The sequence below is a fragment of the Eubalaena glacialis genome, chromosome 1, assembly GCF_028564815.1.
Source record: "Eubalaena glacialis isolate mEubGla1 chromosome 1, mEubGla1.1.hap2.+ XY, whole genome shotgun sequence".
NCBI lineage: Eukaryota > Metazoa > Chordata > Mammalia > Artiodactyla > Balaenidae > Eubalaena > Eubalaena glacialis.
In genome coordinates this window covers 16,241,643-16,530,000 of record NC_083716.1, presented here as the reverse complement: position 1 = coordinate 16,530,000, position 288,358 = coordinate 16,241,643, and the positions used below count along the sequence as shown (strand labels likewise).

The 288,358-nt window shown below is 44.1% G+C and overlaps 4 protein-coding genes, 1 long non-coding RNA gene and 1 other non-coding gene across 18 annotated transcripts; 4 read left to right on the top strand and 2 right to left on the bottom strand.

Annotated features, from left to right (window-relative positions):
• Positions 1 to 10,141: 10,141 nt before the first annotated feature.
• LOC133079116 (U6 spliceosomal RNA) lies at positions 10,142 to 10,246 on the top strand. The gene has a single exon (XR_009698051.1). It is a non-coding gene; the product is annotated as a U6 spliceosomal RNA (small nuclear RNA).
• A 9,166-nt stretch (positions 10,247 to 19,412) lies between these two features.
• Positions 19,413 to 61,195, bottom strand: CCDC186 (coiled-coil domain containing 186). The gene is made up of 16 exons (XM_061193099.1): positions 61,090 to 61,195; positions 51,756 to 52,451; positions 47,461 to 47,587; positions 41,631 to 41,759; positions 36,565 to 36,777; positions 35,532 to 35,651; positions 32,078 to 32,182; positions 31,513 to 31,611; positions 31,259 to 31,345; positions 29,525 to 29,667; positions 26,128 to 26,383; positions 25,292 to 25,481; positions 24,022 to 24,102; positions 21,800 to 22,010; positions 20,336 to 20,555; positions 19,413 to 19,650 (listed from the first exon to the last, which is right to left on the bottom strand). The coding sequence occupies exons 2-16, from the start codon at positions 52,388 to 52,390 to the stop codon at positions 19,567 to 19,569; spliced, it is 2,700 nt and encodes an 899-aa protein (XP_061049082.1). The 5' UTR covers positions 52,391 to 52,451; positions 61,090 to 61,195; the 3' UTR covers positions 19,413 to 19,566.
• A 12,321-nt stretch (positions 61,196 to 73,516) lies between these two features.
• TDRD1 (tudor domain containing 1) lies at positions 73,517 to 110,555 on the top strand. Its single transcript, XM_061193084.1, has 23 exons — positions 73,517 to 73,835; positions 75,995 to 76,053; positions 80,448 to 80,592; positions 82,571 to 82,676; positions 83,170 to 83,233; positions 84,407 to 84,511; positions 84,736 to 84,918; positions 85,431 to 85,574; positions 86,133 to 86,304; positions 87,760 to 87,846; positions 88,620 to 88,787; positions 88,907 to 89,014; positions 93,214 to 93,456; positions 93,813 to 93,950; positions 96,688 to 96,798; positions 100,248 to 100,523; positions 101,020 to 101,139; positions 102,675 to 102,791; positions 105,057 to 105,224; positions 106,428 to 106,655; positions 107,302 to 107,348; positions 107,429 to 107,521; positions 109,749 to 110,555. The coding sequence occupies exons 1-22, from the start codon at positions 73,535 to 73,537 to the stop codon at positions 107,519 to 107,521; spliced, it is 3,183 nt and encodes a 1,060-aa protein (XP_061049067.1). The 5' UTR covers positions 73,517 to 73,534; the 3' UTR covers positions 109,749 to 110,555.
• A 16,496-nt stretch (positions 110,556 to 127,051) lies between these two features.
• Positions 127,052 to 171,170, top strand: VWA2 (von Willebrand factor A domain containing 2). Its single transcript, XM_061189664.1, is given in 18 exon segments — positions 127,052 to 127,103; positions 132,008 to 132,082; positions 133,409 to 133,457; positions 133,459 to 133,540; positions 139,178 to 139,287; positions 150,471 to 150,665; positions 155,130 to 155,263; positions 155,827 to 155,959; positions 165,017 to 165,072; positions 166,670 to 166,777; positions 168,154 to 168,363; positions 168,366 to 168,456; positions 168,458 to 168,647; positions 168,649 to 168,733; positions 169,795 to 169,987; positions 169,989 to 170,146; positions 170,149 to 170,337; positions 170,998 to 171,170. Coding segments are annotated over 18 exon segments (2,283 nt in total).
• Positions 171,171 to 175,459: 4,289 nt separating this feature from the next.
• AFAP1L2 (actin filament associated protein 1 like 2) lies at positions 175,460 to 272,269 on the bottom strand. Of its 13 annotated transcripts, XM_061192376.1 has the most exons (20): positions 266,420 to 266,457; positions 212,612 to 212,740; positions 206,633 to 206,707; positions 205,168 to 205,262; positions 198,135 to 198,225; positions 195,367 to 195,450; positions 192,444 to 192,649; positions 191,090 to 191,269; positions 190,272 to 190,361; positions 188,668 to 188,752; positions 188,027 to 188,131; positions 185,318 to 185,529; positions 183,279 to 183,424; positions 182,309 to 182,420; positions 180,088 to 180,327; positions 179,829 to 180,003; positions 179,381 to 179,536; positions 177,747 to 177,940; positions 177,507 to 177,629; positions 175,460 to 176,623 (listed from the first exon to the last, which is right to left on the bottom strand). In XM_061192376.1, the coding sequence occupies exons 1-20, from the start codon at positions 266,436 to 266,438 to the stop codon at positions 176,597 to 176,599; spliced, it is 2,544 nt and encodes an 847-aa protein (XP_061048359.1). In that variant the 5' UTR covers positions 266,439 to 266,457; the 3' UTR covers positions 175,460 to 176,596. The 13 variants fall into 13 exon arrangements, 11 of the variants coding, with proteins under 11 accessions (XP_061048359.1, XP_061047769.1, XP_061048003.1 ...); XM_061191786.1 differs by lacking the exon at positions 195,367 to 195,450 and having other exon boundaries at positions 177,759 to 177,961; positions 266,420 to 266,459; XM_061192020.1 differs by lacking the exon at positions 195,367 to 195,450 and having other exon boundaries at positions 177,759 to 177,940.
• On the top strand, positions 185,094 to 195,609 carry LOC133092734 (uncharacterized). Its single transcript, XR_009701127.1, has 3 exons — positions 185,094 to 185,524; positions 186,577 to 187,270; positions 195,101 to 195,609. It is a non-coding gene; the product is annotated as an uncharacterized LOC133092734 (long non-coding RNA).
• Positions 272,270 to 288,358: the final 16,089 nt, after the last annotated feature.

Genomic DNA, 288,358 nt, shown 5'->3' with positions numbered 1-288,358 from the left:
GAAAGGGCTAGAAATGCCTTCGTTACCACTGGGGTGGGAGGGAGGCTGGAGGAAGGACACAGCTGACTTTCCCAGCAGGCAGAGATCAGGCACTGACCTGGTTAAAATAGTAACTGCTGAAAGTGACAGCGACATAAGCCATGCGTGCAGCAGTCACAATCGGGTTTCTCCAGCCATGCTCTGGGTGATTTTGTACCCTGCCCAGCTCCAGGACCCAAACCTAAGTGTGTCGGGAATTTTCATTCCTGTCCACTAATGTAAGGACAGTACTTTAACTGGATTCCTTAAAAATATGCCTCTGTGTCTTCATTATCATCATCTTTGCAGTTTTCAGGATGCTCATTAGATTCTTATCGATATATGCGCAACTGGCAAAGATCCCAATCATGCCAATAAAGAACAATCTCAAAATCTCTGATCTTCATGCGGAGTGGGGAAGTTGTCATCCCACCCAGACTGTGACGTGGGGGTGATATGGGGGCTTGGGAGATGTGTGAATCTTAGGCATGTTAAGCTCTAAGTTATGCAGCTCTTCCCTCTCTTCCAGTGGCCTTTGAAGTAAAGGCAAATTTAAGTCTGCTGATCCCCAAGCATCATAAAATGAGGTGTAAGGACCCCGGGGCAGTGGGTGATTGCCCATCTAAACAGCCACCCCAGAGGATGCACTACTGGTGCATTCCCAATGCAGCACAAGTCCTTTATTAAAGATTTTATTAAGGAAAACCGTATTTTTCACTCCCCACTAAAGCAAGTTTGCAAATTTCTAGATACACCTCAGTTTTACTATCAAAGCTCCAGCAACATACCCAGCTACTAAAGCAAATATTATCCTACATTAAAAGGAAACGGCTCCCTGAGAAAAATTCCCTACATGTCAAGCCAGGGTTAAACCGTGTAGAATGAGAAAGACAGAAATGAGTGAGGTTTTCCTTTCTAGGGAGAAAACCACTTAGAGGAGACGAGGTTCCCGGCAGGGAAGCCTGATCAGTGTCTCCGTGGGCTGCGAGGGGCCCTGGGCCAAAGGAGGAGATGAGGTGGGGCTCTACACCCAGGGAGGCGGGGGACGGCAGGGGTGCAGATGGAGGTGAGGTTGCAGCTCTAGAAGGAAAAGAAGGGCAGAGCCGTGGTTCAAGCCATGGGAAATCCTCAAGTGATGATTTGGGAAGTGAGAGGGAACTCACAGCCGCGGGTCGAGTAAAGTGGCTGGAAGCTCCTAAGGGGAGCTGCTCCCAGCTCACTCCCCACTCCCAGGGCATCTTTCAAAGCCCTGCCTAGACACCTGGACAAAGAGATGAGACGGGGCTCAGAAAGGCGGTTCGGCTCCTCGTCTGCCTTCGCTCTCCAAAGCCTTCCCGACCACCTCCGCACCGCCCCCCACCGTGGGCAGGCGGGCCGCTCGCAGGCTTCCTTTGATTCATAGATGGCTGCGTTTCCAACAACCCTATAGGAAGCAGGAGGAGCTGAACCTCCAGCCCAGGCTTGCATGGGCCTAGGGTTCCTTCAAAGAAGGAAATGATTGTGTTGACTTAATTTGGAAGCCCCGAATTTCATGTGCCCTTAATTTGAAAGCTGGATTTTCTCTCCCACTTTCTTCCTAACCTGAGAAACAGATCCTTTGCTGGAAAGCTCCAGCCCCAGAGGGAGCATATGGCCACTGTCACTTGCAGAAGGGAGGGCTGGATGGACAGAAAAATGGTCTGGCAACATCTCAGTTGACACCAGAGGCTAGTAGCTCATCAGTAAGAGAGCACTGCCTATGCCGGAGATGGAGGCCCTGAACAGATCCCAGACACACTGAGGCTTTAACTGACAGTGCCGTAGGGCACTGGTAGGAGAGAGGGGGCTGCACCAGAGGACACACTCTCAGCTGCCTGCTCTGAACCCAGCTTCCTGTCACCTCGATAAGGTGTCTTTTCAGACTGTAAGGTCCTCATCCTTTTTATATGAATTGCATGCCCTGCTGTCATCTCAGCCGGCCCTGTTCCAATCCTCAGTCACATCTGTCATGTGGAAATAGAAGAGGAGGACTTGATTCTTAAACCAAGGGCCTCAGTTAGCTACCTTTAGTTTTTCTCCAGAAATTGAAACAATTAATAGGATGGTTATAAATGATAGGAGAAAGTTTTGTTATTTTTAGCAATCTATATTGAATGTAATAAAATTCAGAGTCATAAAGCAGAGCCTGCTGGATTTCTTCTTCATGTGGTGGTGATATGACATTAAAGCAGCTCTTTTTCCAGGAGGGCATTTCCTCTCTGTTTACAATGCTGCTTGATCAATCCCATCCTGAACCCTCTCCAGATAGGATATAGCTGAACCAGAGCTCAGAAATAAAAATAGTGCTTTCTAGCTCAGACTCAGAACCTTATCTTGAAAGAAAGAAAGAAAGAAAGAAGGAAAGAAAGAAAGAAAGGAAGGAAGGAAGAAAGAAAGGAAGAAAGAAAGAAAGAAAAAGAAAGAAAAGTAAGACCCATTGATTAAGTCACTCAAGTTTAATACAAATTAGCCTCCCAAACTTTGGAGTGTTAGAAACTATGCTCAATATCCAAAAAGAATGATTTCTGAGATTAAGAAGTTAAAGATTTAGATAGCAGTAGTGTTGTTGGCCCCTCCTGGGAGTGGGCAGTTTGAGAAGTGGATCCGCCAGCCGGAAACGAGATGGCTCGGCAGCGCATTGGGCTCATTCTCTCTAACAAACATCTGCAAAGTGCTGCAGGAATGTTGCCTTTCTTCCAAATGTCCAGCTCTAGGAGACCTGAAAATTCTTCAAAGGTTGGAAAGCTTTTGATATTTTCTGTTTAGGGATTTGGGCAACAGTAGAATCACACACTAGGTTATGCTAGTACCAGCCATCCAGGGTCACAGACTTCTCTGGGGGCTGAGTATATGCAAAGACAGGGACTATAAGCCCAAGTTACAGGAAAGATCTCTCAGGATCCTGCAGACCGGGCTCCCGCCAGGTGATGAGAAAGAAAGGGAGATGCATGCTTCCTAGTGTGTGACGATTGGCTGGTTTCATAACGTTCCTCTGCCACCTAGTGGCAGTTAGAGCCTACACGTAAGTCCCACAGAACCTTCTAGGAGTTCCTATGTCAGGAAGGATTATCTACAAGACTTTTATGAATTAACTTTATGTTTTACACAAACGCTTTTCAAAACATCCCTCCTGAGGCTCACCAGAGAGATCAATGAAAACTGACTTCGGGTCTATGCTGGTGTGTGGGGTGATGACCACTTTACCAGGGACACTTTGCCTAAGAACTTGTAGCAGGTAACAGCTTTTTCCTTCATAACAATGTGATCCACAGCACAAAAACTACACACACACACACACACACACACACACACACACAATCCTTGCTCTCTTTATCACTAGACACAAGGAGTTCCACCATAACTCCCTGACTGGCCTCTACTGTATGTACTGCTTTAGGGATTCTTTTATAAGGATAAGGCCAGTCTTTAATGACTTCATGCCAATTTGCATGACTGCAGTCTTTTGCCTGGTATCTATGACCTTGCACTGTTCTTCCTTGCCTGGAAGAGCCATGTTCAGTGCTGGTGTTCTGAACTCTCTACCACGACAACAGCTTGTTTTTATTCAGTGCTCACATTGCATGGAAGAGTAGATGGTATAGGCTTGTTATCTCATTTGAATCTCAAGACAATACTACGAGCAAGGTACCTACTCTCACCATCATTGTACCTACAAAGAAACTGAAGCACAAAAAGGTTTGATCAAGTGATCAGACCCAGGTGGTCAGATTCCAAAATGTATACTCTTTAGCTATTTTGCCACAGCTTCCTTCAAGTTCATATCATATCCCCACTGTTGGACTTTTTGATGGTATGAAACTTACCGAATTTTTCAAGCTGATCAAATTCCTTGATTAATAGTCCAAGCTCATCACTACGCACAAATACAAGGTCTCTCAGCATAAAAAACCTCAGCCTCATTCCAGAAGGTGGGTGTCATATTGGCGTTGCATGTCACATTATGTCGAGGACTTCTTAGCACAGAAGCAGAGGCCTGGAAGTGAATTACACATGTGAAAGATTTGTAGCATATTTCAGACTAGCAAATCTCAGTGAAAATTTCCCAGAACCATTCCAAAGGAAGAACTTATAGATGATGTGAAGGAGTGAAATGAGCCCAGATCCAAAATCAGGCACCTGAGCCCCTCGTATGCAGTCACATGAATTGGGAAACTAATTTTATTAATCGCTAAAAATCATTCTTTCAACAAAGCTAAAAAGTAAAATAAACATTGAAATTTAAAATCTTAAGCAAAATGTGACAGCATAAAAAATACTCCAATTTACACATTTTTAGGCAAACATAACATGGTCTTTTAGTGCTTTGACATGAATAAAATCATTCAGTTTTGTGCCTTTCAATTTTTAAAGCCACTTGAGGTTTTAAGGCCGAGTGTTGCTAACTCTGTTAGATGTTCTTGTCACCTCAGGGTGTTCCTAAATCATTTAAAATTAGTTTTCATTCAGAGAAAGGACATTCTGCTGAGGCTAGAGTAATGAGAATGGTCAAAATTCATAATATTAAAGGGGGCATACTCCACAAAAACTTATGCTCATGTCCTTTGAGGTTGCTTAAAGTTTTTTTTTTCAATTTTCCTTTTTAATAATGATGTACAAGACAGTAATTGATTGCACCCATATGATTAATTCTATAGATCTCTACTTGAATATTTCTATCTTCTCCACATCTTTTACAACAGACATTTGATTCATGTCGATTAATTAGATCAGAATAAGAAATGTCAATAAGTCAGCGACTGGCAAACTAACTGTACTTGGCCTTGAAATCTTGGGTCTATCTGGGCCATATCTTTACTCTACAATATGTGATGGAATTTTACATGTTGTAATCCTTTCGCATCCAATAAACGTTGAAGCTCAAAGAGCTTTTACCTTGGCTGTTGGCAAATCAATCAACCAAAGTAGTTAATGCAAAAAAATTTTAATATATTGTTGGATTGTTAGCAAAATGTCTGCCAAAGGAGCTTTTTTCAGTACAGAAAACAAATATTTTTAAAATATAAAAATATATTTGTAAATAGATGATACGTTTTAAAATATAATTTGAAGCGGTCCTAATACAATATTGTTTTCCATTACACATTAAAATGCAATGACAGGGACTTCCCTGGTGGCGCAGTGGAGAAGACTCCGTGCTCCCAAAGCAGGGGGCCCAGGTTCGATCCCTGGTCAGGGAACCAGATCCCACATGCATGCCGCAACTAAGAGTTCGCATGCCACAACTAAGGAGCCGGTGAGCCACAAATAAAGAGCCCACCTGCTGCAACTAAGACCCTGCGCAACCAAATAAATAAATATTTTTTTTTAAAATGTAGTTTAAAAAAAAATGCAATGACAAAGTTCTGTTTCCTTTCAACTAAAATGTGTCCAGATACCAAAGGGCAGTCCACTGCCTGGACAGCTCTTTGTCTCTGTTGAAGTCAATGTCTTCTCCCATATCCTGCTAGAGAAAAAACCGACAAAAAGCAAGAATCTTTCCTAGAGACTCTACCATTTCTCTAGCAAGAAATACATGCCATTTTTGTATACTGTAATAATCCAGGAATGGTATATTCTTTTTCAATGACCTGCAGAGCAAATTGTACCTTGGGCTGCACAAATTAATCTGAATTACCCAGGGAAAATGTGACTGGTACAGAGATCTATTGTGATATTGTTTATATGTCTGTGTTAATTTTTCCTTGGCATTGTATAATTTGGTCTTGCAACTGCTTAGGTAAATAGTAGTTAAGAGAACACTGAATAATTTAGAATTCATTCACTTATTTGATAAGTGGTGATTGTGCATTCTCTAGGTGCTGGACTATGCTAGAGCTGAGGGTTCGGGTGACTAGGAATTTGGTGTCCTTGCTGAGAGCAAAAGCTCTACAGTCAGCTGGCCTGTGTGCAGATTCTGACTCAGCTACTTACTAGCCGCCGCAACTAAGACCCGGCGCAGCCAAATAAATAAATAAATGAATATTCAAATCCTCTCCCACAAAGACAAAGCAGAACAATTAAAGCTCTTGTGTTCCCAAAATTCTAAAAAAAAAAAATGCCATGAAATGCTCCTTGTCCTATCTTACCCCCACTCCTTGCAGTGTCTTTGAGACACAGCAATTGCTCACCACCATAATCTCTCAAAACAGGTCTCCAATTAACTTGCTTGCTTCCTGGAATTACCTGAATTCTCATCATTGGCTCTCATGGTTTTGAGAAAACTATGAGGCCAAATGATGCTCAGAGAGATTGCCAGAAGAGTTTGGATGTGCTAACCAGGCCCTGGTGAGTCTCTTACTGCTCTGTAGGTCCCTGGAGCACAGGCTGGAGCCAATTTGTTGTCATCTTGTTTGTTAGTTTATTTATATTCTGTCCTCGTTTTTCCTCATCCCCACTTCCAACTATGTGCCACTTAAATTGTAGAAAAGCACTGAGTATTTACAGCTCACAGTTTCTTGGTACCGCCATTAGCAACTGAAAGCAGCTCAAGGAAGCACTCCACTTGACATAGGATGACAACTAGTTTGCCAACTAAATTTAAAAGAAAAAAGCTCCTATCTTCGGGGCAAAATATTTTGAAATAATTTCTCAAACTATTTTGAAGTTACCCTTAATCTGAAGTTACTTGCTTTTTTTTTTTTTTAAATTGTATTTATTTATTTATTTATCCATTTATGGCTGTGTTGGGTCTTCGTTTCTGTGCAAGGGCTTTCTCTAGTTGCGGCAAGTGGGGGCCACTCTTCATCGCGGTGCACGGGCCTCTTACTATCGCGGCCTCTCTTGTTGCGGAGCACAGGCTCCAGACGCGCAGGCTCAGCAACTGTGGCTCACGGGCCTAGTCGCTCCGCGGCATGTGGGATCTTCCCAGACCAGGGCTCGAACCCGTGTTCCCTGCATTGGCAGGCAGATTCTCAACCACTGCGCCACCAGGGAAGCCCCGAAGTTACTTGCTTTTTGCTAATATTTTAATCTTTACTAAAAATGTTTACTGCTAGTATTCTCAGCACCTAAAACAGCGCTGGATATGTGCTTTGTAAATTTTGCTGAATGAATTGAAGTACAATGGGCATGATTATCAATATAAGAGTGTTTGGAAAATTATATGATGGGTCTCATGATATGAAGAGGATTCAGTGAACTATATCCAGAGTAGAATTTATTCATTTATTCATTTAATAAATATACATGGTACTTAGTATTTGCCAGGCACTATTATAAGTGATTTATACACAGTAATTAATTTAGCTAATATTTCCTCTCTATAGGGCTGAATAATCAGATCCTAGAAATAAAGTCTGAATAAAAAGAGGTGCATAGATTTCTATGGATATTTTGCAAGAAATGTGTAACATTTTTTCATAGTAATAACACCTTATTACTCATTCTAAAAGGCCCATTTTATATGCTTTATAAAATAAACCCCTTTCATCCTCACAACAAATGTATGTTGTAAGTGTTCTTATAGGTATAAAAACTGAGGCTCAGAGAGACCAGATATAGATATAGGTCCAAAACCCAAAGTCACAATGTTAAGAATTTGAACCCAGCTCTGAATTCAAAATGTTTCCATATTTGGAAATCATCTTGTTCCCTTATTTACTTTCTGCCCTCTTTCTTCCTCACTCCTACTCCCAAGTAGTTTGTACGCTCTACGCATCGGCAGACAAAACCTGCTCTTTCATTGTAGTATCCCTGCGTCTAGATCGGGCCAGGCATTTATGGGCACTGGAGAAATATTTGTTTGATGGGTGAATAAATGGACTCCAGAGTCCTTGCAGAGGTGCTACACTGCCTTCTGAATACCACCAGTTTCCACTAAAGTAATTTATAACGATTTCCAGACCTATTTTTCCAACTGAAATGTTTATTAGCTAAAGCATATATAGTGTGTTAGGTACCTCCTCCAGACTTTTAGGAACCAGGTGTGCTGAAAGAACATGGGCTTTGAGAAGCCATGCAAAAGGCCAATGGGTACATGAAAAGGTGCTCAACATCACTGATCATCAAGGAAATGCAAATCAAAACCACAATGAGCTATCAACCCACACTTGTTAGAATGGCTTTTATTAAAAGGACAAAAGGGACTTCCCTGGTGGTCCAGTGGTAACGAATCCACTTTACAATGCAGGGGACTGGGTTCGATCCCTGGTCAGGGAACTAAGATCCCATGCTGTGGGGCAACTAAGCCCTCGCGCCACAACTACTGAGCTCACATGCCTCAATAGAGAGCCTGCGTGCCGCAAACTACAGAGCCCACGTGCTCTGGAGCCCGCGAGCCACAACTAGAGAGAGAAAACCCACACACCACAACTAGAGAGAAGCCCTTGCACCACAACAAAGAGCCCGCACGCCGCAACAAAAAGATCCCGCATGACTCAATGAAGATCCTGGGTGCCACAACAAGACCTGATGCAGCCAAAAATAAAAAATAAAATAAAATAATAAATAAATCTTTTAAAAAATTTTTTAAAAATAAAAGGACAAAAGATAAGTATTAGCAAGGATGTGGATGAAAGGGAACACTTGTGCACTGTTGGTGGGAATATAAGTTGGTGCAGCTACTATGGAAAACAGTACGGAAGTTCCTCAAAAAATTAAAAATAGACCTACCATACAATCCAGCAATCCCATTTCCGAGTATATATCCAAAGGAAATGAAATCGGCATCCCATGTTCATTGCAGCATTATTCACAAAGCCAAGATATGGAAATAACCCAAATATCCATCAATAGACGAATGGATAAAGAAAATGTAGTATATATATTCAACGGGATATTATTCAGCCTTAAAAAAGAAGGAAATCCTTTTCAGAAGGTCATACAACGTATTTCACTCTCACTTTCAGTAGCAGTCTGGGTCCAGTCAGGACACAGAAACAATACAGTACGCTAAACAAAAGCTTAATACAAAGAATTACTGTGATAAAAGAGTTATTATAAGATATAAGGAAATTCTATATGATACCTTTGGCTAAGGGAGAGAAGCCAAGGAAGCACAAACTTGGAAGGGGTTCAGACCGCGCTGGAGAAGGTGTGGTTCAGCCCATTGGGTAGCAGAGGTGTTAGCTGGTTTGGCCAGGATGGAGCTGGTCTGGAGCTGCTTGGCAAACAATAGGTAGGGGTGCCAGCAGGGGAGCAGGTGGTCAGCAACCAGTGGTGCGGACGTGCACGGGCTATTTTGTGTGTAACTCTCTGGACCACATGTAACTTTGTGTAGCCGTGCAGGGGCTTTGGTTTCCATATCGAGAAGGCCATGGAAAGGTTATCATAAAGTGCTGCAAAGTTGCAGAGGGATGCCTGGGGCAGGCTCCGCTGGATGCCCTCTCATGCACAAGGCCGACACCCAGCCCCTGCCAGCAACTTCCAGAAACTTCTTCCTCCTGTAATTTGCTTCTATTGCTCTCTGCCGAGGAAGGTTAACACCATGCTTACTTTAAAGGAGAGATGGTTAAAGGAATTCTCTTGTTGATCACGGGGCAGATATTTCAGAGTGCATTTGGACCTGAGAGGCAATAAGTCAATAACCCACACAACTTCCATCTTCAGAGCTTCCTTAACTCATTTGGTTCCAAGGACCTGTAGAACCATAAGGTATTGGTATTAACTGTTTTGGGCACTATCAGGGTCATCAGTGCCTCTGGAGCAAAGAAAAGCCTGATGAGGTGTGACCTCAGGCAGATCACTTCCTCCCATGAGCCTTTTCCCTCATCTTATAATGAGTGACTGAAGTGAATCAGTGGTTTTCAAATACCAGGCTCCACTGAAGGAAGAAAACAGAGCGTTTTGCAGAACTAAACTCATGCAGTTGAAAAGTGGAATCTTTCAGCCTTTTTTTGAAAAGTGTTAAAACATCCTGTCTTTCATGAAATTATGGTGATAAATTGCAGTTCTTTTTGATTCTCACTTAGCAAAATAAAAGTCTGCAAGCTCAGAATTTTGTTTTTGAAATTTCACTAGCCTGTAGGACCTGAAAGTCTGGTCACTTGGGCCTGGATGCTCTCTCTCGAGCCTTCCTTCATCTCTCAGACCTGCGGTTCCACAGAGCCCTGTGGTCTTTGCTTCTCATCATCCAACCCTAAAACAGGCAGAAGAAAATCTAGAAAAGGTGCTTGCTTCAGCAGCACGTGTTGTAAATTTGCATCCATCACAGAGATTCACATGGCCCCTGCACAGTGATGACTCACCAATAAGTGAAGCATTTCATATTTTTAAGATATTTTGTAAACCCCAGGGTAACCACCAAGACATTTTTTTAAAAAGGGTTAACTCCTAAGCCAGTACTGGAGATATAATTGAATCATACAAACGAATTAATCCAAAAGCAGGCAGAAATTCTAGAAAAGGATGGAAAATTTATTTTACATGTGTATCTTGCTTAGCATAATGACTGAGCCTTAGTGGCAGCAAACAGAGCCTGAGTTCTATCAAAACACACATTGAGTCAGGAGCAATGCTTGAGTTATCTATACTGCTTTGAAAGCACCACAGAACCTAAACGAAATATTGACAATGAGCTTTCTTAAACTAAGAGAATGAGTGCCAACCACGTGGCAGGGGTGGCACGTGGTTAGGTGCCAGCTAACCGTCTGCCTTCCTATCTTCAACAGCCCACCAGTGCTTGTGTGTTAGCTAGGGGGTGGCTGGAATCGGAACCCGGGTTAGACCTCCTGACTTCCAGGGGCTACAGGAGGCAAGTCATGTGAACACCTCCCTTTGGCTGGTATTAGTAAAATTCTAAGCCCCATAGTGCTTTTTTTCCCTTTCCTTCCTCCTTCCTACAAAAGGGTGAAACACCCACAGTATGTTCACAGTAGAACCAGGCCCTCAGGACAAAGTCTATGTGACAATGTCAAACAAGTATTAATTTTAAAGCTCCAGCCATCTAAACACTCCCCCTGCTGACACCTCAGTGGCTGTGCACAAGAGGATGGGGTTGGCTCGAAAATGAGTAACTTGCATTCTTCTCGTTACTTATTTTCATCATGCAGCAGCCGAACCTGCCATCCCACCTTCAGAAATGGCATCAGGCTGCAGGTGTCTGTAGGTTGCACAAAGGTCTGAAGCAAGAATTGAATTATAGATCTTCTCAGGGAATGCTGCTCAAATGAACATTGGCAATATATCACCTTCTCCTACCTCTTTCCAAACTCAATCTTTTTCAAAAGAAAATTGAACAATAGGATCTTTCCAGATAGTAACTATGTGTGTGTGTGTGTGTAATCTCCACCCCTCCCCCCTCCCTTTCTCTTACTATGCACTCCTATGGTACCAGCATGTGATATGATTCTTAGAATACAATTTTAAAAGTCAACTATAGCAAAAAAGAGTACATACTCATTGAAAAATATTTTGGAAACAAGAATTTAAAGTGAAATATGAAAGTATATCACTCCTCAGGGGAAGCCACTGTTGAGTCTATGTATCCAATCAGAACTTCTCCTTTACATATACACATAGTTGTATATATAACAGTATTTTTTCACTTTGTTGTAAAGGTTATTCTATTAAAACAACAATTTTTATAATACACATATATATGCATCCTTCAACAATTTGAATAATAGTTTTTTTTAAAAAAACAGGAATTACCCCTTTATTTTTAAAGACTTAGCTTATATGTCCACATCTCAGAGCTCGCAGTTTACAAAGTTCTTCCGCATTCAGTATCCTATTCAGTCCTCAGAAAAATGTTTTATTATCCCCATTTTACAGGTGAGAAAACTGAAGCTCAAAGTGGTAAAGTGACGTGTTTAAGGTTTCATAATCAGTGGCGGGGCAGGGTTGTCCAAGTCCATGTCCAGATCATTTTACAGCCCTCAGCGTTCTCTGGTTCCTTAGATGGAGATGGGGCAGGGAAGGGAGGCTCCGTTACAGTCACCAACAGGGCAGCATGAAAAGGTATACCTGTAGGTAATTCAGAAGCTTAAGGAACACCTATTCATTGCCCAGACTGTCAAGAAAATTATAATATCATCTATCATCTGTGAGTCCCCTGCAAATCTTTACTGAGTTTAAAAGGGAACAAAATGACTGATTTTATTTCTGTTCTTCTCTGATTGCAGTTAGAGGAAGAGCTTAGTCAAAAGACAATCAGAAAGAGGAAGAAAAGAGGGGCACCAAGTCTCCAACTAAGAGTTTGCTGAATCACACAAACTTGCACCTCCATCTTCTTTAATAGATTATTGGTCTTTTGTTTAAACCATATTAGTGCAAAGAAAAAGAATCTAAATATGACTTCAACCCACTCACTGAAGTATTAGTACTTTTGACCTTTGGGAGGCAGCAGAGGATAGTGAAAGGCACCCCAAAACCGGGTTCAAATTCCAGCTCAACGAATCCCTAGCAAGAAGATCCTCAGAACTACTGTGCACCTGTTTCCTACCTCATACGGTTGTCAGAGCCTCCCTCAAAGCAGTTAATTAGTATTTGTTCCCTGCCTTGATATGTTTGTCCTTTAACTGTGTTCCTTATCATTTCAAAGGGAAAACAAACGTTCTCAAAATGCAAAAGCAATACAGTACATTGTATTTGATTTATTTCTGACCAGAGAGACTAGGTTCTAAATGCTACCGTGTTAAGTAAATACAGCATTGGGTAAACTCCTAAAACACATTAGAGCACCTCGCAGGACAAACCATGTTCATTTATGTAGCTACTTTTCTTATACTGACAAGTGTCCAGAACCAATCAGAGGGCCTTTTAACTTCATTGGGGGATGGATCATGTAGCCAGCTATATCAGACCATGAGCTCCATGGCCCTCAGGCCATCACTGCAGACCTCACCTTCACTTGAACTTGGTCCTTACCCCAACTCTACCCATCCCCCCAAACCTGATAAGGTCTCTGCTTCTCATCTCCACAGCCTGCAATACAATATGACACCTATTTACCTGTTAATGACCATTTAAGACAGAGGTTAATCTAGAAAAATATTTCAGTATACTCTGTTTCCTAGGATTGACTGGCTTTTTTTCTTTTTTTGGAAGCTTTAATAGAAGTCAACTTTAAATTACATAATACATGAATAAATTCTTTTAAAAACTGAAACAGTCCTTTAACCCTGCACCCCTACTCCATGCCCCCAACACACAATCACACAACGTTAATTTCTACTAGGACTTCAGTGTTTAACTCTCTGGAATCCCCTCGTTCAACAAAAAAAATACATACACATATGTTAAGCTGGTACATCTCTAGTTCGACTTATAATTACAAAAAGGTACAAAGTAAGATCAGGAATCACCATGGAACATCCTCTCTAAACAGCCACCTTACATGGGTCTTGCCTCCTGCAGTATATCATCCACAGCACAGGCAAGCCCGTCTATGACATGGAGCACTTCCACCAGCGAAATAGTAATTTGACAAGGAACTGAACGTGACAAGGAATGTCGCTGAACTTTCTTTTCCCTTTAATCTCTTCCTCACTTGACTGACTTGGTAAATAAAAGCCCATCCAAGCAGGATGCTGAAGGAATCGATGAAGGCTGGCAACTCAGAGACAGCCAAACCAGCTCTGCACAGGTAGAGTTCTGGTTGTTGTTTTGGGTGTGTATAAGTTGTGTGTTGGGGGAGGCAGCGGGTGTGGGCAAAGACAAAAGGAAAGGTCCTCTTCCGCTTTATCCCAAAGCTGTTACTGAAATGGAGTGACGTCATGCCTGCAGGTAGACTGCGATCTTTAACAACCATCAGTAACATTTGTGCTTCAGAGTATGCACTTTGCAAACAGGTTACTCAGATAGACTGCTTAAACTTCAGAACACCTTTGTGAGACTGTGACATGGGATCACGCAATTTCTCAGAAGGCACCTGGGGCTTGAGCGTGTGGAGCACCATTCTGCCATGAAGTTAGGCTTCCAAGCCTCTGCTTTAACTTTTTTTGAAAGTTGGTGCCTTGGAGCTTAGAAGGCTTTTAACCACATAAAGAAAAAAGGTAATAAATGTTACAGGCAAGCACACAAAGCCTTTTTACTCATAAATTTTGATAAGACTTAGTCAGTCACTGTTTCAAAATACGATTTCTATAAGAAAGTGGGTTCCGAATTTCAATTAGGAAAGCCAGGAACAGACTCTTCTTGGCCTGCAAGTCCCAGCAGGGTCTCCCTCCAATCCCTCCAGGCTTGCCCCAAATTAACCCAAAAACAAAACACAAAATCCAGGAAGAAGCCAGATGAGAGCCCAAAGCAACAGCCTCCTTTAGCATGGACTCCTAGGGACCTGTTTTTTGGGGGAGATGGGATCTATGGGGGCTCTGGTGGGAATAGAGCTGAAAGTGTTTCATGCAGGCAGGCAAACTAGATCAAGGGCATCAGAGGTAGTGGGCATTTGGGGGTATCTTCCCTGGTCAGACTTCATAAAGAAGAAACTGCCAAAGAAACAATAGCTACTGTGGCAGGTTTAACTGCTATTTCTTGGGACAAGTAAAGCATAAGGATGCTGAAAACACATACACACAATTTCCTGCCCTTGGGCCTTTAGTTATTAAAAGCAAAAACTACACTACAGTGAAATGGATGATGTGGAAAGCCATTCTAGTATTTAATATAGTTCCCAAGTAAATGTAACTAGAAGTTGACTATCAACAAGCTAAGTTTTCTTATTTCAGTGAATCCTAAACTTTCAATAGAACTCTTTTTGCACTGGGTTAAATGGTAGAGATTTTCCTCTCAGGTCTAACATCCTATCCTTTTTTTTGAAGTACAATTAGGGGGCAGACTGGCAAGTCTGACTGGCAAGAAGCATGGCCTTTGGACAATTTAAAGGCTGAAAATTCCTCAGAAATAGAAAACTACTTAAGTGGATGCTTCTTTTAAAAAATAAGAATCAAGTCTCAAATGTAACTTAGGAATTAATGGTGCATCTCTGCAGGGGCAGGGACATCAAGTCTGGTCACACTGTTCTCAGAATCATTAAAACAGCATTAGCATTGGTCAGCCAGAGGCATCCTCCCAAGTTGCTGGTCCTGAAGAAGTGCGCATTCATTCTACACTCATTGATTGAAGCAGACTTTATTAAGAAAAAACAGACTTGGATTTAAGTTTGTTGGAACGGTCTTTTACGACTGCAGGTCATACTGAAGTTAAGAACCGTAAGCCAATACTCTTCCAATAACTCACCCTCTTCTTTTATATATTCCTTTCTCTTGCAAACAAATCTACAAGCCGCCGAACGCAGACTATTAAGGACGTCAGGAAAGCTTCCTCTATTCTATTAATTTTACCTTTATTCCAAGGATCCTGATTTCAGGGGATTCTTTCCAATAGTAAACTCTTTAAGGAATGTTGCATAATCTGTGTACTTGAACTGTTAAGAGAAATGGAAAACAACACATTGTGATGTGAAATATCTATCATACACGTTACCTTCATGAAATTAATGCCATTTCAATATCTTTTTATTGAACGTATTAGATCTTTATTGTTAAAGCTGGATAATTTGGGCAAGTAAGTTCCATAATTTTGTGGAAAATCTGAATTTATTACTGGCTTGTCAAGTTCAATGAGAAATTTTCACATAGGCATGTATAAAAGGCCTTTTATAAAAGGCCAAATTTTGCTATCAATAATTTAAACAAAAATTTAAAATATAACGTGGCATTCAATTTGCTTACTATTGTTCACTGACTTTTAATGGTAATCAGTAAAGACAAAAATGGAAAGCAAAAATTCTTAATCTGGTTTAAAAAAGAAAATTCAAGCAATCTGAATCAGGTTTTGCCAAGTCTGGAGAATCGGTCTGTTAGCAAGTGGTGTGCGTAAATAAGTAATCAAAGATGCCAGTAAAATACAACTTGGTAAATAGGCATTACCTATTTAATAAGTACAATATATACATAAAATTCTCTTGAAAAGATTCATTTTATACAGAAACATATTTACAAAATGAACAGTATAATCAAACTAAAGATTATCTGTACAATGCACACATATATATATATGAACTTTGGAAGGTAAACAAGTTTCATCATAGTCAAAATGGACAGCCATATGCATTTTAAAAAAGAATTTCATTCCAGAAGAAAAATACATCTTTAATATACAATTATATTTTTCATTTATTTTCCTGAAAATTCTTTGTTTGGATTCTCTTTTGATTATCTTCTCTTGTTCAGCCTTGAAAATTTTCAGGTTTCTAGTGCCACCAACTGGTGTTAAAAATTAACAATCTTAGTGTCAAAAAAGAATTGTTTTGTTTTAAAAAGGTTACTGGAAGATAGACCACTGGACTCAGCATCCATAAGGCAAATTAACGATATGGAATAACATGATTGATAAAAATATTTTCACCACGGTAGCATATATAACATTTACAATATTAATGGTTTCTAGTGCTTTTTTCCTTCTACTGGTAAATCTTGGCCTAAAATTATATGTAAAAGTCTTTAGAGTATACTGTAAAACAAAGTTTGGAAATATGCATGACAATGTGATTAGATTCATCTTTATGAGCATCAAGTAGACATTAATAATTTACTAAAATGGCAAAAATCAAATACCATTTTATAGTCTTTGGATTTTTTTTTCCTTCTTCTTAAAGAATAATTAAACATCAAGCTGTGAAAAAAAGTTAGGAATGTGCAGAACCACCACGAAAACAGCAATCTGCTCTCAGTGTACCTCAGCAAGGATTCATTTCCCAAAGCTTCACGCCAGAGTGAGACTTCTGGGTCACCTACTTGCACAAGTGAATTAACCCTCTTCCAACAGGGGCTGGTTGTGAGCTGCAGAGGCTTAAAGAGCTGCTCCTACTGCCTCCCAGCTGTTTTCACTAGACCATAAGCTCCGTAAAGACAGGAATTGCCCTGTCTGGTCTATCAGTATAATGATGATACCCTGTATGGTGCCTGGCAATAAGAGGTTTCTAATAACTGTGTTTATTACATGAATAAATAACATGTTGGTAGCCTGACCAAATTTAATTTCAAGATAATCTGCTTTAAATGGTTATGGATAGAAAGTTTAAAAAAAAAAAAAAAAAAAACCACTAAAGTTTAAACTCATTCTTCTGCCCAAACCCACCATTTTCAATCCTTAAAACTTATCAGGCTAACGTTTGGAGTGGTATGGGAAAAAGGGAGTCACAGCAAGTATTCACTTTAAAATTAAAACCTAGTGAAGTGTATACATATATATACACACACACAAAAATCACTTCCTGCTCAAAGAAACCAAAATAGTGCTAACAAAAACAGCATTTGATGTGTTCAATTAATAACAAACACATAAAACAAAATTTCACCTAGATCTCAAGTTTATCCAGACCATTTTCCTTTTCTAGACACCCCATTCTTCTCTCCATATATTCAGTACAGTAAGGGTAGAAGGCCCTCTAAATGCTTACATCAGAATCTGTTTGTGAATCAGTTTAGAGAGAGGGAGCTGATAAATGCACATTTTTGTATACACTTTGCTCAGTCCTGATCCATATACAAAAGGATATAGTAGAAACTAAAGAGCAAAAGGAAAATAAAGCATTTTCTTCAAGTTTTCCACAGTTCCATATATTTATGGGTGCGAAAAGTAATAATAAGTCAAAATATGGTTTATAATTACATTCTTCTAAAATTGTTTAACCATTAAACTTCTCTAAATGAATGCTGGCACAAATGTTAATATTGGAATGTTTCATTTTCATATGTAATATATGTATGCAAAAAAGGTATATATATTTTTAAGGTGTATAGACATAGAATACTATGGTTCTGACCACTATTTGGTCTCCATTAATACATTTTGTGTCTTGGGAGCAAAAAAACAAATATTGTAGTGTATGAATCTATATCACATAAGAAGCTGTAAAAATTTAGTTATGTTGACTACTCTAAATAGTCTTTGGGAGTATCAATAGTATTGTCAAAAACAACTAGGAAAATAATTCAGATGTGATTGCACTTACCCTCATTTCTTTATTTTGATAAATTATTACTGGTAAAAAGAACAAGATACATTATGGTAAGGCTAAAACTTTTATAGCTATTTTAAATATAAAATGTTTCTGCACTTGTATTTCCATTCTGAAGTGAAAAGATTTTGTTTTTGGATGACAACATATAACTCAATATACAGAAAAAATGCTGCATTGAATTATCTAATCCTTAGTAACTGATCTTTTAAAGCAATGTTGATTTTAAAAAAAAGTTAAAACACATTAAAGGGAAATTGCCACCATAAGCCCAGTCCAACTTTTAAAGCCACACAATTCTTTAAAGGCTTTTAATCCATCACCGCAAAGCTTACTTCTCTTAAGGGGAGAAAGAAGGTTGCGAAAATCCAAAACGAAAATGAGGCTTGCTGCAACATCTGTGTATGTGCCAAGGTATCTACTACAGAAATTATCTGAATATAATGAAATGTGAAAAACCACACACAGAAATTAAAATAAGTGAGAAATTACAAGAGGTGAGAAAAAAATTCAATGACAGAAATACTGATACTATGACTGTCAACATTTAAGTGTACATCATAAATATTGTAAAAATCCAACGGGATACATAAATTTGGTTCTAAAATTCCTTTGGTTACGGAGATGTAATTATTTTGTATTTTAAATAAATATACCAAACACATCATATGTGGGGACTGTAAGATCACCCCACTATAATATATAATTATACCAACAGTAAAGAATGGTGCACAGATAAAATGGTTAACAGAGCCATATGCTGGATTCTCTTGGGAACTGGTTCTTTATAAATATCTTAAATTTATCTTTATACTTGATATCAGTAAAACTAAAGTATTTCAGTTTCAAAGAATTCATTATTCTTCTCTCTGTTCTAATGAGACTAATCCAGTTCACATTTTAAAAAATAACTGAAGTCCACAGGAATTCTCTAAATGAGCAGGTTATTTAAAATCATATTTTATGTAACTGGAGATTTAAAAAACTCAACTATTAACTCAATTCGAATCTGAAAAAAATGTACCTAGCACAAATAAGGAAACCTGACAGGGGCATACAATGCCTGATCATTGCTAATTACCAAAAGCTAGCTTTCCTATTAGCTTCCATTAAAATCAAATGGTTTAAGAACTCATTGGCATCCCTAACACACAAGCAAATGTTATATTAGAATGTCAAAACAAGTTTTTATCACTTCTTTAGTTTTCTTCATGTTGGAGAAATAGCATATTACTGAATGATTAACACCTGTCCTTTCATGCATAATTTTAAAAAGTGAAATCATTTTTGACATTATATATTTTAAAGGGAAGAAATATGGAGAAGGGGTTTTCAAAAGCCCTTGTCATAATGTTCAGCACTTCATATGACTATCAGCAAATTAAATAAGTTGTTCTGATTCAATGACAGGCTGTCACCACAGAAAAACAAGTTTCATCAAAGCTTACATTCTTACAGTATACACAGCAATGCATTTGTATTGTAAAAAGGTACTTTTTTATACAGATGAAGCAAAACAAATTTTTTACTGGCTGACACACAAAGCAGGGAAAAGTTTCCAACAATACTGGGCAATGGCACCTGCTCCTTGTGTAGCTTTTGTCTGTTTACTGAGGAAGAACTTTGTGTTAGGTTTTCTTCGTCCTCTGTTCTAGCTCATGCTGGTGTTTAATAAGACGTTCTATTTCTGTTCCAAGTGTTTGCAGATTTTCCTTTAACAATTGGAAAAAGAGGGGGAAAAAAACAGAACTACTAAGTATAATAAGTAAAAAGATTCAGTTTGAACTATTTTTGCCTAAATTCTGAACTGAAACAGTGACAGTCTTAAATGCCATGTGAGATTAAACTAGGCACACAGCTGTTTTCAGTAAAGTAATCCTGTACACTTCAGAGTCAGACACTCTTTTTACTGAAGCTATAGCAAATTTTAGTGCCTAAAAATATTACCAGATTAAAAAAATTATTTTTTAAATCCATTACTAACCATCAAGGCCCAAACAGCACAGATAGAATAACTGGGTCAGATAATAGCTGCAAAAAATAAAATAAAGCTGGAATACATTAGAAAATAAATGCCTCAATCTTAAAGTCTCAGTAATCAATTATAACTAATTGTAATATATGTCAAAGGCCACCCATTGCAAAGTAAATGACTCAGTAAATGACTCATCTTAGCATCCATCCAACAGCTAAACTGATTTTCTTGCTATTTCTTTCTTTCCTGCTAATTTTAAAAATTGTACTTTTCAAAAAGAGAAAAACACAAAATTTTATCTATGGAAAAAATGGCTACCCCGCATTACAGAAATAGTCCATCCATGTGTTGGATCGAACTATGAAAGAGGCACCATTTTTGCCATGTTTATTGGTTGGTAAGTGAATGAGAAATACAAATACCTTCAAAGTAATATTTTTCAATAACGTATCCTCCAAAACAGCCTGTAGTTTTCGGTTGATCTCCAAAGAGAGTTCCAATGTTAATCCACTATCAGCTGGATGGGATGTGTACAAAGATGCCATGATGCCACCCCGTCTACTTAAATGGACTTTGTTAAAATCAGATGCCTCTGAAGAAAGTGTGCCTGATTCTTCTCGTAAAATGTAACTCTGAATTATTCTGCAAAATAAAACGACACTATCAGTTATGGCCTTGCAGAATTACAAACACTGTAACTTGCAAGAGTCGACTAATCATAAGCTTAAAGATGATTAGCATAAAGTAATTATCAATTAGTTAATAACAGAACTATATTAGAAAATAAAGGGGTTTTCCTTATTCAGATGGTTTCTTAAACAATCCCATTTTTGTTCTAACATGGTATTTAGATTAAAGATACATAAACATTGCTTTTCTATTTTTTTCCTTATTACTTTAAATCAAAATATGTGAGCAATTTATTGTTCCAGTTTCAGTTAATATTTTCTATTTTCCTGTCATTAAACTTAAAACTGTGTCTTACTCTTTTTCGTTTAAAAGTCATGGGCAAATTTTTCTCTAAGTCTAAAATTATTTCAAAATAACAATTTTTAAGTCATGGGTAAAGACCCACAATATTACTTAAATGAATATGGTATCTGTGAGAGGAATTTGGCCCAGCACAGGCTCTGGAGTCAGTCAGAGCTGGGTTTGGATTTCCAACTCTTGGTCTGTCACTTACAGGATGAGTGGTGACTCTGGAACATTTAGTAATTTGACCTGAGCCCCAGTTAATTAACCTGTCAAATTAGACACAGTGGTCCCCAACCTTTTTGGCACCAGGGACCAGTTTCGTGGAAGAGAATTCTTCCACGGCCTGGTGGGGTGGGGTGGGCTGGTTCAGGCAGTAATGCGAGCGATGGGGAGCTTGCATTACCGAGTGTTGGGGACCCCTGAACTAGAGGACTCATTCTCTCCCTGGGTAGTTTTAAGAAATCAATGAGATATTAAGTCACAGGCACAGTGCCTTATATTTATATTTCTCTACTATATTTAGTAGATGCCCAATAATATCTCACTATGTCCTGCCCAACAGGAATGATAATCCACAACCCCATTATCTCTTAAAACCACCGTCTTGAAAATAAAAAGCTAAGTAGAGCACTGTTTTTAAGTCCAAAGGTATTTTAGTATCTTAAAAAATCAGTGTCTACTGAACTCTGTATCACCTTAAAGGAAAGACCTGTGTTTTCTTTCATGTTTGTAGTCCCAAAACCTAGAACATAAATAAGTGATCAACAAAAGATTGGGAACTGAATGACTTTAGTTTTAAGAACTATTTTTTGAAAGAAAGGCTCTTGATATGATTAATTTTGAACACAATAACTTTACCATGTGAATAATGGTATTTTGAACACAGATTACAGTACCATAATAATACATACTTTGTTTTTTTCCTAATTTCTTCCACCAATTGTTTGATGTGATCCTCCATAAATTCTATCTTTTCATTTTTCCGAGCATGTGCCTTTTGCAGCCTTACTATCCTCTCAATCAGCATGGCCTTGTCTACTTCTGGAAAGTTATCCACAGCTACTGACGACCCAGTATTTTCTGGAGATCGATCTTCTGCACTGCTTCGAGCATTGAGGGACCCTGAAGACAAACAAAATCCACTTATTGTACTTAGTCTGGAGTCAGCTCTAATCTCATCTATTATTTCTTCTATTATCATTTTCATTCATTTAACAGAATTGGATACAGAACACAAGTCATACCTGACCTGAGTTCTTGTTTCTGAATACATTGATGATAGAAAAAAGGATCTAGGGCTTCCCTGGTGGCGCAGTGGTTAAGAATCTGCCTGCCAGTGCAGGGGACATGGGTTCAAGCCCTGGTCCGGGAAGATCCCACATGCCACAGAGCAACTAAGCCTGTGCGCCAAAACTACTGAAGCCCGCGCGCCTAGAGCCTGTGCTCCGCAAGAAGAGAAGCCACCACAATGAGAAGCCAGTGCACCGCAACAACGAGTAGCCCCTACTCACCGCAACTAGAGAAAGCCTGTGCGCAAAAATGAAGACCCAACGCAGCCATAAATAAGGAAGGGAAGGAGGGAGGGAGGGAGGGAGGAAAGGAAGAAGGGTCTAGTATGTCTCTCAGGAATAGAATGAGTAAGTGCAATAGAGAAACGAGGAACTCCAGAAAAGTCAGAAAAACAAGTCTGAAGTGACACCAAAATTAAACTGAGACAGACACAGATAAAGACAGAAGACAGAATATAGCCAGTGGGTTAAGCTCTGCAGCCAGTCTTCCTAGGTTCAAATCTTACTTCTCCACTTTCTAGCTGTGTGACTTTGGACAAGTTAACTCTCTGTATCAAGGTCACTTCATCTCAAAATGTGAATCATAATATGATTTGCCTCGTAGGGCTGTTATCCTCATTTAAATTAGTTAACATGTCTGAAGTGCATGAACAGCATATATAGTATGTACAAAGTAAATGTTAGCTATTATTTTTACCAATATCATTTGAAAAGAATTTCTAATCCTTTTTATCCTACAAAGACACATTTTTTTCCCAACCCTATTATGTAGATTTAAGACAAGTAATATATCTTTTCCAAGGTCATCACAAATAAATGGTAGAGCTGGGATCTAAATACCCATGTGTAACCTCAAACCCATGTTCTTTCTACTACACAATTTTCCCACTATTGTAACAGTTGATGATGTTTTTTCCCCTAATGTGCAACTCCTGGGAGGCAGTGTAATGTAGTGGCGTGCAGACTCAAGAGCCTGAGAGTTCTGTTACTGTGGATTTTGGGAAAGTCATGCAAACACTATGAATCTTAAGTTTCCCCATCTGTAAAATGGGAATACAACACTTATTTCACATGGCTGTTCTGTGAGTAAATGGTATGTTTAAAACATTTAGCACGGTTCTTGGCATTCCAAAAATGGTAAATATGCTGATATTTTGCCAATTATCATTTTCACAGTGCTATCGATCATAATTTTACAGACTTAATTTTTGCTTTAGACTATAGGTATATTTACCATGAGAAAAGCAAAAAGATTTAAAAATACACACACACACACACACACACACACATATATATATATAAAATCTGATATATAATGATGACCATTTCATTAGCTCTCAGGCGTTAAAAGTAATATAAAATTAAAAGAAAAAGAAAGAGCATACTATACCAAATCTCTCTATAGATGGATACAAATCTGAATTTAAAAATGGAAGAGTAAACTGTTGCACAGAATAAAGAAGCAGGTAAGGAAGAGGAGGTAGGGAGACAGATGGTATAGAACCCCATGACAAACTTGAAACCCTGTCTAATGATTAAACTTAAACATTTAACTGGAAATATTTTTTACAACATAATTATGTACAACTACTGCTTTTTATAATTCAAAATTAAAGAAAAGCATATCGATACTTATTAAAACAAAAAATCCTATTTCTTTTCCTTTTTTTTTGGCTGTGCCGCGGCTTGTGGGATCTTAGTTCCCTGACCAGGGATTGAACCCGCACCCTTGGTAGTGAAAGCACAGAGCCCTAAGCACTGGACCACCAGGGAATTCCCGAAAAATGCTATTTCTTTTTATAATCAATCACTAAAAAACAACTGTAAAACCATTAGTTTTTCACCTGATGAACTAGAACGACTTCCCATGCTGCTGACTTCTTTATCATAGCTTCCATTCTCAACCTGATCTAACTTTCTTCGTGCTGCAGGAAAAAGAAATGGATTACTTGTGACAACTGTCATGACCATTGGCCCCCACTATCTCTGATTTTAATCGCTAAAATCACTTAGGCCAAAATGGCATAAACAACAAGAGAAATTTCTTGAATATGTACTTTCGAAAGGAGGGCTGTAGGGTCATTCATATAAAATGACATCTAGAAATGTACAGGTCATATACAAAACATATGGAAACAACATTATGATAACAACTGATACTGGCATCACTTAGGTACACAGAACCTAACTTTTGGAGTCCTGAAAGATTTCGAAGAGCTCTACAGTACCAAAAATTTCCCCCAAATTTCCCTTCAATCACATCTATGAAAACAAACTAAATTCTTACGGCAAATATCTGAATATATTTATATTAAGTAAATGCTAAGTCTCTTTTTCCATATTACTATATTTCACCCTATTTTAATACAAATAAAGCAGTGGGGAATAGTAGAGAATAGGATGTCAGAATACATCTCTTATTCATCTTTGTATCCAATCACATAGCACAGACTCCCAATTTGTATGAATTTTTAAATGTAAGAAATCTGGGTTCCAGTTCTAGATGCTAATTGTTGTGTTCAGGTAATTTATAACCTTTCTGGATCTGTTTCCCCTAAGATTAAGGGTTAGGGTTCAATGATTTCTAAGTGAGAGGTCTACAAGGTAGGGGCAGGTACCCTAGATGCTGCACAAAACAACTCACAGACAAGGGTAGGGAGAAAATATCAGAACTCTATTTATACTTATATTTAATCTAATCTTTTTAAATTTGTATTTTTCATGTTTTTCTAATGTGCATAAACTAGAGTAATACATGCTTAAAATTTACAAATAACTAGTTACAAATTGGAGAACAAATACTTAAATACTTTTTTATTGACAGCAGTATGTGATCAACAAAGTCTAGACACTACTGCCCTGGTAAGGTACTTTCCCAATTATTACATTTTGTGGTTCTGTGAATAAATGTCTTTTAACATAGAACATGCTATAAACTATTCATGGAACTACAAGAAGGTCAGCCATGTGGTTTATTAACATTAATACATTAAAAAGAACATACAGCTCTAATCAATGTGGGAGAAACTGAAGTAAAATATATTTTTTCTGTAAATCCTTAACAATGAGAAGAAACAAAAACATTCAAGGTCTAAGTGTAGAAGAATTTTATACCTTGCTGAAGTTGTTTGGTAAGATCCTTGACACTAGAGGCGTGTTTACGTCTTTGAGTTACTAACTCATCTTTTAATTCTTCAACCTGGGTACTCAATGCTTTAACTTCGGTTTGTCTACAAGTGAGTTCGGCTTGCAGAGTCTGGACTTCCTCTTTTCGCAGTTCTTCTTCTTTTAACAATCTACTTTCCTAAATATTAAATACGATAAAAAATACCAACTTTAATATCTGTTTCAATTACTGCTCACAGTTTAAAACCTTAAAAATACAAGGTCTTTCACAGTAAATTCTTCTGTCATCACTCCTTATCAGGTTTTGTTTACTGAGCTCCTCAAATTCTTTACACAGTAACGCAGGGGGATATATTAATGCATCTGCCATTCTATACATGTAAAACAACATGTGATACAGGTCTCTGTATTTTTTTTTTTCAGGTCTCTATGTCTGGACTAAAGTCTCAAATAATTTTTATGAGTAACCTGAAGATACTCTCACTACTTGGCAATATTAAACCATTTTTAAGCTATAAAAATATAGAAATTTAAAGCCCTTTTAAGAAATATATAGTAAATCCAGTTAGGAATGACAAAAACCCTGGTTTTCTTACTTTCAGAAGTGAAGTATTTCTTCCTAACCATGTTAGGGAAACATTTTTATTATAAACTGCATAAGTTGAAAGGAAAAACTGACATTTCTCATAGCATTTGAAATTATCAGAAAGTCAGTGCCAAAAAAAAGAGTTTAATCAACTACCATTAAGTTTATGCTTTTAGGGAAATTTAATTTGTGCTTCTTGCTATGTTGCTTTGAAAGTTAAATGTACACTTATACTTACCAAATTAATATTTGTCTGTTTCATGTGTTCACATTGGCTTTGTAACTGACTTTCACTACAGGAAAGTTTATCAAACTGTGACTGCAAAGAATTGGATTCAGATTGAAGTTGTGCATTCTTACTAGTAAGCTTTTCTGTAAACAGTAGTAGCTCAGATTCTCTTTTCCTACTGCCTTCGATGTCTTTTTGTAGGTCATTAATCAAAGAATTAAGACTCTCCACTTCTTCCTTCAAATTTTCAATTTCTTGTTTACCTCTAAAAAACAAAGTTTATATTTAAGAAAAAAATTAAACTATTAAAAGACATTAATGGTTTGAGAATTTTCATCGAATGAAATGCTTTATGAAGGTACTTTTATTCATTCATCCAAATATTTATTTGGATTACTATGAATGCCTAATATATGCTAGGAACTAAGAGCTGGGAATATACATAAGCAAGACTGACATGGCCCCTGCTTTCAAAGAGCTTTTAGGCAAGTAGTGTGAAAAAACATTTTTGATGATGAAAGCACAGAGTGGGTCACCTAAGCTAGTGTAAGTGATGAGTAAACTAATATTTAAAGGGTTAGCAAACTTTTCCTATAAAAGGCCCACACAGTAAACAATGTAGGCTTCTGGAGCATATGGCCTTTGTTGCAACTGTTTAACTCTGCCACTGTAGTGTGAAAGCAGCCACACATAATACATAAAGGAATGAGAGTGGCTGTGTTCCCAAAAAAAAGTTTATTGACAAAAAGAGGCAGTGAGCTGGATTTGGCTTCTGGGCCATAGTTTGCTAATTCCTGAGCTAAAGGAAAAGTAACAGTGAGTAGGAAAACAAAATATGTTCCAGATAGAGGAAAGAGTATGTGCAAAGCTGGGAAGGGAACAAGAGAATGACTTCTTGTTGGTACTAACAAACAGATGTTCAATACTGATGAGGATAAGGACAGTACTATATCCTAGCACTTAACACAGGGCTCGGCACCTAGGAGACAATTAATTAACATTTGTTAACCAACTATTGCTGAAATACAGAATAAAGAAGGAGAAGGCACAGAGGGAGAAGCGAGGTTACTAATGATCTTCCAAGCCATGTTAAGCCATCTGAATTCACTAGGCAATCCTTGAGGCAATGGGAAATCATTGAGAGGTTTGAGATTTCCTTTTTAAAAAAGATTATGCTAACCACAGTGTAGGAAACAGACTAAAAGGGAAGTAAGCAAAAAAACAAAACAAAACAAAACAGTTTGGAAGCCATGGCAGTTTGCCAGATGAGAGCTGATAATGGCTTGGACAATGGTAGCAGCAGTGGGGATGTAAACAGTAAATGGACTTGAAAGATATTAAAGAGTTGGCATCAAAAATATTTTGTGACTGGTTACATGTGTGAGGGAAAGGAAAGAAGAGCCAAGGGTAGCCCCCAGGTTCCTGGGTTGGAAAATCATGTGGATGTCACACTCATCATTCATCTCAGGAACATCAGAGAAGCATATTTGTGGACAAGATATATGAATCAGTATTGGACATATTATAAGTTTGAGGTGTCTTTGATACTTGTGTATCTGGAGCTCAGCAAAAAGGGCTGACGATAATTAACTTGAAGGTCCTGCAGCACACTACTGGAAGAGTTAGGATCACCCAGGGTTATAATAAAATAAGAACAAAAAACAGCTTTATGACATAAAGAGAAGGCTGTCAAGGAGACAGAAAAGATTGGCCAGAAAGTGGGGAGGAACACCAGGAAAGCACAAGGAAATGAAGCCAAAAGAACGGAGCATGTCAAGAAAGGTAATGGGCTTAGTGTGTCCATACTGAAAATTCAAGCAAGGCTTAATCTGGGAAGTATCTACTATATTTAAGGATGCATTAGCAGTTTGTAATGGAATGCTGGGGAATAAGAATAAATGGAGAGGAACAGAAGAACAAAGCATGTGAAGAAATGGAGAACGAGCATAGATGATTCTATAAAGACATTTCTGGTTGTGAAGAAAGGGAGAAAGGAGATCATAGGAGTTTTGATGTCTTTAAGATATAATATTTAAACACAGAAAGAAGAAAAGTCAGTAAAAAGAGGGAGGTAAGAGATAAAGGATAAAGAAGGAATAATAAAGAAAGTCCCTGAGAAGGCAGAAGAGCATGGGATCCACAGTAGGAGTAGAGACCACAATTTGATTCAGAAAGAATAGGAACATTTCTTCCATAATAACAGAAGGAAAAGAAAAATGACTGCAGATGCAGGCAAGTTCATAGGACTGATAGCAAGAGGTTGAGAGAAGTATCACCTGACAGCTCCCTTTTTTTCTGTGAAGTAAGAGGTAATCGCCTGACAAGAGTAAAGAGCAAGGAGAGAGAGAAGATCAGAAGTGTGAAGAAAGCAGTAAGGTTTGGAATAATGCTAAGAAGATGGGGAGAAGGCTCTGACTAAGGACATATGGTAGGACTGGAGATGCATTAGTATTCCCAGTTGAGGCTGCTAACCATGAATTTATAGCAGCACCAATCTGGATGACGTTGAGGATTTCTTCAGCAACACTCAGCAGCCTGGGTGTTGGTAGGGTATGAAAAAGAAGGTATTTGGATCCAGCCTGAATACAGGCTCTCTCAGGTAATGTCGTAAGTAGAATTTAGCTAAATGGTTTTATAAGAAGCTAAGGAATAGGACTTCCCTGGTGGTGCAGTGGTTAAGAATCCGCCTGCCAATGCAGGGGACACAGGTTCGAGCCCTGCTCTGGGAAGATCCCACATGCCGCGGAGCAACTAAGCCTGTGCGCCACAACTACTGAGCCTGAACTCTAGAGCCCAGGAGCCACAACCACTGAGTCCATGCGCCACAACTACTGAAGTCCGCATGCCTAGAGCCTGTGCTCTGCAACAAGAGAAGCCACCACAATGAGAAGCACGCGCACCGCAACAAAGAGTAGCTCCTGCTCACCGCAACTAGAGAAAGCCCGTGCGTAGCAACAAAGACCCAAAGCAGCCCCCCAAAAATAAATAAAATAAATTTATTAAAAAAAAAGAAAAGAAGCCAAGGAATAATGTTACCTCCTGACCTTGAGCTACATACATGCAAAGATATAGACACAGATACATATCTACCTTTTAGAAGAAAAACTACTGTCTATAAGTAATAGAATTTGAAAGCTAAAGAACGGATAAAAAACTACAATCCATTCTGTCTTATAAATAACTACTGCCAATGTTTAGGGAATATAAACTTTGATTTTTAGAAGCCGTGATGGGAACTCCAAAGATAACCCAAAATAAGTTCAAATGAAGACAGGAATTAAAAATTTTTTATCTAGTAAAATATAAAATTATTCTTATTTAGTGCACCAATTGCATTTAAAAACAGAAATGAGATAGAATCAAAAAGCCTGTTGATTATCATAAACAGAAGTTGCTCATTTTATACCTTTGATGCTGCTCCTGTATCTGATCTGCAATTTTCACTTTGTCCAATAAATTCTGAATTTCAGCTTTTTGGCGATTAATAATTTCTTTATATTTTGATAATTCATCTTCTGTTCTCAATCGTTCATCTTCTAGACATTTTACCTATCAAATAATCATAATCGAGTTAAACTACAAACAATATTTTCTTGTTCTTTATTTGCTATTTCAGACAGTGGTTATATATTAATAATCTAAGCTAAATTCTGAAGCAATAATAATTAACATGAAGAAAATATAATAGGAAGTTAACAGTCTTGGGTTTCAGTTTCAGATTTCTCATGATTTAGTCATGGGAGTTTTAGCATGCCACTTCATTTTTGCTGAATCTCCATTTTCTCATCTGAAAAGAGGATGTACCTTCCCTATCTACCTCAAAGTACTGGCATGAAGAACAAATAGAAAGGTACATGAAAGACACTTTAAAAATTATTAAGTGATCGCAAATTCAAGGTGGTTACCTAAAAGCCTATTTCTAAATAAATGAAAGATATATAATGATAACATATTTCACACTTAATTAAAAGGGAAAATATTCTTACAATGAGAACCATAACATTGGAAAATATTTAAGAGGTTGTTAGAAATTAAAACTGTATACAAGGGACTTCCTTGGTGGTCCAGTGGTTTAGAATCCACCTTCCAATGCAGGGGATGTGGGTTCGATCCCTGGTCGGGGAACTAAGATCCCCCATGCCGCAGGGCAACTAAGCCCGTGCACCACAACTACTTAGCCTGCGTGCTCTAGAGCTCACGTGCCACAACTAAGAGAGCCCGCATGCTGCAACTACTGAGCCCACATGCCACAAGTAGAGAGAAGCCTTCGCACCGCAACGAAGAGCCCACGTGCCACAACAGAAGATCCCGCATGATGCAATGAAGATCCTGTGTGCCGCAACTAAGACCCAACGCAGTCAAATAAATAAATAAATAAATAAATAAATAAGCAAACATTTAAGAAAAAAAACTGTATACAAGACTATTAAATATACCTAGGAGAAACGTAAAGGCTTTCTATTATTTTCTTTCTTTTCTTTTTTCATTAATTAATTAATTAATCAATTAATTAACTTTTGGCTGCATTGGGTCTTGCTGCGTGCAGGCTTTCTCTACTTTCTCTAGTTGCAGCAAGCGGGGCTACTCTTCGTTGCGGTGCGCGGGCTTCTCACTGAGGTGGCTTCTCTTTGTTGCGGAGCACAGGCTCGAGGCACGCAGGCTCAGTAGTTGTGGCACGCAGGCTCAGTAGTTGTGGCTCACGGCCTCTAGAGCGCAGGCTCAGTAGTTGTGGCGCACGGGCTTAGTTGCTCTGCGGCATGTGGGATCTTCCCAGTCCAGGGCTCGAATCTGTGTCCCCTGCATTGGCAGGCGGATTCTTAACCACTGCGCCACCAGGGCAGTCCCTATTATTTTCTGACACAGCTCTAAAGCCCATGTAACAGAGGACCAAGGATAACTTACAGATAAAGCAAATGTGCTGTGAAACAGGAATGTTTGGCAAACACTTTAAAGGGACTGAAATGGAAGACACTTTTATTTCTCTAAGAGTCAATTTTGTTGCTAGGGAATTGACATGCTACTCTTTGATTCTGGAATATTTCTATATAAATATCCTTTCTCCAAGATTTAAAAATCAGAATGAGTACAAAATTAAAGATATTTACCCTTCCTCTGGAGTCATGACTAAAGACTGAATTACCTTTGTTCTCAGTGTTCGTAGCTCATCCATGCCCTCCTTAAATGTCCTCTTCAGATCTTCTAGTTCCTTTATTTTGGCATGATGCATCTTTAAAAAAGTTTAAAAGAAACCACAAATCATTATATGCTAAACCAGATCTAAAATTTATTACTTGCTCCTTCCAGAAGGCCTTAAAAGTAGCTGGCAATAAGTACTTGTTGTTTCTCTCCTCTATATTATACCATCCAAGGTATACAAAGAACAAAGCTACTCACTTCTAGCTGGTCAGATTTTTCTTGCATTTGTTTTTCAAGTTCTCCTTTTGTGACTCTAAGCTTGGCATCAAGCTCATTTGATTTAATTTCTTCTGATTCCTGATGGGAAAGAAATGACAAAAGTATGACAATTTTTAAAGTTTTATGCTTTGAAATGTGAAGAAGGCTTTTGCAATTAAGTTTCCTCATCGTGACATACATAGCTCATGTATGTAAAATTGATGACTGTATTCAAAGATTTTAAATATGTCAATTTTGCACCAACTAGAAGAGCATACTTAACATATATAACATCATAGAGTGGGCTTTTTTTTTAAGTTACACCTCTTCTTGTACTCTTCATTCTTCTAACATTTTCTAGTGTTTTTATTTGGTTAAAAACTTCTCTAGTAAGGTCTCGATTTAAGCTGCAAGTACTTTAACATAGGAAATAGCCCGTATTTAATTTAGCTGCCCTACCAAATCTATTCCACACTTTGAATACTGTAGATACAAAAATTTATGAAACAAGAGTACTGATATCTGGCATAATTTGTTACTAATCTATTCAAAAATTTAAGCATACCTGATATGTTTTTATCATATCCTGACAATTTTTCCGAATTTGATCTGCTTCTTCCTTTGCTTGAGTTAATTTTGTTGTTGTCTCTTTGAGTTTATCTTTGGTTTCCTGCATTGACAAAAAGACAATGTGAGATGACAGAAAATATATATTGGTCTCTGTCCCCAGTTCCTGGCACAGAGCTCCTAAAACCCTTGTAATTTTTTAAGTGATAAAAACATTAGGAGCATCTCTTGTTCTAATACTGGTCTTTAACCTCTGTTCCTGTCACAGAGCTCCTGAAATCCTCATAATTTCCCAAGTGATAGGAGTGTCTTTTGTTCTAATGAGGTGACTCTGACTGGACTCCTGGATGGCTTCTGGATGACAGCTGGTCCCCAGAAAGACCAAGCCATGGTTAGAAGCTTGGAATTTTCAACCCTGTCCCCCATTCCCTTGAGAAGGCAGAAGGGTAAAAATGGAGTTAATGATCAATCTCAAGCCTATGTGATGAAGCCTCCACAAAAAAACAAAAGTATGAGGCTTGGGGAGCTTCCAGATGGTGCACACATCCAATATCGGGAAGGTGACACACCCTAACTCCAGAGGGACACAAGCTCCTGCACTTGGGACCTTCCCAGACCTCACCTTATGTATCTCTTTATCTGACTGTTCATCTGACCCTTTATAATGTCCTTTAATAAACTGGTAAAGGTATGTAACTGTACTCATTCCCCGAGTTCTGTGTAGTACCGTAGCAAATTTTTGAACCCATGGCGGGGGGCGGTTCTTAGAACCTCCGATCTATAGCCAGTTGATCAGACGCACAGGTGATAACCTGGGCTTGGGACTGGTGCCTGAAGTGGGAGGTGGGGGAAGTCTTGTGGGATTGAGCCTTTAACCTGTGGGATCTGACACTATCTCTGGATCGATAGTGTCAAAACTGAGTTAAGTTGTAGGCCACTCAGCTGGTATCACAGAGAATTGCTTGTTGTGGGGGAAAGCCTTCACACATTGGTAACCAGAAGTGACAGAAGTGAAGTGTTCTGTGTAAAAGTAAAAGAGACACAAAGGGAAGAAATCCACAGTAGGGAGAACTGGATTTTTCCCTACACTGAAGGAAAACTGGGTTTCTCCTTTACAGACAGCAACAAGGTTGGCATAGTGATGTGATGAATGGTGAGAATAATGACCAGACAGTAGAGAAAGTTCTTGTCTTAGCACTGTCACTGGAGTCAGATACTATTCTAGTAATAACATTTTATGCTTCTGACAAAAAACTAAATGTGGCCTGAACAGTTAATTGATAGTCATTAAATAAAGTTAAATTTGATAGAGTTTTCATCAAATCACTAGAAGTTACTAACCTGAAAAGACAAAAAGAGCAAAGTGTTTAAGTAGTTCTTTGTAGACCCATATAAAAGACAATTCTTTGGTTTATGGCCAAGGTATCTATTCAAAACTTTTTTACAGATTCATGCTGCAATTTGGTTTCTGTCCCTAACTACTCTCCTAAAATAACAATTCTGAAGGTCTGCAGGGACTACTTTCTCATCAAATCCAATTGCTTTTTCTCATTTCTTATTCTTGACTTACCTGTTCCAGTTCTGATCACTCCTGACTCTTTGAATAGCCTTCCTATGTTTACAAGACAACATACTCCTGTTTTTGCCCACTTCATCATTGCCTTCGCTGTCTCCTTGACTAGCTAGACTTCCTGTGGTGACTGTCCAAGTACAGCCCTACCCTGTAGCTCCAACGTTCTCCTTCAGAGTACCCATCCAGTCCCATAATTTGGGCTATCATGTGGATTTCAAATGAGAGTTTAGGTATCATCTCCTCCTAGTAGCTTCCCTTCAGAAAGGGGCAGAAGCTGCTATTCTGCCTTCCCATAGATAGAATCCAGGGACTCCCTAGATTGTAACACCTGATACATTGTCCAGTAGCTTACATGCTTCCCCCATTGAGGATACAGCTTCTGGGTAACACCTAGCTCAGCAGTTGCCACATATTAATTGTTCACGTAATAAATGTTGAATTAACGAAGGAATACCTAACATAAACCTTGTGTTCTAGTTAGGCTGGTTTTCCCAAACACCAAATATTCATCTCCCTTTTCTCTCTTATCTTGCTGTTCCTCCACTTGGAATGCCTTTCCTGTCATCTCTTAATGTAAACTGCATCTATCCTTCACACACCGCTTCTTATACGTCATTTTGTTTTTGGATAAACCTACCACACAATTAAGTGCCTACTTACATACTTTCAGTTGCAGGTCTTTTAAAAATAATTTGACTTACATTAAAACTGTGTTATTTTAAAAATATAAACATTTGAAGGCTTTTTCAAATATTGTTTTTTAAAATATGAGAATATTAGCTCAACAAGAAGGAGGAGAGATAGAGAACGGAACTTTATCTGTTTCCCCCCCCACTTCTATATCATCAATAACTAAAACAGAGCCTGATACATAGTAGGTACTCACTTCATTTACTCAAAACATAGCAATTGAGAGATTCCTGTGTCAAATACAATTTTAAATGGTTTGTAGCCCTGTGTGAGCCCTAAGGATTGTTGCCCCTACTCCTTCTGGCAGTTCTTTCTCTGACCATATAGTTTCCTAACACTCATTTGCTGATCAGCAATTAGCTCAGAAACCTACCATTCTCTAACCTATCTTTGACCACTGTCAACACAGACACCTCTCCCTACAGTTTTCTCTGATATTATAATATACAAATATCCAAAGGTTAACAGTTCTACCAACTTAGGATTATTTAAAGAGATGCCAATGATAATTTAAACAATATCATCAAGCCTATTTTTGAAAATGTGGTAACTGTTATAAATAACATGGCTTTGTTTAAATAATATTTCAAAGTTTTTTTTTTTTTACTTCACATTCTATCATCTTCAGATTTTTATTACTGCTTATACCAGTTCAGTTAGTGCTTAAAATTATGGCATCAGGTACCAGCCTTTATCACCACTTTTTATTATATTGTTTAATAATATGATATTCATTATACACAATACCAACAGAATTATATTCATAATAAACAGATAAGGAAACTTTTCTTTATTATGTTTATATTTAATTTAAAAATTCATATTTCTTGATTATAAGAATTGTATCACTAATATTTTTTTAAGAATTTCCAGAGTTTACTTTCAATTTTGATAACCTACATATTCTCCTCTTCCCCCTGAACCTGACAATGTTTAATATAAAATACAGCACACTAAAAATGCTTAAAGAACAAAGTCATTGGGGGGTTAAAAACAATGAATGATAAAACAACATTCTATCCAATTTAATATGTAAATCATGCAAGGAAATATCTTTTCACAGTCACCAAATATTCAGGCCCAAGCTATCCTACAGGAGTCACTAAGCTTTATGCCTCATTAATAACTATTACTGCACGTGCTCTTAAAACTGATTCTAATAATTTTTCCACTGTATTACAGTACTCACCTTGTGTGAATCCATTTCTCCTTTTAATTTGTTTTGTGCCCATTTTACTTTAATGATGTGAGAGTTGATATCTTCCTTTAATTTGTCTATTTCTCTGACGAGTCTAGTAGTTTCACCTTCCTAAAATAATATCACTAGGTCATATTTTTCATTTAAACAACCAACCATTCATTTGTGTATCTTTTATATCTCAAGATAATCAATGCAATAACACTATAATTCAGGGCTAGCACATTATGGCCTATAAACTGACTTAAAGTTCAAATCATAAGAGGACAGTAAAAGCCTAAAACCAATTAATAGACATAAGATGATTAACATTTATATTTTAACCAACTAGTACGCTGTGAGTATAAGCATACCTTTCTGATTCTTCTCAACTGGCTGACATTAAGGTGAAATATGAATTAAATTGGTTTTGCCAGAATTCTTGAGAACAATGACAACATTCCTGAACTAAAAGTTAATTAATAAAAAATAACATTGATTACCAAGAAATGATAACCTACTGGACACAAGACCACATCATGAGGATGCTAGTTAATAGCAAGGACTCTGAATAGCACAGTAATTAAATCTCCTTGGACAGCATGTAAGAACATGTTTTTCTACAAGTAAAATATAAATTCTATTCTATGATGTGTAAGTGTTACATTAAGATTCTGGTCAAAGTATACTTCTGGCTCAAAAACTACTCACATTTTGACACACCACGTATATCTTTTACCAAAACAGACTCTTCCTTTGAAGCACAAAGTCATTTCTTCAACATGCAGATTTTAAAAGAAAGTTTTTTAAAAGATCTGTCTAATAAACAACATGTCAGTTTCTCATCTTTTCATAGGAAAAACTTTCTGCAGCTAAGTAACAAGATATTGGAATTATTAAAGCATTCACATTCTTTGAAGGTAAACTAAGAAAAACAACTTTATGTTTAACAGTGGTTTAACCATGTTAAGTTATGATTATTTGATTAAATAAGGAAAAGCAAAGAGAATAAGCTTCAAATAAGATACAATATCAAAAGTTATACCTTTGTTTCGTACAGCTGGTGCAACCGTCCTTTCTCTTGAGAAAGTTGCTTAATTTTGTTAGTGTTTTTCTCATATTCTTTGTTTGCATCTCTAAGTTTTTTTTCAAGTATCTCTTTCTCCTTTCGAAGGTCTAAAGATTCCTTCTCACCTCTTACATACTTCATTACCATTGCTTCTTTTTCCTGGCGTGCCTCCTCACATTTCTTGTTGGCCTTTGAAAAAAATATCTAGCATTAATAAAACATATTTTTCAAATAAAAATTAATTAAAACAAATAACATTTTCCTATAATATCACCAATGTATTTTTTGGTCTTTTACACAAGATTTTCAGGACCTGTGTCATGAAATTTTAAAAAAGAGAAATGATACAATGAACAAATTAATATCACTAATATTTGCTTCTTCCCTTTCCTATTCCTCTTCCTTTAGCTAATATGGTTGCTGTCTTCTGTTTACTCCTTCAGATCACTTTTCCACTCTTTCCCAGCCCACCCTGTGCTCTGGGAAAGTGACCATCAGGGACCATATCAACAAGTTTCTTTGCCCTCATACTTACAGTTGGGTTTGGCCAACAGGAGGCACTAAGCAGAAGATTAGGAGGATAGGCAGAGAATAAGATCTGGCTCCTCCAGAATCACACATTGTTCCTGTCAGGTGACCTCTCTATGCAACTACCTTCTCTGGGTTGTACTACCTGCACCGTTTCCTTATTCATTTAGCCCAAAGAGTGATAATGGCTCCTCCAGCAGCCCCAAGATCCTGCATTTTCCCAGGTTGGACTCCCTAAATCTCACCCATACCTTTGTAAAGAGTCCTTTTATGAAATTCTCCCCAAATCACCAGTTTCTGTTTTCTGTCAGGATCCTGACTCTATGGCTGACAATTTCTAAAATCTATAATCTTAGCTCCCTCACAAAAAAGTAATATGCTAATTAGTGATCGCTGAGTTCCTCTGTATGAAAAGTATTTGGCATTTTAATAAGAAATACCTAATTGGATTAGGTGTGACATCTATCTATATACTAACTTAAAATTCTCTGTAACTATAAGCTGGTACTCCATACTGTGAAATTTCATACAATGAAAACTTCTACAGATAGCCCTTCATTTAAGTAAATTCATAGTTTGCAAATATGATGAAGCACATACTTATTTTACAGAAGATGGATCCTTAAACTTTAAGGCTCTTCAATGGCATCTAGTGGTAAACTCCAACTAATACTATAACTGAATTGAAGTAGGTTTAGCATTAGGATAATGTGGGAAAACCTCCTATGCTCTGATGAAAAGTGACTGACAAAAAATGTTTCATGAAGTTCTGCTACAGCTGATAAACACATCTAGTAACCACTCAAAACACTATACATATAAGCACTTTGAAAAATCATCCAATTGGGATTTTTTCCCCCATTGAAATAGCCTACTAATTTTCAAGAGAAATTAAAGAAAACACTGGAATAGGGATGGCAGAGATCCCTGAGGATTTGATGACATGCTTGTGGACAAATGATTGACAAAACCGTGATGGAACTGGCTGACAGAATTAGCTAGATTTTTAGATAATTGAATAACTGTACTTAGAAAAAGTCAACTAATGGTAATGTCAACTTTAAAAGAAGTCCAGTTCCATGATAACTTAATGCTTAGATAATGGATTAGCTTTTGGGAACACAATGAAGAATAAGCCATGGTAAGTCCTGGAAGAGCTCACTACCTAGTAAGAACAACACATAAACGAAGATTATAAAACAAATAATTTCTAGTGGATGAATGTACAAAGTTCTTTGAAAATACAAAAATACTAACAGTCCCTGGGAAGGGTTGGCATGAAGGGTGAAAGATGCTATTTGTACTTGAACTAGGTGCTATACTTGAGCTAGACACTGAAGGATTCAGTAAAGGGATCAGTCAAGGAAAGGAATTCAAGGTAGAGTGGTTATCATGTGCAAATGCCTAAAAGTATAAAATAGCATGATATATTTAGAGGACATTAAGTTATTCTGTAGTGCTTAAATTTGGTGTGTTGATTGCAGTGGAGAGGAAGTAGTTATAAAACAGAAAAGGAGGTAGAGATCAGACCCTGAAAGGAAGAAGGACTTCTCTTGTCATGCTAATGATTTGAGATTTTATCCTACAGGCAAAGAGAAGCCAAAGAAGGATTTAATAAAAGGTGTTTTAAATGTTATTAAATTAAATTGTGTTTTAAAAAGATACCTGGTAGCAACATGGAAACTTCATTGAAGTTAAGAGATAAGAAGCAGAAAAAAGATAATTATAATACATGAGATAACATATTATTAGGTTCTTAACTACAGCAGGGAATGTGCACCAGAATGTCCTGTTACTCAGAGTCATCCCTGAATCAGCTGCAAAAGAATAACCTGGGGTGGGACTTCCCTGGTGATCCAGTGGTAAAGAATCTGCCTTCCACTGCAGGTGACGCAGGTTCGATCCCTGGTGGGGGAACTAAGATCCCACATGCCGCAGGGCAACTAAGCCCGTGCGCCACAACTACTCAGCCCATGCACCTCAGCTAGAGAGCCCGCGTGCCGCAAACTTCACAGCCCACGCGCTCTGGAGCCCTTGCGCCACAACTAGAGAGGAGCCCGTGCACCGCAATGAAGAGCCCACATGTCGCAACTAAGACACGACACAGCCAAAAATAAATAAATAAATTTAAATTTAAATAAATAAATAAATAAAACAAATGATTTTAAAAAAAAAAAAGAATAACCTGGGGTGCTAAAAGTTCACATTTTCTATATCCCACCCCAGATAATGGCAGCACCTACTTCATAGATTGTTGGGAGTATTAAATGAGATAATTAAGTGACTACTCTTTAAGCTTCTATTGAAAGTCCATTATGGCACAGATAGAGGAAGAGGAGTCAGTAAAAGTCTTCGGATTTGACTAATTTAAGATGTTTATCATTGACTTGGATGAAGATATGAGTAACATAATTGACAGGATTCAATAGTCAGCTAAAATTAAGATAAACTGTAGAAGTAGTTCTGCTTCTCCAAGTATGGCAGATGAACCCTCGCCATTCAAAACACCAAAAATTTTAGATGAAATACAACAAATGTTTTTTTAATGCACAGTTGAGCTCACAAGAAAGTATTTCAGGGCCAAAGAAATTTCAGGGCCAAAAAATCTAAGAAGCAGCAGGAATCCAGAATGCTTCGTTAGGGCTGAATACTTACCAATACAAGGTCATGTGGGGCTGAGGGAGACATGCTATAAAGTCCCTAAGAATTTATAACTAACTCTACCCTCCTGTAAATTTGAGGTTCAGATACATTCTACATATCTGTTCTGAGAAATGGAGAAACCTCAAACTGGAAAATTAAACTGGGGAGTGTACACATGTGTGTGCAGGAACATGTGCACACTCATGCTAGGAAGCTATTTCTAAATAAAACTCACCAGGTTTGGTGACTCTAGGTGAAGGGTAAACAAGTGTTCATTTTACTATTCTTTTACCTTTTCTACAGGCTTAAAAATTCTCAAATCAAAAAGTTGAGAGGAAAAGTTAGGGGAGAAAAGGAATGAAGCCAATCTAGAAACAACTGAATGGAACAATCTCCAAAATCTACATAATAATACCCACCTCTTAGGGTTATCCTGAATATTAAATAAGTGAATACTTGTAAACCATTTTCAGCTACTATCATTAACCTCACCTACACTCATCATTAGAGAGGAAACAGATACAGAGTAGTGAGTGTAGTATGTTGCCATTTGTTTAAAAACAGGGGGGAGGATGGGAGGAAGAAAGGAAATATATACATGCTTGTCCATGCAACAAGTATTCTGAGAAGGATATACAGGAAACTGGCATCAATGGTTGCCTCTGGGAAGGGCGTGGAGTGGGAGAAAAAGTTTGGAAGAAGACATGTTTTACTGTTTGAATTGTTATTGTGCACATTTTACTATCATTTTGTTTTTATTTTAAAATATAATTCCAAAGAATATATATAAGTATTTAAATTTATTTATTTATTTATTTATTTATTTATTTATTTATGGCTGCGTTTGGTCTTTGTTGTTGCGTGCGGACTTTAGACGCGGCGAGCAGGGGCTACTCTTCGTTGCGGTGCGCGGGCTTCTCATTGCAGTGGCTTCTCTTGTTGCGGAGCACAGGCTCTAGGTGCGCAGGCTTCAATAGTTGTGGCACATGGGCTAAGAGTTGTGGTTCATGGGCTGTAGAGCGCAGGCTCATTAGTTGTGGAGCATGGGCTTAGTTGCTCCGTGGCATGTGGGATCTTCCCGGACCAGGGCTCGAAGCCACGTCCCCTGCATTGGCAGGTGGATTCTTAACCACTGCGCCACCAGGGAAGTCCCCAAGAATATACACACACACACACATTTTTTCTCTTATGAATTTATTTATTTTTGGCTGCGTTGGGTCTTCGTTGCTGTGTGCGAGCTTTTCTCTAGTTGCAGAGAGAGGGGGCTACTCTTTGTTGCGGTACCTGGGCTTCTCATTGCGGTGGCTTCTCTTGTTGCAGAGCACAGGCTCTAGGTGCACAGGCTTCAGTAGTTGTGGCTCGGAGGCTCTAGAGCGCAGGCTCTGTAGTTGTGGCGCATGGGCTTATTTGCTCTGCAGCATGTGGGATCTTCCCGGACCAGGGATTGAACCCGTGTCCCCTGCGTTGGCAGGCGGATTCTTAATCATTGCGCCACCAGGGAAGTCCCCAAGAATATATATATTTTTAAAGCTCACTAGGTTATTCTAATGAAGCTATGTTTGGGTCCACTAAAACCAACAACTTCTTAATGTCTTATCTTCTACATTTCTCTTTACTTAGTATAAAAGGTTTGAGAACTGATAGTGTAAGTTTTAAATATATAACATTTCTAATGCTCAGGGTCAGCATATTGTAAAGAATCACAGGAATAAAGGTTGAAGTTTTTTGTAGTTAGCATGCATTTATGTATTGCTTTAGCATTTTTTAAATCCTAATCCTAATACACACTAATGTCCAAAATTGTCTAAAAGGGTTACTTAATAAACAAAAAATCATCAGAAAGTTAATAATAATAATGACTTGAAAAATACCTGTTCCATCCGATGGGCCATCTCTTTGTGCAACTGCTGAATTGCATTTTTAGTTGCAGTGTCTTGAGCTAGTACTTTATCTTTGGAAGCTTGAACTTCTTTATTAAGTTCCTCTATTCTTGATTCTAACTGTAAAGAAAATTATTTCCAGATTATTTTTATAGTTATAACAAACAGACCACCAATATTTCAAATAAATATAAACAATGTAAACAAGCATAAAGATGGCAATGAATATACTTCAGCCATAGAAATCAAAAGTAAATGTTAGCAATGTTCTGATATATCAATAGAATTAAGTCAGAATAAATCTGAAGCAGATTCTGATAAGATGGATGATAAGCTCTAGAGTAATTACCAATGAAATAACTCGGAAAATATCATGAAAAAAATTTTAATGTTACATATTTACTTAATGCAAAATAAAGCAGTAAATGAGGCACAGGGAAACAAAACAGAAACATACAGAAAGACATACAGAAAATATAGACATATAGAAAATTTAAAAATGGTAGACAAAAATCCAACTGTCAACAGTCACGTTAAATGAGAGTAAATAATCATATCAAAAGGCAGAGATCTTCAGACTGGAATAGAAAACAAGATCCAGACTGGAATAAAAAACAAAATGTTGTTTACAAAGGTACTTTAGGGAATTCCCTGGCAGTCCAGTGGTTAGGACTCTGTGCTTTCACTGCCGAGGGCGCGGGTTCAATCCCTGGTTGGAGAACTAAGATCCCACAAGCCACGTGGCACAGCCAAAAAAAAAAAAAAAAGGTACTTTAGATTCATCTCATAATGATAAAAGGGTCAATCCAGCAGAAAGGTATGACAATTATAAATATACATGCACCTAATAATATAGCACCAAAATACATGAATCAATAACTGACAGAAATGAAGAAGGAAGTGGACAATTCAATAATAATAGTTGGAGACTTCAATACCTCACTTTTAGTAATGAAAAGCACTAGAAAGAAGATTAACAAGGAAATAGGAGACTTGAACACAACTATGTAACAACTAAATCTAACACATCTATACAACATTCCATTCAGCAACAGCAGAATACACCTTCTCCTCAAGTGCACATGAAATATTCTTCAGGACAGAACCTATGCTAGGTCTTAAAACAAATCTCAATAAATTTAAAACACTGAAATCGTACAAAGTATCTTCCTTCGACAACCATAATGTCAAATTTTTTGGTTTCCCAGTGCATATTAAAGTTATGTATACACTATATTGTAGTCTATTAAGTGTGCAATAGCATTATGTCTAAAAAAAACTGTACATACCTTAATTAAAAAATACTTTATTGCTAAAAAATGCTAACCACCATCTGACAACACAGGTTGCCACAAATCTTCAATTTGTAAAAACCACAATATCTTATGAAGTGCAATAAAGTGAAGTGCAATTTTAAAAAAGGCATGCCTGTAATAAGAGATTAAATTAGTAACAAAAAAAAATTCTAAACTACCCACAAAGAAAAATTCAGGTCCAGGTGACTACATAGGTATATTCTACCAAACATTTAAATAATTAATACTAATTCTTCACAAATTGTCCCCACCCAAAAAGAAGGAACACTTCCCAACTCAATCTATGAGGTGAGTACTATGCTGCACCAAAACCAAACAAAGACATCACAAGAAAAGAAAGCTACAAGAGCAATAGCTCTTATGAATATAGGTAGAAAAATTCTCAACAAAATACTAGTAAAACAATTCTGCAATATATAAGAAGAATTATACTCCATGACCAAAAGGGATTTATCACAGTAAAGCTAGGTTGGTTTAATATCCAAAAATCAATTAATGTAATACACCATATCAACAAAACAAAAACCACATAATCATCTCAACAGATGTAGAAAAAGCATTTGGTAAAATTCAACACTCTTTCATGATAAAAATACTCAACAAACTAGGAATAAAAAGGAACTTCTTCAACCTGATAGCATGTATGAAAAGCCGACAGCTAACACCATACTTAGTGGTGAAAGACAATGCTTCAGAAATAAGAGAAGGATATCCACTCTTGCCACTTCTACTCAACATTGTATTGGAGGGTCCAGCCAGGGCAATCAGGCAGGAGATGAAATAAAAAGCACTCAGATGAGAAAGGAAGAAGTAAAACTCTCTACATGCAAGATGACATGACTTTATATATGGAAAATCCTAAGAAATTCGCCAAAAAATTTTAGAACTAATAAACAAGTGCAGCCAAGTTACAGAATATAACAAAATTGTTGTGACTTCCGTGGTGGTGCAGTGGTTAAGAATCCACCTGTCAATGCAGGGGACATGGGTTCAAGCTCTGGTCCGGGAAGATCCCACATGCCGCGGAACAACTAAGCCCATGCGCCACAACTTCTGAGCCTGTGCTCTAGAGCCCACGACCCACAACTACTGAAGCCTGTGCACCTAGAGCCCATGCTCCACAACAAGAGAAGCCACCGCAATGAGAAGCCCGCACACCACAACGAAGAGTAGCCCCCGCTTGCCACAACTAGAGAAAGCCCGTGTGCAGCAATGAAGAGTCAATGCAGCAAAAAAAAAAAAAAAGGTTTCTATACACTTGTAATTAACAATCTGGAAATGAATTAAGAAAACAACTCCATTTACAATAGCATCAAAAAGAATAAACTACCTAGGAATAATTTTAATGAAGGAACTGCAAAACTTACTCCGAAAACTACAGAACACTTTAGAAAGAAATTAAAGATCTAAATAAATGGGAGGATATCCCTTGTTTGTGAATTGAAAAACATACTACTGTTAAGATGGCAATATTCTCCAAATGAAGTCTACAGATTCAATGCAATCCCTAACAAACCCAGTTGGCTTCACTGTAGAATGACAAGTTGATAGTAAGATTCATATGGAAATACATGAAACTGAGAATAGACTACCTTGGAAAAGAAGAACAAAATTTGAGAACTCACACTTCCCAATGTCAAAACTTACTGCAAAACAACAGAAATCAAGATAGTGTGGTATTAGCATAATGAAAGACAAATAGATCAATGAAACAGAACTGAGAGTCTAGAAATAAGTTGATGTACCAATTGGTTTTCAACAGGGATGCTAAGACCATTCAATAGAGGAAGAATAGTCTTTTTAATAAATGGTTCTGGGACAAATGGATAGCCATATACAAAAGAATTAAGTTGTATATCATACAACATAAAAAAAATTAATTCAAAAAGAATCAAGATTTAAATATAAAAGCCTAATTATAAAACTCTTAGAGGAAAACATAGGAGTAAATCTTCATGATTGTGGATTTGGCAATGGAGTCTTACATATGACACCAACTGCACAAGCAATAAAAGAAAAAATAGATAAAATTGGACATCATCAAAATTTAAAACTTTTGTCCTTCTAAGCACACTATCAAGAAAGTGAAGACAAATCCACAGAATGGGAGGAAATATTTGCAAATCATATACCTGATAAAGGTTTATAATCCAGAATATAAAAAGAACTATCACTACTCAACAATAAAAAAGTTTAAAAATGGGTAGAGAAAATACTTCCCTAGAAGTATCTATTTAAGATATACGAATGGCCAAGAAGCACAGGAAAAGATGTGTAATTTCATTGGTGATTAAGGAAATGCATATCAAAATCACGAGATACCATTTCACAACCATTAGGATGGCTATAATAAAGAAGTCCAATAATAACAAGCATTGACAAGGATGTGAAGAAATTGAAACCCTCATACACTGCTGGTAGGAATATAAAATGGTGCAGCCACTTTGGAAAACAGTCTGCCAGCTCCTCAGTAAGTTAAACATAGAGTTATCATTTGACCCAACAATTCCACTCCTAGGTAGACACCCAAAAGAAATGAAAGCATATGTCCACACAAAAACTTCTACATCGCAGCATTGTTAATAATAGCCAGAAAGTGCAAACAACCCAAATATCCATCAGATGATGAAAGGATAAATAAAATGTTGTATACCTACACAACAGAATATCACTTGGCCATTAATTTAAGTACTGATACAAGCTACAATTTGATTGAAACCTTGAAAACATTACACTAAGTGAAAGAAGCCAGATATTATATGATTCCATTTATATGAAGGAAAAGGACACATATTATAGGATTCCATTTATATGAAATGTTCAGAATTGGCAAATATATAGAGAGACAGAAAGTAGATTAGTTGTTCCCTAGGGCTGGGGGGAGATAGCTGCAAGGGGTTGGAGGGAAATGAGGAGTGACTACTAATGGGTTCAGAGTTTTTTGTATGATAAAATATTCTAAAATTGTGACAAACCCTGCACAACTAAAAACCACTGAACTGTATACTGAAATGAGTGAATTATATGGTATGTGAATTATATCTCAATAAAGCTGTTATAAAAAATCCTAAATATTAGTTTACATATAGTACATGTGTACTAATTTTCCTTATGACAAAATTATTTAGAGCAACACTGTCTAATAGAAATATAAGCCACAATTTTTTAGTAGCCACATTTTAAAAAGCCAAAAGAAACAGGTGAAATAAATGTTTTATTAAATCCTATAAATATCATTTCAACATGTAATCAACATGAAAAACTGAGCCATTTTATCTTTTTTTGTACTAAGTCTTCGAAATTAAGTGTGTATTTCACACTTACATCACCTCTTAATTTGGACTAGCCACCTTTTAGTGCTCAATAGCACTATGGCTAGTGGCTGCCATATTAACTGGTGCAGATTCAGAGATAGAATTAGGAAAGAAAACTCTGCTATACTGGCTAGCAAAAGAATGGTGAATCGAATCTTCTCTTGTAAAAAGGCACAACCACTAACAAGCTCGTGAAAAGAGCAGCTCTGGTTCACCTCCATCTATTTAGTCTGAAGTTTCTGGTCATCAGCAGTGACCTGCCTAGCAACATATAGATTCAGCCTACTATGAAGGCACCCTCACACTTTAAAATTCTAAGTTTGGTCTGCATGCAGTAGCCCTTTCCACACAAAAATCAGGATTAAATATGTAAAATTTTACAAATATGGTCACCTTCCAACTATGTAAAGGTTCATTAAGTATACCAAGGCATAGATAAGTGAAACTTGGTTTTTTATTATATTACTACCAGCTGTTTACCTTTATTTTCATTATATAGCTTTCTGTGAAAGATGAGGCAGAAAGAAAGACTTTTAAGGCTACAATGTTTCTAATCCTTCCCACAGAAGAAAGAGCAGCTCAGAAAGATAAAGAGCAGCTGAGCTTTGCTACCAGTCTTGAATATGAACTTTGTCAATCCGAGCATCACAGTACATTTAAAAAAAAAAAACAAAGAAAACAAAGATGAACTTTGTCAATCCAAGCATCACAGTACATTAAAAAAAAAAAAAAAAAAAAAAAAGAAACAAAGAAAGAAAAGGAAAGGCTGGGGAAGCTAGCTCACCAGATAAAATCTGAAGAGAGCCAGTATTCAGTATAGTTCACAAAATACTGAGAATGGAAACATATTAAACTATAAGCTTGAAAACATTCTAATGCCAGATATAAACTTTTAGGTATATACTGCTTCTTCTGAAACAATCTATTTGACTGCCAAACAGTCTTTCCCGCTCAGATTTCTATTATATATAGAATACAGTCACACATATCACATAGAAATATTAATTTATATAAAACAAAAAGATCAGACTATGATTCCCAGTTCATAAAAGAGAATGCTTCACATACCAAGCAATCTTCTGCATTTAAAGTATGATTTAACTTACAGAACTTCAATTTACACACAAATATTCAGGAACATATTTATTTTATATATTGAAGAACAGACTTTAAAGATTTTTGTCTTTTTACCTGTTTAATTGTGTTCATATGCTGCTTCTCTGTTTCTGTTCTTTTTTTTAGTTCTTCTCTTAAATTGTCTTTTTCTGAACAAATGTCTAAGATAAGTTCCTGATGCTTCTTATTTTCTTTAATTAACCTAAATATAAAAAGGGCAGTATCAGTAAAACATAATTAAAAATGACAACGTGTAATATAATCCGTTTGCAGACTGGGGTGTAGATACCTATGAGTAAGAAATGAAAATTCCCGAATAATCCTTTTGTAATTATATATTATACTTTACAAAACATTCTCTGGCCAGTCAGGCTATTAACTTTTTCCTAGAAATTTGTATATTTCAAATTAAGAGAAATATAATCAGATAAAGAAAACCACACTCTTTAAAGTTTATGTCTACAGGCATATGAATTACGTAGTTCATCCCTTCAGCACTGGAATCCCTTCAGGTCAGTCAGTGGCAACCAGGGGCAATTTTTGCCCTCCAGGCATCTGTCTGGAGAAATTTTTTGGTAGCCACTACAGTGGTGAGGGTTGCTACTGGCTTCTTGTGCATAGAGGCAGGGATGCTGCTAAACATCCTACAATGCACAGGATAGCCCCAGCACCAACAAAAAATGATCTGCCCCCATATGTCAATAGTGCTGTGGTTAAGAAATCTTGCTTTAGATTTTTAGACTATTTTAATGATATTCTTATAGTTACAAAAATAGTCAATGTAAAATAATAAAGTTTAAGCAGAAATTTCATTTTGAGTTCCCTAGAAAAATATAAATAAAACCCTAAAAATTACCTGTAAAAGTACTCAGAACTATAAAGTAAGATACCTAAGAGGGTTAACAGCTAATATTTTAGGATTACTAGCAACAGCTATTATTTGACATTTATTGCACAATTACTATTTACTAAGTTTAGCTTTAAATGCATTACTTAACACTCAGGTCTATAAATTAATAAGTCTACAAAATTATTATTATTATGCTTTATGAATTTGAAAACAAAACAAAACTGAAGCCTAGAACTTATTCCAGGTTATATAGCTAGTAAGTGGTTGAACTGAGATTTGGACTCAGGTCTAATTCCTTGCCATCTTCTCCTTTGAAGATCCCTCATTTACTCAACAAATGCTCACTGGGTACCTACTATGTACCTATATTAGTCTATATGTTGGGGGTACATCAGCAAACTGTCCCTGCCCTCATGATGCTTACATTCTAACAGAGAAATTAAACAATAAATAGATATATAATGAAATACCAAGTTGTGATTAAGTTCTACTAAGAAAACTAAAGGAGGGCAAGAGGACGGGGAGAGTGACTTGAGCTGTGATTGTACATAAGGTAATCAGGATAGACCTCTCTGAGGACAAGAATGCAGTGAGGAGGAAAGTCATGAAAATGCTTGGGAAAAGAGAAAAATGTGTAGCATGCAAGTTTCTTCAAGCCTTTTATGGCACAGGGGTTTAACTTTGATTATGTACATGATTAAGGTGTACACTCAATTTGTTGCAAAAAACAACCTGAAACACAAGAATCCTGACTATACCTCGAAAGTAAACAATTTAGGGAGGGAGAAGTGAAGAACAGCAAGCCCTGAAATTGTTATTCTTACATGCCAAATGCACATCCTATACACAAATAATTGTTCTTAATTAAGAATTCTGGTTGGGACCTTGGACAATAATATTGGTGTTAGAAAACAGAGGAATGGATGTATAAACAAAGCCATTTGGAAATAGATGCATTCATGAAAATTTAAGCCAAAGGAACTGAAAGGTAGTTTTCTTTACAGAAAATTAAATGAAGGCAAAAGAAAAAAAATGAGTTGTTTTAGAGCTAACCTTAATCACAAAGTATTTTATTTGAAATTTAAAATATTACATGTATAACAAAAAATTAACTTAGATTTAAAATAATATCTGACATTTTTATAATGCTTTAATGTCCTCAAAACAATCCCATCAGGTAAGTACTGTCCCCCTCATAAAGATGAAAAAATCTGTCTTGGAGAGGTTGATTTAACTAAGGAAACAGAGCTTGCAAGTGGCAGTGGGAATCTTCCAACTCTGGGCTTCTGACCAGAACTGTGCTTATCCCAGTCTACCATGTGGCCACTGTTCTGACATGATGGAGCAAAAAAAGAGGAATTAATTTTCTACTGTATTCCTAATGTTCTTAGATAAATTTAATAACATGTATCTTGTTCATTTCAGATAACCACATTAAAAAATCCACTGAAGCCAGACTAATTGGGTTCAGATTTTAACTTTGCCATTTAGTAGCATGTGACCTGAAGCAAGTTACTGAACCTCTCTGTGCTTCAAGTACCTCATCTGTAAAATGGGAATAATAATAGTTCATACCACATAGGGTTGTTGTGAGGATTCCATGAGTTAATACATGTAAAGTGCCAGGCACATAATTAACAGCATTTAAGTGTTCCTGCTATTATTATTAAATCTGTAACATCTTATAATTTACAAGAGAAGCTTGAAAGTGGTTAAGACTCCAAATCTAAGGAAAGTAGAAAGAGGCATCAAGGATGATCTCAAAGGGAAGGTCTAAGAGATAAGTACAAATAGCAGGAAAATGAGGAAGTTACCCAAAAAAGCAAGAATGGCAGAAACACTGACGGTTCAAGTATAAAATCACAGTTTTTTCAATAACAGCAGCATTCCAGTAAAGTTATGAGCAGGAGTAGCTGACATTGGTTTTTGGATAGTATTAAGAAAGGCATTGGATTCTCAAGAGATATTTGTACACTCATGTTAACAGCAGCATTATTCATACCAGCCAAAAGTTAGAAGCAACCCAAATGTCCACTGATGGATGAACAGATAAACAAAATGTGGTATGTATACATACAATGGAATATTATTCAACCCTAAAAAGGAAGGAAGCTCTGACACAGGCTACCATATGGATGAACCTTGAGGACATCTGCTAAGTGAAATAAGCCAGTCACAAAATGGCAAATAGTATCAAAAGCAGTTAAACTCTTAGAAACAAAGTAGAATGGTGGTTACCAGGGGCTGGGGCAGGGGGAAACAGGGAGTTGCTGTTTAATAGGTATAGAATTTCGGATTTGTAAGATGAAAAAGCTATGGAGATCGGTTGTACAATAATGTGAATATACTTAACACTACCAAACTGCACACATTTTAAAATGGTTAAGATGGTAAATTTTATGTTATGTGTATTTTATCACAATTGAAAAATAAAAAAACAGAAAAAAGAAGGGCTCTGGATGCTGAGATTAAAATTCATTGGGTAAACCAATGAAGGGTGAGCTGGCTTGGGGAAGACTGATCTACTGATAATCTGGAAGAGTAAATACTAGAAGCAAGGAGATCATTAAAAGCCAATTGCATATCAAGCAATATTTGGATTATGGTATATTTTCCTTTGTCATCCTCCTCTAGTGTGTAGATTTCCTCCTCCCCTTTCTCTATACACACCCCCACTCCAAAAATTTTTTTAAAAAGAGAATCCGTCTGTATTTTAGTGAAGGCTAGCAAGTTTTATTTTCCTTTATTAAAGGTTATAGGAGTACCTAAACATATGCATCACTTACATATATAAACTTAAAACAAAGGGTGATATAGTATTATTAGGAAAAGATAAAATGAAATTAAACTGGTGTTAAAATAGAAATTAACTCCATAAATCCAAGAGAAGTCTAAAAATAACTATGTTCTTATTTACTGAATGACACTAAACCAATTCTTCTGTTCTCCTCATTTTAATTTTTTAAACCAATGAATTTACAGTGGGAATTTTAAGAAAATTTTTTGAATTTTATAACTTGTCATTCCTTTTGAATTTATCTTAGTTCTGACATTATGCTTTACATTCTTTCAAAACTGAAAAATTTGAAAGAATATAAATTTATTTGTCTTTACAAATCTTTCTAGATCTTTAATAAACTTATACTTTAATAAAACATTTATTCTTTTAAACTTATACACTAAGACATATGTAAAACAAATTTTGAATCATATTCAAAACAGTGCCTTTATACATAGATACATATACGTTGCTACATATGCTAATGTATTTGACATAGGTATATTATGTATAACTCTCATAAAAACACTGTTTACCTATTATTTCTAAAATAATGAAAATAAAATACCACATTCTAAAAAACAGTTATATATCAAATAACTAGGCAAACTTGACATCTGCTCAACTACCACGTACATGGCTGTATTGTGGAAATAAAAGTAGATAAAATGATACCTTCCTTTAAAGAATTCAATCTTTAATCCCTGTGAAAAAAATAACCTGAAAGAATAAAACACTTACTTCTTTATGGTATGCTCCTGCTGCAAATGCTTATCTTGCACACACTTTTCAAACATAACTAATGCATTTTCTCCTTTATTCATTCCATTTGGTAGTCGGTGTTCTTTTGCAAACTCAGTAGATAACAGCTCAGATTCTATTTCTTCCAACAAATCCTCTGATGTTGAAACATTCTTCATTTTTGAAATAAGTTTCTTGGTGCAGTCTGTATCATAAGGACTTTCTGAATAAGTCTTTTGATTAGCTGCTTCTGAAAATGTAGATGACCTTAATTCCGCCAATATTTGTGTTACTGTTTGTTCTGCTTCATTTGTTTTCAAAACTTGCTTTGTAAAATCTCCACCAGGAAAATTAGCTATTTGTTCAGAATTTTCTGGGCATATGTCTGTTTTAGCACAGGAATCCTCACCTCCACCATGATCTGGAATATAATTTTCCTGTGTTTCAATTTGATTATTGTGTTCATTAGACTGACATAAAGTTTTATCAAAGTTTAATGACAACAGTTTGGACTCATTTTCTAAGCTGCTGTTTTCATCACCAGAAAACGAATTGCATGAGTCTTCCTTTATTTCAGATGTTTTCTCAATATTTTGATCAGAGGAAATGGAGGCTATGTGCTCTGCTTCTGACATGCTGACTGGCACCGATTCACTTTGCACCTCTTCAAAGCTGTTCCTGATCTTTGTTTTACATCTGAGAAAGTCAAAACATAAACTTTTTCTTTAAAAAAGTTTTTTTAAACCAAGACCCCATATATTCCACACATATTTTCCACACATTCCATGATGTGGAAAAACTAAGGCCGCACATTTTACCACTAATAATTCTTTAAAAATTCTTTCCTTGGCGGGGGTGGGGGCAGAATGTAACAGCTGACCCACGTGAGCCACAACCAGTCAGGTGCTACAAAGGCTCATTCTCTTTTCTCCTTCAGTCCAGTCCTACAACTTCACTTCAGTTGCAGTTTGGCATTCCCCAATCACCCCCATAAGATGCTGGGTATGGAATGATACTAATAACAGGAAGATTAGTGCCCAAGAATTGTTTAGAATTCCTTCAGCTCCACAAGGGAAAAAGACTATCTAAAGAATTTGTAAGAAACTATTGGGGAAATAAGATAGCAATGAAAACACTAGGCAAGAAATTACAAATCAAGATAATAAAACAATGTACTTAACAATGATGAATATTTACTGCAAAAGGAAAACTAAACAATAACAAAACACAGCTACCTATAGCCCAGACACCTAGAGCTGAGCTGAAAGAAGTCAGGGTGTAAAGGAGCCCTGACAGGAATTCATTTTTCACCCAGGGATGCAGGAAGTATCATGGCGATTTCCAAACATTCTCATCAAGAACACACAATGTTCAGTACAACTGAGATGGACCTCATATGCATTGCTTAGGTCATAAAAGAAACATTTACAAAACTAATTCAACAATGTTAAAATATATTTTATGCCGTTTATGAGGGTTACTAATCTAGCTATTTTCTGAAAATTAGTCAACTTTAAAAATTATCCTGAGACAGAAAAATATAAAACATTCCAGCAATCTTGATGAAGAAGAATTGTCAACTTTTGTCAGATATCAACCAAGCATGTACTGGAGTCATGTGAGGTTGGATAAAAAAGTGGGCATACCATAGTTTTGAAAGAAACTAGGGAAGAAACACTTCCAGATGTAAGGTGTAAATGGAAAACAGAAAGATTAATATTTGAATAAAAGAAAGATACATGTTTACGTTGTTGGTCTGTGGTGGAGGTGGTGGTCAGAGGATGGTGAAAAAGGGTAAGAGAAGATGGTCAGGTAGAATCCTCAGAATGATATGCAGGAGTGAAGGTTGTTAAGAAGGACGATAAATCATGACAGACTTGTATACTTGATTATACTATAGAATTTCTAGCACATACTAGGTTTTCAAATATTTGTGGAATTAAAGCAAAGAAGTAATATGAGAAAAGCAGTATTTGAGGACTAGGAACGCAAAAAATGGGAAGAATAATTCTAAGAAAGGAACAGAAGACCAGCTTGTTTGTTAAATACTCTGGCATCGACTAATATAGACGTTGGCCTTAATACTATAAATTATCTACCTGTATAACATATTTCCAAACAATCAAACAAATTATCATTATTATCTTGCTGCATATATTGCATACGAAGACAAAGTCCACACTAGCAATAAAGGTTTGGTTTAGGCAATACAAATAAATGCAGTAACAAAAAGCCTTGTGAGTATGCTGTATTCCAAATCTAGAACAAAGTAAAATAATTCTCAAACAGGGACATTAGCCGCCTACATTACCTTCCTCAAAGTAACTAATTTTAAGATACAACTTGTGAATGTGTTGCTGCTGAATTTGAAATCTTAATTTAGAAACATCATAACTAGTCAATGTTATGTGATATCTACTGAAGTCAAATTCAGAGCTGACCAAATGTAATGGAAAGCAGATAAAGAATCTATTTAAAAGAGAATGAGTCTATGAAGGCACTGTGACTCTCCAGCATAGATAGCAAGTAAAAAAAACTCTCATTTGAGAACTCTTAAGGCTCTTGCCTGTGTACCATGCTTTGCCAACAGAAAAGCATTACGCAAACAATCGTTATCTTCTCATCCAGCTTTCATATTCCCCATGGTTCAGTCCTCAACTTTATTTTCCTTCCCAGAATTCATCCACTTTGATAACTTAAACCAAAAACTCATAGTTGATGCCCACTTTAATTATTTTCATTCCTGTGCTCTTGAGTTACAGATAATGAATTATCTCTTTGCCTTCACTCTATCTCTACATAAAATAAAATCTCGAATGAATACAGGCATTTCCAATGGCTCAACTCAAAAATGGCTAATTCCAAAATCATAACAATAGCTCCTAAAATTGAGTACCCCCAGATAATCTTTTTTTTATTTCTGTCAATGGTATCATTTTTCTTAGTCATGCCTCCTTCCTTTCCTTTAGCCTCATATTCTTTTACTAATTTCATGTCTCCTGCAATTATACCCTCCTTTCTACTGTCACTGTCCCCAACCTGCAACCCAACCCAGGTCTGATAACTTCCTACCTGGAACACTTGAATTGTTGGTTTCTCAGTCTCACTCCATTCCTCCCTCCTGTGTCACCCAATCCAGAGAAGGGGTTGAAGAGTATACTACATTGGCTCTGCCAAAGGGGAACAGGAGCTGCCCTATGAAGCGAGTCCTCAATGGCACAAGGGTCCAGGGAGCTACAAACACTGCCCCCCAAAAATCCACACATACCACCTCCAGAGACCACCATCAAATACAACCAGATGGACAAGAGTAAGACCAGAGCCATCTCTTCCCTCTTTAAAGTTTCAGAGTGCGAACTCTGCCTCCACTGGCTGGTTTTCTTCCCCCAACTCCAAAAGGGCTAGTTAGAGAAAGGAGACGGAACATATTTTAGAGCCAAATTACACCTCATCTTCTTTAATCCAAGCAGCTGGGAACTAACAGCTTCAACATTTCTTTAGGGAGATGATAGAGTTTATGATTAACATTTTTTGTTGCTTTTGTTTTGTAAGCGATTGAAACCTGTCTTAATTTCTGGAATAAGTTTTTTCCGGTTATCAAAAGTGGCAGCAGAAGAGTTATGACATCAAACCAAGACATTACAGAAGGATTGCACCTCAGAGGGAAGTGGAGGGGATGCGAGCATTTCATGTTTATACCTCAGAGTTGCAATTCCTCAATAAACCAGTTGTAGTATTTTTCCAGTCTTATCTCTCAACACATTCCTAAAATCCTAGTACTTCACTATAGTATTATACTTTGCCAGTCCCTGACCAGTCTATTCAAGATTCCTCCAAACAATGTGCACATTAACATTTCCATGGCTTTGCTCTAATCTAGAACGTTCTTCCCTTCAGTCTATCCAGAGCCTAATTATATTTAAAGGACATATTCTAAGGCCACATCTTCCTTCAAATTTTCCCTCATGGGAAGTACAAAAATAATCTCTCATGTAAATGAAAACATACTTCATTTATACTCATCAGGTACATAGTGGCAGCCTTCCTTGTGACATTTCTTTTTTTTGTTTTTTTGTTTTGTTTTGTTTTTGTTTTTCCTTGTGACATTTCTGAACAGCCTTTTAAATGATCTCTTGCAAAGAAGAGGAACCACACTCTGAACTGAATCAAACTTCTTAAATCTCAAGCAATATAATAGTAATAATAAATAGATAAATGAATCTAACAAAGATATTCTCTACTACCTTTACAGTCATTCTTGCAAAGGTTGTTCAGTGGTTCTCAGTGAGGGTGGGATTGGGTTTACACAATGAGCTGGGGGCGATTGAAGGGCATTTAGAGGGTGGGAACCAGGTTGTAAGAAGACTTGTCATGTGTAAGACAGTACAGAACAACAAAAAGGTCTCATTCTGCTGGATATGCATCTAGGTAAAAAAAAAAAAACGGTTTTCATAATTACCTCAGCTTAGACTGTTTTACATATTATCCTCCTGTAAATTAACGAAGGCTTAGTTCAACCTCAAAAGACAAGCACTTTCTATACTGTTGCTCAGTAATATGCCCATGACCTTTGAAAAAACTCTTCAGATGAACTGGCATCTGAGAATCACTTAACTTGCAAACATAGTTTTCTGATGCTCAAATGAATACTGATTGGAGGCAAAAGGAAAAGGAGAGAAGTTAAAGAAGATTTATGTGTATATATGTAAAAAGCCATCACTAAAGAGTAAATAACTGTACAAGAATGGCGCGGGGAGGGGAGCCATGATGAGCTTGATTGTCCACGATTAACCAGGGGAAAAAAGAGTCAGCTGAGTCCTCTTGTGGGCCTCCAGTTGGCAATGCTGATGTAGGCCAATTTGGCTGCTGTCCAAGTTTTTTCTTGTAGGTGGGGGTAAAGGGGGTAGTTATCATTAAAGCTACTGAGGATGGAATAGCCTAGAAGTAGATTAAAGGGGTAGGACATAAAACTAGACATTTATTTACAAGATTGTTTTAATTAAGAAGTGCTTGTATAAATCAAATTCACACTCATGTATATAGACATAGCGACTACAATTATAGATTACAATATCTGTTGCTTTTTTGAGGTAAGGAGTAACACAGGTTATTTGACTTTTTAGCAACTCTTACTCATTAGGGGAAATTACTGTATTTAAATTTAGCAGTCACAAAATTCCTCTTAATTCAAGTACTTTTTTCCTCCCGAGAGTTGTTTCTGTTTCTGACACAGTACTACAGGACCAATTCACACTTCAAAATTGTTTCAGTGGAGTGAGAAGTGGTTTCGCTCTTACTGGAGCTCATCAGCTGTAGGCAACTGGTCGAGAAACATTTACTTGCCTTAAAGCCAACCATTATCCACCTTGGATTTTATTTCTTAATCAAAGAACTAGCAATTCTACAAAATTATTTCCATACAAAAGTCTTATAAACGAAAACACTGTCTTTAACAGCTTTTAGTACTATTTCTTGTTTCTCAGTAATTAGCAGTATAAACAACAACAAAAGAACTTAAGCTTATTCAATAAATGCAAATACAAATGAATCCAATCCACAGATATTTGGTAATAGATTATCAAACATACAAGCCTCATACAAAAGTACCAAGCCAGAAATACATTTCTAAACTAGATATTAAGTCATTCATTCACCAAATATGTATTGAGCATGTATTATGTTCAGGCACTGTTCTATGTGTTGGGAACACAGCAGTGAATAAAACAGATATCTCTTCTGGAGTTTACACTCTGGTGTAGTGGACCAACATATAAAATCTATGTTAAATCTTTTGCTCTTTGTGTTTACAGTATTTTAATTTGAAGGTCTGTCAGCGTTCCATCAGAAGCTATATAAGATATGCATGAGTGTTTAAGTCCAACAGAAACATGTGACTCAGTTCAGCATAAATGTTACTTACAACAAACTACAAATTTTAAACTTACAAACTGTACCGAGTCTCAAATAATACCAGCTATAGCTTCTCAAATAATGTCCATTAAGATAAGCAAGTTGAGCCTGTGAGGGCACTCCTGTTCTTCAATATAATGGTTTACTGTCCTTTGAAGGAAAAGTAAGTACATCCAAAGGTCTTTTACACACTCCCCGAATACACTCTGAAAGCAGCATGAACAAAATAATAACCTATCTTCCTGACCAGTTCTAACAAGGTTCTAAAATGGCTATTAAAATCAGAAGCAATTAAAAACTGAGCTGGTTATTTCAAAGAACTCTAGTTTTATCAAAAGGAAGATATATTTGTAAAGTAGTCACATTGCAACTAAGCTTTTGGGTAAAATTTAATATACCGAGTTTCCTTTATGTGAAACATTATCACTTGCTCTTAAAAGTTGTCTTTAGTCCACTAGGTTAAAAAGTATATTATATGAGGCCAAGGTCAATTATCCCTGTAGGGATTTGTTTAGTTTTGCAACCAAGGGTTAGGGCATTATGAATTTTACAGTGTGTACACTGTATCACCAAAAAAAAAAAAAAGATGTTGAAAAGACTCAGGGCAATAGATGCAGCAGGATACCCCACCCCCACCCCAAATAGTACCAAATCCTGTGACACGAAAACAGAAGACATTACAGTCTATCAAGATTCCAGGAAAAAGAAGATAAGTAGCCACATCATATATCACATTATCAAGTATATGTCATATTATCAGTTTGGTATCTTAGATCCATGCAATTTTATATATCTCTAATAGTAAGTTTTAAAACAGAAAAAATTTTAATACAGAAATCTCAGTTTGAAGCTACTTGTACAGAGCTCACCAAATAAACTTTAAAAAGTCTAAGAAAACATGAAAAGTATTTTCAGCTAATTTCCCCCCCAAATCTGAAAGCTAAAAAAACAGGGGGGGGGGGGGGAATTGACCTATAGCTCCCTTTTCAAAAAGGAAGGCTAATAACTTAAAAAAAAAAAATTAAGTTTTAAGTCTGCCTTATATTATATTAAGAAGTTCTGGTTAATGTTTAAATTTTGAAGCCACCTTTGGCCTGGGCTTGGTTAGTCTGGTACAATGTAGTTTACCAAAAAATTAAATTATTCATTAGCTACTACATAATCATCCCTGAAGTAGACTAACAGTTCATGTGCCTTAATGACTGACAACTATACTCACAATCCAATCAGTACTTTGCTGGGTTTTATTTCCACTTTGTGTCTATTGCCCCTTCATGCCAATACTTTTTCTTTTGTTTACTTCTTAGCCCAAATAGATTTTTTAAATCTCAGTAGCTGAGAAATAAAGTTCAAAGGTGACATTTGCAATAATATAATATTACAGGGTTAATTTGCAAATTTAAATTATCTATGCTCCCAAGGTTGCCCTGAAACGACACTGAGCATAACATTCCCAACACTGCAAGCCGTGTGACATGTTTATGAGAAATTCAAGAATCAGCTTTAATTATTTAAAGCTAGAGATAAGGGATAAAAGACCGACCTAAATTTTACTGAAAGAAAAGAAACAGAACTTCAGGTTAAGGAGTCTTACTTTAACATGAAACTGTCAAATGAATTTGAAAAACTAGCACAAATTAGGGAAAGATGATTTCCTTCAAAGGGAAAGATGATTTTTCTAAATCTCTAAATAAAGGCTGCTTCAACCTATTATCTCTTCCTAAAGAGTGAGTATACTTCACTGTTTTACCTTCATTCCAGGATGTCAGCATGTAGCTGTAAATAGATGGTTTTAAACTGAATATAATAAGTAATCATTATCAGCTATGCTGTCACTGTACAGCATCAAAGAACAACTCTTTAGTTTATGGTTGAAGGAACTAAAAGGTTAAAGAGTGGTTACTGTGCTACACCACTCCTTTCCTGTTAGCAACAAACAAGACTCTGAAATACCAATGAAACTCTAAGGAATCTCCACTGTTTAAAGGAACCTCTGAGTTTATATCCAGGTATTATGAATTAGACAAGGTCTTAAAAAGAATAAAACCAATATAAACACAATTCAGGCATTTCCAGGTAGAATCTTCAGTAATTATACATGCTTGCCTATTACAATGTAATAAGGAGTTTTAATTCTTTATACTGCAAGATTTGTTAATCACTCAATACTGTCACTGAATTTAAAATAACAGAAGAAGACCAAAAAGGAAGGGAAAAAAAAAAAGAACGAGGCCAATCAACACTGTTTTCTATTTGTGTAATGATGGATAAAGAATTGGAAAGTAGCTGTACAGAGACGAGCAGACTTTATACACAAGCAGATAGTTCAGTTTTACTATCAATATCTCTTGAACCTTAACCTTTCCCACACACTGCAAATATGATGGTGTAGTTAGTAGTTGGGAAGGCTACACCCACAACTACCATACCTAAACACTTAATAGATTTTTCTTTTTGAGTGACTATCAACACACCTCTTGAAACACTTCCACTGATTTGCCACACATTTTCCTTAGAAAAACTCCCAACCTATCATTTCGGAAAAAATAACAAAGCTAGGAAGCAAAGGTACCTTACACACGCATACACAGAGAAAACTGCCAAACGCCTGGGGCTGCATGGCCTTCTAAACAACGCTCCTAGGTAACAAGATTATCATGTCAAAGGTAATCCAAATGTTCCAAATCCAGGCCTCCTTCCTCTAAACAATATCAAAATGTAAATATTAGCTCAAGTTATTAAACTGTTAACAGCCAAGCAATAATTACACCTGTTCCCCAAGACTGCTACTAGGGAACATGTAGAAGGGGTTTTACCATTTTACAAGTTTGATAGAGGCTCAAATTTGAAACATGATCCTTACCAACCAAGGTTTATCAAATGCCTTGATGTCCTTGGAAAAAAGGCAACATAAACCCCAAGAACGATTTCTCTCATATCCACAATCCCAAAGAATCGTCTTTAAATTACTTAAAATCACAGTAATGGAAGTGTTCGGAAGAGAGTTTAAAAAGTCGCTAACAGTCAACATAAAACACGAACACAGTGAACTTGGAGAGGAAAGGAGAAATAGGCGACTGAGTCTACGGGGGATGGCCGAGCAGGTAGGGCTTAGCTACAGTTCGCATTAGGAGACGGGGCAAGCGGCCCAAGTTCCGCCGCCCTCTAGGCACCGCTCTGGAGGCGCGGCCCTCACGGCCCCCGGCGACCCCTCGGCCGCGTCCTGTCCCGGCGCCCGGGACTGAGGGAGGGAGGCAGGGAGAGGAGGGGATTCCGAACTCCTTCCCCCAGCGCTCGCCTCGCTCCCTCGAGAAGCCAGGTAGGGAGCCGCCCCGGGACCTGCAGGACGGCGCGGAAGGTGGGCAGCCCGCCTCGCCGCCACCGCGACTCCCCGGCCCGCCCCGGGCATCCCTCAGGCACTTACCCCACTTCTTCGAGCCTTAGGCCACACCCCTAAAGAGGCCATTGGAATTCCAGCTTAGGGGCCAACTTCTCCATAACGGGGTCCAGCAGACCAGGAAGTGCGGGGGTGGGGGGGAGGGCAGCGGTGAGGAACAGGGCCGACACCACGCTACCTCCGCCGCAGCTTCCCCAAGCCGCCGCGGAGCTGACACATCAACAAAGATGGCGGCGACGCTGAAGCCGGCCCCGCTACAGCTGAGGGGGCGGGGCTCCCTGGAGGAGCCAATCAGCGCGGCGCGGGCGGCGTGACGCGACGCCCCTTGGTGCCTGGGTAACCTGTCTGCAGTGGGCGGGGCCGGCGCAGCGCTGTCTCCTACCCCTGGAGCGCCCGGCACGACAGTTAGACTTGCTGGGCACCCACTCCCCGCCCCCCCCCCCGCCATCCCCGGCCGACCCGGCGAACCGGCTCTCCCGCCTGTAGTCCCGTCCTACCTCTCACGCCCCTCCCCGGCCCAAGCAGGTTATTGCTTCCTGTAGGACGCGCTCCTTGGAGATGATCCCTCTGAACTCTTTGGCCCTTACTCATGATAGTCAGGGACATAAAGTTATAAAAATGAGAATTCAAAATTGTGACTTACAAGCTTTGATGCGTAAGTCTTGCACCTGACGTGGGCGGCGTCAGCAGGAGCAGCCTACCTGCCCGTCAGACAGTTCATCTCTGGGAGAGGTTCTGGGGGTTTCCAGAACACCGCGTTCGAGTCCACTGCGTGGCCCCTACTGCCATTGTTTAATAATAAACTGTTGGTGCGTTCGTCTCCTGTACTGCACTGTGAGCCTTGAGCGCTGGAAGTGTCCTCATTCCCAGCGCGCAGCGTGGGGGTTGACATGCTGGAGCTGCTCAATAATTAGCAAAAGACTTTAAAAAGTGTACTGGGGGCGGGGGTGGGTGGGTGGGTGGAGGATGTGTATTCAATATAGTTGCCTAATCGCGTCCTGAGAAGGTGAGCAGTTTCAGTCTGGAGGGTTTGCAAACCTACTCTGTCCAGTTAAGTGCTGTTCTTTAAGATTTCTTACGTACAACTCCTGAGTGAATATACTTGATTCTGACAAGTCAACTCAAGAGTTTATAAAGCAAAACTTTTTTTTCGGTTAAACTTCTTTGATACTAACTGCTGGCAAAAAACAAAAAACAAAAAAAAAAAACAAAAAAAACACCAAAAACAAAAAGAAAAACCCAAAAAACAAAACCAAAAACAAACCCCACTTTAAAGAATTCAACATTTTGTAACTCTGTTCCTCTTTCCTTTCAACAGGAAATGGCACCTCCCTCCTTAAATGAAGATACTGATTAAAGCACATGCTGCAGTGAAAGTGTGACAGTAAAGAAATTATTTGGCTTTTTTTGTTGTTGTTGGCTGTGTTGGGTCTTCGTTGCTGCGCTCGGGCTTTCTCTAGTTGCAGCGAGTGGGGGCTACTCTTCCTTGCCGCGCGTGGACTTCTCATTGTGGTGGCTTCTCTTGTTGTGGAGCACAGTCTCTAGGCGCACAGGCTTCAGTAGTTGTGGCACGTGGGCTCAGTAGTTGTGGCTCGCGGGCTCTAGAGCACAGGCTCAGTGGTTGCAGCACACGGGCTATGTGGGATCTTCCTGGAGCAGGGCTCGAACCCGTGTCCCCTGCATTGGCAGGGGGATTCTTAACCACTGCGCCACCAGGGAAGTCCCAAGAAATGGTTTGACTTTTAAACAATAAATTGACCAAATATTCCTACTGAGATGTTATTCCAAGGGGAAAAATAAAAAAAGAAACTTTAAGCTTTTTCAGTGTGCATATTGTCAGTAATAACATTCATACTGTTATTTCTGAAATATATTAGTATAAAGCGTATATGTAATCCTTGGGAACCAAGATTTTCAGTATTGGAGAAAGGAAATACACATATAAAAATCAAAGAAATTAAGTAAAAACACTACAACCCTAAATTTGAATTTAGAAATATCAGTATGAACTCATGGCACATTTCATTTCCATTAAAAAAAAGGCTGTCCACTGGAAAGGCCTAGAACAATGATCAACCCAATGCACACCGCTATTCTCCTATCATCTCTAAATATAATTTCCCACTAAAAGTCACCTGGGATCCTCGGAGCGCAAGGGCTAAATCTACATCTGGGGCAAGAAATGTACAAGAAAGCCTAGGACATTTTGGTTGTATCAGAAAGCAAAGAAGAAAGCAAAGATCATAGGAGTTGTGTCAAAAAGATTCAGGAGCCAATTCAAAGGTGTTCCCACTGGTCAAAGATAGGACAATTTTAGCATTCAAAAATAACAGCAATTGAGATACATCTACCAGGTTAAAAATCAATGAGCGTTGATTTTTTAAAATGTCATTGGTCACCTTTGGAGGATGCCAAGGAATCATCACATTCTGAAAACTGATAAAAGAATAAAGCATCCTACCTTTTCTGTTACAAACTGAATCTCAGTCAAGTAGTTGATGTGAGAAATTTCTTTATAGAATTTCAGGTAATAAATGCAGAGGAAAAGATAGACTATCACCATTTTGGAAACCCTAGTGAAATAATGTATCCAGGTAATGATCATCAGTGAATCCAGAATCATTAGATGAAAAGCTGACTGGAAACTTTACAGTGCATGGATAGGTCTGACAACATTAGAACCTGCTAAGTTAATTTTAATATCCCCCAAAGAGAAAGGACTAGATATTAAGTGTCTTCTGATGTGGAGCAATAGAGGAACACAACACCACCTTTGAAGTATTCTTGCTAGAGAGGATGTAATCAACAAAATTGTGAGAAAAACTGCAGTTACTACAATACATAAGCTGCAAGAAATCTCTTTTTAAAATACATCACTGCATGCAAATGTAGGATCTGATTTGACCATACCAACTGTTAAAAATCATTTGAGACTATCTGGAAATTTTCAATACTAATTTGATGACATTAGGAAATTATTTTTAAAGGTGGGATAAATTTTGGTGATGTTTTTTAACAGTCATAATCTTTTAAAAATACATCCTTAAATATATATGGATGTAAAGATACAATATCCCAGAAAGTAAGAACGTGCTCAAAAAAATAAAAACAACCCCATATTGATGGGAGTATGTCAAAGGAGAACAAAAAAGAACTGAAGGGACTTCCCTGGTGGCGCAGTGGTTAAGAATCCACCTGCCAACGCAGCGGACACAGGTTCGATCCCTGGTCCAGGAAGATCCCACATGCCACGGAGCAACTAAGCCCATGGGCCACAACTCCCGAGCCTGCTCTCTAGAGCCCACGAGCCACAACTACTGAGCCTGCGCACCACAACTACTGAAGCCCGAGCGCCTAGAGCCGGGGCTCCACAACAAGAGAAGCCACCGCAATGAGAAGCCCGCGCACCACAACAAAGACTAGCCCCCGCTCGCCGCAACTAGAGAAAGCCCGCGCACAGCAACGCAGACCCAATGCAGCCAAAAATAAATAAATTTATATAAAAAAATTCTAAATAATTTCTGTAAGTACTCTGCCCTTAAGGAAGTGAAGCATAACCCCCTTTCCTTAGGTGTAGACTGCACATAATGACTTCTTCCAAAGTGTATAGTATGTAAAGGGAGGGGAAAAAAGTAACTTTATAGTAGAGAAACCTGACAAGTACTAGCCAGGTGATCATGGAAAATATCAACTGTCATAAATCATGCTCATAGAATGTACCCTGCATATGATGCTATAGGAATGACACTTTACCTCAGTAGTCTTCCTTCTAATAACCCATAACTACTCTCTTAACATGAGACAAACATCAGACAAATTCCATCAATGGGGCATTGTACAAAAATGCCTCACCATTACTCCTGGAAGACGAGAAGGCCATCAACACACGGATAGTCTGAAAAACTGCCACAGCCAAGAGGCTAAGGAGACATGACAACTAAATAAGTGTGTTATCCTGAATGGGATCCTGGCTCAGAAGAAGGACAATAGGTAAACACTACGAAAATCTAAATAAAATATGGACTTTAGTAATAATGTATCAATATTGGTTCCTTAATTGTAACAAACATATCCTACTAATATAATGTTACTAATAAGGGAAACTGGGTGTGGCTTATGTGGGCATTCTCCATACTGTCTTCTCAATCTATTTGTATTTCTAAAACTGTTCTAAAAATAAAATCTAAAAAAAAAAAAAAAAACTATTAAAAAGAAAACAATATACAAGTCGGAATTTGCCTCAAAACAATGGATGGAGAGTATGTGAGGTACAGATGCAGACAAGATTGACCATAAATTGATAATATTGAACTGGGTGATGGTTACATAAGGGTACCCTTTTTCTCCTGAATTTTTTTAAAGGTCATAGTTCAAAAAATAGTTAAAGATTTTTTTTCTTTGAGCAACATCAACCTATAATTACGTGCTCTCAGGGCAAACAGTGTGATCACGTGTACCTAGTTTCCGCGTGCAGGCAAAAGCAGTTGACTGATTTGAGAAAACTTTTTAAGACTTTAAGTGATTAATATAACTCAAGTGACCCTTGCGGAGACAAGGTCTGTATTTTTGCCCTTGGAGTTTCCAGGGACTCCTTTCTAGAAGAAACAAGAACAACGACTATCTTAAGTTTCCGCAGTGGACCTCCCTCTGACCCTGAAGCCTTTGTATCGATGCTAGGGCACAAAGATGGCGCCCCCGGGCCCAGGGCGCAGCTCCCAACGCGCAGAGAGCGCACCTGGGCGCAGCGGCAGCACGTGGATGCAGACTGCGCAGGCGCGCGCTGCCGCGGGAGAGCGGGGTGGCCGTCCAGAGCGAGGTAAGCGCAGGGAGCGCACCTGGCTGCCGGGCTCGCGGACACGGGCAGGTGTCACCACCGCCAGGCTTCAGAGACTGGTCGGGGTCAGCGGCCCTTTTGCCCCTTTCCAGGTCAGGATTCCCAGGCGCATGGGGAAGCGAAAGGGACTGCGTGAGGGTTACGGAGCTTCAGTCGTTGAGGGCCGGACGTTGGGCTCTGGACGTTGAGGTCGAGCGTTGAGGTCGTGCGTTGAGCGGGTACCAGGGGCCTGGAAGTGGAGAGAGTACGGAAGGTTGGAGAAGCCCTGGGAGCTTTGGCTGGGAAGGCAGGTCTGGGGTGGGAGGTTTTGGTGGGGAGGATCCTGTATTGGGAGGAGGGGCGAGAGACGTGGGAGTTGAGCTTTGGGCAAATGGGGGCCTTGCAGCAGATTTGGAAAATAGTTAACACTTCCAAGCATGACTCTCCTAAGTGTGAACATCCACTTGCATCCCATTGGAGGACCTCTTTCCCCTTCACTCTAAAACAATTAGGTTTGTGGATTCAATGTCTTCATTTAACTCAAAGCTACAGTGCAAACAATACTTTTTAGACTTTTTCCTCCTACTTCTTATCTACTGTAGAAAAGAAGATACATCGCAGCATTCGCTTACATATAGGTGAGGCAGCACTGGTTCATTTAACACGTATTTATAGCATGTCTGCTATAAAAAAAAAGTCGCTTTTCTTGGCACTCAGGCCCTGCTATAAATATGCTTGCCCTGTTGGCCTCTGGTTCCCTTATTGAGCCGTCCGGGTATTGAATGCGCAATTGCACTGCCTAGGAATGTGACCTGAATTTTCATGTTAGCTGTGTAAGGGCGCTGGTCCTCGTGGGTTTGGTGAGTTACTAAACCTTCTCAGGTCTCCCTTCCTTGTCTGTAGGAATAAAGAAATAGGAATACTTTAATCCTCAAATTATTTTCGTCTTCAGTGTGCAAACTAATTCCACCTGAGTGGAGGAAATTCTTTGTGTGTGGGAGTGGTATAGAAGTAAAGTAAAAATAACGGCTGCCTTTTAAGGATTGACTAAGGACCTGCCACTGTGCTGGGTAGTTTACAGACAGTGTCACATTTAATCCTCATGATTAGGTGTTGTGAGGAAGTTACTACTGCTGGCCACACTTGAAGTGATTTGCCTGAGGCAGCATAGCTAAATGAGGAAGGTGAGACTGCTCAGACTTGGGTCTGACCGACTTTAAAGCTCATGTTCTGTGGAACCATTGAGTTTCATAGCTTTAAAACTGACTGTTTCCTTTGAATAGCCATTCTCTCTGAATGCAGGGGGTTACCAGGAGGACAAAAGCAAACAGAGAAGAAAAAGTATTAGTTAAGTATCTGCTGCATGCACTTTTGGTATTAAAGGAATTAACTCACTGTGGGTTTACTCTGGCCTCTAGGTTGTGGTCTCTTGGAAAGACAGGAGAGGCCTTATGTCACTGTTTACAGTGTATCCTGGGATGCTCCGGGCTTCATAGGGGAAGGGTAGCTGGATTCCAAGGGAGTAAAAGAAAGGTTTTGCCCCTTGGGGAGCATCAAGTCTTACTGAGATCAATTCATGAAGTACAGAACAAAAGGACAACACAAAACCAAGGTCTTATTTTTGCCTGTAGAACTGCAGAAGTTAGTTATTTTCATTCCACTGCTCTTTTATTACATCAATGATTCCTTAAAGAAATTTGGGAACCCTTCTAATTAATCTCTAGTATTGGCTAAGGAAACACGAAACTAATTACTGTAGATTTGAGGATGATCATAAATATATTTTATTCATCACTAGTAGCGTGTAAAAAATAGTGGATTGTGTATGGGGGAACTGCTTATTTTAAAACTGTGTGAGGTTAGCCTGTCCTCAAGGTATGACCCCCAAAGCAATATCTGTCACACCTCTGTACCTAGTATATTCCAGAAGTTGCAAGGTTGGGAAACACAGAACTATGGTATAAGGCCTGTCCTCTCCACATTCAAATATGCCCCAGTGATTGACACACGATGAAGCACATTCTTAGTTTTTTTTAATGTTCAAATTCAGCTTTAAAAGTGTATTTTGTATCCCAATTGTGGTGGTTACATAAATCTATATATGTGTTAAAATTCACAGAACTATAAATCAAAAGAAAAAAGACAATTGCATGGTATGATAATTACACATTTAAAAAAAATTAAATTCCAAAGGATTTTAGATGACTGCAAGTTTTATGGGTACTCACAGTAGTCCAGGCTTCCCTCCAAAAGCTAGTGCATAGGCGGAAGTAACTTTCAGAGTCAGGGATAGTGTGATTCTCCTGTTGACCCTTTGTCGGCCCACATCTAGAATCCTGTGCTGTTAGGAGAGTCCTGTCTGTATGAGGGTTTCGGATGAACTAGAGAAAGTGCTGAATTGTGAGAAGTCTAGAAGGTTAAGGACCTGGAGGAAAGTGGACATGGTGGCCATTTCAGATGTTTGAACGGTTGGGGTCACGGGGCAGCAACAGGAGTCACTTGGGAAGAGAACCATTTTATGAAGAAGCATGCAGTACAGTTGGCCGTCCAAAATGAAAGGAAGTTAGAAGCTTCTAGTTATAGGACAGGGCTAGATGTCTATTTGCCCTGGGCATTGTAATGAAAATTCCTAAATTGGGTGAGGCAAGTGAGATAACCTAAATTCTAACCTAAATATTCCACCGTAGGTGGAGCTTCTTTTAAGCTTAAATCCTTTTTGTTTGCTGCTTACACTTTACATTGGGTCTAAAACTGATTCTGTTATCCTTCCTAAAGTCAAATAACTTTATTAATTTTTGGACTTTGGAAGAGTTGAGGTAAGACATGAAGTATTGCTATTAAATTTCAGTAAACCTCATAGCATGGTGTAATTCTCCCTTTAAGATTGCTAGATGAAATTTCAGACAGTGAATTTTAACTTTCCCTGTCCAGGTTGTCAGGAAAACAGTGCAATAGTGCATTTTAGATAGTTTGATCATACGAGTATCTTTTGAATGCCGCATTGTACCAGACGCCGTGGTAGGCACTGTGGGAAATCAGAGGGTTTTTTGTTAATTGTTTTAGTAAGACATGGCTCCTGCACTCAGGCAACTTAAAATAATTGTCTATAGGTAACTCTACAGGGTAGTAAGGAGTTACGGATTGACTGTCAGCCTTACTTATTAATAAGGACAAAGTTAGGAAAGCTATTTCAGGATTTAAAGGCTGTGTATTGAGGGTCCCAATGGTGTCTTGAGACAGTGTCTGTACCCTGGTTTTTTTTTTAATGAATTGACATGTTTTATTTATTTATTTATTTATTTATTTTTGGCTGTGTTGGGTCTTCGTTTCTGTGCGAGGGCTTTCTCTAGTTGCGGTGAGCGGGGGCCACTCTTCATCGCGGTGCGCGGGCCTCTCACTGTCGCGGCCTCTCCTGTTGCGGAGCACAGGCTCCAGACGCGCAGGCTCAGTAGTTGTGGCTCACAGGCCTAGTTGCTCCGCGGCATGTGGGATCTTCGCAGACCAGGGCTCGAACCCGTGTCCCCTGCATTAGCAGGCAGATTCTCAACCACCGTGCCACCAGGGAAGCCCTGTACCCTGGTTTTGTGGTTTAAATATTACTGTGATCTTTTACTTGGTTTAAAATTAACCACAGTTTACGAAAAGAAGTTTGAACATGCAGTGATATTTTAATCTTTAACATGATTTTTTATATAAAAGTAATTCATCCTTAAATATAATTTGGAAAATGAAAAAGACATTGAAAAAGATTTCCTCAACTTACCTACCCCAGAACACTGTTATTTAAAATTTAATGTATCTCAGTCATCTTTTTTAGAGTTTTGTTCTTTTTTATTTTGCAGCTATTATACTGAATATAGTGTTTTTCTGATTTTTCATTTGCCATTCTAATAGACGTTTTACAATGTTTTTGAAAACTATGATTCTAAATGGTAGTGTAATATTCTGTGTAGTAGAAGCATCACTGTTAACTTTCTTTTTTCCTTTTTTTTTTTCTATTTTAAATGGATATTTATACATGCCATATTTTTTGATATTTAAGATTATTTCAGTGGGATGATTTCTAGAATAGACTTGGCAGGTGAGTGGCTATGGATATTTTTAAGAATATATATTATATGTTATTATATATGTATAATATGCACATATATATTATATAACTATATTATGTATAATACACATGTACATATATAAATCTCCAACTTATTTCTCAGGCAGAGCATATTAATTTATATTCCCTTCAGTAATGAGTAATTGCACCTATGCTGTATAGAAAATAATATATAGTTATTTCAATTTGAATTTTTTTGTTACAAATGAGGTTGAATGTTTTCCCCCTTATGTTTATCAATGAATCTTCATCCTCTATGTATCCTTTCATGCCTTTTGCTCATTTATTTTATTGGTATCTGTGTCCATTGGGCTGCAAATAACAGAAAACCTAAAGGTGTATTTTTCTGATGCCACAGCAAGTCTGTGCCTAGGCAGATCAGGGCTGGAGTCAGGGCTGCTGCCAGGGACACCAGACTCTGCCTTCTCCTTTCCACTGTCCTGAGGGTGTGCTGCTTTCTCATGCTTATTGCTTTCTCATTGCATTGTGGGTGATACATCTTCAGGCCTCAGGTCCGTGTTGCAGGAAGAAAGAAGTGAAAGACCCTGCTAGCCAAATCTGTCCCTGTCCATCAGGAAAGGACAGAGCTTTCTGAGAAGCTCCACTCAGAACTCTGATTATGGCCAGTATTGTCTCTAACTCAAGCTGGCAAATCAGAAGTAGAAGGTGGTGTTTGGGTCAGTTACCCACAGTGTCTGCTACAGTTTCTGGATGTTTTTACTATTTATCCCACTTTTTAAAAGGTATCAAATTTGTCATCTTTGTGTTAGTACTTATTTTCTGACCTCTTTGCTATTTTTTGTAAGTTTTTAATTGTTCATTTAATCATGTTTCCTATCATTTTGTTTATGGTATTTTACCACTTTAAAAAAGGGACTTCCCTCGTCGTCCAGTGGTTAAGGCTGGGAGATTCCAATGCAAGGGGCACGGGTTTGATCCCTGGTCGGGGAACTAAGATCCCAAAAAATAAAAAAATAAAAAAAACCCAAACTCCTCATCCTCCAGTGTGGGTGTTGCACACTGATTCTCTGGGAAGCAAAATCTGAGATGGAGGTTTGTGTAGTGTGATGAGTGAACATGGCCTGTTCGGTACTAGTTTCTTTTGGAGTTAGTTGAAGTGGACTTCGTAGTCCATTATGTCTCAGTGTTGGAAAAATGAATGTTCTTGGTTGTATTGGTTCCTATTAGATCAAGTTTATTGTGTTAGTAAAATATATATCACTGCTTGTTTTCTATCTGTTGACTAGTATGTGTCTAAAGCAGGTGTGTCCTTATTGTGACTGAATTTCTCCTCTAATCAGTTTTTACTTTATACATCTCAAGGCGATGTCATTGTGAGTCAGAGATTTCTGGCCGCTCTCTCTCCTGGGAGGGTTTCTTTTACCAATGTAAAATACCTCTCTTTATCCCAATATTTTCTACCTTGAGTTCTATTTTATCTGCTATTAATGCTATTAATATTAGCAGCCCAACTTTATTTTGGTTATCTGCATAGCACATATTTTAGTTCTTTTATTTTCAAGCTTACCATGTATTTTGTTTAATGTGTGCCTTTTGTGCACAGTACGTATCTGGATATTTTTCTCCCTGGGTCTACCTCTCTTTTTCTATTTTGAGACTGAATCATTGATATTTAGATTACTTGGGCTTGGGTCTGTCATCTTATTTGATGTTTTCTGTTTACCATACTTGAATTTTTTTTTTCCCTGTTGGATTGTGATTTTAAAGTTATGCTTTGTTTTTGTCCTTGCCGTAGTTGCCCTAATAATTTTTTTAAAATTTTATGTATGTATGTATGTATTTATTTATCACTGCGTTGGGTCCTCATTGCTGCGCGTGGCCTTTCCCTAGTTGCGATGAGCAGGGGCCACTCTTCATTGCGGTGCATGGGCCTCTCACTGCGGTGGCCTCTCTTGTTGCAGAGCACGGGCTCTAGGCGTGCGGGCTTCAGCAGTTGGGGCACGTGGGCTCTAGAGCACAGGCTCAGTAGATGTGGCACGTGGGCTTAGTTGCTCCACGGCATGTGGGATCCTCCCGGACCAGGGATCGAACCCGTGTCCCCTGCATTGGCAGGCGGATTCTCAACCACTGTACCACCAGGGAAGCCTGCCCTTATAATTTAAATGCATGTTCTTTATATTTCTTGTACAGAGTCTAGCGTTACTCAGTATTCACATCCCCACCCAGCATCCCCTGGAAGTTATTTTCCTTTTGTAATTTCACAGTATTTCTGTCTTACTGCATCCATCATAGTAGTTCTCAGTCTGATCCTTCAGTTTAGGTATACCTGAACATACCTGCTACAGGTATGCTTTCCCTGACAGCTGCAGTATCTCCCACCACAGCTGCCCATCTGCCGGCCTTCTATTAGAGATCTTCCCAGGATCTGGTCCCCTGAGAGTTCCCCACCTGTAAGTCTGCTTGTGTATTTCTTTTCTTTCTTTTTTTAAATTTCATTATCTTTTCTGTACTGTCATTGAATTAGGCTGGGCCTGATTTAGAGCAGAGATAGAAGTTTTAGGACACCACGAGGGAGGATTTTTCTGCTCTTTCTTTATCTTCTGTTTAAAATAAGGTCAAATAATATCTAGCTATTACTCATACCAGTTTCAGCTGTTGCCTTTTTTTTCCCTGAGCAGTTTTGGGAAGATAGGCAGAAGTTTTATCTTCAGGCTAAAGACAAAGCTATAGGTCACTACTTAAAAATAAGAGTTGTTTGTCCACTTATATTACTTCTCCTGCGCAAACACTTAGTATTTTCAAGGAGTAACAGGAAAACAACAAGCCCACATAATGTCTGATTAGAAGTTTCTCAGAGGCGCTTTGCAACAGTACATGTACCTTATTTTCAGTGAAGGGCACACACAGATAAGTCCTTAAAAGCAGTAGATACAAGTTACAATTTATGGAAGCCCAGCTGGAGATTATGAAACAGGACTTGGGGAAAAACAGACCAAACCGGAATCAGCTGAGGCAAATTGTGAAGGATGACTAGGAAGGAAAGGGTTGGCCAGGTGGATGAGAGAGCGAGGGCGTTCTGGGGACCGGGTTCAGCATAGTCAAAGACATAGCAGAGCAACAAGTAGGGGAGGGTAGAGGGATTCTGAGAGGCTAGACACGTAGGGGATGACCTGATCTAAACACTACCCTCTGTTGTATTTCACCATTAAGTTGTAGGCTTTAGGTCGGAAATACTTTGTTTAAAACTGGATGGTCCTTTTCTATTCATGTTGTTTCCAGAAGCTTTTTAAAGTAAGGAATGGTGTCGAATCCAGAGATAACTCTTTTGATGTCTCTTGATTTGCCTGTTGTCGAATTCTGTTAAACTTGGAGTTTGTACTTAAAGAATCGTTCTTTTCTTGTGCCTGTAGAACAGGCTTTGATATCATGGTTACAGTTACATCTGCTTTGGAATCATTGATGAGAAAGGGCTGTTACATAAAAAGAAATCACCTGGCCCTGCAGTGCTTCTACTTTTGGAATTAAAAGTTGCCTTTTAAATACATTTTTTCCCTTAGACTTCTGTGAATGTTAAATTGCCGCTTAATATGATGTCAAGAAATAATTTGGAGGCATCTAGCTGTAAAATGACAGAGCCATTTAATTTTGAGAAAAATGAAACCAAGCTTCCACCGCATGAGTCTTTAAGAAGTCCCGGAGGACATCCTAACCATCCTAATTTCAGGTTGAAAAGCCCAGAGAATGGAAATAAAAACAAAAATTTTTTGCTTTGTGAGCAAACCAAACAGTATCTGGCTAGTCAGGAAGACAATTCAGTATCTTCAAACTCAAACGGTATTAGTGGAGAAGTGGCTGGATCCAATGGAGACAGGAAGATGCTGCCAGCAGGTGAGTAAAACCTGTAAGCTTAATACTACTTGATTCTGATGGTTTCTTCGACTTATCGAAAGTATGTGTAACTATACACCAGTGCGCTATTAACAGAACAGCCAAATGGCTAACTTACAGGATTTGCATATACATATTAATTTAGAAGGAAAAACCAGATGCCAAGTAGCTACCTTTGGCTACATTAATCACAGAAGGATCCCTGAGGAGAAAGTGTCTTCAGACAAGCCTCCCTCCTCCCCACCCGCCCCAATCCAGAGATATACTGGGAATGTAGAAAGAAAACACTCTGGTTTTTTATGGATGTTCTAAAGATTGGCCATATTCTAAAAATACTGTGCAGATTTTATGCATGTAATAGCTCACAAAGATATATCTAAGACATTAACTTGTTTCATTTGATTTTTTAAAAAATCATTCCTTTAGTCTTAATTCTAAAAATCTGCTTTTTAGGGAGACTGGGGCCTGGTGGAATTTAGCCTCTGTGAATGTGTATGAGATATGATCTTTTAATATTATGGTGATGTAGTTTTCAGAGTATGGCCCTTGGGCCTCTGGAGTCACAACTATTTTTCTAATAATATTAAAACATTATTTGCTCTTTTTCACTGTGCTGACTTTATGCTGGTGGTGCAAAAGCCAAGGTGAGTAGACTCTGGCACCTTGTTAACTTGCCTTTAGCAGGGGTACCAGCCTGGGCTAGTGGTCATTGTTTTTCATTTTCGTTCCCTTGCAGTTAAGACAAAACAATCCAGAAGTGTCAGTTTTACTTAAGAATGCCCTTGATAAAGCAGTACAAATTTATTAATAAGTCTTGAGCCTTGTGTACAGGTATTTTTAGTATTTTGTTTAACAAAATGGGAATTACTCCTAACTTTTGCTGCTTACTGAAGTATGAAAAGCATGTGTGTGATTGAGTTGTGAGCTGAATGGAAACTTTTTTTCTTGGAACATTATTTTTAATTGAAAAGAATGACACACTGTGGTCATTCGGGCTTAGATATCTGGCAGTCATTTTCTCAAAAATGGACAAAGTGAGCCTGTCACTTCAAAGAAAACAGCTGACAGTATTTTGTTGCTAATGATAAAGTGCAAGCTTTCAAGCAAAAATGAGAATTTCAGGAAATGTGTACCTGCCACTCTGAGCTTGACAGCTTCCCAGTACTTAAAAGACTTTCCTGGTGAGATGCATGGTGATATTAACACATAAGGTTTTTCGGTACTGTCTTATGAAATGTGTCAACATTTGGAAGATCTGCGTAACTCAAGAGTTTCTCAGTCTTTTCCTGAAGACCAATGCATGATGCTCTGTAGTCCCGCATGGGTAAAAATCCATTTAAAGTGCAAGATAAATCAATGGATTCTAATATAACAGTATGAAAAGTTTATTGATAACGGTTTTAGATTCCACATTGCAACTAACCCTTAAACTACCACTTGAGTTTTGGTGTGAATTAAAGGAGAATATCCACAGTTACCTGAGAAGGCCATAAAATACTACTCCTATTTGCAACCACGTGTGTGTGTGAGGCCAGATATACTTCACAATTAAAGCAACATATCATTAACAAATTGGATTCAAAAGCAGATATGAGAATCCAACTATCATTGGTTAAGCCAAACATTAAAGAGATGTGCAAAAATGTAAAACAGTGCCACTCTTCACACAATTTTTTTTTTTTTTGCTTTGGAAAATAGTTTTTAAAAAACCATGTCAACACGTAATGCATTTATTATTTTTAAGTAAATATATTTAAATGTTTAGTTTTAATTTCAAATACTAATATTTGAAATTTCTAATACTTAGTTTCAATTTCTAATAATGCTAAATATTGATAGTTACAAGCCATGTAAACAAAAGCTCTTTGAGGTCCTCAGTAATTTCTAAGGGTGTAGATGAGTCTGGAGTTCAAAAAGCTTGGTAACTGTTGCCTTCGTGAATGGAGAAAAGTTCACAGTGAGGTATATAGTACTCAAGAAATTTCAGACGAATCCTTTTTTTTTCATTAGGAGAAGTAGGATGTTCCTTATTTATAGTGTAGCTTTAAGGTTATTATGGTATAGCTTTATTATCTGAATGTTACCTAATTATGTTATTGTACATTTTCGGGAATAAAGTAATATTTGACTTTTATTAGGCATTATGTTTTACATCCCAGGTAACTCTGTGTCACCATTAAATGTTGGAAATAATTCACCACCCAAAGAAGTAAATAGTGTAAGTTATTTATTTTTTTTCTATTTTATGTTTTTGGATAAAAGATTCTAAACATGTTTTTATATTGTGTTAATAAAGAATTACTCAATTTGCAGGTATTATTCAAGGTCAGACTGTCTTATCTCTAGCCTAGTATCTTTTTAAAAATAAAATTCAACTTCTTCTATTTAGGTAATTATAGATTGACATACAGTTGGAAGAAATAATAGAGATTCTTTGTAGCCTTTACCCAGTTTCCTGTGGTAACAAGCTGAAGAGCTATAGTATAATATTACAATCAGGCTGTTGACATAATACAGGCAACATACAGAACATTTCCATCACTCGAAGGATCCCTTCTGCACCTTTTTATGGTCACATCCACTTCCCTCCTGCTCCTACCCCCTTCTTAACCCCTGGCAACCATTAATCTAATCCATATTTCCAAAATGTTGTCATTTCAAGGATGTTATATAAATGAAATCATAGAGTATGTACCTTTTGGGATTGGGTTTTTTTCATTTAGCGTAATTCTCTGGAGAGTCACCTAGATTGCTGTATGTATCAGTAGTTCAATGCTTTTTATTGCTGAGTAGTATTCTGTGGCTTATTTAAACATTCTCCCATTGAAATACATCTGGATTGTTCCCAGTTTCTGGCTATTATAACTAAAACTGCTGTAAACATTCATGTGTAAGGTTTTATGTGAACATGAGTTTTTTGTTTTTGTTTTTGCTCTAGGATAAATGCCCAGGAATGCATTTTTGGGTCATATAGTAGTTGCATATTTAGTTTTTTAAGAAGCTGCCAAAGTGTTTTCCAGAGTGGCTATACCATTTTACATTCCCATCGAGAATGTATGGGTGATCCAGATTCTCTGCACCCAGCATCCTCACCAGCATTTGGTGGTGTTAGTATTTTTAGTTTCCCTGTTGTCACATTTGTGTAGTGATAGCTCATTGTGGTTTTGTTTGCCTAATGGCTAATGATAAACATCTTTTCATGTGCTTCTTTGCCATCTGTGTATCCTTTTTGGTGAAATGTTCTCCATGTCTTTGTCCATTTTCTAATTTGGATTGTTTATTTTTTTACTGCCAAGTTTTGAAAGTTCTTTATATATTACAGATTCTAGTGCTTTGTCAAATATGTGATTTACAAATATTTTCTCCCAGTTTCCAGCTTGTCTTTTTATTCTCTTAACAGGATGTTTAGCAGAGCAAAAGTTTTTAGCTAGGTCCTGGTCAATTTTTCCTTTTATGGATTATACTTTTGGTGTCAAGTCTAAGAACTTTTTGCTGCTTTAGATGCAGAAAGTTTTGGGGGTTTTTTCCCCAAAAGTTTGTAGTTTTTTATTTAAATTTGTGGTCCATTTTGAGTTAATTATAAGTTGTGAGACTTAGGTTGAGGTTAATTTTTTTTTGGCTAGGGATGTCCAATTGCTCCAGCACCATTTGTTGAAAATGTTATCTTTCCTCCACTGAATTGCTTTTGCACTTTTGTCAGAAATTAGCTGGGCTAATTTGTGTGGGTCTATTCTGGATTCTCTTTTCTTTTCCACTGATCTATGGGTCTTTCCCTCCACCAGTACCACACAGTACTGGAGCTATGATGGTCAGTCTTGAAGTTGGGTACAGTGATTCCTCCCACTTTCCGTTTCTTTTTTCAAAATCATTTAATCTAGTTTCCTTCCTTTCCAGTATACATTTTAGAACACTCTTGTTTGTATCTACAAAAAATCTTGCTGGAATTTTGATAGTAATTGTATTAAGCCTGTATATCAATTTGAAAATTGTTGACATCTTTGCTGTGGTGAATCTTCCAATTAACACAATCTGTCTCCCAATTTATTTAGATATTCTTTTATTTCTTTCACTTTGTGGTTTGCAGCTTACCAGCTGTGCACGTTTTGTTAGATTTACACCTAAGTATTGTTTTTTGAGTGATTGTAAATGCGGTTATATATTTTATTTCCATGTGTCCTCACGTTCATTGCTAATATATAAAAATATGGTTGATTTCACATGTTTATCTTGTATCCTGTGACCTTCCAGGAGTCACTTATTCTAGGAATTTTTTTGTAGACTGCTTGCAATTTTCTACATAGACAATTATATCATCTGCCAATAAAAGACAGTTTTATTTCTTCCTTTTTAAAATATATGGTTTTAATTTCCCTTTCTTGCTTTATTGCACTGACTAGAACTTCTAGCATTATGTTAAGAGTGGTGACAGTGGATATATTTGTTTCCAAACCTAGGAGGAAAGCACTGAGTCTTTTCACTGTTGAGTATAATGTTAGCTATAGAATTTTTGCAGACGATCTTTATCAAGTTGATGAAGTTTTCTCTATTCCTACTTTTCTGAGTTTATATCATGAATAGGTATTGAAATTTTTAAGATGCTTTTTCTTCATCCATTGACATTGTGATTTTTTTCCTCCTTTAGCCTGTTAGTTTGGTGGATTGCATTGATATATTTTTTTTAATTTAACCAGTCTTGCATCCCTGGAATAAACCCCACTTGGTCATGGTGTATAATTATTTTTGATATGTTGCTGAATTATATCTGGTATTGTTTCGGTGAGGATTTTTTACATCCATTTTCATGGGAGAGCTTGGTCTGTGATTTTCTCTTTTTTATTGTCTTTGTATAGTTTGGGTATCAAGGTAATATTAGTTTTCTGGAATAGAGATTGTATAGAGTAGGTATTAAATAATTCTTCTTTAAACATTTGGTAGTATTCTCCGGTAGTAAAAACCATATGGGCTTGAGGATTTATTTTCTGGGAGTTTTAAAATTATGATTCAGTTTCCTTAATATTTATGAGGCTATTCAAATTATCTATTTCATATTGTGATAATTTGTGATTTTTCAGGAATTGGTCCATTTTGCTTACATTGTGAAGTCTACATAGAGTTGTTCGAAGTATTCCATTACCATTTTTATATCTTCATGGTCTGTAGTAATATATCCCTTATTTCATTCCTGATATCGGTAATTTCTGCCTCCTCTGATTTCTTCATTGTTAGTCTTGCTAGAGATTTATCAGTTTTGTTCATCTTTTCAAAGGACCAGGTCTTGTTTCACTGATTTTTTTTCCTCCAAGTTTTTATTTTTAATTTCATTGATTTCTGCTTTTATCTTTATCGTTTCCTTCCTCTGCTTGCTTTGGGCATGTTTTGTTCTTATTGTTTAGGTTCCTGAGATGAGAACTTACATTATTAATTTGAGACTTTTCCTCTTTTCTAGTATGTGACTTTAGAGCTATAAATTTCTGTCTTGGCGATACTTTGTGTCCCACAAATTTGATATGTTGTATTTTTATTTTCTTTTAGTTCAGTGTATTTTTTAAAAATTTCCCTGAGACATCCTCTTTGACTCATGCGTTATTTAGAAGTGTATTGTCTAGTTTCCAAATGTTTGGAGATTATCTGTTCTCATTCTGTTACTGATTTCTAGTGTAAGTCCATTGTGGTTGAATAACACCGTCTGTATGATTTAAATTCTTTTAAATTGGTTGAAGTTTGTTCTATGGCCCAGGATGTTCTTGGCTGGACAAGGGTGGGAGTTCAGCTTCCCAGCATCCTTACTGCTCCCCGCCCCCCTTGCATATCCTTTCTACTTAACACGAGGTGGAGGGAGGATTGTAGGTGGTGGAAGGGTTAGGAGACACTCCACTCATTACTATTGAATGGTGGTGGAAAATCCTGACTGTCCACTAGGTTTCCTCTTAACACCACCCCAGTGGTGCTGGTAGTTGGGGGGCATGGGGGACACTCTTTACTGCCAGGCAGAAGTCCATGCTCCCCATGCAGTCTCCACAGGGAGACCCCACAAGGATGAAGTGCTGGCTCCCTACTCTGTTGGCCTTCTCTGATACCACCCAAGTAGGAGAGAGGGGCACCTCACTGTAGCCTGGTGAAGGTGGAGGTCTAGGCTCCCCAGTCTACCTTTGCTGGTGGGATGGGGCCACAGTTTTTTCTGTGGCGACTGTCTGGAGTAGAGCAGTTACTGATAAAGTTTTTCTGTCTTGCTGGGCCATCCCTTTCCTGGTCTTTTGGCTAGAGAGAGCAAGCGAGCAGGCTTTTTGTTGGGGCTTTTATTGTCTGTGCCTTTGGGTGTTTCTGACTTCTCCAGCACCGCATCTGGGATATATGAGGCAGAATAAAAACTCTGGGGACTCACTGCCATGTCCTTCTCTGGGTGCCAAGTTCCTAGCCTGTCTGCTGCCTTCCTTCAGTGTCACTGTATGTTTATTTTATATATAAGTCCAAGGTTTTTAGTTGTACTTAATGGTGGGAGTAAGGGAAAGTATATCTACCTTGTCTTCTCGGCAGAGGAAATCCCAAATCTAATATTTAACAAACAAAACATTATTACCAAGTTTTAATATTGCTATTCTCTTTTCTTAATAGAAGACTAGCAATAATGTGTCTCCTGCAAAATCAAAAAAAGTACACAAGTTGGTTGAGAGTTCCTTGTCCATAAATAATCCAGCACTCTTCAGCTCATTAGGACCGCCTCTTCGGTCGACAACTTGCCATTGCTGCGGTCTGTTTGGTAAGCATATTGCTCTCAGATGCCTGTTGGATTATTCCTTTACACATTTGAAAAATACTTTTATTATGTAAAACATTAAATATAAACAGAAGAGTATATATAAATCATATACCCATTTCCCAGCTTCAACAGCTGCCAACATCCTACCATTCTTGTTCATCCGTGCTTCTTTACTTGATTATTTTTTATACTTTTTTTGAGATAAAACATACTTGCATTGAAAGGCACAAACTCATAGCCCAATCAAGATGAAGAATACTTCCATCTTCTCAGAAAGTTCCCTCATGTCCCTTCCCAGTCACTATACCCCCCAGAGGCAACCACTGTTGTTGTTTCACCATAAATTAATTTTACCAGTTACAGAATTTCTTGTAAATGGAATCATACAATATAGACTCTGTGTGAAGCTTTTCCTGTTCAGAAAATATTTCTGAGTTTAATCCACATTTTTGCATATACATTAATTTTTTTGTTCGTTGCTGAGTAGCATTTCATTGCATGATATCACAATGTGTATATCTGTTCTGTTGAACATTTCGCTTGTGTCCAGCTTTTGGCTATTATGAATAGAGCTCTCTACACATTTTTGCATAAGTCTTTGTGTGGACATATGTTCTCGTTTCTTCTGGGTACAAACCCAGGGGTAGGATTGCTGAGTCAAAAGGTAAGTGTATGCTTAACTTTATAAGAAAAAGCCAAACCGTTTTCCAAAGTAGTTGTCCCATTTTGTATTCCCACTGGGAGTGAGTTCTGGTTGCTCCACATCTTCGTCAATATTTGGTGTTTTCAGTCCTTTTAATTTTAGCCCTTCTCATGGATGTGTAGTGGTATCTCCCTGTGGTTTTAATTTGCATGTCCCTCATGATCAATGATCTTGAACAGTTTTCCTGTGCTCACTGGCTATTTGGGTATTTCGCTTCTTTTTTCCAATTTCTTTTAGAGTGGAGGCATTCGAGGCCAGCCTGATTTCGTTGTTTCTTTATGTGTTTTTTGTTTTGTTTTTCAGATAACTTGTTTTCCTCTGCCTGGAAACTGATAGGATTTTTTTTAAACTTCATTTCAAAAACTTCCTGGGTTTTTCTAGGTGTGATTCTCCTTGTTGGTTTTTGTCTTGTTCTTTTTAAATGGCACGAGGTGAACCTCATCAGACTCTGCTTGCACACGTCTGTTTTCACCACCGCGGATTTTCTGTTCCCTTTGATTGTTCCTTTTATATCATGTGTTCTGGGTTCTGCTTTAGGAAAGTCAGTTGTGTTTCCAGTCTGTCTGATAACAACCAGGGTTCTTGGCCTTCCCCAATCAATAGAAATTGATCAGAGGCCAGACAAGAAATTCAGGCAAGGCTTTATTGGGGCCCCTGCTGCAGCAGGGGGGAGTGGGAACAAACGGCAGGTTCTCTTGCTTGCTCACTCCCTGAGTGGGGGTGAGCTTGTTGCTTATATGGGTGAGGGTAGGAGTGTGTCCAGGGGTCAGGCCGGCGGGGTGACTTTAGGCGGTTTGCCCACCTAAGATGGTATGGTGTGCAGGGGGCATGCGCAGTACCCTGCTTTTCCTCCCGACCTCCTGGTTTTGCTCCTGGCTTGTCAAAAGTGGCAGTTGGGTTTTTCTGGCCTCTTGGTATCTTTTGTCCAGAATTTGCCCCAACTGCACGTGCACGCAGTTATCTTTAGTCCCATACAGTTTCTTTGTATTTGGTGGCTCGAGGAGAGGTGTGTCCAGGTGCAAGCACCGCGGCAAAGGGGCCCAGGTCCCAGCCTGTCTCATGTCCTCCTTCTCTTTTTCATCTTGGCACTCCCCTTTCTCTGCAGTTCACGGGAGCTTTATAAATTCAGTTTTAACACCTAATCATAAACAGCATAATTCTCTTCACATATTCTCCTTGATATGATTAATAGAATGACGTCTTTGAAACGGTCGTGTTCTTGCCAACAAATATTTGCAGTAAAACACTGGTGGTGTCGTGGGCTGTGTTCTGTAGGGTCGCTGAGGTGCTCACAGTGTAAGCAGACGTACTACTGCTCTGCCGCGTGCCAGAGAAGGGACTGGGCAGCCCACAGCATGGTGTGCAGACCCGTTCAGCAGAAGTAAGTGTGATTTTTTCTTTACATTCATTAGAGAATATTTTAAAGTACGGGTTTTTTTTGTTTGTTTTGGTCGTATAAGGATCAAATCAGGTAAGCAGGCCATAACTATGTAAAAGTTGCTGCTTTTTACTTTTTTATTTAAGTATAACATAAAGTGTACAAATCTGAAGTGAACAGCTCTACAATTTTTGATCCCCAAAACTCTGTTTTAAGTAATGTAGGTATTCTCTCCATTTTGCAGATAGGGAAACTGAGGCTTGGAGATTGTGGCTATCTCCCTTTCATTAGGTGGCTTTTGGAAGAAGCACACCTGTGCACAGGGCAGACCCTTGCATAGCCAGCATGGGGTTGTTTTACTGTGTTACTACTGTGATTCTTTCTGGAAGAAGCTGTTTTGCTCTTTCTGGATTTTGTTGAGAATTTAACATTATTGTGGCCCTTACTCTTAATTGGTTCTGTGCTGTAAGTATTATAAATGGTTGCTTTATTTCAGTTTCCACAAACTTGAAGATAATAAATCACCTTTTGAAACAAAGAACATGGAAGTGAAAAAAGAGGTATGATATACTTACTTTCTCTTTGCCTTTAGAGCAAATTTTTAATGACTCCCTTTATTTTGAAATAAGAGGACTTAAGCGAAATGAAATATTTATGACTTATTTCTCTATTTCACCAGTGTTTGTTTATTCCTGTTGAATAAATCTGTACACCCTAGTGATCGATTTGGTGAGCGTTGGGGGTCTATGAGAACTGTTTATGCCCAGCTTTTTTCCAAAAAGGACTTGAGGTGGCCGTGTCTCGCTGTAGGTGGACTCCTGAGAAAGTCCTCTCTTTGTAGTCCCTGCGTGCACATGCTCTCTAGCTTTGTGTACTGGATTCTGATAGGACCCTGTTATCTAAGGAGCACTTTTTCCTGTTAGTACCTTTCTTCCATTTAGATAACTGTATGGGGTAAATCATTTGCAATCTGGAAAATATCAGTGATGTCCAACTCATATTTTATAGATAAATTTTAGCTTTCTCTAGCTGGTCCTAGCTTCTACTTTCAAAAAAAAAAAAAATCCATTCCTATAAAAATGTTAACAAGTGAAAACTTAAAACACTACCCTCCCCACCCCCTTTTTAAAAAAATAAACTCAACATTGCCATCACCATCATGGCCTGATTCTTGGGTGATCCCAGTGCTATGCACGCTGCCTGTGGACGGTACGGTTTAGTGACTCTCGAAGACGTATGTTACTTCTCTACACCCTTATTCAAACCTGGGAGTCAGGCTGTTTTGACCTCGGTTCTAGCAAATAGTGGCCATGGTATCATTTATTTTATTTTATTTTATTTTTAATTATTTATTTTTTATGTATTTATTTTTGACCACATTGGCTTTTCGTTGCTACACGTGGGCTTTCTCTAGTTGCGGCGATTGTGGGCTACTCTTGGTTGCGGTGCACGGGCTTCTCATTGCAGTGGCTTCTCTTGTTGCAGAGCATGGGCTCTAGATGCACGGGCTCAGTAGTTGTGGCTCACAGGCTCTAGAGCGCAGTCTCAGTAGTTGTGGCCCACGGGCTTAGTTGCTCTGCAGCAGGTGGGATCTTCCTGGACCAGGGATCAAGCCTGTGTCCCCTGCATTGGCAGGCGGATTCTTAACCACTGCGCCACCAGGGAAGTCCGGCCATGGTATCATTTAAACATGTGCTTGTAAGTAACTCACTTAATGTGTTTTTTCAAACCAGAGTGACTGTCCTCTTGGAGTTATTAAAGAAATAGCCATTTGTGCTGATAAAATAATGTTTTCTGATTTGAGAAACCTACAACTCAGGAACACCATGGAAATAAAGGTATTTGTTGTTTAATTTCCATAGACAGAGATCCAGAGAACTATAAATTTTTATTTCCTTGTTTCCTGTGTTTGAGTTTATAAAACAGCTCCAAAATACAACTGAAATTGATAAAGATTGCAAAAACTTGTCTACAGTACTTTTTGTATCTTGTTATAAAGCTTTACAAAATTAACATTTGCTCTGTTCTCAGTGAATTATTACACCTTTTTTGTCTTTGAAAGGGTACAGTTACTGAATTCAAACACCCAGGTGACTTTTATGTGCAGTTACATTCTTCAGAAGTTTTAGAATACGTGAACCAACTCTCTGTGAGCTTAAAGGAAACATATGCAAATAAGGCACATGAAGAAGATTATATTCCTGTAAAGGGGGAAGTTTGTGTTGCCAAGTACACTGTCGATCAGGTAACCCCTAATGAAATATTTAACAAGACATTTTAATTTACTTTGGTCCTATCGGCTTGACACCAGAGCTTTTAATGATGCTTTAGATGGCTTGAGGTGAGACTCTGGTCACACTGCTGTTTCTCTTCCTCAGTCAGGAGTCCACGTGTGTTTGCTTACTTCCTCCCTGCCTGAGACCTGTCCAGCTCTGCATGTAGGCTCCTCACTTGCTGGGTACAGAGTGATTGCTAGTCCTAGAGCTTGTGTTTATTTGTGTAGCTGAGGCATTAGTGTGTCACAGAGTCCGCTGGGCTAGAATAGCCTGGGAATTGTTGTGTATATTAAAGCATCTAAAATGGACAAATTTGGGAATTTCTGAGCCAGATTCTTAGGAAATTAAGGTAACTTGTTAATAGAGTATCTCAGAACAGAACAGTAACTTTTCCTTTGCATGTTCTGTAGATTGAGAGTTTTTAAACCTAAGATTGTGAAATGCTGTTTTGAAGCAGAATACTGTTATATTTCACTTTCAGACCTGGAACAGAGTAATAATACAAGACGTTGATGTGCTGCAGAAGAAGGCACAAGTCTTATATATTGATTATGGAAATGAAGAAATTATTCCAGTAAACAGAATTCACCAACTAAACAGAAAAATTGACTTGTTTCCTCCTTGTGTAAGTCTCTTTTACTTTCTGAATTCCTAATAGCGTCCCAAAGGAGCTGTTTTTAATGTTTTGATGGACACAGTATTTGCGTGTTTGTTGCCATGGTTATTATGAGAAAGGACCTATTGGTGTATCTTTTACTGTGTAGAGAAACAATCATGGACTTTCTTGGCTCCATTTTATTAGGCATTACTTAGTTAAGTACTGCCTCAGGTAAGAAACTTAGCATTTTTAGGGACATCTTATCAATCTGCTCTTTAAAAACAATCATTTCTATATTTATTACATTATTTGGAAGCGACTTGAATTTATGTGTAATTGAGGGATAATAACCATCCTTTGATGAATTTCTCAAGTTTCAAGTCCCAAAAGGAAAAGCATTGTGGATAGGATATCAAGAGAGACAAATAATTATTCATAAAATTGTTGATCGGATTAGTACTTGAAGATTTTTGATGAATATTCAGCATGAAATACATTGTCTTTAAAAAAAAATCTTTGCATAATTAATTAGAAAAAAGTCACTTTCAAATACTAATTTTTAGTAACTTGTGTAAAATCTTTCAGGCCATAAAATGCTTTGTGGCCAATGTTATCCCAGCTGAGGGGAATTGGAGCGATGATTGTATCAAAACTATTAAATCACTGTTAATGGAGCAGTACTGCTCTGTAAAGATTGTGGACATCTTAAAAGAGGAAGTGGTTTCCTTTGCTGTGGATGTTATGCTGACAAGTTCAGGTAAGATCTGAATCTTTCTTTTTAAATGGAGCACTTAATATGTTATTTAGTGCCCACCTGTTACTCAGAGAAGAAATAGAAACATGAAGTGAGACCAAGTATGCCCCACTCTGCAGTCATTCAGATTGTGACGGGAAATATGGCCTTGGCTCTGCTCTTGCAGTTGGCAGTTTATCAAAGACAAGGCACAAGTTTATAGAATTGGGTACATTAAAAGGCTAGATCTAGACTTAGTATGGGAAAACTCTATTATCTTTTTAATACAGCCATTATAATATCCCTGATTTCTACTCATTTACTGGGAAAATTCAGGAATTTTTCTGTGAATTTGTCCATCCTCACCGTCAGTGCTTTTTCTTTGAACAACCTTCACAGAACTGCATTTGGTTAGCATTAAGCCCATAAGCACATAGTATTTAAGTTGTGGAAATGGAAGCAGTTTGGAATCCTGTTCTTCCTTTATGGCTTTGTACATATTTAAAAAGTGACTTCTGACAGTGTGCTTATAATTGCCTCTTGGTTTCCAAGGTATTATTACTCTTCTACTGCTTGAGACCCATCATTGGTTGGTTACTTGGTAGAAAATTCAGTTAATCCTGTTGTGAAATTAAGTATAAAATCTCTGTATTTTGTTTCTTTGCTATGTATGTTCCATGTTATGACTTGAGCTTTTGGATACTGTTTGAGGGAACTTGAAGTTTATGTGGCTGCTGGTTGACACTTGTTTCAGCCATACTTTATGTCTGAGATGAAGTAGTCTTATGTCTTAAATTTATTTTTTCTTATAAATGGTGGTCATTCTAAACGTGCCAGTGAGGTGGTAACTAAATCTTCCATGTTATTCATAATTTTTAAGTGAAATATTTTTATTAAATTTTTTGTTAAGTGATGATGGGGATTTTGACTCAATTTTTTTCTAATAAATTTATTTTTATTAATTTTTGGCTGCATTGGGTCTTTGTTGCTGCAGGCGGGCTTTCTCTAGTTGCAGCGAGCGGGGGCTACTCTTCGTAGCGGTGCATGGGCTTCTCATTGCGGTGGCTTCTCATTGCAGAGCACAGGCTCTAGGTGCGTGGGCTTCAGTAGTTGTGGCACACGGGCTCAGTAGTTGTGGCTCATGGGCTCTAGAGCGCAGGCTCAGTAGTTGTGGTGCACGGGCTTAGTTGCTCCGCGGCATGTGGGATCTTCCTGGACCAGGGCACGAACCCGTGTCCCCTACATTGGCAGGCAGATTCTTAACCACTGCACCACCGGGGAAGCCCCTTCACTCAATTTTTAAAGCTGAAAATTAATAAACTATATTTTGCACATAGAAACTGAACTAGTAAGAAATATGCCAGTGTGCCAATAGCTATAATCTTTAAATCATGTGATTGATTCATTTCTTTTGTATTCTTTTCCTTTAATACTTAGTATAATATCTCAGTGGAAATATGTTCTCTTAATCACTTTTAGGAAAATTCTTAGACCATGTGCTCATAGAAATGGGATATGGCTTGAAACCCAAGGGACAAAATTCTAAGAAGCAAAGTGCAGATTCAAGTGAGTATACAGATTAATATTGAACGGTGTAGTGATTTTAGTTATTGAAGAAATTATTGTCTCTTGTCTGTATTCCTAGAGTACTGCCTATATGAAATCCCTGAAACATCAATCTTGGGTGAGACAGCTCGGCTGAACAGTTCTCAGTAGTTTTTTTTGCCATCTGGAGGAGAAAACTCAATACTTACTGGTCTAAAAGTTATCACGGTTGAAATCGTAAATGATGGTGGTGTCCTAGTGAGAGTGTAAAGTGAGAGAAGTGAACTTGAGCTTACAATACCGAGGGAGAAGCTGTGATGGGAGAGGTGGAAGGAGAACAGGGAAAATGTTGCCAGAATAACAGAAGAGCAAATGTTCTGGGAAGGAGTCATCAGCAATAATAAATGCTGCAAAGGGGTCAAGTGGAAGGAACAAAATCCCCCCAGCAGTATCTGCTTCACTAAGGCACTGTGGAGGTGCCTTAAGGGAGCGTATTCTGTGGGCAGTATACACCCACATAGAGAAGAGATTATAAAACAGTTGGTGGCAGAATCGCAGAGTGCAGTGGGGGCCCTGGGAAAGGCACCTGACCCAGATTGGGAGGAAAGCCTTTCACAGTGACATCATACTGAGCAGGAAATACTCAAGTTGCTGGGAGATTTGGGAGTATGTTCTGGGAAAAAAGACCAGCATGTATTAAGGCCTAGAGGTGTGAAAGAGCACAGTTAGGCCTGAAAAACTGGAAAATTGGATTAATGAAACCAAAAAGGCTTATATTTCTGCTTTTTGATAAGGTGATCTTGAAGATGTCAGGAAAATCATAGCTGAAAACAAAATTGTTGTAGACAGAAGGGACCTAATCCCCAAAGTGTTGACTTTGAATGTAGGTGATGAGTTTTGCGGTGTGGTCGCCCACATTCAGACTCCAGAAGACTTCTTTTGTCAACAGCTACAAAGTGGGCGTAAGTAAATCTTGATTTGTGCTATCAATATAACATACATCAAGAGACTCAGCGTGCAGATATGCAGATAATGTGTAAACTTGTATTTCTTTAGTTTAAGATGTGACCTGTATCCACAGATAAGCTCGCTGAACTTCAGGCGTCACTTAGCGAGTACTGCAGTCAGGTGTCCCCACGCTCTGATTTTTATCCAACCATTGGTGATATCTGCTGTGCGCAGTTCTCTGGTAAGGAAAAGAGAGTATTATTGAATTTTTTACTTACAATTAAGTACCAAGAAATGAAACAATCTTCGTTTTGCATTGGATGGCTGCATTTGAAGTTTGAGTAGTGTACCAATTATGTTTTTAAGTATATCCAATTAAACTGAATCAAAGTGCGTAAGGGAGGAGGAGGACCTGTAAATGCTAGGGGGGTGCGGGTGGTGATGGAGGTTTTTATTTTATCAGCCCTTTAGTTCTGGAGACTGATACAGACATTTGTTTATATCAGTGTGGGAACGTGGAACCTCCCAGGGTCATGTCTTGGCCAGTTTTCTTTGGAACAGCAAGAGTGTCTGGAGGCACATAGCTGTCGTGGCCCGGCCTCTGTAGCTGCACAGATGATGACCCTGTGATGACCGGGTTCAGTTCTCTGCTGAAGGGAGGGCCAGTGGCCTCACAGGAGGGGAGAGACAGGTAGGCCTCCGGTAAATCTGTGGCTTGGTTAGTGGAGTCTGGTTGACTCATACTGCCAGGTATTCTAAAATTGATCAAGACCTAATGGATTCACTCACATGACCAGGACATGTTCCCTGTCCTAATGAGTTAACTGTCTACTAGAGGGACTAAGCATGTAAATAAATAATGACAGCATACAACATGAGTTACCTAGAAAGGGATGAATAAAGGTGACATTTCAGGAGTTGAAAGCTTCTGATAAGGAAAAGTAGGAATGGTGAATAAGCATACACAGTTCAGTAAAGCTTGATGTTACATGAAAATAGAATCTACAAATGACCATCTAAATTGAGGAGGAAAAATTTTTGTTTATATCTACATTGGAAAATCATTTCAGATTGAGTCTCTCCTATTTTTAGAGGATGACCAGTGGTACCGTGCCTCTGTTTTGGCTTACGCTTCTGAGGAATTTGTACTGGTCGGATATGTAGACTATGGAAACTTTGAAATCCTTAGTTTGACAAGACTTTGCCCCATAACTCCGAAGTTGTTGGAATTGCCAATGCAAGCTGTTAAGTGTGTGCTGGCAGGTATGTGATTTTTATGGTTCCCGTATTCTTAAAATGTTGAAACCGAAAGTTAAGAGCATTAGAATTGAAATTAAACTAGTGAGTAGATCAGGGAATGTGTTTAGCTCTAACTTACCTCAGTACAAAAACAATCCTTAATGGAACATTTAGGAAATACAGATGACTATTTTGCTATCTGTAATAAAATGAAATTGAGTGTACCTGTGTTTATGAAATTGAGTATTCTTTTTTGTTATTTATAGATCCTGCATTATCAATACATATCAGTTGAAACCTGTCAATTGCATGAATTAGGGGGAAACTGCTTTTAAAAACAAGAACATTAACGATCATATGCTTAGAAATTACTGTGTATGTGATATGTTCCACTAGGAGCAGGAGCTTCTTTCCAGCGTAAAAGATGAGCTTCTACAACTTTTCATTCAAATGTACGATAATTTAACTAGTATCCAGTTATCAGAAGGATATTTCCAAGTTTTTGCTACTAGCAGTGTTCTTTTAACTACATTTTTCAACCTATGCAAGATCATTTCCTTAGGAAGAGGTACAAACTACTACGTATGAAATAAGTAAGCTATAGGGATGTATAGTATAGCACAGGGAATATAACCAATATTTTATAATAACTTTAAGTGGAGCATAATCTATAAAAATACTGAATCACTGCGCTGTACACCTGAAACTAATACAGTATTGTAAATCAAATATACTTCAATTAAAAATTAATGATCTTTTTTAAAAAACTAATTTTTAAGAAAAAGATCATTTCCTTGGGATAGGTTGCAAAACGTACTTATATTTGCAAAATACCGCCTTAGGTGGAATGGAGGTGTCAGTGGGTATGCTTTTCATGTTTGTGATACATATTATGATTGTTCCCTAGAAAAGGTAGAACTCGTTTACACACCTACCAGAAACGTAGCAGGGAGTCAATTCCTTGACACATTGGTGTACCAAATATCGGGTGGGCCAAAGGTTCGGTTTTTTCCGTAAGATGGCTGTAGTAGCACTTAGGTGTCTTTAACTTCACTCGAAACAATTTTGTTAGATTGTATGTGACAGCTGTCATATCAGCGTGCATTTAAAAAAAGACTTATCAAAATTGGTGAATTTTTGTGTAGCCGTTTTAATATTGAAGGTGGAAGAAAAAAAGCAACATTTTTGGCATATTCTTTATTCTTTCAAGAAAGGTAAAAATGCAACTGAAGTGCACAAAAAGATTTGTGGAGAAGGTGCTGTGTCTGATTAAATGTGTCAAAAGTGGTTAGTGAAGTTTCGTGCTGGAGATTTCTCTCTGGACGATGCTCCACGGTTGGGTAGACCAGTTGAAGTTGACAGCGGTCAAATCAAAACAATAATTGAGAACAATCAACGTTATACCACGCGGGAGAGAGCTGACATACTCAAAATATCCAAATTGAGCGCTGAAAATCATTTGCACCAGCTTGGTTATGTGAATCACTTTGATGTTTGGGTTCCACATAAGTTAAGTGAAAAAAAACCTTCTTGACCATATTTCCGCATGTGATTCTTTTTTTTTTTTTTTTAAACATCTTTATTGGAGTATAATTGCTTTACAATGGTGTGTTAGTTTCTGCTTTATAACAAAGTGCATGCGATTCTTTACTGAAACGTAATGAAAATGTTCCATTTTTAAAACAAATTGTGACGGGAGATGAAAAGTGGATACTGTACAATAATGTGGAATGGAAGAGATCATGGGGCAAGCGAAATGAACCACCACTAACCACACCAAAGGCCAGTCTTCATCCAAAGAAGGTGATGTTGTGTATGTGGTTGGATTGGAAGGGAGTCCTCTATCAGGACCTCCTTCCGGAAAACCAAAGGATTAAGTCCAATAAGTATTGCTGCCAGTTAGACCAACTGAAAGCAGCACTCGATGAAAAGCGTCCAGAATTAGTCAACGGAAAACACATAATCTTCCATCAGGATAACGCAAGATCACGTTTCTTTGATGACCAGGCAAAAACTGTTACAGCTTGCCTGGGAAGTTCTGATTCATCTGCTGTATTCACCAGATATTGCACCTTCAGATTTCCATTTATTTCGGTCTTTACAAAATTCTCTTAATGGAAAAAATTTCAATTCTCTGGAAGACTGTAAAAGGTACCTTTTATCTTCTTTGCTCAAAAAGATAAAAAGTTTTGGGAAGATGGAATTATGAAGTTGCCTGAAAAATGACAAAGTGTGGAACAAAAGGGTGAATATGTTGTTCGATAAAGGTCTTAGTGAAAATGAAAAATGTCTTTTACTTTTATTTAAAAAACTGAAGGTACTTTTGTCCTGCCCAATAGATATTTCTGTATTATTTCATCTTGGCCAATTTTGATAAGCTAAAAACTGAATCGTTTTAATTTGCTTCATTACCAGTGAGACCGGATGTTTTTTCATAAGTTACTTGGCTCTTAATTTTCTGAAATGACTTGGCATAACTTTGGGGCTGTTGATTTTTGTAAGTGCCCTTTCAGTAAATGCTACAGACGTTTCAGACGTCAGTATTAGCGACCAGTGTTTCTTCTGGATTGTTTTATACTTTTGTTTGTGATTTTCTTAACAACCTTATTGCCATATAATTTATATACCATAAAAAACACTGTTTTAGGGAATTCTCTGGCAGTCCAGTGGTTAAGACTCCGCCCTTTCACTACCAAGGGCGTGGGTTTGATCCCTGGTCGGGGAACTAAGATCCTGCAAGCCGCGCGGCACAGCCCAAAAAAAAAAAAAAAAAAAAATCAGTGTTTTAGGTATACAATTCAGTGATTTTTAGTAATTTACCGAGTTGTACAGCCATCACCATAATCCAGTTTTGGAACATTTCCATCACCCCACTGAGATCTCTTGTGCCCATTTATATATAGTTAATCCTAGCTTCCTAGGCAACCATTAATCTACTTTCGGTCTTCTAGATTTGCTTCTTTGGACATTTTGTATCAATGGATTTATGATGGTTTGTTTACATAGAAATATAGAAGCTTTTTACAGACTTTTTCTTTATAATTTTGCCTTCATTTTCGTGTTTAGAAAATCCTTCTCAGATGGGACTTTCTGGTTCCAGTGTTTGTCATAGAGTCCTTAAGTTTGTGGAAATTAGGAGCTAAATTTGTAAAGGCTTGCAATAAGAAATATTTTAACATTCTTTTAAAAATTCTTTGTTAGGAGTAAAGCCATCATCAGGAATTTGGACTCCAGAAGCTCTTTGTCTGATGAGAAAAATTGTGCAGAACAAAATGATCACGGTGATAGTGGTGGACAAGTTGGAAAACAGTTCCCTGGTGGAACTTATGGATAGGTCTGTGATGCCCCACATCAGTGTCACCAAAGCGCTCATCGATGCAGGCTTTGCCGTGGGGGACAAGGGGGTAGTGACAGATAAGCCCAGTGACATGAAAGAAGCCAGTGGTAAGTAAATTGTCCACCAGATAATGTCCGTGCTGGAATTCAGGTGGCTTTGTGAATGTATGGGTTCTCATACTTTAAACAAGAATTGATGTTAAGTACCTTTTGTCCTTTTAAATCAAGCATTCATCTAACGAGTGTGTTTGGGTCACTGCAGCTGAAGATCGGTCAGAAATGTGAATTTGAAATTTGGAATTCAGTGAGGTAGTAATGGTTAATTCTCATACTAATTAACTTTCCTGCAAAGTCACTAAGAAAGTCATTGGACATTCAGTTCTTCAAAAGCAGACTCTAGCAGCCCTGCCTCCAACTCCCCGCTCTGGCCATTTGTTTTGCAAAACGTCCATTTATTTTCACAGTTCCCTCGGGTGTAGAAGCAGAAATCAGTCTGTTGGAGTGGACATGGGTTGAACTTGCTGTTGATCAGACAGTAGATGTTGTGGTCTGTATGATGTATAGTCCTGGAGAATTTTACTGCCATGTGCTTAAAGAGGATGGTAAGTTGACTCTTGTTTATTTCTTTTTACAGTACACTGGCATAGATAATAGGTCAAGATAAGTTTGTTATTGGGTGGTGAAACTGTTCTCTTTCCAGTAAAGGCCAAGTGGGTATTTGTACTTTCAAGAAAGATTTGGTTTTACTTGGTTGCCTTTTATTCCATTGTAAGACATTATTTCTGTTTTCAATAGTCTCTGTTTAAACCAGCTTAGATTTCACGGAATGTCTCCTAATTTCATTTTTGAAAAATTTTAATTGTTGATCTCATTGACGTACAACACACATACAGGTAAGTGCACAAATACGAGTGCAGCATAACAAATTCTCACAAAGTCAAAACCTTGTATAACCAATATCTGGTTACCAGTAACCCGGAAGTTTCCTTCATGTCTCCTGACAATCACTGCCACTTCTTTCTTTCAGAAGTAAATATGATCGTGCCTTCTAATAATAGCATAGATTAGTTTTTCCCATTTATGAACTTTATATAAATGGAATCATACAATATGTCCTCTTCTGTGCCTTGTTGCTTTTTTTTTTCACATTTGTGAGTTTGGACCATCATTTTCACGTGTGGCTGTAGCTCGTTTTTTGTTGCTGCATAGTGATCTGTTGTATGAATGTCTGCAATTTACTGTTCCTTTCTACTGTTGGACATTTGGGTTATTTCTAGTTCTGAGCTATAAAATGCTGGTAAGGATATTCTCATAGAAATTTACCGCACATGCATTTCCATTGAACATGTACCTAGGAATGAAATTACTGGCCAAATCTTAAAGGGTATGTGTATTTTCAGCTCTGATCAATGAATGCTAAAAAGTTTCCAAAGTGATCATGGAAGTTGTTGGTTTGAGAATTCTAGTTGCTCCACATCCTCGCAAACACTTTGTATTTTCCGTCTTTTTCCCTTGAGCCTTTCTGGTGAGCCGCATTGATTTTAACCTTTCTAAGTTTTGGGTTTTCTCTCTGTCAAATAAGGATGTTACCCTAGATAACTAAGTTCCTGCCTGGCTCCCAGTTTGTGAGATTTGTCATCCCTTCATACAGAATCATCCGGTAGATAGGCTACTATTTTAAAATATTTGCCACTTTCTTATTTTCATAAGTGATTGTACAAGCATATGGTACAAATTTTAAAGTTACAAAAGAGAATATAGGGAAAAGTAAGTTTCCCAGTTCTTCTTCTCAGATTTCTAAATATCCTTCCAGTTCCTTTTCTCAATGTTCTTAATATCTTTCCAAAAGTACTCTATACATATGCTTGTATGAATATATATACTCCTTTTTATGTAGGCATAAATGGTAAAATAAATAATATTTGCACTTTGCCTTTTTCTCCCACTCTGTCTTGGATATCAGTTCACATAGTGTTTCCTCCGTTCTTTTTAAAATATACTTTTAATTTTGGAATAATTTTAGATTTACAGAAAAGTTGCCAAGATAGTACAGAGAGTTCCTGTATACCCCTAGTTTTCTCTATAGTACCACAATTATGTAAGATGTTAACATTTGTTACAACTTAAGAGACCCACATTGGTAAGTGTCTATGAACTAACCTCCAGACTTTATCTGGGTTTTGCTAGATGTCTTTTCCATTTCTGGTAATGTCCCTTTTCTGTTCCAGGGTACCACATCACTGTACGTCCTCATTCCTTTTCATGGTTACATGGTATTCCCCTGTGTGGGTTTACCCTAATTTAGTTAACCTAGGTACGGATAGCTAAAGGATTCCTGTGTACAAGCATTTATTACTAAAAACAATTCTTGTAATCTGTGATTTTATTCTGAGACTATATCCTTGAGACAAATTCCTGAAATTGTACAATAGTTATTAAGTCAAAGGATATGTGTGCTTGTGCTCTTGAGAGAGTGCCCTCAAGAGGTCATCCAGGCTGATTTCCACCGTCAGTGTATGAAAGTGCCCTCTCCCACACCATTTCCTGCAGTGTGTCCTTAAACTTTCTTATTTTGACTAATCTGAAAGGTGACAATTCTAACTCGATACAACTTAATTTCCGTTTCTGTGAATGGGTCTTTGCCACATATTTAAAAGATATTTTTCTTTTACTTATATAGTGTTCAGATCCCTTTACTTGGCATTTTAAAGCTCTCCATGGTCCGTATCTTTCCAAGCACATCTCTGGTGTTTTTCTTCAGTGATTCACCTTTCCATTCCTCTTCTCTGCCAGACTGCTCCCAGCAAGTGTTTTTTGGCTGCCTAATTTGGTACTTTGCCTCAGAGCCGTTTCTTTTTCTGGAATACCCTCTCCTTTTCTAGCAAACAAGTCATACTTCAGATTTCTCTATGAAGCCCTTAGTGCACAGAGCTCACCTCTCTGAAAGTCCTTAGCAGACACTATCTGTGCCAACCATTTAGTAATTACATATACTCCTTCAGGACGGCTTATATGTAACTTCCTTTCTGTGCAGGCTTGTGCACTGTTTCCTGGTCCACATGCAAAGCTCATGCTCTAGCATACTGACAACAATGCCATCATCATGGCTCTGTGCCCAGTAAATTGTTGGTATGGGGTTTACTGAGAGTATTAACTAAATAATGACTTATTTGCCCAATTTCTTAATAAGGAGAAGGGAAAGGTATTTGGTGTACTTTATAGTTGCTTGGGGATGTGCCTGGGTTTTTATGATCATCAAAACACTTTCCAACTTTAAATGAAAATCTGTTACTCTGCATGTTTTTTAAATATTAAACACTATGTGTATTGTGTTTTCAGCTCTAAAGAAACTCAGTGACTTGAACAAATTGGTAGCAGAATATTGCCAGCAGAAGTTGCCTAATAATTTTAAGGCAGAAGTAGGGCAACCTTGTTGTGCTTTTTTTATAGGTAAGTTGCAGTTGGCACAATATTGACTATATTAGAATCTTTTATTTCTTGACATTCAGACCTCATTTTTAGTGTGTATTTTCTTCCTGATGTTTAAGCAGATATTTTTCATAATCAAAATTAAATGAATGCTTAAAATACCGTGTTTTTTTTCTTCTCTCTTTGTAACAAGGAGCCTCCAAATGATACATTCTTACCTAACTTTGTCAAATGCTTTTCTTTCCAGAATTTCTGATAATATTAAAAGCTAGAGAATGGGAAACCTGTTCACTGCAGATTCATTGTTTCTTCTGGTCACCCTGTGCATGTTTATTTTGAAAATATGTTTGATGAAACACCTTAAATTTCATTGCATGTTTTTCTGTTTATTTTTTCTATTATTTACCAAGTAACAAGTGAAACAATCTCATTAGCGGTGAGAATATTACAAGTCTTCCAGTTTGACAAATATGATCAAGTTTATTAAGTCTTTACTTCACTTAATATTCTGCTTATTGGTTAGGTTATGAATGAAATCTTTATAGTAGATGTAAAAGTGTGATGCTATAAAAACTTTGGTGATATTCTAAGAATGAATTTTGAGAATTCTCCTTCTAGGGATTTCTGAATTAAAAACTAAAGGTGTTGTCTGGGAAGAGAAATATATTAGCTACTTTAGACAAAGAATGGTCTTTTTCAAGATAAAAATTTCAAACCTTAATAGAAGGGAAATATTCCATGTTACAAATTTTGTGTTAAATCTAGGTGATGGTAATTGGTATCGTGCTTTAGTCAAGGAAATCTTACCAAATGGAAACATTAAAGTACAGTTTGTGGATTATGGAAACATTGAAGAAGTTACTGCAGATGAACTCCAAATGATCCCATCCAAATTTTTAAAACTTCCATTTCAGGGGATACAGTGCTGCCTAGTAGGTATGGTGCAGAGTAAGAAATTTTCTCAACTGTCTTCTAATACTTAGAGTACATAAATTTCTCAGTATTAATATATTTATAATTTTAATATTTTGTGTAAGTTATTTTCTGTTTCATATTATAAAATTTAGAAACATATATTTAAAGATACTGGCCAAAATGTTCAGTGTTGACGTCAAAGTAAGGAAGCAGCTGCTTTTCTATACTTACGATAGGAGTGAAAACCGACGCTTTCTTTTGAAGACATTTTGCAGGATTCCTTAAGAGCCTCAAATATTCTTAACTTTTGTCTTAGCAAGTTTACTTCTAATAATTCATCCTAAAGAAATAATCATGTGATTTCACAAAGTTCACCTACATGGAAATTCATTACACTGCTGTTAATAATAGCAAAACAACCTAAATAGCCAATAGTAGAGGCTTGGTTAAATGAGGATCTGTATAATGGGTAGTGGTAGTACCTATTTCATAGGTTTGTTGTGAAGATTATTAAATGAATGTTTAGATCAGAGTCTGGCACTCAAAGTTCTATTAAGTGTTCGTTCTTATTACACAGTCATTAAAATGTTAAATATGTGTTGATGTGAAAACTAGTTCATGATTTAAGTGAAGGAAGCAAGTTATGAAAGAGATGCAGGATGGCATTGTGATTAAGAGGACAGATTAGAAGCAGCTCTGCTGCCTACTAGCTGTGAGACCTTAGGTAAACTGTTCAAACTCTGTGCTTCCTTTTCCTCATCTGGAAAATAACAGTACCTTCCTCAAAAAGGCATTAAGAATAAAAGAGATACAAGGCATAAAGCACTGAATAGTGCCTAACATTATAACTATTTTTATTATTATAAAAATTTATTTATAAAAGAATTATGAGTATATATGTGCATGTGTGTATTTCCATATGCACATAAAGATTATGAAAGGTTGGATACCAAAATGTTAATAGTGGTCATGTCTAGAAGCATTAGATGCTTTTTATTTTTCCTTTTGCCTGTTTTCTTTCTACTTATTTTACACTAAGTATGTTTTGGATTATTGTTTTTAATCACCATGTTTTATGTCAGTGTTTCTTAAAATATGACCCCTCCACCCCACAGCCAGTAGTATCAACATGAGAACTTGTTAAAAATGCAGATTCTTAGTCCCCACCCAAGACCTACTACTAAATTGGAAACTCTAGGGTGGGGCCCCAAAATCTGTTATCACAAGCCCTCTACGTAATTCAGATGCACACTCACATTTGAGAACCACTGTTATGAAAATAAGGGTATAAGCCAAAGTTATCCCAGAAAGATAATTTTTGGTTAAATAATTAAAAATGATATTTTGAAATTATCATTGGAAAACTGTCCACAAAGGTGAAAGTGTATGTTTAACATCTTTTACCAGAATAGTTGATAACTCATCATTGTGTATGTAACCATAGTGGCTTCTAAAAGAAATAATAATTCCATTTTTGCCTATTGGGAAAAATGCCAGGTGAAGATACGTTAGTGAGGAAAGTAAAGACGGATCCTGAGCCTCCTAAAACAGTAGTATATTGTAGATGCATTATCTGCAACTCAGGCACTGAGGATGTAGATATATAATTGATTATTGAGAATAGATATTCAAAATCACTGACCAGAATGGTGAACTTGGGAAGGGTCCAGTCCTGGATATTATTGAGGCAAAAAATGCAGCTTTGGGGCACAGAATTCTTCTTTTTTTTTTTTAACATCTTTATTGGAGTATAATTGCTTTACAATGGTGTGTTAGTTTCTGCTTCATAACAAAGTGAATCAGTTATACATATACATATGTTCCCATATCTCTTCCCTCTTGCGTCTCCCTCCCTCCCACCCTCCCTATCCCACCCCTCTAGGTGGTCACAAAGCACCGAGCTGATCTCCCTGTGCTATGCGGCTGCTTCCCACTAGCTAGCTATTTTACGTTTGGTAGTGTATATATGTCCATTCCACTCTCTCACTTTGTCACAGCTTACCCTTCCCCCTCCCCATATCCTCAAGTCCATTCTCTAGTAGGTCTGTGTCTTTATTCCCGTCTTACCCTTAGGTTCTTCATGACCTTTTTTTTTTTTCCTTAGATTCCATATATATGTGTTAGCATATGGTATTTGTTTTTCTCTTTCTGACTTACTTCACTCTGTATGACAGACTCTGGGTCCATCCACCTCACTGCAAATAACTCAATTTCGTTTCTTTTTATGGCTGAGTAATATTCCATTGTATATATGTGCCACATCTTCTTTATCCATTCATCTGTTGAGGGACACTTAGGTTGCTTCCATGTCCTGGCTATTGTAAATAGAGCTGCAATGAACATTTTGGTACATGACTCTTTTTGAATTATGGTTGAAAACTTCCCTAATATGGGAAAGGAAATAGTTAATCAAGTCCAGGAAGCACAGAAAGTCCCATACAGGATAAATCCAAGGAGAAACACGCCAAGACACATATTAATCAAACTATCAAAAATTAAATACAAAGAAAACATATTAAGGGCAGAATTCTTCTTAATGCTGTTTTATTTGTTAGATATACAGCCTAGAAACAAACACTGGACCAGAGAAGCCATAGCAAGATTTCAGACGTGTGTCACAGGGATAAAACTCCAAGCCCGAGTGGTTGAAATCACTGAAAATGGAGTGGGAATTGAACTCACCGATCTTTCCACTTCTTATCCCAGGATAATTACTGATGTTCTGATTGAGGAACATCTGGTTTTAAAAGCTAGTTCACCATGTAAAGACTTAGTGACAAACAGTCCTGTTAATAAACATGGTCTTCAGATTGATGCCCCATGGCTTCAAGGTAACATTTTTAAACTGCTATTTAAATTTATGTTATCCTTTGCTTTTATAGCTATGAAAATTTTTCTATTCCAAGTGACATGATTTTCCTGTAGAAATATGCTTTGTGGAAATAGATTAGTAATAGGTAAAGTTAGTTTAATATTTATGGAAACATGGTTTTTTATTAAACACTGTACTCATTTTTAATGTAATTATTTGTCAGGCAGACGTGTATCATACAGCTATGTATCCTTTAAAGTTTGAGTAAATTTTAAGAATTAAATATACTACCGAAATGGAAATATACTACTGAAATATACCTATAGGAGCGTAATAGTTTAAGGATTCTTATTATAGATTGAGCTCCTTTGTAATGCACACCAAAATCCCTCAAGTTAAACAGATTGTTTTATGAAAATACAGATTTTCGTTTTGGGAATTTGGGAATGTTGGTATTCAGTAGAATACTAAATTTTATCTTTTTCATGAGAGACCTGTATTTCGTATGTTTTCAGCCACCTTTTCAGCTGAGCAGTGGAGGACAATAGAATTGCCAGTTAATAAAACTGTACAGGCAAACATATTAGAAATCATAAACCCAAACTTGTTTTATGCTCTACCAAATGAAATGCCAGGTAAGAAACCAAACAAAGTTTGAGACATATTTATGCTGGTCTTTTAAACTGTAGAATGAACTTACCTGAATTCCTTAGGAAGTGGTGGGGAGAAGAAGGTGATGATTTCTGTTTCACTCAGTGTTTTAGTTGATCATAATAACACTTAAGGAAAATTTAATTATAAAAACATGAACGTGAACATGCCCTGCATTCAGCACCTACTCCACCTGGTCTTGATCATCTACAGCTTTTTATAACAAAGCAACGTCCTTAATTACTGTATAATTTCTTGTTTAAAAATAGGTACTGTCTGTATTGAATTGTACTTACTACGCTGACCTTCTACAAGCATTAAGAGAATTTGAACCAAAACAGTTTTAGATACGTTGGAAGAGTACTTCCTAATCAGTCTATAATCACAGTATTACTGTATCTTAGAAACTTAGAGAAATGTTTTACACGGGCCCTAATCATGAAGAAAAGTAGCATATAAATGTTGACTTTCCTTTTCCTTTTTTATTTTGTGAAAGATTACAATTAAGCCATCTCTTCAGTGTATTTTAGTTTTTTTTTTTTAAATTCATTTATTTTATTTACTTATTTTTGGCTGCGTTGGGTCTTCGTTGCTGCGCGTGGGCTTTCTCTAGTTGCGGTGAGCGGGGGCTACTCTTCGTTCCGGTGCGTGGGCTTCTCATTGCGGTGGCTTCTCTTGTTGCGGAGGCTTCTCTTGTTGCGGAGCACAGGCTCTAGACCCGCGGGCTTCAGTAGTTGTGGTTCGCGGGCTCTAGAGCGCAGGCTCAGTAGTTGTGGTGCATGGGCTTTGTTGCTCCGTGGCATGTGGGATCTTCCTGGACCAGGGCTTGAACCCATGTCCCCTGCATTGGCAGGCAGATTCTTAACCACTGCGCCACCAAGGAAGCCCCAGTGTATTTAAGTTTATTCTTGCAGTATCAGAGGCTGAGTTAGTGCAAGTTTGCTATTCAAAATAATTTGCAGGTATTTGAAAGCTGAAAAAAATGAAAAAAATTTTTTTTTCAAATGGTCAAACCAAGAATTGTGATAACAATAACTGCTCTTAAATTTATTCTCCAGTATTAGGAATAATCAACTTTAAACTGTATAGTGGAAAGCAGGGTCTTAGGATTATTGCATCCTGACCATAACATATGGTATGATGAATTGGAAGTACTTTGCTTCATTTAATTAACTGTAACACACTTACTGAAAAGTATACTGAACAGTCGTAAAACTGCAACTTAATAGAACAAGTTTTTGTAGAAGGAACACACTAGAATAGCCACCCTGATCAAGAAATTAGCCCCCCAGTGGCTTCCTTCTTGCCCCCTCCCAGTCTTGCATCCCTTCCCCACAAGGTAACCAGTAGTGGTTTTATCTTTTTTTGGCTTTATCTATTTTAAAAATATAAATGTATATTTTAATATATATGGGGTCTTTTTTGAGTGATTAGATTTGACTTTCCTTTGTATATAAATACTTCTATAAATAGTAGCATTGAAAATTTCTTCACAAAACATTTTCTATATATATTTTAGAAGATCAGGAAAAACTGTGTGTATTGACAGGCGAATTGTTAGAATATTGCAGTGCTCAGAAAAGTCGATTGGCCTATAGACCAAAAATTGGAGATGCGTGCTGTGCCAGATACACAGGTAAGATTCTTTTCTATTCCCCAAACAGTGTTCACTTTAAAATTTAGATTTACAGTTTAAAAATGTATTTAGTTTCCTTCTTCTTTTGTATGACAACTAGATCTACAATTTCCCTCTCTTTCTTCCCAGTAGAAATGTGTCATAATTTTTGTTTAGATAAGTATTCTGTATTACATTATTAGTATAATAAACAGTATTCACAGCCTACCCATGTAGTTACTATAATTACATTTTTCTTTTGCAGCCTTTTTTGTTACTCGTGTTCTATATACTTTCACTAATGATCTCCAGTTCTCTGCATTGGTATAAATTCTCTCCATGAATACTGCCTGTACTTTATCAACTTTTATCATATTGTAGGCAGCTCCAGCCTTCTGACCCACTCTTATCCAGACTGCTTGTCCTCCAGACCTGAGCTGTCATCCTGAAATTTTCCTTTCACCATCATGCTGGAGATTGTTTCAGCACGAACCCCCTATGTTTCTTGGATTTCTCTCCCACCACACCTTGTTGGCTAGATTTCTCCCTCCCTCGTCTCAACTTGTTTTCTGGGTCCTTTACTTTTGATTTACTCTTAATATTTTGGTATATCTATCTCATCCTCTAGAAGCTGAGAAAAGGTACATGTAAGATAAATTTTGTTATCTTTCATGTTTGAAAAAGTCTTTATTCTACCCTTAATAGTTACTTGATAGCTTACCTATAGATAGAATTCTAGGTTGGAAATCATCTTTCTCTTAAAATTTTGAAGGCATTGTGGGTGTTGCTGGTGGAGAGGTAGATGTCATTCAGGTTCTCCAAACTTTGTACGTATTTTTTTCCTCCTTTCTGGAACTTTTGGTAATCTCTTCATCCCAAGTTTTGAATTTTATGATGTGACTCAGCACTGGTTTTGTTTTCACCATTGTACTGAGCTCCCAGTGGGTGGGCCCTTTAGAAATTCATGAGCTTCAGTTTTGAAAAGTTTTCCTGAATTTTTTTATTCCTTTCTTTTATTTCCTGCTCCTTTATGAACTCCAAGTATTCTCATGTTGGACTTAAACTCTTCTGCTGAATTTCCTTTGCTGTTTTTTTTTGTTTTTCAAGAGATTTCCTCAGTTTTCTCTTCCAGCCTTTCGTATTTCATTTTTAATATCACATTTTTGGTTTCAGTAGCTTTTTTTGTTTCTCAGGTGTGTGGTTTTTAATAACTGTCTTGTACTTGCTTCAAGGATGGAAGGTCATTTCTCCGAGGCTGTTAATATCATTCTTTTAATTTTCATGGTCTTCTCCGTCTTTGGGTCTCTGTTTCCTTGAGTTCGTGTTTGTTTTGGTCTTCTCTTTCATGTCAGAGACTTTCTTCTACTATCTGGTCATCCTTCGCTGTTCGTTTATGTAAGGTGAAGCACTAAGAAGCTAATTGGAAGTTCCTTTGTGCACAGGCAGAGCTTGTCTGCTTAGTGGACTTTCCTGTAGGGTGACCTGGCTCTGCCGTTTCTCTGGGAACCCCTGATGCCTGTGTCTTGAAGTGCTTTTGCTTGAGATGGTCGTCTCCTGCCTGGAGTGCATAGCTTGCCTGACAGGGTTCTTGTAAACTCCCTCCTCTGCTCTGCCTCACGTTCCCCAGTCCATAGTCTTTCTGGTTCGTCCTCTCTGGAGAGGAAACTAGTCTTCTGCCCATGGGTAGGAGCAGTTACCTGAAAAGGGGGAATTCTCTAAGTGTTATTAAAACACATAAACATAAAACTGATCTTTCTCTTTAGCAACTTTAAAAATAGATATTACGTGTAAATGTGTTTATAAACTAAAGTTTATTCACATGCCTTGGGAAAGCAACTCTGCTTCCGTTATCCAATCCCCGTTTCATCTCCGTCTTTGCTCCAACTTTTGAATGAGTAGCATCAATTATTGAGCCTTGATTGCTTGGGGATTTGAGATGCAAACTGAGATGCTTCTTGGCTTCTTTACACCCAGCTTTAGTTGAGCTCTGCTAAATCATTTCCACTGATGTATTTGCTTTCCACCTTCCACTATTACATTGTCTTCCCTCTTGTTCTCTATCCTTGTGGTTTTAGGCCTTTTTCTATTTAGTCCTGTAACTGTCTTTTGAGTAGAATCTGCAAGGAGTAGATGTGATGCTCGTATTTAATCTAGACTCCTTGGTGTGAAGTCAGAAGTCTTGGTGTGAATTTCTAAGTGATGTAAATGTAACTGTGAATAACCATCTTAAAGGAGGAGGGCATCATTGAACGTAACTTCTCACCTGAGATTCCTTTGTATTTTCAGGTGATGATTTCTGGTACCGTGCCATTGTTCTGGGGACATCAGCTGCTGATGTGAAAGTGCTCTATGCAGACTATGGAAACATTGAAACTCTGCCTCTTTGCAGAGTGCAGCCAATCTCTGCCAGCCACCTGGAGCTTCCTTTCCAAATTATTAAATGTTCCCTTGAAGGTAGACAATTAAGTCACTTTCCAATTTGGGTGTCTGTGGGATTTTTTTCTTTCTTTTATAGCACTAAGTCTGAAACAAATGGGTATTTTAGGACTTCCCTGGTGGCGCGGTGGTTAAGAATCCACTTGCCAATGCAGGGGACACGGGCTCGAGCCCTGGTCTGGGAAGATCCCACGTGCCGCGGAACAGCTAAGCCTGTGCGCCACAACTACGGAGCCTGCGCTCTAGAGCCCGCGAGCCACAACTACTGAACCCACGTGCCACAACTACTGAAGCCCGCACGCCTAGAGCCCCTGCTCCACAACAAGAGAAGCCACCGCAGTGAGAAGCCTGCGCACCGCAACGAAGAGTAGCCCCTGCTCACCGCAACTAGAGAAAGCCCGCACGCAGCAATGAAGACCCAACGCAGCCAAAAATAAAATTAAAAATTTAAAAAAAAAGAGTATTTTAAGCAACGGCCCAGATTTCTAATTATCAAGCAGAGTACAAAAAAATCTCATACCTTTTATTGTTCTTTCATTCTTACAAAAATTATGTTCATATGTTCCATCTTTGTTTTACAGATTAGTTTCAGAGAGTCAAGACTCAGAGATTCTGGTTTGCCTCAGGTTGCAAAGCTAGTTAAGTGGCAGGGCCAGGGTGAACTGGGGTCAGTCATCTGACCTCTTGCGTGGGGGTCTTTCTGCTTTGTCACAGAGGCTAGAGACATTCAAATGGCACCGTTTTGGGCTACCTTCCTATTCATACCATATCTGCGTATTTATTCAGCCCTTCAGTTGGAATTTGAATAAAAGGAACTAAAATGCTAAAGTAGCGTTTTATTCTTACTCCTGATTTCTTTACCCAGAGGTCCCAGTAGATAATAACACACTGATTTCCTCACAGTCTGCTTTGGTTTTGACGCAGAGAGTTGGAAAATTATATTTATTATTGTTTGCTTCTACCATTAGAATGTAAGTCCACAAAGGCAGACATTTGTCTATTTTGTGGCTTCTAGACCTAAATTAATGCTTGACATAGTGTAGGGATCGAGGAATATTTATTAAGTTTGATTTTTTTTGAATGCAACAGCAGTAGTACATCAAAGCATACCTAAACCTAGCTAAAATCAGTGAGCCTTTTGCTTATTATCCTTAGATAATTTATCTAAATATCATCTTTCAGGAACTTGAAGATTAACTCTAGTAATCAATTTTTTTCCAGGACCAGTGGAATTGAATGGAAGCTGTTCTCAGTTAATAATAGAGCTACTGAAAAATTTCATGTTGCATCAGAATGTAATGCTTTCTGTGAAAGGATTTGTCAAGAATGTCCACACAGTGTCAGTTGAGAAGTGTTCTGAGAATGGTACTATCAGTTTGGCTGATAAGCTGGTGATGTATGGTCTGGCGAAAAAGATCACATCTAAAAAGCAAAGTGCTTTAAATAAAGGTATTTTTTTCACGTTTAATTAATAGCAGATGTAAGTGTAACCAAGAACAGATGTAATCAATTTAGTTGACCTGATCTTTCCTTATTCTCTGTGGCCACGTTCCCTCTGTCATCCTCCTCTACAAATCCAGCAGCAGGGTGCTGACTCATGTTGCCACCTCAGAGGAGCCACCTGGAAGGAAGCAGGCCTCCCAGTCCAGATTTTCCTTAGATCAGGCTCAGCAACACTGTTGATAGAATTGATGCTGAGAGCTTTAGAAATGTCAAGCATTCAGAGTAGCTTCCAACTTCCTTTTGATCCTGATCAAAGTGAGAAGAACTCACATATTTGAGAATGGATCTTACTAGTTATTTCATAAGATGATGCTTTGGCAGGGCTGCCCTCAACCAAAAAGAGATACCCCGTGTGTGATAGGCAAAAGACCTGAAACCTCGGAGGTAAGGGCACTCATTTGGTAAAACCCAGGACAGGAGGAGATAACATAAAGCCCAAATGAAAAATTAATTGGTCAAGTCCTTTGTAGTTGGAAAGGATCTGCCCTGAGGGGCAGATCTGTATATGTTCAGACTGCAGGTTTTGTTTTGTTTTGTTTTTCCTGTTACTTATAGTGCTAGTCGTCTAATGGCTTTTTGCATTTGCTTTTAGAAAAGGTGAACAGGATGAATTGCTGCTGCACAGAGCTACAGAAACAAGTGGGTAAAACTTCCTTTAAGTGAAATTATCCTCCCAACATTATTAGGAATGAAGTAACACCATTTCTTCTCACCCTCAGGTTGAAAAACATGAACAGATTCTTCTCTTCCTCTTAAACAATCCAACCAATCAAAACAAATTTATTGAAATGAAAAAATGGTTAAAAAGTTAAGTAAGTTAAATTTGATGTTTTTGCACTTGTGTAACCCGCAGCAGGACATCTCCAGTCATGTTGTCATGGCAGAGCTAATGGGGTGACACCCGTTTTGAGGCTGTACTTTATTCTGCGGTCTAATGATCTGAGGTCTGGCTGTAGTGTTTCTGCTGTCTTCCTAGGTTTTGTTTGGTAAGCTCCCTTTGACACTGCTAGTGGGACTGAGTCCAGGACTGTCCAGGTTGCAGCGTCATTTCCTTACTGTGTTTGACATAGAGACAGCTCTTGATGATATTTGCAGGGACTTGTAAAAATTGTCGTGAGGTCAAGCTTAGCCTGAAATTCTTTGTGTCTAGAGTGAAATTAACTCTCCCTTGTACGCACTTCTATAAAAACACGTAGCCCTTTTTGTGAAGCGGTTCTAAGAGGCCAAGAACAGAAAATGGGCTGCACTGATAGTATAGTTCATTTCAGAACAAAACATAGTCTTCCTCTTCTGGCTGCGGTGACTCTAGTGCTTAAAGACTACATTGGTGGATTTTGAATAGTGGTTCCCCTGCTTTTTTATATTGCCTGGGATCCTTTGTTCTAAGGTGGCCCTCGGAAATTGTTTTGTGATCAGTAGCCAATTACAACTTCTGATCAAAATGAAATTGTCCTTCTCGCCACTTTGAATTGATAGAATTCTAGCTAAAAGCAAAGGATCTTTGACTTACTCAGTATGTGCACTCTTGCTGGCTAACATGCAGTTTATATCTGACCATTTGCAAGTAGCTCCCGAGGTCCTCCTGCTCTCGGGGGCTCTGTGGGTGTAGCAACTCTCAAGGAGGTACCTACTGGGGTCAAACCTATTCTCCACGTGATAATGGACAGTTGTTTTGTTTCTGTTTCTAAGAAAGTATGGCTAAGTTCTAAGCTAAATATCATTCATGCAAGATGAAGAGTTTTGATTCTCATGATTTATTTTGAGATTTATTTTACTTCAAGTTTTGGGTTATTTTTAATAAATGCTGACTTGCAGTTACAACTTTCAGTCCTTTCTAATACATTAAGTTTTAATACTGACTGCTGTTTTGTGTACCATACTTGAGTTTAAAATCTTAAATTTAATGATAATTTAAATTTCATAGATTGAGGAGCATGCAATGACATGAACTTCTGGAATTTAGTCCTAGTGCCAAATCATCATATTTCTAATCAAGTTGATTAACTGTATGTGCTTTAATCTTTATATCTGTGCAATAAGCTTTTTTCCGCATAAGAATATTGAGTGTGTTTGGGTACACAACTTCAGATGAAACCTGTATTTTCCATTGTTTCTAAATAGATTGAAGACATTACTTTAAAAAAAAAAAAACCACTTGATTTAAAGCGTAGTGGTTGAACTGGCTTTACCCCTGCTGCAGGAATAAATACATAGTTTGTCTACCTTTGAATACAGTGTAATACCTTATATTTGAGTAGTGCATTATTTAATAGTCACATATTTAATCTTCACAGTGCCCAGAAGATTAAAAGAAGGTAGGGCTCATTTTATAGATGAGGAGGTGAAGGCTCAGGGAGGTTAAATGGCTGCCCAAAAACCACACACACAGACTGGAAAGTAGGTCTTACGATGCAAGCTGAGTTCTCCGTACCGCCGTTTGCTGCTTACCTGTAGCTGTGCAACAATATCATTTTAGATTAGATCAGTTCTGGAGGGCAAGAAACTAAGGGGTTATGTTACTAGAGAAAATTACACACATGGTTCCTTAAGCATACTTCCTTCATTGCGGTGAAAATATAGTTGGATAATTGTTTAAATTATTCTTCTTAGAGAAAGATAAAATGTGCTTAAAGTTTCAGTGTTTTCATCATCTCTGGAGAAATTTGTTTTAATTTGTTAGTAATTTTATTGTAAAATTGCTAAACTAGGCGTGATGTGATGATGAGAACATAAAACTCTCTGTAATCTATTATTCAAAAGTGGTAAGCATTTCAGCATACAAGTTAATAAAAATATTTTTTATATTTGGAGGAGAGCAAACAGCTGTATTTTATATCTGTGAAGGGGAGAACAGACAGCTGTACTGGACATAAAGCACTGTTACTGTGGCAGTGAATTTTTTTTAACTGGCAGATTTGACTTAAAGTAATTTCAGTTAAAAGTGAATATTTGGTTTGCTTTTACTTAAGATAGAAATTAAGAACCATGGTGATTGAGTTTTTATATAAGGCATAATGATAGTTGATTTTTCTCTTGCAGAAACACTCTCTCTTGAAGATCAACACTTAACGAGAAAGGAGATAGCGAAGGCTGGACTTAGGAGAGAAAGTACAGCATCTTGTGTCTTTGTTTCTTGGAAACTTTTTCTTTAATGACATTTTATGCCTTAATTTTGTTTGCTTACCACTCTTCTGTCTAGGTTGGGTAGTTTTATTTTTTTCCCTCGAAGTTCTTCTCCCCAAATAAGTCTTGCATAAAAGATTCATACCAAGTGCGTGGGCATATGGGAAGGGATACATAGGGGCTGTCTAGTGTACATATAACTTTTTATTACTTAAAGATACTGAAGAAGGGGGGCTTCCCTGGTGGCACAGTGGTTGAGAGTCTGCCTGCCAATGCAGGGGACACGGGTTCGAGCCCTGGTCTGGGAGGATCCCACATGCCGCGGAGCAACTGGGCCCGTGAGCCACAATTACTGAGCCTGCGCGTCTGGAGCCTGTGCTCCACAACAAGAGAGGCCGCGATAATGAGAGGCCCGCGCACCGCGATGAAGAGTGGCCCCCACTTGCTGCAACTAGAGAAAGCCCTCGCAGAGAAACGAAGAACCAACACAGCCATAAATAAATAAATTAAAAAAAAAAAAAAAAAAAAGATACTGAAGAAAATATGGCTCTGGGTTAATACTGGATCAATTTAGTTGATAGACACATGAGTTTTATTCTTTGGATTTTTCTGTATGTTTGATATAATTCATAGTAAAATATGCCCTGCTCTCCCTGTCACAATCTGCCTCTTGCACATAATAAATGTTCTTTGGTTTGTTGTTGCTTGGGTCTCGGCCCTTCTTATCCTGTTCTCTCTGAGGTCATCAGCTTCTTTCTCTCCATCTTGATTCGGATGACGTTTCCCTCAGCCTTTGGGCACAGTCTGCCCTTGGGCTCTCACCCACTAGGTGGGCGGAAGGCACTTCCTCTTTCTGCTCCTGCCATCCATAGGTACCTTTCCAATCTGTAGCCACTTAGATTGTTAGTGTAGATAGAATTTACATTGTCTGAAGCACAAATATAGTTAACAATTTAAGTTAAAAAGCTACGTTAGAGTATATATTTTTCTGGAAGCACATACAGTCATCTTAAACTCTAAACTCACATATGCAGAATTATGGGCCAGCTGACTTTCCTGCCAGCCTGAAAGTTTCTATTTGGGAATTTTTCCATGATTTAAGTATCAGACTGTGACAGCCTAAGAAGATGTTGTCACCAACTCAAAGAAGAAACTTGACTTTTTTTTTTTTTTTTTTTGCTTTTACTGGTAATGTGTGTCAGCTTAGATTAAGTGGAGTGTTTCCTCATGTTAAAAGTTGTTCAAACATTGATGTGCTTCTATTAGATAAAAATTTAAGCTGCCCAATAAAATCCTTTTCCCTCACAGCCAGATTTTCCTTGTGTTCTTATTGCCAGCAGCATTTTGCTAATTTCCTTTTCTTGTTGGCACATACTAGGAGCACTGGACATTTAGTTTGTTCATACTCTGTTCAATTCCAATCACAATGAAAATGCAAATGAAAACTGGAATTGCAGAATTGTCCTTTTTATTAAGGAAAATTAGGGAAGCAAGTCATGGAACACATTAAAAAAAATCTAAGTTCATCAGATTCCAAGGTTTTATCATATGGTACATACTGGAAGTTTGAATAGAAACAGTTTAAATTAAATGGAGTTTAATAATATTTGGTGGTTGAGCTATTTGCCTTGTTCCCAAAGAGAAACTAACATAATCTATAGTGCTAGTCTCACAAGTAGAGAGAGGGGTTAAATGTCTTCTGGATTAATGCAGCATATTCTCATATTCTCGTACTGGACCACCAGATCTCATTTTTGATCTTTCACATTAATTCACATGTTTACTGAGCTCCAGCTGTGTGCCTGACACTGAGGTAAGTGACATATTTTTTGTTCAGTAGGGCCATGTGTGGTCCGTCAACACCTGCCAATCGCGGTCTTGGGGTTCCCTCAAAATACCTAGTTCAGTCATAGGTAAGTACGGACACCTGAGACCATATAATCAAATAGTTATATTCCTTGGCATAGGGCATGCAAATATTGAGACAAATCAGATCCATTGTGCAAGGGAAGAGATTCTTAACCATGGATTAAGCAGTGAACGGGTGGTGGTGGGGGGCAGTGTGGCAAGAGGACATAGTTGATATGCCTTTTTCTTTTGGTAGAATGTTTTTTGCTAGGGCCGCTAGAAATGAAAAAGTTTCAAAATTGTGAACAAGGGTGAGTGATAGTCTGAACTCGAGCTCTCTTGTTCCAGAAAACCTGAGGATCCTTCTCAGCAGGGCCTTAAACTGCCAAATTCTAGGTGAGGAATAAAGTCATTGTGATGCCCGCCACTCTGATGTTGCCAGACCAGAGCAGTAAACCAATAGAGTAACTAGTGGGCTCATCACCAACATGACTGCTGCCTGGATTTGGCAAATCGAGCTCTTCTGGGATTAGCCAAAGAGTGACACCTGGGCTACTCACCGCTGTGGGTGTTTCTGTAGCCAGACTTGCACCCAAGCAGTGCTTTACTTGTTAAACAGAAGAATCTCAAGGGTGCTTTTTGTTTGCTCTGTTTTTCCAGATGAATTAGAGGGCAGCCTGTGGTTCCAAACGTGCCGTTAGGAGTCGTAGGATGGTTTTGTTTGCTGAAATTAAAGAGAGGGTCACATACGCTAAGACTTCTGCCCATTTGCATGGGGCAGGAGTCGTGGAAGGCTCACCCAGAGAACTGCTAACACTTCTATGCCTGAACATTGTTCAAGTTACCATTCAGGCACTGCAGTCTAACTTCCCTAGGAAGGTTCTCAAATCTTGGCAGTAGCTTTCAGATAACCTAACATTGGTTTCATTTAAGGCTTTAGCTGCCCAGCCTCAGCCATTTTCCTATGCTTTCCTTTTACCTTGAGACCCTGAGGTGATGCCGTATTTAAAGACTTGTGATAACCTTTTGATGATCAGGTGCCCACCTCCTGTTACATGAGCCTTCCAGGAAATGAGACCGACTGTGAGGTTGATCACACGTCAGGCAGAGCCTACTCTGGTGCCTCCAAGGGTGCGCCCAGCTTCCTCTCAAAATGCACTCAATGAATACTTACATTAAGGCATGAACATATATGTGAAAACTGAAGACACAAAATTTGGAAGTATTGACAGTTTGAAGTCGAGTGCATATGTGGTTTTGGATGTTGATTGAATGACTGAATGTTACCCAAGCCTTTGCCTTTGTAGACGTTCCATGCTTACTCATGTAGCCAGAAAGCATCACATTTCCTAAAAGCAAATCCAGTAAAACCTTGTGCATAATTTTTCTCACTGTTTTAAGGAGTTGAGATGCTTTAACCCTTAGAACAATTGGTACCTGCCCCAAACCTAAGGGTCTTTAGCTTCAAGATGGCAGTACTTCTGTTCCTTATGTCCCCCTGCCACGCCTTTATTCTCTCTTGCTGCTGTTAGCGCCACAGTTTTTGCTCTGGCCTAATTTGTTGCCTGTGGAGTGCTTGAGAACCAGGCCCTTTGTTTCCCCTGGGGTGGTTTCTTCGCCGTTTAACATGCGTTGTTTCCTGTTCTTTCATTTTTCAGCACGAGGGTTCTGGTTAGTGGCTGCCCTGTGGGTTCTGGGAAGTCTACAACTTTTGTGGCTCTATTATGAATCCTCCTCTGGGTTTTTAAATATGTGCTTCACCTTGCTTTATCATGTGGGGGAGTGGATGCAAAGAATTTGAATTGGGCTTCCATAGGTTTGGGAACCACTATACCCATCAACTTTTAATTTTGTAGTCCAGCAAACTGAACAGTCAAAAATTAAGCATCTTATCTCTTGTGAGAAAGCCAGTAGGGAAGAGAGCGGGGTGGGGAACTCCAAACCACCTCATCTCCAAAGCGGTGGTCATTCCACTGCACTGGGTGTCTCCCTCTGCACATTGCTGGGAGCCAAAGTCTCCCTTTATCTCTTCGTGGAATTCAAAGTTGTCTTTATACCTTGTGTGTTTACAACTGAGACATGCTGTATAGGGCAATTCATGAATTAATTGACATTTTAAAAGGGCACTTACTATGTAGAATTACAGGGCATTGGGGCCACAAAGATGAATATGGCAAGTCCTTGGAAGCAAGGGGCTCACAAGCCCTTTGGGATGGAGGTCCTTCATGGTGCCTATTTTTTAAATTTCCACAAATCTTCACAAGGGAGGGGTTGCCATGGATGACAAAAGTAGTTGCCCAGCTTCTCCCTGTATTAAAGTCCTCTACCGCTGCTAGTCAGCCACTCAGCACACTCCATAGCCTGGGCCACCTGCTTTCCCCGCCCACGCATACGTGGTAGAAAGGCTCAGGTGATTAACCTTTGATGTGAGGGTGTTTGAAGCAACTGATGCTGTTACCAAAAGAAGGGGTCCATCTACTTGCCACTCTAAAGCCAATAAAGAGGCAAGGTTGGTGGAAAGGAAAGTTTGCTTTATTTTGGAGGCCGGCAACCTGGGGGGAGGGCAGACGCCTGTCCAAAGGCCAACTGCCCCGAGCTGACGGGGCAAGAGCTTTTATAGGCGGAGGGAGGGGGCTGCATGCAGAAACAGCACAGTCAGCTCTGACAGTCATCTTGAGTTTGGTTATGCGGTGGTCTGATCGGCGTCATCTTGATTGTTTTAAGTACAGTTAATCTTTAGTTCCAGGGTCGGTTTGTTCCCATTTCTTTGAGGCCAGCTCTCGGAATTGTGGCAGCTTATGTCGTGGCTATAGTCTTGTCGTCATGTAGTTCACTTCTTCCACCTGGCGGGCGTTTCAGTATCAGCTCGCAGGATGTGGCTCAGAGTATTATCTATAGCCCTTGAAGAGGAACTAGAAGTCCTTGATTTGCCTAATGACTAAACTATTATTATTTTGTTGGACTGGTTTCCTCTGTTTCTGCATTTTCTCACTTCTCTGATTAAACTTACTCTTTGACTAAAGTTTTTTCACAGACAAAAAAGGCAGGCTGAGGACATGGGGGGGCAAGGACCATATAGGGTCCTACTCCGTTTCAATATCTCCACCAGTATTTATAGTTTCAGCCTTTTTACTTCTTAATCATGGAATGAAAATGTGAAATGCCCCCAACTACAGATGTAAAACTGTCAGGAGCATCCAGAATTGAAATGTAGCTTCTCTAAGGTAAACCTCCTTAGGCAAAGGTGTGCTGGTTAACTGTCAACAACCAATCAGAACAGGTTGGGGAGAGGGTTGTCAGCTGTGAAATTCCCACTTTGACCAGGACTTGGTCTGCTCTTCTCAAACGCCTGCTCTATCTAGAGCGGCATGGGCAACTCGACACTTGTGGCTATTCCAAAAGGAGATGTGCTGTAAATGTAAAATACAACTGAATTTCAAAGACTTAGCTTAAAATATCTCACTCTGATTACATGTTGAGATAATATTTGGGATCTACTGGGTTAGTAAATTACATTCACCTGCTCCTTTTCACTTTAATATGGCTACTAGAGCATTTGAAATCACCTGTGTGGCGTGCATTGCATTTCTATGGGACAGTGCCCATCTAGGGGCAGAGACCATGCCTCTCCCACCGAGCATTTAGACCCGCAGACGAGTTCCCCTGCACAGGTGCTCAGACATTACTTATGCTGCTCTGGTTGACTGTCTTTACATTTGGGTGCTCAGTAAATATTATTGGGAGGAATGAAACGGGGTGAAAAAATGAGGCCTCTTTTTTCCCCTCTTCAGTGAAGTTTGCAACAATCGACATTACCATGGGCCACTTTCACTGGAAGTTGTCAATATCGGGAGGATTGGAAACCAACTGAGAACCACAGAGGGAAATGTGACATTTTTAGAATTTTTTGAAAAGGAAAGATGTAAAAACAGAATTGTTATTAGTCTATCAGATTGACATTTATAAGAATAATGGGGAAGGGGCTTGGAAAAGAGGAAACGGGTCAATCTTCCTGGAGGGCAACTTGAAAATACACATCAAAAGCCTTAAATTATATATATACCCTATAGCCTAGAACTTTACCATCTTGCAGTTTACTCCAAGGGAGTAACTGGGCAAAAGCACAAATATCTAATGATTAAAATTAAAATAGTGGACTGGTTAAGCACACTAGAACATTAAAAGTGGCTAAAAGCCACAGAAAGAAGCAGAAACTAACACGCCATTGTAAAGCAATTATACTCCAATAAAGATGTTAAAAAAAATTTTTTTAAATAAAAACATTTTTTTAATGAAAAAATATCTCCACTTGCAGATAACATGAATGTTTATCTAGACAATAGTAAGGAATCTACCAAAATACTGCTAGAATTGTGGCAAAGTGTGTTTCCAAAAATAGTCACTGCAGAAGTTCTGGTACCATATCCTCTTACAGAATCTTGTTACTCCCCCCTCAGAATCTTTTCCCCTTTGCTTGAAATTGGACAGTTTTGTGACTGACTTGAAAAAATGCAGTGTAAGTGAAGAAAAGCCACAGAAAGATGTTCACAAAGGGACATAAAAAAGCTGGTTATGATACACTATGCATGGAATGAGCTAACAATAAAATTTAATATGAGTAGAATGATGCTGGAAGAAGAAACACCATAATGTTAATAGTGACTGTCTCTGGGTGGTGGGGTAGGTGTGCTTTGCTTATCATTCTTTTTTTTTTTTTGGTAATGAGCACACGTTATGCAATGACACTTTTTTTTGATGAAGTATTAAAACTATAGATTATGCAATAATAGCTTTTTCCTTTTTTTGAGTGCTTACTACGCACAAGGCATTGTGCCAGGCATTGAGCTATTTTCGCTTTGTGGTGTTTGATTTTTAAAAAAAATCAAGGCACCTGCTAGACTTAAACGAGGATACTGGCCAAAAGACCTGCTTACTACCGCCCAACTGCAAGAACAGGACAGACAGGTAAACAAAGGGCAATTGCCATGACAAACAGAAACGATGCCAAAGTCAACATTTTCGCAAGGGTCGAAGCAATAAATCCTGCGGAGTCGATGGCAGATGACACAGTGCTCCCTGCTGCACCCCTCGGAGGCTGGGAGACCAGAGCAGAAGTCAGTACCCTTGTTAATTTGCCAGCCTTGGCCAACGCGTTGTTTAAAAACGCGAGAGGCGCTGCGGACCGTGTTCCCAGAAGCTTAATGCACCGCCCGTGGGAGAGCGGGCTCGGCCGGCGCCGCGCTCCGCGCCTCTCCTCCGTGAGGAACACAGGTGTCCCACGTGGCTCCCACCCGGGCGCCCCTCCCCGGGCCTGCAGCGCCCTCTGGCCCGAGCGTGTCTCGCCGCGCGCTCCTCGCCGCGCTCGCCGCCTCTGCTCCGTGAACAACACAGGTGTCCCACGTGGCTCCCACCCGGGCGCTCCTCCCCGGGCCTGCACCGCCCCCTGGCCCGAGCGTGTCTCGCCGCGCGCTCCTCGCCGCGCGCTCCTCGCCGCGCGCTCCTCGCCGCGCGCTCCTCGCCGCGCGCTCCTCGCCGCGCGCTCCTCGCCGCGCGCTCCTCGCCGCGCGCTCCTCGCCGCGGAGAGCCCAGCCCGAGTGGTCTCCACGCAGCAGGCGCCCGCGCTCCGGGGCGTGGTTAGCGGCCTCTGAGAGGCGCCGCTTCCTTCCTCGCGCTCGCAGGAGAGGAGACGCCCGTGTGCCCGGAGTGCCGAGACGACGTGGCCCCGCGCGGATGCGGCGTCGGGGCGGCGGGTTTTGTTCGGCAATGTCTGCGCTGCACCTGAGTGCGGCCGTGGGGCCCGGTCGCCTCTCCGGGAAGTCGGCGTCCCGGGCAAAGCGCACCTGGCGCGCGCCTCCTCCAGCCTCCCCGCTGTCGGCCCCGGGCGAGCCGGCGGGGTTCTTGGGAGGCAGCGCGCGGCGGGCCCGGGAACGGCCCCTCTCATGGGTCCCCGGCAGCGGAGCACCGAGCGGAGGGGCGCGGACCGCAGGTAACGGGATGGGGGCCAGGTGAATGTGGGTGGAGGAGGGAACCGCATAATACATCCGACAGGCTTGGCGCGGTTGTGGATCCCCCTAACCTGGCTCGCCTTTCGAATAAAGGCTTTGGGGACAAGCCCAAGCCTCCTCCCCCACTCCATTTTACAGAACAGATGCAGGTGCCCGCTTGGTTTTCCCAAGCAGCCCAGTGCCCCCAGCGAGGTCTCTGCAAGCAGAGCCTGAGAGGGGCCCGCTGCCCTGAGAGACTCGCCCTTGGCCTGTGGGAAGTCCAAGGGATTTATCCTCCATGGTGATTTCACCCGCTGGGACCCCCTCCCCGGCCCAACCCCACTCTGGCCTGCTGGACCAGCCTTGCTTCCTGCACTTCTCCAATTCAGGGCTGGCTCTTGGCCACCTTCTGGGATGGGAAAGGGGAGGGTCTCAGAATTGCACCTTAGAAACTTGCCAGGGGGCATGGATTTAAAAACAGGGTGGACACCCAGGCAGAAGAGAAGGGAGGAGCGCACCTTTCTGCCCTTTCATTGTGGAATCAGTGGCTTTCCCGCTGAGAGGGGCCTTTCCATGGTGACGCTATGCAGTGTGTTTGGTGTCTTGGAACTGAATTAGAACCTGTACAGTTTTCAAATTATGTGGTCCATTAATTTAAAAACAAAACCCCTAGAACCTCTAAGTGTTTTATAAATTGAGGTCTAAAAATTGAAGGTGTTTTGCTTCCAGTGTGACATTATATTAAGAAATATGCAGTTATTGAGAGAAGAGTCAGAAAAGGAAACAAAACCAAGAGAGGTACGGCTGTAGTTGGCAAAGGTCGTGGAAGTTCATTTGTAAATGCTGCTGGCTTTCGGTAGCCTGCAGCCCTTCTCTTCCTGTGGCTGATGGGGTACAAAGCTCCACTAGATAGTTCTTTGCATGGGGTATGGCCCTTACTCTTCTTTGTAGAAATCCAGCTCAGAGCCACCTCTTGATGTATAAGAATTTCCCAGACAGGGTCCCCAGGCAAATCCCGGAGGGTCATGGAGATTCCTTCGTTCATCATACCTGTGTCTTTGAAAACCATCAATGACATTTTTGTTTTTTTTAAACAATTTTTAATTTAATTTTATTTATTTATTTTTTGGCTGCTTTAGGTCTTTGTTGCAGTGAGCGGGCTTCTCACTGCGGTGGCTTCTCTTGTTGCGGAGCATGGGCTCTAGGCGCACGGGCTTCAGTAGTTGTGGCTCACGGGCTCTAGGCGTACAGGCTTCAGTAGTTGTGGCACACGGGCTTAGTTGCTCCGAGGCATGTGGGATCTTCCCGGACCAGGGCTCGAACCCGTGTCCCCTGCATTAGCAGGCGGATTCTCAACCACTGTGCCACCAGGGAAGTCTGACATTTTTTCTTTAAATCTGGTTTTTGGTCTATCGTCCAGAGCTTAGTGTAGCTCTTTCCCCTCCCCCTCGATAGGCTCGAGTTCTTGGAATGAATTATAGTCAGATGCCCGTGTTTTTACAGATGAGGAGACTGAGACCCAGAAAGGGTGGAAGACTGCCCGAGGGAGAATGGGAGAGCCTGCCAGGAACCCTGACTCCTGGGTTTTTAATCAGCTTCTTGAGCAGCACAGTCACTAATTGGCAAGTGATGACATTGAGGATAAACTACTGGTGAAAATGTAAAAGCCTTTTGTTAAGAATGTGCCCACCAGGTGCGCATCTTATAGAGCATATTCACTGCATTCCCACCACCTGGGAGGGTGCTGGGCATAGGGCAGATGCTTACTAGTTTTTATTGAATAATTTAAATTTCATATAATTATATCAATGGAAGGGTCAGCACCACTATGAGGTGTTTTAGAAGAGTGGTCCTCTCACTTTGGTACTTCACAGATCAGTAAAAAAAAAAAAAAAGAAAACTGTTTTAATTGAAAGGACTGTAACAGAATGGCTCATTTTTAATTTTATCCCACAAGGATATTAAAAAAAAGAGACACATCCCTCCCATCATCTACAAAGCCATTGGAGGTCTCTCGGGAACCCTGCACAAGGGAGGGTCTATCCCGTGCAACACCCCTGCTTCAGCGTCTCCCCAAGCCAGCAACCTGGTACAGCTGAATACACTTGAAGGCCCTTCTTTTAGTTCATCCTTTCATTTTCTAAACAGCTCCAGCCTGCTTACTTTTCCTCTTCCACCCAGAAAACTACCTGCTGGGTTTCCCTGCATGTGATTATGATCCTCCATCCCTCACTTCCTTTCCTGATCCTGGGTCCCTTCTCTTAACTGGATTTCCCTGATCTCCATTTAGTCACCTTTGCCCTTGCCAGAGGGCTTCTGCACTGTAGTCTCATGTGATGCTGGCAACAACCTTTCCAGGTAAATAGGACTGGTAATGTCGCCCCCATTTTTGAAAGAAGAAAGCTGAGTGACTAAAGTGAAGGAATTTACCTGAAAGGTCGGCGCTCAGGTCTCCTGATGTCAGACTGGTGCTCTTTGCACGCCAACTGTGTATGACACGCTTCTTGGCATGTCCGGGCTCGAGCATCAGAAGACCTGGGCCTGACTCCAAACTTGTGATTTACCAGCTCTTTGACCTTGGACCCCAACTTCTCCAAGACCATTTCCACAAGTATAAAAGTGGGAATGATCATGTCTACCCTATAGGGTATGAGCAGTTAAATGAAGTTAATATATTAAATGCAGTGATAATCTTTTAACATCATACGTTTAGAAAGTCTTTTACCCTTAGGGGGACTTTCACACACGATTCCACTGGATCTTTACAACACTGTCAGTTTATGAAACAGATGAATGAACTGAGGTGGGCAGGGACGGGGTCGGGGGGCAGTGTGTGAGGAGTTGTTTGCAGAGTCACCCATCTGGTTAGAAGCAGAACTAGTCTGGAATTTCAGCCCTGGGCGTCCAGTCCTGTGTGTGTCTTTCCAGAGTCCCATGGCAGTGAATTTGGGTCCTGTACAGTTTCAATAAAGGATTTCCAAATACTACCAAAACAAATATCAAAATCTCTTTTGGCTAAAAATGTCTCTTAGCAGGTACAGTGAGTGTGGGAAACCTGTGATTTATGCCCAATCTGCCTATTCTCCCCAACCATCCAGAGATCCAAAGGGCACATTGTTTGACCCTTGGGGCTGATTTCTGGTTGCCAGACTGTTAGGTTCTGAAAATTGTGATTTTGTTAGAGGGAGCATGGCGTGCCCAGAGCAACTTTTAAAATGCTCTTCTTGCCTTATCAGACTACAAATGTGTCATTCACTTCCCTTGACTTTCTGGGTCTGAGCCAAGTATTTTGCCAAATGAACAAGGAAGATGTTTGTTACAGCGAAAGACCACGGGCTTCCAGGCTGGAGACTTTTACCTCAGATTTTAAAGTCTTTCTGTTCAGGTGTGGACTGTTTTTGTAAAGCGTTCCGATTTCCATCCTACTGATGGAGAGGAGGCTGCCAAGGGCTAATCTAATATTCGGGGTTGGAATTGCATTTTGTAAGGAGGTGGAAGTGCTCTCCTTTTTCACCCTGCCCTCATTTCATTTCTGATCATAGAGGAGAAGGTGGGCATTGTCCTGCAAAACTGCCTTTAGCTATTGCTCAGTCGGGCCCTTCTTTTTCAAAAGTAGCCTTGTTTGGCCTTCCTTTCTTCCTGTCTCATGGGAAATGTAATCCCGGGGCAGCACAGAGTGTGATGTTTTGCAGCGTCCTGCAGCAACCCTCACTCACCCGCTGTCCCAAGTGCTGCTGGTGCTGCATGGAATCAGGATTGGAAAATAACAATCAGGTAAGAAGACAGGGTGGGGGGTGTCTAAGTCCAAGCGTGAGAACCCCAGAAGCTAGGAATAATGTGTGGGATTCGCATGAGTAATGGAACAGAAAGGAACAAATGTGATGAGTCAGGCGTTTTGTAATGGAAGAGGCTTGACGACATGTACCTGGGAACGAAGGATCTGTTTCTGTCCCTGGGTTGCAGACCACTCCCGACTGCTTTGTACAAGAATGTATAGAGTTCTGGAAATCTTCTCAAGTTTTGTGCTCGAGTGGGGGAGTTGCTGGCAGGTATTAGCTCATGGAAGACTGCCAATGGGTGGGATTCAGGGTGGCAGATTTTTAATTATGCTTCTGTTCCTCTATCCTGATCCCCCAGAATCAGGAAGGTGACAGATGGAACAGATCACCGGGAGGCCAGAAAGGAGTCCGATGCACTTACTAGCTGTCTTACCTGGGGTGAAACACTTCACTTCTCCATGTCTCAGTTTTCTCATCTGTAAAATGGGGGTAACATGCTGTCATGAGCTGGCTGGGAGGATTAGGAGAGAGAAGATACAGAAGTATGGAGCCTGGTACTGGGCGCTTTAGTGAGTTAAGCGCTCACTAGGTGGGAGCAGCTGTTGGTTTTTACTGTGGAATTCATCCTTTAAAAAATTTTCAGATGTAGGGTTGTATTTAGAATGTTGAATTAGTATTGCAAGAAAGTTTTGCTATGTGAGTTGGGGGGAATGAACTGAATTTTTGAGATGATTGGGTGGGAATAGATAGTAAAGAGTGCTATTAACCCTGCACCAGCATCGAAATAACAGTTTCATTTAGCTTGGTATAAAAAAGAATACAAAGATTCATCAGGAAGTATCCTTCCAGCCGACCTGCCGTGCTGAGTTCCAGTAAGCTACGTGTCTCACCTACTATGTGCCAGGCACGTGCAGCTTGCTGGGGCTCCGGCAGAGACTGAGACACAATTCCTAGTCCCTGAGCCATTTGCCATCTGGCAGGCAGGACAGATATACCAGCAGGCAGGCTCAGTGTGGGCTGTGTGACAGTGGGGATTGCAGTGGGTGTGGGAGGACAGGGGAGGGAGGTGCTGCTGAGGTCCCAGAGTCAGCACCATCTGAGCCAAGCACTTACGAGGAGGCGTTTGATTTCTTATATTGATTTCCAGATTGCCAACACAAATTTTGTTTTAATGAGCAGAACCTTAGGAGGCTCTGGCAAAACATTCATCTGGGCAAGCAGAGGTGCATGATAGAGCACGATGGATCTGCTTAGGTTTGTCACCTAGTAGAGGGAGGGGCCCGTGTTCACTGAACGCCTTGCTCTGCATCGGGAACCTTCTGTACTCCCTTTTACCTTGTCCTCACGGCAGCCTGCGGAGGCTGCTAGAATCCTAGTTTTGTAAAAAAATTAACAGGCCTGAGCCTCAGAGTCCCGCACGTGCCCAAGGTCAGAAGCTGTGATCCCAGAAAATCATCCTGAACCTCGGGACTAGACGGCATGGAGAAGCCCTTTCCCTCTGCTCTGCACTGGCCCTTGTCTCCAGGCCTCGCCCCTGCCTGGCTTCCAGGCGCCAGGTGGGGACTTGTCCTGTGGCTGTTGTCTGAAGTAAGAGGAAAGAAAACAGGTCCTTGGGGAAAAGGAAAGTCTGTCTTGCTGGCATGAGCGGGGCAGGAGGCATGACAGCCCCTCCACCAGCCGGTATCCTCTCTGTCTACCTTTCTCCCTTTGATTGTGTCTGGGAAGCTCCTGCCTTCCTCCCGCTTGCAGTATTGCGTGTCCAGTTTTCACTTAGATTAGGTGAGGATGTGAAGCCTCTGAGTTATTTGAAGCACAGAGACCCTCAGCTGGTTAGGATATTCGATTTGGTTTGCTTCAGAAATGTTTTGAAATCCAGCAAGCTGAATAGACAGGGGAGTAAGGTCTGACCATCGTAGGTCCATGATGGAGGGGAGATCAAAAGGGGATTTTTTTTTAAAAAAACAGAAGACACCTTGGCGGCATCTGGTCCAACCTCCTCATTTTGCAGGTGAGGAACTGTAGCCGCCTCTCAGGGTCGCACAGCATCGGATGAGAAGTAGGGCCCCTGGATCCAGGATGCAGACTCTACCACCATGGGGTGGGGATGGCTCCTGCCTGTCCGGGAGTGACTTACGGTGTGCCAGCTCAGTGTGGATGGAGTTCAGGGCTGTGGCTCTAGGACTCTGAGCTGACTTCGGCTCCAGGAGTAGCATGGTTAGAGGAAAGCCTGTTGGATTAGGAGCCAGAGACTTGAGCTGTGTGATCACCCAGGACCCCTCCCCTTCTGAGCATCAGTGATGCCTTCCAATCATCTCTGGGGTGTGTACATTCATTCACTGAGTCTCCTCTTTACTTTTTTTTTTTTTTTTTTTAACTATTTGAAATGCATCCTCTTTATTTATTTATTTATTTATGGCTGTGTTGGGTCTTCGTTTCTGTGCGAGGGCTTTCTCTAGTTGTGGCAAGCGGGGGCCACTCTTCATTGCGGTGCGCGGGCCTCTCACTGTTGCGGCCTCTCTTGTTGCGGAGCACAGGCTCCAGACGCGCAGGCTCAGTAATTGTGGCTCACAGGCCTAGCCGCTCCGCGGCATGTGGGATCTTCCCAGACCAGGGCTCGAACCCGTGTCCCCTGCATTGGCAGGCAGATCCTCAACCACTGCGCCACCAGGGAAGCCCTCCTCTTTACTTTTGACAGCAGAGCGCGCCACCTGAGGGTAGGAGTGCAGGCCCAGGGGGTAAGCACTGGCCAGGAAAGCACGCCCACCACCACTGGTTATTCATATTTCCTGCAATTCCAGTGAGGTCTGCCAGCAGCACCTTCATGAACACGAGTTGGGTCATTTTTAACTCTTCTGCAGTTCACAAGAATATACATTAACTGGGTGACTTAGATCTTCAAGGCAGCCATTGCTCTCAGACTGGTCGGCAAATCCTCTGAATTCAGGGTGGAGTTCTGTTGTGTTCCTGCAGCTGGCAGGTGTGTTTTCAGTGCCTGGGCAGAGGTGGATGGGGTGCAGCAGACGAGTGAGACAGAAGTCACGTGGCTGAGTCACCGAAGACGACCAGGAGACTCCTGCCAGGTGTTTTGGAGAACTGGCGTCCCTAGTGGAGGTGGGGGATCCGAAGGGCCAGGATCCATAAATGAAGACTTGGGGCTTCTGCCTTGCTCTCCACGTTCTTAGATGCAGGAGAGTGGCCCTTACTGAGGATGTTAAAGGGATTTTTGGAGAGTGTCAGGTTGAAGTGAATTTCCCCGCTGCGTGTTGCACGCTTCCGTGCCCCCGCAGAGACTGACCGCTTCTCTCTCTGCCCTCGTCTCTATAGCTTGGGATTCTCCTGGAATCCTGCAGTGTTTCCCTTTCCACATCTCTGCTTAGGATTTTCTCTTTGGAATTATCTCCTGATTGAGCATCTGTGTTATTTGTTTAGTGGAAAGAAACATGTGCATTGCCTGGCCCTTCCTAGTATGGTTGATTTACAGTGTTGTGCTAGTTTCAGGTGTACAGCAAAGTGAATCAGTTATACATTTACATATATCCACTTTTTTTTAGATTCTTTTCCCATATAGGCCATTATATAGTATTGAGTAGAGTTCCCTGTGCTATACACCAGGTTCTTATTAGTTAACTATTTTATATATAGTAGTGTGTACATGTCAGTCCCAATCTCCCAATTTATCCCTCCCCCCTTCTCCCCTGGTGACCATAAGTTTGTTTTCTATATTTGTGGCTCTACTTCTGTTTTGTAAATAAGTTCATTTGTACCCTTTTTTTTAGATTCCACATATAAGTGATATCATATATTTGTCTTTCTGTGTCTGACTTCACTCAGTATGACAGTCTCTAGATCCTTCCATGTTGCTGCAAATGGCATTATTTTGTTCTTTTTTTATGGCTGAGTAATATTCCATTGTATATATATACCACATCTTCTTTATCCATTCTTCTGTTGATGGACATTTAGGTTGCTTCCATGTCCTGGCTATTGTAAATAGTGCTGCAGTGAACATTGGGGTGCATGTATCCTTTTGAACCATGGTTTTTCCAGGTATATTCCCAGGAGTGGGATTGGTGGGTTATATGGTAGTTCTATTTTTAGTTTTTTAAGGAACCTCCATACTGTTCTCCATAGTGGCTGTATCAATTTACATTCCCACCAACAATCAAGAGGGTTCCCTTTTCTCCACACCCTCTCCAGCATTTATTGTTTGTAGATTTTTTATGATGGCCATTCTGACCTGTGTGAGGTGATACCTCATTGTAGTTTTGATTTGAATTTCTCTAATAATTAATGATGTTGAGCATCTTTTCTTTTGCTTTTTGGCCATCTATATGTCTTCTTTGGAGAAATGTCTATTTAGATCTTCTGCCCATTTTTTGATTGGGTTATTTGTTTTTTTGATATTGAGCTACATGGGCTGTTTGTATACTTTGAAGATTAATCCCTTGTCAGTTGCTTCGTTGGCAAATATTTTCTCCCATTCTGAGGGTTGTCTTTTCGTCTTGTTTATGGTTTCCTTTGCTGTGCAAAAGCTTTTAAGTTTAATTAGATCCCATTTGTTTATTTTTGTTTTTATTTTCATTACTTTAGGAGGTGGATCCAAAAAGATCTTGCTGTGATTTATGTTTAATGCAGAAAAACTATAGGGTGATATCTTGAATGTATTGCATTCCAAAGGACAAAAAATAGAATTTCTAGAACCTATTGTTAAGATATTTTTAGATTTTTTTTCCCTGCTGAATTATGCTGGGGGGGGAAGTCTAAATTTCATCTACATGATCCCTTTCAGTTCTTACGCTACATGTATACTTACCAAAATATAAGTCTGTCTGAATTGTGCATCATATCTTTGTGATTGAAATGATAATATTGCATTTCCAGGCCTCACAGCTAAAATTAGAAGTAAACCTCAGATATGTGCCCTTATGGAATCAAAGTTATGGTCTATGGTTTCTCAAGAAAAGCTCTCACTTCCCATCCTTAATATCTCCCTCAAAAATCGATAAGTAATCAGGCCCCATGGAACTGAATTTTACCCATACTATAAGCATTAGGCAACAACAAAACTTTACAAAAACACTTTTGTTTCTTCCTCAGCCATGTTACTGTTTTTAAGTAATTTAGAAAGTGTAGGCTGGGAGAGCTTACTTGGTTTCAGAAAATGAAGACTTTGAAATCAAATCTTCAATCTATCAGAATCTAACTCCTTGTGAAGAAATGGAGCTGCTAAGAGGGAGGGGCTTTCCCCAGGGTCACGTGGCTGGTCAGGGCCGAGGCTGAGCAGGGCCCCTGGTCTCTTAACTGTGGACACAGCGCACCTTGCCAGAGTCTGTGAAGGAGCTGGGGGCTTTGGAGCTAGGTGTCTGGGGAAGATGTTAGGCTGTCCCTTAAAATCAGAGTCACTGGAGTAGTCTTCCCTGGCTTTTTGGGATTTGAGTCTTCTCCAGGCTACTCTAGTTGTCATGGCAAGGAGCAGCCTCTAGGGTCATATCTGTGCCCTGGGAAAGGCTGAGCCACTGTGGTCTTGTTTGGAGGTGTGACTTGAGGAGCTCACAGAGCTGATTGCTGATGTTTTATTTTCTTGTCCTGGCCCTATAGTTATATCAACATGCCCTCTTTCCTGTTGCTGGAAGCCATCTGCATTTTCCTGTTTGCCGAAGGTGAGTCTTCTTGGTTGTGGGGCGAGGGTTAAGGTGTTGAGGGGTTTGGTTTGCCTCACATCCTGTTGATTTTTAACTTCTGAAGTTCTCGAGTGCATTTGTGTTTCTCCACTCCACGGCCACCTGCCTACTCGAAGCCCCATCATCTGGTGCTTGGACCACTGCAGTAGCCTCTTGACTGGTCTCCTTGGGTTCACCTGGTTCCCGTCCATCCTGTTTTTCACACATCAGCCATTTCAAAATGCAAATCTAATCATGTCTGGACCTCTCTCCACTCCCATCCCCTACCTGAAACTTTTAAGTGATGTCCTATTGCTCTTAAGAGGCCCTGCCTGGGACTTCCCTGTTGGTCCAGTGGTTAAGACTTCAACTTCCAATGCAGGGGGTGAGGGTTTGATCCCTGATTGGGGAGCTAAGATCCCACATGCCCTGGGGACAAAAAAAAAAAACCTTAAAAAAAAAAAAAAAAAAAAAAGGAATCAATATTGTAACAAATTCAATAAAGACTTCAAAAAATGGTCCACATCGAAAAAAGAAATTAAAAAAAAAAAAAGAGGCCCTGCCTGATCTGATCCTGTGCCACCTGGTGTTGCCTCTGGAGCTCCCTCTGTCCACCCTTTGTGTTGCAGCCCACACTCCTTCCAGGCCTGCCCAGCACCCTTGCTCCCTTCCACGCTAGGGGTTCTCAATTATGTTGGCCTCTCTGCCTGGATCATCGCCTCACCCCAACACTGCTATTCTGGTAAACTCCTATTCATCTTCCAGCACCCAGCACAGTTCCTCCTGGACCCCCAGATCAGGTCAGATCCCCCTATTAAAACCTCCTGTAGTGTTGAATTCCTCTGCTGTGTAGCACTTAATACAGATATGAGTTTATTTCTGTGTGAATTTTTAAAAAATAATGTCCATCTTTTCCACTGGACATAAGCTCCATGAGAAAGAGACTCTGCCTATTCTTCATTCACTACTTACTGTGTGATCTTGGCTCCTAGCACTGAGCTTGGCACATAGTTGGTGCTCAAGAAGCAGATTAATGAATGAATAATGGAGCAAATCAATTTTCTGTTTACTTCCCACTTTGGCCCTCCCCAGTTCTAGCCCCTTTGAAATATGAGATGGTAGAAAGGAATAGTGTGTTTTGTGGATTGTCGTCCAACAAGTAAGAACCAGTGGGCTAGGTGGCTGTCTGAGGCTAGCCCAGGGTCCTCTTGCGGTCTCTGAGGCTCTCTTCCAGTTCTTCCCTGGTCTGTGTTTCTGTGAGTAGGGGTACACTCTCTGCTCGTTGGCTGCTGTCACCACCTGCCTGTTCTCCGGAGCCTCAGGGAGATAAGAGAAGCTGGAAGAAGGGTGTGCTTGCCCAGCCCGCCTATCCCCTCTCTTGAAGCCATGTGGGTGCTGAATGTAACACAGTAGCTTCATGGCCAAGGAACTGGGGAGAAATGAGATGTGTTTGGGGACAGGGCCCGAATGCGGTCCCTGGGGGTCCAGGCACAGTAAGGGTTCTGTTCTAGCTCATCGTGGAACTTTACCCTCTGTAGCCTGTCCAGTTTACAGAGCACTTGATCTGACCACCCCTAGGTTGTACAGATGAGGCAGGGGAGGCCCAGAGAGGTTCTGTGATTTGCCTGGGGCTGCACAGCTATCAGTAGCAGGGCTGGGATGAAAACCCGCCACCCACTCTACCCCCTCCCCATCCAGCTTCTTAGCACCACCCATTGCCCCCGCCCTCCCCAGGTAGGTGGTCCCCAGAGGTGTGGGCTGACTTGGTTGGGAGAGGAAGCAGCAGTCCCACGTTCATCAGCTCCCTGTTCCAAGGGGGACTTCTGCAGAGTCCTGAGGTAGTTTCCCAGGGGCGCAGTGGGGACATCACCCCGGTACCTGCTCCCCCGAAGGAGGCCTCACCTGAAGCCTGGCACCCGCCAGGACAGCTGGGCACATGGTGCAGAGTTACATTAGCTGAGTCACATCTGTAGTGAGCGGTCTCTGGTCACGGAGCGCCTCCTCCCTCCCATCCGGGGCGATGGCTGCTCTGTCTCCAGCTGGAGAATTTGCTGGTAAGACATTTAAAAAGGAACAGGACCTTAGGGATTCCTTAGCTCCTGGACCCTTTGCCAGTAATTCATGGGCTCATTCAGGAAAGCTTAGTGCCTACTGGCTTTGACTACAGGATCAAAGGATGTGAGCATTTTTATAGTTCTTAATTCATTTGGCCAAACTGTGTGCAGAGAGCTGGGCTGGGCCCTGTGGAGGACAGGTGGAGGTGTTCCTGCCCTCGGAGAACTTCCGGGGGTGCAGGGCTCATGGGAGCTGCACCGCATCACGGGATGGGCTGCAGCAGGAACCCCCCCAAGTTGACAAGATCTTGATGATGTCGAGTGCACTGACGCAGAAAGCCTCCATTTTCTGGAGGACCAGTTTGCTGAATTACTGAGTGATTTTTGTGATCTTTTGTTTTTGGAGTTTGGAGGATAAGTGTTGCCTCTGCTTCTGTCCCAGCGTCTGCCGTGTGTTTTATGGAAGTGGAGGATTTTTTTTTCTTTAATTCAGTCTACTGTCTGTATTGTAGCTTATGTCTTGTTTCTGCCTCTGGTGGCAAAATGGCAGTGGCGGACTTTCTTGGGCTTCATGACATATACTTACTTGTCTGACAGCTTTTGACCGTGGAGCTAATGGCTGGTTCAGCATTTTGGCCTAGAACCATCTTCTTCTCTAGTAGAGATTAAGGGGAGCGCATATCAGGTGAGCAGGAACTCAAAGATATGGTCGGGGGAGAAGTAGACACTGGTTAGTTTGTTTTTCAGGGACTAGTGAATGTAGAGGAGCCACAGAAGGTGGAGCTGGGACCAGCCAACGGGGTAGTTGCTTAATGCAGTGGTCCCCAACCTTTTTGGCACCAGAGACTGGTTTTGTGGAAGACAACTGTCCCACGGACCGGCATGGAGGGGATGGTTTCGGGGTGATTCAAGAGCATTACATTTATTATGCACTTTATTTCTATTATTATTACATTGTAATATATAATGAAATAATTATACAACTCACCATAATGCTGACAGGAGGCAGAGCTCAGGTGGTAATGCGAGCAATGGGGAGCGGCTCTAAATACAGATGAAGCTTCGCTCACTTGCCTGCCTGCCGCTCACCTCCCGCTGTGCAGTCCGGTTCCTAACCGGTCATGGACCAGTACTGGTCCATGACCTGGGGGTTGGGGACCCCTGGCCTAATGAATTCCAGGGGTTGCTGCCAACGAGAAGCATGCCCCCCAGAACCTGACATCAGGGGCAAATCCCCCTGAGCCCAACTTCCCTGTGTTGTGTGATTCCTACCCTACCCCCACTCCTGCCTGGCTCCCTCTCCTTTACCTCTTTCCTCAGCAGTCCCCCCCACCCCATCCCACATTCCTTCATCTGCCCCGTTCCTGGCCTGTCCGGCTCCTGGGCTTTGCCCACCCTCACTTTGTGCCCACTGTGCTTACCCAGCGGACATGGACGTTTATAAGCATCTACATGTCTGCTTCTTCTGACAGTGACCATGCACAGTTGGCTTTTCAAATAATCCCTCCAAGTGGCACCTCACTGTCTTCAGAACTTTCATCGTGGTTGGCTTGCTGTTGAGCACCTGGCATGTCACCTGCCCTCAAGGTTTATTTTGAAAATTGTTGTTGGCTGCTCATATGCCATTATTACAATTTTACTGGGTATCACATAGAAGAAAAAATATGTATCCACAAACTTTCTACCCCAAAACTTTTTAGCCCTTGTTCATATTAATTGCATTGAATGAATGTATCAGTGTTTACTGAGAGTTCTCTTTGGATATTTGTTATCACCATCATTCCTCTGAAACAAATAACATTGAAGGGAGTGTCTTGGTGCACATTTTCCCTTCTCTAAAGTTGTTTTTCCTTTGGATCAATTCCCAGGTGCGATACTATGGAGCCTAAGCACTTTGATGACTCTTAATTCATTTGGCTAAATTGTTTTCCAAAAGGGTTGTACCAATTTACAGTGTCACCACTGGAAAAGCTTTTCCTGATTTAATCTTTCCCCAGTTACATTTAAATTTAAAACTTGATCATCTAAATTTCACATTTAAAAGGGTATCCCGGGCTTCCCTGGTGGCGCAGTGGTTGAGAATCTGCCTGCCAATGCAGGGGACACGGGTTCGAGCCCTGGTCTGGGAAGATCCCACATGCCGCGGAGCAACTAAGCCCGTGAGCCACAACTACTGAGCCTGCGCATCTGGAGCCTGTGCTCTGCAACAAGAGAGGCCGCGATAGTGAGAGGCCCGCGCACCGCGATGAAGAGTGGCCCCCACTTGCCACAACTAGAGAAAGCCCTCGCACAGAAACGAAGACCCAACACAGCCAAAAATAAATAAATAAATAAATTAAAAAAAAAAAAAAAAAGAAACGGTCTCAAATAGTTTAAAAAAAAAAAAAGGGTATCCCATTGTTTGAGTTAAAGTGTTTTGTCACCTGTTTGAAAATTTTCCTTGTGCTTTTCTATGAATTCTCTTTCTTCTATGAATTGTCTGTTCACGTCCAAGGTTAATGTTTATGGCAAGATGCTACACCACAGAGGGGCACTCAGTTATCATGCCTACCCAGGGACGAAACTCATCAGAATCACAGGCTCTCTATATCCCCCCGTATATATTTTTAATTTTTCTCTTCAAAATACCCAAATTTAAATGCAAAAATACCTGATAGAAGTGGGGCACTTGGTCGGGGGGTGAATTATTTATGTTATCCATCTGGTAATTTTTAAGATACAATATCATTAAACTCTTTCACATTCCTGTTTTCTCTCTTGTGACCCATTTGTTCTGGTCATATAACGTGGAGACTAAGCCTCCTCCCCTCTCTGCCTTGTAATGACTGCTTCTGGTGTTTTCTCTCCTAGTGCCCCCATCCCTCCCTCTTCATGAAGTCCACGTGAGCAAGGAGACCATTGGGAAGATTTCAGTCGCCAGCAAAAGTAAGCCCACGTTTTACTCAACCTTCTAAACACCTACTTCAGCCTCTGTGTGATGGACTCAAGAGAAGCCATGTTACTCCAGACACTTTCTGCCCCACTTCTGTCTTCTTTCATGCTGTGGACAGAGTCATTTTCCCCAAACAGGGGCCTGACCAAGTTCCTCTCCTGGGTAAAAACCCTAGGAAGATCCCTGTTGCCGAATTTCTTGGCCCATGCTTCAAGGTCTTCTGTTGTGTGACCACCGTCTACGCAACCAGCCTCGTCTGCTGCCATATTCCTTCTCTTCCTCCCTGCTCGTCATCCCCTCCACATGCTCGAGCCACACCCGCCCACTCCTAGGGACCCTGCAGTCCCTTCCCTCCCTCTCTGGTGAAATCCCCCTTGCATGCTGCTACCAGGTGGCGCCTTCTCACTGGTGCTTCTCTGACTTCTGCTCTCTTGCATCTTCCTGGTGAGGTGATAGGGTGTGGACTCTGGAGCCACACCTGTGGACAGCCTCAGTTTGATTCCTGGCTCCACCACTTTCTGGTACTTTGGCCTTAGGAAATTCCTGAATTGCCCTGTGCCCTGCTCTCCTTATCTCTCCAATGGGAATGCAGATTGTAGATCTGTTTAGGGGTGGGGGTAGGGGGCTAGAGAGCTGATAGCTAAAGAGTACAGGGTTTCCTTTTGAGGAGATGGAAAATGTTCTAAAATTGATTGTGATGGTGATAAATATATCTGTGAATATACTAAAAACCATTGAAGTGTATACTTTAAATGGGTGACTGGTATGGTATGTGAATATTATCTCAATATAACTGTTGAAAAATAAAGAAATAGTATATCTCAAGGTGGTTATGAGAATTAAATAAATTAGTACATATAAAGTGTTTAAAGCAGCACCTGGCATATAGGAAAGATGCAGTCAGTGCTGGCTATCATTACGTAGACTCTTGGGTAATGCAGCCTTATGAACCAGGGTGCCTGGCTGTGTCCCAGACAAGATTGTGACCCCCTGAGGGCAGGAGCCAAGGCTCTTGGGTATCCCTCACTGGCCCAGTAGCCCCTCCTCTCATACGGCTCAGTTAGTGTTGTTGAATTAGACTCTTCCATTATTTTACAGACTTTCATGAGTCGTGCTCATGGTAGGTGGGTGCTCCCTGCTGCAGAGGAGGGCTGCCTCTGGCCCAGAATTTCTCCAGTGTTATTTCCCCCACTGGGCTTAGAGGAGCTTGACCCACCACAAGGTTGTTTCTGCCTCCACTCTGCTTTGGGAGTAAGATCTTCTGGGGACCAGACTGTAGGGAAGCTGATTGTCACCCATTCTGGCCCCCTCTCCCCTAGTGATGTGGTGCTCGGCTACGGCAGACGTCCTGTTTCTGATCGACGGCTCACAGCATTGGGAAAGGGAGCTTTGAAAGGTCCAAGCACTTTGCCATCATGGTCTGTGATGCTCTGGACATCAACCCCAGGAGGGTGAGTGCAAGTCTCGTTGTCTTTGTATGAGGGCGTCTTTGGCTGCAAGTGACAGAAATTCTATCTTAAGCAGAAGAGGGCATTTACTGGCTTGTGGAACCAGGAAGACTAAGGGGGTGAATCCTGGTTCTAGGCACGATGGGATCCAAGGACTCAATCCCTCTCTTTTTCTTCTCCTCTCCATTTTGCTTCCCTCGGTTGGCTTCCTTTCCAGGCAGGTTTTCCTTACATAGCAAAGTTGCCCTACATTGTCCCTCAAGGTAGTCACCCCAGGAAAAAGAAAGTAGACTTCTTACCCGGTAGAGCTGGCAGAAGTCCCAGGGAGGGCTCTGACTGGACAGGCATAGGTCACATGACAGTCCCTTGACCAGTCACAGAAGTCAAAGGGAAGAGCTTGTCTGGCCAAACCTGAGGCATGTGCTTATCCTCATTCTTGCCGTGGGGATGAACACTTGGATTTCCCACTAGAAAGAGAGGTTGTGTTTACAGAACAGTGGGAAAGGGAAAGCATGCTGGCAGACAAAAACTATAACTGCCTCTGAAGACTGGAGTCGTAATATGAAACACAGCTCCTACCCTCTCTGTTCACTTGAAAGGAACAGCTCCTGCCTAATCAATCCAGCCAGTATCTTCATTTCTTGTTCTTCCTGGTTTCAAATAGCAAGTCTTAAATGTCAGCAGTGCACTAGCTGTGGCTCTTGTTGCTAAAGGCGCATTTTGGAACAACTCAACAGAAAAACGGGCAATGAACACAGATAGTTCCCAGAAAATGAAACATAGATGGCCCTTTGACATAGGAAAAGATGCCCAACCTCACTCAATGTAATAGCAAATCTCTGACTGATATACCATTTTTCACTTAACTAGATTAGCAAAAATCCAAAGTTTGGTGTCATGCTCCATTGGCAAGTCTGTAGGAAACCAGTGTTCTCATGCACTGCTGGTGGGAATGTGCAACCTCTCTATAGAGGAATCTGTAATAACAGTGTCTATCAAAATTACAAAGGCTGGGACCCTTTGACTCAGTAATTTATTCTACAGATACTCCCAGAGGTGCAAAATAATGCACATACGAAGTTATTCATTGCAGTGTTGTTTGTAATTGTAAAAGATTTCAGGCAACCCAAAGGCCTGCTCACAGGGGACAGGTAAATCTATTATGGTGTCTTCATATAATGAAACACAGGGCAGCCTCAGAAAGTGAATGAGGAAAATCACTGATGTGGAAAGACACCAAAACAAATTGAGTGTAAAAATAAGGTACAAATGGTATGTATAATGTGTTACCTTTTATGAAAAATGGAGATGAAAAGAGTCTATATTTGTATTCGTCTGTATGTGCATGAAGAAACTCTGGAGGGATTTGTAAGAGGCTAAGAGCAGTGCTTTCCCATTGAGGGAGAGGGTGGGAACTGAGCATATGGGGCACAAGTCCAGGGGGAGGCCCATCGGTATAAACTTTATTCTTTATGGATTTTGAACCACGTGAACTGACTCAAAAATCAAGTAAATTTAAGGAGGACATTTTGGTCTGGAAAGCTATAATTACTTGAATTAGGGGCTAGTCACATACAGGTCAAGGAAGGAAGTGGTTTTCCAAGATGACATTCCTGAGTTAATCCTAGAAAAACCTCTAGGATTTAGGAGCAAAATAATGGCTTTTAACGAGGGCCAGATTTTCTCCAGAATGACATGTCATTTGCGGAGAGTGAGCACATTACCCTGGACCTCAGACCGTCTTGCATGGTTATAGCTGACATCATTCCATCGAGGCATGAACAGCCTGGAAGTTCCAACCGTGAAGTCAACCCATCACAGACCCTCAGAGGGTCAGGGCCAAGGGCAGCTGAATCTCTACCCTCCTACACACAGGGCCCTGATTTTAAAAGGAAGTGATTCTCTATGAAGTTTCACTAATTTTTTTCATGGAGGAAGAGCCATAAAGATCAAACAGTGTTGACCTTGGCATGGATATAGTATGTCCTGAAATGGGTGGCCTGGAGACCCCAGTGGATGGCAAGTTGGAAGGGAAGAGTTGTACGGATTATTAGAGAATGTTTCACAACTGAAGAAACAGGCTCAGAGAGGCTAAGTGACTGCCTAGGGTCACACAGCAATCTTAGAAGAGAGCTAAGCTTGGAAGAACTGGTGCTCTTGACTCTCAGCCCAGGACTTCACATTCTGCTGTCACAATCACATAGCACATGGACAGCAGGCAACATGGTGGTGTGTGTATGTGTATCTGTGTATGTGGAAGTGGTGGGTGCTGATGGAATTCAGCATCCTCAGAGAGAGGGTAAGAAAACTATGACAGAAAAACTTGATGGGTGGTGCTGTTGGGAGCAACTGTCTCAACACACACGTCCCCAGATTTCAGGGAATTTAATCTCAATGTTGCCAAACCACGTCTAGAATGTGGCATTTTTAGGTTAGATATTGGCAAACCAGACAGTGCCCACAACAAGGAGATGGAACAGTGAGAGGCCTGGACATTTCCATGTGAGGGAACCTGATTATCATTTTCATGGGAAAGAGGGTGCCTAGCGGCTCTCTTTTATTAAGAGGACATAGTCTGGGTGTTGAGGGAGCTGTATTTGGCTTGTCCTGAGAAAACTTTCTCACAGCAAGACCTGTTGAGCAAAGGAGTTGGGTGTCTATTTCACGAGCAAACGAGAACCTCCACCTCCAAGCTGCTCAGACCTGATGGAATTGCTAGCGAAGGGTTTTTGCATTAGGGTGATTTCAGATGCTTCAGTCTGACTTGTGGCTTCAGGTTTTATGCGTTTGCTGCTGCATTTTGGTGTCGTCGTCTTATCTCCATGTACAAGGGATTTGATTTGCACCTAATTTTACTTTCCGGGAAGAAATTTTTAAGCAGCTATAAGTTAAAGCTTTTTATGGGGGCTCTGTTTTGAGGTGGATTTAAGGTGTTTAAAAAGTCTTCCTCTCAACCCTTAAGCTGAGAAGTTCACTTCCTGGCTCTAATATAATGATTGCAGCAGAGTGATTACAGTGTGGTGAGAAATCTGGGCGGGCTTGCTTCTGAGCATACAGTAAACTGAAGATAAAAGGTAACTATTTTGCTCCCAAACCACCAATTAAATTAAATGCCTTGGAAACAGCTTGAGTCAGTAGTCATCTTGTTTTGTTTTGAAGTTGGCTCCTTCCTGTTTAAGTAAATACACCCAGCTGTTGGTCTCAAGGGAGTTTTTAAACTAATTCATTCATTCACATGGTTCAAAAAAAAAAGACATTCAACGAAAAATATCCCTCCCAGTCACACATTTTCTGTTTGCCCAGCCCCCCAACCCTGCTGTCTTGAGCATCCTTACAGAATCGCTTCATGCAAATGTAAGCAATATGAGTATATATTCTGATTTTTGCCCTTTTAACACAAAGGGTAGCATGCTATACACACAGTTTTATCCCTTGCCTTTTTCTCTTCACATTATCTTGGAAGTCTTTCCATATCTAGGTAGATAGGTAATATAGGTCTTAATATAGGCATACACACTATATCATTTTTTATAGCTGATTAATGTTCCATTGTAAGGATTTACCAAGGTTTAGTTAACCAGCCCCTATTGATGGACTTCCACTATTACAAATATATTGTGAGCTTGTAAATATGTCATTTCACACATGTAGAAGTATATAGCTGTAGGATAAATTCCTGATAGTCCCATGCATTAGTAATTTTCAATAAATATTGACAAATTGCTCTCTATGGATGCCATAACATTTATGTTCTTACAGCAGTGTTTGGGAATACTGGTTTCCCCCTGCAAACATTGTATCTGGCTTTTTGCCACATCTCAGTGCAACACAAGCATCTTTTCTTATTAAAGAACCATTTTGTATTTCCTGTTCTGTGATCTCTGTTCATACCCTTGGCCCATTTTTCTGTTGGATTGTTGGTCTTTACACATATCAATTCCTAGACACTCTTTATATATTGGGGAAACTAACCCTTTGTCTCTGACCTGAGTTGCAAATAACTTTTCATTTTGTCTTCATTTTTAGGTTGTGTTATGATATGTTTTGCCCTGTAGAAGTTTTCTTCATGTAATCAGATTTATCAGTTTTCCTTTACGACTTCTGGATTGCAAGTCTTTTCTACTTGGAAGTCACAAAGGAATTCTCCCAAGTTTTCTAGAACTTTTATGGTTACATTTTTGACATTTAAATCTTGAATTTGCGATTTATCCTTTATTCTTTTGCAGATGGCTCTCCAGTTGTCCCAGTATCACTTACCGACTGTACCATCTTTTCCCAATGGTTTGAGATGCTCCCTTTATCACATGCTAAATTCAAGGGAGATATTAAACGGGTCGCTTTTCAGAAACTCCTTCCTGAGGTTCTCTACTACTCTGCTTTCCGGTGTCCCTCTCCCTCACATGCCCACCCAAGACTTAAATTTCTTCCTACTTAAGATTCCCAACAGCTCCTCCTCAGAATTTCCTGTGGGAGGAAAGTCTAATGGGCTGTGCTCCCTGGGAGCAGGTGCAGCCGGCCTGGTGTGGCCAAGTGCTTTGATCGGCTCCCAAGCGCCAGGCCTGTTAAGGGTCAGCAGTGAAGGAACTCACAGAGCAAGAGAACATCAGCGTCATTGTTTAAATATGAATCACTTGGCCCATTTGCAATCTTGGCCAGAATCGGGGTTAATTGTGAGAATAGTAACTGAGAATGTAGTTTCTCCAGGAGTTTAGAGAGCCAATGACTAGATGCAGGGGTTAGGCCCTCAAGAGGAAGCTTAAATGTTTAAACCCTTCTCTGCTTGACACACACTAATCTTAAGGATCCAGGGAATGACTTTACTCAGTTTCCCTTCTCCGGTTTTGCAAGGCATTGGATTTTCTTCTATGGCCTTCTGAATGAGGATGCAAAATCAGGAATCGCCAGGGGCTCTCACAACCTCCGCTACAGAGGAACTTCAGCTCCAATAGTGCTCGTCTCCGGTTAGGGAGCTGCTTGCCCCCCAGTCTGACTCTGGCCTGGAGATCTGGCCTTTCCCTAGCTTGGCAGGAGGAGGCCTGGAAGAGCGGGCCCCCCAACCAAGGATGGATATGTGGTGGCTGCAGACAGCTTCTGTGACACCCCTGGTTGGGGGTTTAGCTGAAGTCCTGTGCTGGCTGCTGAGAAGGTGATCGGCATAACAGGCTTAGTGAAGATCACAGGCACCAAGTCCAAAGGCCGCGCTCCTTTCTTACTAGCCCTGGGCCAGACCTGTATCCTCTTTATTTTAGTTTTTCCAGCAGTAATGTGGGCAGGAATAGCACCTCTGTGGATTACATGTAATAAAGAGTTGAGAAGGCTTAAAACAGTGCTTACACCTGGGAGGCAGTAAGTGTGAGCAGAGACCCTAAAGCTCACAGCTCCGCCCAGAGAGCTGTCGGAATGGGGGTCGAATTGGTGGTGGTCAGTGTGGAGGCACGGGCAGATTTGACCGTCTCCTTCCAGATTGTCCTCTCAGTCTTTGGAACCTTCTTTTAAGGAGATGAGAGAAATACCAGCGCTGGTATTTGTGAGTGGGCAGGAGGCAGGGTCGTTAACCTTTCTCGTCCCTTCTTTCCTCTTAGGGATGTTTGTGACTTGACCCTGCTCTCGGGCCCCTGGGTGCTCTGTCTCCCACTGCAGGTCAGGGTGGGAGCGGTCCAGTTCAGTTCCGCCCCTCGTCTGGAATTCCCCATGAATGCATTTTCAACCCAACAGGAAGTGAAGGCAAGAATCAAGAGGGTGGTTTTCAAGTAAGTACGATCAGATACTGCATGGTTAGGGTGAAGCTAGCTGCTCCCAGAATCGCCCTTGAAGGGTTGGGCCCGCTCTTGACCTCACAGAGAGAGAGGCTGTGGCCCGGCTTCCAAAAGCCCAGGCGAGCGCAGCCGGTGATAAGAATTCCCTTCTCAAAGCTGCCCCTTATTACATGATAATGTCCCAGGTGGGAACTTAAATGCAAGTTAAAAAAAAAAAGATTTGCTGTTATTGTGTGTGGCTGTCAGCTGGGAGAAAGGGCTAGTGAAGGTGGAGACAGGTTAAGAGCATGACGTGGTGGGAAGAACCCTGGGTCCTTCCCAGGTCTGTCCCTGGTGACCACACAGCCAGGAGAATTCACCATGCTTCTTGGAGCCTCATTTTTGTGATCTAAAAAGAGTAAGTGCTCCTCTGTTACTGAGAGCACTTTAAAAATGATGAATTTCTGTTTGTGTGCTCATACACATCCTATAAATATATATATATATATATATGTAGTGAGTCATAATTTTACTCACAAGTCAGCTGATGTGTGTATATGCACATACATATATGTGTATACATGTATTTTATGTATAAATATTTTATATATGTGTATTATATACATACACGTGTACAGCTACATGGATATAAATGTGTGTTATACACACGCATGTATATACATGTACATACACACACACAATGTTCTTCATAAGCCCTCACAGAAGAATGCCTTTATTTGTCACCTGCCACTCTGATCTCTGGATCTTCTTTGCCCCCTGCTGCCTCTTGCCCTAGCGGACCTGAAGTTCCACTCAAGTCCATGGTCCCTGCCATGTACAGCCGTCACCTCTGCTTGCAAAGGCTCTGAGGTCCTTTAATCGGCCTCGGGCCTCTGTAGGGCCCCAGTGCTCTCAATAAGCCAGAATCCCCACACTGGACACAGCAGGAACTCTGGGTGTCCTACAGGTCCCAGAGGCCCCCAGTGACTTTTCTTAAAATTTTTATTTTATATTGGACCATAGTTGATTTACAGTGTTGTGTTAGTTTCAGCTGTACGGAAAAGTGATTCAGTTATACATATACATATATCTATTCTTTTTTAGATTCTTTTCTCATTTAGGTTATTACAGAATACTGAGCACAGTTCCCAGTGCTATACAGTAGGTCCTTGTTGGTTATCTATTTTAAATATAGTAGTGTGTATATGTCAATCCCAAACTCCCAATTTATCCCTATCCCCACCTTTCCCCTTTAGTAACCATAAGTTTGTTTTCCACGTCTGAGTCTGTTTCTATTTTATGCATAAGTTTATTTGTATCATCATTTCCACTTCCAAATAAGTGATATCATATATTTGTTTTTGTCTGACTTACTTCACTTAGTATGATAATCTCTAAGTCCATCCATGTTGCTACAGATGGCATTATTTCATTCTTTTACGGCAGAGTAACATTCCATTGTGCATATCACATCATCTTTATTCATTCCTCTGTCAATGGACATTTAGGTTGTTTCCATGTCTTGGCTATTGTAAACAGCACTGCAATGAACATTGGGGTACATGTATCCTTTCGAACCATGGTTTTCTCCGGAAATATGCCCGGGAGTGGGATTGCTGGATCATATGGTAGCTCTATTTTTAGTTTTTTTAAGGAACCTCCGTACTGTTTTCCTTAGTGGCTGTACCAATTTACATTCCCACCAACAGTGTTGGAGGGTTCCCTTTTCTCCACATCCTCTCCAACATTTATTGTTTGTAGACTTTTTGATGATGGCCATTCTGACTGGTGTGAGGTGATATCTCATTGTAGTTTTGATTTGCATTTCTCTAATAATTGGCGATGTTGAACATCTTTTCTTGTGCTTGTTGGCCATCTGTATGTCTTCTTTGGAGAAATGTCTATTTAGGTCTTCTGTCCATTTTTTGATTGGGTTGTTTGTTTTTCTGATATTGAGCTGCATGAGCTTTTTGTAAATTTTGAAGGTTAATCCCTTGTCGGTTGCATCGTTTGCAAATATTGTCTCTCATTCTGTGGGCTGTATTTTCGTTTTGTTTATGGTTTCCTTTGCTGCACAAAAGCTTTTGAGTTTAATTAGGTCCCATTTGTTTATTTTTGTTTTTATTTCCATTACTCTAGGAGATGGCTCAAAAAAGATATTGCTGCGATTCATGTCAAAGGGTGTTCTGCCTATGTTTTCCTCTAAGAGTTTTATAGTATCCAGTCTTACATTTAGGTCTGTAATCCATTTTGAATTTATTTTTGTGTATGGTGTTAGAGAATGTTCTAATTTCATTGTTTTACATGTAGCTGTCCAGTTTTCCCAGAACCATTTATTGAAGAGACTGTATTTTCTTCATTGTATAGTCTTGCCTCCTTTGTCGTATATTAATTGACCATAGGTTTATTTCTGGGCTTTCTGTCCTGTTCCATTGATCGATATCTCTGTTTTTGTGCCAGTACCACAATGTTTTAATTACTGTAGCTTTGTAGTATAGTCTGAAGTCAGGGAGCCTGACTCCTCCAGCGTCATTTTTCTTCCTCAAGATTGCTTTGGCTGTTCGGGGTCCATACAAATTAAAATTTTTTTTGTTCTAATTCTGTGAAAAATGCCATTGGTAATTTGATAGGGATTGCATTGAATCTGTAGCATGCTTGTGATAGTATAGTCATTTTGACAATATTGATTCTTCCAATCCAAGAACATGGTATGTATTTCCATCTGTTTGTGTCAGCTTTGATTTCTTTCATCAGCGTCATGTAGTTTTTGGAGTACAGGTCTTTTGCCTCCTTAGGTAGGTTTACCTAGGTATTTTATTCTTTTTGATGCAATGATAAATGGGATTGTTTCTTTAAGTTCTCTTTCTGATCTTTTGTTGTTAGTGTATAGAAATACAACAGATTTCTGTGTATTAATTTTGTATCCTGCAACTTTACCGAATTCATTGATGCACTCTAGTAGTTTTCTTTTAGGATTTTCTATGTATAGTATCATGTCATCTGCAAACGGTGACAGTTTTACTTCTTTTCCAAATTGGATTCATTTTATTTCTTCTTCTTCTCTGACTGCCATGGCTAGGACTTACAAAACGATGTTGAATAAAAGTGGCGAGAGTGGACATCCTTGTCTTGTTCCTGATCTTAGAGGAAATGCTTTCAGATTTTCACCATTGAGTATGATGTTGGCTGTAGTTTTGTCATATATGGCCTTTATTATGTTGAGTTAAGTTCCCTCTATGCCCACTTTCTGGAGAGTTTTCATCATAAATGGGTATTGGATTTTGTCAAAAGCTTTTTCTGCATCTATTGAGATGATCATACGGTTTTTATTCTTCAGTTTGTTAATGTGGTATATCACAGTGATTGATTTGCGGATATCGAAAAATTCTTCCATCCCTGAGATATACCACGATCCTTGCATCATGGTATATGATCCTTTTAGTGTATTGTTGGGTTCGGTTTGCTAGTATTTTGTTGAGGATTTTTGTGTCTGTGTTCATCAGTGATATTGGCCTGTAATTTTCTTTTTTTGTGGTATCTTTGTCTGGTTTTGGTATCAAGGTGATGGTGGCCTCATAGAATGAGTTTGGGAATGTTCCTTCCTCTGCAATTTTTTGGAAGAGTTTCAGAGGATAGGTGTTAACTCTTCTCTAAATGTTTGATAGAATTCACCTGTGAAGCCATTTGGTCCTGGACTTTTGTTTGTTGGGAGTTTTTTAATCACAGTTTCAATTTCAGTACTTGTGATTGGTCTGTTCATATTTTTTTTTTCTTCATGGTTCAGTCTTGGGAGATTGTGTCTTTCTAAAATTTGCCCATTTCTTCTAGGTTGTCCATTTTATTGGCATACAGTTGCTTGTAGTAGTCTCTTATGATCCTTTGTATTTCTTTGGTGTCAGTTGTAACTTCTTCATTTCTAATTTTATTGATTTGAGCCTGCTCCCTTTTTTCTTGATGAGTCTGGCTAAAGGTTTATCAATTTTGCTTATCTTTTCAAAGAACCAGCATTTAGTTTCATTGATTTTTCTATCACTTTCTTCGTCTCAATTTCATTTATTTCTGCTCTGATGTTTATGATGATTTCTTTCCTTCTAATGACTTTGGGTTTTGTTTGTTCTTCTTTCTCTAACTGCTTTAGGTGTAAGGTTAGGTTGTTTATTTGGGATTTTTCTTGTTTCCTGAGGTAAGATTGTATTGCTATAAGCTTCCCTCTTAGAACTGCTTTTGCTGCATCCCATAGGTTTTGGATCATCATACTTTCATTTGTCTCTAGGTATTTTTGGATTTCCTCTTTGATCTCTTCAGTGATCCATTGGTTGTTTAGTAGCATATTGTTTAACCTCCATGTGTTTGTGTTTTTTACAGTTTTTTTCTTGTAGTTTATTCTCATAGCGTTGTGGTTGGAAAAGATGCTTGTTATGATTTCAGTTTTCTTAAATTTACTGAGGTTTGCTTTGTAGCCTACCACGTGATCAGTCCTGGAGAATGTTCCATGTGCACTTGAAACGAATGTGTATTCTGCTGCTTTTGGACAGGATGCTCTATAAATATCAGTTAAGTCCGTCTGGTCTAATGTGTCATTTAAGACCCGTGTCTCCTTATTGATTTTGTGTCTGGATGATCTGTCCATTGATGAAAGTGGTGTGTTAAAGCCCCACCCATTATTGTGTTACTGTTGATTTCTCCTCTTATGGCTGTTAGTATTTGCCTTATATATTGAGGTGCTCCTATGTTGGGTGCATATAAATTTACAATTGTTATATCTTCTTGGATTGATCCCTTGATCATTATGTAGTATCCTTCTTTATCTCTTGTAACAGTCTTTATTTTAAAGTCTGTTTTGTCTGATCTGAGTATTGCTAATCTAGCTGTCTTTTGATTTCCATTTGCATGGACTACCTTTTTCCATTTACTCACTTTCAGCCTGTATGTATCCCTAGATCTTAAGTGGGTCTGTTGTAGACAGCATATACATGGGTCTTGTTTTTGTATCCATTTCAGCCAGTCTGTGTCTTTTGTTTGGAGCATTTAATCTGTTTATGTTTAAGGTAATTACCCCCACTTCCAATACCAGCAGGTAGGTCTGGCCCAGGCTCTTATGAGGTCACTGCTTTTTCCCCTGGGTCCTGGTGTGCACGAGACCTTGTGTGTGTCCTCCAAGAGTGGAGTGTCTGTTACCCCCAGTCCTGTGGAGCTCCTGTGATCAAACCCTGCTGGCCTTCAAAGCCAGATGCTCTGGGAGCTCCTCCTCCTGATGCCAGACCTGCAGGCTGGGGAGCCTGACGTGGGGCTCAGAGCTTTCACTCCTATAGGAGAACCTTTGAGATATAATTATTTTCCAGTTTGTGGGTTGCCCACCCAGCGAGTATGGGATTTGATTTTATCACAGTTGTGTCCCTCCTACCATCTTGTTGTGGCTTCTTCTTTGTCTTTGGATATCTTTTTTGGTAGGTTCCAGCGGTTTTTTGTCGATGGTTGTTCAGCAGTTAGTTGTAATTTTGGTGTTTTTGTGAGGGGGGTGAGCTCACGTCCTTCTACCCAGCCATCTTGTTACTGCCCCCATCCCCAGTGACTTTATCTTAGGTTGTTTATCCCAGCCCTTTCCTCTGACCTTGGGTGCAGGATGAGCGGCAAGTCAAATACAAGAAAGTTCAAAGGAAAAAGCACATTAATATCTTTTTTAAAAGTGATATTAGTGTACATTGACCTTTCCATGTTCCCTTGGAGCCTTCTACCCTTGGGGCCTCCACGAATGGTTCCCGTAGAGAACAGTGGCTTCCTCACTTCTGTATCTTGGGCCCAGACACACTGAGCAGTACTTGTCAAAGTGAGGTCTTTGGTCAGATGGTCTGAGTCAGAATGGCCTAGGGAGTATGTTAAAGTGCAGGTGCCTGGGCTGTCTCCAGACCTGCTAAATCACTCTGGGCAGTGATACGTAGAATTGGCACTTTTAAAAGGTTTCTTCCCACTGCCCCCTGGCCTAGGAGTGTTATACACACTAATTTATTTAAAGCAGCTTTATTGAGATATAATTAAAATACTGTAAAGTTCACACCTTTAATGTGTACAGTTCAGTGGTTTTTAGTATATTTTCAGGGTTATGCAACTATTACCATCATCTAATTTTAGAATATTTTCATCATCTCAATAAGAAACCTTGTAAATAGACTTTTCTCTAGAGAAGATATATAGATGGCCAATAAGCACATGAAAAATGCTCAACATCATTAGTCATTAAGGAAATGCAAATCAAAACCATAATGAGATACCACTTCACACCCACTAGGAGGGATAAAATGAAAGACAGACAATAACAAGTGTTGCCAGAGGTGTGGAGAAATTGGAGCCCTCATACGCTGCTGGTAGGATTGTAAAGTGGTGCAGCAACTTTGGAAAACAGTTCAGCAGTTCCTCAAGATGTTAAACATAGAGTTACCATGTGTCCTAGGAATTCCACTCCAAGAGAATCAAAGACATATGCCTGCACAAAAACATGTACAGTGATGTTCACAGCAGTATTTTTTATGATAGCCAAAAAATCCAGTGGATGAATGGGTACACAAAATGTAATTTATTCATAAAGGCAAAAATGAACAGATAGGACTACATAAAACGCAAAAGCTTATGCACAGCAAAAGAAACAACAAAATGAAAAGGCAGCCTACAGAATTGGAGAAAAATTTTGCAAACCATATATCAGATAAGGTGTTATTATCCAAAATATATAAAGAACTCATACAAGCAATAGCAAAAAACCCAACAATCTGGTTAAAAAATGGGCAGAAGAACTAAATAGACATTTTTCCAAAGAGGACATCAAAATGGCCAAGAGGCCAGATGCTTAGCTAAAATGCTAAGTGAAACAAGCCAGACATAAAAGGTCACGTATTGTATGATTTCATTTATATGAAATAGTCTAAAATAGGCAAATCTGTGGAGACAAAGTAGATTAGTCATTTCCAGGGGATGTGGGGAGGCGGGATATGACTGCTAATAGCTATAAAGCTTCTTTTTGGGGTGATGAAAATCGTTTGGACTTAGGTAGTGGTGATGGTTGTACAACTCTGAATTATACTAAAAACCACATTTATACTTTAAAATGGTGAATTCTGTGGTATGTGAATTATATCATTATTGATATAATATTTTATTGTTAAAAAGACTTTTGTACCCATTATATACACACAAACATTTGCAGAAGAAAAAGTAACCTAATGTTTTAAATTTAGGACTGAAAGTCAAAAACGTTTGAGGGACTTTGACTCAAATGACTCAGCCCTGCTCTCTAGTGAAAAACTAAGCCAATTTAAGTGACTTGGTACCAAAAGGTACTTTATAGAGATCACCCAGTACCTCTTCCAACCCCTTATTTTATGGAAGAGGATACTGAGGTTGAGAAGGAGCAGGTGACTTGGCCGGGACCACAGGGTCGCACTGCTCGTCCAATAGGCCCCATGGAACTGTCCTTTCCCACCTCTCCCTGACCTCCCCCTTCCACCCCCGCCCCCTAAGTAATTAGTTGAGCCTCTTGTCAGCTGTGTTGAAAGTCGTAACTAAGGGCTGTTATTCATAACCCATGACATGCGGAGATGCATTGAGGATGCACCAGATGAGGACACTGGGGGGTGGAGAAAGATGCCTCTTTACGTGTCTGAACAAGGTCCGCTCTTTTGGGGATGAGAATGGTTAGCACTTGTGTATCCCAGGACGGCTGTAAGACAACAAACAAGAAAAGGAGGCAGTTACTGGTTTTTTGGCCACGGTTGCAGGGTCATTGAGGACACTGAACGTTAAGACACTCTTACTAATCAGAACAGGGGAATGTTGGCCGAATGGGAGTGACGACCTGTCCAGGGCTCTTTACCCTTTTTCTTCAGTGGAGTTTTAAATTCTCGACTGATGAGCACAGCTCTCTCCAAAACCCAGAACACTTGCCTTTCTAGATCAATGCAGTCCCCTAAAAGCATGTTTTGAAATGGCTAAGAAGACACTGTGACAGTCACCTTATTGCTACTTTGTAATAAGTTTAAAAAATAGTACAATCAAACCTTCCAGTGTTGTACCCCATGATAACCTAAAATCAGATAAAACACGGCCAGCAGTTGGCTTCCGAATGCCTAGAACTCTGGCCAGGGGGCTGTGCACGTCTGTTCCATTATCTGATTAATTTCACATAACATGACTCTGAGTTTTCTGTGATTTAATTTTTTTTTTTTTTGGACCCCATCTGTAACTTTATCAAAGTTGTACCATGTTTGAGTAGCTCTGCAGAAATAGCAATCACCCCTTTCTTTAGCACAAAGCCTTTTATAGCCAGCTCTGGCCTCTTTCAAGCTGCATTAACATTTAAACATAGTTTTTAGTATAGTTAAAATTACAAAGCACTTTGCCCTTTTTTTTTTTTTTTTTTTACTTAATATTATTTGGTGTGTATTTTTGCATAAAGCTGCATTATTTTTCATGTTGATCCTTTTTAATGGTTATGTAATCAATGAATTGAGCTCTTACAATGTAGTAAATCAGACCCGTAAAAGGACACATTTAGCTTGATTCCAGGATTTTTGTCCATTGCTGAAACCAACAACAACAAAAACTCCTGTAATCAACATCCCTGTACCTACAGTGAGTGTTCTTATGAATTATTTTTCAAAGTCTGTTCCATGCATTACCTGCATCAGAATCACTGGGGGTGGGAAAGGGGAGGCGGGTTTAAAATGTATTGATAGATTCTCAGGCCTGGTCACACACCCACCAGTTTGGACTCTGGGAGGATGGAATCTGAAAATCCACATTAGTAAATCTCCTAAGGGACTTTCACGCTGACTAGAATTTGAGACTAACTCAAAAGGTAAACTTCTTAGAAGAGGCTGCTAGGTAGTTCATTATAATGACCACTGATGGAGTGCTTACTAGGTACTAGCAGGCACTGGATACAGCATTTAATCCTCAAACAATACTGTTACTTTTTCTACTTTAGCAGGTTTAACAGGAGTCTCAGGCCAAGTAACGTTGCCAAGGTTAGCTGGCCAGTATCTCACGGGACTAGTATCTGCGCCCTTGTTCTTAATCGGTCCACGTGTTTCTATCATAAACAGCAGTCCATCTGTGAACCTTCACTTTTCCACGCGTTTCTATCATAAACAACAGTCCATCTGTGAACCTTCACTTTCTACCTAGTTTAGTCCCGTTGGAGAGAAATTAGAAAAAACCTTAGATTCTGGCCTCAGACCTTCCTGTCTGGAGCCAGACGCTGAGCTCAGAACAGACTCTGTGGGAAACACTCCATGGCATAAGAAAAGTGGAGGTAGCAGGTTTCTTCTCATTTCCCGGGGTTCACATGCTGTTAGGAATCTCACCTGTGCTCGGTCGGTCAGAAGCCAGCAGGTCAGGTGCAGAGGTGGAGAGGGTGGCCGGCACGGGCATTTGTGTGCTAAGCGATGTGGAAGGTGGATGCCCCAGAGGTCTGTGGAGTTGTAGTCTGGGCCCTCATGGCCTTGAAATTTAATTTCTCTCTAGCCACAGGCTGGTAGCTATGAAGAGGGGGGCCCAGACCCACTCAGAAAATCTGGATTGAAGAGGGAAAACAAAGGTTAACTCTGGAGGGGCCGAGGGTAGACCTGTATGAGAAACAAGAACAGAGTTGTGGAGAACAAGTGCTTTTTTTCCTGGTCCAGAAGCTTTGAATCCATATGGAAAGAAGTGATGATTAGATGGGCGAGGGGTGCCGGGGGTGTTTTGAGGAGAGAAAGCAAAGTCTGGCTGAGAAGCTAAGGATGCAGGGCCACAGCCAGAGGCTTGTGGGGAACCCTGCCAGGGAGAAGGCACAGGGAGCTCCTGGCTTTTGGTGAAAAGTGTTTTGAAACCATTTAGAACAGTATAGAGTAGGGGTCAGCAAACCTTTTCAGCAAAGAGCCATAGAGTAAATATTTTAAAGCTTTGCCGGCCGCGTGGTCTCTGCTTAGATAGTACATTAATGAATGGGTGCCCATTTTCCATGCCCATTAGGCCCAAGTCTGCAGAGGAATGACCATTGGCTTTGGAATTAGCTGGACTGGGTTTCAGCTGCAGTTCTGACCTCCACTAGCTGGGGAGAGGCAGGCTGTGTAGCCTGATGGTTAAGAACTTGGGCTCTGGAAGTGGAGGGTTCAAGTCCTACCTCCACCACCCATGAGCTGTGTCGCCTTAGCTAAGGCCCTTCTCTTCTCTGAACTCCCCTGTCTCAGAGCTGTGGTGAGAATTATATGAGCCAAGCACCTTTACACACACACACACACACACACACACACACACACACACACACACACACACACTTAGCACAGTGGTGCCTGGCATGTGGTAAGTGCACAGTAAATATTAAGTTAGTATTACTGGTCTCTGAGCAGGGGATTCCTCATCTATTACCATCCACTGAAAGGTTTTGCCCAAAATCTATTGTAGTGAGTCATTATTTTCTGCCCAGTTGACAGTCAGAGCTGGCAGTCCCCCGTCTGAGGACGTTTGCACGAGCCTCCTATGGCGAGCTTTAGTAGGGATTCTGCGCTGGGATTCCAAGCTCAGTCGACAGTCCCTATAACTAGGCTGTGAGGATTAGAGAATCTTAGCATCCTGATGAGATGGGACCACCGTAACCTGCCCTGATCTGAAAGTAGTCAAACGGTTCAGCCTTTCCAGCGCCCAACCCTGAACTTGGAAGTGGGACAGAGAGGCGTGATCGTGGACCCTTGCATCAAAGCCTCTGATGAGAGGCCTCATCAGACCCTTGCATCAAAGCCCCGTCCTTCACGCTCATAAATTCTTATGAAGATCATTTATCTGCTTTCTCACCCCAAGGAGATGTTGAGCTGTAACAAGAAGGGAATGGTATGGGGAGGGGGAGATGGGAGGTGGGTGTTAGACAAATGAGGAGAATTGTGCCCCGGAGACACCATGGGGAGAGACAGCAAACACATACACAAAGAATGTCATTGTTACATAACACAACAGAGATGTGTAGGGGGAGTGTTAAGTCCAGGGGAAAAGTTCATTTCTCTTCATCATTCTTGTGGTTTAGATGGTGAGAGAGTGCGTATCTCATGCTGGAATTGTCCCTTTGAGCCTCTGCTGGAAGAAGGTGGCCATCGTTTCAGGCTCTCATTCCAACTTCACCTCTGGACCGCTGACTCTTTCTTCTTTGTTTTTTTCCTTCTGGGTGAGCTCAGAGGAGGACGTACAGAGACGGGCCTTGCTCTGAAATACGTTCTGCGTAAAGGATTCCCTGGGGGCAGAAATGCCTCTGTGCCCCAGGTCCTCATCATTGTCACCGACGGGAGGTCCCAAGGGCATGTGGCCCTGCCAGCCAAGCAGCTGAAGCAAAGGGGCGTCACTGTGTTTGCTGTGGGGGTCTGCTTCCCAGGGTAAGAGATTTGGTCACGCGGGGTCAGCCCTCTGGGTCAGCCTGGGGACGTCACAGCCATGGGAAGAGAGGGGAGCTGGGAAAACCATCCTGATCCTTCCTGGATCCGTTTTTTCTTCACTTTGCTGTATTGTTGCTGGCATAAGGGGACCGCCAGGTCTTTGGAAGTCTGAGAGTTTGCATCATCTTTAATTTAGTCTGAACACTTGATTTCAAGTGTCAGAAACTTGACTCCAATTTATCTGGGCAGAAATGGAAATTCATGGACTCATCCAACTGCACAGCGTGGGTCAGGGGTCCCTCGGGGTAAACAGGAGTCAGGAGCCAGATGCAGGAATATGCCTTCCTAGAGGAGAGGGGGGGCACAGTTCCTCAATGCTCTCAACCCTGAAAATGGAGGCGACCTCAATGGGGCTGTTGTCATTTGTGGGTATCAAGTGAAATGACTCTGGTCTGGGCACTGTGCCTATACATAGAAATCTCTTTATTAATTTTAGTATAGTTGTTCCTTGGTATCTGCAGGGGGTTGGTTCTAGGACCCCTGTGGATACCAAAACCCATGGATGCTTAAGTCCCTTAGTTGGCCACCCATATCCATGGATGTGGAACCCACAGATATAGAGGACCAACTGTACATTATTTATTCTCTCAATCAATAAATATAGGTTGTCTTCCTCGTGCCAGACACTATTCTAGGTTCTCAGGATGCACAGACAACAATACAAAGTCCCTGCCCTGATGGAGCTTCTGTTCTAGGAAAGGAACTAGATTAAAAAAAAAAAAAAAAAAAAAAAGTGAGTGAATAAATAAGTAACAGTTTCAGGTGGAAATAAAATTCAAAGGAGAAAAATAAAGTAAGGAAGAGGTTACAGAGTGATGGGAATAGAGAGGACAGCTATTTTAGATAGGGGGTCTGGCAAGGCTCCTTTGAAGAGTTGGTTTTTGAGCAGAAACTTGAGTGAGGAACAAGCCTTCCAAATAACAGGGAAAAGAGCAGGCAAGGCAGGCAGATGGAAAGTGCAAAGGCCCTGAGGCAGTAGCTAGCTCGGTGTGTGGTAGAAACAGTGAGACAGCCAGGAGTGGCTGGAGCCCAGCAAGCAAGGGGTGAATTATAAGAAATAAGGTAGAAGAGGTGGGCAGGAGTTAGGTCTAGAGCTTTTGTGGGTTATTGTAGAGACTAAAGTTTGTAATGAGTAGTCTGGGAAGTCTTTGGGGTGGGGGGTTTGAGCAGGAAAATTACATGAATTGGCTTACATTTTTAGAAAATCACACTGACTGCAAGGTAGAGAATAGACTGGTGGGTGAGGCAGAGGGCAAAGCAATAATAGGGGCAGTGGGGAATCTAGTTAGGAGGCCTTTGGAGCAGCTCACATGCAAGATAATGATGGTTTGCAGTAGGGAAGCAGCTGTGACCCCGCTGAGGCGTGGTTGGATTTAGGATGTGTTTGGAAGGCAGAGCAATGGAGTGACTGGTGTATTGGACGTGGGTGTGTGAGAGAACAATCAAAGATTTTGGCCTGAGCTCCAGTGTGAATGGTGGTGCTATTTACTGAAATGAGAAAGACTGGGAAAGGAACAAAGGGAATTGAATTCTGTTTCAGACAAGTCAAGTTTGAGATGCGTATTAGCCATCTAAGTAGAGAAGCTGAGTAGAGAGTTGGGTATGAGAGTCTGGAGCATAGGAGAAAGGACAGGCATCGAGATTGAAACTGAGGATGGTATTTAAAGCCTAAATAAGACCACCTGGAGCTGAGTGCCGAGTGGACCAGCAAGTGCAGAAAGAGGAAGAAGATAGAAGATAGAGGTTGCAGGTGCCATGGGGCTGCCCCGATTGTGCTGTGTCCTGGTGACAATGATGACAGCTACCACCACCATCATTGTTGTCATCATTGCCAATAAGTTGGTATTAAACACAAGCTGCCTTATGGCTGGCTCTTTCTGTGTCCTCAGATATATGGAATATAAACCCCTTGAGAGAGGAGAGTGGGCGTTACTTCATGGCTCCCTGCCCACCCTCATCCCCGCATAGGGCCGAATAGAGTGCCTTGCACGTAGTATTTTTTTTTTAATAATTATTTTTATTTTATTTATTTATTTATTTTTGGCTGTGTTGGGTCTTCGTTTCTGTGCGAGGGCTTTCTCTAGTTGCGGCGAGTGGGGGCCACTCTTCATCGCAGTGTGTGGGCCTCTCACTGTCGCGGCCTCTCTTGTTGTGGAGCACAGGCTCCAGACGCGCAGGCTCAGTAGTTGTGGCTCACGGGCCTAGTTGCTCCGCGGCATGTGGGATCTTCCCAGACCAGGGCTCAAACCCGTGTCCCCTGCATTGGCAGGCAGATTCTCAACCACTGCACCACCAGGGAAGCCCTTGCACGTAGTATTTGCCCAAAGGTTTGTCACTGAGGATAGAATCTCCCATGGGTGGAAATACTGGCCCATTCTGGGGCTTTCTTCTCCGGCTGCTGGCTGGAGTAGCGCTTCTGAAACTATCTGTGGTGAAGGTCCAGTTTGGTTTTTTTTCTAATCCATCATGAACTGATACTTTTTTAAAAAAATACAATAAAAATGAGTTACTAGAAAGATGAAATAAAAACAAAATAGAAACTCAGATATTTATTATTTGACCCAACAGACATAAAATGACTCTGTCAAGTTGCTGTACGATTAGTTTCTAAATGCTTGGTGTCTATACTTATCGGATTCTGAATCAGGGTGAAACAGTTTGGGGCTCTTCACTGGCCCACAGACCATACTTTGAGCATCCCTAGTGTAGGGAAATCAAGAAGCCATTGCTCAGAAGAGGGGGCACGGCTCAGATATGAAGGCCTGAGCTGCAGACACAGGAAGCCGCTGAGAAAGCCTGTTGGACTTCCAGACCTGCCTGACCCCTCTCCACTCCTAGTAAGAGGCCAGCTCACTGTTGACCAGTGGTTCTCCAGGTGTGTTCCTTGGACCAGCAGTGTCAGCATCACCTGGGAGCTTGCTAGAAATGCACACACTCAGGCCCCGCTGCACTGAATCCAAAACTCTGGGGCAAGGAGCCTCAATCTGTGGTTTTTCTGGCCCCTCAGTGATTCTGATGCCACCAAAGTCTGAGAACCACTGCAGTGTGAGATTAAAGACTGTTGCCTGTTCAAACTCTTTCCCCCTTTTAGTGTATATTGAGCCCCTTCTCTGATGGTTCTCAACTCTGGCTGAGCATCTGAATTACCCAGGGAGCTTTTAAGAAGGTCTGTTTGGGGGCCGGGAGAGCGAAGGGTGCGGCCCGGGAGAGTGAAGGGTGCGGCCCGGCAGAGCTGCCCACTCAATGCTAATGTGAGTCCGGAACTGAGAAGCCCCTCTGTGTGCCAGGCGCTGTCCTAGGTGCTGGGCAAAGTGTCTGGTTTCTGTGGCTTCAGAGGAGAATGCGGAGCTTGACATGAGGAGGTTTAGAGATACATGAAGGTTTTGCTGTATTGCCAAGCCGTGGTCTATTTTGATGAATTTTTGATAGGCAGGATTCTAAATGTGTCACTGACTGCCTTGTCTTCTTAAAAACAGGTTTCTCAGCATCATTTAACACTTTCTTCATGCCCTACCGTCATCATCCCCCACATCATTTCTGTTCTGGACACTAACAGTGCCCTCTGGTTGTCGAACTATGCCAGCTCCTGCCTCTACACGGCCTCATGTTGCTGGCCTTTGAGTTCTTATTGCCACTGTTTATAATTCTTCAGGATTTTTTTTTTCTATTACTAGCTGTCCCTGTTTGTTCTTCTCCTGCTGTCACCTAGAACCACTTTCCTTCATTTCCTTTCTAGTTAAATTTTTTTTTTTAATTTTTGGCTGTGTTGGGTCTTCGTTGCCGCGTGCGGGCTTTTCTCTAGTTGCAGTGAGCAGGGGCTACTCTTCGTTGTGTTGCGCGGGCTTCTCATTGCGGTGGCTTCTCTGGTTGCAGAGCACGGGCTCTAGGCGCGCAGGCTTCAGTAGTTGTGGCACTTGGGCTCAGTAGTTGTGGCGCACGGGCTTAGTTGCTCTGCGGCATGTGGGATCCTCCCGGACCAGGGCTCAAACCCGTGTCCCCTGCATTGGCAGGCGGATTCTTAACCACTGTGCCCCCAGGGAAGCCCTCTGGTTAAATTTTTCTCATCAGCTATGGGTTGCAAAACCAGACGACTAAATCTGTTAGGACCCTGTCTCAAATAAGAGCCGACGGTCTGAGTGTGAGGCTCTCCTCTGAGGAAGTTCGTGGACTGCAGCGTGTGCACGTTATGACCCATGGCTGAGCATCCTCGAGGTCCTTCTGTGCTTCACTTCTAGACCTTACCTGTGTCCTAGGTGGATGAGGTTGCAGCTCTGTGGCTCCTGCGTCAGTGGGTGGTGGGGCTGTCCACAAGGAGCCCAGCGTCTAGGAGACGGGTGGATAGGAGGGGGGTGAGTGCGGGGCGATGAGCCGTTGTAACTTCTCGGCCGGGGGCTCGGGACACAGGTGGGCGGAGCCGTGCACGCTGGCCAGCGAGCCAAGGGGGCAGCACGTGCTGATGGCCGAGCAGGTGGGGGACGCCGCCCACGGCCTCTCCAGCACCCTCAGCGGCTCTGCCACATGCACCATTGCCTCTCCGGGTGAGTAAGGCCTTTCCGTGTGGAAAGGAGTGGCCTCGCCTGTATGGAAGCGGGCTGGGGGTGAGGAGGGTTCCCCAAGGCCGGAGGTCAGGACTCGGGAGGTCCCCCTGAGAGGGAGGGGAGAGGAATGGAGCCCAGCAGCCTCGGCCCTGGGGCACTCTGCTCTGTTCTACCGCCCTGTGTCAGGCCCTGTGGGGTTCCAGGCTGGGAATTCCGAACTTGTCGCACGGGGTAGAGAGGCTCAGATCCGGTGGGGTCCCCTCCCCTGCTGTCGGCACAGGGAGGCCTCATCTGGGGGTGAGATCCCCGTATTCCCTGTCATCTTCGTCGGCCTCCATCCAGGAGCTAGACTGAAGTACGTTGTAAAAAAGGTGCACGTGTGCATAGGATGGAAGAGTGGTGTGGGGCGGGGCTTGTGCAGAGGAGGTGCTCGGAGACCGGCTGCGCCTCCCCCGTGTACTCTGCCGGGAAAGAGCCAGGCTGAGGGTGGTGGGCCCACGGGCGGAGGAAGGAGGTGTAACCCTGTCTTCCCTGCCTCGGGTATGCACGGTGGACACAGACAGACTGCAAGGTCCAGCTTCAGCCCTGTGAGCGCAGGACGCTGGAGATGGTCAGGCAGCTTGCCGGCCTGGCCCCGTGCTGGAGGGGATCTCGGGGGACCAAGGCCGTGCTGGCTGTGCTCTGTCCCTTTTCCAGGTTTGTCCACAAGGTGTGGGGTCAGAGCCTGCGGGCAGGGCCTGGGCGGGGAGGGCCGAGTGCTCATGGGCTGCAGGGAGAACGGCTCATGGGCTGCAGCCAACGGCCTTGGCTGTGGAGTGTGTGACAGGGATCGGAGGAGACCTGGCAGGGAGGCAGGGACAGAGCTCCGGGGACCCAGGCAGAGGCACAGCTACTCAGTGTCAGAGTCTTTTAGACACACTGCCCAGGAGCCCAGGGCCTGAGTCACAGCCATTCTGAAGGCTGGTAAATCAGTCAAAAGCTGGTCTGACAGGGCAGTGGTCTGGGCTTGGAATAGTGGGCTGCTAATTTGGTCCCTCTGATCACCAGTTTCCATATGTATGGGGGCTGAGCAAGGCAAGAGGCTTAAGATGCTTAGATGAATTCCGGTTGTGGAGGCCGTGGAGAATGCTGGATTCTTCAGGACCGGAGCTCAGGCATTCAAGAGCACCCGCCGCCCGTCTCTCAGCCACTGCCCCGCAGACCCCCAGATCGTCCCCCTTTATCCGGACCACCTCCAGTATGGCACCTGGTCAGCAGCTCATGATCTCGCCCTCTAGTCCTTTCTGGAGGGCCAGGGTAGCGTTTGAACCAGCTGCGCCTTGGCCCCTTGGCCTGGCCTCAGCGATGAGATCAGAGCGCGCGCACAGCAGTGAGATGGAGCGGCTGAGAAGCCGTGAGGGCCGTGTTGGGTCGCTGCAGTGTCCAAACGCCATCTCGGCAGGGAAGGGCGGTGCCCCCCACGTGGATCAGAGGAAGTGGGGCCTCGTGCCGTGTCAGAGGCCACTAGAGGCTCTCTTCTGAACCTGCACTTCCGAGTGAAAGGAGGTAGTTCTTCATTCCCTGGTGAACATGTTTAAGTCCTCACTCTGAGCCAGGCAGGGTCCAGCGAGGAGGCAGGCACAGTCGCGGCCCCAAGAAGCTTGTGGTCCAGAGAGAGCCTCCCAAGTGCTGGGATGGGGCCTGTCCTCCCCACACGTCATGGAGGAGGGGTTGCTTGAGCAGTCTCGAAAGATGTGGGAACCGGGTAGCAGTGGGCAGAGGCATCCAGAGCCGGGAGCCCTGGGAGAGGCTGGTGGGTAGAGTACACTTCATGGCTATGTGCTCAGACTCTGGGGGCATCACCACTAGTGAGCTGGGAACCTCCCGCTGTCTGTTTCCACATTCGGCAAGGGGGTGATAACAGGACCTGCCCCCAGAGGATTGTCAGGAGCACGCAGCGAGTTAATTCGTAGAATGCAGTGACATTGCAGGCTCCTAGAATAATGCATATAGTAGGCTTTTCATCAATCCCCTCATTCAAGAAATGCTCACGGAGGCTCTCCGAAGTTCCCAGCACTGCCCCAGGTCCTGGGGAATCAGCCTGAGCGTCTCGGAAACAAATCTGCTCTCATAGCAAGAGGCAGCAATGAACAAAGTGAATACCTAAATGAACTATTAGGTGGTGGTAAGTGCAATAGGGGAAAGGATGTGGGGTGGGACAGGGTGGGGTAAGTAGAGGGTAGGGTTGCAGTTTTAATTAGAGTGGGCAGGGACCTGGCTGAAGGAGGTGGGGGACTAGCTGAGTACAGGCCCAGGCGAAGCCCTGTGGATAGTGTCTGCTCAACAACGCTGGCTCCTGTAGGCCTGGGTAGGGAGGGCAGGGCCTGTGGAGCTTTCTGGGCTAGGACGTGTGGTTTTATGAGGTCACGAGGAGTAGACATGGAGGGGGAGAAGAGTTCTCTTTAATGAGCTGGCAGCTTGGCACAGTTTTGATTTCAGCAACCCCTTGAGTTCGTAGTTGACTTGGCTTTTTTTTTTTTTCCACACACACACACTGTATTTTATTTTTACAAGAGATAAATAAACTGACACCAAGCATTGTAAATGGATGACCGCAACAAAAGCAACAATGATTGCAATTACCAAACATGAAACACACTCATACTATGTCATAATATTGACATTCAGTCCAGTAATCCTCCACTGTAACAGGTCCTTTACTTTGCAGTGAAAATTGATTTGTATGTTTTTTGCCTTTGAGTCCTTGTGGGGTTTTTTTTTTTTTTAAGTCAAACAGAAAATCACAAAAATTATAATAATCCTCATCAGTTCACTCAGTCCCATGTAATTAATTTTTTTTTTCATCTTGCTCTTTTGTTAGCACTTTTATGAATTCATCAGTTTTCCGTTAGAGTTCTGAAAATGCTTATTCATTCAGTTCAGCAGTATAGTCAGTTACCAGAAACCTGTACTTGTCAGAGTCTTTTCCATGAATTCCTTGAAGATGAAACCCTTTTATAGGAACATGTGTGCAAAAGCATCAGAGTACACCCAGACCTGTCTGTAAATGACAAAAGACTTAAAAATGACCACAGTTAAAGATTTGATGAAAGTTCATAATAATGCAATTGACAAGGAAATTTAGTTATTTCTGAGATATACATTTTAAAGTAATAACTAGAATTATGACATAACATTATACCAGAACATATAAGATTTTTAGAAATTTCATGTAATGTCTGAAACATTTATATTAACATATTTCCATACAAATAACCCAAAGAAAGTTTAGTATTAGTTGGTTTTTTGCTTGTTTGTTTTTTTATACTGCAGGTTATTAGTCATCAATTTTATACACATCAGTGTATACATGTCAATCCCAATCGCCCAATTCAGCACACCATCATCCCCACCCCACCGCGGTTTTCCCCCCTTGGTGTCCATACGTTTGTTCTCTACGTCTGTGTCTCAACTTCTGCCCTGCAAACCGGTTCATCTGTACCATTTTTCTAGGTTCCACATACATGCATTAATATACGATATTTGTTTTCCTCTTTCTGACGTACTTCACTCTGTATGACAGTCTCTAGGTCCATCCACGTCTCAACAAATGACTCAATTTCGTTCCTTTTTATGGCTGAGTAATATTCCATTGTATATATGTACCACAACTTCTTTATCCATTCGTCTGTCGATGGGCATTTAGGTTGCTTCCATGACCTGGCTATTGTAAATAGTGCTGCAGTGAACATTGGGGTGCATGTGTCTTTTTGAATTATGGTTTTCTCAGGGTATATGCCCAGTAATGGGATTGCTGGGTCATATGGTAATTCTATTTTTAGTTTTTTAAGGAACCTCCATGCTGTTCTCCATAGTGGCTATATCAATTTACATTCCCACCAACAGTGCAAGAGGGTTCCCTTTTCTCCACACCCTCTCCAGCATTTGTTGTTTGTAGATTTTCTGATGATGCCCATTCTAACTGGTGTGAGGTGATACCTCATTGTAGTTTTGATTTGCATTTCTCTAATAATTAGTGATGTTGAGCAGCTTTTCATATGCTTCTTGGCCATCTGTATGTCTTCTTTGGAGAAATGTCTATTTAGGTCTTCTGCCCATTTTTGGATTGGGTTGTTTGTTTCTTTAATATTGAGCTGCATGAGCTGTTTATATATTTTGGAGATTAATCCTTTGTCCGTTGATTCGTTTGCAAATATTTTCTCCCATTCTGAGGGTTGTCTTTTTGTCTTGTTTATGGTTTCCTTTCCTGTGCAAAAGCTTTGAAGTTTCATTAGGTCCTATTTGTTTATTTTTGTTTTTATTTCCATTACTCTAGGAGGTGGATCAAAAAAGATCTTGCTGTGATTTATGTCAAGGAGTGTTCTTCCTATGTTTTCCTCTAAGAGTTTTATAGTGTCCAGTCTTACATTTAGGTCTCTAATCCATTTTGAGTTTATTTTTGTGTATGGTGTTAGGGAGTGTTCTAATTTCATTCTTTTACATGTAGCTGTCCAGTTTTCCCAGCACCACTTATTGAAGACACTGTCTTTTCTCCATTGTATATCTTTGCCTCCTTTGTCATAGATTAGTTGACCATAGGTGCGTGGGTTTATCTCTGGGCTTTCTATCCTGTTCCATTGATCTGTATTTCTGTTTTTGTGCCAGTACCATATTGTCTTGATTACTGTAGCTTTGTAGTATAGTCTGAAGTCAGGGAGTCTGATTCCTCCAGCTCCATTTTTTTCCCTCAAGACTGCTTTGGCTATTTGGGGTCTTTTGTGTCTCCATACAGATGTTAAGGTGATTTGTTCTAGTTCCGTAAAAAATGCCATTGGTAACTTGATAGGGATTGCATTGAATCTGTAGATTGCTTTGGGTAGTATAGTCATTTTCACAATATTGCTTCTTCCAATCCAAGAACATGGTATATCTCTCCATCTGTTGGTATCATCTTTAATTTCTTTCATCAGTGTCTTATAGTTTTCTGCATACAGGTCTTTTGTCTCCCTAGGTAGGTTTATTCCTAGATATTTTATTCTTTTTGTTGCAATGGTAAATGGGAGTGTTTCCATAATTTCTCTTTCAGATTTTTCATCATTAGTGTATAGGAATGCAAGAGATTTCTGTGCATTAATTTTGTATCCTGCAACTTTACCAAATTCATTGATTAGCTCTAGTAGTTTTCTGGTGGCATCTTTAGGATTCTCTATGTATAGTAATGTGTCATCTGCAAACAGTGACAGTTTTACTTCTTCTTTTCCAATTTGTATTCCTTTTATTTCTTTTTCTTCTTTGATTGCCGTGGCTAGGACTTCCAAAACTATGTTGAATAATAGTGGTGAGAGTGGACACCCTTGTCTCGTTCCTGATCTTCGAGGAAATGGTTTCAGTTTTTCACCATTGAGAATGATGTTTGCTGTGGGTTTGTCATATATGGCCTTTATTATGTTGAGGTAGGTTCCCTCTATGCCCACTTTCTGGAGAGTTTTTATCATAAATGGGTGTTGAATTTTGTCAAAAGCTTTTCCTGCATCTGTTGAGATGATCACATGGTTTTTATTCTTCAATTTGTTAATATGGTGTATCACATTGATTGATTTGCATATATTGAAGAATCCTTGCATCCCTGGGATAAATCCCACTTGCTCATGGTGTATGATCCTTTTAATGTGTTGTTGGATTCTGTTTGCTAGTATTTTGTTGAGGATTTTTGCATCTATATTCATCAGTGATATTGGTCTGTAATTTTCTTTTTTTGTAGTATCTTTGTCTGATTTTGGTATCAGGGTGATGGTGGCCTCATAGAATGAGTTTGGGAGTGTTCCTTCCTCTGCAATTTTTGGGAAGAGTTTGAGAAGGATGGGTGTTAGCTCTTCTCTAAATGTTTGATAGAATTCACCTGTGAAGCCATCTGGTCCTGGACTTTTGTTTGTTGGAAGATTTTTAATCACAGTTTCAATTTCATTACTTGTGATTGGTTGGTCTGTTGTATTTTCTATTTCTTCCTGGTTCAGTCTTGGAGGGTTATACTTTTCTAAGAATTTGTCCATTTCTTCCAGGTTGTCCATTTTATTGGCATAGAGTTGCATGTAGTAGTCTCTTAGGATGCTTTGTATTTCTGCGGTGTCTGTTGTAACTTCTCCTTTTTCATTTCTGATTTTATTGATTTGAGTCCTCTCCCTCTTTATCTTGATGAGTCTGGCTAATGGTTTATCAATTTTGTTTATCTTCTCAAAGAACCAGCTTTTAGTTTTTTTGATCTTTGCTATTGTTTTCTCTGTTTCTATTTCATTTATTTCTGCTCTGATCTTTATGATTTCTTTCCTTCTGCTAACTTTGGGTTTTGTTTGTTCTTCTTTCTCTAGTTCCTTTAGGTGTAAGGTTAGATTGTTTACTTGAGATTTTTCTTGTTTCTTGAGGTAGGCTTGTATAGCTATAAATTTCCCTCTTAGAACTACTTTTGCTGCATCCCATAGGTTTTGGATCATTGTGTTTTCATTGTCATTTATCTCTAGGTACTTTTTTATTTCATCTTTGATTTCTTCAGTGATCTCTTGGTTATTTAGTAACGTATTGTTTAGCCTCCACGTGTTTGTGTTTTTTACGGTTTTTTTCCCTGTAATTCATTTCTTTTTATTAATTAATTAATTTATTTATGGCTGTGTTGGGTCTTCGTTTCTGTGCGAGGGCTTTCTCTAGTTGTGACAAGCGGGGGCCACTCTTCATTGCGGTGCGCAGGCCTTTCACTATCGCGGTCTCTCTTGTTGCGGAGCACAGGCTCCAGATGCACAGGCTCTGTAATTGTGGCTCACGGGCCCAGTTGCTCCGCGGCATGTGGGACCTTCCCAGACCAGGGCTTGAGCCCGTGTCCCCTGCATTGGCAGGCAGATTCTCAACCACTGCGCCACCAGGGAAGCCCCCTTGTAATTCATTTCTAATCTCATGCGTTGTGGTCAGAAAAGATGCTTGATATGATTTCAATTTTCTTAAATTTACTGAGGCTTGATTTGTGACCCAAGATGTGATCTATCCTGGAGAATGTTCCGTGCACACTTGAGAAGAAAGTGTAATCTGCTGTTTTTGGATGGAATGTCCTATAAATATCAAATCTATCTGGTCTATTGTGTCATTTAAAGCTTCTGTTTCCTTATTTATTTTCATTTTGGATGATCTGTCCATTGGTGTAAGTGAGGTGTTAAAGTCCCCCACTATTATTGTGTTACTGTCGATTTCCTCTTTTATAGCTGTTAGCAGTTGCCTTATGTATTGAGGTGCTCCTGTGTTGGGTGCATATATATTTATAATTGTTATATCTTCTTCTTGGATTGATCCCTTGATCATTATGTAGTGTCCTTCCTTGTCTCTTGTAACATTCTTTATTTTAAAGTCTATTTTATCTGATATGATTATTGCTACTCCAGCTTTCTTCTGATTTCCCTTTGCATGGAATATCTTTTTCCATACCCTCACTTTCAGTCTGTATGTGTCCCTAGGTCTGAAGTGGGTCTCTTGTAGACAGCATATATATGGGTCTTGTTTTTGTATCCATTCAGCAAGCCTGTGTTTTTTTGGTTGGAGCATTTAATCCATTCACGTTTAAGGTAATTATCAATATGTATGTTCCTATGACCATTTTCTTAATTGTTTTGGGTTTGTTTTTGTAGGTCCTTTTCTTCTCTTGTGTTTCCCACTTAGAGAAGTTCCTTTAGCATTTGTTGTAGAGCTGGTTTGGTGGTGCTGAATTCTCTTAGCCTTTGCTTGTCTGTAAAGCTTTTGATTTCTCTATCAAATCTGAATGAGATCCTTGCTGGGTAGAGTAATCTTGGTTGTAGGATCTTCCCTTTCATCACTTTAAGTATATCATGCCACTCCCTTCTGGCTTGTAGAGTTTCTGCTGAGAAATCAGCTGTTAACCTTATGGGAGTTCCCATGTATGTTATTTGTCATTTTTCCCTTGCTGCTTTCAATAATTTTTCTTTGTCTTATTTTTTGCCAATTTGATTACTATGTGTCTCAGCGTGTTTCTCCTTGGGTTTATCCTGTATGGGACTCGCTGCGCTTCGTGGACTTGGGTGGCTATTTCCTTTCCCATGTTAAGGAAGTTTTCGACTATAATCTCTTCAAATATTTTCTCGGGTCCTTTCTCTTTCTCTTCTCCTTCTGGGACCCCTATAATGCAAATATTGTTGCGTTTAATGTTGTCCCAGAGGTCTCTTAGGCTGTCTTCATTTCTTTTCATTCTTTTTTCTTTAGTCTGTTCCGCAGCAGTGAATTCCACCATTCTGTCTTCCAGGTCACTTATCCGTTCTTCTGCCTCAGTTCTTCTGCTATTGATTCCTTCTAGTGTAGTTTTCATTTCAGTTATTGTATTGTTCATCTCTGTTTGTTTGTTCTTTAATTCTTCTAGGTCTTTGTTAAACATTTCTTGCATCGTCTCGATCTTTGCCTCCATTCTTTTTCCGAGGTCCTGGATCATCTTCACTATCATTATTCTGAATTCTTTTTCTGGAAGGTTGCCTATCTCCACTTAATTTAGTTGTTTTTCTGGGGTTTTATCTTGTTTCTTCATCTGGTACATAGCCCTCTGCCTTTTCATCTTGTCTGTCTTTCTGTGAATGTCTGACTTGGCTTTTATCCCAAGTGGATGTTTTGCCTTAGGAAAGCCCCTGCCCTAGAGGTGAGCCCAATTAGCCTGCCCCCGAGGTGAGCAGCCCTGGGTGGGATCTCACCGGGAGAAATGCTCTTTGGCAAGTTTTAGAGAACTTTGTCACGATGGCCCCAGGAGAATCTCCTTAGATGAGGCCATCTGTGGAGCTGCTGCCAGCCAAGAGGAGGGCTTTCTGCCCCAGGGACAAGGACCCCCTCCTCTGTGGTCGGCCCATTGCCCCACAGACTCAGGAGAGCCAGCGGGCGAGGCCCAGAGGGCAGGATGCATGGGCTTTGGAGTGGGAGGTGGAGTTCGGATCCCAGCTCTGCTGTGTTCTGGTAACCGTGTGACTTTGGGCAAGTTAATTCAGCCTTGAACCCATTTCCCCATCTGGAAGAGGAGACTGCTGTCTCTTCAAGTAGCTGAGGACTTGAAGTAACAATGGGGACGGCTGGAGCATGGAAGCCAGCACAGGAATGGTGGCCCTTGTGTTGTCACAGAAGGTTGTCACTCAAACCGACCTCAGAGGTCATTGAGACCAGCCAGTGGTTTGCAAATCCTCCTGAGCTTCGGAGCCTCGTATGGACACTTGTTATGCAGACCAGGAAAAGCACATTTGGGGTGGGGAGGTGGGGCTGGGGCACTGGGGGAGCCCTGGACAGTCCCCTTCCCTCTCCACTGAGGCTCTGAGGAACACAGTTGAAAACTACAGAATTGCTATATAGAAGAGGGAATGGAAGACCAGAGAAGGAAAGTAACTTGCCTGGGGTCACATAACCAGAATCCAGTTGCCTAATCCCAGTATTTCCCACCCCCCACTCATTGTGCTGGCCCCAGAAAGTAACTCATAATAGAAAGCTGTTGCTGTAGTTCAGAGTATTGAACACAGATATCTCTAATTTCTGACATGATAGCCAGCTTCCATTATCTTTTTTTTTTTTAATTGAGTAGTTTGAAACATTTCCTACTCTATGTGCAGACAAAAGTTGGGTAGAATCAGGAAGAAAAAAAGAACCAAGTCTTTCTTGACTTGCTTCTGCATTGGCATCTTGTGTCAGCTTTTAGTGTTTTAAATACCCTCTCCTGTTAAACCTTTGATCTCTACCATTTGTTTCCTTGGGTTGTAGCTGGAAGAGAGTGTTCTTAACCCACCCTGCCACCTGCTACAGGACCACCCGCCCAGGTACAGTCTGCCTCTTGGATTCTCCTCTTCTTTCTGGCCCTGGGACTAGGCTGGCTCCCAAAGGGGCATGTATACTCCTGGGGCAGCGGGTGGGGTTGGACCAAGCTCCAGGGCAGAGGGACAGGCATTTCAGAGGCAGAGAAACATGCTCATGCCATACTCATGCCTCCCTTGCTCAGTGGTATATTTTCACTGAGAAAGGGAGTGAAGGCTTTGGAATTACTTCCTTAACCAGGGCCCCTTGCATTGACAAGAGGCAGAGCAGGGCGTGCACTGAGCCCCAGCTGTGCAGACAGAAAGCCTCACATCTAGCACCAAACTCAGGGTGAGATACCTGAGCCTCACTTTCCTCCTCTGTAAAATGGGGTAACGTTTGCCCCATGTCTGGACTCCCCATTTCCCTGCTCTGGATGATGGGGGTACCATACAAGGGATCCTAGGGAAGATTCAGTAGGTGATGTCCACCAAAGTGCTTCATCAGCTACAAAGTCCCAAGCAAACAGGAGGACTTTTCAACACCATTAAGATCATGCAGCCTGGCTTCCCAACGGGCCCTCACTGCTCCTCACCCCGGGGTCTAGTGCATCTCACTGACCCAGGAGCACAGAAATCACACTGAAGTGTCTTGGCATCAGTGCTTGTGTGGATATGCTACTCCTGATGAGGTCGGGAGTCCGTCCCTCGAAAGCAGAGCCAGAGGCTTTGTGTGCAGGCAGGATGGTGCTTCCTGCCTGGGGTTAGGTGATCCTTCGGGCATCTTATTTTAAAGTTACAACTTGGCTGGTCTCTGACACATGGGAGGAACTGAAAGTGGGGTTGTTTCTGCTCAGAAATTAAAGCTCAAGGACTTATGGTTTTGCAACCAGAGTGACCTGAGTTTGAGTCCCAGCTCTGCCACTTTCCAAGTAGCTGACCTTCAGCACGTGACTTCTGTTCGTCAAGTTTCAGCTTCCTCATCTGTGACATGGCGGTTCACAGTACCTGCTTCATCCAGTTGTATCAGTGAAGTGAGATCATACATGTGTAGCGCTTAGCACAATACCTGGCCCATAATAGCTGCTCAGTTAAAGGCCACTGTTGGTGCTATTATTGAGCCCTCAGTTGTTTGCATGAAACTCCAACTGACAGAACTGCTGGCCTAGGAGCCCAGAGTTACCCTCGATAATTCCTACCTTCCAGAAGTGTATACTTTAATTACAATCATGTGACCACCAAGTAATAGATTAACATTTTTAAGGTATTGGGGGTTTGGACTCCTACATATAAATTTGGAGGTGGGGGGATAGAAATTCAGTCCATAACACGTGTTCCCAGTATCAGAGCCAGGAGCCAGATCCCATTGGCAGATCCCCAAGTGAGCCTATAATTCACACAGGGCCTTACTGAGCCCACCATTGAGTGTCTGTTACCACCTACACCCTAACCCCGCCTTACGTACCTCATTTGCTTTCCTTTTCCTCTTTGCTACAGGTGTTGAGACTAATTTCCTAGTGCATCTGGGGAAAGGAAGGGGTGGGCCCTCGTGGGGCAGGGTAGCCAAACCCCTTCACATCTCTGGGCTGATGTGCCAGGCTGTTAACAGGCATCTCTCTGATAGGCCCCTGTGACTCGCAGCCCTGCCAGAATGGAGGCACGTGTGTTCCAGAAGGACTGGACAGGTACCACTGCCTCTGCCCGCCGGCCTTTGGAGGGGAGGCTGACTGCGGTACGTGTGCACAGGACTTCCCAGACTCTGACTGTTGGGGAGCCGTGGAGCCGGGGCTTCTGCTTCTCACCTGCCACCCTTTTAGCTACTAGGTAGGAACTGGCCCTGGAGTTAGGGCCACCTGCTTTTCAAGTACACCACTGATCTGATGTCTCAAATGATACACTGAGGGTTCCATGAAGAAGTAACTCAGGTGGTGGCGCTCTGGGTAGGACACAACTCCTGGCTTCTTAGCTTTAGAACGGCTGCTGCTTGATCTGTGAGCATCGCGGAGCCCGGCTGCAGGCTGGAGCTGGCCGAACTGGGCCCTGGTTCTGGGCTGAGTCTCTTCTCTCCTCTTCCAAGAAGAGGAGGAGTGAGAAGCTTCAACCCCTTTTGGTTTTAAAACTATGAAATGAAGATTACAACTGGCTTTACCCCCCTACGGTTATGGGAGTTTGAAATAAGATTCTTAGCACAATGCTTGACACATAGGACGGGACTTGTTAAATAGTAACTTTTTAAAAACTGTAGTGCTGGGTCAGTTGGAGACTTATATGGGAAAAAAATATATATGTTGACTCCTTACCTCACAAGCTACACAAAAAATCAAGTCCAGATGGATCATAGATTTAAATGTAAAAGGCAGGGCTTCCCTGGTGGCGCAGTGGTTGAGAGTCTGCCTGCCAATGCAGGGGACACGGGTTCGAGCCCTGGTCTGGGAAGATCCCACATGCCGCGGAGCAACTGGGCCCGTGAGCCACAATTACTGAGCCTGCGCGTTTGGAGCTTGGGCTCCGCAGCAAAAGAGGCCGCGACAGTGAGAGGCCCGCGCACCGCGATGAAGAGTGGCCCCCACTTGCCGCAACTAGAGAAAGCCCTCGCACAGAAACGAAGACCCAACACAGCCAAAATAAATAAATAAATAAATTAATTTAAAAAAAAAAAAAAAGAAGCAAAAGATTGTTCAAAACTGAGAATGGCCAGTGTGTCTACATCTTTGAGCAAAAGATTTGAAAAAAAAAAAAATGTAAAAGGCAAAGTTGTGAAGCTTCTGGAAGAAAACATAGGAGCGTATCTTCATGATCTTGGGGTAGACAAAGATTTCTCCAACAGGACACAAGAAGCACTAACCATAATGGGAAAAAGTTATAGATTCTATTTTTCTTTTGAAAAAGTGGTGAGCTGGAGACACGTGGTGGGAGCCAGGGAGCTCTGTGTCCGGCCGTGTCTAACCCTGTGACCTGCACTGGTCACTAGGTCCTTTAGCCTCTGTGTCAGTGTCCCATCTACCTCCTGGGAGGCAGGCGGCTCCGGCCCCACGTGGCGGCTGGGGGTCCCGGGTGGGACAGTGGTCTGCGTGCTCTACAGTGTGACGGCCGCTGTGATCCTGGCAGCCCCGAAGCTGAGCCTGGAGTGCAGAGCCGACGTGCTCTTCCCACTGGCCAGCTCGGCGGCTGCCACCCCGGAGGGCTTCCTGTGGGCCAAGGCCTCCGTGAAGCGGTTCGTGCCGGCGGCGCTGAGCGAGGACTCCCGGGCGCGCATGGGCGTGGCCCGCTACGGCGCGGAGCTGGCCGTGGCCGTGCCCGTGGGCGAGTACCGGGACGTGCTGACCTGTTCAGGAGCCTCGACGACCTGCCCTTCGGTGGCGGCGCCACCCTGACAGGCCGGGCCCTGCGGCAGGCGGCGGAGCGCCGCTGGAACGGGCCTGGACCGGCCCCGCAGGGCCATGGTCCTGATGACCAAGGCACGCTCTCAGGACCAGATGGCCGGCCCGGCGCATTTCACCAGGGCCCGGGAGCTGCTCCTGCTGGGCGTGGGCAGCGAGGCCGTGCGGGCGGCGCTGGAGGAGGTCACGGGCAGCCCGGAGCGCGTCATGATCTATGCCGGCCCGCGTCATGATCTATGCCGGCCCGCAGGACCTGTTCAGCCAAATCCCGAAGCTGCGAGGAAAGCTGTGCAGCCAGCAGCGCCCAGGTAAGGACCAGCCCTGCACCAAAGCCAGCTGCGGGCCAGCCTCGCCCGACCCGGGGGCCGGCTGGCCAGTGGCAGGCCCTTCCTCCCTTTGGTAGCGACTTAACCAGGGCCTGTACTTGGGGCCGCAAGCACAGCCCGACTCTTCTATATGCTAGCCTTGTGATGAGTAACTTCTCGCTTTACTGGTCAGTAAAATTGGACTAATAGTCGTACCTCCAGAGGGGCTTTTGTGAGGGTTAAGTAAGACAAGCAACATACACACTAGTACACAGTAAGCTCAGAATGTACGCTCAGAATTGTAGGTATTGCTATTTATTATTGTTATTTATTATTGTTAATAAGGAGTTCTCAATCTTCAGTCTTTAGCTGAAATGTCGCTCCTCAGAGGAGCCCTGACCCCATCCTTACCCACCCATGTCGCCCCTGCTGGTCCCTCTCATAGCACCCTGCTCCTTTCCTCCATGGCTGCTCACATAGTTTGTAATTCTTTGTTGGTTTCATGTTTGTCAGCCGATCAAGGACAGGCATTGGCAATTTTGTCCACATGGTATAATTAGTGGCTTGTATACAGTGCACGGCACATGGAGGGCACTCCGTAATGGCATAGATGAGGCCCCAGAGCTCAATGGCTTACGCACAGTGGACGTTTATTCCTCTCACATAACAGTTCAGAGGTGAGCGCCCAGGGCGCCCAGCAGGGTGGCTTGGCTATCTTGTGGTTCCACCTCTAACTTCAGGGTCGCTGTTTCTCAGACAGCAGGAAGACGGCAGAGGGGAAGTGGAAGGCAAGCAGCTTCCTTTTGAGGACATAACTTGGAAATTGCACAATTTCTTGCAATCACAACCCATTATATAGAACTTGTCATGTGGCCACACCCGGCTGCCAGGGAGGCTAGGAATGTGGTCTAGCTGAGCATTCACGTGTCCTGCTGCCATTCTAGGAGAGGGTGGAGGACGGATACTACAGTGGACAGACAGCAGACCGGCTGACCTGGGCTCCGCTCACCCCAGCGCAGTCCTCACTTTGCTGCCCCCTGAGGTCCACTCTGCTTGTTCTACAGGCTGCCAGGCCCAGTCGCTGGACCTGGTCTTCATGTTGGATGCCTCGGCCTCTGTGGGGCCCGAGGACTTCGCCCAGATGCAGAGCTTCGTGAGAAGCTGTGCCCTCTGGTTTGACGTGAGCCCTGACGTGACACAGATGGGCCTGGTGGTGTATGGCAGCCGGGTCCAGACAGCCTTTGGGCTGGACCCCCGGCGCTGCAGCGCTGTGGGCCAGGAGCCAGGCCCCCTACCTGGGTGGGGTGGGCTCGGCAGGCACGGCCTTGCTGCACATCTATGACAAGGTGATGACGGTCCGGAGGGGCGCCCAGCCTGGTGTCCCCAAGGCTGCGGTGGTGGTCACGGGTGGGAGGGGGCAGAGGACGTGGTCGTCCCTGCCCAGAAGCTGAGGGACAGCGGCGTCTCTGTCTTGGTGATGGGCGTGGGGCCCGTCCTGAGGGAGGCACTGCGGAGGCTCACAGGTCCCCGGGACTCCTTGATCTACGTGGCAGCCTACGCAGACCTGAGGCACCACCAGGACACGTTCATCGAGTGGATATGCAGAGGTGAGTGGGGGGCGATCCACACCCTCGGGGCCGCCTCCAAGGGAGGACCTCAGCCCGAGCCTTCATGTACATCATTACAGGGACAGCAACTCCTCCCAACTGCCGGGCGCTTTCCACGTGCCGGGCTTTATGCTAAGTGCCACACTCACACGAAACTCTGCAGGAGGCATGCACAACTGTCCCCATTTGACATTTAAGGTGCAGAGAATTTAACACAGGCACTTCTTCCCAAACTTGAGAATGTGTGCACCCCACTTAAAAAGAAGACGTCATTAGGATACCCATAGGACCCCGGGTTGGCACTGACCTTGGTAGGAGCAGACACAGCCAGGACAGCCTGACTCCAAGCCTTCCTTTTGCCAGTGACATCCTTTCCACTTTTTAAAAAGCATGTGGCCATAATAATAACAATAAGCACTGCTGTGTGCACGGCCCGTCCGAGAGAGGGAGTCTCTGTACACGTGTAGGAAAGCTGGGTGGAAGTCGGGTCTTTGACCGGCCATGCAGTATGGGGCCCAACTAACCTGTGGCTCAAAGGTCCATGGAGCCACTGAGATGTGTAAGACTGCTCTGGTGGCCTCGCCTCTGTACTGGGCTTCCTTAGAGCGGGGTCTTTGGGGCCAGCCCAGGCTGGGCCTGCTGGCACGTGCTCCCTTGCAGAAGCCAAGCGGCCAGTTAACCTCTGCACACCCAGTCCGTGCATGAGCGAGGGCACCTGCGTCCTGCACAACGGGAGCTACTGCTGCGAGTGCCGGGATGGCCGGGAGGGCCCGCGCTGCGAGAGCCGTGAGCGGGGCGCCTGTGTGCACTCGGGAGCTGGGGTGCTGTTCTGAGTCCTCCTGAGCCCCAGGGTCACAGCCAAAGGAGGCTCTAGGGCATCAGTGGAAGGAATCAATCATTTGTTCATTCATACGGGAAACATTTAGTGGGTGCCTCCTACGTCCCAGGTGCCATTCTAGGTACGGGGAACAGAGCAGGAAGCAGGACAGAGAGAATCTCTGCCCTCGTGGAGCTTCCATTCTAGTGAGGGAGACAGCAGACAAGTACAGCACGTAGTGTATTAGATGGTGCTGAGCACACTCTAATTGGTGAAAATTGATGACTGGGAGGGAGGAGCAAGTGGGCCCGGAGTAACTGGAAGGCAGGCAGAGGATGTGGGCACGGGTACAGGTGGGTGGGTAGATGTGGCGGTGGAGGTCGGTGGGAGTTCCGAGCGTTTCTGTTTGCTCAGCTGAGAGTGAGGATGGGGAGACATGGGGGTTGAGGAGCGGAGAGAACTAGTAACTGTCCAGGGGAGAAGGGGACTAGAGTTAAGGACACAGAGAGTGATTGCTGGGCAGCACTCTGGCCCACCTGTGGCCGCTGTTCATGCATTTAAAGTTAGAACAGCAGCGGCAGCCAGAGGATGATTCCCATTGGAGCCCTGGGTTTTCAGGCACTGGTAGAGGTGGGCTTCCTGATACCAGGCGTGATGTGAGGGGCACCTCTTCCTTGGCTTACGGAGTAAGAGCAAGGCATGATGGGGCCCGTGAGGCAGCTAGTTGGTTGAGAAGAGGACTCAGACACTCCTCGTGTCCTCAAAGTTCACTTCTTTCCCAGGGGCCTTGAGAGGAGACGCCCCCAAGGCACGTGGCCCCAGCCGAGAGCCTGCAGGAGGGCAGCAGCTGCCCCCCTCCCAGCTGCTACCAAGAAGGCCTGGGTCCCCTGGGTGCTGAAAGGGGGCCTGCCCTCAGCGGAGCATCCCGTCTCGTGGGGTCCTTTGCGTGTCTGCCTTCAGCCCTGTCCGGAACCCTCCTGCCCACTCTCCTGACACAGGGCGAAGAGAGGGCCCCGGTGCAGACGCTGCTGCCTAGGGACGCGGTAGCAGCTGATTTCCCCCCTAACGACGATGTTGAAAACTCTTCAGGTGTAAGTACTTACTTTGCTGACCTAGTTGAGCGCTGCTGAGCTGGTGTCATCTGCCACCTTTCCCCTGAGGAGGAACAGAGGAACCTGGAGGCTTTTGATGGCCTGTTTGAAGCTCACTTTTCCCACAACAGATGCTAAGTAGAACGTTGTTAGGACAGTCATGCCCAACAGCAGGCAGTGACGAGAGTGTCACTCGGACCCCTGACGTGATGGCATTTCAAGATAGAGGGTGGACCTTTAAACACATCTTTCTCCTAAGATGTCCCAGATGGATTCATTCTTAGTTTGAAAAGGGGCTTGAGTGGCATTTGTGACTTTTGGTGACTGGATCCGCGTCTGGGAGTTGGAAAGGCCCCAGACTGGAAGGTGACTGATTAAGCAGCTGTTTGCCCTTGGGGGAGGGACTGAGTGTGCCAACAGCCCTGGTCTCGAGGGGCCACGTGAGCTGGGCCTGGGCACTGGGCAGCATTCCCTTTGAGGGGCTTCTCAGCCTTTACTTAGGAGGGTTAATTGCAGGGTGTTTCTTGAGTGCTTGTCTTACTCTGCCCTTTGGGGGCAGAAAGGAGTAGAATTCTTTTTTTTTTAATTAATTAATTTATTTATTTTTGGTTGCATTGGGTCTTAATTGCTGCACACGGGCTTTCTCTAGTTGCGGTGAGCGGGGGCTACTCTTCGTTGCAGTGCACGGGCTTCTCATTGTAGTGGCTTCTCTTGTTGTGGAGCACGGGCTCTAGGCACACGGGCTTCACTAGTTGTGGCTCACGGGCTCAGTAGTTGTGGCACGTGGGCTCAGTAGTTGTGGCTCATGGGCTCTAGAGCGCAGGCTCAGTAGTTGTGGCGCACGGGCTTAGTTGCTCCGCGGCATGTGGGATCTTCCCAGGCCAGGGCTTGAACCCATGTCCCCTGCACTGGCAGGCGGATTCTTAACCACTGCGCCACCAGGGAAGCCCCAGGAGTAGAATTCTTAAACTCAATCAATATAGAACAAAGAAACTTGGAGGAGTTTTGTTTTTTTAGGCGTAGATCTTATGATGCTTGGTTTTAGGTTTTTTTTTTTAGACCTGGTTTTGAAAGGAATATTTCAAGAAGTAATGTTGGTTAGTTATTTAACAGGAGTTTTTGTACCTAAATGGCAAAGAGGCTTAGTTGGAATATTTTCTGGTGAACCAGATATTTCCTTACCCCACAGTATTTAGGAATCAATTCTCCCCCTGGGTGGTCGTGTTGGGAGTTGGGTTTTTGGTAGAAGCCTTTGTAGATCTCTGATTTAAATCCAAATACTTTATCACAGTTTTTATTTTTAAAGTAAATACCTTAATGTGATGTTTTATAGGCAAACATTCAAGGCTACCTTGGTTTAAGTACTGCTTAGCTTTAAGAACTTTAGGATTTCTGGTGCAAGAAAAGTACTTGACAGGTCATCACCATGCTTCTGTTAGACGTTAAAAAGTCCTGTGTGCCGAGCACTGCGTTCAAGGGATATTTTCATTCCTATTATTGCTTTTGCCTTGGCAGAAGGTGACATCAGAGCAGGGTCACATGCCCACCTGGCAGGTGCTGATAGGTGATGTCAGAATTTACATGAACCCCTTGTCTTTATATTAACAGCAGTTGAATCGTTTCATAGTGTAGGCTTTTTGTCTGGTTCAGGGCTGACATTTTGATGTCCCATTTGAATTGGACTTAAAAAAAAAAAAAACCCCACAAAACTGTGATCCCTGGGCTTACATATCAAAGGCTTTACTGTTTCTATTTTTAGGTCCCAGCCCTTGAAACTTTTTTACCTTTTCTAGTGAAGGTGTGAAGAGTTCAACCCTTTTGGGGTCCCAGTAGCGGCAGAGGGAATTCCTAACAAGATAGCCTTAAGTGATCTTTTCCCAGCCAACCCGTTTTCTTTCTTTTAAAATAAATTGGCTTTTAATTACACATGTAATATATAAATATGTTCTTCTTGGAAAAACTTAAACACTACAGATAGATCATAAATCTTTTATTTTCTCCAAATGATCCTTATTCCAGCCAACTTGCTAAATGCTCTAGTTCTAATAGTTGATTATTTGATTCTCTTGCTTTTTTAGAAAGATAGCATTTACAAGTAATAAGAGGTTTGTCTCTTCCTTTTGAAATCTTATACTGCTTTTTCTTGTCATCTTGCATTGTCTAGAACCTTCAGAATAATGTTTTAAAAAGTAGTGGTAACAGCATGCATCTGGTTCTTGACTTGAAGGGACTTTTTCATCATATGTTATTTTCTGTGGATTACTTGGTAAGGAATGTTTACTTATATTCCTAGCTTACAAAGAGTGTTTATTAGGAGTGTTGAGATTTGTGGTTTGCTTTTCTGCTTCCTTTCAGAAGATGTTTTTTCACATTTAATCAGTTAATATGATAAATTACCCATTAGTATATTTTCAGTTGTTGAACCACCTTTGATTTCTTGGATGAATGCTGTCTGGTCGCAATACCTGATTCTTTAAGCACTGTTGAATTTCATTTGCCAATATTTTAAAGCTTTTTTTCATCTGTGTTCAAAAATGAGATTGTTTGTTTTTCTTTTGCAATGTGTGTTAGCACAGCTCTGATACAAAATTCTAACTTTCTAAAATGAAAAATATATAGTCCTCAAACTTTCAAGCTGCTATATTCATAGTGTTTTCTTGTAATTTAAAAAGTCTTGTCAGTATCTGTACTTAAGTCCTCCTTTTCAGTTCTGCCATTTAATACTGCCCTAGGCTGTCTTTTTATTGTATTCGCCTTTTCAATGAGCCAGAAATTTGGTTTTGTCATTTTTAAAACCAGCATGTTTATGCTATAAACTTAATTATTACTACTAAGGCAACTTTCCAGGTATTGGTACTTTTTTTTCCCCCAAGAATTATTTAGGAGTGTGTTTAATTTCTAGGAGTACTGACTTCCAGTCACTTATGTATGATCAGCTTCTAAAGATGTTTCCCTTGTGTTAATTTTACTATTAAAATCTTCTTTCAGCCTTACCTATGCTACTTGATTTAAGGAGGCTTAAAGTCTCCTGCTAAGATCCCACCTTGTAGTTCTACCAGTTTTTACTGCACATAGTTTGAAGTTCAGTGCATAAATAACCATGATGTTTCCCCCCTTGAAGTAGAAGTCTACCAGGCCTTGCCCCATGTCATTCCATGAAATACAAGAAAATCCAAAATACAATTAACATTTTATTAAAAAAAAAAAACAACTAACTCACCACTTGGGACACCAAGTGTTTATGACACAGGAAATAAATGCCCTGGGATTAGAAAGACAATAAGACTCAAAAGACCTTTAGTTCTCAGGAACCAGTGTTAAAGAACTCTGATTCAGAACCCCCAGAAATGAGGCTGAGAGATGATAGGTGATATGTTCCAACCTGTGTTAACCAGTGCCATCAGAAGAGAAGAACGGGCAACACAAAGAACAGCACTGCCAATTTTAAGAGAAGAAAGAGACCACCAGAAACAAAATTTGCCCCTTTTTTCTTGGAAAGGGCCTGGACATGGAGCACAACTTATAAAAACAGGGACTAAGAGAACATTATATTAAATAACTCTTCTCTTAAAAATCGCCTCACCACAGGACTGAATCTGTAAACACAGGGTAATCTTGTTTCTATGGTAATGTAAAATGTCAGTTAAATCTCAAAAGACACTTTTCACTGTTCTAAATTACAGGATTTTAAACATCTTTTTTTCTATGTAATACAGCATCACTTAAAATTTTATTTAAAAGCAATTGGTTCTGGCCTGCTTTAGCCTGAAAAAAGTCCTTAATTTACTGGGAACAGTGCCTCAGCTTGGTCCCAAATGTTTTCCCCATTACCATTTCTCAAAAAACCATAGATGGTTTTACACAGTTGAAGACAAGGACGGTTTAACCCCTGACACTGCTAAGAATCAGATAGGAGATGACAGGAGTTTAGACCTTCTCAATCACCAAAGCCATGTGATCAGTGGGACAGGGCCCTGCTACCTTAATTTTTCTCTTCCACCAAAGTCTCCACATCAGAATCTTTTCACTTAAAAACCTTGATAAAGCAATTGCTGAAAACTTCAAGGAAGAAACACAGAATACCCCTAAATACAGCAATGTAATGTTTACAACCAATAGACTTAGGTCTCCAAAAAAGTCTTTTTTGTTGTCGTATTATTTCCTTTGGCCCTGTGAAGGGACAGAGCCTCCTCTTAGCTGAAGTTTTCCATTCATAGAACCCCAGTCCTTCCTTTTCCTTGTAAACAGACTCACCCTTTTACAGAGTTGCTGCTTTAACGAAGACTGTAACGAAGCAGGATTGTCACCAAGGTCCGTATTGACAGCAGAGTCTCTAGATGAAGTTTGTTTCCTAACTTGCTCCTTTCTTCTCCCATTCCTAGGGTACCATTCAAACACCAGCATCCCCCCCAAAAGAAGAAAGTTAGTTTTCCTCTGTAGCCAACCTACATATTCCTAGAAGAAGCTAGGAATAGAGACGCCAATTAAGTAAGGTTCAACCCCTGTGTGTCCCCCACTGCTTGGAGCACGTGTTCAGAGATTTTGAGGCCATGGAGCAGCAGAGAGGGGGGTGAGTGATGTCTGCCGTGGCAGTGAGGTGGCAGTGGCTCATGTGCGTGCACGGATTTAATACTTAGTCATTGGTGCAGGTGCCTCAAAATATCTCCTGCAGGTAATAAGCAGGATAAAAATAAGGAGCAGAGTTTGCCAAAAACACAGGCAGCTCTAGGCACGCTCTTTACTGTATAAATGAGTCAAGGCTTCATAACACTTTTTGTCTAGCCCTCAGGGAAAAACCCAGCAATGGCATCGGCTCCCTGTTTACACCTTACTGAGCCTTTGCCAACAGCTGGCCGGATGGCTTTAGGCAAATCCGTCACCGGTCTGAATCTGCTTCTTTAGTTTTCATGGCAGAAGTCCTTCAGGGTCAGTGAGGGTTTTTTTAATTGGAAAACTGTCCAGCCCCAGTCTGTCTCTGACCTGCAGCTCTCCCCCGGACTCTACTGATAATCACGTGGCGGGCAGTGCAGGGACTCACGCGCCCTCAGGCTGACTCGTAAGGACTGAACCAAGCGCAAGCACCTTTCTGGTTGGTCAATGCCAAAGACACAGCAAAGCCCCCGCCCCTGCCCCTTCCTGCTGAGAGCAGAGCCCTCACTCGAAGCAGGAAAGTGCCACCCGCATCAGAAGGGGGCCCCCACCGTAGTGACAGTTCTGCTGTCCACCCGTGGCCCTGAAGGAGGCCGGGAATGACCGCTTACCTTGGCTTTCTGGAGGACGGTGCCTTTGCCCGTGACCATGACCGACAGAGGCCTGTTCTTGAGCGCAGTTGCAGAGTTGACTGGGGTACAGTCCGGGGCAGGAGTCGGGGTGGCAGCTTTGGGCTGTGGTGACAGGAGAGAGGGAGGGCTGAGTTCAGGGCGGGGAGGGGTGACCCTGTCCCCAAGCCCATTCCAGGAGGCCCTGCAAGCAGCTCAGAGGAACGCGGCTCCCGAACTCACGCGGGGGCTCACGTTCTCCAGGTGGGTGGTGTCTACGGTCGTGCCCAGCGTCACGGGCCCGGCCTCGGCCTTCTTCAGGCTGTCCTTCACCTCCACGATGCTGAGCTCCAGGTCCACACGCCTGCGCTCCTCCACCCTGCACTCCTCGTCGATCTCCTTCAGCTTCTCCTCCAGGCCGGCCGCCGCCCCCTTGTCTGCAGAGAGAAGCCAGTCGGCTGCAGGGAACAAACAGCCCTTCAGCCAGAAGCCCCACCAGGGGGAGGCAGGATTCGCACACGCTCTGCCGGAACAGGACCCCAAGTGGCCCCGGACCACAGCTCTGGCTCCAACACTCAGGGCTGGGATGGGCCTCTGTGTGGTGGGCGGCCTCCCAGCCCAGGTCCTGTGTCCGCACTCCACAGAGGCTGGGGAGGCCCCGGAAGAAGAGCTCTGCCTTCACAAGAGGGCCCGAACCTGAGTGCTAAGTCCCTTCTGGTAGAGAGACTCTCAGTTGTTTGGATACCTGCTATTGTGACAGCGACCCCAAAGGGACATTGAAGCTTTATTAATGACCCTTGGAGGATGGCTGGGCCGTTGCAGCCTGCCCCACACGGTTCCCTCCATCCTTCTGGCGCGTGCTGCTTCCCTGGGCCTAGTGGAGCAGTGGTCCTCAGCCCTGGCACCTTCTCAGCCCTGTTTTATGCTTCCCTCTTCACCCTGGAGTTCTCAGGTTGGTCCTATAGCACCAAGAAATGACGACTTATGAAGAGTCAATCCTAGGAGCTCGCTGCTAGAGGAAAGGATGGTACCACATGTGTTCAATATAGAATCCTGAGCATAAGCGCCTGCTAATGAGGAGGAGTGATGAAAGTTCTGAAGTTGACTGCAGTGATGGCCGCACAACTCTGTGAATATACTGGAAACCACCTGTAAATGGGTTGTCGTATGGTCTGTGAATTCTCTCTCGATAAAGATGTAATATTAAAAAAAAAAAACCAGTGGGTCACTTTATGTCCCCATGACCTTCCACCACCAATCGAGCATGTTATAAGCTTCCCAGAGAGCCCAAACCTGTTTGTTAGTGTGAGTCTGCAGTTTAAATGTTAAATGAGCCCAGTTACTCTCTGAAAACGAAGTCAAATGCTGCTAAAAGGTCTTGGGAGAGACAAGGTGCTAGGAAACGGCTGAAGAATCATATGAGGATGACTTGGAAAATAATCTACAAGGATTCAGATTTCTTTAAAATGAACACAGACTTAAGGTGCTTGTAAAGAAATGACCAGATGAGGCATTAGAGATGTGGTTAATGTGGAAACCATGACCCGGGGCTCCCGTCAGCCAGCCCAGATGTCAGGAAAAGACCTTGGCACTGCATTAGAAGATGGGCCAAGAAATATTCATTTGTTTTAAGTGAGAATCAAACATTTCAGGACTAAACACAATTTTTAGAGAATGTCCTCCTTTAACCAGCTTTTCCAACTACGTCCTGGTACAGGACAGTGACCCTTCAGACAGGCTGGAGGGGGAGGACTTTGCAGGGAGCATCCACCTGTGCCAAAGGCTGACGGGGCTGCAGCCCAGGTGCACAGATCCGGATTCTTCCCCCGGAAAGCCCAGGCCCCTCCACGGGCCTTCTCTGCTGGGGGGCCCCTTACCTGTACACTTCAACAGGGTCTCCTTCAACTCCCGTTTCTCCCTCCGGAGCTGAGCCAGGTGCCCACGGATTTCTTCCTTCTTCTTCTCAAGCCTCTCCTTCTCCTCTGTGTACCGCTTCACCTCGGCTTCTGTCCTGTTCTTGCCAAGTTTGATCTCTACAGACCCAGAGAGGGGAACCCCCGGGTCAGCCAGACTGGCCCCTGAGGGCTGTCCCACCCCACTCCACAAGCTCAGACGGAACCCAGGGCTTTGGTAGTAAATTAGAGCCGGATGCCAGGCCAGCCTAGCACGGACAGAAAAGGAAATGGGGCCCACCCTTTCTTTGCTGTGTGACGTTGGGCAAGTCCTTCACCTCTCTGAGCCTGTTTCCTCATCTGAAAGGGAGGGAATTGGGCTAACTTCTCCAAGCCCTTTCTAAAACCTTCAACTCTTATCTAGCACAGGCACCTGCATTGGTTGCCTTCAACCTGTCTTTCACAGGTGGGCTGGCCCCGGCTGGGGCGATGGGCACAGTGTCAGGGCAGCTCGGTGGGAAGGAGATCTTCTGCTGTTCAGTCTGGATTTTGACTGCCGTGATTCCCAGCGAAGGCTCCTCAGGTTCCTGACTCCCCTGCTGCATCTGCTTTGGGAGAAAGCAAACAGGACCCAGCTGGCCGAGGCACCCCAGAAAGTGAGGCCAGCTCACCTGCTGGGGGACCCCCTGTACCTGCAACTCGGGGTTCTCTGGAGACTTTACGAGGGGCTCATCGGGGGTGGGGTTCAGGTCTGCAGGGAGAGCCTCGGCCGGAGGGTCCGGCTGGGGCGGCGTGGGCGAGGGGGCCCGGGCCTGTGCACCGCCAGTGCCGTGCAGGAAGGACTTGACGGGCGTGAGGTCCAGGTATACGCGGTCAGGGTCAGGCTCGCTCGGAGCATCTGTCGCAGGAGCAGCTTCCTCAGGGGCCTCCCCCTGCATAGGGAAGAGACGGGGCTTTCTCCACTGCCTCGGCTCCCTGGGCTCTGGAGGGGGCCCTGCCGCAGGTCTCCTGTCCCCTTCCTTGTGCCGGAGTTCGCAGGGCCTCCTTCCCAGGGAGCCTCCTGCTGAGCTGGAGTTATAAGGCCTGGGTCTGCCATTCAAGAGCTGGGGTACCCAGGAGACAGTACTTCATCTTCCCGACCTCACTTCCTCATCTGGAGAGAAGAGACTAGTAGTACCTCCCTATCAGGTGGCTGGGATTAAATGAGATAACCCACAGAAGCCCTTAGCACAGAGGCCCATGCCCAGTGAAGGAAACCTGCTGTCAGGGTGATTATTCCACCTCAGCTATGAGCCTCAAAGGCTAATGGTGTCTGGACAGCTACACGTAAAAGAATCAGATAGAACATTTTCCTCATACCATATACAAAAATAATCTCAAAATGGATTAAAGACCTCAGTGTAAGACCTGAAACCATAAAACTCCTAGAAGAGAACATAGGCAGAACGCTCTTTGACATAAATCATAGCAATATTTTTTTGGATCTGTCTCCTAAGGCAAAAGAAATAAAAGGAAAAATAAACAAATGAGATCTAATTAGACTTAAAAGCTCTTGCACAGCAAAGGAAACCACTGATGAAATGAAAAGACAGCCTATGGAATGGGAGAAAATATTTGCATATGATATGACCGACAAGGGGTTAATATCCAAAATATATAAATAGCTCATACAACTCAATATAAAAAAAAAATCAAAAAATGGGCAGAAGTCCTGAACAGACATTTTTCCAAAGAAGACATACAGATGGCTCACAGGCGCATGAAAAGATGCTCAATATTACTAATTATTAGAGAAATGCGAATCAAAACCACCACAAGATACCACCTCACACCTGTCAGAATGGCTATCTTCAAAAGCCTATAAATAACAAATGTTAGCAAGGATGTGGAGAAAAGGGAACCCTTGTGCACTGTTGGTGGGAATGTAAACTGGTGCGGCCACTATGGAAAACAGTATGGAGGTTCCTCAAAACAAAATAGAACTACCATCTGATCCAGCAATTCCACTCCTTGGTATATATCCAGAAAAAGCAAAAGCACTAATTTGGAAAGCTATACACACCTCAGTGTTCATAGCAGCACTATTTACAGTAGCCAAGATATGGAAGCAACCCTAGTGTCCAACAGATGAATGGATAAAGAAGATGTATGTATGTATTATATATGTGTGTGTATACACACACAGGGAATATTACTCAACCATAAAAAAGGATGGAATTCTGGCATTTGCAGCAATATGGATGAACCTAGAGAATATTATGCTTAGTGAAATAAGTCAGACAGAGAAAGACAAATACTGTATGATATCACTTGTATGTGGAATCTAAAAAATAATACAAACAAATGAATATAGCAAAACAAACAGATTCACAGATATAGAGAACAAACTAGTGGTTACCAGTGGGGAGAGGGTAGGCGGGAAGGGCAAGATAGGGGTATGGGATTAAGAGAAACTGCTATGTTGATAAGGAAAAAGGATGTATCGTACAGCACAGGGAATTACAGCCATTATTTTGTAATAACTTTTAATGGCATATAATTATAAAAATACTGACTCACTGTGCTGTAAACCTGAAACTAATAGAATATTGCAAATCAGCTATACTTCAATTTTCAAAAAAGGCTAATGGTTTTGCTGCTCCCCATCCCACCGCCACACCCCGCGCCCCTGGCACTGACCAGGGTGATTAACCAGCTGTTTTATCTAGACAAGTCCCCAAGCCAGGCAGACGGCACCGCCCCACTATACAAAATATGACCTCATTGCGCCTCGGTTTCTGCACTGATGGCCCTGAGGGTGACCTGGAGTCCATTCCTCTTAGGGACCATCTAACGATCTCTGGCGTTGAGGCATTGAGGTCTGGCAGGAAGAGGATGGGCAGCCCCAGGCTGCAGCCCAGCCGGCGTCCTTACCACTGCCGTCAGCTCCGACACCTCCACGTCATCATACAGCAGCTCCTGGTGATCCTGGCTGGGCAGGCCGTCAATGTAAGTGTTCGGCTCTGAGAACTTTCTCTGCATCAGTCTGGAAGACACGGCGAAAGAGGATTCAGGACAGGGTGGTAAAAGCCACCAGTCTCAAAGGATTCATAACAATGAGACGTGCAGAGAAATCTGTGGGCTGTGCAGGAGGCCTGGGGACTAGCTCTGACCTCATCTTAAAACAAATTCATTTATTTAGGGGTATCCCCTCCCTCTCTCCCCAGGGCCTTCTTACTAGAACTCCTGGTTCCAAATTTCTCTTCCCAAAAAACAAACTTCCCTCGCCCCGTACCCCTCCCCTCTTGGAATCCTTTTGCCATCTTCTCGCCCTGATTTCTCCTTTTCAGGATCTCCTTCCAACAACAACAAAATCCTTTCTCGCTTCATCTTCACAATACACTTGGCCAGCACAGACCAGATGCTTTCCCCATTTTGGCTCAGCCGGCTTCTACCCATGCTACTTCTACACCCCCGACCCAGGACCACTTCTCCCCGAGTCCCAGTTTGCTCATCTAGGAAGCAGAAGTACCACCCCTGCCCTGCTTATTCTAGGGTGTGCTGGGACCCAGCGATGGAGCCATGGGAAAGTGCTGCCTTCACAGTAAGGAAAGCAGAAGGCCAGGAAAGGCGCCAACTCTGCCTTCAAGAGCTGGATAGCGTCTCATGAGAGCCAGGGATGCTGTGGCTGCCCCCGGGCCAGAAGCCTGGATCAGCTCTTTGCTGGGCCTCCTGCAGGGCTGCTCCCTGGCCCTGGCCTTCCTGCTGCTGGGTAGAACAGGGCCCACCCTGAGTTCCCAGCTGCCACCCTGCTCGACTGACCACCAGAGGCCAGCCTGGGCCTCGGTCTAGAAGCATGGCTGGGAGTGGGAGGGTGCAAAGCGGGAGGCCCCTTAATACTCACAGCAGAGAGGTTTTGGCGGCGCTTACGATACAGGAAACCCTATCGGCATCCACATAGTCGTAAGTGAATTCTTCTGGGTCTGTCTTGGAGCCCGACTCAGAGAGCAGGAGGCCTAGCCAGTGGCCCATTTCCTCGGAAGACTTGGCCTGGGAGGAGGCCGAGAGGGACATGAGCAGGGCCGGAGTGTGCTGCCTGGTGCCCCACCCCTGCCCTGATGCCCACCCCGGGCAAGGCCTCTGAGAGCCCTGGGGCCATGCTCTTCATTTTCACTAGCATATCCCATCCCCCAGGGACCCCAAATGCTATTTCCTGCTACTAGTGACACCCTGGTGCCACCTCAATGACGCTGTGGACATTTGTCCCAAGTATCACATGTGATGTTTATAAACACGTATTTCTGGAAGGCTAATGGACCAGGAGAGGACTGTTAAAATGTATGTATTTTAGGTCGACACCTCTATTTTATGAATGATCACATTTCAGTTTACAACCCTAATCCATTTATACAAGACTGCCTGGATCCCTAAGAAATAACAAAATTCAAATTTATTTTTGTTTATGGTTTCAATAGTCAAGATGTCTTATACACGTTACACCAGGTCAGCTGGCTCTGACAAATCGTGAACTAAATTCCAGTGAAGTTGGTGCCTGATTTTCTCCAGGGGACAATGCATTCTAATCAAATATGTATTACATTTGAGTATTTCTATTAAGATGCCAACAGGGTTTCTGGGCTTTATAATGAGAAGGAACTGGGAATTCTATACATACTACAGGTTTACTTTCATGAGGAAAAAGTCACCATGCTGGCATTACACAACACAGCTCTGCCACCTTATTGCTCTTGCGATCAGAGGGGCAGCTAAAAGTGCAGTTTGACATTTAGCTGGTTTCCTTTCCCCACTCATTTTCAAGTGGATTTCTCAATACAGCTTTTCACCGGCTGCATCTAGTTCCTGCTACCACCATCCCTGCCCTGGGCGATGGCAACAGCTTCCTAATGGGTCTCATTTTATCCCTTCCTGTCCCCGTTTCCTCCGTCCCCCACCCAGCAGCTGGAGGAAGAATCTTGGAATCCAAATCTGAACACGCCACCCTCCCTTGAAACCCTTTAGGGTCTCCCACTGCTCTTAGGATCCGCCCCCCCTTCCCTCTCCACCTTGTCCCACAGGCTCTCCCTACACCAGCCCCCATCCGCCCAGCACGCAAACTTTCCTACCTATTCATAGCGCCTGCCCCACTGCTGAGTGATTACTAAGTAATCAGTTGGGCAACCACTGAATAATATCTCACTCTCGTACTAGCGTGTAAGGTCTTGTTCACCGTATCACTGTGCTGAATAGGTATCTGTCAACAGGATGGATGGATGCAGGAATGAATACAAGCTTGTCCCTGGGAAGCAATTGGGATGTGGATCTTTTAGCCACCAGAGGGCAGTATTGGAGCAAAATCTGGATGAAGACCCCTGGATACAGGACTAGATGAACAGGGGTGAACTGGGGTGTGTGCTTAAGTGCCTGTAAAGCCCTCTGGCTCAGGCCTGCCCGGCTCATTGCAAGGCTCTAGGTCACCTCTTATTTTTGTAAATGTAACATAACATCGAACAGAGGATGGGGAGTGGGAATAATGTAACTGTGTCACAAACCTTATTATTCCCCCCCAGATAAGCCCTAATAGTCAGCATTTTTATGTACTGGCCCCCATCTGGTGATACACAAACGAAATCACAAACCCGCTTTGAGTCCCCAGAAAGTTTTTCCAGCAGCTCCGGGAGTTATAAATACTCCTCCTGCCCTAAGTGCAGGAAGTAGCTCATTGTCCCGTTCCTATAACACAACCACCCTGAGGTCAGAAAGGGAATGGAAATTTTTTTAAAACGCAAACAATCTCAGGCAAAGGAAGTAAAAATAAAGGGTGGCTAAGTTGACTCTCCCACTGTAGGACTGCGGTCCTCAGGACCTGCGGCAAACAGCCGTGACCACGACCTCTGCCCTGGCCGTGCCTCCCCACTCCCACCCCAGCCAAAGGGCCAGCGGTACCTCGAGCTTGGCCAGCTCCTCGCCGTCGTGGAGGATGCGGAAGGAGTAGAGGTGGTCAGGGCTCGGGTCTGGCACCACCTCACAGCCCACCAGGCTGAGGGGCTGCTGGGCTGCCTTGCTGCGGTTCCGGTCCTGGTAGAAGTACAGGTGACTGTCCCTGACGGAGCACCAGCGCGACTTCCACTGGCTGTTCACCAGTACGTTCAGGTAACCTGCGGGGGGGGGACGCGGCTTCAGGGCGGGTGGGTGGCTGAGGGCCGCCCTTGCCTCCGGACCCCGTGAGAGGCTCCTCCAGATCTCAGCTCCAAGGCTTGCCATGCTTTGCCTGAGAGACTTTCTTGCCTCGTAGAGGCTGTGAATTCTCCTTTGTGTTAGCTGCTAGATCCTTTGAAGGTGGGCAGCACCGTGCTACTGGGTTTTGAAAAAGGCCTGTCCAGAGGGAAGTGAGTCGTGCCTTGGACTAGACCAGGCAGAGAGTGTGTGTGTGCGTGTGTGCGCGTGTGTGCGTGCCTGTGTCTGTGTGTGTGTGTGCGTGTGTATGTGCAGGACCGAGGCTGCCTCCCCCACCCCGGCCTCCTTGTCTCCCGGCTCCACGCCGCTGCCCTGCAGCAGCCCTTCCCCTGCCCCTGCCGGCCCAGGCCACCTGCAGGAAGCTCGCCCCAGCCAGGGTGTCCTGGCCGCAGGTGCGATCCCCTCACCTTCACAGCCTTAGCTCCCGAAGCTCCCCCTGACACCTTGCCATCCCCGGTCGCTCGGTCTCAGCCTGCAAAGGCCTCCTCCCCTTGGCCAGCTCCTCCACATCCTCCCAGAGGTGGCTGGCCCTCCTGGGTCCTGCCCTCCCTGCTCTGTCAGCCTTCAGAACACTTGAGTCCTGGAACAGTGACATTCTCTGCTTCCATGCCAGCCTCCCAACTGGACACAGAGCTTGTCAAGGGCAGGAACTTGCCATGTTCGTCTCCAGCGCCTGGGTCTGTGCCCCTTGGCCTCTCCACCAGGGAGCCCTTCTTTCTCCGCCGGCACACAGGGGCTGCCAGTGCTGGGTGCACCCATCACGTAGGCCTGCCTTGTTTAAATGGTTGCATGTGTTGGGTTCAGCTTCCTCCCCAACTTAGATGAATATCTACGGAGCTGACACCGTGTGCCAAGCACAGCCTTGCTCCTGGGGCTGGAAAGATCAGTAAACATCCAGTCCTCAGGCCCCTCTGCCTGCCCCACACACCGTGGGTTGACATCTCTCTGTGCTGCTCACCTTCCCACAGGCACTGGCTTACAAAGCGGATGCCTTCTCCATCCTAAGGGACCGGCAGCTGCTCTGAACCTTAGCCGGGAAGAACTAGGCCCATGCAACAGGGTCAAAGTACACGGCCACCTTCGCTGGACACTGGACACTCAGTGGGGATCATGAATTTCTCAGGGCCACGAGACCATCACATCACAGTAGCAAAGTGCAAGAATGTGAGCCCAGGATCTAGGAACTCTGGCTCATTCAGGCAGGCGCCCCACTCGCCCATCATAATTCTCTGGACCAAAGAGAGGCGGGGAGCTCAGACACCGAGTCCTGGGAAGGAGAGTATCTATGTTCTCTCTGGCCCTTCCCCAGCCACAGGGGACAGGAGCATGCTTCCCTGCTGAGTAACTGCCAGCAAGAACCCAGCCACATCTCCCAAAGTGACTCACTGGGACCAGGCTCCCAGGCCCAACACCGTGCCCTCTGAGGCCACAGGGGCTGGCAGAGCTGGGCCATTACCCGGCACCCTGGCCAGAGAAGCAGGAGGCTCCAAAGGTAGGGCCCTGTCTGCTGCTGCCTTCCTGTTCCACCAGCCCACCCTGCCAGCTGCAAAACACAGAGCTGAACTGGGACTCAGGAAAAGAGCCCAGGGCTGGTACATGGGTTCCATGAGGAGGAGGAAAAGGCCCAAAGATGGACAGTAGTGGCCTTCAGGCCCCGGAGGGGTAAGTATAGCAATGAGCTTTGGGTTGGAAGCCAGGATATTTTCTGGGAAAGGTCTCTCTCTCTGTCTCTCTCTCCTGTCATCAGTTTCCTCAAGGCCGAGTAAGGGCGGCAGAGATGACCTGGAGGGCCTCCCAGCACCCACACATCCCCTCTGTACCAGCGACACGGGCTTTTGTCATCCCCTTAACGGGTCTTACCACTGCCCTCTCAGAGTCTTTGCTGCTGCCCGCGGGGGCCATCCCAGACCGTTTAGCTCCCGCCCGGCCTTGGCAGCTCAGGTCCAGGAAGCCATCCATCTCTGTCTACAGAGTAAGAAAGGTTCTTTCTGTCCCTGAGCCCTGGTAGCTACTAAGACGGCACAGTGTGTGGTTATGGGTATAAGGCCATCATCTCTGTTGAGCTGTAAGCTCTCAGGACTGTGTCCTCCACCTGCTTGGTCCCCTTTCCCTAACACCGTGCCTACCGTGCTCCGTACACATTGATCAAATGAACATATAACTTTAAAGACCGTTAGGAGGACAGCCATCAATTACCCTTCACTTCCGCACACTGCAGCAAGAGGGTCTGGTGAGGCATAAAGAGCTACCTGCAGCGAAGATCGGCAGAAACTGTGGACCGTGGGCTCACTCGCCCAAGAGGTGCTAGAGCAAAACCCCAAATCCCTGCCTTGGCCGTCTGAGCTGCCTTCCTGGAGACGGGCTGCGGCCCAGCGGGGGAGCCCGCCCTCTGGCCCAGGAGGCGGCTGTGAGTCTTACTGGATGTCTCGAGGGACCTTTCCGGAGGCTCCAGCGAGGTAGATTTCTTCCTGCCCAGGTTCATTAGGTTGCTCAGTTTGAGGCCAGCAGAACATTTCTTCTTGACTGTCAAGATGAGAGAAAAAACCTTCAGCCTTGCACACAGCCTACCGATGTGCCCTCATGGAAGACGGAAAAATTAGCAGACCTGCCCCTGTCCTGTCTGCCCCTCCCTGTGCGCACACGCGCACACACACACATGCACACACACACACACACGTACACACACACAGGTCTGTGCCTCAAACTCGGATCCACAGGCCAGTCAGTTGTCTCTAGAGGCACACCAACCTCTCTTACAGAACATGTCAGCACTGGAGAATCTTTACAGACTGAATTGGCTCAGAGAGATCTGAAGTAGGGTTAGCAAACAAGAGATGGAAGAATATTCTACCCCCAGCAATTCATGAAACGTAACTTCAGTTTGGTCCTCTCTCCCTTTTTCCGGGATCTATCAGCTGTATATTTCTAAGCAGTTTGGAAATTGGAGGCGTGTTGGAATTAGCTGTTAAAACTCAGTAGGGTTGAGCCAGACAGCCGAGCCTCACAGCCCGGGATACCACCCCCTCCCAACCCTAGGCCGAGAGCCAGAGCGTGTGTACCATCTTTGGTCTCTGGGACCTCAGGGTGCCCATCTATGGAGCTTCCATACTCCGAGGCTGACAGGTACTTCTCAGTTATATCTGGCTGTAGAAGAGAGAAAGACAAGTGGGTGATCTTGCCTGGGAATGGTTACCTGGGAGACCACAATTTAAGGGAAAATAATAGATGACTCTTGGGTGTAGGCTAGGGATCACCTTGGAGTCCAAGTCACTGGTGGGACATGGCCAGGCTTCCCTGGGGCTCCCTAAAGGACCTGCCTTTGCCTTCCCTTCTGAGGTTCCCCACCCCATCCCAGAGCATCTTCCCCTTCTTCAGGCCACCACATACCCTTGATCATGAGTTCTCAAGATGACTGCTCCACTTGGTGTGACAGCGGCTCCGTAGCCAGTGGGCAGGGCAGGTAGCCAGCGCCAGGGTGCGTGAGAGTCAGCATCGCAACTGAAGCTGACTGTCAGGCTGGGACCCACCCATACCAGGAGCGTGAGGACGTCTTTTGAGAATTGACTGTACTACCAACACGGCAGGCTTTGGAGAAGGGCTGGCTTGTCCTCACAGGGTCAGACCACGATTCGAATCCCACCTGGAGCATTCTCTAGTGCGGCAGGGCCTCTCTGAGCCCCACCCTGCATGTGTATAAAATAGGGATAACACCCCTGTCTGCATTCTCAGGGCTGTTGGGGGACTAGAGACAGTCCCTAGAGTAGACACTCAGAAGATTCCAATCAGGCTTCTTCTAGAACCACTGACTCCAGACCTCTGGAAAACAAGCCCAGCGACTCCCAACCAACAAGGCCTTCGCTGAGGACCAAGGACTGCTGTACCTGGCCAGGGAACCTGTGTGCTGGGTCTTTAGGGAGAGGTCTTGTTTCTCACCCCAATGTGAAGGAATCTCCAAGTTTACTCTGACTTTCGTTTTCTTGTCAATGACCAAGGAATGAATAAGAACGAAAACATCAGCCCCCCTTCCGTCACTCTAGAAGGCTGTGGGTTTTCCTCCATGGGGGTGGCCCGTGCCTTCCCAAAGAGCAGAGGGCCTCCTCCCTGCTCAAGGCCTCTGCCCACCCTCTGCCTTCCTCCCTGCCGCGGGTGGGGACCCCAAGATGAGCCACAGGGACCCTCTGTGCACAGCAGGCTTCCGGGCACCCACCTGGGGACATGGAATGTGACCCCACAGTGACAGCCCTCCCCTCGGCCAGCACCCAGCCCAACTTTCTCAACTTTGACCCTAAAGCAGGGGTCCCACAGCTCCATGCAAATCAGCAGTAGGGCCCTTTGGTTGGGGTCCACACCCAGACGGTTGCCCCTGAAGATCTACTGGGGACTAAGTGGGAAGGAAGAGCCTCGAAAAATAAATCTCCCTGCCCAAGAACGGAGGCAAAGTGACTTTTGTCCCAATAAACCTTCCTCCAAGCAAGAAAATATTGTAGGCTTCTATCATTCTCATCAGTTTCCCTGCCAAGCTGATGCTACTGCCCTTAGCCAAGCACTGTATGTTTCTTATCAATTGGGCTGAAGTGCAAAAGCAAAGCTCCCCATCTTAACGCCTTTAATTTTATGGAGACAAAAATGGAATTGAACTCTTTCAGGCAGGGTAGAGGCTTACTTTCAGACAACTCAGGCGCTGGGCATCTGGGGTGTACTGGTTTCCCTCACAAGCTCCTTCAGAAGGCAGGCCACTCACCTCCTGGATGACCTGAAGGCAGAGGAAGACCCTTCAGGCCTGCACTCAGCGGCCAGACCAAAGCTGGAGCCCCCCCTAGCCACGTGTGGCCTCGGGACCCAGCCGGGGAGGGGGCGTGTTCCTTAGGCCCTGTCTCCTGCAGGCCCCCAGGTGTTTGGTGGTGTGCCAGGGAAGCAGGGCGGGGAGGCAGGGGGCAGGGTTGGCAGCAAAGCCCAAACAGGGCCAGGGCAGCCAGCCCTCAGCTCCTCGAGCCCCCTCACCCCATCCTGGGCAGGGGTGGCTGTTCACTGCGGGGGGTAAAAACCCACATTTGCCAGATGGCTCTCTGGCTCCTGGGGGCCGTGGGGCTCTCTGTGGAGGGTCTGCGTGCTGCCTGGGACTCCAGCCTGGACGCTGCCTTGGTCCAGGCCAGGCTCCCAGACATGCCTGTCACCGTCCACCCCAGCTCCCCCGGGAAGGAGCCTTTGAACTGGCTGGCGATGCCTCGCTGGAGGCCAGAAGGCAAGTGGATTTCAACTGGAGCCCAAGTCCAGGTGGCTGAGAAGGTCGCAGACCTGGCCCTGCGATCCATTTCCCTAAGACGGATGGCTACCACTGACGACACGGGAAGCCCTGCGAACTTGAAGGATCATAGACACTTTACCCCTGACCACAGCCATCCCTTTGAAAAGGCTGGGGAGCCCCTGGGAGCCCCGGAGCGGAGCAGGCCCACTGCCCCCGCAGCCGGGGGCCTCCCTCACCCTGAGCCACTGCTCAGCTTGGTCCTTGCTCTGCAGGCCCAGCACGATCACGTCGGCGCTCATGGGTGTGATCTTCAGCTTGTGCTCCTTCTTCCGCACTTGCTTCTCCTTGTGCACCACACTGCTGCCCAGCAAGTTCACGTCCAGCTGAGGACTGTGGTCCTTGGAGGTCTTGTAACACTGGAAGAGGGGAGAGGCGAGACGCTGCTTGGCCGGGTTCTGCAGAGGAGGGGGGCCGCTGGGCAGGGCAGGACCCGCCGAGGGGTGGGCTCTGCACGACAAACCCAAAGGCCGGACACCCCTGTGCAAGTGCGGAACCGTCACCTCCAACACTGGCAACGCGTGTTCTCGGCGTCAGAGTGACCAGGCAGCTGTCTCTGTCTCCCTCAAGCCTCCTCCTCCCGCTCGCCAGAGATGCCCCAGGGCCCTGCTTATCCAAGCTGCTCTAATCCCACTGCAGACCACACCGGCTCCTAAAATGTGTCCTCTGCTGGCAACTCCCACCTCTCCAGGGTGGAAGGCACTTTTCCCAGTTCCCTGCCTCTCGGCTTCTGTTCCTTGCTCAGCTTCCCCAGTCAGGGGTCCCCAAAGGGGATGAAGGCCAGGTTTATCATCCGATTCGTTAGGAGATGATGTGTTAGCAGAGCAAGGAAGCGACTCTCTTCCCTACCAGAGAAAATGCATTACCCCTCTGTTTCTCACTTGTAAAATGGAGGTTCTTTACGGGGCTGCGTAACAGGATTACCTGAAAAACACCTGCACACAGCAGGGCGGGTTGTAACCAGTGAACAAGGGGTGTTTATAATGACTCCATGGAACTTCACATTGGGACATAAAACCAAATTTTAATTTAAAGTAACAAGAAACGGGGCTGTGGTCGGAGTACTATCTTCTGATTTCCTTATGGGTCTCATCTTATCATCAGTCATTCAGAATATTCCAACTTTTGAGAAGATACCAGTGGTTCTCATGCTGCACGTGAAAGCAGGAGCCACCGCTGGGGCTGGGGGCTGGGGGCTGGGCGGGTAGCCCTGACTGGGCAGCAGGCTCCGCCCCAAAAGGACTGTAAGGAAGAAGGAGCCCACAGACCAGGGGACAAAAAGATCCCTGGAAAAAATATCTGTGGGATGGGATCGGGGGGGAGGGGAGGGGGCGGTCATTACAGACCCCTTTGAAAGCCTGCCGAAAGTACGAGCCCTTCCTGCCTAAGAGAAAGCACGTTCATCCACGCACATGAAGCTCTGCATGTGATTTCGGGCTGGGGAGAAGTAGAAACCCCCTGAGGTACCAGGCTCTAAGCACCTGGCATCAGGGACCACCCGCACCTCCACTCCGGGGAGAGGAGGTCACTCACCAGGAGCCTGGTGTCCTTGATCACGCAGAGCTGCTTGGCCCACTGGCCCAGCCACTTCTTGCGCCACAGGAAAGCACAGATGCGGGCGTCACGCATCAGCTCGATGCTGGCCTCGGGCGAGGGCCACTGGTAGGGGGCCGACTTGCCCTTGCTGCTTTCGTCCTCGTCGTAGGACTCGTAGGAGCTGCTCACGGCCTCTCCGTCCTCTGCAAGGAAGAGCCCTCCGTCACATCTCCAGCGGGCGGGGGATGTTCCTAAACAGGCTCTGCTCCTTCGGAGGGAGGGGAGCAGGCAGGAGCAGCCAGTGGTCCCCAGGCCACCCCGCCCCCCTGTGCCCTTGGACCAGCCCACAGGCACCAACCACACACCCAGGCAGACTTTCCGGCCCCCCAAACCCCTGAGCAAAGCGCCTTGGATGCTGCCTCCGGCCGCAGACACAGGTGACGTAAAACCAGGAGTCTCCCTCTTCCTCCTCAAATCCTGTTGCCTCAGACCCCATGGAAACCTCTGACCAGACACGACCCTCAGACGTCTGCTCTTGAGAAGTCCAGTGCCCCTGCCTGGGGCCTCCATTTCCTCCGCTGAAGGATGAAGCAGTGGGGTGAGATCACTTCTAAGGGCCCAGGAGGAGAGGGTCGCCATCTGAGCCCAGAGCTGGGCGAGCCTCCAGCAGCGGCCCACTGGGCCTGCCCTGTCCCTGGTTCTGTCCTGGGAACAGCAGGAAGCTGTGGCTCCTTGGAAGTAAGAGATGAAACAAGGCACAGCAGGAGCTGGCTCTCCGGGGCAGGCGGCCACCCTCGCACTCCTAAAGGCTCTCCGCATAGTCACGATCGAAGCCCTTCTGGAACATCGACTCTTATCTTCCGCGGGCTCTGTTCTCTTTCCCTCCCCACAGAACGCCTCCCATCACGAGCTTGGGCCCTTCTGCTCGTCTCCACCTGATGCCCTTCCTGTCTAGCAGTGAGCCACCCTCACGTTTTTATTCTGTTTAAAAGAATCCCAAAACGCACCAAATTGCACCCGATCCTATGCCCGCCAGCTCCACATGCCTCGGTTTCTGCCTCCACCACCCTGCAAGAATTTCTCTGTTCCCCAGGCCTCACTGCCCTATTCGAGGCCAACAAAAACTAGGTGCAGAAAAAAATCAGTCAATCAAACCCCGAAATGCAGGACATGGAGAAAGGAGAACCTCAGGATCCAGGTCCAACCCCTGGCTCAGCACAGGAATCCTGTCTGTCGTAACCCTGCCCCAGACTCTGCTTGAATGCCCCCATGGACGGGGAGCTCATACCTCCCGAATGCTGCTGGACAAATTCCTTCCATTACTGGGCAGCTCTAACAGTTAGAAAGTCACATCTACTTCCCTGTGACTTCTACAGACACGTTCTGTCCCTTTGAGTCAGAGTGAATGAAACCTCTCTTTCTTCTCCACATTACCCATCAGAAAAGAGACAGCCCATGGGTCCCCCATCTTCTCTTCTCCAGAAGCCTCTTAAACTACCTGCATAGCTAGGTTCTGCAATACTAAGAAAACAGAACCGCATTTGTATTAGAATGAGGCCACGGCCACAGTTACTCTGGCTACAATGCCAATGAAAATGTGTTTTATTTTGCTTTAATATTTCTAAAAATAATACTTTGACTATTTTAATATCAGTCTCCTTGAAAAGCAGTGTGATACTACTCCCCTTCCTGGCTTAATAAAAAAGTTGCATAGTTCACAATTTTATACCTATTAAATAAAGATTGAATATAGTGGTGCTGCCCAGTAGGGGACCCTGAACTCTCTCGTATGGCTGGTGGCAACATAAATTAACGCCAGCCTTTCAGGAAACAACCTGTCAGCCTGTTGTTTCGAGAGCCATAAAGACATTCATACCCTTTGACCCAATAATCCCAGTCCTGGGAGTTTATCCTAAGAAACGAGTTTTTAAAAAAGGAAGGAAGGGGGGAAGGTTACATGCATTAAGATATTCATTCAAGTGCTATTGAATAGTCAGCAGAAGGAGACTCAGGAAAGTCTGATTTCATCCAGCGTACCATGCAACCGTCATCAGTGAAAGCTCTGAAGACTAGTCTGCAACTTGAGAAACTCCTTAAGATAAGATGGTGAGAAAGCACAATTAAAATTATCTCTGCAAAGAGAACAGTACTGAAAGCCTCAGAGAGAACTCAAAATAGTTGATTTGATCCGGTGGTAGGATCAGGGTGATTCTGTAGAAAATGTCCCCCTTGTCAGCACAGCATTAGCTGCACAATAAATGAAATAAGAATGATGTAGTCATTGGGATAGCTCTTTCAGTGATAAAGATTAATAAGCGAGGCTGCAGAGTTTAGTGTGAAGAAGCTGGCCGAATCCCCCCCCTCCTCCCCGCCCCCGGCTGTTTTGTGCCTCTGGGGTTGCCCCACATGTTCCATGGAGAATTCTAACATCTGCCTCTCTGCCTCCAAGGGCGGTGGGGATGCTACCTGGAATAGCTTGGAGGAAATCTAGGGCACATGTATTGACCATTTTATTTATCTCTAAGAGTGATCATGGCCCAACCATAAATGCAGGGTATTCTTAAACAGGTACTTGGCTTCTAGAGGTCGCAGGATGAACAGGAGTGAAAGGCAGGCTGCTCAGATAATTCCATCCCCCTTTCTGCTGTCCCCAGGTGGAGACTGCACCCACTGTGTTCTGTGGCATGTCCTCGGGAACAGAGGGCAGGACAGCCATGCCACGCTCTGCATCCTCTAGCTGTCTGTTCGGATGCTACAGGCAGGGGTCTGCAGAGGGACAGCACATGGCGTGCGCATGCAGGACCCATGCACGAGGACGGGAAGAGGGCGGCAGCCACCCTCAGGGCATGCACCCCGCCTCAGAGAGGGCCAGGCAGCAGACATGGGATCGCCGGCATTCCCGCTCTGGGACAAGCAGTACCCAAGGTGATCGTGGCGTAAACGACTCCTTCAGGCACCTGCACCCATCTGGGGACTCCACTGGGGGGAAATCTGCCAGAATGATCTGTGTGGTATCCAGAAGAACAGACAAAGGCAAGAGGAAGAGAGATAAGATGAAGAGAGCGGCAGACCCAAATGCAGAGACACAAAGAGATATGGCGACGCGGCTGCCCTCCCACCAGAAGTTAGTGCGTTCCCATCGGAGATGTGGGCTTGTCAGGTGTACCCCAGCCTGGCCAAGGACATCATTTCCCAGCCCCTTCCCATCCAGAGATGTGACTTCCTGCCACCAATGGAAGGTGGGTAGAAGCACTGGGTGTCACTCTGGCTGGTGCCTTTAAGGAGCACATAGAGGTTCTCCACCCTTTCTTTGTGGTGGACTCTGTGGCCTCAGAAGGTGACCGAGCCCACGCTGGACGGAGCCTGCTGACCAGTAACGCCCAGCTGAACTATTCCGTGAGTGAGAATCAGATTTGCATTGGGTTACTCTAAGCTGCAAGAGGGGTTGTTTGTTACAGCAGCTGCCGTTACTGATGTCTACTGTCTCTAGCAGGAGACACCAGCAATGCAGGAGCTCTACCTAATAGCTCCTGCACACGCTGGCAGGGCACTTACTAAACTTGTTCAGAGAGAGGACCTGACCCAGGGAAGCAGTGAGCGGACTGCTGGTAAAGCAGGCCAAGAGGCCAAGCAACTGGTCTTTTTCAGGAAGTCAGCAAAATCGCTGTTGGCCAAAGAAGTAGAGCAAGGGGCGCGAGTCCAATGGTCATTTCTGCTGTTGTGACCTGTGCGTCCCACTGGTCAAACAGGTGTGGGGGACAGCAGGCAGGAACCAAGGGCAGGCCGGCTTATGATGCAGGGGAGGCCCCCTCTTCGTGGTAAGTATGACCAGCTCCCCACAAGTCATCCTCCGTCCTCGGGCTGGCAGGAGACAAAAGGCAACTGGGCTTCGCCCCACCCTCCTTGCTGACCTTGTGATGACCCCCCGGTTCTGGATAAAACCAATATGAACTCCCAGTCGAGAGACAAACACCGGGATCCTTCTGACTGCTTGTTTGTGTCGAGATGAAGTGTCTGCCCCACCAACAGGCCCCCGGGAGCGTCTGGGAGGCAGGCCCCGGCTGGCACGGGCCACACCCCAGAGAGATGGGCTTCAGACACACGGAGGTGCTCCGCGGGGTGAGTCACTGCTCCCACCTTGCAGACGCACCCAGACAGCCCCACCGCGCTCTCAGCTCCAGTCTGAAATCACAGTCTGGCTGGTGACTTGGCAACACCTCACAAGCTAAGTGACATCTGCCCGCAAAGCCAGCCTCTTAGAATAAAATTCCTTCGGGCCAAAGAAGCCCTCACCTCCCACACAGTTCCCGGGACTGCAGACAGTAGGTAAAGTGTGAAGAAAGAGGACAAGAATCCCATGTGGCTCCAAGTGACTGGTCCCATCTCATCCCAGGGCCAGTTCTTCGTGACACCAACAAGGCGCCCCTTCGGCCAAGTTCATTCCCACCACCAGGGATCCTTACCGCTGACGTCTGCAAGTTGCTTTATGCTTTCAAAGACCTTTCACTTACAAAGGAAGGAAAGAGAAGGAGGTAAGAAAGGGAGAGTGAGGGGACCAGAGTCCAGCTACCTGGAAGAATGGGGTCACAACCATCTCTTTCTTCCAGAACCTTCAAGGCCTTTCTGTGTTATAGAATCCCCACAACAAGAGCATTTCTGATCCAATCTCATCAGGCTGAGAACCACTGGCCGAGAGGACAGATGACTCCAGCGTGAGCCCTGCCCCCATAGCAAAGGCCATCTACCTCAGTTAGGTCAGCCACAAACAACCATCCCCTCCAAAGGGTGGAGAAAAGTCTATTCAGAGAAAAGCCAAAGTCGTTACCAAGGCCTGCAGCTGCCTTCTGTGTCCCCATCTCCCATCTCTCTCCCCCAACCCCACCTGCTCCTGCCACAATGGCCTCCAAACATGCCAAGGGCTCTCCTGCCTCAGGGCCTTTGCACGTACTGTGCTGTTTAGAAAGTTCTTCCTGCAGGTATCAGCCCCACCCAGTTCTCACTTCATTTGGGAATCTGCTCAAGGTCATGTTACCAGAGAGGCCCTCCCTAATCTAAAATAAAATCCCTCTCCTGCCCCAACCCAGCTCCTGCAGCTTTCCATCCTGACAAGTTATCACCACCTGACACATCCTATGTTTATTTGCTGTCTGTCTTCCCTCGCAGAATCTAAGTGCCGTGACCACCGAATCCCACTGAATCCTGCGTGCTGCTGAGCTCCTGACTCCTAGAAGCATGCTGGGTACATGGTGGGAGCCCAGTGACTATTAGTCCAGTGAAAGAACCTGGAAACTGGGCTCTGGCTCAGCCTGACCACATTTCCATTGCTTACGGGGCCTTGTGCCTCTCGGCCAACACACCTCTTCTTTGTCACATTTCTGTGCTGAATCCAGCAACATCCAGGCAGGACCACAGAAAGCATCAGACACGGTAAACCAGCTCCTGTGGACCGCCCTGAGCCCCTCCTTGCAGGTGGGTTGGGTCTGCTGTAGGTCTCAGCTCCCCAGCAGACCAGAGGCCAAATGCTCTGTGGCCAGTTCTCAATTTGGGCCACGCTCTCTAGTAAGAGCCGCCCGGGCTGCCCTGTGTTTCTAGCCAGGGTAAGTGTGCCGGTCACCACCAGAGGAGTTGGCACTGGCATCCGTGCAGGAAGTGACTGGACCCCCTCCGAGCCCCGTCCCCAGGATGTACCATTGAGGGATGTGTCATATGGTTCAGCCTCTTCATAGTAACCCTCTGGAGACTCGATCTTTGGGATGGAGAGCTGCTTCCGTTCTGGAATCTGTGGTATGAACAAATAAAACAAACATTTTCAGATATGATACACTGGGAACAACTTGGAATTAACCCTTTGGGTGGAAGGAGAGGGAACCAGAAGAAAAAAATGCCCAGCTTGGACGTCAAGCAAGTCGAGAGGGAGAACAGGGATTATCGTGACTCCCATCAGCCACCCCATCCACAGTGTTTGGTTTGCATCCAGCTGGAGGGCTGTGGGCGCATTGCTTAACCTCACCAAGCCTCAGCATTCCCCCCGCCCCCTGCAAAATGAGGCTCCGATGCCCACCACACACACAATATTATTGTACCCATGACACAACACACTTGAAAGGCCAGATGGTGTCAGGCTGTCGTGGTAGCTATGATGGCTTCTACATAGAATATACTTTCTACAAAGACAAGGGCTGATCAGGGGTACACAGAGGAAGAGGACCAGGCTTCTAACTGCCAAACTTCTCCCATAACAAGTTCAATCATTTGCTCAGTAGATACTGGATGGCTCCCACGGACTAGCTGAGGGACACATCCAGATGGTCAGGAGTCAGTCCTGAGAAAGTCTTAACTAGGTAGCGAATGCTCACAGCTCCTTATCAAGTGCTTTAATAGACAAGGTCAAAGCTCCATGGGAGCCTGGAGGGTGTGATGAACATTTAGGACCAAGGAAGGATGCTCAGAGGACAGGACAACCCCGCATTTCTTACATGGCATGAGGGTGAATGAGCATAATTTGAGTAGAATAAAAAACATATGCAACTGTGGAGAAGAAGAGAGCATGAAAATCGTTCTCTCCTCCATTATTCCATCTGTAAGATGGGCACTAGACTATGAAGGTAATCTCATAAGCAATAGCAGGGGAGAAAAAGAGGTAGATGGTGGCATGACTGTTACTGTATATAGGTCATGAACGTGTAAGTGTCCATCCACACAAGTCTCTGATGTCTTTCTGAATCACAAAGTCCCTGAAGAGGGCCAAGGGAATATTCATGGTGAGAACAGAAATGGCAAGAGCTGAAGTGCATTCCCACTCCTGGTTTTGAGAAGTCCTTGTGCTGGGTGTTCCACACGAGGGGCAGGCCTGGACCTTCGGGGGGTGCCAAGTGAAGGCAGAGGAAGGCTCTTAAGGTAAAGGGGGTGCAGGGAGATCGTAGGAGAGACAGGGCCCTGACCTCGGACGGACCCCTGGGCTGCTGGGGATTCCTTGCCCCACCAGAAAGAGGGGCAGGAGGTGGGGAAATCTAGAAACCTTTGCCTTGGAAAATGAGCTTCTTTGGGGGACCTATGACAGAGAGAGCTTCCCTAGTCCTGGCCCAGGAGATGGTGGGAGAACAGGCAGCCTGGGCTCACGTCCCCGTGGGACAGTACTCAGCAGGGACCACAAGGGCGTCGGTTCCCAGCTCCCCCCAGGGGCAGAGTAATGCTCCTGCAGCTGCTGCACAAAACCAGCCTCCCCAGAGCCAAGTCTAATGTGGCTTGGCGACTAGATCTATTTATATGATCTCTAGAGTGAATGTAACCAGGTTTGAATCCAGCCTTTAGGAGTCCATAGATTTAACCATGGGTATGTGACAGCCTCTCTGGGTCTCACTTTCCCCTCTTCATAAAACCGGAATAGTACTGGAATTGTCTTGAGGATTCAAGGAGACAAAACGTGGTGGTGCTGCCACAGGGCCTGGCACATATCAAGGACGAGGAAGCTGTTGTCATCGCTGTCTGGGGGCCCCCACAACCCAGGCGCCCTGCAGGAGCCAGGTTACCGGATTGCAGTCCGACAAGCTGAGACAGGTCCACATGAAGAGGGTCAGCAGAGGCCAGGCCACCACCTGGCTCACATACCACATCCTTCTAACTCCATCTGGCCCGACACCGAGAGAGCTGACCCAAGTCCCAGAGGCAGGCTCTGAGCAGCCTGCAGCCCCAGCAGGTGCGACACACAGCATGCAGGAAGGAACAGAATAATCCGCTCATTTCCTAAGCAGCCCAGCTGCGCTCTGGGCCGGCTGCGGAAGGGGGACGGCTGTGAGCGGTACCTCCGGCCGGGCTCCTCGCCGGGGTGAGGGCCTCGCACACGGTGGACACATCTGGTAGCTGCTAGTGGATGATCCTTCGCCTTTGCTGCCCCTGGCCTGGAGAGACGTCTCTGCTCCTCTCGGCCATTCCTGGCCCCTCGGTCAGCCAGAGGAAGGGCTGCCTCTGAGAGCCAGCTTCCTGGGGTCTGAGGGGAAAGTGTCTCCTTACCTGGGCCCCGACAAGGTCTCTGCTTTTGGGTCCTGGGGCTCAGGCTTCCTGAGTGGGCTGGGTCTCCAGCTCCAGCCTCCAAGAAGCCCCACTCCCCATCATGGGGTGTGGGAACCCTTGTCTTGGTGAGGGCATGGGGATCCATCTGGAGAGAAGCTCTGAGCACCCAAGATCTGGCTCTGGTCTGGATTCCCATGATTAGAACAGGACAGAAGGATTGAACCCTCCTGCGGGAACTCCTGCTAGGTCATTATCCCCACAGGGGGCCTGCCCTCCCATCTAGGATTGGAGCACCAGGGGGTGTTTCTTGAGAGTCTCCCAAGCCTCTCATTGTGAAATCATCTGTAAATGGATCTATACAGAGAGGCAGATAGGGCAGTGGCAGGAATCTGACCTCCGGGGCTGGGTTCGAATCCTGACACTGGCACATCTGAGCTGTGTGACTCTGGACAACTGACTTGACCTCTCTGGGCCTCAGTTCCTTTGCTATAAAATGGGGAGAGTAGAAATACCTGTCACATGGGGTCATTGTAAGGATTAAACTGTGCTCAGCACTATTAAATAATAAATATTAGTGTTCACTAACCTTCAAAATAAGATATAAAAATATCAATCAAAGGGAGAAAAGGTGCATGTATGCATGTTTGGTGGGGGAAGAACAGGTGTACTCTGGGAGGATACAGAGGAGGTATTTGGGCATGACCTGGCTTATACCAAGCTCTACCGCCTTAAAGAACATGACAGCCCCTGTCCTCAAGGCGGCCAGGGCAAAAGATAAGGGCCTGGGTCACGTTAAAGGACAAAACGATTCCAACAATTCAGAAGAGAGTCACATAATTACACAGGCGCAATGGCCTATTATCAGAGGTCAGAGGAGCAAGAGATCCTAAACTCCCGGAATTAAGAATAAAGGAAGGTTACTTCATCATCATGATGATGAAGATGGTGCACATTCAACGAAGATGCAGAAGAGATGTGACTTCAGAACCTGAAATAATGTCCTGAGGGTTCACAGGAAGGGACAGGGAAGAAAGCCACCCTGCTCAGTGTGACTTGCCAGAGACTGGCAAACTTTACCTGTAAAGAGCCAAACGGTCAATACTTAGGGATTTGCAGGCCATTCAGGGGCTCTGATCTCGGCTCTTCTACCCTGCTGTTGTAGTGCAAAAGCACCCATAAATAATACACAAATGAATAAGCTTGGCTGAATTCCAGCAAAATGTTATTTACAAAAGCAGGTGGTGCAGGATTTGGTCAGGGGGCTGTACTTGGCCAGGGCTGATTTAGATGAGACACAGAGCTGAAGATGCGGGGTGGCCCAGGTGACCTGAGGCGTCCCTGCAGTTCTCAGCAACCTGCCCCAGCCCGAGCTCCCCAGACCAACCATGGTGACGGCCTTCCCTGCCCCTGCAGAGCAGCCTGCAGAAGTCCAGCACTGACGCGTGGTCAGGCCTCAGAGGGGAGGTGGGCGGAGATGGCTGCCCAGGCCAGGAGCACAACAGTGCCAGCAAACGTCTGTCTCTCCTAAAGCGACCGCCGCACCTGGCTGTGCAGACCGTGGCCTGGAAGTGCCACGGCTGCCGGAGTCACTGGCCACACCCATGAGGTTGCTCCAGACCCCCGGCTGTCCCCTCCAGTGCTGGACGGGCTGAGCCTGGGACAGAGGCCACGCTCCCGGCCCAGCCCTGGGCACTGAGGACCCCAGGCAGACACCCAGCTTGTGCTACAGTCACCAGAGAGCCCGGGGCCGGGCATGCAAGAGGACAAGCCACCGTGGTGCCCTGAAGCTCCTGGGTCAGGGTGGGAAGGGACACGGCTTTCTCCGGCCGAGGAAGAGAGGTCACAGGGCCAGCCAGGCTCAGGCTGCCACGCTCCCTCCTTCCCTCCCTCCCAAACTACTTGCTGTTCTGGTTCTTCTCCTCCCTGTGAGAGCCAGAAGACACAGCTGTTCCCCGCCCCGCCCTGACACCACACCTCTGGGGGTCTTGGACTAAGCCTTCAGCCAGACTTGACCAGAGAGGAGGCTGGAGGGGAGCAGGTGTGTGTGGGCAGGGCAGGGCGGACCCCGGGTTCTGCACCACCCCCCCTTCCTCACTCCACATCCAGAAGGCCCTGGGGTGGAGGTGGGCGACTGGGACAGAACTAGGAGGAACCTAGGAAAGGTCCTGCTCAGCAGAGAAATTCCACAAGGAGGGAAGACGGCCAAGGCCGCTCGCTCTCCTGGAAGTGGCCCCACGGCCTGGAGTGTGTCCACGGGAACTGTCACCACGCATCTGAAAGGCCACACGTCTCGGGTGGGGATATCTTTCCACTGCAGCAAGAGGTTCCTCTCGAGCCTCTCCTGGCCCCGATGGCCCACAGACACAGCTGATGCCGGGAGTCTGCTCCAGGGGACGGCCACGGCCCTGGCCTTGCTCGGAGGCCCTGCGTCTCACACCCCTGAGCCCTTGGGGCCTCTGTGCCCGGGTCACAGGAAGCTGGCAAGGGAGCGCTAAAAGCCAGCCAGAGTCCCGGGGCTGCCGGACTCTGTGACCACGGCCCGGCCCCAGACCCTGGGCTCCCAGGCCACCACCATGTTCGTCAAACACGGGCTTCCAGAGCGAGTCCCCGCTAAGAGGCTCCAGCAGGTGAACGCCCCTCCCGTCTGGTGTGGCCCCCTAAGCAGCTAGCTGCCCCACGTGGGGTGGGCAGTGGCACCCCCACTGCACAGAGGCCAAAGGCACCCCGGTCAGAATCAGACAGGAACTCAGGCTAGGAGAGTTGCAGCCCTGGCTCAGAGCAGCCACCTCTCCTTCCCCCCATCCGGCGAGGGGTGCTTGGGGCGTAACCCGAAAACCACAGCACCTCCCGTCTGCTTAAAACCAGCAGCGACTGGATGGGAGCTGAGAGGCCATGCCCCCTCCCCACGTCCCGGCGCCGAAAGTGAGGGGAGCCTGCAGCGGAAAGGGACACAACTTGTACCTTTACTTGGCTAAGAAGACGAGCTGAAGTCCGGGAGGCCGCAGAGTGGCCCAGAAACCAAGAACCTGCACACAAATCCTGGGCCTGCTACCTCCCAGTGGTGGGATCTTGGCCAGCTGTTTTAACTCCCTGAGCCTCTGTTTTTTGGCAGGTGGTGGCAGGACCATGTTTGTGTGCACGGAGTGGGCAGCGGCTCAGAGCATGGCAGCCACTCATGGCGTCAGCATACTGGGGTTCCCAGGGACTGATGCTCAGTCCATCAAGTCTCAGCCAGCCTGACATGAAGGGTCCCTGCCAAGCTGTCACCCAGCTCCAGGGGCTCCTGCAGTGGGATGCTGCCCAGACATTCCAGGCCTGCCTTACCAGCTGTGAGAGCGGCGGGAAGAACCGTACTGCCCCAGGAAGGCATGAATGAAGGGGCCAGTCTGGGGACGGGACCTCCTCAGTGGCGACCTGAGCCTACAGATCCGGGGATGGAGGGCTTGGTGGGAGCTCAGTGACCATGCAGTCCCATGGCCCCAGAAATCCTTCCCAGCTCCCGCCTCACACCTTTCCCAGGAAGCCTCCCCAGCCAGATCCTAGAGTGGAAAGAACTTGGGTTCAAATTCTGCCACTTCAAGGTTGTGTGACACTGGGACATTATAAACCCACTGATTCTCGGTTCTTCACCCATAAAATGTAAATACTACCACTCACCTCACTGAATACTAATGTAGTCTGCCACGCCCCCCGAATAAGAGGAACTTAGGTGAGAGTGCTCATGTTCCTTTCATTTAAACACCAGGAAACAGAGGGCCAGAGACTTTAAATAACTTGCCCAAGGTCAAGGAGCTAGTACCTGGCAGAGCTGGGATCTGAACCCAAGTCTGTAGGAGTCCATAAATCCATCCATCCATCCATCCATCCATTCATCCATCCGTCTATCCATCCATCCATCCATCCATCCATCCATCCGTCCATCCATCCACAAACATGCGTGTGGTCTACTGTGTGCAGACACAGGACATGAAGCAGTAAACGAGACACAGTCCCTGATCCAGGGAGCTTACGTCTACTCTGGGAGGCAAATAATAAACATGGAGGGGTAACTGGGCAGTGTGGCAGGCAGTAATGGGGGCAGGCACCGAGGTGGGATGCCTCTCATGGGTAGGTCAGGGAAAGTCTGTCTAAGAATGTCTGAGACAGGAGGAGGGGGGCAGCCTTTGAGGAGCCAGGGCCCGGGGACTGCAAAGTCCCTGAGGCAGGACTGACCACAGGGAACAACCCAGGAACAGAAAGGAGGCTGGTGGAGAGCAGATGCAATGAGGCTGGAGATGCAGCTGGGCCAGACCGTGTAGGCCCTGGGGCCACGTGAAGGAATGTGGATGTTCTGTCCCAAGTCCAGTGAGAGCTCTTGGTGGGTTTCAAGCAGGAAGTGGTGTGACGTGGTTTACATTTCTGAAAGGTCACTGTGGCCTGAGCTGGTGACCAGGGCTGTACAAGGCCCCACTCATGGGGTGCTGGTAAAGAGCCTGGCATAGCCTCGGACACACAGGGACCCTCGTCTCGCACTGCCGTTCCTCTTTGCGCTGAGCAAATGATGTCACCTGTTAGCACATTTACTTGTCTCCGTCCCTCCCGGTGCCCCGGACCCCACAGACAACAGGTGCTCCGAAAATGCCAGACGCTTGGTGGATTGACACCTGTGAGAAGCACTGGACCTTCACGGGACCCACGTCAGGGAAATGAGGGGTCCAGGACCCACACTTACGATCTTGGGTGGCGGGAGGTCTGGAAGACTCTTCTGAGGGGCCGAGGAGTGCTGGCCGGGCTCGCCGTTGGTCAGTGGGCTCTGCTCCTCGGGCGCTGTGGGAAGCAAGCAGGAGAGGGCTTCGGTGAGGGGCGCCCAGCCTTGCAGTGGAGTCTCAGTAGCCAGGAATGTCTGGTCACATGAGCCCCGAGTTCTATTTGGGCAGGTGTTAATTACCCAGGCAGGCGGTCCCTGGAGCCAGTGCTGTTTTTCCTCCAAGAATAGGGTAGATCGGCCATGGGCAGTTTCCTCAGGAGGAACTAGTTTGAGGTTTCTGGCAGGTTCCACACCCTCTCCTCCACCTGCCCCATGTCCAAAATGCCCTGGCCACAGAGCTTTAGCGAGTGGAGGAGCTGCCCGTGGTCACTATATTGAGCTGCTCTCAGCACCGACCCTGTGATTACCTCTGTCCACCCCACGGTTTCCCCGGAAGGCAAACAACCTAGGGCCCAGGGGCTGCTTTAGTGCAGGGGACTTCTGCTGAGCCCACGCTTGGTGGTGGGGCAGGAGGTGAAAGCCACACTGGGGAACTTGGCCACCAACCCTCTGTGCACTTTTAAGGAAAAGGCACCAAAGGCTCTTCTGAGCCTGACCATTTCAGCAGGTGGCCAAGCCAGCTGGGGACAGACAGGTTCAGGCAGATCTGACCTTGGGGCTTTGCTGGCTGATGTCTTGAAGCCAAGTCTTTAACAGGACTGAATGTTTTGGGATGCTGTGTTCCCACCTCTCGCTAAGCCTCTGCATTTGAGTCACAGGCTTGAGAGTTGGGAGACGGGGCTTCTAATCCCCTCTCCTCTGCAGCTAGGCAGCTCTGCAAACCTCTGGGCCTCCCTGGGGTCCTGCTGGACCCACTCCTGAGGGTTTTCAGACAAAAGCAGAGAGCAGAACAGAGCAGAAGATTAAGATGCCATGGAAGACACCACCTGTCCTTCCAGTGGAAGGTAAGATGTTCTGCCAAGCGATCACCTTTGAACAAAACCTTCCATCGAATATTGAGGCAGCTGCTGACATCACCAACTCCTCGCATCACCCCCCAACACACACACACACTCATAAAATCCAGACTTCTGTCAAAAGTCATAAAGCTGGGGCTGTGAGATCAGCACCTATACAGCTGCTTTCTTAGAGCATCTGAATTATAACTTCCTATTCCTGGGACGATGCTGGGAAACGCTGAGAGATTTTAGGGACTGAATCCTTATCCACGAAGGGGACATGAGACCTTTAAGAGGCAAGGAGGTGGCCTGATGAGACATTCCAAAATACATCAACCCCAAATAGCATCAACCAAAATGCGACTTCCAAAAATAACCCCACCAGGCCTGTCTGTGGTGCTGGCTGGGAGGAAGGAGGGGTGGGACGGGACCAAGGCTTATACTGGCCCCCTTCCTGGGAGCTGGCCACTCCATCAGCGGGAGCCCCGTACCTTTGTCTTGGGACTCAGCATCCTGTTGCTTGTGGACCGTCACTTTGTTCATATAAATGTACTCCTCATCAGAACCTGCAGAAAGAGGATGGAAGACACAGGCTTCATGTGATTTCACGAAGGGAAAGGGCCTCTAGAGAGAAAGGATGTCCCCTCCACCCCTCAGAGACATTGTCAGCAGCCTGGATTCCAGTAAAAGCATACAACATTTTGAGTTGATTGAAAGAGTCCATTATAGAAAGAGCTGACAGATTTCCAAAAAAAGAAATACCAAATTGCTAACTGTTAGTTTTCTAGCCTGGGGGGGAGGGGGGAGGGGAGGGGAGGGAAGGGAAAGGGAGGGTACAGAAGGATAGCTTTGGGAATAAAAGTCTTAAGTGGAAAAGCACCCATACCTTAAAGATCTGCCTCATATTCCACCAAGCAGAGATTTCTCTGGGTTTCCTAGCATTTTGTTTAAATTGTAAAACATTTCCTATCAGTCATTCTCACCCTAGTCTGAATTACATGCATGGGCTAATCAGAGTGAGGTCTATATAAGATAGGTCACATTCAGGATCTGGAAGTTTAGCTCCCAGGCCTCTAGGTGGGGTGCCACTGTGGGGGCCTGAGCTCTGGGTTTGGAGCGGGGAGTGTGCTGGGATTTGGACCTGCAGCGCCAGCAGCTACCTGCCCTACCTGCAGTGGCACAGCCCTTCCTCTCCTTTAAAAACACTTCTGTGCAGGCTGTCACCTTCCCCGTGCACGTCTAGGCAGAGAAAGGCTTGGACCCTTTCTTCAGAAGCCTGCAGAGGAGACTGATCTGAGTGTTTCTCCTCTTAGAAATCCTCCTGCATTTCTTTGTGCCTCTTAATTTGCATTTCCTAGAAACTTGCGGCTGATAAATTCCAGTGGCTAGAGATGGTGCTACAGAGCCAAGGAGCCCAATTCAAACCCCTGGCGAAGGAGGCAGTTCAGCGCCAGCCAGTTCCACACCACAGACTGCCTAGACTCCAGCCAGCAGGCCTGCGTCAACAGAGCCCTGAGAACCCAGAGGAACAGGAGGAGGATACGGCTGGATGGATCTTCCTCCATCAGCCCGTGGGATTGCCACCCTGGTGCCCAGCCCTGCCAGGACCAGTCAGCCACGTCACCCCTATAGCAAGGGCCGCAGCAGCTAATTGGAGGAAACTACAAGGTCTAAACGTAGTTATCCACAACTTGCATACTTCCACTGAGGGGCTGGGTCTGTACCTTCTCCAGAGCATGGCACAGGAGAAAAGCACTCTGCAGGGGGAAGCAGGAGACAGGGTAGGGGATGGGGGGTGGTCCTCGGCCAAGCTCTGCCATTAACAGTAATTTTGAGCAAAACAGCTAACCCGTGTGCCTTGGTTTTCTTGCCTGCATAGTATGGAAAATAATTGTGATGAAATATTGCCTAGTTCTACCTAACTGAAATTTTCAAATGTACAAAACTCAAATGTTAGGGAATTTGAAAAAGTAAGGTAACCCTGTAACTAACAGAGATTAAAAATGACAGCCTAAAACATGGGAAATGACTCAAAGGCTCAATAATAGGAAAATGGTGAAAGAAACCATGGCACATCAACATAGGTAACAGCAGGTCACCTTTAAAAGTAAATGGATTACCGGTACAACCATTTTGGAAGTGATTTTGGAGGATAATTTAATTTTAAGTGTTCATATTCTGTAACCCAGCATTTATGCTGCCAGAAATCTATCTTGAAGATAAACTCCAGCATGTAAACAAAATTTTATTTGAGGATGTTTACTGCAATATTATATGAGTTTTTTTTTTTTTTTTTTAAAGAACAAAACTTAAATGCCCACTAATAGGGGGCTGGTTGAACATTACTGTTCATCCATCGATGGACACTACCCACCTGTGAAAAATAACAAAGTAGCTCTATGTCTGCTGTTTACAAAGATATCCAAAAATTACAGTTAAAGGATCATGTTTCAGAAAAGCAAAAAAAAAAAAGCAAAAGAAAAAAAAAGAAAGAAAAATTATGCGAACCGTCAACACATGGAAATGTGCACAGGCAGCAATTCTAAATGTAAAAATAATGCAAAGCAGAGTACAGAGGCAAACCACAACTACATGAAAATATCCCGATGACACCGATGAAGATCAAAAAAGGAATTGAAGGAACGTAAACAGTGTTTAATGTTCATTTTACATTTTCTTTTTTCATACTGTTAACTAAGCCCACACTCCCGTACAAAAGAAAAGAAAAGGCAAGATATTGTTGTTCTTGTTTTAACTGTTAGATTCTGAGCAGGTGCTTCCCCCCCAAGATGGTGATTTGTAAATTGCAGAGAAAGCCGGCACTGGCCGTGTCACGAGGCTGCGTCTCCCTCCTTGGACACTGCAGGCCACACTTGACTACGTGTTGATTCTCAGTGTTGCTAATCCACTACCATCCAGTTGGTAAGTAAGAGGCTCCCAGGACCATCTGCAATCCTGTGAACTTGGCCCTGGAAAGAGAAGCCTGGTGAGCTGTCCCAGGTCTGGGAGGCAGCAGCCTTGGGCTGGAGAACTTCCATCATTCTCTCATTCATTTTCAGTGCATTTTCTGTAGTGCACTGAGCACCGGCACTGTACTAGGTGCTGGGGACACGGCAGAGAACAAAACAGACATTGTCTCTGCCTTTGTGAACCCACCCGATTGGGGGCGGGGAAGGGAGGGGGAGAGGGGGCAGACCCAGATGGGGTAGTCGCATGGGTATGTGGGAAATGACAGCAACTACAGGTACGGTGGAAAGGAGAGCTCATCGTGCTTTGAGCAAGTGTGTGGAGCCTGGGGGAACGACCCTTGTCTGAAGAGGGTGGTGGCGAGGGGTAGGGAGGAGAGGCCCGGACCCTCACTAATACAGCTGCATAGACTGAACGTTTGACACATTTCCCACCACAGGGACAGCCCCTGAAATGTTCCCAGAGTCTCTGAGCAGGATACTGGGGGACCCTCAAGGTTAAGACAGGAAAAAATATCGGGCCCCCATAAACAGACCTCAATCCATGCCTTGACCTTACCACCTAGACAAAAGGCAAAGAGAGTGGAAAATTCAGTAATACACTGAAGATCAGAAAATGGACAATTCCATTTTGAAAAGTGCAAACACACACACACACACACACACACACACACACTCATGTTCTGCCCCAAATGTGTGGAAGTAAACAACAGCTCAGCCAGTGGAGACCACAGGCTATCTTGAAATGATCATCCTGCCTCCACCTACAAGTCCCGTCAGGCTGAGTTAATTTTCTGGAAGATACACAGTGAGGCAGCCATGGGATGCTGAGAGAAAACGACCAATGCTTTCAATTTAAGGGGCTTGGGATTCTATCCTGTGCAGCACAGTTAGCCTGGTGCAGACTCATCTGGACCGTGGAGAGAGGAGGGGAGCATGATGGTTAGGTCTGCTGGCCCAGGCCCAAGCCTGGGCTCTGCCACGCATGACCATGTGCCTAAAGTAACTCTCCAAACCTCAGTTCCCTTGTTGGTAAGATGGGGACAACAACTTCCTCACTGCCTTGGGACGGGGTTAGATGACATAATCCAAGTCATTTCATTCATTAAGCACCGGGCTGGGAAATGGAAAGAGCACAAAAAGTGTCAGCTGCTGTTACAACCACTCTGCCATCTGAGAGGGTGCAAAGAGGACCAGAAGGGGAAGTTCGAAAACAGTGGCTATTCATCCGTGGGCACTGACCTGGAGAACAGAAGTGACAGCCAAAGGCCTCGGTACGGCTATGCACATTTATCGGTGGTCTGGGTGTGCTCTGGGGGCGATTCACACCGGGGTGCCCCCTGACCCGTTCTCAGCAGCTCCTGTAGCCCTAAAAGCTGCAGAGACCAAGGGTGGGGAAGGCCTGACTTTATGAGAGCAGAACGTACACACATCAAGGGTGAAACAGAGGTCACCCTACAGGAAGCCACACTAAACCAGAAAGGGGACCCCACGCCGGGAGCTCTGATGGAGTGGTGAGAACCGAGAACCAGGGGTCAGACGCCATCACAGGGGTGTTTCTCAATTCCCAACAAAGGTGTTCTTTATCATTAAACATTCTCAAGTTGGAGCACATCTAAATGGCCTGGGAGTGTGCTCTCTAAAGAATTCCACGATGAGCCCTTCTGTGGAGTGATTCATCCCTCTGTAACTTACCTGCTGTGTAATGGGGATTTCCCATGTGCTCATCCCACCTTTGATGTGCTTCTGACCAGCACTCAAGGCAGGTCGGCAGACGCTCACTACAAAGCTAGGAGGAGCCTATAGAGCTCAAAGGCAATGAAGGGGCTGCCGGAAAACCCCTCTGATGAAAGGCTAAGGGAGCCAGACAGAAGAGAAGGCTGCCGGGCATATAGCAACATGCTTCAGTTTTATGACTTCTCTGATATTCAGACAATAGGAACTAATTCCACAGGGAAGGAAAAAAAAAAGGAAAAGGGACTTTGAAATGTAGCCCAGTGGACGCAGGCTGGATGTCAGGGAGGAGTTCCTGACTGTGATGGCCAAAGCAGGTGCACTTCCCTCCCTGGCAAGGATCTGGGCTATTCCTACTGTGAGACAGATGGATTAGATGTCCTCTTACTGTCCCTTACTGTCCCCAAAATATCACTTTCAATTCTCAAACATCCGATATAAAAATAAACTCGACTAAACTGTTATGACTTCACAGGAAGGTTTTTCTTTAAAAAAAAACAAAAACCTGTGCTAGAAATGAAACCATATGTCCACAAGAAGACTTGTACAAGACTGTTCAAAGCAGCCTTATTATTCATACTAGCCCAAATCTGCAAACAACCCAAATGTCCATCAACAAGTGAATGGATGAGCAGATTGCAGTATATTCACAGAAGGGAATACCATTCAGCTATAAAAGGAACTATCGATACAGTCCACAGCACAGAGGGATAGGGGCCAGACCCAAAGCACAAATCATCCAATTCCGTTTATATGAAGCTCCAGAATGGGCAACGCTAATCAATGGTGGTAGAAATCTGAAAAATGGTTACCTTGGGGTGGGGATAGGGAGGAATTCTTGCCCTGGGAAGGGGCAAGAGCGAATTTTCTGGGATGATAGAAATGTTCTACATCTTAGTTTGCGTGGTGGGTACACAGGTGTATACAACTGTCAAGACTCACTGAATTGACTCCTTAAGATCTGTGTACTTGACTGGATACAAAATCTAGCTCAATTAAAAAGATAGAAAAACAATAAACTCACAGTTCTGTGATTTACAAAGTCTTAAAACAATGTTTTCCTGTTTCCCCTTGGGCTGTATGACACTGGGCAAGTTATTTACACTCTCCAGGCCTCAGTCTCCTCATCTGTAATAACAGCACCAACCTCACAGGGGTGTCTTGAAGATGAAGCCCGTGCAATACACGTGCAGGCGGGAAGTGCTCGATTAAGCGTTAGCTATTATTATACCAGTTTATTATCCCTTCTCTACTTTCAACCATAAGGAAAAGTGCTCTTCGTGGGCTACTGTGTTGAGTGTTCAGAAACTCCTGGGGCTGCCATACACGTCCCATCACTCTTGCACTATTGTTACGGGCTGAACTATGTCCCCCTCAAAATGCATAAATTAAGTCCTAACCCTGAATACCTCAGAATGTGACTGTATTTGGAGACAGTGTCTTGAAAGACATAATTAACGTTAAATGAGGTCACTGGGGGGGGCCCTGATCCAGTATGAATGGTGTCCTTATAGGAAGAGGAAATTTGGACACCGCCATTCACACAGAGGAAACATCGTGTAAAGACCCAGGGAAAGGGGACCATTTACATGCCAAGAAGAGAGGCCTCCGAAGGAACCAACCCTGATTTTTAGCCTCCAGAACTGTGACAAAGTGAGTTTCTGTTGTTCAACCCAGTCTGTGGGGTGTCATTATGGCAGCTCTAACACACGTACAACCATCGTCCTGCTTCCACGGGGACCTCTTTACTAAGGCCCCGGCCACACTCACTGCTGCTTTTGGTGTAAAGCCGGAGGAGCTCGGCCAGGCCACTCTTCTTCACCACAGCTGTGCTGCTCAGGTTCTCTTGGTCAAGAATCCTGAGGAAGTCATCCAGCTCTGTCAGCAGCTGCTCCAGGGCTAGAGACAGAAAACAGAAGAATCCCTTATAGCAGCTGCCTTCTCTCCAAAGGCCCAGCTCAGATACACCTCCGATCCCACGGCATCCCATGACGGACCCTCTGGTCTCCAGGGGAGGGGTCCAGGGTGAGGCCAGGCAGCACATGGGGGGCCCAGCCAATAGGTGCAATTCCCAGTGCCAGCGTCGCTGGGGAGAGGCAAACAGGCCCTTGGCTTCGAGATGGACAACCTCGGCCAAAGCTGCGGGGCTACCATTTGCTGGAGTGACAGTGGCCAAGGTGGCCCAATCAAGCCTATCAGGCTGTGAGAATCTGGAAACAGGATTTTATTCCTCAATAAAAGTCAATCAAAACAGCTCAGGGTCTGGGGAACTTGAACACAGATCAGACCCGCAACCATCAAAAGAAATGCTGTGGTTGACCCAGTTGTTAATCCTTTCCCCAAGGATGGGGAAACACAGAGTCACTTCAGGGAGATGACACAGTGATTATTCTGTCCCCAAAGGAATATGGACAACCTATCAAAAGCCACACTTGGACAAACAAAACCTTTCCCTGAGATTCTTCAGTGACTGAGCCACCTCAATTGCCACTAGGCCAGCATCACTCCCAAGCTGGTTAAGGGCTGTGGTGCCTCGGATCTAGTTGTCAAATACGCCTCTCTCAAGGGCCACCGTTATAGAAGCACTGGCCAATTTCTAGCTGGAAGTACATTGCAAAAACATTAGTGCAGCGGGCAACAGTCTGGGTGCAGGGCCTTCCCCATTACTGTTGTTGTTGTTATTATTGTTAATAACCTAAATCTCTATTAAGACCAGGATGCGGCATTCACTGGTGGGGTCCTCACCTTGGCGCTCCCTGCCCAGCTGGCTCTCCAGAATATGCTCATTAATGGCAGCGGCTCCTGGAGGGTCTAAACAGTGCTTTCCAACCCTGGCTGCATTGGCATCACCTGGAGAGATTTTATAACTCCTGATGTCTAAGCCGCACCCAGACTGATGATATCAGAATCTCTGGGAGCGAGACCCAGGAGTTATTAGGTCTTAAACCTCCTCAGGTGATTCCAATATGCAGCCAACGCTGAGAAGCATGGGTCTAAATGTAATGCTAGGGGCCACACCTGAGGGCCCTCCTTCCAAGACAGCAGCCAAGACGCCCAGAGCCGCCCTCCACCACCTGCTGCTGGAACTCTGAGCGGTCACACAATCTCTCCAAGCTCATTCCCTCATCTGTAAAGTGGAGAAGACTGTGTGGGCCCTGCCCATCTCACAAGGTTGGTGTAAAAGACCAAATCTGTGAAGCTCTTCACAACCATGCTTGTGAAATGCTATGCTAACCACACAAAGAGCTTTGTCATCATCGTCTCCCCCCATCCTGTGACGTCATTAGTTATTTCTTATTCTCCACCAGTAGCATTCGTCTCTAAGCTCCCCTTCAGAGAAAAAACAAAACCTTGCACTGTAACATTCCCTACCCTACCATGTAAGGGAGAGGAAGGAAAGGAAGGTCACCTCCTCAGAGCAGCCTTCCCTGACCACCTTCTCCAAACTAGATATTTCTTATCATTTTCTAACTCAGCATCTATCTCCTGCTTTCATAGCCCTAATCACAACTTACTAGCAATATGAATATACAATATTTTTTGAATACACAGTATTTTTAAAATAAGATTTTAAAATGAGCAATATCAACAATGAATGAAATAACAGTTTTATTTATTTGCTCATTTTTAACGTGTATTTTTGTCTTTCTCATCCTGGTCTAGTCTGTTAGCTCAGTGAGTCAGAACCACACCCGTCTTGCATCTTTGGCACCTCACACTGTTATAAGTGTTGAATGAATGTTTATGGAAATAATGAATAAATGAATGAATAAAGTTATTAGGTACCTACTAGCTCACAAGAACTCTAGGAGGTAAGCAACATTATGTCCATTTTGCAGATGTGGACCTGGTGGCCCAGAGAAGACCCATAACGGCCCACATGGCCCATGACAGAGAGCTGGGTTTGCTGCCTGACTCCAAGGCTGAGCTCTTGGCAACACCCCACCTGATGCCTCCATGTAGGGCCTTCTTCCAGCATCCCCCAAAGGCCTGGTGCCCCAGAACTGAACCAGAGCCCCTGACTATCCCCTAACCCCCTCATTATAGAAGCCCTTATACTCCGCTGGTTCTAAGGGAGAGCCCAGTGTCCTATTTCTGTTCAAACACCCCCTTGGCTCTTAGTGGGGTAGTAGCCTCTGACTCCATTCCTGAAAAACCAAACTCCCTGGAATGAATATTGCCACTGACTGGGAGAGAGCTGGAGGAAGGGAAAGGGGAATGAGGATGCTTATTTCAGAAGAAAGCAGTGATAACAGTACCAGCGCATGTGATTGTCAGATCAAATAGCCAGCTCGCTCAGATGAGTGGGTGCTGCCTGTCGTAGATCAGAGCACTCTCTCCCTGCAGGGAGAAGGTCTGAGAGTACTGCAGAGAAAAACAGCAGAGAAACCTCCTCTCTCCCTCTGCAGTGTCCTGGTAAAGGATGAAGAATCAAGCAGGTCCCACAGAAGTCTATGTGTCACTTCCCCTCTGGCTTGTCAAAAGCCAAGTGAAGGTAAAAGACACCTTCACATAGCCAGCGGCCCAAATGCTGCACGTGATACATGTTGGTCCGTGTGCCTAGAGGTTGGATGGAAGATGCCCTCATCTCTGCCGGAGAAGAGATGAGCAGATGGTAAGTGATAGCCAAGGCGAGGCAAGAAAGAAGCCACATTAGGTAGTTCTGCTTGGGAAAGAGCCATGGACCAACAGCAGAGTCTCCTGCCCCGTCCTTGGGTATTGAGAAGAACACCCCAGGGAATCTCCAAGAGGCCAGTGGCTTCTGCCCAGTTTACTTAAAATTGATTAAACTCTTAATGGAGTGAATTTTGAAACAGCACCAGCAAAAGCTCCCAGAGCCCACCGAATCAGCATCCAGCGAGACCTCACAGTGTGCCCAGCACTCAGCTGGGCCCTCAGCCTCAACTTACTGGGAAACTGGAAAGGAGATCTGGATGGCGTGGTTCCTGCCTTTTGCAAGCTTGTTGGCGGGACAAGACCAGCACAGGTGAAGTGATTAACAGACCAGGGCACACCACGGAAAATTCAAGAGTCAAGCAGCTGATATCAGACAAGAGGTTTAAGGCTGGAAGGTTTCTGGGAAGAGGCCCTCGTAGAGTAAGGCCTTAGGTTGTTTTTTGTTTGGTTTTGTTTGATTTTGAACAGTTATTCATGAGTTTCCAGTTGGCTGCAGAAACTCAACAGGCTGAAAGCAATGAGCTTAAAGAAGTCAAACTGGGGGACTTCCCTGGTGGCGCAGTGGTTAAGAATCTGCCTGCCACTGCAGGGGACATGGGTTCGAGCCCTGGTCCGGGAAGATCCCACATGCCGTGGAGCAACTAAGCCCGTGCGCCACAACTACTGAGCCTGCGCTCTAGAACCCGCGAGCCACAACTACTGAGCCCGTGTACCACAACTACTGAAGCCCGCGCGCCTAGAGCCCGTGCTCTGCAACAAGAGAAGCCACCGCAATGAGAAGCCCGCGCACCGCAACGAAGAGTAGCCCCTGCGTACCACAACTAAAGAAAGCCCACACCCGGCAATGAAGACCCAACGCAGCCAAAAATAAATAAATAAATAAATAAAATTAAAAAAAAAAAGAAACAAGTGAATTAAAACGAGACACTAGAAAATATTAAAAAAGAAAAAAAAGAAGTCAAACTGGGGGACAACAAAGGATAAATGACTTTGAGGCTTGAACTCAGCTACAGTGGATAAGGAAAGTGAAAGGGCCTTGCAAAACAACTAGGATCTCAAGCTGCATGTTTCCTGACCTTCTGAACTCCACTGCTGCTACTCCGCCAACAAAAGAAGAAAAAAGCACGAGAACTTCAAGTGTCTCTTGCTTCCACATCCTCAGCTATTCCCCAAAGCTGCCTGATTCCTGGAAAACAGCCTTGTTTATTTTTATGTGAGCAAATACATACCAAGCCAAAGGATGAAAAGCATCAATGCTCGGCTCTGGGGAGACAAAGGTGACCCTGATGGGGTCCCTTGCACTTCCAGGAGCCCCATGCCTGGAAATAGGGCACCAGGGAATACACAGGATAGAAGTGATCCAGGGACATCTCCAAGGATCAGGAATGCACCAAGGAAAGAGACAAACTTTGGGGTTATCAGGGAGAGGAATTTGTAAGCTGGCCATTGAGGATGAAGAGGAGCTCACCAGGAAGAGGCAGAGGCATTTCAGGAAAAGGGAATGATGCTCAGAAGAAGACTCAGATGGGGTGTCTGAGAAACCACAAGTAGCTCTGTGTATCAGGGCACCCAGAGCATGGGGGCAGGGTGGGTGGGCCTTGAAGGAGAGAAAGTGGGCTCTGCGGCCAGAACTGCAGACTTAGATCCTGTGGGCAGATCATAAGGGCTTTATTTGCTTTGCTAGGGAGTTCGTGCCTCATCCTGCAGGCAGGGATTCTGGGCAATGCCGTGGAGGCGACCATGCTATGCTGCTCTTCAAGCAGGCTAGAAATAGAGTAACTCTGCCAGCTGTGGGGAGGACGATGGAAGGGGACCAGGGGACAGGAAGGGGAGGCAGGGAGGCCAGTAAGATGACTGCATTAGCTCAGCTGAGGACGATGAGGGTGTCACCCAATCACAGCGGCTGGGGCCATGCAGGGCGCTGCACCCCACCACCTCCAACTCTCCCAAGCACTCTGCAAGTGCACAGCGGGGGGAATGGGCTCCTGAGCCTGGATTACAACCTAACTCAGTCACATCTGCCGTTAACAGCGGCACTGGGGTTCAAGTCCAACTGTGAACAAGTCCAAGTACTTGCTGTCTGCCGACCGCCCTGGGGAAGTCAGAGAGGTTGACCTGGATCATGGCCTCTGCTTCCCAAGGTAGCAGGGGATGGGATGGAGGGGTTGGACTTGAGACATGTGACAGGTAGCAGCCATGGGCCATTAGATGCGGAGATTGTAAGAGAAGATGCCCATGGGTGGCTGAGAGCTGCAGAATACCATCAGACACACAGGCCTGAGGACACTGCAGTTAACTGGGCATCAGTGGTCCCTGCTGCTGGGGAACTGATGGGCTAGGCCGATGGGAAAGATGGGAAGATGGGGAGTGCTGAGGAAGCAGATACCCTCCTTCTCCTCTAAAACAGCTGAGTTAGGTGAAGGGTACGCACCAGGGTTGAAGAAACGCAGGACCGGGAACCAGAGGGAGTCATGAAACCCAGAGGTCATTTCCCTTCCTCTCTGGATCCACATCATCCTTCAAGCTCCGTCCAGGCCCCGACTCCACAAAGCTGCACCCATGACCGAGGACACTCAGCTCTCTTGCCAGCTCTCCTCCCTAGACTCCTCACGGTCAAAGTCAGTTGTTCTCAGTTGTCTCATCTGTGCCAGGTCTGTATTCTGGGTTAGGCCTGAGCCCTTTCTGGTCAAGGGTCAGCCTTCGTAGGTTCGGGCCTCTGACAAGGCACTAAGCACAGCAGAGGCCAGTGACGCTCCTGCCATCACACCCCCTGGGGTCCAGCTACAGGTTCCCCCGCTACCCCAAAGGAGAGCGTTCCTGTGAAAACCTACGTAACCCGAAAAGGCATAAAGTGAAGCAGCTATGGTCTTATTCTGGAAAAATGAAACTCCTCTTTGCATGGATTTCAGTTAGCGCAAGCAGGTATTCATGTAGGCCTTTCATCAAAGCCAAGTGGCGCGAAGCAAACTTTGGAAAAGCAGGGGAAACCGAGAGCTCAGGCTCTTGGAAATAACAATAAAAGCACGGCCCCAATGTGCGCCAACCTGGGTGACATTTTAAAGCCCTTAGAGCTCGGAGGGACGGGCCATCCCCGGGAGGAATGCGGCTATTTCATTGAGGCTCTGGAATGCACTCGTCCCAGTCCCCTTCCCCCATCACCCCCACATTGCTCGTTTTGGTCTCTTCCTCATCCTCCAGTGGAGGGAGGGAAAAATAAGTGTGCTGTTCATCGTGGAAACTGTAGGCCCTTGTGCAAGCTTCCCATCCTGGCTCTGTTAAAGTTCAGAGTTGTCTGCTCACGGGCTGACAAATCATCAATAAGATTCTTGTTCAGGACTTGCAAGGCCCACGCAGAGCTGGACGGGTCAACTGCTCGATTCATTGTCCTCGGCCCCGGCAAAGCTCTGCCTCCAGATGACCTCCTCCCCCAGTTTTTCTCATCTTGAGGCAGTCCTGCTTTTTGGTCACTAGGTTCCCAAACATAAATGTCTTCCCAACATGCCAAAAAAGCTGCTCCTCGTGGTTCCCCTGCTGTTTTACACACACATTTTTATTTATTCAGCTGCATTTGCTGAAGACCCATGATTGAGGGTGATTTTCCTTCCAAACATGAAACTAAGCAGACCTGTTCTTTAAGTATGAAGACATGCATTCCCCTCCCTGCTCCAACGGGGTTCCGAACATTGAGCCACAGGGCATATTATTTGCATCAACCCGACTGCTGGAGACCAACCAAAGTTATGAAGCTGGTGAAAGTTTCTGTGACAAGCAACAGCATCAGGTGGGTTGCAATGAAGAGCAGAAAATGCCAGTAGATTCATCCTGATCATAGAGAACCGTCAAGTTCTCAAGAACGAGCTTTTGGAAAACATGCCCCTTTACTCCACCTAAAAGGAGACCTCCCCCCACTTTTAGGAGGCCCAATCCCCCTTTCTCTAAAAGTGCCAAATGCCACGTCAGCCTTTACCAAGTACCCAATGTACCGATGGGTATGTGCCAGGCAAGTTGATAGGAAGTGGGTTTCTTTCTTTCTTTCTTTTTTTATGGTGGTAATACACACACAACTTTACATTAATTAGCCACTTTAAAGCTTACAACTCAGTGTTACCATGCCATGCAACCATCACCACCACTACCTAGTTCCAGAACTTTTTCATCACCTGAAACATAAACTCATTAGGTTGTCGCTCTCCATTCTTTCCTCCCCCAGATTTGTGGCAACCACAAATCTGCTTTCTGACTCTGTAGATTTGCCAATTCTGAATATTTCATGTAAATGGAATCATACAACATGTAGCCTTTTGAGTCTGGCTTCTTTCACGATGCATCATGATTTCAAGGTTCATCCATGCTGTAGCATGTATGGTATTTCATTCTTTCTTATGGCTGAATAATGTTCCCTTGTATGGATATACCACATTCTGTTTGTCCCTTCATCATTAATGAGGAAGTGGGTTTGTTTAAACAAAAATAATTTTTTAATTGGGCTGTAACTTACATACAGCAACATCCTCTGTTTTTACTGTATAAAAATCTAGTGTTTTGACCAACACACTCAGCTGTGGCAACTACCACCACAATTAAGATACAGAACAATTCCATCACCCAAAAAGTTCCTTTGTGCCCTTCTGCAGGTGACCCCTTCTCCACTCCCAGGCCCTGGCAACCTGCAGAACCTTTGGAGTCTGGCTCCTTGTACTGAACATAAGGCATTTGAGATTCGTCCATTGTTGTTACATGTATGAGAAGTTTGTTCCTTTTGATTGCCGTGTAGTACTCCATCCTGTGGCTGGAGGAAGCCCATATGTCTCCATATATTAAGAGATCTCTTCTCTGCTGGGTGCTTCTGCACAGACACAGCAGGTTCCTGTGTCCTCACACCAGTTTCTCATGCTCTTGAAGGCACCCTCCTGCTGACTGTCAAGGGCACTCCTGCTTTCAGGACACCGAATGGAAGACCACTCAGGGCCATGCATACAAAAGATAAAGCGGTGATTCTCAGCAAAGGCTGCATATTGGAATCACCTGGGGAGTTAAAAAAAATTCCTGATGCCTGGGTCCACCCCCAGAGCTCCTGCTGTAATCGCTCTGGGTGCGGTCTGGTCCTCAGGAGTTTTCAAAGCTTCCCAGGTGATTCTACTATGCAGCCAAGGTGATGAACCACAGAGATAAAGATGTGATGATTGCTTCATGAAAAGTCTTTTTACTTTATAAAATTACTTATGAGTCCTTAAAAAACAAATTTCCATACTGCTGCTATATAACTCAATTCTGATTTCACATGGAGAACTTTCTAGGTTCATGCTTGTTATATCAAGTCAGATACATTTGAAAATATCTTTTTTTTCCTCCTAACATCTTTTCCCTTCTGGACAGTGAGGGTGTGGAAGGCAAGAACCAAGATGTCTCTGTGTTTACACATCATTGAACTCAGTTCTTTGTCCTGCTTAAACAAGTGGGAGCTCTTATCACTGGTAATCAGCACCCAAAAGATTTGCAGGCTACTCCTCCGGTGGGCTGTCACTGATCCCGCCTGCTTGGACCTCAGGAGACTGAGCCAGAAACGTAAATAACTTTCTCCAGGATAAATACTCCAGGAGTTTTTCTTTATCTCCACCTCCAAGAAATGGCGAGGGGGAGAGGGCTGTGCTCCATTTACCAGCGCTGTGGCTGCGCTTCTCCCTGCTGAGTCTGACCTTCAAGGTCAGTTTGTCATCATTTTTGCAAGATCTGCTTTTTCTCACCTATCTTGGAGTCTCATCACTTAAAACACATCCCCAAGAAGAGGCCGCCCTCTGCATTCCCAGATCATCTGTGCGGTCTTGAAGAGATGGGACAGATGCTTTGCTGTGGCTTGCACTACTGGAAAAACAACTCGAGTTGCTCACTGGTGACCTCTCAGATGGAACAAATCTCCCCAAGAGCAGAATTCCAACCCCAGCTATGAAGCCAACTGGAACCAGAGCCGCTCAGATAGGGCCCCTCAGAAATTCACATAGTAACCACCAAAGACATCAAACCAAGCACAGCGAGGAAGAGAGGCCAGGCGCCTGCCAAGGGCCACTTCCTCTCTGCCTCAGCCTGCCCAGAAGCACCCATCCAGTCCAACAGCACAGGGGCTATTGCCTGGTGATTCTCCCATCTTTATTTTCTATTTGTCCCATGAATGCAAGTCCTTGGTCCCTAGTGAAGTTGAAGGCTCTGCGTAGGTAGGGACCACATCTTCTGGTTTGGTTTCCCCCACTCTGCTGAGTATAAGGCCTCCATACACACACACACACACACACACACACACACACACACACACACACACACACACACACACACACACACAGCCTAAGGAAGGCTCCTCCTGAATTGTCTTGTAATAAAAGGATTACAAGACAGACCAGGGGCTGGTCTGTCCAGTAGGCTGGGGCAGAGGGCTCACCAGTTACAGACCACAATTCAGGTCCCCACAGCTAACAGCTCTGGAAGGACCATCCAGAGGCAGCCCCTAGCAGCTGACATATCTCACACCTGGGCAGCGCTCTGGTGGGAGAACTTACTCAAGGGTGCAGGTGGGAGGGGCACGGAGGTGGGCGTTCCCCTGGAGACCAGGAACCCAGGGCCAAAGGAGCTCGACCCCCAGGGCACTCCAGCAGTTCAAGGGGCGCAGGAGGGCAGGAGCGAGGCACCCCAGGTTCTAGCAGCCACCAGGGTCCAGGCCAGACAAAGAGGCTTTGGGGCCCAGGGGGCCTTTGTCCCCGGGCTCAGTTAGGACATTCCTTAAATGCAATCTGCCAGAAGAGTGGCTTCATTCAGACTCAGTTATGCGGGTGGGAGGCGCAGAGGTTCAGCTGGGTGGCTCCCCACATGGCAAGTCCCACAGCAGCTGGCACAAACCATTTCAGTCTCTGAACAAGAGGCTGTCAGGGGTCACTCAAGTTCACTTTGGAAGTTTGGGAAGTACTGTGTCTAACAGAAAAAAAAAAAGAAGGCTGGAAAATAACAGTGGTTATCTCTCGGCGGAGGGGTTCTGGGAAATTTTTCATTCCTGCTTTACACCCTCCCCTTTTCCTCAACACAAAAGAGCAGTGAGTTATTACATGAAGAGAAGACACTGCTGAGGGGCTGGTATGCTTTTGGTTTTGGCTGCAAATTTAGGTTCGTCCTTATTCACTTGCTATTTGTATTAGACAAAAAGGACACAAACTAAAAATGTATGGAAAGAAAAAATAATCACTGTACTGTTCAGATTTCCTGTTTCTTTCCAGCATTTGGCAAAAGTAATGACACACCATTGGGCTGATGTGCCAGTGGGGCCTCTTCATCCTGTTCAGGCCTCCAACGCGAAGGAGGTCAAAATCAGCCCTGGCAATCTAAAACCACAACCCCCTTGACCTTGGAGTTAGCCGGCAGGAGGCTACCCCCAGCCTGATTCAATGCCCCCCTGGCCCACACAGGCAAGAGCCCTTCCTTGGGGCTCCAAGGAAGCTGGGCTAGGGGACAAAGGCTTCCCAGGCCCCCAGCCTCCTTGTCTGGCCTGGACCCTGGTGGCTGCTGGAACCTGGAATTTGTCACCCCTGACCTCACACTCCCTCTGAACTGCTGGAATGTCCTGGGCAGGTTGGGGGTGGTGGTTGTGTACCTTTTGCCCTGGGTTCTTGGTCCAGAGAAAGCAGTGTCCTTCATGCCCTTCCCACCTGTACCAGATTCTAAATTCCCATTGCTAAGGGACTTTCCTGGTGGCGCAGTGGTTAAGAATCCGCCTGCCAATGCAGGGGACATGGGTTCAATCCCTGGTCGAGGAAGATCCCACATGCCGCGGAGCAACTAAGCCCATGCATCACAACTACTGAGCCTGCGCTCTAGAGCCCACAAGCCACAACTACTGAGCCCACGTGCCGCAACTACTGAAGCCTGTGCGCCTAGAGCCTGTGCTCCACAACAAGAGAAGCCACCGGATTGAGAAGCCCGCGTACTGCAACAAAGAGTAGCCCCCTCTTGCTGCAACTAGAGAAAGCCTGCACGCAACAACGAAGACTCAGTGCAGCCTAAATAAATACATAAATAAATAAATTTTAAAAAAAAACAAATTTCCTTTGCTTAAATCTTAGTTCCAAATCGCAGCTCACCCTTGGCTTTACCACATACAGGCTGTGTGGCCTTGGAGAGCTTAATTCACTTCTCTGTGCTTCAGTTTCCTCATTTGTAAAATGGGGTTAATAACAGTACCAACTTCATAAGACTGGTGTAAAGATCACAAAATAATCCCATAAAGTACATATACTAAGGTAAATGTTAGCTGCTAAATAAAACCTAAATCTCTCCTATAAGATGGATATGGAAGACCCTCCATAAACACACACTCCCACACACATATACACTGTAATTTTAGTAGAACAGTTTCAAAAAAGTGATTGGAAATATCCCTGTTTGGTTTTTGCAGGACTACTACACTGTGTCCTGGCAGAAGGGCAGCAGAGGTAACTGGGGTGGAATTTGGGTTAAGCCCCTCTGAGGAACCACCTTCTTAGAAACACAAAACGTTGAAAATAAATAAGTGCAGGTTTTGCAAGCTTCCTGTAGCTCCCCAGCCCAGGTCCCCATACCAGATACGTATGTGCAGAACAAGAGTCCATGGCAGGCTGTGAATTGAGAATTGGCTACCAGGTCCTGTGCTTCTTTTCCACCCTCTGCCCATCTAACCCCTGACCCTGCAGCACCACCCTCCCTACCTGCCTTGACAGCAACCCAGGCAACGTTCCTATGGGCAAAGAGCACAACACCATTAAAAACATTGCCTCAGAAGGGACAACCCATGAGCGTGTGCAGTGGATCCTATCTGCTGTTTTTCCCCCTTCCCCAGCATCTACTTGCCCTTCTATTTGCACCCAATTTCTCTTTGGGAAACCCTTTTACCCAACTGTATTTGCAGCTTGGGTGGGACTAGAAGCCCCACCCCCGACTCCATGGCAGCTACATGACCTTGGAGTCAGCCAGAGTGTTTCATTCCCTTAGCCACAGTGATTGGCTTACGGATGGCCTCATGATGAGAGCCAAGCCAATGAGTGGCAGCCGTGGGACTCTTCCTAGAGCTACCTCTTGGTCTCTGAGCTGCTGGAATGTCAGCCCGGGGCCACCTTGGCCATCTCCAGACACAGCCTCCCAAGGAAGGAAAACAGAGCCTGGAGATTCTGACCTTTCAAACCCCGACTCAAACTTCTCCTATACCGCTCAGTTTTGTGCGGCCAGGACTTCCCATTTTCTGATTAAGCCAGATTGAGCTGGGTTCTCCCTTGCTTGCAAATGGAGAGTCAGCTACCACAGCACATTTTTTGAGCCTGGAATCTGGGCCGGGCAGTCTGCATACACAATTTCAGTTCATCCTGTGGGGTAGACATTATCATCCCCATTTCACGGAGGGGAGACCTGAGGCCAAAGGAGGGTCACAATGTAAACACCAGAGCTCAGAATCAACAGGGCCTTCTGGCCCCATGCCTAGATGTTTACTCCATTAATCTGAGTCTACTTTACATTGGTAAGGATTTGCTTATTACTCCAGAGAGTAGAATTAAAAAACATTCTTATGAAAGCAAAGTGTGGGGAAAGATCCAGGAAAAAAAAAGGTACCTTGAGAAGCCTGGGATAAAATGTCACCAAGGCCTGGGATGAGGGCAGAGATACAAGGGCAAAGGGCAGTGAAGATAAACTTCTGCCAGCCTTAGGAATACGAGAGGAAGGAAAACTGAAAGGGAAATTCCAAAGGCCCAGAGGGGAGAAGCAAAGCAGGGCATGGCATTGGGGATATGGAAGGACCTGAAAGAAGACCTTCACTTATTCCAGGCAGAGCGGACAGATTTCAAGACAGCCAAGCCCTCCAGGGCAGACTGATGGGAGAAACAATGGTGGCAGCTGCAACTCTTGGCTCAGGGAGCAAAAGAGCTGGGAGAGAGCATGCCATCCCCAAACCTCCAAACCTGACTCCCCAGACCCATAGGATGGAACAGAAATGGGAGGGGCTGGGGTTGTTCAGTCGTGGGAGAGCACAAGAAAGGGTCTGCCTAAAATGGTCCTTAATACTAGGAGGACTGGAGAAGCAAAAGTCCACACAAAGGAGCAACTTTAATAAAGCCAGCAGTTCTGAGCAGACAGCTCTTTAGCTAGACCAGCCCTGCCTCTGCTGATAGAACATCTCTAATGGACGAGAACTGATAATCAGGCAGAGGGCTGCATATAATCCCGTTACGTGAACCTCAGCTACTTGGAATCGGTCCCTTTAGCAGCGCTGCAGGAATTAGGAATCGATAATGAATGGAAATTAATTATTTTGGTATACTTAGCATTCTTTTCCCCTTCTTTTGGTAATAGGAGGACCTGTTCCATACAATTCAGATCTGGCGGGCCCCACCTGAGCCATGGGAGGTGGGGATGTAGCTGAGGACTGGCCATTCTTTAGGCCCCAGAGATGGGTTCAAGCAAGGCCAGAATTTCCCCTAGGATTTGCTCTACTGGCTTTGGGAGAAAGAGGTCTTTCCTGTCTTCAGATTATAAACCACGAGGATATATACTTGGAGCTGCAGTCGACTCTCCATCCTCCACGCCACCTTTCCAGTCTGAAGATGAAGCCAGTGCTCAGAGGGGAGGAAAGCTGATAACTAGAGAAAGAGACAGAGCCCTACCCACATGGCTAGAGTTCCTAGGTCCAGCCGTGCCTGAAGCTACCTTTGAACTTGCCAACTACATGAACCTTTTTCACATAAGCTGGGTTTTAGTCACCAATGACCAGAAAGTCCTTATTCATGTGTAAGTGAAGTTTGAACAAATGGTGGCTTCATGTAAACCACCCCCTTTACAAGGCATACCTCAATTTCCCAAAGCTATAAAATGGCCCAATAGTAATCTTAATTTCCTGCTCCCTTTGAAACGTCCAACCAAGCACAAAGCCAGGTAATTTTCTTGGATGACAAATATGGTGCCCAAACCACCAGAAAAACAGCTGACGATGGCTCACAAACACTGAGGGCAAGGCTGTGACGGTCTGTTTAAACCGCAAGAAGCATCAGGCCTAGGGACAGATGGCGGGGGGTTGCTTCCCAGCCAGGAGCCCAGCTCCTCTCTTTTCTGACTGGTGTCCGTGTCCTCGCGCTGCTCTCCAGCCCCCAGGACAGGGCCCACAGCAGTGCTTTTCAAACTGGACACGACCCTTTAGTGGGCTGTGCTGTCAACTGAGTGAGTTACCAGCAGCTGGGAAAAAAATGTAGTAGGAAATATCAGGATGCATAGCATCTAGTAAAGGAGTGTAATCTTTCATAAAACTTTTGTTTTTAGATGTATGTCCTGGCATACAACGTAAAATACATTTCTTACCACGGTCACAATCAAAAGGTCTGAAAAACACTACTGTAGGCCCATGATCTCTTATCTGAAACCCACAAAGGCAGAGGTGTTTTGAAAGTCTGTACGTTTTAAATTCTAGAAAAGGAACATGGTGCCTAAGGTCTGGGGAAACACTCAGGAATAAAACTCATGAACATTTCTATAGCAAAATACATAAACATTCAAGCTAAGTGGGCTTGATAGATTATATATCCCCTCACATCATTTCAGATGCCTTCATATTAATTTGTTCCAACCTTACCAAAAAACTCCTGGCTTTCCAAGTTTGGGGATTGGGGAATTGAAGCGAGAAAACTGTGGACCTATGTAGGGATTCTCAGGACCTTTTTCCTTCTTCTACCTCAAAATTGACTTTTAATTTTCCAATTTTTAAAAAAAGACCTCATGGATAATGGCAAATCCACACTAGACTTTTAATGACTTAATGCAAAACCGCAAAGTCTAAGAAATTCACAGGGCTATGGGCAGGTGGGCCTTTTAAGAATCCTCCTCAAATTAACTTTGCTTCTGAGTGGGGCTCACCCAGTGACTGAGGGTCTAAAATGGCCCCATCCGGTTCTTTGGCCACTAGCCACATGTGGCTACTGAGCACATGAAATGTGGTTCGTCTGACCTGAGATGTGCTGTGAGTATAAAGATGAAATTTCAAAGACCTAGTGCCTCCCCCACAAAAAAGACTGTAAACTATCTCAACAGTTTTTTTCAATCTCTTGATTCCATGTTGAAATGATGGTATTTTGGATGTACGGAGTTTAATAAAATATATTCTTAAAGTTCATTTCACCTGTTTTTTAAGTTTAAACATTTTAAACATACTTTAAAATGACATATGTGTTTTGCTTTATAGTTCTATTGGACATCACTGGTCTAAAATGTCTATCATAGACTCAGAGCATTTTGAAAGCGAGAAAAACGTTATCCCTCGGATGGAAACAAAACAAGGTTGAGAGAGAGAAAGGGACTTTGCCAAGGTCATATGGTCGGTTTGTAGAAAGCTAAATTTCCTATATCTGCCCTAGGCTTTCTAAACCTAAATTCAAGTAGTTTTGTATCCTAGAGAGTAAAGGAAAGCACAAGGGTCATTCTTTAATGAGAGTTGCACGGGAGCGGCAGAGAAGGCCCCAGAAGATTCTAAATGTATTGGTTGCGATTCACCAAAGTGAGAGGGGCAAGAAGAGAGAAGTTCTCTCCACAGAAAAACAGCTGTGACCCGGATGAAAAAGATTTGGTTCCTCGGTCCAGGCTGTTCTTTGTTTACATGAACAAGAGCCAGATATTCATCACAGAAATATTCTAAATTAAATCCTTGAAGCCCTGTTATATAAACAACGTAAAGGTATCACAGAGTTTTGAGCTGGATCATTGTTTTTGTTTTGACAAAATTTGTCAAAAGAAACTGCTGATGTACAATTTCTGACTCTTCCAGAGCATTTCAGTTTGGGGGAACATTTTAAGTTTGCATTTGGCTCTTTCTTCAAATCTCCCTTTCCCTCCCTGGCCAATCTCATAGGGACCCCTCCGCTCCTTATCTCCATGTGCCAATGTCTCCAACACAGTGGCCCCCAGCCTCAGACACTCTGGAACTGTCTTTAGCCACTTTTTCTCTGCCATAGCCAAGTTCTCTAACGCAACACCCACACTCTATCTGAACTACTATCTGAACTACTCTATCATACCACATGCCACACTCTATCTGAACTACTATCCCCCTTGACCCTCAAACCAGGCTTTAAGAGCCCCCTAAGGCATGGTCAGCACTTCAGCCCAGCAGTGCGCCCTGCCCCATCTCACCCCCGCCCTGGCCCTGTCTACCCACACCAACTGTTTAGCAAGTATTTCCCGAGTCCCGGCTATTCATCAGTGGTCCTTTTACAATGTAGTAAGCACCTACTCTCTGCCAGGGCCATGCTAAGCAATACAACAGGGGAGAAAAACGGGCAAATTTCTATTTCTCTATTTCAATTTGCATATATTCCTTGAAATCATAAAACAAGAATGCATGCTGCAACTCTGTTTGCATGTAATGTAGTAGTGTTTCCTTTATTCTCTCCCTCAACCATGGTGCTACTAAATTGAGGATGCTTCTTGTAACCAGTGACATCTTAGGATTAGTCATCCCTCAATCAGCTCCTCCCCTTCCGACCACAGTGATTTTCCATTCACTCATAGTGAGGGCTGTTTGCACCGTGTTAAGTTTCTTTGGACAAGTTACTTTCTAAGTGTTTTCAAGTCTCCTAAATGCTAAAATTGTGTCTGTCTCAAATCTCAAACCAGATCTCTACAGTGCAAGCATCAGAGTTCACTGTAGGCATCCCTGCACCTGGTAAGTACCTGGGTAGGTACCTGTTAGGCACGGGTTAGGCACACAGCCTTGAGCAAGGAGTTCCCACATTTGATGACTAAAGTGGTACTGGGCCTGGGTGAAGAATCCCCCTCTTCCAGCCCATGGCTCTGAAAATCCCTGTCCTTTCCATTCAGAACTGGTTGTTGGGACCCCATCCAGCATCTCCAGAACAATCCTAGCTCTGAATCCCAAACTTGGTTCAGGAGTTGCTTACTTAGAAATAAGGCTTAATTTTAAAAACCTGGGAATAAAGGTGCCTCCTTTTGCCTTACCATTGTTCTGAATGTACTCTGGTGTAAAGTAAAGCAAAAATGCAATGAACTCTAAATTCAGCAACCAGGATTAAGAGATTATATGATGGGCAGTTTTCTACTGAAACTTGAACAATGAAGACAGAATTACAGTTAAATAAATAACACAAAATGCTAGTCATAATAAGCTAGTAAAAGAGAAAGAATATAAACCAAAAGAGGAAAACTGCTTTTATTAAGAATAAAGTCAGCCAAAAAGACTGACAAAGTTTATCACACTGAGCTCTTAATTATAAACCTATACGGTAGACATAATTATCCCTTAGATGAAGAAACAGACTCAGGGAGGTTAAGTAACCTGCCCAAAGTCACACAGCTAGTAAGTTCAGATCTGAATCTTCAAATCACTCTGGCCTCTCCCACCATAACCTTGGCTGGCCTCCCTTGCAATTTCTTCTTTCACGTCCAGACAGTACAACTTACAAAAACAAAGAAGAAGAAGAAGAAAATCCGCAGCCTTTTGAAAATAGCACCTAGCAGAACTGGCATACCTAAGAGAATATTATTGCCTAGATTTATATATAAATACAGAAGATCTCTGCTAGTCCATTTCAACCCTCCTTATTCATACAAGTTGCCAGTGACCAAATCACATCCTATGAGAACAGTAATAGTAAAAGAGAACAGTAAAAACTCGGGAAATACATTTAACTCACAACAGGAGCTGAGACCACTATTATTAAAGTTTCTGGTGTGTGACATTTAGTTATTCAAATACCCGACAAGTTTACCAGTAAATCTTGCATAGTAATTATTTTGCTAATGCAATATCTGTTAAGCATCAGTAGCCAAATTACAAAAAGTATCAACTTTATTACTGAGTTTAAAATGACTTTTGGTTTTAAAAAGACTAAATGCCTTGTAATCAAGTTAGCCAATAAAAAAAAAATCCACCACTCAAGTGTATTTTGTGAGCCATGCGTGTAAACATGCCTTGCACTTGTCAACACAGCAACTGGGAAATGAAAAGTGGTGGGAAGGGGGCTGAATGAATGTCCATGGACCAATCCTACTGGAGGTATTCATCGAAGTCCTCTGGAAATTAATTGACTTTCCTTGCCCCCTGCATAGCAAGTCTATTCAACCAGAGTGGGTTCATGGGGGGGGGGGGCGGGTTATATCTGGTAATAAAAAGGGAAAGGGTTTGGCTGGCAAATGTGGTTTTAATCAAAGCCTTCCTCTGGCTATTAGAAACAGGTTTCAAACAAGTGACCTGTTGGCTTAGTGTAGACGTGGTCAAGAAAGCCAGACACCTCTCCCTGAACTGTAATAACATATCTTATCCATCTTTTCTTTCATTCATTTAAAAAAAAGGTACTGATACGGTCAGAACAAGAAGCAAAGGAAGCCAGTGGAAACTTAGAAGACTAAGAAAGCATTCTATCTTATGAGCCACTGTTTTGATTCCTGCCTTGGCCCCTACACTCTTTTGTTTCAACTGAATATACCTTTGCCAAGGACATTAAAATGGGTCATATCTATGACACTGCCACCTTACTAAAGCTAAGAATGAACAAATGCCACAGAGATAAAGTGTGAAGTTAATTTTAGGGGTCAATTTGACTGGGCCACGAGCGTCTATAATCACAGGAACCAATTCCTGATAATAAATCTCTTCCAATGGATGGATGGATAGATGGAGAGAGAGATCCTATTGGTTTTGTTTCTCTGAAGAACCCTAATACACAGAGCTTTTGCAAACCAAGGAGATGTCCCATTCGAGTTGAAAGACATTTAGAAAACAGCAAGGAAAATTTCACATGGTTGGGAATTAAAACATTCACCACTATCGTCCTGAAATCTCAAACTTCCTAGGTACTTTTCTATCCCAAATTTATTCCATCAAGCATGGTTCAAAACCCCACAGATCTGGACAGTTTCTTGGGTGCTGAGGCTCAGAAGTTCTCAGAACTCTGAACATGCATTTTCTTTTCCAATCAAAATTTCTGCAGCAGTACAATAATTTTCTCCATTTGCATATATGCTATCCCTGTGAAATCATGGGACCAAGTGTCAGGAAATGAAGCCAGGCAGAAAATGGTCTGTAGCATTCCTGTGATGTCTCAACCGATCCCAGTTCAGAAATATCAGTGAGACAATTGAGATTATTCCCAAACTCCTGGCACCTGACTTTTAATACAGACTTAAGAAGAGCACTCCCATCTGACATGTGACATCTGAGCAGACAGGCTAGGACAACTCTGGTGCAAAGAGTGTGCAAAGTGATGGAACCATCTTGACTTTCCTTTGGCAACTAAGGGGTCACATCCCACAGGGGGTTGTTGTCCCAAGGTGACCGTGTCCTTATGCTTCTCACAGCTTCATTTCTTCAGGCATTCATTTATTCACCAAATATTTACGGAGTGCCTAATATGTGTTAGACCCTTAGATTCAACCACTAAATAAAATGGGTATGGCCCTCTTGGAGTATACATCAATACGCTTCGGTATAAATTCTTTTGTTGTAGTTATGTTAGCTTTTCAGCACCTTTTGGATGAACATCAATACAAAATTCCTGCTATCCTTTTTTTTTTTTTTTCCTGCTATTCTTTCTTTCCCCCTAACCCTGTATTGCCCCTCCCCCTCCCAGTCCCCACTGATAACCAGTAGTTTGTTCTCTATATCTGTAAGTCTGCTTCTTTTTTGTTTTATTCACTATTTGTTTTCTTTTTTAGATTCCACATAAGTGATATCATACAGTATGTCCTTCTCTATCTGACTTATTTCACTTAGCATAATGCCCTCCAAAGCCATCCACGTTGCTGCAAACAGCAAAATTTCATTCTTTTTCATGACTAATATTCCATTGTAAAAAATTCCTGGTATTCTTAATGTCCCAATATTCTTCTGTGATTCTTCATGCATGAATGAGTGGCAGAAAAACCTATATGTTTTTTCTATGGCTATTTTACAATGGTAGCTGTTAAATTCTCTCCCTCTTATGATGAAGGATGGCCCCCGTATAGTGGAAGGAACTGGGTTGGAATTCAGTGGCTGTACTAACAAGCTGTTTGAACTTCAACAAGTTTGACAACTTCTTGGAACCTTCGTTTTCCCACCTACAGAAGTGGGAAGAAATGGTACCTATTTTGTAGGGTTGGTGTGGGGATTAAATGAAATAACATGTGAAAACCACCAGACACAAAGCATCGTTTAATAAATGTTATTATTACCCCCTGTAGTGGGTTGAATAGAGGTCCCCAGAAAGATATGTCCAAGTCCTAACCCCTGGTACCCGTGAATGTGACCTTATTTGGAATTGGGCCTTTGCTGATGTAATTAAATTAAGGATCTCAAAATGAGATTTTTCTGGATTTAGGGTGGGCTCTAAATCCAATGACTGATGTCACTGAAGAAAAGAGAGGGAGCTTTAAGATGCAGAAACACAGGCAAGAAGGCCATGTGGAGACAGAGACTGGAGTGATACCCACAGCCGAGGAATGCCAGGCGCCACCCAAAGTGGGAAGAGGCAAGAAAGGATCCTCCCCTAGGGTCATCAGAGGGAGCATGGCCCTGCTGACACCTTGATTTTCGATTTCTGGCCTCCAGAATAAAGAGAGAATAAGATTCTGGTGTTTTAAGCCACCTAGTCTGTGGTAATTTGTTCCTGCAATCCTAGGTAACTAACACACTTGCCTTCAACTCATGGAACTAGAACAGAATATTCGTACACAGCTTAGGCAGAAAACAAAGAGCCCAGTGAAGAACAGACTTACAAAAGATTTAGCCTGGTTGGAAAGCTCTGAGTTTCCACTGAATTAGAAGAATCTGATTAGGTTTAAAATCAGGCAGGTAGAAACATCTGAATTTGAAAACATCCATTCTGGTGAAATAGAACCCTCCATTTTGGCCATAAATGATAGTAAACAACTTTCACAAAAAGCTGAGCGGGTGGTGGGCCCAGGGCTTCTAGGCCGGACCCTGACAGGTGCGGCAGGACAGCTGCCCAGAGCCCAGGGGAGAAGAACGAGCCCGGGATGCAGGCTCTTCTCCCCACTTGGTGCCGGTGAGGTCCAAGCCGCCCACGCCCCGGGAGCTGTCTTGCAGAGTAGGTGCTGGACACAGGAGCAGCGAACTGGGAAAACAGAAGTCGGGGTGGGGCAGCCCCTGGAACATAACGCCAGACTCAGATTCCAAGCTGTGGCTCTTGGAAGGTTCTCTTCAGCCCACTGGCTTCCCATCCCACGTACAGCCTGCAGTGTGTACACCACACGTGCCTCAAGGCCCAGAGTCAGGCCAGCTACACATTCTAGACTCAGCGCCCTGGGCCCCCAGCGGCCCCCGTCGCAAGAACCAGGCTGAGCCCCTGCTCTGGTTCTGAGACCTGGTCCTTCCTCTCCTTTCATATGAGCCCCCGACCACCACTGACAGATGACACTCGCGTCATTTCATTTCCTCTTCCACAGTCTTAGTATATAGACTTTGTTAACCAATCTTAAAGCTGAGGACCCTGAGTGAAGTCACTTTCTTAAGGTCACAGAGGTCACCAGTGGCAGAGCCAAAATCCAAGCTCAGATCTTTGCCCTGCCACCCAGTGCTCACCCCCACATCGGGGAGGCCTTCCCCGATCAATCCAGGAGGCTTGTTTCCTCCACCACTCAGCCTGCTCTTGTTCATGGCGCTAAAACAACAGCGCTTTCACCTGACGGCTGCCTTACCAAGGTGTTTACTCACATTTTACCTACTCCTCATGACAACCCTCTATGAAATATATCATTACCCCCATTTTATAGACGGGGAAACTAAGGTCTCCGAGAGAGAAACTGCCTGACTCAAAGCCACACAGCTAATGCGATGCAGAGCGGGATTAGAGCCAAGGCCCCAAAGTGCATGCTCTTTCCCCACACAGAACACTGATCGAGCCCCTGACTTGATAATGAAGCCATAATGCCCAGCAGCTGTTGCTGTGGACCTACTTAAGGGAGAGCCAAGCTGTCACTTACACTTTTTGGAGTCCCCTTTGCCCTTGCTGACATTCCCCTGTGCAGGCTGCTACCTTGTTAAAAACTCAGGAAAGTCACAGCTGTGACAGCTGCTGAGGGTTTGCCTCTGGGCTCCTGCTGCCTGGCATCACCCTTCCCATGGGCACAACCCTTAGGGTCTGTATTAGTGTCCTAGGGCTGCCACAACAAAATACACGGAATGATGACTTAAATCAACAGGAATGTACTCTCTCCCAGCCCTGGAGGCTAGAAGTCCAAAATCAGGTGTTGACAGGACCATGCTCCCTGTGATGTATGCGGGGAAGAACACTTCCTTGTCTCTTTCTAGCTTCTGGTGGTTGCTGGCAATCCCTGGTATTCTTTGTCCTGCAGCTGCATCGGTCCGGGTCTTTGCCTCTGTCATCACATGACATTCTCCCTGTGTGTCTCTGAATCCAAATTGCCCTCTTCTTATAAGGACATTTTATCCTTATTGGATAAGGGCCCATCCTAATCCAGTAGGGCCACTGGATCTTAACTGGATTACACCTGCAAAGCCCCTATTTCCAAATAAGGCCATACTCTGGGGGTTAGAACTTGAACATAGCTTTTTGGGGGCTCCACGAGAGGGCCCATGGAAACCCAAACAAACAGATCTTCTTCTCTGAGCCCTCTCACCTGTGGCCCCAGCACTGAGCAAGGCCCTTGCTTCTCAGCTACATGGGGGCAGGATGGGGGGCCCTTTTGGGTCTTCCTGCTCCCCTTGGACCATGAGTTTTGTTTTAATATCCACACCCCAGACCAAATAAGTCAGACTCTCTCTTGTTGGGTCCAAGCACCTGGAGGCTCCCCAGCTGATTCACACGAGCAGACAGGATTAAGAATGAGAGCCCTGGGTTTCCCTGGTGGCGCAGTGGTTGAGAATCTGCCTGCTAATGCAGGGGACACGGGTTCGCGCCCTGGTCTGGGAAGATCCCACATGCCGTGGAGCAACTAGGCCCGTGAGCCACAACTACTGAGCCTGCGTGTCTGGAGCCTGTGCTCCGCAACAAGAGAGGCCACGATAGTGAGAGGCCCGCGCACCGCGATGAAGAGTGGCCCCCGCTTGCCGCAACTACAGAAAGCCCTCGCACAGAAACGAAGACCCAACATAGCAATCAATCAATCAATCAATCAATCAATAAATCTTTAAAAAAAAAAAAAAGAATGAGAGCCCTGGGGTATAAGTTGATTAAATCATTGGTTCGAGAGGGGTGGTAAGTCATATGCAACCAATAACTGATACTCCTCTGCCACATGTTCCAGTGCTTCCAGACTCCTTCTGTGGTAACACTCCTGAACTGCCAAGGCTTGTTTAAGGCCTGCCTCTCCTCCCCAATTTCCCCTCAGCCTATAAGCTTCATGAGGAATAGTCCTCCATGTCTGTCTTGATCACTGCTTACTCACAGTGCCAAATTTGGTGGCTGGCACATAGCAGCTACTCAATACAAACTTGTTAAATGAACGAGTGAGCAAATGAATGAATATGTGAGTGAGTGAACAAATGGACACAGGTACTATGAAGGGCATTTTAGAAGGAGACAAAGCCACATCAGGAGTAAGTTGAATCCTGCCATCCACCCAAGAGTTCGTAACCCAGAAGGGGGGCAAACCCATCCACTCACCACCCCACCACAACTCGAGTAAGAACGTGTCAAGCCTCCGTGATTGCTATTCTATGGGGGAGGAAAGGGGAGTGACAAGGGACGGGGGTGATCAGAGAGGGCAAAATGGTGCCTGGGCTGGGCTGTGGGGGGTTTGGATAAATGGAGATGGGGCAAAGGCGGCGTTCAAGGAGGTGGTGAGAGTGATAAGAGCTTTGGGGGCTGCTGCGAGGGAAGAGTGACTGCAGCACATGCTTCATTCAGGCAGGCGAACAGTGAGATGAGGCTCCCATGGGGTCAGCCTTGCCAACCAGGTGGAGGTGTGTTCCCCAGGTGAAGCATCCAGTTGGTAATGGGAAATCATAAATGGCTTGGAGCAGAGGAGTAATGATGAAAACAGAATCATAGAAGAGTTAGCTGGGTGTGGTGTGTGGAAACCAGCAATTGGAGGCCCATCTCTGTTCCAGCCCAGCCGCAAACTCAAGTTCCCAACTCAGACAGAGGCTGGGCATCAGAGGTTGTCTGACGAACATTACATATTATCCAGAAACTCCTAACAAGACGTGTTTTACAAGGCCAATGGCTTGAAATCAGAACTTCAACGCTGAGGGCTTTCAATAGGAAAGAATTCTCTCCCCCTTTCTCTGTATACATACTTATTAAATCATTGGGATCATTTTGGCAAAGAAAGCTAACTTCTCCGGGCCCTGTTTGACTCACAGCAACATAACAATGCAGTGTTAAACACATAAAATGTGCAGAAGTGTCGAGGCGTGTGTATTGTTCTCTTGCATTCCCAAGCTAACAAACAATCCAGGAAGCCCCCCAAGCATAACCTTGTGGACCCTCCAGGGAAGCCAGTTTGTATGAGTATTTTTGGTCGTCCCTGGGCACCAACCTGATAGTAAATGTAACTGAGGCTATAAACTCTGAGTCATAGGTAGCCATCCAAATGATCCAGAAGAGGCTTAAAATAATTTTATAAATTATTACCAAAATGAAAATATAAAATTCAAATCATCATAGAGAGCTTGGAAACAAATATCTAGGGCTCAGCTTGAGAAAAGCAATCTTCAATGCGATGCAGAAAACCATCTACAATAGCTTCCAAGGAACAAGTCCCCACCCTCCACCGCACTCCCCACAGAGCTCATGACCCTCACGAAGGCCTTTCCAGCCAAGTCTGTCCAAATCCAGTTACACAGTCAGTTTAAGGGGCAACCTTTCTTTGAGTGTCCTTGAGATGCCCATCACACATTTGTAACTATCTCTGGGGCTCAGACTGACGACAGAGGTATCCCTAGCAGGACTGTTTAGAGAGCAGATTCATTCATTACAGAGAAGAGCTGTGGGCCTCAGTTCCAAGTCACAAGATGCTGCCTCTTAGCAGAAAGGAAAGATTCTCAGACACTCGTGAAAGATGCAACGGAGGCAGGCCTGGGCTGTGAAAAGGCAGGCGTGGTCGGGATTCTGTCAGGAGGAAGGACACAGCCTTCCAGCGGGGAGGGCTGAGTAGGGTCCTCAAAACCAAAGGACAAAGTGATGATGGATGGATGGATGGACGGGGAGTGAGGGTCAATGCCTCTGAACAGGTCACTTATTTGCACCCGGTACGCTTCCTAAACGGTTTCTGAAAATGGAAACAGAAAACCAAAACCAAAACCAAAACCAAAAAGGAGGGGAAAGAAAATGTACCCCGAACCTAGGGTAAAGTTGTAAAGAATATGAAATATGAGCTTTGCCTTTCAAGGTAGTCAAATCAGGTAAAGGAGGGGAGGCAGTTATTCTTACCTGATCAAAGGGAACACACCAATCCTCTGTCTTTTTCCTGATACTACATTGCAAGAGGGATTATTGACCTTTGACAGATCAAGGCTCCTCCAGTGTTTTTTCATATTATTAATTCTTAGCAGCAGGGCCAAGCTGGTCTGCTAAGATGGCCAGGCCACACCACGCCCGTGAACAAGGCTCCAGATGTGTGGGAGGTGACAGCCCACACGTCACTTTCTGGCTGAGCCAAAGGGAAAATAGAGCTTTGGGTGACTTCCCATCTCTTCTGTGTAACGGGAGGCTTCTTGACAAAAGGCAAGAAGACAAATAAGCCTTCTGGAAACACTCTGTCTGTGCCAGAGGGCAAAACATCATCAGCTGTTTGCAGACAGACATTCTGGGACTTAGACTCGTATCAGGCCGACCTCACGTTCTCCGAGAACGTGTTACAGAGAGTGAATTTCAGGGTGCATCACATCTCCAAAATGTCGGGGGAAAATGACTTGGTGATTCGGTCTACCTGTCTAGGGCGGCTGCCTCTATCTCACACCCCTCCCCTGCTTCAGCGCGGGGTAGCCCAATACTGGCCAGTACTAAAGGGACAGGATGTGATTGTGGGCAGGAGTTAAATGTGAAAAGGGTTGTTTGCAGAGCAGCCAGGAACTGACCAATAATGAGCTCCAGTCCCCGAAGCTGCTGATAACAGGAGGCCAGAGGCCACACTAGAATGTAACCTCCAGTAAATCACTGTTAATTGCCAGGGGGAGAGGAATGAAGGCTCTGCTTGCACTTGCAAGGTGATTTCAGGTCATTCCACAGCCTTCCCAGGGGCTCCCTGGCAAGGAGGTGGAGGCGGGCAGAGGGGCTGGGAGAAAGACTGCTCTCCACCCTTTTCTGTGTCCTTTTTGGCAGCCGCCACTGCAAATGCACACACACACGGGAATGCACGCACACTACCAACAGAAAGCTTACTTCTTCTTCCCACCCTTGCAGGCCAGGCTGGAGCATGGCTCTTGGAGTAATTGACTACATGAACACATTAACGTACCCCGCTGCACACAGGGAGCAGAGACAAGAAGCAGGCGTCACAAGAGTGGGATTCCATAAATGGCTGAGAGTGAGTTGGTGCCACATTGCCCTAGCGGTGGAGGAGATGAGAGGCTACAGACACCTGCCTCAAGGGGTTGATGGCTCAGAAAAGGATGCCACTATTTGGTTGGGTGTGAAAACTCACTGCTGATTTTTAACAACTTTTAATGAAAATTTTTAATAAAATTTATGAAATTTTAAAGAAAATTTTCAAACATGTAAAGTAGGAATAGTAAAATGGACCCCCCCATGAACCCATTACTGAGGTCATCCTTTCCTAACAGTTCTAAACATATCGCCATTCTTACTTCATCTCCTGCGCCACCTATTTTTGCTGAAGTATTAAAAACAAATCTGTTCAAAATAGAATACGTTGAAGTTCTGCAATGTGCATCAATACCTCAGTGTGTCTCTATCAGGTAAAACCTTTTTACATTCAAAACAGATGATCATACAGATGAATGAATAAAGAAGATGGGGTACATATATACAATGGAATATTACTCAGCCATTGAGAAGAATGAAATAACGCCATTTGTAGCAACATGGATGGACCTGGAGATTATCATGCTAAGTGAAGTAAGTCAGAGAAAGACAGCTATCATATATCGCTTATATGCAGAATCTAAAAAAATGATACAAATGAACTTATTTACAAAACAGAGTCACTGACTTAGAGAACTAACTTATGGTTACCAGGGGGGACCGATAAGTTAGTTGGGAGGGGGGGAGGGGAAAGGTGGGGGGGGGAGGAATAAATTGGGAGTTTGGGATTGACATGTCCACACTGCTAGATATAAAACAGATAATCAACAAGGACCTACTGTATAGCACAGGGAACTCTGCTCAATACTCTGTAATAACCTAAATGGGAAAAGAACTTGAAAAAGAATAGATACATGTATATGTATAACTGAATCACTTTGCTGTACACCTGAAACTAACACAACACTGTTAATCAACTATACTCCAATATAACATAAAAATTAAAAAAAAAACCCAGTGACCATACCCAACAAAATGAACACGCCTATTCTTTAGTTATTTTGGCACCTCCTGCCCAGATGCAGGATTCAGTGGGTAGGAATGGGAGGACTTGAGATACCCTGTCCTCTTTTGCCACCACCAAGCAGGGTGACCCCAGGCGAGCTGATCAACCTCCCTGGCCCACAGTTTCCTCATCACTAATAGAAAATCAGAGGGGTTGGTCTCTCAAGTTTCATCCAAACTCCAAATATAGCTATTCTCAAGTCTCCGAGGGTCGTGTAGTACTGCCTATAATAATCCACTTTCATACTCTTCTTTGAATAGTGCAACATATGTGTGCAAGTAAGTTAATCTAAATCCACACCCCAGGGTGGGGAGCTCATACTTAAAGTACCCTAAACAGATTACACACACCAGGAGCTTTGGTTAGTTGAAAGACCCCGATCACAAATCCACACCCCAGGGGCAGCTACTACAAGGCTTTAGTTATTCTGCAGGACGCTGAAACTGTTTCATTGCTGACTCGAGTGGTGTTCCCATAAACGGAGTAGCTAGAAACCCTGTTCCGGAGCCTCCACCCTCGCACGAACCAGGCCCGAGACAAAATGCAGCGCAGTGCTCACGCGTTACTGGATGATCCACTAGGGCAGCTAAATCCTTCCACGAGCATTTTATCGAACCTGCCTTAAGTGAGGTGCCTGTTGGGCAGAACAGAAAGCTGGGCCTTCGTTAGGCCCATAGAACAGACTAAGGCTGTTCTTGTATCGTTGGCTCACAGATACTTGGGGTGCAGTTGAATTTGGTCTGAGACTTGGTTTCGTTTTAACACAGCAGCAGGGAGTGAAATTGTGTGGGAGGGGACCCATGGCCCCCTTCTGTATCTTACACTGGAAGTCACGGTGTTTGCCAAAAGCACCCACAGTGTGGCGCTCTGCCCACTTCTGAACTTTTACTCCCGTTATTTCCCTTTATCTGAATTCCCCTCCCCCCCGCACCCCGCTTCTCTATAAATCCTTTCCATCTGTTAAAGGCCAATGCAAATCCTGCTTCCTCCAAAGAGCCTTCCCCAGCCAACAGGACCCAGGCAGCAGTCAGGCAACGCTGAACTAATCTTTTCATTTCCCATGACCGTGAGATATATTTGGGGGCTGCAGGAATGCTGTGAGTTACTCACTCTGACAGGCTGGTGTCTGCGGGGCCTCCCACAGGGTCCCAAGGAGAGGACATTGGCTGGTGGAAGCCAAGCGGGGGCTCACTCCTTCTCTCTCATCTTTCCCCACCTGCCACTGGGCAAAGCAGCTAAAATAACGCTGAAAACTCTTCTCAGTCTGCCTGTGACATGCTCGTTTCTCCATGGGGAAAGCCAGGTGGGTTTGTACAGAGGAAGGAAAGTGGGGAAGAGGAGCCAGGGATTTGGCTACCATCTTGGAAAGAAGGAGCTCAGTTGAGAACAGGCAGATCATAAAATTAAAGGCTTCTGGTGTGGGTAGTTGTAAATGCTGACTCTGAAGAAAGTAGACCGGCAGGGCAAGACCCCTCATCAGTGCAAAAAAAGATGATTTACCAAGGTCAGAATTTGGGGCATGGAAAATTCCCTTTGTTTACTCCTTTTTTTTTTTTTTTTTAAACAGCCCAAGAGCAGAGGGAAGATTATCTTTTCGTGGGGAAAGAAAGGCCCCTTTTATAGCTCATAAACCTAGTGAATTAAATGCGTAATATGGATGAGTTCTATTGTATTTTATCACGGGAAAAAAAGATTAATTGGAATGCCTCTCCCCACGAGAACCACTGCATTAACTTCTCCCCAGCAAGTCACATCCTGTAGAGACAACAGCAACAAAGGTTTCTTTCCCTTAACTTGGATGAAACAGCAAAATTCCTGAGTAATTTGTTCCAAATTGAGGTTTCTCCTTGGGCTTGAAAAGCGATGCTGTTAAGAGTTGTTTTGTGGAGAATCTCAGGATGGCTGGAGAGCTTAACCCCAAGAATGACCACCGGTCTTTTCCCTTGGTCCCTGGGCAGTCACCTGGACGGGCTCTAGAGCCACCTTGGGAGCCCTCCCTCCCAGCCCAGAAGCCCAGAGCGCCATTATTCATTCCAATGAATTCCAATGGGTTCCCAGATTTTTCCTCTGTAAACACCAAGTCCAGCCCTGGGCTGACTTGCCATTGTTTGGCCCCGAATTTATGGCTCAGATAAGGGAAGCAGCATAGGGCTGGGTGGGGTGGGAGGGGCAGGGGTTGCCACGAGTGAAATAACCCAGTATTTTCTTGTGCTTTTTTCTCCATATCTCAAGGTCCAGAACAGGCTGAGGGTGACCAGCTCCGGAAGCTTCCATGATGCGAAATACCTTCTCAATGACTTCTTTTGTGTACTTTCTTCTATTTTTATTAAACTTTTACTGGAAAAATGGAATGTATGCACATGGTAAAAATATACTTGTTTATTTACTTATTTATTTATTCATATCAAACAGCAGCACAAATGTAGACGATGAGAAGTTTCCGTTTCATCTCAGACCCCCAGCACCAGCCCCCTCCCTGGCAACTACTATCAATGGACTATGTATCTTACCAGGGATTTCTACTGCATACTAGTCTATGTAAAAAAAATACTTAGAAAAATACAGGTAAAGCTCTTTTATACTAGCAAGCTTGCACTACCTATGGCATTCTGAACCTTGCTATTTTCACCTGTCGATGCCCCCTTGGAGAGCCACTTTGGGTAACACATGGATGTGTCTTGTTCTTTTTAATAGCTACATGGTACTCCATTGAATGGATACAACATATGTTTTAAAAATATATTTTTTTGTTTATAAAATACTACAGCTATTATTTTGCAAACCTGCACTACAGGAAACACATAATAACGAGGAAAATCTCATTAACCCTTCCTTCCCCTCTTTTTTAAACTTTCAGTCCTAGCACTCCAAAATCCCCCTGCCCCATAGGTTGCCCCAAAATGATGACACTAGGACATTCACGTGGCGGCCAGCAGAGAGGACAGGGACTGGCCCCCAGAGCTCTGTCTCCACTCCCTGGTCTCTGTCTTGGAAGTCCCCAGGCCTCTGTCACCGTGATTACCTGCCAATGCACCACCCCCCGCCCTTCTCCCAAGGCCAAGCAGCAAGGTAATCTTGCCCCTTCTCTGCTGGTAAAATCAGCAAGACCTGGGTTCACAGTGGACAGAATACTGACTGGGACCCCAGGACCACCCCTGCCTAGTGTTTGTAGAAGATACAAAGCCCCTCGTTGGGCTTCCGTGTGGTGTCAAAGAGAAAAACACCACAATCCCACCGATTAAAACCATCTCACAAACTCTGCGCGCCCAATCCCCTCTCGCTCCTCAGGCTGTGGCTTCAGCATTCCAGGCTGGGGAGGACACTTTGTCAGTTATTTGGTTATTTCACAGACCTTAACATGCCCACCCCTTAAATCTCCTAGGCAACGTTACCCTAAACATCCCAGCTCAAGTTACAGATTTGGAACGCCTGCACGTTATCATTAGATTTTTCTGAAACTTGGTCATTCAAGCAGAAAGGGAAAAAGTGTTTCTGGAAACTCTCTCCATGAGACAAACAGTACAGCTGGCTAACCCTCTGACACAGGACCATCATGCCCGGGGCAACAGGCCTGCCAACGAGGATGAGGTCTCATGTAAGGAGCTGCAGATGTGCAGCTGCCCAGGAGGGTCTTCACAGACACCCAGCTGAGGGATGGAAAGCCCTACGGGGCTCGGAAGACTCTCCATGAGGCTCCCCTTCCCCAGCCTTGGCCTCAAAATAAAGGCAGATGCTGCAAGCCCTGGTTCTGGTGAGGCCGTTCTCGCTGGTTGGGGAGCAGCAGGGTTTGCTCCACATTTGTCTTTAGCTGCTCAGCATTTACACAGGAGCTGCCAGAGTCCTGAACTCACCCCCCTTGCTGGATGATTCTAGAAGAAAAAAAAAAAATCATGCAGCTGTTTCAGCTTCTCCATCCTTGGAAAAACCTTCCAACTAGGAGCTGGAAGGGGCCCAGCGCTGATGTTGCATCCTAAAGAAACTCTTTCCTAGACAGATTTTAGAGAACTAGGTCTGTGGGACTGGGTGTGGGATGTTCGATCCCTCACAGCCGAGGAGTGGCTGGTGGAAGAGCTTGCCTCGTGGCAGTGGTGAGAAGGGAGGCGGTCACTAGACCAGACGTTACCTAGTCTAGTATTATTTCAGGTTCACTAGTGAGCTAACCTAGTCACTAAGGCATTAGGGGGGTTACTGCCTCATCCTCTAGAACAGGGGTCAGCAAACGACGGCCCACGGGCCAGATTGAACACGCCACCTCTTTTTGTACAGCCCTCATGCTAGGATAGGTTTTTATGTTTTTCAATGGTTGAAAGAAAATCCAAAGAAGAATATTTTGTGACACATGAAAATGATATGAAATTCAAGTTTCAGTGTCCGTAAATAAAGTTTTGTTGGAACTCAGCCACGCCCATTTGTTTACAGTCTATGGCTGCTTACACATCACAACGGCAGAGTTCAGTCACTGCCACAGAGACCATATGGCCACAAATCCTGAAATAGTTACTATTTGCCCTTTACAGAAAAGTTTTCTGGTCCCCTCATTCTAGAGCAGGCCACTAGGTAAAAATCAAGGATATTATGTAGGTACTACTATAACAAGAGAAATCACAAATTTCTACAAATTTTCTATTGACAAAATTCAAAATATCATAATTGAGTACAATGTTTTATCATACGGGTCCAACGCAAAGGAAAATCTTTTTATGGGGGGATATTTTGCTTATCGGGGGTTCCAAGTTAGTGTTCCCTTTCACCAAATTGATTGCAAATGCTCATCTGTAAAAACCATTCTTAGCTTGAAGGCCACTGGCCAGTACAAAAAAAAGGAGATGACTTCAATTTTCTGATCTCTTATTTCAGTTCCATGAGAGTCTAATCGGGAACAAATATTAACAATTTTAAATTGGATTCCGGACAACAACAGAGTGCGTGGTCAGCTACACTGTTCCTTCCTACCCCTCCCCCACAAAAGTCAGCCTCTTAAAGGAACCACACACACTAAAGTTTGTTCGAGAGATTGTGAGAAATTCCAGAGGAAGGATCATGTTTATTTATAAGCACTTTGACGTGTGACATAAACCAAAATATACGGAGCATCAGCTATGAACCAGGCCTTGTACTTGGGTCTGGCGGAGGTGGGGTAGGCGTGGTGAGTTCAATACAAAGAAGCATGAAATGTTATCTACATTCAAGGACTTTCAACTAAGAGGAGAAGAGAAGGAATAAATAATAGTTAAATAATAGAACTAAACTCTGACACCAATGCTGCTGCTATGGTAGCACGTGACTAGCATGTAAGCAGTCTTTATTGGAGCCGATAAATGCAATTTCTCTTAACATGGGGCCGGGTATTCAGTTCCCCTTACTCGGAACTGAAGAACCTGTACAATCACTGCTCCTCTTGGAAGAGGATTACAGCAATTACCCATCTCAAAAACCGCAAGGAAGAGCATTCTGAAACAATCACAGTGGGGACTTCCCTGGCCGTCCAGTGGTTAGGACTCCACACTTCCACTGAAGGGGGCACAGTTTCCATCCCTGGTCTCGGAGCTAAGATCCCGCATGCCACATGGCGCAGCCAAAAAAAGAAAAAGAAAGAAAAAAAAATGAAACAATCACAGGGGCTGAAACAACACTGCAAATTCAGACCCTGATAATGCAGTTGTTGAAAGTGTTATATCCAGCACTGTCAACACTCAGTTAAAAACACACACAACGACTTCAACCTTATCCAAGGGATAGAAATACTGAAGACGTAAGAATAGAGAAACATGGGAAGAATAAAAGACCACCCAGGCAGAATCAGCCAGAGCCTGAGAAACCATTGGAGCTTTCAGGCCTCCCTAGAAGTCACCACCCACAGAGACATGAGCCAGCAGGAGCGGGAAAGAAATGGTGGAGGAAGCCCAGGGAACTGGGCTCAGCACAGCCTTCACCTGTCTTCCCGAGGCAGAGAAGGAGACGGGTACTCTGCTTGGTGCTTTCAAGCATCCCCAGGGACGTTATACAAGTCAAGGTCATCATACACATAGAAAATGTCTCCTTTGGCCCACAGTTTACTAATTCACACTTACCCCCCTCCCTCCTAACCCTGGCTTCCCAAGTGAAAGAGCACCTCGGAACAACCAAACGTGAGATGCTGCGAACTTCATCTTGACTAGCACACGAAGAGTTATCACACAAGTTCAGTACATGGAATATTTTACCAGATTATCTGAAAAGCCCAGCAGAGATATTCCTTTTCTACGACTCTTTAGAGAAGCCAGTCTCAAAGTAAGGATCAAATGTGGCACAAAGTATGATTTGCAAACTCGATGACTCTGGATGAAGTCCAACCAAGGACAATTCTGTGCTTCTTGAACAGAAGCCATCACTGTGCCCATCAAGGTGTAGTGCGTGGGTGGCGAATGTGCAGGACACGAACATTCGTGGACCGTTTGCTGTACCATAGACACTGGACCATACAACAAGTGTAATAATCAAGGGAGTACAACTTTTACATCCATGGTCAATGCTGTCTACAGAACCAAGTTCTTGGCAAAACAGCAGTTAATGGAAGACAGTGGTTACTGGTTTTCCCCCGTGTGATGATATAATTATTCAATAATTATTTTTTGAGCCCTCACACTCTTCTAGACACAAAAATGAGTAAGATGGGGCTTCCTTGGTGGTGCAGTAGTTAAGAATCCACCTGCTAATGCAGGAGACACGGGTTCGAGCCCTGGCCCGGGAAGATCCCACATGCCGCGGAATTAAGCCCATGCGCCATAACTACTGAGCCTGCGCTCTAGAGCCCGCAAGCCACAACTACTGAGCCCACATACCACAACTACTGAAGCCTGCGCGACTACAGCCCGTGCTCCACAACAAGAGAAGCCACGACAATGAGAAGCCCGCACACTGCAACGAAGAGTGGCCCCTGCTCACCGCAACTAGAGAAAGCCCGCGCACAGCAATGAAGACCCAACACAGCCAAAAATAAATAAATAAATAAATAAATAAATTTATTAAAAAAATAAATGAGTAAGATGCATTTCTACCCTCAAATGCCTTCGCTTCAATCCAGCAAGACAGTGGTGAGCCAAGGATGAGGGAAGCCCAGAGAAAGGAGAACCTATTGGCCTGAGAGGCTTAAGGAGAAAGCATCACACAGGTGGCTCCATTTCAAAGGGACACTGAGAACCCTCCCCATGTCTGGAAAAGTCTGTAAGGGCTCAAATGTGTTTTCTGCAACATTTCTCAGAAGCTGCTTCCCAGGAAACTGAATCATGGTTCTTCTGGGTCTTCGCTGGTGCCACACCTCCCATGTGCTTTGTCCCTATTTGCCAGGAAGCATCTCAGGCAAGGAGGTTCTGTCACAGCAGAATCAGAGCCCAAGTCAAGGGAAAGGACCTTCAGAATGAGGATACAAATCACCAGGTGTCCCACCACCTGCTCAGGGATTGCCTGCTGGCAAAGAACATGAAGGAGCATTCTTCTTTACATTACTCATGGAATTCACAAGACAAGCTGCTTATGATTCTTTCTTGTTTGAATGCTAAACATGTTTCTAAAATAAGCACTAGCTGTGTATTGACACAGGAAATTGACTAGAATTTTCAGTCAGTTGGGTACAAAACCATCTCATTACTACTGAAGCTTAAACCTTTACTGTATTAATCCTCACCAGTCAATAACATTGTAGACACCTGGATGGAACACAGAAAAGGCTAAAACAAAAGTGGAACACACACTAAAATCAGAGCCCTTACCAGAACAAACTGAGAAGCTTTCTATGAAGAAATATTAAAAGTACTGCCATTGTCTTCATTATCCCTAGACGCCAGGAGATTTAGAATGTAAATATCTTCTAATATGATGAACTACAATTTCTACATGAGAAAGGTAGAGTCTTTCTCCATAAAGCAGTGTTATTTTGCTTTTCCTGCAAATGTACCATCTTCCAGATTGTCAGAGATCCCCGCTTCTAAAATGGTACCTGAAATTAAATTAGCCCCAGAAGACCAAAGCTGGCCTGGAAGAGAAGTAATGACCCCCACTTCCCAGCTTCCCAAGACACTACAGTCCAAGAAGTTCTCAAAGAAAACTCATGGAGGAAGAAGCTTGGCCTCCAGGTCTACAGGGATGTTCTGGCCACCATGGAAGACAGAGAATACATCACTGGTCATCACTAAGAGGGTCTGGGCCAGTGAGCCCCAGACCCACCAACCTTGAGGAAGCACCTGCCCCTGGCATGGCCCGGGCCAAGACATGCACCAGATGGAGAAGGGGCTACACCAGCTATGCCAGCGATACATACACCCCCTGTACCAGCTCTTCTGCAATGGTGATGTCTGACACTAAGTCAGCAAAACCAGGATCTTCAAAACCAGGTCACACTGACCTAGCCTAAATATCCTATTTTTCCACAATAAAAAACAAAGGACAAGTCACCCACCACCCAGTGGAATAGTTAAAACTTTGGGAAAATTTTCCCATAAAACAAACGTCTTTAGGGGGTGATAGGAAGACAGATGAAGATACAGACAGACATTTTTTCCTTCAGTGGAAGTTCTGAAATATTGAGGCAACTTGGATTGCATTTTTACTGCCACTTCCAGGCAAAATCCTTTTGAGATTTCTTGTTCTGCATGGGTTTACCCCACATTCCTACAAGTGAATTCTTCCAGGGAGGTCACGAGATACTCTCTTAATCCCATAACCCCCGAACCCCGAGTGTTTGATGAAGGCTGAGGAAGTGAAAATTAAGTAGGTCTTTTCCTTGAGTAAATCAGTTCCCTTGCCTTAATACCCCCCAGAGAGTGGAAATCAGCCAAGGTCAGGAGAGTGAGTCTGCCTGGGAAGAGATGATTTCATTGATTGGGACTTTATGGGGCTTGTATGTTTTATGTGGCAAATACTTTTGCTACCCTTTTGCAAGGGCGGGGGTGGGGTGGGGGGAACAAAACAAGAACTCCATCCTTGGCAGGGATCTTGAGTCACACAATCTGGGAAGGGAATGAAGTCCAACCTCATTTCCCTACTGTCTGGAGTCTCAATGGCAATTAAGTTCTGGGGGATGACAGGGTTTACATCCAAGAGGCTTCCATTCCAAAGTGTGGGGCTCTCCTCAAAAGACTCACTCACCCTGAGCATTCCATGATGAGGGAGCAGACACTGGCTCCAGGGAAGACCCTGAGTGAATTCACACCACACTGCCCTGGACAGTCTCTCCATTGACAAGGCACCCAAGAGCACCTGACCCAGAACTCTTTGAAGACAACACTGTAGGTGTCTGTCCTCTTTCTGTCTCAAGGTTACCTGTCTCACATCTACAGTGGGAATGCAAAGCTCTAGCTATCCTTATAGAATTGTAAAGTGAAATAAGATAATTCACGTAACACATTTGTTAGAGGCATGGCAATGAGAACTCTTATTTACTACGAGCTTCTAGGTGGCAGGAACAATATTGGATATGACTTGCACAATCTCTGACTCTGCACTATATATAGATAAGGGTTTAATAAATGCTTGTGATGAGTGGGTTTTTTAAAAATTAAGAGTGAAGGAACATGTTACAAAACTACAAAAATTAAAGCAGTGTGGCAATGACATGTGAATGGACAAACAAATCAACGGAAAAGACTAGAGTGTACAGAATAAGCCCTAGTATATACAGTGATTTAGTTTATGATAAAGACATTGAGAAAGAAAGATTACTGAAAAACACTGTTGGTACAACAGGGTAGCCATCTGGAAAAATATACATTTAGACCCCTATGTCATACCTTGTGAAGAATTTCAGATTGTTCAAAAACTTAAAACATGAAAAATAAGATCATAAAAGTGCTAGAAGAATGCATGGCTGGTGGGAATGTAAAATGTTATAGTCCCTTTGAAAAACAGTCTGGCAGTTCCTCAAATGATTAAACATAAAGTTACCACATAATCCAGAAATTCTACTCCTAGGTATATACCCAAGAGAAACAAAAATGTATCATAAAAACTTATATAAAAATACTTATAGCAACATTATTCATAAGAGCCAAAAAGTGGGAACAACACAAATGTTCATCAGTGGATGAATGGATAAACAAGGTGTGTTGTATCTATACATAGACATGCAATGGAATATTATTTGGTCATAGAAAGGAATGAAGTATTGATAACGTGCTACAACTTGGATTGAACCTTGAAAATATTATGCCAAGTTAAAGAAGCCAATCACAAGAGTCTGCATATTACGTGATTCTATTCACATGAGAGTCCAGACTAGGAAAGTAGATTAGTAGTTGCCTAGGGCTGGGGGGAAGGAGAGAACGGAGGATAAGGGGGTGACAGCTAAAGGGTAAGGGGTCTTTTTTTTTTTTTTGAGGTGATGAAATGTTCTAAAATTGACTGATGATGGTTGCACATGTCTGTGAATATAAAAAAAAAAACCACTGAATTGTACACTTTAATGGTAAATTGTATGGTATGCAAATGATATCTTGATAAGGCTGTTAAGAAAAAAAAGAAAAAGATTTTTTAAGTAGAAGTTTATGGAAAGACTTTCTAAGTACCAGCAAAACCCAGAGCTATAAAGGGAGATAAATTTGACCACACACATACAGAAAAAATTCTAGTTTAGAAAAATAAACATAAAAACAAGTCAAAAGACAGAAACTGGGCAGCGGGGGTAGGGGGTACAATTTTGCAGCTCATATCCAAAGGGTTAATTTCCTTATGATATAAAAAGTGCCTACAAAATTAATTTTAAAAGACCAACAACCCAAGAAGAAAATGAGTACACACACACACAAATGGCTTTTAAACATATGAAAACATGTTCAACTTTCCTTATAATAAAAGAGAGAAACCATATAGAGATGCCTTTGGCCACTCTGATAGGCAAAGATAAAAAAGTATAATATATTGATGAGGGTGTAGGAAAACAGATACTCTGACACTTTGCTGATGAGAGTAAAAAGGACACAACTTCCCAGGAGAGCATTTATCTAATAAAATTGTAAATGCCTATGTCCTTCAACCCAGCAATTCTGCTCATGAGTTTTTATCCTGAGATGAGATCCTTCATGTGCGTGAAATGACCTGCATGCAAGGAAATTCATGGTGGCATTGTTTGTTATAGCAAAGGATTGGGAAAAACTTAAATGCTCAACAATGATATAAATTATGTGATTTCCACATGAAGGAAATACACAGCAGCATTACAAAGAAATCAGCAGATCTATCAGGAATGAACTCCAAGAAACATCCTTAACTCACATAAGAAGGTGAACAGTGGGTATGCTCCATTTGGGGGAAATGGGGACATTATACCTACATGGCTGCTTATATATGCACCCTTTTTTTTTTTTTTGAAGGATCTATAAAACTGGGGCAGTGCTTGCTTCCAGCAAGGCAAATTCAGTGAACAGGGGTACAAGGGAGGTTTACTTTTTACTGTACCCTTTTGCTTTTTAAAACTATGCCATGGGGGTTGGAAAGAAGGAGAGAAAAAAGGACAGAGACGAGGGGAGGGGAAAAGGAGGGAGGGTGGGAGGAAAGGAAAGAAAGGAAGGAAGGAAGGGACAGTTAGGATTATTGTAGAGAGGAAGAAAAATATGTGGTCAAATATATCCTTGACAGATATTATCACTGAGGGTGGAATTCTAGGGATTTTCACATTATAAATTTCTGCTACATATGCGTATTTAATAATAAGCAGGTATGACTTTTGCCATAAAAAAAAAAACATAAAATTACTACATTGAACTCCTTAAAGAATGAAATAACAGTTTGAAATGTGTAGCTGTTGTTTACACTATTTTAAATTATTTAAAGTAACTCCACTGGAAAAGAAATGAAAACAACAAAAAGAAAAAGAAAAACTGAGTTTGCCCAGTTGGGCCCTTTTATCTTGAGCTTGGAAAGCTGAACTTTTGTCCTGGAAAGTCAGTGGAGAAACAAGCACAGAACTTGGTGGAAGGGGGTCTTGTGGACGCCCAGCCTGAGGCTGGAAGCACTGAGATACCTACTCCCAGCCCAAGGCCAGAAGTCCTCACTGGCTCTACCTAACTCTCCACCTCATCTTCTCTTTCTCCATCATCCCTTCTGATCTGGTTACAGGAGGAAAGAAGCAGACAGATTCAGGGGAGGAACCAGGGTCAAGTTCAAGGGCTCTAGCCCTTCATCTCTCTTAGCCTCAGTCCCTCTAGAGAAACATGCTCTGCCCTAGAAGGACTAGACCCTCCCAAACCCTATGATCCTTTAAGAACTGCAGTGGGCTTTGCAAATGTATCAAGGGGGAGGGCCATCATCCCATAAGTCACCTTCTAGAAGGCAGCATTTGAGAGGTGGAATCATTCACTCTGATTATTTGGGACCTTTCTCAGCAGCCATCAATCCCATCCTCTTCTCTGTTTCTTGCTGCCTCCAGCCTCTCCATTTTCGCGGCTGTTTGGAGCCCTCCTTGCTGAATCAATGGCATCTTGTCTGTGGTCTTGACCCAGCTCCAAGTGATGAACCAACTTCATTGGGAGCGTCTGCTGAGGGCTCTCTGAGAAGGGCCATTGTTCCCCCCACACTTGTCCAAAGCCTCCATTTAGGGACGGCTGTGAGCGTGGATGGAGGACATTCATCACCGGGAACATTTGCCAACAAATGAGAGACAGCTGCTGGGCTCGAAGGGTGTGTGGCTGAATGTTGCCTGCAGTGAGATTTATTTTTCCAAATGAGAATATCCTCACTTACCTTTTCTTCTTCCAAATTATAAGAAATGGGGGAAATGCTCACCTTCTCCCTTACCTGTCCGAATCCATGGCCACCCCACTAATCACACAGCGTGCAAGGCATCATGGGAGCACATTAGCAAACAAGACCTCCCGCACAGAGCGTGCATACGCTGCACACACACCTGCCTCCAGGCCCACGGGGAGAAGTGGCTGCGTCACGCGAGCCGTGCCCTCTGGCCAGGGATCATGCCTTGCCTCTCCCGACCCTCCACGTGCCCACAGCAGTGCCGGGTCCACACACTCAGCAGGGACTCCTGAAGGCTGGTTGAGAGAGGCAGACGGGAAACGGGCCTGAAACTCCTGGGAATTACCAGGAACAGAGCAAATGCCCGCTTCGGTGCCAAACATTCTGCTGTCCATTTTAGGGGCTATAAAACTAGCCATGGGGACAAGGCAGGGATACGAGGAACAGAGGCCCACATACGCCAGCCCAGGGAAGTGCGGACTGGATCCCACGTGCAGCCTGAGCATCTGGAGCCAGATGTGATCCATGGAAGCTGGTTTCCAGAGGCAGGGAAGGGAGGAGGGATGGGAGCACACGTTCCCTGTCATGGAGAACAGCAGAAGCACAGGTCTGGCTGGTTTCCAGAGGCAGGGAAGGGAGGAGGGATGGGAGCACACGTTCCCTGTCATGGAGAACAGCAGAAGCACAGGTCTGGCTGGTTTCCAGAGGCAGGGAAGGGAGGAGGGATGGGAGCACACGTTCCCTGTCATGGAGAACAGCAGAAGCACAGGTCTGGCTGGTTTCCAGAGGCAGGGAAGGGAGGAGGGATGGGAGCACACGTTCCCTGTCATGGAGAACAGCAGAAGCACAGGTCTGGCCAGGCCAGCTGAGGATGCAACAGGCAGACAGGCACGCAGAGAAGCCTGCTTTTAGGAAAGGCTGTTTCATCAGCCAGGGCTCTCCTCAGAGACGGCTAAGCCTCAGCTGTGAGCACTGTTGGGGAATCCTCAGCCCTATCCCAAAGGGGTACACCAAGATGGTAGACTGCAGCTGGGAGACTCAACACCCCATTCGCCATAAGATTCAAATGTGGCTGCCAGTCAGGTGTGAAGTCATTTGAGGATGGAGATCACGTGGTGCTCCATCAGGCTACACCAAGCAGCAGAATTTGCTGTAGGGTCCGACGGAGCCGGGTTTGGATCCTTCCAGATTGGCTGTGAGCTTTTGCTTGGGCTGCCTCCGGCCTCAACGGCTGGCTTCAATTTCCTCCATCCACAGAATAAGGATAATCATGTTTACTGCTGGATTCCTGCCTCCCTGCCCCCATGCCCAGCCCCGATTCGGCAGGCCTGGAATAAGATGAAAGTGTCCAATGGAAAAGCTCTGGGAAGCCTTTTATTAACATTCTCAGCTCAGCCTAACTCAGGGGAACAAGCCTCTGCATTCCAGGGGACTTCTCCCACAGCAAAGCAATGACAGGAATGTCACCAGAAGATTCTAAGATGCTTTTCCTATCAGAACCCTCCCAGGTACGCAGCTCCCCCCAGGGAGGCTGCAGGTACCTGGTGGAGGGGGAGAGTAGGTATGTGAGGTGCTCACCACCACCTCCCAGGAGGATGCAGGGATTAAATGAGAGGGTGAGAACAAAATGCCAGGGGAGAGAGGCCACTGCAGAGCCTGTGAACACGGCCAATACCAGATGTGGGCAGCGAGACTTACACTCGGCTGAGAGTCTGAAAACTCGCCTTCTGGTAGAAATAGCTGCCTGGTCAGTAGCTGTGTGACAGTTAAGTTTAAAGGCTCAGGCCCTCAGTTACCCCGTGGAGAAAACAGCTATGTTAAGATTGCTGACACATCTCACTGGGACATTCGTGAAAGTTAAAAATGGAACATACACTGAAATAAGCAGTAGAAGATACTGGTATTATTATTTTTTCATAATCACTATAATCACTCTTGATGCTCCACTTAATATCAAGAAGGCGGCAGCATCTGCACAGCAGGGAAGATGAAGAAAGTCAGGGTTGATGGGTGGGGGGCAACCCCCCCCCCCCAGAGAGAGGCAGTGCTGGAAGTCACGAGAGGTCCACTGCATGTGTCCCAGGCAGCAGCTGCCAGGAGGCCAGGGCTTCCCTGGGCCCAGCGGGACCCCACTGCCAGGCCAGGGAGCAGCAACGTGGCTCTGAGCAGATGCTCTCGTGGGGTTGCAACTGGTAACCAGGCCATGTGGACACCGGTCCTGTGACTACAGGGGGCTTATCACCCTCCTCATCTTGTAGATGGGCACTTGGCACGGAAGCGTCCACTGCCTGTGGGGCTGAAATGAACTTCACCAGCCTGACCGAATCTCTCACTGAGACTTCACTGCTGACTGTGATCCCACATCTAATTGCCCATCTCAGCAGCCAATCTCAAACACGTTCCCACAATGACCCAGAAAGCCCGCCGTCTGGGGAGAGTTGAGAACTAGTCAGGAACAGTCGCGATGCCTAAGGAAGCACCATGGACTGCCCTCTGCCTGCTATGCAAGTCCCAGTCCAGCACTGAAATAATCACCTTTCATACATGTTCAGTGCTTTTCAGTTTTCAGGACACTTTCCATGCATGGTTTTCATTCATCTTCCCAACAAGCCTGGGACAGGAGTAGAGCGATGATTATTATAGATGGAGAAAACTGAGGCTGGGGTGACAGAGGACTAATGGGGCACAGTGTTCTCATACTAACGGGTTCAGAAACAGGAAACAGCTTGCCCCTCCCTCACACAGCCTTAATGGCCGCATTACTGAAAGCAAAGGTTTTAGGCATCAGAAATAAACATGGCAGATCCATGGCAAATACGGCGCAGTACCTTGTTTCACCACCACCTACGGCCCATAACTAGCATCTTGGGGCTCTGACCATGTGCTGAACCTATGGAGAAGTACAAGATTTCACTCACTTCTTATAAACCTCTAGGGAAGAGGGTAATCAGCCCCTTTCAGATGAAGAAACTGAGGCTCAGAGAGGGCAAGTAACTGCTCAACGTTGCAAGTATCCAAGCTGGATACGAACCAGGTGGGCATAAACCCTGCCATTTTTGACCATTATTATATTCCCTGCAACCTGCACAGTGGGGGAATAAAACATTCAATGCCTCTTAACTGGGAGAAGTAATTCAGAGATGTTAGGTGGTTCAGAGATCAAACAGCTACTTTCCTTCCCTGGCTTTGCCTGGTGGGAAGGATGCAGGACCATCATTTGGGAATCTCAGGCAACTGTCCTACACCTGCCACCAATGAGCTGTGCACCTGCGGGCTTTCTCCATGCCCAATCTCACCCTCAGAACCCCCTTCAGTAAAGTGCGGAAAACTGTAATAGGCCTGTAGCACCTCAACCTCTTCAGAGAAGTATGAAGGAGAATATTCTTCTAGGATGTGCTTAGATTTTTGCTGTGGAATAAAAGACTGGTGGTAACCTACCCATTTGTAAGAGGCAGTGGGTGACCGGGAAGTTAAATTCCACTGCTTGTAAAGTGCTCTCAGAATACAACCCAATTTTGGCTTTGATTGTAATAAACATACTATATTTTGAAAATCTTAAAAAAAAAAAAAAAAAAATACAACCCAAGCTTCCGGCTCTCCCACCTCATCTCTCACCACCGTCCCCATTGCTGACTCTGCTCCCAGCTCCCAGCTCCTAAATCCATATCATTCAAGCCCTTGATGATCTCAGGACCTTTGCACCTGCTGCTTTCTCTGCCTGGAACTCCCAACCCTGGTTCTCCATGCAGCAGGCCCCTCCTCACTTAGATCTCAACCCAAATGTCATCTCAGAGAGACTCTCTGTGACCACGCTGGCTGATATTGGGACTGCTCCCTCCCCCTGCCAATTACTCTCAAAACATACTGTTTTTCATGTTACTTACTACTATCTGAAAGTGTCCTTTTTTAGACCCATTAATACCGTGCCCAGCTTTATCTCAACACCCAGACGACACCTGGCACATGATGAAGCTCAAAAAATGCCTATGGTGTGAACATCCGGAAATTCACCATTACAAAGGGCTATTTACACACATCAGCAAGTTCAGTAAAAAACCACAAACCCTTCTAATTGGAAAGGACCCTGGGGCTGACACTTGCACTTAAGAGAACAGAAATGAAGATCTACATTGTTCCATCACTGAGGTATACACATTCCAGTGGAGCCAGGAATGGGGAATGCAGGGCAGAAACTGAACTTGGTCAGTAAATGGACAGGTCAGATGAAGAACAGCTAGAAGAAAAAGACATCAGTGCATGAGAAAGAACAGTGGGAGAACAATCAAACCAGCAGAGCCCAAATCAGGGGTGTTTCCATTTTCTGAAAACCTTAAGCTTTACTTCTTGGCTTTTACACACAGCTGGATTTGCTGCTCCCCATCCCCAGCTGAGCCACACCTGAAAGAGTTAGCTCTTCTGCCCACGCTCACGAGACCCCAGGCAGCCTCGCAGAGCACACATTGGGCAGAGCAGAAGCGGGCAGTGGTCTCCCCGGTCCAAATGGCTCTACCACACACACCTTTGAATCTCAAAAAGACTTAAAAAAAAAAAAAAAAAAAAAGACAAAGGAAAACATGTATATTTCAAGAAGGAATAGAGGTGGAACAAAAAATTTCAGGGGCCAACTCTGTTCAGATTAAATAGACCCCAGGTCTGTTTGTGGAGAAGCAGTTGCTCTCGTTTGGATGCACCGATTTTGAGTGAATATTCCCATCTCCTGGGTGGAGAGAAGCAAAAAATGAACTGCTGTACAGAGTCTAGCAACTTCGTGTCCAATCAATCAGGTACTGGAAAAATCCAATTCCAATGCCTTCGACTCAATCTGATAAACCTTTGGACACAGCCCTTGGCCGTGACCTGTATGTACTTATTAGCAATCTGAACCCAAAGATGACACCTGGTGCTCAGAGTAGCTGGAGGTGACTGAAAAGTAACACCACTATTAAAAGCCAGCTCTACCATCCCAGGCTTATCCAAGGGTGGGTTACAAGCATCCCCTCCCCTCCTGACCACGGCAGGCTGCTAATCACCGCTACAGCTCTGAAAAACACATTAACTTTGGTGTGAATTGTAAGGGTGGTCTATTATCACAACCTCAGTGGCAAAGGGTCTTGGACAGCCCAGCACTTAACAGAAAGAAAACGGCCTCCCCGTTAACTCTTCCCCCTGGCGGGGGGCTGCAGGGAGATGAGTGCCCACCCCACTCCCACCTCTCCCCCGCACACTGCATGTGCTGCTGGTGTTGCCATCACTACGCCCAATTCTATTTCAAGTCAGATTTGTAGGCTTCTGGCATCAGCAGCAGACTATAAACAAACTCTTATAAATTCCCTTTCATGGACTTCCCTGGTGGCCCAGTGGTTAAGAATCCGCCTGCCAATGCAGGGGACACAGGTTCGAGCCCTGGTCCGGGAAGATCCCACATGCCGCGGAGCAACTAAGCCCGTGCGCCACAACTACTGAGCCTGCACTCTAGAGCCCACGAGCCACAACTACTGAGCCCGTGCGCCACAACTACTGAGCCCGTGTGCCACAACTACTGAAGCCCGCACGCCTAGAGCCCATGCACCGCAACAAAGAGCAGCCCCCGCTCTCAACAACTAGAGAAAACCCGCGCACAGCAACAAAGACCCAATGCAGCCAAAAATTACATTAATTAATTAATTTAAAAAAAAATTAAAATTCCCTTTCATGCCCGTAACCCATTCCCCGCTACCAGCAGAGATGACGTTCTCTCCATTACGTACCTTGTTTTGGGTACGTGTTCCTGCTCAATGTGTACTGCTTTATGAATTTTTAATGGCCTGAAATGCAATTGTCAAAAGGACCCTTCTGCTTCCTACCTTTCAGTCAGTGCTACGTCTTAAAGAGCCATCTATGTTTCTGGATAGACATTTAATCCATTGCTTCCACTGCTGCATAGTTTTCTAGAATGTGCACCTGCTATCATAGATCACCTAGACACCAAGACCACTTCCTGCTCTCCACCACCGCAAATAACACTGCAAAGATCATCTTCAAACCTGTCCGGAGTGGACCCATGCAGAAAGTTCTGAGTGTTCTGAGAACACTTGGCCTCCTGCAGCCCCTCACTTCCGCCAGCCTACTGGACGGTTGTTTTGGCTGGTTTGGCTCTGAAAACTAAAGGAGCCCAAGCAAGCGTTTCTTCAGGTGCTCGTTACCGTTCTGGAGGCTCCTTCACCTGTAAACTCCCATTCACACCCTTTACTCACCTTCTTTTCTATTGAGATTTCTGCCTTTTTCTGGCTGATTTGCCAGAGTTCCCTGAATATTCTAAATGTTAATCCCCTGAAGCTTTTAGACAGTGTAAATCTCTCTCTCCTTTCTGCCAGCTGCCTATTACCTTTGTCCAGAAATCTCATTAATGAACAGAAGCCCTTAACTTTGATGCAATCAAACTCAGAAAACGAGGAGAGCAACCATTTCTCAATCACACAAGCCTATACATGAGCACTGACAATACACCACCCGTGGAGGGAGGTGCTGTGGACACAACGAGGAATAATGGCTTTTGACCCCTTGAGCTTTCACCCTCCTGGGAACATAGACTTTCCATCAACTGTAACATGGACTCAGTGACCATGGCCATGGAGGGTCATGCAAGGTGCAGTGAGGGGTTAAAGTCTTCAGGGGGGTCAAGGTCAAGGGTGAGTGAGCATTGACAGATAAGCCTGGCAGGCAGCCCTGAGTGAAGACCATTCTAGGTCAAAGGAACAGCATTTGCAAAAGTCCAATTTGGGGAATCACAAGGAATCCAGTATGGCTGGGGGCACAGAACAAAGTGATAAATAGCCATAGGGGCTGGACAAATAGGCATGGGCCACTGCAGAAGGAGCTCAGATTTTTTCCCGTGCCAGACAAGGGAGAGCACATCTCCCTGCTCTCCGCACAGCCACTGGAGAGTTGCTTTAGCCACTGCCTGCACTCAAGGTAGAGGGCCTGGTTCAGGGACCCTAAGAAATCTGTGCTCAAGAAACCTGGGCTCACCTTAGGTACGTAGCAAGGTATTGAAGTCTAAGAGAAACCCACAGACAGAATATTCTAGAAAGAAAAGGTTCATGAGCATCCGAGTTAAACTACCAAGGTGGTACGAGACACCCATTGGACAGGTCTGGACGGTCCTGAATGAAATGAAGACTTTCCTTCCTGGCCTCAGCTGGAAGCTGCTCTGGCTGCTGCTCTTGCCTTGGTGAAAATTCGCAGCCACAGAATTTCCCAACTGCCAAGTGTGCTTGTGCCGGAAATGTACCTAATAAAGTCATTAGTGACACAGCGGAATCTTACCCAAGACCCCACCAGGATCTCTGCCAGCCAGCTGTTTCCTCCTGAATCTAAACCATTTTCACACTCAGTAATGGTAATGTTTTAAGAAAGAAAAGAAAAAAAAAAAAAAAAAGCCATTTGTAGAGAATATTTTGCTCCAAGCTATGTGACTGGCCTTATTTTTTCCAGCCAGAGAAGAAATCTATATGCGCAGACACATGGCAGCCAAGGGGGAAGGCATAGAGCAGGGTTGTGCAAGATGCAGTGAGGGGTTGAAGGCTTGGGTTGGCAGGGGGTGGGGTCGAGGTCAAGGTGTCAAGGCTGAGTGAGCCTTGATGGATCAGTGTGGGATCTGGGCGTCAGTCCACCCCAGCAGAACACGTCCTCTGAATTCTCACTTTCTCTCTCCCAAGCTGCCTCAACCTCCCCAGGGCAGAAAAATAAATCTTGTTGTAGGACACCAATCTTATCCTTTTAAGGGCATTAGGTAAATAGCTTTAGGAAATTTCAAGAAAATGGGGCTGATTGTCCCTGACAGAGTAGTCTTCTCCAAGACACACACACACACACACACACACATCCCAATCATGCCTAATGTCTGTGAAGTGAATGAGTTTATCAGCTTCTTTCCCCTTCACTGGGGCCCCACCCGCTAGGTATGTTAAGGGCTGCAAGGATGCAAAGAGGGGGGAAGCCAGACCCCCGACATCGGTGCCCCCCATGTCCCCCAACTGTCCAAAGGCATTTTCAAACACAATCCCTGCAACCACTTTCGCTCTGAGATGACTTCCAAGTCTATTGCTAGGGCCAGGGAGGTAACAAAGTGCCCAAAGCTGCCTACACACTTTAGAGGCCTCCTGCTTAGGACAAGAGGCTCCCACCTGCCAGCTGCCATGCCCGCGTCAGGCGTCCAGCTGTACTTGAGAAACGAGGCTGAAACTGACCTGAAACTTGCCCTGGTGAGTGGGCTCCACATCCTCACACAGAGAATGCAGGCTTCTCTGTCTGCTCCTCGGTCAACAGCATCATGTCGATGCCTCCCCGCAGACTTGAGAGCTCTCGGGGCCCTTACCTCGGGGTCAGAGAAGCAAAAACCCCACTCACTCATGAATTAGAGCCCCCTCCCCCCAGCCTCTTTCAGTCGTGAGTGGAGACCTGGGGGGTAGGGGCATGGGAGAGAGTCATGCTTCCAAAGGATTTGATCTCAAAAGCAACAGACTAAATTCTCCCTTGGAGAACAAAATGACCTTTCCCACTCTCAAGGGAACCAGTGCGTGGCGAGCCAGGAGCGACACCTGGATCCCATAACTCTCGGAGATTTGCCCCCAGCCTGAACTGTTTACAATTACACACACCAAACCAGCATCAGATGATGGGCGGGAGATGGACACTTGCCCACGGGGAAGCCAGGAGGTCAGTGGGAAAAAATTATTTTAGTCAATGCTGAGCCTTCATGTTTGGAACGTTTATCCAAACTGTGGCGATGTTCTCATGCTCCCCCTGTGCAGATGCCAGGCCTTCCTCCGATGCTCATTTCCAGGGAGCTTGGGATGGCAGTGGGAGGAGCCCCACCCAGGGCTGAGACTACTTCTTCCACCCCTCGGAGGTGAGCAGGTCACAGGGCTGTTTAAGGACCAACAGAGAGAGGGCAAGAACTCTCCTGGGCATCCTAGCCTCTGTGACTACTCACATTAACCTGCCCTAGGTCAGGTGGGATGGCTGGCAAGGTTTCATGGTTAGCAAATGACTTGGACCATGAGGGTTGGGGAAGGTGACCGTCTTTGCAGCAGGCAGTGTGGAACGACACCGAACAGATTTCACTCAGTCCTCCTCTTCCAGGAAGGAATGAGATGCTCCTCGTCGGGCTGGGAGCATGCCCCATTTCCCACCCTGCCTCTGAGGTCATCAGCTCCTCCTGGGGAAGCCTGGAGTTCTAGCCTTGGCTGCTAGAAATAAGAGCAGAGACCTGGAGGCATGGGGAGGCTCTCTCTTTCTGGGTCTTTCTGACCTTAGGTTCCTGGGGAAGATCCTTTTTCTAAAGACACAGGAGACCTGAACAGAACTGACAGAAAGAAAAAAAAAAAAGTGAGAAAGTCAAGAGGAAGAGAATAAAGGAATGAAAGAAGAGAGCAAGGGTGGGGGAGGGAGAAAAATAGAGAGAGAGGACGTTGAATGTACAGGAGCAGGTGTGAGCCTGTGTGCGCCCAGGAGGGGTCTTGCAGCACCTAACACACACTCACACTTGCCGGAGCTGGTTTTGTCATCAACCTGACCTGCTTTGCCACAGTCTAAGTTGCAGGGCACCTGGGACATCACTGACTTGAACCAGAGGAAGGCTTTCACGAGTCTCACCCCAGCTCAGGTGCCTGCAGTGGGTCTCTCAGGAGACCCTCAAGGGCTTCAGACACCTGGAACTGTCACCATGCACTAGACAATGGCACCGGACCGTCAAACACACCATGATCCTCAGCCACAACTCCAGAAATACCAGCCACAGAGACCCCATCTCCCAAACAGGCTAAAAGACATGCATCCAACTCTGCCATGACTGTCATGGACCAGCCGCACTGCATCAGGCACTCGAGCAATAGGTGTGAGGTTGTTTGATACTTGCTGCCTCTGTCCAAGCTCTGCCGCATCACCACCCTTTATTTCCTTCCACTTGTGCAGGAAACTGCCAAGCAGAAGCCACAAGGGGCCTCTGTTAATGGAAGTACCTAGTGGTGGTGTCCATCTTCATTTCTTCAAAGAAAGTGCTAGAAGGGGATGCCACAAAAGGTCTGATGATGCAAAGGGCAGTAGGGTGGTGACCATCTCAGGCTCATAAGAAGTCTGGGATTGTAAATGAGAGTATTTTCCCCCAAGGAGACCCAAGAGCATGAAGATGAAGATAAGGTGTCCCCAAGCAAACCTGCCACCCAATAAGTCCCAGCCCTGATATCAGGGACACCCAGCGCCCTCGGAGTTCCTTCCCAAAGGCCCGTATTTGAATTTTAGTAAATCAGCTCAATATGTTCTAGGATTGTGGGTATTAAATAAGTCAGTGAAATCTCCAAACAATAAGCTCATTCAACACAATCTTTCTTCTCCCCCCTTCTGGGGACTTGAATATAGTTAACATGAATAAATCCTGTTGTGTAAAAACTGGGAGAGAAGAAAAAGGGGGGTGGAGGATGGAAGGAAATGGCAGGATTCCCACTTGTTGGTCTAAGAGGAAGGCTGACAGTCCTCAGAACCCCCCAAAATGCCAGTATGCCAGGGTAGCCTGGGGAGATGGTGGTAATAGTTTGCAGTCCGGGGAAGGAAGTATCTGGAATTTCCCCACCCATGCACTCCCAGCTTCTCCTCTGCAGCCCTCAAACTAGAATTCAAACTAGCACTCATGTTTGTACTCAACCTAGAAGTGGGTCCTTGGGCTGCCCCAAACCTGGCCCTTCCAAGGTGGACCCGCCACAAGCCAGGCCTGACCCTGCATCAGGGAAGATTCACTGCAAATACGCACAAAAAATATTCCCTGCCTCTACCTCACCCTCCACCACTGTCCCCCAACAGAGTTGAGAAAATTAGGACTAAGGACTGCAATTATTCTATTATTATTCTGCTATTATTCAGCAATTCTTCCTGAATACCCCAAGAACAGGTAGAACAGACCTGCCTCTGTGGGTAACTAGTGTCCTGGACACATTTATGATTAAGAAGAGTTGCATGTGTGAAATTCTCCTGTGTAATTCATGACTGAAAGTTATCTGGGCCCATATGGTCCTCAGGGATGAAAGTTCTGCAGCCTTCCAACCCACTGTACTTAACGAAGATGAGAAGACACAGAGTCGGCTACCCGGGTCATAGAGCCAAACACAGTTCACCTGAAGAACAAGCCAGTTTGACTTAGGGTTTGAGTTTCTGAGAAATGGGAAACACTAAGCTCTTCAGATTCCATTAGGACCGCCAGAATGATACTTCCTCATTCTTGGGGGATTCTGCATCCCGTCTCCTGGACTGGTGAGCAAGGGCTGCTTTTGCTCGTGCATCACAAGGCTTTTCCCTGCCTGGAAACAAAAGGGCTGATCCCTTACCTCCCATGGGAATAGGTGCATTATTTTGCTAAATCATGCATTCTCCCCCCTCACAATCAATCCTAGCTAGCACAGACATGCAGGATTGCCAAAATCAAAAGGTCAGCCAGGAAATAATTATGGTGCAGACTCAATTCCAATTCAATAACTTCACTGGTGAAAAAAACAAAAACAAAACAAAACAAAACAAACCTTGCAGCATAAAGCCTGCCAAAGTCAATACATTAGATCCATGTGTGTGTAGCAGAAGAGTTCCCAGGGTGGGAACCCAGAGCTAAGGCTTCAATATTCCATGACCCTCCTGGGCACATCTGCTGCCTGGGTTTTAGGAGACCTGCTTTTCCTTTTCTCTAAATAGAGGGAGAGCTTCCACCATCACCCTGTTTGTGCCTCACAGATAAGTCTCTTGCGTGTAGCGTACCGTCACATAGTCATTTTGTTTTGCGCCAAAATTCTTCACTGTCTTCTGTTGCACCTCCAGATGGCTGCAGGCGTGACCACACCAAGACCTCAGATGCTATTTACAACCTGTGATGGCCAACCACACGCTTGATGGATTCTTCATCTTATATCACAGTGTCACAAATGGCTAGTGTTTGTTTTAAAGTCAGCTTTCTGGAGGTATAATTTACACAAAGAAAAAAAACAAACCAAAAATGCTTCCCTGTTGACTGCACAGCTCTAGAACTGTGTAACCACCACCACTATAAAGATGCAAAAAAAAATGAAGATTTGTATCATTCTAGAAATTTCCCTCCTGCCCCTTTGTGGTGAACCCCTTGTCCCAGCCCTAGCAGCTACTGACCTGTTTCCCTTTCCAACAGTTTTGCCTTTTCCAGAAAGTCACATAAATGGAATCATGCAGGGTGTATAGGCTTTTCGAGTCCGGCTTCTCTCCCTTAGGATACTGGTGTGTATCCTTCGTGGTTAGTTGCAAACGGCTAGTTTTTAAGCTTTGGACTTCTGCTTTCTTGTCAAAGAGACAAAATAATTGGCTCTAGTTCGTCTTTGCTATGGAGCAACCACATGTTCGATTTAGAGCCTTTAAATAAAGCTGAGGCCTGGGAACAAGGTGACCCACCATCTCGGGTCTGCCCGGGACTAAGGGATTTCCTGAGACTTGGCACTTTCAGTGGCAAAACCAGGAAAGTCCCAGGCAAACTGGGACAGTTGGTCACCCTCCTTGGGAAAGACGCCTCCACAGGCAGGAATGCACATGGCCCCGCTCAGACTCCTTCTGGAAGCAGCAGGCTGCTCTCTCAGAGCTAGCAGCGAACCATCCTTCCTCCATTTAATCAGGAGCAGAAGGTCAGTTTGCAATCCGCTGGGGCGCAGCTCACCACACTCAGCAGGCCTGCTGCTGTCTTTGATATCCCTGGGAGGGGCTCAAGGAAGTGAGAGGAAAACTCAGGGGTCTGTTTGGGAAACAACAGAGCAGGGCTTCTGCTGCTGTCGGTGCCCCTCCCTGCTCCTCCCTGACATTTAAGGCCCACGGAGAGACGGGACATGAAAATACGCTGGGCTCATCTGGTTTTGCACCAGTGCAGCACGACGTCCAGGGTAACGCAGGCTCTGACTTTTTCTACCCGTTCTCCCTACTCCCTCTCGATGGAGTTTTTCGTTAGTTTGTTTTGAGATCAACTAGGGAGAAGGTGAGAGCCAAGTGACAGAAAATTAGTAAAGAGCTTGAAGTTCTAGTTAGAATTTAAGGGTCTCTCCTACATAAACTTACTGAGACAGCAAACAAATTCCTTGCCCAGCTCCTTTCCAGCTGACCTCAAGGGGATTACATAGATGCTCTGAGAAGATAGGCTGCCTGGGAACAGGCTGAACATCCCCAGCTCAGAGCTCCCAATAGCTTCGAAAAGCATGTGATGGGCACAGCTGGTGCCCAAATTAACTGTGAGGAACCACCCAACCCCCAAGACGGCAGGAACTGGTGGGGCCAGGACCACATCACCGAGGTTTCAGGGTATTTGCTCCCCTGAATTAATACAACATTGCCCCTTACAAGTACAGCACAGAAGCTCTTAACAAGTTATTCCATCAAGCAGCAGTTAGTAATCATTATCCTCACTCGTACAGGTGAGGAGACAAGGCCCAGAGAGATTAATTGACTTGCCCAAGGTCGCACAGCGAGTTAGTGGCAAAGGCCAGATTAGAACCCTGAGCCCCGGAGTGCCCAGGCTGGCGCCCAGCTCCACGAGATCCCTCAGCCATCGGTCCAGAGCATGGGCAGAGCCAAGTCTGTGCCCTCGGGAGCCCTGGAGGCCAGGTGAGCTTCTGCAGAGGGCACAGGCAGGCTCATACTCACAAGCAGAAACCTGCAGCATCCTTCTCTGTACCACCAGACAGCAACACCCTTGTGCTGGAACAGACAGAAACAAGGCTCAAGTCGGGAAAGCCAAGGGTGGCCACTGCTGGCTTGCATCTCCACTTCTGGAATCTGGCTTTGAGATCGTGCCTCATTTCCCTTTGTGACCCAGGGCTGCTCCTGAGGGCCGGAACCTGAGAGAGGAGGCACTCTTGTTGCCTGCAATTCATTCCTTCATTCATTCCCCCATCATGTCTCAGGCACTTACTATGTGCCCGGCAGTGCACTAGGGGCTGAGGGGGAGGGATCCTTGGAGGAGAAAGACACCCCTGTCTTGAAGGGGCTTCAGGGGAGACAGACGTAGAGGCATATAACGATAAGACAACGTGACTTTAATTCAACAAACAGTTTTCGAGCACTTACGATGTGCTACACCTAAAATAGTGAGGGAACACAGAGCAACTCAGGGGAGGCTTCATGGAAGAGGAGGCATGTGGGCCAGGTCCTGAAGACGGAGGAGAGTTTCACTGAGTGGCTAATCCCTTCCTGGCTAAAAGGACACTGATAAGGAATGAGCCTGAAAATTGCTCCTAGAACTTCTTTCTAAATAAGCCCTTGCTGTTATTAGAACAGGAATCTACCCTTTAGAAACTCACTTCTCAGGGATCTCTTATCTTGGTTGTGACTTGCTGAGTTGCTGCTTAATCTCTTTCGGCCTCAGTGGATCTGTCTCTCAAATGGAAGCGAATAATCCTGCATTTCAGAGAGTGGCTCCGGGCTTTGGAGACACGTTCACACAGAGGTCCTTGAGAAACAAATTCCTCACATGTCCGACGGCATTCTCTTTCCCACCAAGGCTGCCGTTCTCCACTCTCAACAGGAAATTGGTTTTATTTATAAGACTCAAAATCCTAAACTGGAGTCTGTTGGGCTGCCCACATTCCCTCCCTCACTTTCCTCCCCTCCTCAAGACACATCCTCCCTCCAGAGATTCCTGAGCAACCACAGAGCAAGTAGCATTGAAGAGTGCTCGGAAAACCTGACGGACAAACACTGGAGGTTGTTTTCTAGAAGGGGAAACTGAGGCCTGGAGAGCTCAGCATCTCGCCTGACCAAGCAGATCCCTTGGGACTCCCGGTTCCCAAGCTGCTGCCTCTTCCTTGCACCCTGACTGTTCTCCCTTCCATTTCAGCCTGGGCTCTGGGCAGACCTGCCATCCTCCTTTGGCTTGGGGAAAGTCTCCCTTCTCTGGATGACAGAAGTCTTTAGAGAAACATTTCCCATCATTAAAGGGATTTGGAAGAAAACTGGCACAGCTTCCTCAGCTTTGAAGCTCCTTGGCCCCTCCCGGCCCTTTAATGGTCCTTGGAACCAGCCCAGTTCCCAGAGCTCCCGCCCCTTCAGAAGAGGGGAAGGGCCCAGAGCAGAATTCCCCCACCCCTCCTGGCCTTTCAGCACCAAAGGTGACCTCTCAGTATTTGTTTCAGACCATTTCATTGCCAAGGCATCAAGGGCTCCCACACAAAGAGCTTCAAAGTCAGGAGGGCTTGGGGTCAAGTACAATCATGAGCAAACCCTGAGCTTAGGATTCGGAAGCATCACATTGGAGATTGTTTTTCAGTAGCTTCCCCACAGCCTTTTAAAGCCCATAATAGCTTCAGGTGAATTACATTAGATTTCTGTAGGTATCACAAGATTTGGTTAAACCACATCACGTGAGTATGGAGGGGGTATCCGTTTCACTCCACACTTGCTCTTAGTTTTCCAGGTGAGGAAAGTGTTATATAATTATCTTTTTTCAATGGTTCTCATTGTTGGCTACACAGGAGAATCACCTAAAAAACACAACGCCTAAGCCGAACCCTTAGACCAATTAAATCAGAATGTCTTGGGTGGGGTCTATGCATCCACATTTTTTAAAGCTCCCTGGATGTTTCCCACATGTGCCTAAAGTTAAGACCCTCTGCTTTAAGTAGAACTTCAACTGGGAAAACCTGAGCTCCTAGACATGGAAAAACAACATATTCAGATGATTCTTCTGAAGGTGAAATGAATATTATCAATCTGTTTATCTCTTTTAATTAGTTTTCCTTTTTCGGACCTTCCCTGACCACAGATCTCATGATTCCCACATAAGCGTTCAAGTAATTTTACTGGCTTGACTCTTCACAGCTCATCTCTACCTTCCAGTACCCTAGAAGCAAGTGCCCTCTCCCGGGAATCAGGTGATGCGATTCAGAAACCAAAGAACACAGGAAAAGAATGATACACTTTCAACCAATTACTGTGATCCAAATTAAAGTGACTATCTCAACCTTGCATGTTTGGATCCAAGTGTGACGCAATTTCAGGAAGCTTTGGCATGGCCTTCCAAGTGCAATACCACAGATAGGAGGTCAGTCACGTTTGGCCCTGGACACACTCACCAGCTGCAAGAGCAGTAGGAACCAGAATCCTTGACTACGTGGTGTGAGCTCAGCCAGCGGGCTTATGCACAGTGATACAAGGATGCCCTTATGAGATTCATAAATACGTAAACACCCAAGGATGGGAACCGTCTCAACGTACCCCGCAGGGCTTAGCACAGCTTAGACAACACCAAAGAGATTCACGTACAAGATACAGCAATTCTACCATCACTTTCTAGGACAACTCTTATAAAAGCTCCACCTCTCTGGGGAAGACACCCTCACCTACTGCCTCCACCACCACCTTGTTTTTGCTTAAGAGAATCATGGCCGTCTCCAGAATGGCTTAGAAGGGATGAGGAGAAAGCCTGGAAATGTTTCTGCATTACACACAGGGTGATATCCCAACCACTCTTTACCTCCAGACATCTCTTTACCTCTTACAGAACAATGGAAAATCAGCCCAGAGCCTAAAAATGATAGGCTGGTTTTGGAGATGCACAATATGTGACATGCAGGCTGGGGAACGTGGAAAACAATTTCTCCTACATGGACTGATTTGTGAGATTTACAAATGAGAGAAAACATTTTGAGAATCTGGAGACGGTGACGAGGCATTCAACCTATTTGGGAGGAGAGGGGGCTCAAAACTGGGAATTTAGAAACACAGGAGGAGACATTTAAATAACAAATTTTAAAAGTGTCACAAACAATTCTTTACAATTTTTACCTATGTTCAAGTATATCTTGCTCTTCCATTTAATTTTGTTGTTAAAACCACCATACCTAGTCATTCCATAATTATTCAATCTTACCAAAAAAACAAACAAAAAAAACCCTCACTCTCTGACAAGCAAGGGGAGACTACAGATACTAGTTAGAGTTGCACTGGTTAATGCAAGATTGGGTCCAACATGCTTAGTTTTGCACAGATCAACTTTTCAAGTCAATGACTGTTCAAAGCACAACTCAGCTTCTCCAGTGAATGGGGAATTCTACATCCCTGGTGAGGCGGGGGATCCCCAAATTCCTCAGCTTAAAGGTCTAGTAAACATATTAGTAGCATTCACCAGTGAAACCTGGAGATTTTTCTCCACAGTCAAACACTAAAAGATGAGCTGGATTAGCCTTCGCAATCCAGATAATTCTCAGATGTATTCGCTTATCACTCGCTGTGCTTGATTTACTGCAAAATGAGGAGGCAGATACATGTGTTACCAAAAACATAAACACTCTGAACTGGAAACTAAATTTCCTTCAGTTGGCAAAAACCTCTTAGAGATCTTTGAGGGTGGGAGGATGTTAAACCCCCAAGAGGAAAAGATAAGTAAGAAGACTTTCTCAGGTTACGGGCCAAGTCAAAAGCTATTAATACAAAAACCTTCTGATAATAACTGGGCATTTGGAAAGATGACACAAAATGTTATCATTTGCCCTAACTCAGATTAATATACTGATTTGAGAAAGTAGTTTACAACCAGGACCTTAAATCAGCAGCTAACACAATTCAGGAAGGGCAGACTCTGAGCTGGAAGTGGCCCTCAGGGAGGCGACTCAAGTCTCGAATTCCCTGTGAGGGTCCCTCCCAAAGGGCGGAGGGACCCCAGCAGGGTAGGGAGCAGCCAACTGCCATTTTAGAAAGAGAGGGCCTGTGGCTTCCTCAAGTGTTCTGAGACTACCGAAGGACGCATTCAGGCATTCAGGCACAAAACTGATGTGATCTCAGCAGAATCTGAGACAAAAAACCACCCGGTTAGAAATGTGAGAGAGGCTCCAGGGAGGGTTCACAGAAAACAAAAAAAGAAAGGTTGCCAACTAATTTAACTCGGTCTCCCCAGCTGGCTTCTGTGCTCCTGGCAAAGACCCTTCCTTTACATGTGAAGCCCTGCCCAAGATTTAGTTCTTTCACCCTCACCTGTAACCAGGTGACCCAGATAAGGAAAAAAAAAAAGAAAAATCAAAATATACAACTAGTTTAGGGAACCAAAGCTGAGCCCTAAAAGTTTGTCAGTTCAGACATGAGAAACCACTGGAGTGAGATTCCTTGGGAATCTGAGCGGTCTCCTTTATTACTCTCTCCCAGGGGAAAATATAGAAACAGTATTTCCTTTTGCAGGTTTGGCAGAGACGAGTCCAGGACGAGAAAGTGCAAGAAGCTTTCCCAAAGGAAAGGAGTTGGGGGGGGGGGGTCCCAGGGGGTCCCTGCAGCGTCATGCTTAAGGGGCAGCTCCTTAACCTCCTTTTCCAAACGATGTGCAATCCGAGGCTTCTAGACTCCAGCCCCGGCGCTCGAAGCACGGGAGCGAGTCGGGCACAACCAGCACACCAGCGTTTGGCCGAGATCCCCGGCCCAGGCCAACCCCAAAACGTGCCCAGCTGCTTACGAGCTAAGCCCTTGGGCTGAGACGCGCTCCACCTGCCGGGCACCCCGCTCTGCCCCCAATCCCTGCACCTCGCTCTTGCTTGGGGGTAAAGCAGCGGAGAAGGGCTCGGAGAGAGACAGTTTACCGGAGCAGCTGAACGATTGGGATGGCCCGACCAAGCCCGGAAGAAAGCTGCGCGCCCACCCCCAACTTACGCCCAAGCGCATCCCCTCGCAGGCTTTCTCCGGGTTTGCAAGAAGCCCTCCACTCCGGCTGGCGCCCGCTCGAGAAGCCCCAACTACCTGCCCCTTTGCCACCCAAGCAGCCCCGCACTGTTCCGACCTCACTCGGGAACTCCTCGGCCTCGCTCCATCTTTCCGGGGCGACCGGGGCTTAGAGGGTGGGTCTCCAAGCGCACCCCGGGTCCTCCAACAGGTGAGAAGCCTCGCCACGCCGACCCCGGCCCTCCGCGCCCGGGAGGATCAAAGCGCCCGGGCCGCAGCCGCCACCTAGGAGTCCGCTCTACCAGCCCGCGGCGCCGCTGTGGCCCGGGTCTTCGGCCCAGATCCGGGCTGGGCGGGGGCAGCCGGCCTGGCTCACCTGAGCCCCGGCGGGACGCGAGGCACACCTGGTGACGCCTCTAGCTATCCCCGGCCTTGCTTTCCGGCGTGGCGCGGGGCGAGTAGGTGTTGGGGGCGCGCCGGCCCCGGACCCGCGTCCTCACCTTTGAACCGCTCCATCTGGGCCGCGGCGTGCGCTCCTCGCGGCTCGGCTCCGGCGCTGCGCTCTCTGCGCTCGGCTCCGCGCCCAGGGCTGCCGCGCTGGCCCCTCCCCGTGAGGTCACGCTCGCGGCGGGACCTCCTGGCGCGGCTGCCGCGCCCGGGGCCCTCGGACCCGGTCCTCTCCCGGCGCGCCGGCCCTGCCGGGGAACTCCGTGGCCGGCCCGGGCGGACCTTCAGCGCTCAAGTCCGTGCGCGCCCCGGGCCCCACTCCCGCGGCCACGGCCGCCTGGCAGCTGCTTCACGTCCCGGCCCCAGGATGGTGGGAGGGAGACCGAGACGTGCCCAAACCCTGGGGGAGGCCCCGGGGAGGGGCGGGCTCGGGCGGGCCTACGAGAGCCGTTCTTCCAGCCGCCGGGCTGCGAACCCACTGCCGGGAGCGTGAGACTGAGGTCTCAGTCGGAAGGCAGAGAGGTGCCTAGAGCGCCCCCCGCTTGACCCCCGGGCCCGCGCGCTTTCGCCTTTGGCATTTCTCGAGGGGGGACGTGGGGAGAGCGCTGGGGGCAACCGAGCCCGCCCCCGGTTCTTCGGGAATCGCTCCCACTCTCTCGCAATCTCTCTGGGCAGCCGATGGCACACACACCTACTTGCTTTTACCCCAGCCCAGGTTCCCTGGGCGCCTTGTGCCAGGCTCTTCTGAGAAGGACTAGGATTTCTAGAGCCGCCTAGATGAATCCTGGAGCGCTGGGTTTCTGGGCTGGCGCAGCGCCAACCGCCCTGGAGGGGTACCATCTCTTCCATAGGGAGCTCAATCGTGGCTCTAACTGCACCCTGCACCACCGCTGCCACCAAGGTCCACACTTCCGTCCTTTACATTTTTTTGTTGTTTTTTTGGGGGGTTTTTGCCATCGATCCCTCCACTCTCTCTCACGCCCTCTCAACACGCCCATGTCCTCCCCACCTGCCCCCAAAGAAGATCCATGTTTTCCCTTAAACTTGCATTTTCACTTTAAAATCTCAATCACAGTTTTTGCTGAACGCCTGGTTTTTCAACACGTATCCCCCAACTTCCTTGAAGGAACACTTAAGGATGATTTGTTGTTGCTGTTTTCTAAAAGACATCCTAATTCTTCCTTGGAACAGCAGAGTTAGCTCTGATGTTTGGAGACCTTCTGTCCCAGCAGTCTTAGAAATGTTTTTCTCAGTTCCATTAGCAGCTAACATCTGTGGAGCCATCCTCACAAACCAGGCATGATGCTAAGGGCTGTACATGCACAGCCTTTAATTTTCCCAATAACCCTGTGAATTATTTCATGTAGTTGAAGAAACTGAGGCTTACAGAGGTTAAACAACTTGCCCAAAGTCACACAGCTAAAAGAGAACACAGCAGGCATTAAGCTCGCGTGGTCTGCTTCCAGATGTTTATTCACAAAACTTTCCTGGCGCTCATAGGAAGTGCCAGGCTGTCTGTCACTGTTTTGGGGAGCACGCAGACAAGTGAACAATGATGGCCCAGCCAGGTAGGGGCTCTGATTAGACCCAAGCACAAGGGATTCTGGAAGCCCAGTGGAGGCCCCTGATCCAGCCTGGAAAAGCCTCCTAAGCCTTCTAGAAGAGGGGATGGCTGAGCTGAGTCTTAAAAGATGAGTTAGAGCTAGGGTGATGACAGGAGAGGCAAAGTGACTGCAGCCTTCCAGACAGAAAGGACAGTGGGAACAATGGCAAAGAGGCCACACCAAGGCTCTGTGCCTGAGCACAGGGCGTGAGGGAGATGGAAGGGCCAAGGCAGACGCTGCGGTTTCCAGCAACTTAGATGACCAGGTGGTGAGTGTCCCCAGTCAGTCAGTCCTCAGATATTTATTACCTGAGCCCCTGTCAGGTGCCAGGCGCTACCAGGCAGTGCAGAGCATGTGAGTCAGGTGGCCGAGGGACTGCTGCTAGGAGTGTGGGGGTGGGACGACAAGCTGAGCATCCCTGAGTCAGACGCAGAGAAGTGTTAGCAGGTTGGGGTGTTGGGGGCAGACTATGAAGGGCCCCCAGCATCTCCAGGGGGCTTAGAGTCCTGCATCTGAGCCTTCAAACTCACCCCCGTACATTATTTCAATTCTCGCAGCCACTCTACCAGGTGGGCCCGGCTCACGGGGGTGCAAAAAATAGGAAAAGTGAAGGTTGCAGCAAGAATGCAAGCATCTCAGGGGACCAGGGGACAGGAAATATTGTTCAGGGGGCCTTGGGAAGCTGGGACAGGGAACCGGGTCGGGACGGAGGGTGCTCTTGCTTTTTTGTGTTCTCCCTCGTCCCTCCCTTTCCCCATCTTGCAAATGGCCAGGCCTGGTGCCCACCCTCCCATGTACAGTGTCCATCACTGGGTCCCGGGTTTCCTTTCAAGTTCTCAAGAAGAATCTGATCGTGCAGCTCGTCGTTTTGAAACCAGCCTCAAGTCTGGTGGTTGGTCACTCTTGGGCAGATTTCAGCTCCAGCTGTCAGCTGGGGCCAGCGGGGAGAGGTTACATGGTCCAGCCCCACTCAGCAGGGCCTTTGTTCCAGCTGACCCTCCCAGAGGGGTGAGAGCAGGGTTGGCTCTGACTGAGGTCACTAAGTATAAAAGGTAGGATTAAACTACCTCCATCCTATGAATGAGAGGAGTTAGGGCCTTACCAAAGTCACCAAGTTAGGTAATCTCTCTTTCAGAACTCGGACTCAAAACTCAGGTTTCCTGATTCCAAACCCTGTGTTGTGTCACACCCCTGAGTTCCGGCTTTCCCGAGGCTCTAACTGGACAGGGCTTTACCCGAGCCGGTCCTCTGGTAGCTGTCTCTGTCAGCACTTCCTGTAACCACAGCCCCTCTCTGCAGGCTGGGGAGGGGGGAGGCTCGATATCCCTATCATGCCTACTCCCTCTCCCCTTTCCCCCCCTTGGCTCCAGCCCGTTAATTACCTCTTCCTAAATCCTCTCTAGTTTATCACGGAAACTTGGCAAATCCCAGAGCCTCTAGACAAACAGAAATCAATCGGAAATGTATGCAGAGTGAATTTAAAATGGGACTTCACTGCCCTTTGCAAGAATGAAACCGAAACACTACTTCAAACCATCACTAGGAATCAGGCCTCTGGAAAGCTCAGTACTGTGTCCCCCTCTCTCCAAGTCCTGGGTGCGGTTTAACCCTGTGTCTGTAGTCACTTTGCAACTTCCACAAAGGAGCCACTCACATTCAAATTATAATTCATTGAGTTTCTGGCCTCCGGGATTAGACGAGCTGGTTTCCAGCACCTTCTCAACCTTCTGAGGGCTATGACCGACCCCACCCCATACCATAGGATCCCAAATGGGCTGTTCTGTTGCAGGCAGTCCTAAAACCAAACTGAGTACCCCCAGCCTGGAGTGTAGGTGGTGGGTGGGTGTGGGGTGGAGGTGCACTGGGCCCTCTGGGTGTGCAGGTGAAAGTGTCGGCGACACAGATGACTGAAGGGCTGCTTCTCCCTTAATTCCTAAACCAATTCTCGGCACCAGACAGCTTTCTTCAACCGCAAAGGGGTTGAGGCAATTGCCAGCTGAGGCAATGAAGAGGGGAGCCCAGTTTTACAAAATTTATCCTGTTTGATTCTCACAACCATCCAGGCAGCAGATACTATTTCCCCTTATTTCACACATGGAGAACCTAAGTAACTTGCCCAAGATCACTGCTGCGCAGGACCCAAGCCAGTCCCATTTGAACACCATCTCTGACCCAACTACCTAGGCGTATAAATGCTGGATCATATGGTACTTCTGTGTTTAACTTTTTGAGGAACCACCAAAATATTTTCCCCAGTGGCTCCACCATTTTACATTCCCACCAGCAATGCACAAGTGTTCCAATTTCTCCACCTCCTCACCAACACTTATTTTCCAGTTTTAAAAATTATTCCCATCCTAGTGGGTTTCTTTATTATTTTAAGTCTCTGAAGTCAACATGGCATGAAGTTAACATTTCTTACATCTGAGTCGTTGCTACAAGAGTGTATTTTATATTATACAGTGAGGACCACTGGCTGGAGTCCAACCCTCTTGTAGTTTTACATTTGAGGAAACCAAGGCCTGGAATCTTGAAGTAGGAAGTGTTCATTCAATATTCAGGTGATTGAGCCTCTCAGCCAGCATGTTTGAAATACTCCAGAATTTAAAAACAAAAAACAAACAAAAAGAACCAATAAATATTTGGCCTAAAGAAAGCAAGCAAATCCAGGCTGAGAGGGAGTAGATAGAGGCGAGGAGAGTGGGGCGGTCAGAGGAGGGGGATCCCTGGGTGCCCCTCTGGTTGGACTCTGTGCCAGAGCCCACAGTGGGTAGCTTGATAGGGAAAAGCAGGAAGTGCCAGCACCACTCCCTGGTCTCCTGGTGCCCTTACCTCCATAGCAGGGCTGGCACAGCAGAGGGATACAGGCCTACAAACTGGGGAGAATGTGAGCTTTTAGCTGTACCTCTAGGAAATTTTCAGCTTAGAAAAAACACTCCCAGTCTATTCTGGTCAATATTCCTATAATGATTTGATTTCTATAAAGGGGCTATTTATGTTTATAAATTTCCTTAAGATATTCCTATCAGGTAGAGTAAACGAAAGGTGACTCTCCGAAGATCTACGTAATTGAAGATCAAAGAATCCAAGAATGTCCCTTTGGAAGTAGTTGGACACGGGACCCCTTATTTCATACCAGAGAGGCCTGTGATTCCAGGAGCACGTCTGCTTGCCCAGGTCATGCTGTGGGTCAAGGGCTCATGGCCCAGGGCCCATGGCTCCTCTGGGCCTCCCTTCTGTGGCCTGAGTGTCCTGGGCCCTCCTTGGTCCCTAGGACCGTAGATGGGCAGGGCTGCTGGGTTTCCTGACTCCGTGTACAAAGGTCACATTCTGTTCTCACAGTTCTGCGGTGCCAGCTGGGCCGCATACTTCCTCTCAACTCTGGAAAAGCACACTGGAGGTTTTCATAAACGACTCCCACACCATCCCCATTCTGATGTGCCACCCCCCACTCTCCAGAGAGATCAAGGATTGACTCTCCTTCATCACCTTTCTCCCTTTCCTCCTGAAGTCACACTCCTAGCTAACAGGTAAGATTCTCAAACGCTCAGCTGGGTCTTCTCTCCAGTAAATTGGGACTGTGGGAGTGAAAGGACACATTCTCCAGTCATCTTCCCACCAAATCGGAGGCTCTGAAACTCGGTGGACACAGGCATCCTCGCTCTGTCTTTTCCTCTCTCCGTGTTGTCGCTCCTAACACTTGCCCAGCCCATCTCTAGGCCCTTTGCCTCCCATTTCCTGCCTTGATTCCCAGTCCATCGATGCAGAACATTTCACAGCTGTTTGGAAACTTGGAATCAATAGCGAATCCAACCGTGTGACCTGACGCTCGGGATGTAGGACCCCAGAGAGGTGCCAGCACCAACCCAAGGGGGCCAGCAGCTGGCAGGTGGCACCAGAGCCCAGACACGGTATCCAGCAAGAGCTCTTTTTCCAGCTGTTTCTGCTCAGGGCTTGGCTGCCCTTTCTCCCTGGGTAGTCCTAATCCTGTGTCATCCTGGATCATACAGTAGCCCTGACATTTGCCTGAATTCTGGTGCCTGGGCAGTTGTCAGGATCTTGATCTTGGATTCACTTCCTTGATTGTTTTTGCTGACTCTTCCCGTGGTTGCTAAGATCATCCTTTCTCAGATGAGGCTCAGACAGAAATGCAGCTGGACCAGAACTGGCAGCCCCGCAGGTTCCTCAGAGTCCCCAGATAAGGCCACCTTGCAGAGGAATCGTTCATTTGTGCCTGGGAGCAGAGAGTACTTCCTGCTTCCTTTCCTGAACTCCCTTCCCCTGCAGAGTCCCAGCTGTCCTTCCAGACCCAGCCCAGAGGCCTTTCTCCTCCATCCAGTCTTCCCAGAATGTTTTGAAAGGATTGAAAGGATTCTTGAACTCCTGTAACACTTCCCCCACCCACCCCAAGATCCATTTCTCGTTTAATAACAGAAAAAAATGACCGTCTTTTTAGGTCTTAGTCTCTCCAAATAGCCTATAGGATCCTGTGAGCAGGAACTCAGTATAGGCCCCTAGGTAGCCCGCCAGTCAGGACTGGCAAGTCTTGGGTGCCTGGGATTTACAGATTGGTTGTGGGCCCACAGACCCTGCTACAAGCCCACAGCCGCTCACGCAGAGGCAGCTACCTCTCTGCAGTCGGTGCTTCCCCAGCTCTGCGCTGCCAACAGGCTTAGCTCCCCAAGGCCTCTTGGGGCTGCCTGGGCCCCATACCAGGCCAGAACAGCTCAGTCTGTTAATCCTTCTCCATCTAGCAAGGCTGAGCTTCTTCAGACTCTCGTTGCTGGGTTTCAGAATCCACTCTCTCCCGGTTGACATGCCGGGTGACTCTTCTTCCCACTCCTTGGTGTACACTTTTTGGATCCCTTTCCAATGGTTGGATGAATGGAGTGGAATTTTTAAGTCTTTTCCCCCTAAGTCACTGATTGGGGTAAGGGATAGCAATGGGAAGTCATCACTTAGAGGTTGGCTCAATCTTGCAGAAACAAGATTCCATTAGTATTTAAGGCAAAGTGGGCCGGCACCGATGCAGCTTCTGCCAAGCAGCCCCAGGGCAGGTAGGAGTGGGGCGGAAGGCCGTCCGGAGGGCACGGGCGCATCTCTGTGACCCTGATCCAAGAGCCTTCCCCAGCAGGTCCTGTGTGCTGCTTCCAGCTCACCACTCTGCGTACCCTTAGACTTGGTTTTCCTTTAAAAGTACCAGTTTAGTTCAAACCCCCAGTTTCAAGGTTGGTAACGGATGTGCTGAGAGAATGACTGACCCAGAGCCACAGAAGCAGGATTGGGGCTGGACTCTGGGTCTCCTGATTCGCAGGCGGGGCTCTTCCCGCTGCAGCCACTGTGCTGAGGGTGAAAGCAGGTCTGAACTGGTTCCTCCAGGATGGAAAATGTTGCCACATCAGCCAAGGGCCCTGGTCCTGTTCTGCTCAAAGACGGCCTTTCTAGAGCCCCAAACACCAAGCTCCTCACTGTGGGTACAGCCTAGCACATAGACTTGTCCGCAAATCCTCCTGAAAGAGTGACGTACTCTCCACGGGAGTGACTGTATCCCTGAGCGGACAAAAATTTGTTCTTGGGGTAGGGTGAAAAAAATCTTACAGTGTATAACTAAACACACACGCACATAGTATATAAACAGATACACAGTCTATCTGTGGGATTAAAATTTCACGGGGGAGTAAGATCTCAGCCGCCTATTACAATGTGTGTGGGGGCGTTTCCCCACACCCCCAAGCAATGCTCTGACATCAGCTGGGTATTCTACAATTCAACTCCATTCTGACACCATCTACCTGGAGATAGCATTAAATCCCACAGGTTAAGGGCTCGGTCCTACAAGACTGCGCCCCGAGCCCTTCCCTGCCCCCAATCCTCACAGCTTCAGATGCCAATCCCAAATTCAGGTGATCACCTGTACTTCTGATCAACTGCCTATGTATTGGTAGCTCCCACAGCTTTCTCCTCAGGTTTGATTTATTTGCTAGAGTGGCTCGCAGAACTCAGGAATACATTTTACTTACTAGATTACCAGTTTATAATAAAAGGATATAACTCAAGAACGGCCAGATGGAAGAGATGCACAGGGCAAGGGATGGGGGAAGGGCACAGAGCTTCCATGCCTCTCCCAGCTCACCACTATCTCCACATCTCCAGGGATTCATGAAGACAGAAGTGCTCTGAACCCTTTTCTTTTGGGTTTTTATGGAGTTTTCATTACATGGGTATCATTGATTAAATCATTGGCCACTGGTGACTGATTCAACCTCAAGCCCTTCTCCCCTCCCCGGAAGTCAGGGGGTTGGGACTGAAAGTTCCAAACCTTCAGTCACATGGTTGGTTCCCCTGGCAACCAGCCCCCATCCTTAGGAACTTTCCAAAAGTCACCTCATTAACGTAAACTCAGGTGTGGTGAGAGGGGGTTGTTATGAGTATCGAGACACCTTTATCACTCATCACTTAGGAAATTCCAAGGGTTTTAGGAGCTCTGTGTCAGAGATATAAATTTCTTGTTATAAATCACAAAATCACAAGGAGAAAATGTCTACAAAGGTTCCTGGATGGAGGCGACAATGAAAGAAAGGTGAGAAACACCAGAATATAGGCTCTGGAGTCAAGATTAGAATCTCCCCTCTACCTCTTTCTAGCCGGTGACCTTGGGCAACTTATTCAACCTTTCTGTACCCCAGTTTATCCCTTAGTCAAATAGGAATAAAAATTATACTCATCTCATAGGTTGGTTGTGAGAATTACATGAGATAATACACACAAAGGACTTAGTTCCATGTCTGTTAGTTCACAACAGGTGTTAGATGCATCTTTCAGATTAAGATGGCTGAAAGTGAGGGCGTCCTCCTCCACGTGATAAGAATCACTCAGTCCTCCTGTGGCGGAGAAAACAGAGCTGTGGATTGTTTCAGCAATCACTCTACATGCAGAAGGGTCCTATTCGGTGCTAAGGATTAGAATTGGCGCTAGGATTTCAACCACCGATCCACCCACCCACCCACTCAGGTCTCTGCCCTCCACCTCTCTGTATCTGACACTAAGCATGGCCACCTGGGGTTTTATTGGATGATAAATTGCACGAAGTCCTCAAGGGATTTATAGCCTAAAGGGGCGGCCAGAGACTCCATCAGCACTGGCAAAAAAGCCTTATCTACTAAGTCAGTGCTTCTTAGACATTAACAGGTATAGGAATCACCTGGGGATCTTAACATTCAGCTTCTGATTTGGAAGGTCTGGAGTGGGACCAGAGATTTTTGCATTTCTGACAAGCTCCCAGGCGATGTCGATGCCACTGGTCCAGGACTACAAATTGAGGAGCCAAGTATTCAAGAAGCTGCCCTTTCCCACAGTTAGCCAAACCGAGAAAACGATGTTTCCCTTTCTCTGCTGATGACTGCCTATTATTTTGACATCTTTGGGGCCCACGATAAAGTGTCTAGAAAATTTCACGTTGCTAAATTCTGGAACAAAATCTTCAAGGTGAGTTCATCCTGCACCTGGGGTCACGACCGGTCTCTGAGGATTTCGAACACTGAGTTACAATGAGCTCGCTTCAGTGCTCCTGCTGGATCACACAGTTGTACTTGCTTTTCTTCCAGGATCAAAATACTTCAGGGGGAGGGAGAAGCAAAGACAGGAGAGGAGGAGAGAGGGGAGAGAGAGAGGAGGATCATAGTAAAGCGGCTTCCCAACTTCCTTTTGGAAACAGCCTCAGGTAGCCACCATTTCTTCCGGCAGAAACAACTGAGAGACTGTAAATGGGAATCGTTTATAGAGGAGTCTCCACCAGGGCAGAACATTTGAAACCAGGCCACTACAATTGGGCAGTGTCTGGGGATCTCATTCTGTCACTCGATTAGAATTTTTAGTGTAATTCAAGTAATGTTTACGGAAGGTCCCCAAGCAGAAGGGCTTGGGGTGTGGGGTTTGGAGCCAAGAACAGGCAAACAGGCAGGTCCCAGATGGCAAGGAACAACAAATCTTTTTTTTTTTTTTTTAATGCATTTGAGGAGCAGTTTCCTCAGAAAATGAGTAACCTGTTAACACATAAAGATGAAATAACTTGGACTGTTCAAAGAATGAAGCTGCAAGTGTGTTGACTTGTGGATTTGTTCTTGGATCTGCCCCATTGACCTGAGGGCTCTTGGTAGGATTCACATCCTACCTCACACAAATATTGTCACTTAATTCAAACAACACCTGGGAACATCAAAGTGGTGAGTGTCTTAGAATCCGTGGTCTGCCCAACAGATGGGCCACCTCTAGGGGGCTTGTAGAAGTCGGAGAGCTTGGGAGGCTGTGAGAAAGATTTTCCTGAGCTGGGTCATGTCTTGACTCAGTCCTTCAGACTGAAGGGCCGGCGTGTCCTAGTTATCCCACCTCCATCGTTTACGATCAGTGTGACATTGGGCACGGTTCTTTATCTGTAAAATGGGGATAATAATAATACCTACTTCATGAACATGTTGTAAGGATGCTACAGGATGAAGCACACAAAAAACTTAGCATAACATCTGCTATTGAGTGAATCCTCAAAAATGGGTAGTGGGTACATTTAGCAAGTGCTCAAGTCTGGGGGGTGGGTGGAGGAGGAAGGCAAAGGAAAGAACTAAGAGCTTGGAACGTTGTTTTTCAACAAACGCTTTCCTTCGTGTGCATAGAACCAAATTCAATGCCCTCATCCTAAGCCATAAATGTACATCCCACCTGCCCAAGCTTCTTGCCCACTTCCCACTGGGTTAAAAGCCAACACAGCCACTTCTGAGCCTCTCATGACAGAGCTCTGGAAGCACACTGCCCTTGCTCTTGATTTCCACCATCTCCAATCTCCCATCCTTCTGCATCTCCAGCTGACACTTGGCTGGATCTCACTCTTCTCCAAAATCGATTGCATCTTTCTCCACTACATAGCTTCTGTTTTTGACAATAAAAATAAAACTCTGTTTACATCTTTTCAAATTCATTGCCCTTCTTTGTCATTGCATGTATTTTTAATTGTTGTGTTGAATTCCAACTTACTGATTTGTCATTATTTTTATAATCATTCTCCCACGGAGGTATTTGAGTGATTTCTAGATTTCAATACTCTAAATAGAACATCTAAAAACATCTTAATCCAGATTATCTTTCTTCCTTTAAAAAAACATTTTTATTGAGATATAATTGACATACCGTGCAAATCACCCATTTAAAGTGTACAATTCAATGGTTTTTACTATGCTAACAGAGTTGTGCACCATCACCACAATTAATTTTAGAACATCTTTATCACCCTGAGGAAACCTTATACCCATTAGTAGTCATCCCATTTCCCCAGCCTTAGGCAACCATTAATCTATCTTCTGACTCTATAGATCTGCCTATTCTGGAAATGGCATATAAATGGAATTATTTAATATTTCCAAAGACCATTCCATTCCATAGTCTTTTGGGCCTGGCTTCTTTTACTTAGCATAATATTTTCAAGTTTCATCCATGTTGTAGCAGGTATCAGTATTTATTCCTTTGTATTGCCAAATAATATTCCATTGTATGGCTATATCACATTTTATTTATCCATTCATCAGTTGTTGGACATTGGTCTATTATGAATAACGCTGCTATAAATGTTCACGTACAAGGTTTCGCATGCACACACGTTTTCATTTCTGTTGGGTGCACTGCATAGTTATGCCCTTAATCAGGTGTTGCTCTCGTGGTTCAACCCTTGTTCATATGTTGAGCTCATGCTCTCCTCTCCACCCCAAACCTGCTCCTCTTCCAAAGTACACTGCGGGTTCCACCACCCCTCCCGTTGCACAATCCAGAAGCTTAGCAGTCATCCTGTATGCACCCTCAGCTCCTCCATCCATCCCACTGCAGCCCACATCCAGTCCAGTTGCAATTCAAATAGAAGCATTCCTCAGAGCATGCTTTGCAGATGGTCTAGAATCAGTCAGGCCATTAATTCTCTCTTTTTTTTTTTTTTGGCTGCGTCGGGTCTTAGTTGTGGCATGCAGGCTCTTTGCTGCGGCGCCCGGGCTTCCCTCTAGTTGCGGTGCGCGGGCTTCAGGGCACGTGGGCTCTGTAGTTTGTGGCACACGGGCTCTAGTTGAGGCGCGCGAGCTCAGTAGTTGTGGTGTGTGGGCTCAGTTGCCCCACGGCACGTGGGATCTTAGTTTTCCGACCAAGGATCGAACCCGCACCCCCTGCATTGGAAGGGGGATTCTTAACCACTGGACCACCAGGGAAGTCTCAGGCCATTAATTCTTTACACACTCATACCCCTCTGTTTATTCTTGTAGGGTTACTTGATTAATGTCTGTTTGCTCCCTGTTTTCTCTCAATGCTTAGAATAGTGCCTACTTTACAGCAAGACTGTAAGCCTCTCAAGAGTGGATATATATCACATTTCTTTTATAACATCTCACAGATCCCAGTACACTAGTATTGGCAATAAAAATGTGTTGACTTGAACTGCTTTTATTACTATAATTTTTTACACATTTTTAATTAAAGTATAATTTACTTACAGAAAATTCAGCCTTTTTGGTGTGCAGTTCCATGGGTTTTGATAAATGTGTACAGTCACGTAATCACCACCACAATTAAGACACAGAACATTTCATCACCTCCCAAAATTTCCATGTGTTCCTTGGTAGTCAACCCTCTGCCTCCCCCTATTCCCATGAAACCTCTGATTTGTGGTTTTCTAGCCCTATAGTTTTGCCTTTTCTGGAATCTCATGTAAATCTAATCATATATCTGTAGCTTTTTGATTCTGGCTTTTCTTCCACTTAGCTCATGCATGTGTGCTTCACCTACGTTATTGTAAGAGCGCGTTCCTTTTTATTACTGAGTACTATTCTGTTGTATGGAAGAACTACAGTTTGTTTATCCATTCCTCAGTTAAAGACATTTGGGATGTTTCTAGCTTTAGGCAATGTGAATCATGGCAGTATAAACACTCATGTACAGGTTTTGTGTGAGCCAAGGTTTTGGTTTTACTTGGATAAAGACCTAGGGGCCGGACTGTGATATCATATGCTCAATGTATGTTTAACTTTTAAGAAACTGTCAAACTGTTTTCCAAAGCAGTTGTATCATTCTGCATCCCCGCCAGTGGTGTCCAAGAGCCCAGTTGCCCTGCATCCTCACCAGCACTTGATAGTGAGAATTCTTCACATAGTCTGGATTCCAGTACTTTATGAGATATGTGATTTGCAAATATTTTTTCCCATCTGAGGCTTGTTTTTTCATTCTCTTTATACCTTTCAAAGAGCAGAAGTTCTTAATTTTGATGAAGACCAGTTTATCACTTTTTAAATTTTATGAATCATGCTTTTGGTATCATATATAAGAAGTCTTTGTGGGCTTCCCTGGTGGCGCAGTGGTTGAGAATCTGCCTGCCAATGCAGGGGACACGGGTTCGAGGCCTGGTCTGGGAAGATCCCACATGCCGCGGAGCAACTAGGCCTGTGAGCCACAACTACTGAGCCTGTGCGTCTGGAGCCTGTGCTCCGCAACAAGAGAGGCCGCGATAATGAGAGGCCCGCGCACCGCAATGAAGAGTGGCCCCCACTTGTTGCAACTAGAGAAAGCCCTCACACAGAAACGAAGACCCAACGCAGCCAAAAATAAATAAATAAATTAATTAATTAAAAAAAAAGAAGTCTTTGCCTAACTCAAGGTCATGAAAATTTTCCCCTATGTTTTCTTCTAGAAAATTTGTAGGTTTAGGGTTTTTACATTTAGGTCCTTGGTCCATTTGATTTCTTTTTTATCTCATGAACTTTTTCATCTGCTTTAGGTCCCAAATCTAACCTACGATATGCTTGCCCACATTGCTCTCCAGCCTTTAAGCTCCTTGAGGGCAGAGACTGTGTTTTCTAAACGTCAATATTTGCATGACCCTGAGAACGAGCTCTCCTTAAATAGGGGGCCCTCGGCACCTCACTTGGCTCACCCTAGTCCCCACCCCTTATTTTATTCATGTTCATATTTTCCATAACACCAAGCATCATGTCTTTCACTTTAGGTACTGAATACATGTTACTGACATTTTAAACATGAGATATTCGAATGGCTTTAGGCTGCCTATCCCACTGAGAATGAAGGAGAATTAGCACAGCTAGGAAAAATCATTTCTAGTCATTTAATCAGCACTGACTGTACGCTGTGCACCTACTGTGCGCCAGATGCTGGAATGCCTCCTGGTGGCCCAGACCTCCAGAAGGGTACTTCATCCTATGCGGCCCTCTTATAGCAGTGCTTATGACATCACCCAGTAAGCAGGAATACAGAGTTGTACAACCAACCAAAGTGCTCTGATGGGATGTTTTCAAAATCTGAAACACATTCAGGTAGAAAGTATGATAGAGAAATAATGTGTCAGTCCCCCCAAGTGGCAGACGTTCTACCTTGAGTTCAAGTGAGGCCAGATGTAAAAAGACAAGGGTCAAACTTGCAGGGCTTCTTCTCTCTCGTTTTCCCTCTATTTTTCCCTCTAGTTGCACTTCTTCCCCCAACAGGAAAGAGTTTTCAGGGAACACCCACTTTGTGGCTACCTGGACAGAGAGAACGGAAGGGGACTTTCTCCATTCAAGGTTTGCAGACTCAAAGACTGAAGGAAAAACCCAGTTTGTCTGGAAGGTGACTTTCTGACTGTCTCAGGCTGTTATAACAAAAATATCACAAACTGGGTGGCTTACAAACAACAGAAATTTATTTCTGACAGTTCTGGAGGCTGGTGATCTGAGACTGAGGTGCCAGCACAGTGGGATGAGGGCCTCACCCAGGTTGCAGACTTCTCCTTCTAACCTCACAAGGTGGAAGGGGCTGAGGAATCTTGCTGGAGCTGCTTTTATTGGGTTGGCCAAAAAGCTCGTTCGGGTTTTTCCATAAGATGGTACGGAAAATCCGAACGAACTTTTTGGCCAACCCAATATAAGGACACTAATCCCATGAGGGCTCTGCCCTCATCACCCGCCAAAGGCCTCACCTTTTGTCAGGTGTGCTGGGGTGGCAGTTAGATGCCCCCTTGTGCCTCTGCTCATGTGTTCCGGCAAAGGGGACACAGTAACTTAGGAAGGACAAATCCATTCTCATCTCTGGAAAGATCTTAAAGAACTTTGATGCTTTGACAGAATATTTCGTCCCAGACTAGAAAAAAAAAAAAATCTATTTAAATACTGTGGTGGTGGTGTTGTTTTTCTTTTTAAATTACGTAGGTTGAGAAATCGTGAGTTTAAAGCTTAGTGATTTGAACTTAAGCACGTTCTAGAGGCAGGAAAAGACTCATTAAAATAAATTTTATGACCTTGGCATTTTGTATTGTTTAAAAGTAACCAATTACAGAAAATGGAAATGAGATGTCAAGATTTCAATTTTAGTTTTAAAGCAAACCTAGTTCCCTCCTAGTGATTAATAATTAAAATAAACTTCATAGTTCTAGGGAACAACCTAATTTGGGCAATGTTTTTAAAAATTATAATTTGTGAACCACCAGCCCCAGAATCACTTGACAGGTTTGTTAATAATCTCCCCTTCCTCCCTCCCTTCCTTCCCTCCCTCCTTCCTCCCTCCCTCCCTTCCTTCCTTCCTTCCCTCCCTCCTTCCTTTCTTCTCTCTCTCTCTCTCTCTCTCTCTTACACACACACACACACACACACACAGAGAAGTTACTGGGTCCCCCATTAAACCTATCTGGGATATAGACATTTTCATTCAAGTTTTAAATCACTAATGTATGGGCTCTTTCCCTGTCATGGTAATAACACCCAGTACTAAATACTAATAATACTAACAATAATAATATTTTGCTAACCTTTATTGGGTGTTACTATGGGCCTGTTTTGAGTGTACCTCATGCATTAACTCATGTAATCCTCTCAGCAACTCCTGGAATAAGCAACATCTTCCTCTTCATTATGGAGATGCAGAAACTGAGGCAGGAGTACCTTGTCCAGGTCTTGCTGCTGGGTAGCGGCTCTGGACTAAAGGAGTTCACGAGGCACAGGGGTCTCCTGATGACCCCAGGGGAGAGGTGAACTCACAGGTCCCTTTGCCCCTGCACGCTGGCAGATGGACATTTACATCAACGTGTGCTCCGCTTCTAGCCTAGCCCAGGGCTAGGCTCATCCTAAAGAGCAAAGTCCCCTGAGGGAGGAAGAGACATGCTGCCACCTGACTGGCCAGCTCAGTTCTGCCCAGAGGGGCTCCATCCCCAAGGTGGACTCTGCCTGCTTCGGGCTTACCAGTTGAAAACATTCTAACTAGGTTGGGCCATTGAGGCCTGCTAGGCAAGTCAACTGATAGCCAGGCAAACGTTGATCTTCTTTTCTAGGAAGAGAAAAATCAGACCCTTATCTGCCTCTCTGGTGTTGGAGAAGTAGGCCTTGTCTCTCCATACCTGGTCAGTGGCATCACAGTGCCCTGGGGCCCTAGGTCAGTACACTGAGGTCATCTGGCTTAGACCCTTGCCTGTTCTACCTTGCTGAGGAGTCGAGAGACCTTTTTTCACTGATAAAAATGCAGTATTAATTTCTTAGGGCTGCCATAACAAATAACCAGAAACTGGATGGCTTAAGACAACAGAAATTCATTCTCTCATCGTTGTAGAGTCCAGAAGTCTAAACTCAAGGTGTAGGTAGGGCCATGCTCCTGCTGAAGGTGCTAGGAGAGGATCCTTACTTGCCTCTTCCAGATCCTGGTGGCTCCTTGGCTTATGGTAACACAACTCTAATCTTTGCCTTTGCCTTCATATGGGCTTCATTTCTGTGTCTATCTCTGTGTCTCTCCTTTTGAGTATCATATAAGGACATGCGTGGTGAGATTTAGGGCCCACCTGAATCTAGGATGGTCTTATCTCCAGATCCTTGCCTGAATTACATCTGCAAAGACCCTAATT

Excerpts from the sequence above, each read along its gene's own strand:
- CCDC186 (XM_061193099.1), bottom strand. The coding sequence starts at position 52,390 with ATGTCAGAAGCAGAGCACATAGCCTCCATTTCCTCTGATCAAAATATT. Across the intron at positions 47,588-51,755 it reads CAGGAGCATACCATAAAGAA|GTTAATTAAAGAAAATAAGA; the intron begins GTAAGTGTTTTA and ends TTTTATATTTAG. Across the intron at positions 32,183-35,531 it reads GAGAAATGGATTCACACAAG|GAAACCAAAGATAAACTCAA; the intron begins GTGAGTACTGTA and ends TTGTCAATGCAG.
- TDRD1 (XM_061193084.1), top strand. The coding sequence starts at position 73,535 with ATGATGTCAAGAAATAATTTGGAGGCATCTAGCTGTAAAATGACAGAG. Across the intron at positions 93,457-93,812 it reads TGACATGAAAGAAGCCAGTG|TTCCCTCGGGTGTAGAAGCA; the intron begins GTAAGTAAATTG and ends TTATTTTCACAG. Across the intron at positions 106,656-107,301 it reads GCAAAGTGCTTTAAATAAAG|AAAAGGTGAACAGGATGAAT; the intron begins GTATTTTTTTCA and ends ATTTGCTTTTAG.
- AFAP1L2 (XM_061191490.1), bottom strand. Across the intron at positions 206,708-212,611 it reads GCTTTACACCAAAAGCAGCA|GTTCTGATGAGGAGTACATT; the intron begins GTGAGTGTGGCC and ends CTCTTTCTGCAG. Across the intron at positions 177,962-179,380 it reads GACCCTGTTGAAGTGTACAG|CCGACTGGCTTCTCTCTGCA; the intron begins GTAAGGGGCCCC and ends TGTTCCCTGCAG.